General features: G+C 41.8%; 4 protein-coding genes across 8 annotated transcripts; 1 reads left to right on the forward strand and 3 right to left on the reverse strand.

Annotated features, from left to right (window-relative positions):
• Window positions 1-24,286: 24,286 nt before the first annotated feature.
• On the reverse strand, window positions 24,287-40,578 carry INSIG2 (insulin induced gene 2). 3 transcript variants are annotated; one of them, XM_077829967.1, is made up of 6 exons: window positions 40,097-40,578; window positions 34,346-34,680; window positions 32,015-32,139; window positions 29,255-29,421; window positions 28,672-28,771; window positions 24,288-28,060 (listed from the first exon to the last, which is right to left on the reverse strand). In XM_077829967.1, the coding sequence occupies exons 2-6, from the start codon at window positions 34,587-34,589 to the stop codon at window positions 28,019-28,021; spliced, it is 678 nt and encodes a 225-aa protein (XP_077686093.1). In that variant the 5' UTR covers window positions 34,590-34,680; window positions 40,097-40,578; the 3' UTR covers window positions 24,288-28,018. The 3 variants fall into 3 exon arrangements, with proteins under 3 accessions (XP_077686094.1, XP_077686093.1, XP_077686092.1); XM_077829966.1 differs by having other exon boundaries at window positions 34,346-34,701; window positions 40,097-40,577; XM_077829968.1 differs by lacking the exon at window positions 40,097-40,578 and having other exon boundaries at window positions 24,287-28,060; window positions 34,378-34,483.
• A 51,996-nt stretch (window positions 40,579-92,574) lies between these two features.
• CCDC93 (CCC complex scaffolding subunit CCDC93) lies at window positions 92,575-203,755 on the forward strand. 3 transcript variants are annotated; one of them, XM_077829396.1, is made up of 24 exons: window positions 92,575-92,670; window positions 94,304-94,417; window positions 96,662-96,756; window positions 99,423-99,534; window positions 112,454-112,552; window positions 114,193-114,249; window positions 131,870-131,970; window positions 132,825-132,842; window positions 137,292-137,331; window positions 140,369-140,461; window positions 141,076-141,126; window positions 143,021-143,107; window positions 166,230-166,346; window positions 171,148-171,210; window positions 175,504-175,577; window positions 177,964-178,045; window positions 179,583-179,654; window positions 181,493-181,564; window positions 181,875-181,983; window positions 186,142-186,224; window positions 191,915-191,952; window positions 193,562-193,646; window positions 199,577-199,690; window positions 202,552-203,755. In XM_077829396.1, the coding sequence occupies exons 1-24, from the start codon at window positions 92,629-92,631 to the stop codon at window positions 202,603-202,605; spliced, it is 1,872 nt and encodes a 623-aa protein (XP_077685522.1). In that variant the 5' UTR covers window positions 92,575-92,628; the 3' UTR covers window positions 202,606-203,755. The 3 variants fall into 3 exon arrangements, with proteins under 3 accessions (XP_077685522.1, XP_077685523.1, XP_077685524.1); XM_077829397.1 differs by lacking the exon at window positions 132,825-132,842; XM_077829398.1 differs by lacking the exons at window positions 92,575-92,670; window positions 94,304-94,417 and adding an exon at window positions 96,048-96,150.
• Window positions 203,756-212,757: 9,002 nt separating this feature from the next.
• On the reverse strand, window positions 212,758-230,916 carry LOC144272370 (5-hydroxytryptamine receptor 5B-like). Its single transcript, XM_077830370.1, has 3 exons — window positions 230,828-230,916; window positions 224,315-225,257; window positions 212,758-213,090 (listed from the first exon to the last, which is right to left on the reverse strand). Exons 1-3 carry the CDS (start codon window positions 230,914-230,916, stop codon window positions 212,758-212,760), a joined length of 1,365 nt encoding a protein of 454 aa, XP_077686496.1.
• Window positions 230,917-261,381: 30,465 nt separating this feature from the next.
• On the reverse strand, window positions 261,382-284,832 carry DDX18 (DEAD-box helicase 18). Its single transcript, XM_077830107.1, has 14 exons — window positions 284,657-284,832; window positions 283,418-283,612; window positions 278,720-278,887; window positions 278,086-278,221; window positions 276,824-276,924; window positions 276,519-276,718; window positions 276,300-276,414; window positions 273,925-274,064; window positions 273,014-273,175; window positions 270,001-270,153; window positions 268,985-269,098; window positions 267,789-267,845; window positions 263,101-263,278; window positions 261,382-262,397 (listed from the first exon to the last, which is right to left on the reverse strand). The coding sequence occupies exons 1-14, from the start codon at window positions 284,766-284,768 to the stop codon at window positions 262,252-262,254; spliced, it is 1,977 nt and encodes a 658-aa protein (XP_077686233.1). The 5' UTR covers window positions 284,769-284,832; the 3' UTR covers window positions 261,382-262,251.
• Window positions 284,833-288,358: the final 3,526 nt, after the last annotated feature.

Here is a 288,358-nt window from a genome sequence, read left to right on the forward strand (position 1 = left end):
AATATAAAAGCTCTTGGAACATACATGAATACAATTTTATTGGCCCATGCATCATGTCTGTCTTTCTAGATTTGTATAATGGCACTCATCATTGTCGTAACTGAGTGTCTTGCATGAGAAGCAAACACAGTTATTATAATGCAATATATTGGGCTGGGATGGTGCACAAGGTGCAAGGAGACTTTTGGGTTTGCTTTGATGATGAAGATGATGATGATGATGAAGAATTTATTGGGCTTCAGTCTCTCTCACAAGTTTGTAGCCTACCCGTCTACCATGTGGAATTTTTAAATGTTCTCAGCTTTGTCTCTATGTAGTTCTTTGAAAGGAACCTCTATATTTTTAGCACAAGAACCCTTTTTTTCCTTCCCCCATATTTTTAAAAAGTGATTATAAATATCTGTGAAAGTAACTGGGGTGAATGGTTGGAGACCACTAAAGCCGTCTGTTTACCCACTGAAGAGATACAGCTCTTGCCAGCTTCCCCAGGCTGCCCCTGCCAATGGGCCTCAGCACCCTGGCTAGAAGTGCAAGAGTAGTTCTTTTTCCATGTCTTCACTTCTGAGATGCCAACACAAATGCTGATTAGTGCCAATTAATGAATCAGTGCAGTGGGTTTTCCAATGGGAAGGCCCCGGGAGTAGGGCAGGTGGTTCCGTTATACCAGGTCAAGGTTTGGCAGGGGCCTGCATAAGCAGCATCCTGAGCAGTGCTTGTGCATAGAGATACAACATCATGGCCATGTTTTGGTGGAGCAGCAGGCTGCCTGTTGCCACCAACGCACAGGGGATCCACTCATGGATAACATAGCTTGGGTCTCACCAGGCCCAGTGGAGACAGAGAGATTCCAGCTGGAGGTGACAGCACACAGCAGAGACCGGACACTTCGCTGAGCTGCAGCACTGGAGGTTTCCTCTTTTCAGAAACATAAATTCCCAGCCGCTCCTCCTTCCCTTAGGGCTTGGAAAGGGAGAGTGAGTATCACCTGGCTACGGTACCTCAGCATCCTCCCAAAACCTGATTCTAAGGCCCCAAGCCATACCATTCCTCATCCTGAATCCGATCTAAATCATATAACTAACCCAAACATCCCAATATCCCAGTAAGTCATTCTTCTCTTAACTGAAAGGGTTCACGCTTCTTCCTGCCCTTTCCTACATGGAAACTTTATACTAGGGAACCAAAATTAGACTCTCTCTTCATGTCCTCACCTATGGCCAGGTTACCACATGCTGCCCTCAAGAGCTCATGCATTTAAGCCTGCCAATTCAGGACATGCTCGGCTCTGGATGCATAATCGCTAATTGGCAGATCCAGGTGGACATTCCAGCCAGGAAAAGCAAATTAAAAAAACAACCCTCTTGAACAAGACACCCTGACAGTGCGTGATGTATCGTATACCAGAACAAAGGAACAGCAACACAGCACTAGAGCAGAGCTTTTGGAGATGATGCTGTGAAAAACCTGCCCACACTTAGAATGGAGAAACATCTTGTGAAGTCTTTCTTAGCTCTGCTTGCCTAAAGAAGCCCTGTAACTATTATATTACAAAAACTCGGCCACTGGAGTAGTGTTGATCCTGACACTTCAAATGTGCTGTAAGCATTCCTTGGCTCTCAAAGTGGCTCCAAAGAAAGAACGTGATGAAACAGTAAGTGTTATATAAAAATGTAGATAAGACAGATGGATCTGCTGGAAATTTGTCCTGATTTGTCCCTTGCAATCTCCCACACTATGCCTAGTACTCAGAAGTACTAGACACAGTGGTTCTCAAGCAATTTACCATTGTGGGACACATATGCAGCTCTATGTGTTATGTGGGCTGCGTCCACACAATCGATATATTACCTGTATGGCCCTGAGGATGTCACATGGGCCACAACTGTGTGCTGATTGGTCCGCAATCCATGGGTGGAGAACCACTGTATAGAGGAACATGACTTACTCCAAAACTCATCACTGCTGCCATGTCTTAATCAGCCAGAGGGGTCACTGTTGAGGCATTCATTCCCTCCCTCCAGGAGATGAACCAGCCTGCTGCCTTCTTCCTGCTGCTAGCCCCCTGGAGTAAGAAGCTGAGAATCACGTCTGCGTTTCCATCGTGGCCATTCAGAGCAGAGTTTCATTTTCAAAGAAAGCCATTTAGACATGAGAATAACAATATTTTGCATTAAGAATATTAAAGCCCCTCCCCAATACCAATGAATTAAACCTCCCAACAGTCTTCTGAGGTGGGTAAGTGTTATTATCCCCACTGTGCAGCTGGAGAAACTGAAGCATGGAGAGGTTCAGAATTGCCCAAGATCACATATTGAGGATTCTGGGACATTCACCCAGCCTAGGAGCTGGTTATCTGGCCTTAATGTGTCTCTGTGTTCTACAAAACATACCTGCTCCTGACCGATTCACTGTTCCAAGTGATGCATTATAATTTGGTTGAAGAACTTCAAAACGGAGGACAAGGATCAGCCTCTGCTCCGTTAAAGACAGAGACGAGCAATATATAGAATCATAGAATCATAGAATACCAGGGTTGGAAGGGACCCCAGAAGGTCATCTAGTCCAACCCCCTGCTCGAAGCAGGACCAATTCCCAGTTAAATCATCCCAGCCAGGGCTTTGTCAAGCCTGACCTTAAAAACCTCTAAGGAAGGAGATTCTACCACCTCCCTAGGTAACGCATTCCAGTGTTTCACCACCCTCATAGTGAAAAAGTTTTTCCTAATATCCAATCTAAACCCCCCCCCCACTGCAACTTGAGATCATTACTCCTCATTCTGTCGTCTGCTACCATTGAGAACAGTCTAGAGCCATCCTCTTTGGAACCCCCTTTCAGGTAGTTGAAAGCAGCTATCAAATCCTCCCTCATTCTTCTCTTCTGCAGTCTTAGGATGACCAGATGTCCCGATTTTATAGGAACAGTCCCAATTTTTGGGTCTTTTTCTTATATAGGCTCCTATTACCCCCCACCCCCCGTCCTGATTTTTCACATTTGCTGTCTGGTCACCCTAATCAGTCTGGTCCTGACAATAGGGAGTCTGGATTACCTCTTTAAAAGGGATATTGGCCTGACCACTAATTCTCTCTTGGGCTGCTTAAACCCCCTTTTTCTTTATTGTGGTTCCAGTGCTTCAAAGAAACCTGCAGATCTCTGCATACATGCTTAGTCTTCACAGCATCAGGGCCTCTGCATATGTATTACATACAAAAAACAACATTAAAAGAATGCTGAGGAAGCAGTTGGGACAAGAGGGAAGGCTAGCCTGCCCCCCCACACCCTTCTCTCCCAGGAGTTGGGGCAGTTCCTGCCCCATGTGGTGCCACCAGAGGGGACAATGAGCCTCCGAGGCCATGTACTGGCCTGTTAGGGGGAGCCTAACCTGGCTCTTTCTCTCACTGCACCTGCGGTTGGTGGACCTCTGGTCCCACATGTTGTCCCCCCAAGGAGCGGGGAGAAGAATGGGCCACAGGTGCCTGATACTAAGAGGAGGGAGGGAGGGAAAGAGATGCCTGGCTTGGCTCTCTTCTCCCTCCAACCTCTATTACACCTGTTCTGGCTCTTAGGTATTCTCACTGCAAAGTGGTCGTAAATATGTTGCACCACAAAAGTTTGGCTTCAGGATTATTTGCCATCTTCCACTCCTTCTCATCTAAGGAAGGGTGACAGGTGACAGCTGCGGTGGTGGCTTTTGTGATGAGGAGAATGGAATGCTACAAACTTGGCCAAAACCACCTAATTCGTTTGACATAAGACACTGAACAACATCAGATATGATGTTTCTTTTTCAATACTCTGCAGTGTGGAACAAATTTCTTCCTCTTCAGCGTGAAGAACTCACTTCACACCCTGAGGTTCTTGGATTGTATCTATGTTGCAGCTGTCATTCTGGAAGGTTGCTAGTTTGGAGGCTAATTTTAAAAAGACATGTACACTATGGATTGGGGTGGGAGCCAGGAAACCTTGAGTGTGTGTCCTCCAATATCCCATTGCAAAAGTGCATCTAAAGCCATGCCAAATCTTCATGAAGCAATGTATCAATATTTAACTAACTTTACCCTATGCTGGTTTACAGTGCCCAGTATAGGCCAGAATATTCCAGGGGTATGAATAAAGGACTGAGAGGCACGAATTAGGCAGGCAGGCAAATTGTGAATACCGTGATTACTGATTTTGATTGGCTGTGAATTGTGCAGTCAGTTATGCTAAAACATTGAATTTTCCTTCCTCACCTCAACCTCTCCTCCTCTAGTCTCTTGTTTCCTCTAGCTGTTCTAGTTTGTTGGTCACACTGCGAATTCTCTGGGGTAGGAACTACAATTTAATACATATTTGTATAGCACAGCAGATAGCACAAGAGGACTCTGACTTGAATGAAGCTTTTAGGTGTTGCCACAATATACAGGATAGGAAATACTTAATTCTAGGTCTGGTTCAAACATTGAGTTAGTGGGTAACTTTGGTAGCAAATGTTTCAAGCAAAAATAAATAGTTATTGTCCTGATTTATAATCTACACAATATCCTGATTAACTTGATTTCTTCCTTCAAGTAAAGGTTTTGATAAGCTGGAGTTTGATTAGAGCTGCTAAAAGGGACAACTGCAACTACATTATCTTGACTTTTGAATAACACTTCCAAGAGAAGGCAGAAGCACCAACCCTTAATTGAATCTAAGATTCCATTTGCCTTGAACTAATAGCTGAGGAATTCAGTATAATTTCTTCCCTGAGAAAAGTGAGATAAATGATGTGTTCATGTCTATCAGGTAAAATATTTGATCACTTAACTTCTCAGTCATCACTGATCTTTAATCACTTATTATGTAATGTTACACCCAATACAGATTGCAATGGGGGAAAAAACATAACAGTCATGCAGCCTGCAGAAGCAAGAATGTAATTTGTCTCCAGCAGGAAGGTTGCTCTTTTCTGCACACTTTGTTTACAGCATCATCTATCATCTGTGAAAATCGCCAGGAGGTAGAGGGAACAAAGCTTAGCTGAAGTCACATGAGGCAAACTGTCTTCTTATAGTCTCATACTGATAGTAGCCAAATCCTAAAAATTTCCCAGGGCAAAGACATGTAAAGCAATGCCAAATCAGTCAGTCTAAAAGGGTTTTTAAACTCCCACCCACTACTATAGAGCAGAATAATATTGCTCATGCTACCTCTTTGAACGCTACTGTGCTGGGATACCAATTACATTTGCAGATTATAAATGGGTAACAACATGATCCTTGTCAGGGAAAGCGAAGCAATTTTCATTCGAGAATCAAGTATGTTCCCTGATTCGTATCAGTGTATCCTGAACTGCTGACGACTTTTTCTAGGCTGTGAACTGTCCATTTATTGGGGGGAGGGGGAGAAGAAAGAAGTAGAAGAAAAAATATTTCTTCACTAAGAAACTTTCAGATCCCATGAAACCTGACTACAGCTTGGCATGTTCTTCCAAGCACAGCATGCAAAAGTAATAAGATTTTATGATGCGATTATTAGACATTGTGGGCCGGAGCCATCTGCTAAGAGGGGGACGTTCTGCTCTCGGAACATCCTGGTTGTAATTTGCACGGTGCTTGAATTCTTGAAAGTTACCAGGAGTTCTAACTTAGTGTGGATATCAACTGACAATCACAGCATGAAAAACAAAATGACTCAGCAATTTGGTCTTCTTATGCAAACTGATTCCAGAGCAGGGATACTGTCATGGTTTGCATTTAGATTTCTCACCATCTGTAATAGGAATACTGAATTTTCCAATCTGCTGAAAATCTATAACATAATTATTCCTCCCCAAAGTGAATGCTGCCTATCTGACAAAACACAAAGCCTGCTTATAGCAGACAGGATATAATCTTCCTGATTCACAGTTATGGCTGTGTTCAGTTTTCCATTAATAAAAATCTCTAATGGCTACACTTTTAATGTGTGCTGTAGACAGACAGGATTCAGCCCCCTACCAAAGCCCATGGAGATTCCCTGTGCAATGACAGTTTAGTCAGATTTCATGCAGGGATTGTGAATGACTAAGTATGAGCAGTGGGATTTTGAAAAGTGTGCAGCATTGGCCTACCTCTTCTCCTATTGAAATCAATGGGGTTGGGAGTGGTTTATCACTGACTTTGGGCGTAATAGCTTCTGAGGAATTTTCATCCATGTAGTCAGCTTCATTTGATTGGCTTCAACTGGAACTCTACATGCCGAGGGCTTGTAGGACTGGCCCTATGGTATCTATTTGGTTGATAAGATTTTCAGTCCTACGTGCAAGTACAACTAACATTTTCAAACTTTGGGGCTGTGGATATGCACCTCTGTAGACCAGGCTAATAATTCAGTTGTTCACAATATTGATATAGGCTCTGGACTTTAGTTCCCAAGTTTGGAAACTTTGGCCTAATTTAACATTTTTCAAATATTAGTAACATTTCATTAGCAACAAAGTACGTTGTGGAGGGCCCATGAGAATGACAACAAGGACTCATTGTGGGTCTGAAGTGGCTGTCACAACAGCAAGCATATTGTAATATACATAAAGGAAGTCTAGAAATTGCAGACGAGAAGTCATGACGGGGGTAAAATGGACAGCACTTTGCTTGCCGTACCAGCCACGTCCTGTCATTTCTTGAATGGATACATCTGGTGATTATCTGGTCTCACTCCACAATCAAACAGTGTATGGCTACAAAGACCTACTGCACCTATGTCCACCATGAAATCCTACACTAGACTAAGGGCTGGGCTCTGGGTTGAACTATGCACCTGCAAGATAGGGGAGTAAGAAATCCTCTTCTGCCTCTATCTTGCCTACCAGGCCCTTGGACAGGAGCGGACTGGTAGAGATGGGGGGCTGAACAGAGCCTTGACTCCTCTCCCCCACCATTCCAGCCAGCAAAGCTGAGCCAGTAATGGGTAGGGGAATAATAAGTTGTCACTGATATAGGCAGCAGAAAATAACTAACGCCCCCACCTCCACACCAAGGGGAGAGAAGGGAGGGAGTTGTGACTCCCCGAGCCACAGTTCCTTCCCTGGGAAGCTCCTGGAGCTGCTCTGCCCTTCGCATGGGCTGAGTCCTTGCGGCAAAATCTAACAGTAAAGGAGAAGCTTACTATGGGAAAAAAAATGGACTTGCTCCACAGCTGGTGTAAATGGAGCGTGTTGATTTACAACAGCTGAGGATCTGATTCATTATCTTTAGGTGCAGGGAAGTTGGGTAATTTTTTTCTTAATGACTAGAGCTATGCCTAGACTACACAGCATGCAGCTGCGCCATTGTACAATCTCTAGCCCTACGCCAATGAGAGACCTCTCCTGTCAACATAATTAACCCACCCCCAATGAGCAGCGGTTGCTATGTAGGCGGGAGAAGCAAGTTCTCCTGCTGACCTAAAGCACTGTACACACTAGGATGACCAGACAGCAAATGTGAAAAATTGGGACAGGGGGTGGGGGATGATAGGAGCCTATATAAGAAAAAGACCCAAAAACTGGGACATCTGGTCACCCTAGTACACACCGGCACTTCTGTCGGTGTAACTTATGTTGCTCAGGGAAGTGGTTTATTCACACACATTCAATGTAAGTTATACTGACTAAGTGGTAGTGTAGACATAGACATGACTAAGGTGCAGAGTGCTTTTTGCAGGCAGCTTTGTGTGGGTCGCATTCATCTAAGAAGTAAGAAGAGAGAACATCACCACTGGATGTGTCCGCTCTGGTAGCAATCGATGCACAGTGTATGCCACTGATGAGGACAAATAACAAGCATCACATGGGGAGAGGAGCACGATGCAGCACTACCCTTCTGAGTATATGTCAAGCAACAAAATGAGCGCTACAAAAGTCAGCCATAACAGGATGTCTCATGTATTTGGAGTTTATCTATGCAATATGAGTCTAAAACCTCTAATTTGAAACCAAAAAACACATGCTGTTCTGAGCCATTGACACAAAAATATATTTTTCCATAGCATTTCTAATATCAAAAATGAATAATTCTTTCATGTTACAGTAATGTATAGCCCACTTAAAACTTCATTATTACCACTGACAGAAGGACAGGTGTTAACAGCTTGGGGACGAACAGGTGTGGGGAATGGTGGCAAAATTTGAAGGGAAACGTATGAGTGACTTAGCCTTTGTTCTTTCTTGTAAGAGGATTTCTCAAGCTTGTATAATACTAATGTAAATATCAGCTGCAACCTACACCATTGCATCAAATTATTTCACTCTCCCATGATCTTCTCCACCGCCTCTTACTATCATCAGAAGTATCTGTTAATTGCCAGGGCAACAGCATTTTCCCTAATATAAAATGGATTTGGACTTTTAGCAATAGGTGTTCTAAACTATGGACACCAAAGAGTATGTTAATTCAGGAGACAACAGGACATGGAGTTGAGAAATACAGATTCATCAGCAAAGAAAAGGAAGATCTCTGCTAATCAGTTAACCTACACTGGACCCAACACTGTGAGAAAGTATTGTGCATAAAGGGACAAAATTCTCTATGACAGATGGCACTTGGCCTCATGCTATTACTGAGTTACTGCTCACGAGCTTGTTTACCTCCCATTCAGAAACACTAAAATTGCTTATTTATTTTAAAGAGAGAAGTGGAAATGCTTATTTACCAAATCAATCAAGGCTTACTAAGGCAGAACAGCCACAATCCTCACTCCCCTAGAACATTAGATACTTCACTGATTTCAAGTGGCAATTATCCACTGCATTTTTTGCAGCCCACTCTGACTAGAGGCATTTTAATTTGCAGATTTTGATGAAAATTGTCGTATTTTTTTAATTGCCTATTTCACCAAACTGAATTTTGAAGCAAGTGATTAACTGGAAGCTGCTTTTCTCTTCCCCCCCCCCCCCCCCCCCCCGCCCCCAACTGAGTTGCCTTGGGCAAGCAAGAAAAATATTTGTCAAGACCCATGTCTGGGTATTTCACGTTTGAGCTGAGAAATGCACAACTGCCTTCAAGTCAACATTAGGTATACCAGAAACATCACTATTATTTAACAGTAGCTGAAATGTCAAAAACAAGCTGTGCCTGGCATTTTGACAAGACAGACAGTGTTGAAAAGGAACCACTTTTTCAACACTTGGGAAACTGTAGAGCAAAACTGTACAGTTATCACTTGGCTCTGGGCAGGACTGTAGAGATTTAAGTTTAGATTCTCAGGATTGGGTTATTAGGGAGTACTAAATTATTATCATTTGTATTCTAGTAGTCTCTGCCATGGACCAGGACTGCATTGTGTTAGGCACTGTACATAGTGAGGACAAAACCCTGCCCCAAAGCTAGATAAAACAAAACCTGAAGTCCCAATCCTACAAATGCTCACAGGTATGCTTGGCTTTACACACATGAAGTCAATGTGACTGTTCACAAGCCTGACAGTAAGAATGTATGTAACTTTTTCCAGATTGGGACCTAAATTATGACTCAGTGAGTGTTTGTTAGAAATAAACCAAAAATATTTTAAATTAGACATCCTCCCTAGAAGTTTATTAATTATCATCAACATTTGATTTGGCACATTTTTATTAAAAATAGCATTGTGAAGGGGGAAAAACCCTTGATACCGAAATAGCGTAGAAAAATTAAAATCAAATATACTTTCCTCTGAACAGAAGAGCAACTTGAGGGAGATCTTTTTAACCGTGGGGTTAAGAAGTGACAGTTCTTGTGATCCAGAATATTGGGTGGGTCAGTGCTAGAAGCGAACAATACTCTCTCTATATATTGATGATAGTTTTAAAGAATTCTAATTAGCAGGATGGACAAGGTGTTATGCAATTAAAAGACTCAAAAGCATCAAATATATGTTCCGCATAGTACAAGCAACTGTTGACCAGCTTCAGGTAGGTTAACTGGCTGCATCTCTCTGTGCTTCACCAAGATTCAGGTAAACAATTTCTAACCTGTTCATTTCATCCCACTAGGAACCTTTGATATCAATCAGTTTTAGGCCATGTATCGTATCTCACGTAGATTTGTCTGTATAAACATCTTTGAACTGAATTTCACAGTTGTTGGTTTCCTGAGCAAAAGCTAGAGTCCAATAATTCATACCCGTTGATCCTTGGGTGAAGGATCATGATTTCTTCTCTCTCCAAACTCCTGCCTACAAACCTTTAACTTTGTACCAAAGGACAGTTGCAAAACAGATCTCTGCTTGTTCTACTAGTGGTTTTCTACTTCAGGGTCAAACTCTACTGAGAGTTATGAAGACTGGACTAAATGAACCACTACTTCAATGTACTAGGAGTCCTGAAGATTTTCACACTACTTTTGGAGCTTCAGGGAATCATCCATACAAAGAGAATGGGTATCCTCAGAGCAGAGAGATTCCACATACAAAGAAGTATTTGTTTATTTTTCTGCTGATGTCAGGAAATATATTTCAGTTTCTAATGCCCAGGAGAACTTTCCCTTCACCGACCCACAGTGCAATGAACAGGGTCTGTAGACATAACATCAAGAAAACTTTACCGTGAGCAGATACCCACCTCAGACATTTCAAATGTAGATTTCACCAACTCTCACCCAGGTCACCGCTAACTGTTTGTGCTTGTTACACTGCTTTTGGGAAGCCAGTGGCTAACTGTGGATCTGAAATCACATGGAACATTATTATTGTTTAATCAGAAGAGACACAGGCCCGAATCAATCTGGAGCTGAATTTCCTACCGTGTAATATCAAACAAAAAATGAATGAATATGGCAATCTGTTATGAAAACAAGCTCACCAATAGCCAACACTTTGCACTCACATCATTATTACTCTGATCTGCCACATCTGATGCTAACAAATTCGTCCCTCTGAAGAGTTGACATACCCTATAAAAAGTGCACCTTGTAAATCACAAAGAAAGATGACTGTTTTCATCCATGATGAAAGAGAAGGAGGGAAAGGCAAATTTCACAGCTTGTTCTTGTCTATCTAGGTACATTTCTGACCCTTTATTGCCTTAGGAAAAGGACTGAACAATTATTGTAACATTCTTGAGCGTTCTCAACCATGGTGGGCTAAATTCTCTGCGGTGAAACTGCTGCAAATCCACTGAGGTCAATGGAGCTGTGCCAGTTTAGCAGAGTACTTGGCCCTGTTGCCTCAGTTAATTGAGTAATGATTGTACTTGACAGTTAGTACAGAACAAGCATTTGTTTTTAAAAAGGAAAACAGTGGGTTCTTTCAATGCTAACCCACCCTATAAATAGTCCCAGTTTTCCAAGAACTTAAGTGCCTTTAAATCAAACTCATATGTGTAAACTAGTTTGAAGGGAGGGGCAGAGGAAGAGAAAGGAGAAGAGGATATCACTTTTACTTCTTTGGTATTTTTGAGTGATAGGGGATTTCAGCAGTGGAGGATGAGCAAGTGACTGCTTGAAAAGCAAGGCAGCCTGTTTTTCAGTTGTACCTCATTAAAACACACACCCATTACAATCAAAGTTATTTCTGCTCCACATAAACTTGATGTACTCTCACATTACCAGCAAAATTACTGAGGATCAGATCCTCACAAGACCGCTTTGCACTGCTTCAGCGGGTACTTAAAGTTGCCGAAAGACTGCAGCTCAAGAATGGCCTATGCTAAGGGACTGCTAGCCCTTGGTATAAGGTGATATTCAAGGTTGGATTAGGGGTGGGGATGGAATGGGACCGATGCACAACATACTCTGCCAATTCTAGGCAGCAGAGTGACTCCTTAGGAGCAGTTACTCACTGTTATAATTTGAAGCAGGCCCAAGGATCAGAGAGTGTCTGTCTGAACACTGTACCTGTGGATCTGGCTCCCAACCTTGAAATTCAGGCTGTGAAAAAAACCCATTGATCATTTCAAGCTTTCTTGTCCCTTACTGTTCGTTGTGTAGTCCTGTGCAAAATTTTGTGGTTTCCCTTCCCCAGAGATGGATACATAATTTGTAATAATTCCTTTGCTGAATTTTGTTTCCATTTCTGTTCACGAATTTTCACTGAATAATTGCTTTGAATAATTCTTGCTTCAAAAACTAGTCACAGCAAATATTCAAAATCTGAAATTCAAGCTGCTTTTACCACAAGGCACATTCCCGTTCCCTGATTTGCTAAGCATAACTTTGAGTGATGTTTCTAGTGCACACACACTCACATTTACAAATTCAATATTCCCTTTCTGAATATATTTTGCAACATTAGCTTAAGTTGCACTATTTCAGCAACCATCCCCACCAGTAAACTTATTTAGTAGCATATTCATCGAAAGCAAACACAACAGGCGCGTGGGCATAGCAGACGAGAATCTCTTTTTAACCTTTGGATGAATATTCATGGAAAATAATATTGCATTGGCCTTCAAAAAAGTTCACACAGCTCAAGGCAGTTGCGGCGTGAGAAGAGAGACGATTCTGTTTATCTGGGATTTGGAACATCATGAGTTCTGTATGGGAACCTAAAACATAGAATTTTCTGAACTCTCAACTAGTATATCTGTAATGTACTTACGAGTATCTCTCTCCCTCATCTTCTCTTTCTTACTGTTGTATTTGATTCCTTGAAATTATGGTACACTGGGTGCATTAGAAAATACCTAGAGCAGAAGTATTAACGGGAGAGTTAATCTTTTGGACCTCACACCTCAGACAGCAGAGTTCTAGTGACTGCTAGAAAAAAAAGAAATCCCCTTCTAAAAAAAAAAAAAAAGCAAAGCTGCCCTTTAGCCTGGATTTAAGCCTGCAAAGTGAGGTCACGAGAGGACTGCTGCTTCCCCTCGGAACTAACTTTCTTTCAGGAGTCAAAACACTAACTGCCAGTATGCTGCGTACAAATCTGTGCAAAAAGTTTATACTTTAATTTGAGGCTGCTACTTGCCTGCTGAAGAAAATTGAGGACAAAGCAGTCCTTTTGCTCAAACCATGATCATATACGTCATGAAAATGCAATGTGACTGCATGAAACAATTAAACTAAGTAATGTTTACTATTCCACTGTCATTAACTAGTTGGATTTACCTTTCATTTAAGATTTAGAGTTGGACATTAAATTCCAACACGCCTCCTGCTTTGCATTTAGTGCTGGCATCAGAACTAACAGCACTAGATGATTAGTCCCACTGTGAGGCACATACTCCTTCCAAGCCGAGGTTGTACTTTTACAAGCACTACATTTCACATTTAACACCACTTAAGTGTGTGATGTTTATCCATTAATGTTATAAATGGGCATTACTAGCAACGATTCCAAATGTAAAAAACACGCAAGACGGGCCGTGTGATGCACTTGTTATGACAACACTCTTTCCTTATGAGCTGGGGGAGGGAAGGGGCTGCCAGTCCCTACTGCTGCAGAATCCAGCCAAACACAAAGATGGAAAGACTGGCTGTGACAGAGTGCTAGGAGCCTACAGCTGACCCAGCACTCTGGTCACTAAGATTATGTCTATACAGGGATAAAAAAAAACCACTGCTAGCCTGGGTCAGCTGACTTGGGCTCATGGGGCTTGGGCTGAAGGGATGAAAATTGCTGTGTAGACATTTGAGCTCAGGCTGGAGCCCGATCACTGCAAGTGGGGAGGGCCCCAGAGCTTGGGTTCCAGCCTGAGCCCAAATGTCTCCACAGCAATTTTCAGCCCTGTGATCCCAAGACAGGTGACGCATGCCAGCTGTGGCCATGTTGCAGGTCTTTTATCCCTGCCTAGACGGACGCTGAGGTACTAGCTATTTCTCCCATGGAGCGCAGTCAATTGGGAGATGGTGCTCAATGTCTTAATTAGGTGGGAGGCTGACGAGCTAATGAGAGCAATCAGCTTGTCAGCTGGTAACAGTTACAGGACAGGAAGAAAGTGCTGGGAAGTCTGCCAGGGGATACAGGATCTCAGGATGGTGAGATCTTGCCTTCTCCCTTCCCCAGCAAGCGGGTAAGGAGGTTGTTTACTTCTAACAGTATGGTGCTGCACAAGGCTGTACTGGTAAGTTGGTGCAGTGGACCCAATAAACAACACACTGGTGTTCATGAACTTGAGAGCAACTAATCGGTTTGTGGTGGCCCAAGGTGTGGAGAAGGTGGCCCTGTCACACTGGCTTAGAGGGGGAACATAGAGAGAGGAAAGTTGGAAAAGGGTGGAGAGGACACAGGGTAGCTCCACCCCACTCCTCCTCCAAGGATGGAGGCTCCATTGTAAAACTCCTGCACCTACCTTTTGGCCCATACAGGACAGGCCTGCCTCCAGGACCTGTCATGAGGAGGATCACCAGGCACTGCATGTATGAGCTTCCTCATTGCTGCATTCCTACAGGGCAGGGTGGGAACAGGTGACCTCAACAATTATTCAGAGCCATTAATAGCTCAGATCCCACAGACTTCATTTCTACATACAAACCACTGGCAACTGCGATCCCCAGGACATCATGGATCACAAAGCTCAGAACAAAGCCTGTGAGGACAAGGAATCTTGGGGTCAGGTGGGAGGAGGGGATCCAGCGGTCTAGGACAGTTTAGATGAGGCCAGAGTCCTCTAGGTTTCTCAACCTTTTTGATACCAGGCACCAGTGTGCTGCTTCCCTAAACTGTCAGGGAAATCTCAGGGGCCGGTGCCGATCCACAGACCAGCCGTTGAGAAACATTATTCTAAGAGATGCTGCCAAGCTTCCTATTTGACAAATCTTTTCCACAGCAACAGAAAGGCATTCACAGCCTTCTACCCTTCCTCCCTCCTCAAGAAAAGAAAAAAAAGACTCTACCCCAGGCAGAGCTGTCTATAACCTAAGAAAGGAGAAAAACTAGAAACTCCATGGAGCCTGGGACTTCTCTATTGCCAATCTCAATCTATTGTGTCTGGAAGGTGCTCTGATGACGGGCAGCAGCACAGAATGGATACATCATTTACGTCTCTGCAGTGTTTAGAACAATTGGGTCCTGGTCTCTAGGCACTATCATAACAAAACAGTAACAGTCAGACATATACAACCTACCCACTAAATCAGCTAAGAAAAAGCTACATGTCAAAACAGCAACAAAATGAGGACTGCAGCCTACAAAAGACTCTCTCCAAAAGGTCTTGATGGGCTAAAGGAAATTTAAAAGAAAAAAGAAATATCTAAGCTACAAAGCATACAGCAGAAGTTTCATCCAACTTCCAGACACAGAACTCTGGGTCACCACCAAGCTGGTAATTTGGTAAGTGACATCACTGAAAGCTCTGTGTTTTCCTTGTCCATGGGAGAGGACATCAGCCGTGGGTTTGGGCTGGCAAGACCAGACCTAAAACCAATCCCTGTTAGATCCCAATAGACAATCTCTGGCTCCTACTACTGTGGTTTATCATTACTATTTGTTTACAGTTCCTTCAACCAGTTTTTACATGTGTATGACACTGCCTGTATTTAAGACCATTTGAATTAAGCTTTCACACACAGGTGTGAGGCACTGCATTAAAATGCTTTCATAAAATCCAGATCCATTAGACCTACTCCTTTCATCCAAACATCAAAAGAGCAATCACATTCATGTGGCTTGATTTACTCTTTGTAAACTCATGCTGTCTATTGTTCATAACGGTCACCCTCTATTAAGAAAATGAACTCTCTCTTTCCATATTTGTTCCATTATTTTATTAGGGACTCAAGTGAGATTTCCACATATTTAATGAAGCACCAGTCGTCACAGAGTCATAGTACTCTTTATCCAATTGCTCCTGCCAGGGTTTCTTTTATATTAATATTTAAAGGACCGGCATCATGTTTGCTTTCTTCACAGCTGCCAACCCCTGCTTCCCCAAATCACAGGGTAGCTTTCCATGGCTTTTTTTTTTTTTAAATTCCAAAGGTCAGTAAATTCATTAGCTAAAGACTTTGAGAACCTGCAGGAGTGAACGTAAGATCTGTCACACTGCATCAGACCAACGATTCGTCTAGTGCAATATCCAATCTCAAACAATGGATAGTACTAGATATTTCTAAGAAATGTGTAAACCTCCCTGTTAAGGACAATTATGCAATAACTTTCCCATGGGAGTGGGGTGGAGTTTTTTCCTAACCCCATGCAACTGTTTGGCATGACCTAGCATGACGTAGAGTTGCCAAGTTTGGTTGAATGTATTCCTGGAGGTTTCATCATATAACGATCTTCAATTATAGATTAATCTTTAATTCCTGGAGACTCCAGAACACTCCTGGAGGGTTAGCAACCCTAGCATAAGGGCTCTATTCATTGTACATGCTTACCCTGTGTAGCATAACTATGGATATTCTTATTATTCATTTGTCTAATCTTTAATTTTACATGCTCTTTTCCTCAATACTACCTTGTGCCAATGAGTTACGAAGTGTACTCACTGACAAATCAGTTTTTTAAATAACTGTTTCTATTACAGTAGCAGCCAGAAGCCTCAATTAGGGATCTGGGACCTATTTAGCTAGACACTATAATACAAAGGCCTCCCCTTCTCCAAAGAGTACACAGTCTATACACCTGTTGAGACAACAAGTGTATAAAACAAACAGATGGGCCTGGAAAAAGACAAGGTAGACAATGAAACAATCCGGTTTATATTAATAAATAAAGGTGTCAGTATGCCAATGGCCTAGCCATTGTGCAGTGATTTATAGGCATCAAGGCAGAGGTGAGTTTCAAGGAGGAAACAGAAAGAGGAAATGTCTTGCCTGGCAATTTCATTGCTTTAAATTCCTTGCTACAGCATTGAGAAGAGGTAGAGAAATGCCCAATTTATGTTCTTTATAACGTTCATTATTGTAAATAGTTCCATCGTACCACATCTTCCCTGTTTCCTCTCTAATCTAAATAACCCTAACCCTTTTAGTATCCCCCAATTTAGATGTTTATACGGATATCATCATCCAGAGGTGTGTGAGATCTCATTAGATAAAATGAGGGATGTAAACCCTCAATCTTCAGTCCATAAATTAACCACTAACTCACAGGTGTTAGGGAAAAGCTTTGCCTACGAGTTATTTCGTAACAGTTCATAGAAACATAGGAATTGTCATGCTGGATCAGACCCAAGGTCCATCTAGTCCAGTATTCTGTTTCTGACAGTGGCCAGCACCAGGTGCTTCAGAGGAAGCTGTAAGAATGCTGGAGCAAGCAGATATGGGAAAATCTGCCCCCACATCATCTCTCAGCTTAATCTCTAATACTTAAAGATTGATTTAAACCATGCAGCATGAGGCTTCATATCCCTTCCAAAATTTTTGTTAGCATTACCTATTATGACAACAGGGATATGTGTGTAATAATTCCTATGTTCAGATGTGAAGTCATTTAATACCCCTGTCAAGGTTCCTTCCCCACTCTGAACGCTACAGTACAGATGTGGGGACCTGCATGAAAAACCTCCTAAGCTTATCTTTACCAGCTTAGGTCAAAACTTCCCCAAGGTACAAAATATTCCACCCTTTGTCCTTGGATTGGCCGCTACCACCACCAAACAAATACTGGTTACTGGGGAAGAGCTGTTTGGACACGTCTTTCCGCCCAAAATACTTCCCAAAACCTTGCACCCCACTTTCTGGACAAGGTTTGGTAAAAAGCCTCACCAATTTGCCTAGGTGACTACAGACCCAGACCCTTGGATCTTAAGAACAATGAACAATCCTGCCAACACTTGCACCCCCCCCCCTTTCCAGGGAAATGGTGGATAAAAAGCCTCACCAATTTGCATACGTGACCACAAACCCAAACCCTTGGATCTGAGAACAATGAAAAAGCATTCAGTTTTCTTACAAGAAGACTTTTAATAGAAATAGAAGTAAATAGAAATCACCTCTGTAAAATCAGGATGGTAGATACCTTACAGGGTAATTAGATTCAAAACATAGAGAACCCCTCTAGGCAAAACCTTAAGTTACAAAAAAGATACACAGACAGAAATAGTTATTCTATTCAGCACAATTCTTTTCTCAGCCATTTAAAGAAATCATAATCTAACACATACCTAGCTAGATTACTTACTAAAAGTTCTAAGACTCCATTCCTGGTCTATCCCCGGCAGAAACAGCGTATAGACAGACACACAGACCCTTTGTTTCTCTCCCTCCTCCCAGCTTTTGAAAGTATCTTGTCTCCTCATTGGTCATTTTGGTCAGGTGCCAGTGAGGTTACCTTTAGCTTCTTAACCCTTTACAGGTGAGAGGATTTTTTTTTCTCTGGCCAGGAGGGATTTTAAAGGGGTTTACCCTTCCCTTTATATTTATGACACGCATGCCAAATCTCAGCTAGGGTGAAACACTGGGTGGGATTTCTTCCTGGAGCTCTAGGAAAACAGAGTTAATAAGACACATTTCAGAGTAACAGCCGTGACTCCTTTTCTTAATAAGACACATGCATCTCTAAATATACTACCAAGTACATAAAGACTAACAATATTTTCCACATCTCAAGGATGATTTTAACCAGTTGATTCTGGGAAACTTTCACGGGAGAGTGCATCAGCCACTTTGTTAGAAGCTCCTGAGATGTGTTGGATGTCGAAATCAAAATCTTGGAGAGCTAAACTCCACCGAAGAAGTTTTTTGTTAGTTTCTTTGATGGTGTGAAGCCACTTCAGTGCAGCATGGTCGGTTTGCAGGTGGAAACGCCGTCCCCAAACATATGGGCGTAGCTTTTCCAGAGCATAGACAATGGCGTAACATTCTTTTTCAGTGACTGACCAGTTGCTTTCCCTCTCAGACAGTTTTTTGCTGAGAAACACTACAGGGTGGAATTCTTGATCAGGTCCTTTCTGCATTAAAACTGCTCCCACACCACGCTCGGACGCATCTGTGTTTCCTAGGAACGGTTTGTCAAAGTCTGGGGCCCTTAGTACAGGGTCAGACATGAGTGTCGCTTTAAGCTCGTTAAAGGCCTTCTGACACTTTTCGGTCCACTGAACAGCATTTGGCTGTTTCTGGTTGGTTAGGTCTGTCAGTGGGGCGGCGATTTGGCTGTATTGCAGTACAAATCGTCCGTAATAACCGGCCAAGCCTAAGAAGGATTGAACCTGTTTCTTTGACTTTGGGACAGGCCACTTTTGGATAGTATCCACTTTGGCCTGTAGGGGGCTGATAGTTCCTTGACCCACCTGGTGTCCAAGGTAAGTCACTCTGTTTAGGCCTATTTGACACTTCTTAGCCTTAACAGTTAGTCCTGCCTCCCTTATGCGCTCAAGGACTTTTTGTAGATGTTCCAGGTGGTCTGCCCAGGAATCCAAAAATATGGCCACATCGTCAAGGTAGGCGACTGCATATTCTCCTAATCCCGCTAGGAGACCATCTACAAGTCTTTGGAAGGTGGCGGGTGCATTTTGCAGCCCGAAAGGGAGCACATTAAATTCATACAGCCCGAGATGTGTGGTGAAGGCTGACCTTTCCTTGGCAGATTCATCTAGCGGTACTTGCCAGTACCCCTTGGTTAAGTCCAAGGTAGAGATGAACTGGGCCCGTCCCAGTTTCTCTAATAGTTCATCTGTGCGTGGCATTGGATAGTTGTCTGGGCGAGTTACAGCTTTTAGCTTACAGTAGTCCGCGCAAAAACGTATTTCCCCATCTGGTTTGGGAACTAGAACCACTGGAGATGCCCATGCACTTCCAGAGGGGCGGATTACACCCATCTGTAATGTATCCTGGATCTCCCGTTCTATAGCAGTTTTAGCTCGAGGAGACACCCGGTAAGGTTGGACCCTAATTGGGTGAGCATTACCTGTGTCAATGGAGTGGTATGCCCATTCAGTCAATCCTGGGGTGGCTGAGAACGTTGGCGCGTAGCTAGTGCACAGATCCTTGATCTGCTGTCCCTGCATACGCCCAAGGGTCATGGAGAGGTTCACCTCTTCTACACCACCAGCACATTTCCCTTCGTAGTAGACACCTTCAGGCCACTCAGCGTCGTCTCCTCCCTGGGCTGTAAACTGACAAACCTTTAATTCTCTGGAATAAAAGGGCTTTAGAGAATTAATATGGTACACCTTAGGCTTTCGGTTGGAGGTGGGGAATGCTATGAGATAATTAACAGCTCCCAGGCGCTCCTGGACCGTGAATGGCCCTTCCCACGATGCTTCCATTTTATGGGCCTGGAGCGCCTTTAAGACCATGACCTGGTCCCCTACTTTGAAGGAACGCTCTCTGGCATGTTTATCATACCAGGCTTTTTGCTCTTTTTGAGTATCCTGTAAGTTTTCTTTAGCAAGGGCTAAAGAGGTTCGGAGGGTGTTTTGTAGGTTGGTTACAAAGTCCAGAATGTTAGTTCCTGGAGAAGGTGTAAATCCCTCCCATTGCTGCTTCACCAACTGCAATGGCCCCTTAGCCTCACAGCCATATACAAGTTCAAATGGGGAAAACCCTGAACTGGGATGTGGTACAGCTCTGTAGGCAAAGAGCAACTGCTGCAACACTAGGTCCCAATCATTGGAGTGCTCATTTACGAATTTACGTATCATGGCCCCCAAAGTTCCATTAAACTTCTCCACCATGCCATTTGTTTGATGGTGGTAAGGAGTGGCAACCAAGTGATTTACCCCATGAGCTTCCCAAAGGTTTTCCATAGTTCCTGCCAGGAAATTACTCCCTGCATCTGTGAGGATGTCGGAGGGCCAACCTACCCTGGCAAAAATGTCTGCTAGTGCCTGGCACACACTTTTAGCCCTGGTGTTGCTTAGAGCTACTGCTTCCGGCCATCGGGTGGCAAAAACTGTGAAAGTCAGTATGTACTGCTTTCCTCTGGGTGTCTTTTTCGGAAAAGGACCCAGAATATCCACAGCTACTCGCTGAAATGGAACTTCAATGATGGGGAGTGGCTGGAGAGGGGCTTTGACCTGGTCTTGGGGTTTTCCCACTCTTTGGCACACCTCACAAGACCGGACATCGGTAGAAACATCCTTGCACATTCCCTCCCAGTGGAATGACCCCCCCAAACGGTCTTTGGTCCTGTTCACCCCAGCATGGCCACTACGGTGATCATGGGCTAAGCTCAAGAGCTTGGCCCGGTATTTAGTTGGAACTACCAACTGTCTCTGAGGATGCCAGTCTTCCTGGTGTCCACCAGAAAGAGTTTCCTTGTATAAAAGTCCTCTTTCTACAACAAACCTGGATCGATTAGAAGAGCTAAGAGGCGGTGGGTTGCTCCGTGCCGCCGTCCAAGCTCTCTGGAGGCTTTCATCTGCTTCCTGTTCGGTCTGGAACTGTTCCCTTGATGTTGGAGACATCAATTCCTCATGGGATTGTGGACCTAGGCTTGGTCCCTCTGGAAGCGATGTAGGGGATGGGGCTGTTTCCGTTGACTGTGAACCGCTCTCCGCTGGTGCACTATGTTGGGATTCAGGCTCCAGCTGAGCCTCTTGTGTAGGGTTATGGGCTGCTGCCAGTTCAGGTTCGGTGGGGCCCTCTGGTGTTGAGGTTGCAAGTATTGGATTCAGTGCTGACAATGGGTCTGGTATTGGTTGTTCGGCTGGTTCCGGTTCTGGGACTGGTTCCCGTCTGGGTCTCTGGGACTGGATCCACTACTGCTGTTGCAGACATTGGCCTGGGATCCGGGTCCATCACCTCTGACCGGGTCCTGATAGAAGTTTCCGGAACAGAGCTAGGCCTCACGGCTTGTTTAGCCTGGCTGCAGGTGACCGTTCCCACCCTCTTGGCCTGCTTCACATGATTGGCCAAGTCTTCCCCCAACAGCATGGGGATGGGATAATCATCATAGACTGCAAAAGTCCACGTTCCTGACCAGCCCTTGTACTGGACAGGCAACTTGGCTGTAGGCAAATTGAAAGAATTGGACTTGAAGGGTTGAATCGTCACTTGGATCTTTGGGTTGATTAAATTGGGGTCCACTAAGGAAGCATAGATAGCTGACACTTGTGCTCCGGTGTCCCTCCACGCGGTGACCTTCTTCCCGCTCACACTCACAGTTTCCCTCCGCTCCAAGGGTATCTGGGAGGTATCCGGTGTGATTCCGGTGCAATGAACTGTAATCTGTTGGGATTCTTGGGGCAGTTGGCCTTTACATGCCCCAGCTCGCTACATTTAAAACATTGTCCAGCTGACGGATCACTCGGGCGAGGTGGGTTGCTGGAGAATGGGGTGGTGGGACGATAAGGTGTCTGGAGGGTTCTTTGGGACGTAGGTGGGGCCTTGGGCGGCCCCCGGTAATAGGGTGTGGTCTGGGGTTGTCCCTGCTGGTCTCCGCTCCAACTGCGATCAGTTTTCTTCTTCTCTGCCACCTCCACCCATCTGGCTCCAATCTCTCCTGCCTCGATTACAGTTTTGGGCTTCCCATCTAGAATGTATCTTTCTATTTCCTCAGGAACACCCTCTAAGAATTGTTCCATTTGCATTAGGAAGGGCAAATTTACTGGAGATTCAACACTTGCTCCTGATATCCAGGCATCCCAGTGTTTCACAATGTGGTAGGCATGTCGGGTAAATGACACGTCTGGTTTCCACCTTAGGGCTCTGAACCTCTGACGAGATTGCTCGGGTGTTGTCCCCATTCTGACTCTCACCTTGGATTTAAACAGTTCATACTTGTTCACGTGTTCTTTAGGTATTTCAGCTGCCACCTCAGCTAAGGGTCCACTGAGCTGTGGCCCCAGCTCTACCATGTATTGGTCGGTAGAGATGCTGTACCCAAGGCAGGCCCTTTCGAAGTTTTCTAGGAAGGCCTCAGTATCATCGCCTGCCTTGTAGGTGGGGAACTTTCTGGGATGGGAAGTGGTACTTGGAGAAGGATTGCTAGGGTTTGTTGGGATATTCTGCTGAGCCTTTATCTTCTCTATTTCCTCCACATACTTCCTCTCTTTTTTCTTCTCCTCCAGTTCTTTGTCCCTTGCTTCCATAGCTCTCCTGTGAGCAGCCTCTTGGTGTTGTTCTGCCTCTTTCGCTGCCTCCCTTTCTTGTTCCTTCTCCTCCTTCTTCAGCCGCATGAGTTCTATCTGTCTTTCATGTTCCCTTTGTCTTTCCTCAGCCTGAAATCTGGCTAATTCCAGCTTTTTTCGAGCCGTGGATTTCGTCATTTTAACCTCTCTGTTTTTAACTAACTTTACACCCGAGGTTTAGAAATAAACAAACAAAACTTGGCTGTAAAATTTTGCTGTGCTGGAATAGAATACCTATTCTCTGATAGTGATTGTCAGCCTACAGAAAAAGACAATTCCCTTGTCTCTGCTCTGGGCCCAAATCAAAGCAAAAAACCTCCAACTACTTGGAAACCTGCTTACCAGCAGCCCAAAGGGAAAAAAAAATTTCCTTTTTAAACTTGTGCTCCTTGTAAAAAATCAAAATCCCCCCCCAAAAAAACAAACAAACCCCTGCCACTTTTGTCTCCAGGCAAATGGGTAGAACACCCTCCCCCCCCCCCCCCCCCGTTTACTTTTAGGGGAAAAAAAAAACTCTGGGTTGGAAGACTGTGAATTTCCCTGCAGGAGTTAAGTACCCTGCCTCCAGGCAAAGAAAACCTGCAATTCACAAAGATAATCCCCCTTTGTCTCTGCTTGGCCACAAAGCAGAGAAAAACAAGCTGCTTTCAGTTTCAGCTGCTTTCTGGACTTCCCTTCCAAAGGAAAAAAAATTTTCCTTTTTAAAATCTGTATTTTTAGTTCAAAAAATCTCAACTGGATCTCAAAATGATTTCAGGTTAATCCCATCACTATGCCACCATGTCAAGGTTCCCTCCCCACTCTGAACGCTAGGGTACAGATGTGGGGACCTGCATGAAAAACCTCCTAAGCTTCTCTTTACCAGCTTAGGTCAAAACTTCCCCAAGGTACAAAATATTCCACCCTTTGTCCTTGGATTGGCCGCTACCACCACCAAACAAATACTGGTTACTGGGGAAGAGCTGTTTGGACACGTCTTTCCGCCCAAAATACTTCCCAAAACCTTGCACCCACCTTCTGGACAAGGTTTGGTAAAAAGCCTCACCGATTTGCCTAGGTGACTACAGACCCAGACCCTTGGATCTTAAGAACAATGAACAATCCTGCCAACACTTGCACCCCCCCCCCCCTTTCCAGGGAAATGGTGGATAAAAAGCCTCACCAATCTGCATACGTGACCACAGACCCAAACCCTTGGATCTGAGAACAATGAAAAAGCATTCAGTTTTCTTACAAGAAGACTTTTAATAGAAATAGAAGTAAATAGAAATCACCTCTGTAAAATCAGGATGGTAGATACCTTACAGGGTAATTAGATTCAAAACATAGAGAACCCCTCTAGGCAAAACCTTAAATTACAAAAAAGATACACAGACAGAAATAGTTATTCTATTCAGCACAATTCTTTTCTCAGCCATTTAAAGAAATCATAATCTAACACATACCTAGCTAGATTACTTACTAAAAGTTCTAAGACTCCATTCCTGGTCTATGCCCGGCAGAAACGACACACAGACCCTTTGTTTCTCTCCCTCCTCCCAGCTTTTGAAAGTATCTTGTCTCCTCATTGGTCATTTTGGTCAGGTGCCAGTGAGGTTACCTTTAGCTTCTTAACCTTTTACAGGTGAGAGGATTTTTTTTCTCTGGCCAGGAGGAATTTTAAAGGGGTTTACCCTTCCCTTTATATTTATGACAACCCCTATTTGTTTTCACTGGTTGCAATGCTCTTGACCTCTTCTATTTCTGTTATATTACTTTTGAGATGTCGTGTCGAAAACGGAACACAGACACTATTATACCTCAGCCTGAATATTTATCTGCCTTAATACACTTATGACTGATTGATTCTTCTTTTTTTTTTTTTTTTGTTTTGGACTAGTACACCATATAGACCAGAAATTTTTATCTGGACTGCCCTCAATGACACATAGCTATCTTTCCTCTCTTTTCCGCTTATGTAAGATCCATCAATGTATATGAATAACTCAAACTGAACCTTCCAATGTGCATTAGATAACCACAGAAACATAGGGCTAACAAGGACCTCAAGAAGTCATCAAGTCCAGGCCCCCCCACATCTGTTTACAATGCAAGTTATATATGTACTATAGAATTGCTAAGCTTTGAAACTACTCAAAATTTTAGACTTGATCAACCTAACGTTGCCACCTCACTGTTAACCCCACCCAGTTCAGACCACTGATAAATACATTATACAATACAGGTCCTGTTATGGATTCTTGGGACCCCACAATTAACCTCTTTTCCACTTTATTTTCTGTCTGTTAAGCAGTTCAAGATAAAATTGGTTATTTGTATATATTCTCCCATCCAGCCCTGGTATTCCCCTATCAGCTTTCAGATTAAAAATGTGATAATTTTAAAGGCAGTTCAGTATCCAAGTTTTGTTAGAATCACTGTTGATTTAAGTCTCACTCCTTATTTAGTAATCCTGTTTTTAATCTAGTAGTTTTAAACAGGGGGACTGTGAAACCATCATGCCAGCTCTACAGCTAAAATTAGCATGTGAAACACTTGCGGAGCTGGTTCAATATAATTATGAATGATTACTACTTAAAAAAATAAACATGTCACAAAAGTTTGTAATTATATTTAATACATATTTTGCTTTTAACAGGAGAAGTAAACAGCATAGACCTTACAACTCATAGTTAGTGAAGAGTTTATAGTGCTTATAAAGTTGTATCTAAAATATACCTTATTCATTCTATACGGAACGCTTTGAAGACAGTCTAATATTATAAATTACACACTATACAATAGCAGCATGTTCACACCACTATAGTTAAGGCTGTGTCAGCATTCCCATTATGTACCTCTTTTTTCAGGTTCTGAATATTCCAGCCATAAAATTATAATGCAGTTTGAAAATTTGGCATACAAGGTTTTAGTTCGGCAGCAATTTATTTTAGTCAAGTAAGAATTAAAAAAATAACATCTCTATAATAAAGGAGACCACCCAAGTGCATTTTGCACAATCAGCTTAAAGTTTCAAAACTGAAATTTGGAAAGAAGTTAGCTAACAGTATATTCCAATCATTTTTAAATTAATGTGATTTTAAAATGTTGCAAAGTGGGTGCCACAAATGAACAATAACCACTTTTCACAAGGATTTTTGCTGTACATTTGAATACGCATGTCCTGTTTTCTATAAGCATGTAAACGAATAGATAGAAGAACTTATTACTAAGCAAATAATAAGAAATTTACTTACCTCCACACAGTGGTCACCATTAAAGCCCTGGAATCTGAGGTACCACATTATTTCCCTACAGCTATTGTAAAAATTATGATCAATATCTCAGCTTTTATGCCAATCATTGACTTTTTATGAAGACAACCATGCTGAGGATCTGATCAGGCAGTCCAACTGAAATCACTTGCCTGAGTAAGGAATGCAGATCAGGCCGAATGTTATGGAAAAAAATACATTTAAAATATATCAGCAGGTTCCTTGTGAAATGCCAGAACCTGAAGATGGAATTACAGCCTTCATTTATGTAACATCCAAGGTTGCATTATTTATTATGGCCCTGATGGAGGAGAAACATCCCTAAACAGGAGTGCACTTAAGCATATGCTTAACGATAGCTTAAAAGAAAGAGCCTGCTTAAGTGCTTTCCTGAATTGTGACCAATATGTGAAAACGTGCACGAGGCACTGAAATGTCATGGAGCTGTAATAAGCCAATGAAAACCTGTGGAGCTTGCTGAACTGAGATCTCCAAATATCATTTGCTTATTTACACATTTTAAAAGCTTCATCCATGCAGAAGTTTTTCCTTCTGGTGACTCTTATTGTTGTTACATGCTATAGGAGGCATTTCACTGCATATGTTATAGACTTCAGATAGAAGCACACAAGACTGCAAAAAAATTGCCTATATCAGGCTTCATGTACAATACATACACAGACATTATTATTTATTAAAACTTATCTAAACATGTATTTGTTCTTTGGACCAACTTCAGTCTCCTTACGTGACTGTAACGTGTTTTAAAAATCTTTCATGGAAGATTAAAAATAATAATAATTAAAATGCAATAAAAGAACTTGTTTAAACAACATCAAGACAGGGATGGAAGTCAAGAAACAAGAGGTGGGAATGTTCCAGGCCTCATTCACTGCTGGCATAATCAGGCAGAAATCAACGTAAATCAATCGGGGGGTGTCTATTTGAAGACAAGGAGAGTTTGCCCTATAATCTCAAGGGGGAATTGCAAAACCAAAACGGGAAACTGGGTGTAAGCCCCAAAATATAGGTCAGTTTCCAACACACATATTGACAGAAGGAGAAGTGGTTAGTGCAATAACCTCCGTCTTGGAAGACTTGGGATCAAGTCCCTGCTCTAGCACAGTTTTCCTGTGTGACCATGGGCAAGAAATTTAGCCTCTCTGTGCCTTAGTTCCCCATCTATAAAATGAGAATTACAGTACTTTCCTATCTCACAGTGAGGGTAGTGAGGATAAATACATTATAGAGTTTGAGACACTCAGATATTACATTAATGGGCCCATACACATACCTAAAATAGAACCTTCCCCCACCCACTAGTCCCACAGACTTCAGCCAGACTACTTGTAGAGTAAAGTATTACTCAGCATGACTAGTAGTGTCAGAAACTGGCCCTAGGTGATGCGTGTCTTCATTCATCAGTAGCAAGGCTGTGATTCTGTTCAGGGAGAAGACATGTTTATGATTAGCTACCAGCATGAGTTGCAATCTCTTCAACCTTAATTCTGAATTCTCTGGCTTTTACTAAACTATCAAAACCTTCAATTCCCCAAATTGCCTAGAAAAACTGAAGCACAATTTTCAGCTACAGTACAGTAACTCAGAGATCTGTTTGGCACTGTAACATCGTGAAAAAAAGATGGTAAACCTAGGTTCGATTGTTTTTCCGCCAATCTTGTTTATGAACAAATATTGTCAAATGTATTGCATACGAGTGTGACTTCACAGTAATCAGACACCAAGGTTTCTAACTGACTTACAGAAGCAGCAATCACAGATTGCAATAACGTGTACCATTCAAGGGGGAGGGGAAAACTGCATTTTGGCAATTTTATAGTCAAAATGTTCCTTATAGCATGTTCTTCCGACAGTTGTTTGTCATATATTTTCCTGTATACAAGATTTATTTTACTTTTCCTCAGTCCTGGTGAGATTTTTCTGCAATGACTTTGCATTCATACTGCAAAACAACCAAAGAAAATGAAAATTATTTGAGAACAAGGATTTATACAATTTAAGTTCTGAGTTAGACAGCTGTGAAAGGGAGGGATCTACATAGCAACTGACACAACAGCTCTGCCCACACTTTCTCCCCGATCAGTTCAGGACCCCAAACTCCCATGCTTTTCAGAGTACCCTCACCAACTAAAGTTCTGAAGTAAGGATTTTGTACACAATCTATGCACGGAGTGCTGGCATTCTGTGCCTCCTTGCATAGCAAAAGAAAACCTAAGTACATTAGCTATTAACTTAGAGCTTATGCAGCTTTTTTCCCCTCACACATGGTGTTCTTATTTAGGCCTTGATCCCGCAAACGCTTGTTTGCATACAGAATGGAGTGAACACAATGAAACGGGGAACCCTTTAGGATATGTAGGGCACTTAGCAGCAGACAGAACTTCTGCTGGTGGCAGGGACATGCTGACCAAACTGAAAAGCACTGTCTCTGGACTCCCATCTTAGTCCACATCTGCAATTTGAATAACTATTAGGAAAGAATTTTTTAAAACCAGACAATACAAGCTCAGTACCCCAAAAAAAAGCAAAAACAAAAAACCCACCCTAACTTACCATTGCCAGCTGCCTACCAATGTTCCCCACAGTAATGCCACCAGCAAAAAATATACATGGTAACCAGGAACGAACATAAAGGAAATCTGGAGATGTATATCTAGAAAGGAATACAAGTTTGCATTATTATCTGTTTATTGCCAAGATTGAACTTAACCCTGTACGCAGTCCTTTCTTCAAAAAAAACTTATACTTTTAAAGTTAGGCAGAGAGATAGACATACTGAGAGATCTGGATAGGGGAATAGATTAGCCTAAAGATACACACACTTGTAGTAGAAAGTTTGATTTCTTACTGCAAATATCAAATTTACTACCCATCCATTCATTCATTCTAATATCCTTTCTCTGTTTGATCCAGGTTGTTTTGCTGTTGGTAACGTAGCAGTTTTACAACTCCAAACCAAAATCTCAGTCTTACACACACATAAGCACTCACATGAATCGTCCAATTAAAGTAAAGTTACACATGTGTTTAAGTTTTAGCAAGTTCAGGGCTCAAGTTAAGTCAGATCTACCTTCAATGTTCTTGTTTACTAATTTAACATGAATATCACTTAACCAGAGGAAAAATAAAGACTCACTGGTAAACCCCATTGTAGACCAGAAGCTGTGATACCAAGGTGGCCAGAAAAGCAATTCCTATTCCAAGACCAAAGCCACTTCGTGATCTATCAAAGGTCCACCATAGTCCAATTGAAAGCGCCGCTAGTGTAAGAGACAACTGTATGTTGTTGGCAAAATCCACTTTCTGTGGTCATTTGTTAAGGATCAGTTTTAAAGTGCCAACTTCAGGTGAAGATCAATAATATTTACCTTGTTAACTAATTTTTGACCTGAAAAATAACACCCTCCTACATAAAAATAACACCTAGCTCTTGCATAAACACGGCTCTCTTCATTTAATACAACTAAATGGTATAAAAATACTATAATAATAATAATAATTATTATTATTATTATTAAAAAGCATTATTTTATCTGTGTTAAGAAAAGTATTTACTTAAAATGTTATTTTATGTTTACAGTATTTTTTAAACCCACAATGTTGTCTCAGGACTTTGCTACAAACTGTACAAGTGTTTCAAAGTACAGAGAGACTAGACAGAAATTAAGCAGAATACCAGATTTTTTGACAGATTTACTGTAAAAATATTACTGTTCAGATGTAGCAGTACCAAGGACATTCCAGCCTCACCTGTTGCGCCTTTAATATCCTAAGGTTAAAACCTTAAATCTAGCATTAAATTGTCAAAATGCCATATATCTTATGTTGCTGCCTACTGAAATAAGGTCATTTGGAAAAACAATATCTATTTAATTTCAATAACTGTTACATGTTTTAAATTAGAACAGTATTTTTATCTAGTAAAACATTTATCCAGAATCTTGTTTGCTTTTAAAAAAGCTACAGCTATGCAAAATATAAATACACAGCACCATCAAAATACTCATGTGAGTCAAGGTGGAAGATCAGATATATCAATTTTTAAAAAAATATGATAAATTAATAATCCTAGCACTTTGCCCTCTTCAAAACACTTTACAAATATTAACTAACATATTTTCTCAACATCTCTGTAAGAAAGTACCACTAAAGAGAGACTGTTATTCATACGCCTAAACTTAGATTTAGGGGGTGACAAATGTGTAGGTAAAAAGGTTGTCCTGGTCTCAACCACAGGAATCCACCAGCCTGGAGAAAGATCTAGTGGAGTCGTCTAACAAGAAATGGGGTAAACTGGATGGTAACAGAGAGAGAATGGCAGACACAAGGACACAATGACCAAATTAAAGTCAGATCAAATGTGGGAAAGTCCAAGATCCTAATGCTGCTATTTGAAAGTGAAATGAACTGAAGCTCAGGATTTTCAGGAAGCCATTTAGAAGAAAGTAGAGTTGCTACACTAATAATAGCTATGGAAGAGGCCTTGCTTCCTTAAAAATGTGGAATGGCTGATAATAAACTGCACAGGTGTTTGCTGAAAGTAATCTGACTCATGAGGAGTTCACCACTCATTTGTCAAGAAACAGGTCAGAATTTGTTAGGGTCCTGAATCTGAATGTGTCCACAGTCAGGGGATGGTCAGAAGTTGGTGGCATCCATGAAACCAGATGGACACATTGTCAAATATGGGAGAACTGAGGCCCGCAAGGGGACATTAGCAGAACCTAGCTTTGATAGCTCCAACTTCTCTGGCCACACTAGATAGGATGGGGTATTGTGGGAAAAGAACATCCATCCATCCAAAGGTAAGACCACTTGAATGGGAACGCAGCGCATTTTCCATGCCTTCTTTTGGCATCTCATTTCATCCATTCTCTCTCTTCTAGTTCTCTTGCAGCTCGAAACAAGAAAGAGAGCGAGCATCACATGGCCAGGGAGTTTTCACCACACCACCAGCAATTCTCTGCAGATCAGAGTCTGGGACCTGATGCTAAAGATGAAACAATGAGCCTTCTAGAGATTCTTAATTTTCCTTTTAATTACTTGTCTTTGAGTCTGGGTTTGGGAGACTAGTTAATCACCTTAACTTGGAGAGGGAGACCCTATACATGATGACACAAAGCACAACTGCTCATGGGTTGCCAGGGAGGCATTGCAGTCCATTTCGAGGACCTGTTTTTGTCCAATGGGCTTCGGGGAATCATGACTCTTTCATCCATGGATAGTATTAGTCTAGTGTAAAGGTGTACATGGATTTCTGAGACTTCAGCAGGGAAACGATATTTCGCATCATGCCACACTGACTCACTCGTAACTTCTCTCCTTTCCGCATATTCTAAGGCAAGTCACTTAACCTATCTGCATCTCAGTCCCCCGCCCGTAAAATAGGGATAACGACGCTTATTCACTTTTGTAAAATGCTTTGAGATCCATGAATAACCAATGCCAAGTATTTTTTTCCTACCAATTTTCCCCCAGGCTTAGCAAAGTGCACACTCTTCATTGATGCTGTTGCACATGTGAAGTTTGGTCTTTAAACCTGTAACTGTATTGAGTTTACAATAAGTGCAAGAAGAGCATCCTTAAAAATTTCTCAGAGCATAAACTCCTTTTCCCACATGTACTTGAATAACTCTAAAAAAGACACAAATATATATTTTTTAAAAAAGGGTGGGAGATTTCAGTTTAAGTGGTATTTCCAGAAACTTATATGCATGACCTTCACGAACTAGTGCAGCTACTGGCATTCTATACCTGTTTTAACTCTAAGCTACACTCTGTATGTCCTTTTATACATCGTGGTGTAGAAACAGTTAAATTGTGAGCAGTTATTTAACCTTTGGTTCACCAGAAACTAATTTGTTACTGAAAACTTCATTACCACATGGAAGGATACAGCACTAGCGTGATTTATACCCACAAAGACTGCTACACATCGCATTACACTGGACCATTCTCTCTTAAATTTATGTGGCTCTCCCAGATGTCTGTCCATGCAGGGATACAACAACCCAATCACAGCTGTGGAAATATGAAAGAAAAATTAACATTTAAACCATCTGCACTATTTAGCTGCACTAGAGATAATCTAGGCCAAGATGGTTCTGGAACATAAAAACCAAATATTTTTCAAACACTGTCAAGATTTAAAAATAAAAATAAAGGCATTTCAGATAGTTTAGGCCCAAAACATAAGTTAATATTAAAAGGCTTCCTTAAAATTCAATGAAAACAGCTATAGGTTTATAATTTAAAATTCCCCTGCAGCATCTTCAGCCACAGCAGCTTTGTGCTGGTGCATAATACCAGGAAGGGGTGAAAATAAACTACAAGTGGGATTTTCTAAACATTGTCAAAACTTTTCCTTAAAACACTCACTATACCGTAGTTCCACCTATAAAGACAATTGCCACCCCAGCTGAGAGGCACAAGTGAAAGTGCTGTTTAATGTTACGCTGTTTTAGTATGTCACACCTCAAGACTGTGACAAAGCCTGAACCTTAGACTTGCCTGGTAAAGAGTTTGTAGGTATGTAATGGTCTCAATTGCTTGCTAAGAGAGCGACACTATTGCAAATGGGACACTGTCATTTCAACCCCCAGAACAAATCCTTTAGGTAGAAACAACTGGAGTAGACTGTGCACTGAAAATAAAATGTGGGAGCACGGTGTGTAACTAAATGAGAACAGTAAGCATACCGCTGACCCTTTAAATCTTTTCAGAGCCTGTTTCCCCTCTCCCCTTGTAAGCCCCATGGACACAAAAGGCCCATCTTACTAAGAGAGAATTTTACAGAATTAAATCCATGTATTCTCTTTTACAAAACACACTTGAGATCATTCTTACTGTAAAAAGGCATAATAGATACGTTGTTGGATAGCTGAGCCCCGCTACAAATAGGAAAGAAAAATTCCTATGAGATGGCCAAATCAAACTGCCCTATCAGGAAATCAAACCCCTCATGAGCTCTATGTTAAGACAACCAATTTAAGCATAAAAAAATATGCAGCAAATACAGAGTACCATAGCAGCAAGATTAGAGAATAAGAGCTACATTAGACAGGCAACTTACAGAATAGACAAGTACATAACTGTGACCAAAATATTCCAAATACAGAGAGAACAAAACTGACATACTGAGACAGCTATTTGGACAGTTTCCTCTCAAATCAGGCTCTTCTATGAAATCTGTGGTGAAATGATTCAACACCATACCAAAAGAAAGGTAATTAGATAAAAGACTCAGCTTAAAAATTACCTTTAGCAAAACCCTGATGCCAGAAGTGCCCAATAGACCAAAGGTAAGTTTACTGATTTGTATTACCACCCTCCAAAGAGGCAAATGGAATCCTCACTCTTATTAAAATCAAGCTCAAGGAAGATACTGTCTTTAAAATAAAGGTCTGCTTATAATAGAATTCCCCCATCCAGCTGCTCAGAATAATCCACTAGTAAAGTGTTATACTGACCCACTGACTGCGTTCTGAAGCCCAGACTCTGTGAGACTTTTAAAGGGAGCAGATTTCAGAGGACATCCGTTGCTAACAATCTGCCACTAACAAGAGCAAAGCAGCACCTTATGCCTACACCTCCCTTAGGATATAGGGGGACTGCTGCGTTCCAGACCACGTGGAGCTTTACAGATCTAAACCTGCACCTTGACCCGCACTCAGAAGCAAACAGGAAGCTGCAGCAAAAAATGGCATACTCTCATCACAGTTTACACCAGACAAGGCAAACTACTTCATGCCGCAAAATCTGGGATTTCCAGGTTCCTTTCCAGAGTTGCCCACAAAGGGCATGGCAGTAATCTAGCCTCAAGGTTACAATCATATGGATTTCTGTGGCTTGCCTAACTCTGTTTTCCTAATCCTGAAGACCAAGCATAATCTTCTGACTCAAGAATTCACCACAGCACGGCTCAAACTAGCTAATATAGTTAGTTCTGCCTCAGTGCAGGGGACTGGACTAGATGATCTATCAAGGTCCTTCCCAGTGCTACATTTCTATGATTCACAGTACAACTTCTGTAAAATTTAGAAAGAGCTTTTGGGAGCAGAGGAGGAGGAAACAGATAGATGGGAAAGGCAGTAGGACTAGATCCAAAATTTTAAATCTTCCACATTTTTCTATTAATGAAGGATTTTTAATTTCCTCACTACCAACCCTCCACCCCCACCCCATATCACACACACACACACACACAGTTGGCACCTTCTGACATTACCTGCAGCTGTGCCACAACAAGGTGGTACCCACCAAGCTGAAGAGAAGATGCTCGTGATCACATCTGGTGGAAAAAGCGTGACATTTCTCTGAATCTGTAGCAAGTTTAATACTAATGCAAGAAGTACACCAATAAAAAACAGCACTATTCCACGAATCACCAAGTTCATGCCATGACTGGTTACAGATGAAATGTATGGACCACACTTTTTTGGTATGGTTGGTGCTGCATCGCTTTCTGCCATGACGTGCCAGGCGATATCCACCGGTGTGATTGGGGAGGATCCACTTCCAGTCAGTATTTTAACTGTCTCAATTTAAGACGTTCCCCAAACCCTGTGAAAACAATAGACAAGGCTGGAAAAAAAAAAAAAACATTTTTACAAAAACATTTTTTAACCTGTTAAAAAATATATTTAAAAATAAGTCAAGCTTTTCTGAATTTGAAGAAAATATAATTTACCTTCTGAAGAAGGCAAACCGCAACAGAACTAGCTCTATCTGCAACAATGCTATTGCAGTTCTGTCTGCAATCATGCGTTAAGCTGATGAATATGCTGCTAAAAATTAAGTTTTAGCAACAGCTTTACATACTTTGGAGGGGGAAAAACCCAACCCGAGAATGAGTGGACAGCATGGCTGATGACGTGGGACCATATGGCGCAAGAACAGGAAATAAAAACTACTCAGGAGGAGGTGCTTGCTTCAGAAAAAACTGAGTTTGTGATGACTTTGATGGGGAAGAAGACAGTGAAGTTGTACCAGAGTGTAGGTAGTTCAGAAGAGAATGAGGCATCTCATTTCAAGGCAGCTGTGGCGTTACATGCTTCTTTGATCTTCAAAAGAAGCCAGTAAAAAGATCACAGTGTACAGTGGAGAAATGAAATTTGAGAAAAAAATTTGCAGGGTGGAGGCAACAACCTTTGTAATAATTGAGAAGAGAAGGTGAGTCTTTGAAAGCTAGAAGGGCACATAATGCCATTACACAGAAATTCTCATGAAGGCAACACAGATTTCATTAAAATCTGTGTAACAGGATGTTAAGAAAAATGATTCTTGGCTACAAAACTAACAGTGCAAAGAGGTAAAAAAAAAACCCTCCACCTTCCCATCAGCATCAGAGCACTCCATACATGCCCAGCTCTATACACTCTAGATAGGAATGCCAGAATTTCCTTAACAACCATCTTTCTTAAAACCGTCAATCAAAACTGCTGTTTTACATGGATTCAACATCACATTCATGTCGGACATGGACAGCTTAGCCACCTGGAACTTTAAAGAAAACAAACATTGTTTTTAAATTTGAAACTGCCAACTGGTGGCAGCTTTCGATAACTCTTACTCATGGCCACATGGATAGAGACAGAAATAGAAGACTCCTTGTTTCCCCATTCCATTCCTTGATCAGCGGATACATAAGGTGCATAGCCACAAAGGCAAGGTGGAGGAGCACTGTGTCCGGCAGGGCATCCACTTTTACAGAGTAGAAATTTTGGAGGAAATTACAAGTGGCAGACGTACCAAATCTGAGGTTAACTATACTAATACTGGTTAAGCCACAGCAACCAACTCCAGAAAGGATCTAATGCACACCATACTGTCTTCAATACTTATGATCTACAGCTAAGTAGAAATCCATACTTTTTGAGAGGGTTACCAAAGAGGCCACATAAAAAAAGTGTTGCCCTATCCACATAGAACTTCAATCTTGTGGCTTGAGCATCAATTTACTCATGTGGACGGTCGTAATGACTCCAACAGAACTACACTCATGAGCAGTTAAGTGTGCGACCCAGGTTTGTGAGCCTGAAATGCTGCCATTATTGTGGATACAGAGGGCCTACTTTTCTGTCCTCCTGCATCTTGTACGGTCATTTACACCAGTGCTAAATTCACAACACTACCAGATCTGATGCAGCTCTGGCATGATGGCGCAGATGATAAATCTCCATTACATTTTCAGTTATCTAGAATGGAGCAGCAACATCTTAAATAACAAAGAGACTTTTTTAAAAAATATGAAGCTGGCAGTTTATCTCACTGCTGCCACTGCAGCATCATGTCACTCTTGCCCCTAAGGAGGGGAAAAGAGGAGAGCAGGGCAAGGTTAATGAGCACCATACAAAATGAGAAGACAGCAAAAGCAGCAGCAAAAGTATCAAATCTGATTAGTGGGATAAGCCATGGACCTCTAGCGTAACCAAGGAAGTTCCAAGTAAGAATATGTCATTGCTTAAATAAGTAAAATAAAAAGCATGGGATTGAAGGGTCAACACTGGGGAGCAGTGTGGCCTACTATGTAGAACACTGGACTGGGCCTCCGGAGACCTGGCTTCTATTCTTGGCTCTGCCATTAGCAGGTGAGGTGATTTTGGGCAAGTCACTTCACCTACCTGTGCCTCGGTAAAATGGGGATCGTGATACTGATCTCCTTTTGTAAAATGCTTTGAGACCTACTGCTGAAAAATGTTAGATACAGCTTGGTGTTATTATTATTAATTACCAGAGAAAACATATTGGCAGTAGCATGGATGGAGTTTAATGACGCCAGCATACACAATATTAAAAGAATTCAGCAGACAATGATTCATGAAACAACTGACAACATTCATCAAGCAATCACAGGCCTTGCCCATGGTAGGAAATTACTTCTTTTACAGCAGCAGTGCAGCTGCAGTGGTTCTATTAACCATGCAAACTCTGCTGTGGACCAGACATTTTTACCACAGCATCACCTTGACCGCTCAGAGAAAGGAAAGGAATTCCCTAGTGCAGAGGCATCTATGCAGAGTATGAACATGTTTACAGCAGCGAGCACTTTGCCTTGAATTAGCAGCATGGAGCATTGGTTAAGAGCAGGCAACGAGAACACAGGACTCCTGGGTTCTCCTCCTGGCTCTGCCATTGATTTGCTGTGTGATTTTAAGGAAAATCGACTTACCTCTGTTCCTCAGTTTCCCCACCCATAAATAAGGGACAACAACTGACCAACCTTTATAAAGCACCAAGATCCTATGTTTTTGCAATGTATTATTACTGTGCTTCCTGTACTAATTGTGGAGATTAAGATTTCTGAGGGAAGTTACAGCTGTGGGTATGGGAAGGGTGTGTGCATGCATATATATATATATATACACACACACACACACACACTAATCAAAATCAGTTACATTTTATCCAAAGCTTCCATCCAGGTCGGAATAATGACACTACAGTTTACAATTTGACCCTACAACATTGCTGTGCCTTCACCTCTTGGAAATGGATATTTAAAGCTGTAACAATGCAGGAAAGCTACAAAACTAGCATCTTTACAAGACAGGCTCAGCTCCAGTTTATCCCTTCTGTGGCACACCACTTCAACTTTTTAGTGAGGGGAAACTGTGCCACGTGAAGGCTTTGGGAGTCATGTACAATAATTAAATTATCACCTGAGATTTTTTTCCAGTCACTGCAATGTCTCTAACAGGAAAAGCATGGTGAAACTGCTCCAAGTTTACCAGTTGAGCTAATCAATAAGGCTCATTTGTGTGAATCCCACAAATAAACTATTCTTATGTAATATACAGATATTATGCAGAACATGGTGGAGTGGAAAAGAAGACTGAGTTTCTTAAACTAAAAATCTAGCACCAGGTGATGAGAACCAGGAAATGAAAAGCTACCATTATGACACCGACAGAGATTTCAAATGTAGATAAGGACTAAGTTTCCCTCATGACATTAAAATCCAGGAACTTCACCTCAAAGCCAAGTCAAAGTTCCCCCAAACCAATAGCTTCTCAGGCTGAGGTAGTTAAGGCATGTCAGTTTCCTAGCCAACAGTACACAAGGGAGTGATGTGGCCAGCATCACATCAGACTGATTTGACTGCCCTAAACCAATGGATCAGGGACTCAGTTTGCAGCTGAGTGAACTGGAAGTGGCCTTTCAGTGTGAGATCAAGTTAGACTTGAACCCATGACAACCTTCAGGATTGCAGTCAAGCACCTTAACCACTCAGACACCACACCAATAATTTTGCAGCTTTCCCTGTCCTGCCCTTACTGATTCCTGGCCTTGCAAGTCTCATTTATTTGGAAGGAGACTCTGTGAGTCATTCTGGATTAATTTGAAGGTGGGTTTTTTTTTTAAGTCAATGTAGTGATTATGAGAAGTACCAGCCTGACAGCCGTGGAAAACAAAAACATAGAACAGAACAGGTTCAGGACAGACAATAGCAGTGCAAGTTTCTCCACTACAGCCTGCCACGGTGGCTCTGGCACATGTTCAGAGATAAGAGAGTAGCCAGAGGGCAAGGTGATTTCAGGCCTTCATTAGTCTGCCAACAAGAGCATCTGCTGCTTCAGAAAGATGTGTGTTGTCTGAGGACCACCAAACCCAGTTCACGTACGCCCATTTCACGTACTTTAGGGGCTGCAGCCCAGGGCCCTGGGCTAAGGGGGATCCCGGTGCAGCAGGGCTCAGGCAGGCTGCCTGCATGCTGTGGCCTCATGCTGCTCCCGAAGGCGGACGGCTGCTGGCATGTCTCTGTGGCCCCTGGTCGGGGTGGGAGGAGAGACAGTTCTGGGTGCTGCCCTGCCCCCAGCACCACCCCTGCAGCTTCCATTGGCCAACGGGAGCTGCAGGGCAGTGCCTGCGGGCACAGGCAGCTCACGGAGACATGCTGTCCCCCTCCGGGCTGGGGCGCACAGAGACGGCTGCTTCCGTGAGCAGCGTGGGGTTATGGCAGGCAGGCAGCTTGCCTGAGCCCTGCTGCACCGCCGGCTAGGAGACACCTGTGCTAAGTGCCTCCTGGCCAGAGCCTGCACCTCACACCCTCTCCTGCACCCCAACCTCCTGCCCCCGGTCAGAATCCCCACCTGCACCCAAACTCCCTCCCAGACCCTGCACCCCTCACCCTCTCCTGCACCCTAACACTCCGCCCCAGCCTGGAGCCCGGTCCTGCACCCAAACTCCCTCGCAGAAAGAAACTAATATAACACCTGTTCTAAGGTAAGAAGTAGGCTATTTTGAATTAACTTAATTATATTCTACATGTTTTAAGACTGAAATGTATCCATGAAGGGCTTTATGTTAATTAAAAGGCAAGTTTAGTATAGTGTTAATAGCCTCGATGCCATAATTGTGATCATTTTGTTTTAAATTAGGAAAACGACTTGTATACGGGGCCCCCACAAAATCTACTAGCCCCAGGCCCAAAGGAGAGTTAATCCGGCCCTGCCTATGCCAACAGTCGGCTGTCAGGTGGCAACAACTCTCAGTGACTGGGACTAGGACCGACATGAAGCAGTGCATTGTTATTAATCATTTGGGGCAAATTCTGCCCTTGGACAGGCATATAAAATTCCTCCTGCAGCCAACAAGGGGCTTGCGTGCCCAGAGGGCACCATTTGACCCTTACCCAGGCCTGGATGTGTACGTGGCACCTTCTGACACATAATACAGGGCTGACTCCTGCCTGGGGGAGTTCACTGCACAGATCCCAAAAAGGGAACCCCGGAGCCACCCGGCTGAACACGGCATTTGAAGTCACTCTCTCCAGGGGAAAGGTTTTAGCAGCGAGACATCACCAGCCTAGTCAGGGGTGCAGCCCTGTCCCATCCCAGCTGCATCCTCCAGAAGGACCCGTCCTTATCTCCCTCTCCTCCCCCCGCTGAGTGCCTCTGCCCCCCTCCCGACCTACCCCTCCCACTGCAAGCCAGTGCCCAGCCCCAGGGCAAGTGTCCGCCACAGCTCCCTTACTTACTCTGCCTCCGCCATCTTCTCCCTCCCCTGCCTCAGTCTCCGCCTTGCGCAGGCTCCACGGCGCTCAGCTGGGCCGGGGCGAACAGCTGACTCGGGGCACCGGGGATTCCGTGGGGCCGGGCCCGCTGTAGATGAGCTCGGGGCACTGGGGCTTCCGCGGGGGCCAGTCAGGGCGCTTGCAAAAGCACGGACCGGAGCCGTGGTTCCCCTTCGCTCCTGTAATAAATGAAGCAGGAGGCGAGCAGCCTTCGTTTCCACGGGTGCTGGGAAAAGGGGAGGTGGGGACTTACCAGAAACGAGAGAGAGAGAGATTCCTGGAAAAAGTGCAAGAAGACTTTAGTGTAGCCTGTAATATACAGAGAGGAAGGAAATGCACCCACCAAGCAGCAGCTAAACTAAAGAGACAGTGAGGAAGGAGGTAAAAGTGCAAAAACAAACAGGAATTCAAAAAATAAAATAAACAGTGCTAAGAAACGGGAGGGGAGCAAGCTAAAAAAGGCACAGTGGAGGAAAAACGGAAGTGAGCTCGTGCTAAAACGGGGGGGGGGGAGGAATTATTCAAAGAGTAAGCAAGGCAAAGAAATGCATCATTAAAAAAAAGTCTTTTTAAAAGACTGAAAAATTAGAGCGAGGATGAGAAACTGCAATAAGAAATAATCTGTAACAAAAAAAATACTACAGCTCCTATCCTGCAAAAAGAAAAGGAGTACTAGTGGCACCTTCGAGACTAACCAATTTATTTGAGCATAAGCTTTCGTGAGCTACGGCTCACTTAATCAGCTATGCAAATACTTAACTATACTCCCATTGACTTATTTTAAACCTAGCCGCAGTGACTTCGGTGCAACTGGATTTAAAAGAATTCAGTGTTTTAGGCCTGAAGAAGAAACTTCAGTTGCAGTCTTTGAATTCTTTTTTCTCCATTATATTGCTTTTTATAAAATTATTTGTTAGGTGTCGCCTTCAGCTGCATTTTTTAAGATTTTTTTTCCTGTGAATTCATCAGCTCATTGACTTCAGTGGGATTACTCCGGAGTAACATTAAGGATGTGTGTAAAGCATTTGCAGGATTGGGGCCTATGAAATGAAGAAAATGGAGGCTGGAAAGAAATACTAAAAAATGAAAAGAGAATCCGTGCAAAATGAAATAATACTTAAAATGCAGAAAGAATGTGGATAAGGTATTAAAAATGCAAAAATACAATATATAAAAAATAGACTTTTAAAATGTAATTTAAAAGTGTATAACAAATGAATAAAAGATCAATTAATATATAACAAAGTTACATTCAATTAATGCAACTGCACTTTCTTTTTAAAATGCAAAACACTGGCCTTTGTTGTGAATCCAGTTCATTACTAAAGCAGGAAGCGCAAAGCTGAGTCTCTGTGTAAAATCCTTTTGTTTTCAGCTTTGTTGTTGTGCTTAATAAATTTCACTAACAGGGATAAAGATTTCCTCATTTGCGATTAATTTCAAAGAGGGTTTAAAAATTGTTGGCCTGAACCAGGCCGTTTCTCCTACGAAGATTTGCGCACATGCTTAACGTTGTTTAACAATGTTGGTTCGCTGATTAGGGCAAAATGAACAGAGATTACTAATCCAGGAATACCATTTTTATCACTAATTTGTGGCACCTGTAGACTTCCTTGGGGGAGAAGCTACAATATGAGGCACACACCCTCTGGTAAACTAACTTGATGAGCAGGAAGAACAATAAATAACATCCCGAGGCTTGTTATTTATATTTTTAGAAATCTGAGAGAAATATCATTGGGAGAGAATGCTATGACTCATTCCATTATGGTGTTAGTCAATGAACTTTCTTTTTAATCTTATTCCACATGTATTATTAAATACAGTACAATGGATTTAGAATACTTACAAATCGTAGTCATTCAGGTCGACGATTGTATTGCAAGTACTTTGCTATATCCACATTACAAAATCACTTATATGATGATTGGAATGTGGTTTGTTGTTGCAAATAAGCGTGCAAACTCCAATACAATCGCAAGAAGAGTGATTGGTTAACATGGAATTATTTTATATTATGTATTACAGTAGCACCCAAAGGCCCCAGTCACAGCTAGGGCCTCATTATGCTGGACTACGTACAAATATATAGTAAGGAACAGTCCTTGCCACAAAACAGTTACAATCTAATTTAAGGCAAGACACAAGAGATTGTGACAGATATATTAAGAAATGGGGGAAGGAAGAAGCGGTTAACTGTGATAGGAGTACATCATTACAAAAGTGAGCTAGGTGTGCAGTTATCTACTTTCAAGTCATTCAGTGTCTGTTTTTGTTTTATACAATAGAGATTAACAAAAAATATTGATCTCAGTTACTCCTACAGCCAACTGCTTAGTCAGTGTGTTTTATGTGATGATATTTGACTTCCAGTTTTTGGATCCTGCAAGGCAAAAGAAGTTTTTTTTAATCAGATAAAATGACCTTTTTGGATGTAAGATAAACTCCTTAGGACAGCTGCCTCGCCAAAACAAAGCATTGCTAGTTTTACTATACTTATGGCTCAGGAGCTTTATTCAAAGACAAGGCCTGTCAGTCCACTGGGGACAACTTTATAGTAAAAGCTTTATACAAACAAAATGAGTGCATTAGAGAAAGGAATAGCTTGAATGTATGAAGACTACAGTTGATGGATGGATCTTTTTCTTGTCATATATATGACCTAATAATGTTTTATCTTTAAATAAGTTAAGGTTACTTATAGTCTGGGCCACCAAGTGTTTAGTACAATAACATTACAAGGAATTAATCTGTAAAGAAAAATTAAACTGATCACCTTAGAAATATTGACTGTATGAGTAGAGGGTGGGGGGAATGAAAGTCTAATATGTGACAGAATAAACAACGAGGGTTGGTATAAATAAATCAGTGCAGCTCCAAGAACTTCAGTGGGCCTATGCCAATTTGTGCCAGCTGAAGATCTACCCACCTTTCAATGTAGCTGAATAGAAGAGAATATTTTAAAGAACAAAAAAAGATAGGGGGAAAAAAGGATAGGAAGTTGTGTTTGAATTTGAGATTGCAGAAGTAAGCAAATCAGAAAAGAGGTGTGCCAACAGAGAAGGTAGACATAAAGGCCAAAATGTAGACTCTAGGGATTTCGTACTTACTTGGACATTGACAGGAATTATAATGAAACCGCACAGAGAAGGCATCTTTTCTGGAGAGCACTAAAAGGCTCTTTCTTTACATAGACCTCAAAAAAACAAAACAAGATACAGAATATCTTGGACTTAGTCCCCTGAAATGAATATTTCCCTTAGTATGAACAAGATAACAAAAAGTTGTTTAGCATAAAGGAGCGCCCAAGATGATCACATAACTTAAAAAACAAAAAACAAACAACTAGAATGGCTTTTTTTCCCCACATTTGTCTCCATGCCTGCTACTTTAAAAAGAAAAAAAGGTATTTTGTAACACTTTTTTATGAATTCCTGCAAATTGTGGCCACCTACCTCCAGAGACCCCCTACCCAGAGAAACCACAAACCCAATCTCCAGGGAACCCTACTAACAAAAAAACAAACCCTGGCTACGAGGAGCCTACCCACAGAAGCCCACAGCCTAGCTCCAAATAAACTCACTATCGGAACCATAACCCTGCCTCCAATTACCCAATTTGGAATGCTAACACTAGTCTGGGGAGCCCTAGCCATAGAAACACTAACCATAGCTCCAAGTACCCTACCCATTGCAACTCTACCCCTGACTCCAAGTATCCTATCCATAGAAACCCTAACCTTAGGGCGGGGAGCCCTACCCATAGGAACCCTGACCTTAGTCCCAAGTCCCTTACCTATTTGAAGCCTAACCCTAGGGCAGGGAACCCTACCCATAGAAACCCTAGTGCTAGGGCACAGAGCCCTACCCATAGGAACCCTAACGCTAGGGCAGGGAGCCCTACTCCTAGGAACCCTGACCCTAGGGCGGGGAGCTATACTCATAGGATCTCTAACCCTGCAGCAGGGAGCCCTACCCATGGGATCCCTAGCCCTAGCCCCAAGTCCCTTACCGATACAAGCCCTAACCCTAGGCCCAAGTCCCCTATCCATAGGAACCCTAACCCTAGGGCAGGAAGGTAAGTTCCCTGTAAGTTGTGTGGCTGCACGGCAGGCTACCAAGGGCCGCGCAGGTGTGGAGAGGAGTCGCTCCTCTGGCCCGGCTCTGCTGGAGCTGCTGGGGAGAGAAGCCCCTCGCCCAGCCCAGGCCCGCTGGAGCTGCCAGGGAGAGGAGATGCTCCCCGAGCCCGGCCCAGCCCCGCCAGAGCTGCTGGGGAGAGCAACCCCTCCCCCAGCCCAGCTCAGTCCCGCTGGAACTGCCGTGGCCCAGGAGAGGCACCTCTCACCTGGCCCTGAGCTGCTGTGGCGAGAGAGGGCTGTGGGGAGTCGTCTCGCAGCCCCAGGACAGCCAGCACTCCAAACCCCTCGTCCCCAGCCCCACCCCCACCCCAGAGCCTGCACCCCAAACCTCTTCCCCAGCCCTGAGCCCCCTCCTGCACCCCAAACCCCACATCACTGGCCCCACCCCAGAGCCCACACCCCCAGCCAGAGCCCTCATACCCCCACACCCCAACACTCTGCTCTAGCCCTGAGCTCTCTCCCGCGCCCCAATCCCCTCATCCCTGACCCCACCCCAGAGGCTGCACCCCCAGCCAGAGCCGTCACCCGCCTGCAGCCCAACCCTCTGCCCCAGCCGAGAGCCCATTGCCACACTTCTTACCCGTCGCCCCCACCACCACACATCACCTCCATATTGGTGCACGTAACAAAATTCATTACACACATGGACATAAATAATTAAAGGGAACACTGGTGGGGAGCCTCACCCATAGGAATCCTAACCCTAGGCTGGGGAACCTTACCCACAGGAACCTTAACCCTAGCTCCAGGTACCCTCCCCATAGGAACCTTAGCTCAAGGACAGGGAGCCCTACCCATAGGAATCCTAACCTTAGCTCCAGGTACCCTCCCCATAGGAACCTTAGCTCAAGGGCAGGGAGCCCTACCCATAGGAATCCTAACCCTAGCTCCAGGTACCCTCCCCATAGGAATGCTTACCATAGGGCAGGGAGCCCTCCCCAAAGCAACACTAATCCTAGCTCCAAATACCCTAACCTAGGAACCCTAACCCTAGGACTGGGAGCCCTCCCCTTAGGAGCTTTAACCCTATGCTGGAGACCGTTACCCACAGGATCCCTAACCCTACCTCCAAGTACCTTACCCATAGGAGCCCAAATCCTAGCTCCCAGAACCCTACCCATAGGAATCCTACCCCTAACTCCAAGTGCCCTGCCCATAGGAACCCTAACCCTAGCTCCAAGTATTCTACCCATAGGAACCCTAATCCTAGGACTGAGGGCCATACCGATAGGAACCCTAATCCTAGCTCCATGTATCCTACCTCAAGGAACTCTAACCGAAAGTGGGGGGAACCCAAACCATAGGAACCCTATCCCTAGTACCAAGTACCCTCCCTATAGCAATGCTAACCCTAAGGCGGGGAGCCCTCCCCATAGCAACCCTAACCCAAGCTCCAAACACCCTACCCACAGGAGTCATAACCCTAACTCCAAGTACCCTATCGATAGGAACCCTACCCATTGGTGCCCTAACTCTAGGGCGGGGAACCCTACCCACAGGAACCCTAACCCTAGCTCTAAGAACCCTACCCATAGGAACCCTAACCCTAGCTCCAGGTACCCTACCCATAGGAACCCTACCCCTAGGAACCTTAGCTCTAGGGCGGGGAGTCCTACCCAAAGCAACACTAATCCTAGCTCCAAATACTCTACCTGTAGGATCCCTAACCCCAACTCCAAGTACCGTACCGATAGGAACCCTAACTCTAGGGTGCGGCACCCTACCCATATGAACTCTAACCCTAGTGAGGTTAGCAATTGCTCACCTTAAGAGGTGATATTGAAACAGGCTGGCTACCAAAACATGTGCCTTTAAAGCAGTATAAATGAAGAAGAGGAGGACAATGAACTGAGGGATGAGAGAGAGGCAGACAGGAAGAGACTCAATAATCTAAACTGGTCTGTAGGTCACAATGTGGCTACATGTGACATAAATGTCCAAGTTGCTCTTGGATCTATGTGCGCATGTGTATTGGGTAGGAAGAGAACTCTCCTTTGCTTGTGCTCAGCACAGTGCTATTGGGGAGAGCAGGAATTGCTTCTTGCTAATGCTTCCATGTGTTAACTGAATGGGGGGAATAATGAAGCTAGGGCTATATTACTGCCTCCTTTCTACACCAGTTAGTGTGTGTGTTGGTGAGGAGGCGTGCACAGTGCACCAATTGTAAAAGTTCAGAAATGCCAGGCAGCAGAATGTACTGCCCTAGGAACCTTAGCTCTAGGGCGGGGAGCCCTACCCACAGCAACACTAATCCTAGCTCCAAATACCCTACCAAACACCTACAAGATCTCTATCAAGCATTCTTACAGCTACAATCCCCACCTGCTGAAGTGAAGAAACAGATTGACAGAGCCAGAAGACTACCCAGAAGTCACCTACTACAGGACAGGCCCAATAAAGAAAATAACAGAACGCCACTTGCCGTCACCTTCAGCCCCCAACTAAAACATCTCCAGCGCATCATCAAGGATCTACAACCTATCCTGAAGGAAGACCCATCACTCTCACAGATCTTGACAGACAGGCCAGTCCTTGCTTACAGACAAGGTGAAACAAATACTCACCAGCAACCACATACCACACAACAAAAACACTAACCCAGGAACCTATCCTAGCAACAAAGCCCGTTGCCAACTGTGTCCACATATCTATTCAGGGGACATCATCATAGAGCCTAATCACATCAGCCACACTATCAGAGGCTTGTTCACCTGCACATCTACCAATGTGATATATGCCATCATGTGCCAGCAATGCCCCTCTGCCATGTACATTGGCCAAACCGGAAAGTCTCTGCGTAAAAGAATAAATGGACACAAATCAGACGTCAAGAATTATAACATTCAAAAACCAGTCGGAGAACACTTCAGTCTCTCTGGTTACTCAATTACAGACCTAAAAGTTGCAATTCTTCAACAAAAAAACTTCAAAAACAGACTCCAACGAGAGACTATTGAATTGGAATTAATTTGCAAACTGGACACCATTACATTAGGCTTGACTAAAGGCTGGGAGTGGATGTGTCATTACACAAAGTAAAACTATTTCCCCATGTTTATTCCACCCTCCCCCCCGCCCTCCCACTGTTCCTCACACGTTCTTATCAACTGCTGGAAATGGCCCACCTTGATTATCACTACAAAAGCTTTTTTTTCTCTCCTGCTGGTAATAGCTCACCTTACCTGATCACTCTCTTTACAGTATGTATGGTAACACCCATTTTTTCATGTTCTCTGTGTATATAAAATCTCTCCACTGTATTTTCCACTGCATGCATCCGATGAAGTGAGCTGTAGCTCACGAAAGCTTATGCTCAAATAAATTTGTTAGTCTCTAAGGTGCCATAAGTACTCCTTTTCTTTTTACTGCTTGTGCCCGCAAGGGCTGCGGGGGAGATACCAGCAAAAGGAGGACACTCAGGCCTAAGAATAGTAAACTCTGCTTTATTGAAGGAAAGAAGAACTTATGCTCCAATCTGTGCAGGGAGCCCCTAGGACGCGCGGAGGGGCTGCAGGGGACTCTGGCCGTTCGGGACAGCTGACCAGGCAGGACTCCACCTGGGAGGAGTCCTCTGCAGTGCTATATTCTTCGCGCTTATCTCGGGGTTACATGGGGTCAACAGCTGGCTACATTCTTATATGTACGATTTATGATTATTACATAAACTGACTTGTTTACAGGCAAAAATATGCTGAGCTATGCTACAATGTCTTTTGGCAGGGTCTGTCGGACAAAGTTCATTGAAACTGCCTGCATCCTCCGCTTACCTCCAGTCACATACTCAGTCCACCACTTAGCTCCTCGCCAATCTTCAGCAACCTTGCCCCTACACTGCTCTAGAGGAATTCTTTCTGAGACAGAATTCTCCCTAGGATCTCCCTCTCCATTGCAGGTTTCAGAGTAACAGCCATGTTAGTCTGTATTCGCAAAAAGAAAAGGAGTATTTGTGGCACCTTAGAGACTAACCAATTTATTTGAGCATAAGCTTTCGTGAGCTACAGCTCACTTCATTTACAGTATGCATCCGATGAAGTGAGCTGTAGCTCACGAAAGCTTATGCTCAAATAAATTGGTTAGTCTCTAAGGTGCCACAAGTACTCCTTTCCTCTCCATTGCAGCTCTGATGTATCCCCTCCAGCCTGTCTCTGGCTGTCAAATCCAGAATCAAGTTCAAAGGGTTTGGTAATCAAACTCTTGGTGAGGCAGAAACAGCTCCTGAGGTACCAGATGGAGAATTCAGAGGTTGAGCCTGAATGGCAAAGAAAGACATTGGGAAAGAAATTAAATGAGCTGAATTTAAACAGATTATAGCAAACAACTAAATCAAAATTCAGAGGCAGTCATTTTGAAGAGTCAGAGGAACTGCTGAGGGAGAAGCTTACAAAAATCCAAAGGCAAGGCAAATTTAAAGAAACAGACATCAGGTGTGTTACCTATTTGTGGCTGTCATCATGGCCCACACTGGGGATTGGAGCATGGACGTCTAGGAGTAAGAGTGTAGGTTGCTATAACTTGGGGCTGTGATAGGCTCACATCCTCTGTGGATTAGGCAATGAGGGGAAACACTTCCTGTGACTAGTGGAGATTATTCTCAGAAGAAAACCCCACGTACTGTTGCCTGTATTTTTCAGAGGGCTACAGATATCCAGACAGAGGCCTCTGTAAACTGCTTCTTCTCAGGTATGAGGCCAAATTTGCTTTCACTTACATGCATGCAGCTCCATGGAAATCAAGTTCCACAAGTGTAACTGAGAACAGAGTTTGGCCCAAGGGGTCTGTAGTGTGTGAATGTGAGTGTATCACACACACACCCTGTCCTGCAAGGAGGCTACCACGTAGATTATGTTGGAGTCTGACTAAGAGCGAGTAGTCAGCAGTGTCTGCCTCTTCTTTATTGCAAAATCCGGGCGACTACATCAGGTACAACTGTGCATCTGAGGCACCATCTATAACAGTAAAAAAGGTCTTTATTTTATAAACAGTATCTAGCAAAATATATCTGTACAAAATACCCTACAAAGTTCCTGGAAAGCCTTCTTGAAAGTTTCCCATCCATACAGAAGGCCTCTGGAAGGTCTTCAGACATGTGGAAATGTATAATTAGGCACATTTTCCACAGATTTCCTTTATTCTGGCAGCTAAGGCTGCTGTCTTGTCTCTGCTTCACAAAAGGAGGCAGACTAGCCATTCTGGTTAGCATGCAGCTGGGACACATGCAAAAATCAGAACTGCTGATGTGTTTTGCAACATATGGGAAGCTTGTTATGCACAAAGGGGCAGCACACTGTGAATGTTTCCAATATCTTGGCAAGAGTACAACCTGCTATAGATAAGTTGTATAAAATTGGCTTTTCAACAAGGTTGGCATTTCATAGACTGAAGCATAACAAAGCAGTAGCAATGTTAAACTATCAGCTCACATCTGTTCTTACATGTGAAAAGGGTTATTACTTATCTCACATTATGGATGGAATATAAAATCCTAGGAATGATATCAGTGACAGTTTTTGTTTGGTTTATTTGTTTATTTTACTGCTTGCAGAAAGTGCTGGATCACCAGCTCCAGAGACTAAAGCCCTTTATTTATCTACTGAACAGGTGCAGTGTGGACAGTCCCAGCACAAGTTTCCCCACACCAGCCTGCCAACATGTCTCAGCAGTGATCTAGTCTCCATACACATTCAGTCCTTGGCATCCCTGCTGAGGCTGCTACCTAGGGAGTGATACAGTGCCAATGATGCTGGTGGTTTCTGTGATATGGAGACCTGCCCACTAGGAACATGACCAAGACAACCTCATTACATCATACACCGAACAGCCACAGACAGCCATCATATTGTAGGATTTAGGTTTTAAATAATGCCACTGACATTATGGGTTTGATCACTACCAAATGAGGCCAGATTCAGAAGACCTAGATGTGAAAGGCATCCTACTGCATTATTAATTCCATAGGACATCCAGATTCTAAGAGTTACATAAAACTAAAATACAGGAAATCAATGCAGGAACATAGAACTTCAGCCGCATACTTTTCTTTTTTTTAAAGAAAAGGAAGGTTTGTGTGAACTTAAATGTGCTAAAACAATGAAGAGAAAGGTCACAGAAAGGAAATTGAAAATGTATAGACGTAAAGTAATGCATTTCCTAAGCATTATGTGTGTGTCATTTGGCAATAAATACAATAGAAATCAAAACAAGGTCAAGATGAATGTATAAGCCCTGGTCTACACTAGGAGTTGAGGTCAAATTTAGCAGCGTTAAATCGATTTAACCCTGCACCCGTCCACACGACGAAGCCCTTTTTTTCGACTTAAAGGGCTCTTAAAATCGATTTCCTTACTCCACCCCCGACAAGGGGATTAGCGCTGAAATCGGCCTTGCTGGGTCGAATTTGGGGTACTGTGAACACAATTAGACGGTATTGGCCTCTGGGAGCTATCCCAGAATGCTCCATTGTGACCGCTCTGGACAGCACTCTCAACTCAGATGCACTGGCCAGGTAGACAGAAAAAGGCCTGCGAACTTTTGAATTTCAATTTCCTGTTTGGCCAGCATAGCAAGCTGCAGGTGACCATGCAGAGCTCATTAGCAGAGGTGACCATGCAGAGCTCATCAGCAGAGGTGACCATGATGGAGTCCCAGAATCGCAAAAGAGCTCCAGCATGGACCGAACGGGAGGTACGGGATCTGATCGCTGAGTGGGGAGAGGAATCTGTGCTATCAGAACTATGTTCCAGTTTTCGAAATGCCAAAACATTTGTCAAAATCTCCCAGGGCATGAAGGACAGAGGCCATAACAGGGACCCGAAGCAGTGCCACATGAAACTTAAGGAGCTGAGGCAAGCCTACCAGAAAACCAGAGAGGCGAACGGACGCTCCGGGTCAGAGCCCAAAACATGCCGCTTCTATGATGAGCTGCATGCCATTTTAGGGGGTTCAGCCACCACTACCCCAGCTGTGTTGTTTGACTCCTTCAATGGAGATGGAGGCAACACGGAAGCAGGTTTTGGGGACGAGGAAGATGATGATGATGAGGTTGTAGATAGCTCACAGCAAGCAAGCGGAGAAACCGATTTTCCCAACAGCCAGGAACTGTTTCTCACCCTGGACCTGGAGCCAGTACCCCCCAAACCCACCCCAGGCTGCCTCTCGGATCCGCCAGGTGGAGAAGGGACGTTTGGTGAGTGTACCTTTTAAAATACTATACATGGTTTAAAAGCAAGCATGTTTAATGATTAATTTGCCCTGGCATTTGCTGCTCTCCTGGATGTACTCCCAAAGCCTTTGCAAAAGGTTTCTGGGGAGGGCAGCCTTATTCCATCCACCATGGTAGGACGCTTTACCACTCCAGGCCAGTAGCACGTACTTGGGAATCATTGTAGAACAAAGCATTGCAGTGTATGTTTGCTGGTGTTCAAACAACATCTGTTCTTTATCTCTCTGTGTTATCCTCAGGAGAGTTGTATCATTCATGGTCACCTGGTTGAAATAGGGGGCTTTTCTTAAGGGGACATTCAGAAGTGCCCGTTCCTGCTGGGCTGTTTGCCTGTGGCTGAACAGAAATGTTCCTCACTGTTAGCCATGGGGAGCGGGGAGGAGCTAGCCATGCGCTGGGGGGAGGCAAAATGCGACCTTGGAATGAAAGCACATGTGCTATGTATGTAATGTTAACAGCAAGGTTTACTGTGACAGAGTGTACCCACTGTTCTATAAAATGTGTCTTTTTAAATACCACTGTCCCTTTTTTTTTCTCCACCAGCTGCATGTGTTTCAAGGATCACAGGATCTTCTTCTTCCCAGAGGCTAGCGAAGATTAGAAGGCGAAAAAAATGCACTCGCGATGAAATGTTCTCTGAGCTCATGCTGTCCTGCCTCACTGACATAGCACAGACAAATGAGTGGAGGCAGACAATGTCAGAGTGCAGGAAAGCACAAAATGACTGGGAGGAGAGGTGGAGGGCTGAAGAGAGTAAGTGGCGGGCTGAAGAGAGGGCTGAAGCTGAAAGGTGGCGGTAGCGTGATGAGAGGAGGCAGGATTCAATGCTGAGGCTGCTGGAGGATCAAACTAATATGCCCCAGCGTATGGTTGAGCTGCAGGAAAGGCAGCAGGAGCACAGACCACCACTACAGCCCGCGTGTAACCAACCGCCCTCCTCCCCAAGTTCCATAGCCTCCTCACCCAGACGCCCAAGAACGCATTGCGGGGGCCTCTGGCCACCCAGCCACTCCACCCCAGAGGATTGCCCAAGCAACAGAAGGCTGGCATTCAATAAGTTTTAAACTTTTAAACTTTTAAAGTGCTGTGTGGCCTTGTCCTTCCCTCCTCCACCACTCCTGGTGCTTCTCTCCTCCACCACCCCTCCTGGGCTACCTTGGTAATTATCCCCCTATTTGTGTGATGAATTAATAAAGAATGCATGAATGTGAAGCAGCAATGACTTTATTGCCTCTGCAAGCGGTGATCAAAGGGAGGAGGGGAGGGTGGTTAGCCATAAATGTCTCCCCCTTACTCTCACAGATATTGTGGAGTGCACAGCAAGCAGTAATAGTGGGAATATTAGTTTCGCTGAGGTATAACCGAGTCAGTAAACTGCGCCAGCGTGCTTTTAAATGTACAAATGCCCAAATGCACTACCACCATTCTGCACTTGCTCAGCCTGTAGTTGAACAGCTCCTGACTACTGTCCAGGCTGCCTGTGTATGGCTTCATGAGCCATGGCATTAAGGGGTAGGCTGGGTCCCCAAGGATAACTGTAGGCATTTCAACATCCCCAATGGTTATTTTCTGGTCTGGGAATAAAGTCCCTTCCTGCAGCTTTTGAAACAGACCAGAGTTCCTGAAGATGCGAGTGTCATGTACCTTTCCCAGCCATCCCACGTTGATGTTGTTGAAATGTCCCTTGTGATCTACCAGTGCTTGCAGCACTATTGAAAAGTACCCCTTGCGGTTTATGTACTCGCCGGCTTGGTGCTCCGGTGCCAAGATAGGGATATGGATTCTGTCTATGGCCCCACCACAGTTAGGGAATCCCATTGCAGCAAAGTCATCCACTATGACCTGCACATTTCCTAGGGTCACTACCCTTGATATCAGCAGATCTTTGATTGCGTTGGCTACTTGCATCACAGCAGCCCCCACAGTAGATTTGCCCACTCCAAATTGATTCCCGACTGACCGGTAGCTGTCTGACGTTGCAAGCTTCCACAGGGCTATTGCCACTCACTTCTCAACTGTGAGGGCTGCTCTCATCTTGGTATTCTTGCGCCTCAGGGCAGGGGAAAGCAAGTCACAAAGTTCCATGAAAGTGCCCTTACACCTGCGAAAGTTTTGCAGCCACTGGGAATCGTCCCAGACCTGCAACACTGTGCGGTCCCACCAGTCTGTCCTTGTTTCCTGAGCCCAGAATCGGCGTTCCACCGCATGAACCTGCCCGTTAGCACCATGATGCCCACATTGCCAGGGCCAGTGCTTTGAGAGAAGTCTGTGTCCATGTCCTCATCACTCTTGTCACCACGCTGACGTCACCTACTCGCCCGGTTTCGCTTTGCCAGGTTCAGGTGCTGCATATACTGCTGGATAATGCGTGTGGTGTTTAATGTGCTCCTAATTGCCAAAGTGATCTGAGCGGGCTCCATGTTTGCCGTGGTATAGCGTCTGCACAGAAAAAAGGCGCGGAACGATTGTCTGTTGTTGCCCTGATGGAGGGAGGGGCGACTGACGACATGGCTTACAGGGAATTAAAATCAACAAAGGGGGTGGCTTTGCGAGAAACAGAATGGCCCCCTCAAGGATAGAACTCAAAACCTCAAGGATAGAAGTCAAAATTGGTTTAGCAGGCCGTTGATTTCATGGAGGGAGGGAGGAGAAAATGAATACAAAACAAATCTGGTCTATTTCTTGTTTTGAGTCACTTCATCTATCTTTATACATCTTGCTGGCAGCAGACTGTGCAGTACGACTGCTAGCCATCGTCATCTCCTGGGTGCTCGGCAGAAGGCGGTGCAATATGACTGCTGGCCATCATCTTCTGCTGGCTGCTGATTAAAAGACAGTGCACTGCCGGTAGGACTCAATCGCCATGAGACGAAACTTAAAAGGGAAATGACCTGGCTGAGTCACTCCCATGTTTGTCCAGGCGCCCCTGACCTCATCGAGGTCGGTTAAAAGAGCACCCAGGACTATGTCGACGACGGCTACCAGTCATACTGCACTGTCTGCTGCCAAAAGGCAATAAACTGCTGCTGTGTAGCAATGCAGTACCGCGTCTGCCAGCACATACAGTGACAGTTAGCTGAGCGGGCTCCATGCTTGCCGTGGTATGGCGTCTGCACAGGTAACTCAAGGAAAAAGGCACAAAACGATTGCCTGCCCTTGCTTTCATGGAAGGAGGGAGGGAAGGGGGGCCTGACGATATGTACCCAGAACCACCTGCGACAATGTTTTAGCCCCATCAGGGACTGGGATTTCTACCCAGAATTCAAATGGGCGGCTGAGACTGGAGGAACTGTGGGATAGCTACCCACAGTGCAACACTCTGGAAGTCGACAGTTGCCTCGGTACTGTGGACACACTCCGCCGACTACATGCATTTGTGTGGGGACACACACAGTCGACTGTATAAAAACGCTTTCTACAAAACCGACTTCTATGAATTCGACCTAATTTCGTAGTGTAGACATACCCTAAGCAAGTGGGAAGAAAGAAGCACATGTCAGCCTAAGCAAATGACTGGAAGGATTGGAGAATTAAATAAGGAATGGAAATAAATAAACTGCAACAGTGGGGAATGAAAGAAATCTTCCACAAGAGGTTAAAATGTTGTACAGACCCAATAAAAAATATCTAGAGTATCCATGAAATATGAGGTCAGTGATGGAGATGATTTCCCTGTCCAAAGTAGACAAAGATTTTTTGGGAACATTCAGCCCTGGTATAAAAATGCACATGCCACTGACTCAGTATTACTATCCCTGAGCATTAAAATCTCATGAGTCAGGCTCCAATACATCATGAGATTTTAAAAAATAATAAATGTTGGCTTCTTTTCCTTTGCCTTTTGAGTCTTTGGGGTCAAACTTTCAAGCTTTTCTCTACAACCATGAGAACTAGAAATTTACTTTTAAAAAAGGAAAGCTGAGAGTCTCATGTACTGTAATCACAAGATTCCAGAAGCTGGGGCTTTAACACCAAATATCACAAGACTTATAACTAGTCATGGTCAGAAAGTTTGAAGCAAAATGGACAAAATATTTTCTCATACATTATTTTCCATGAGATTGATTTCACTGTTTAAGTCAGTTTTACTTATAACTTGTTTTAGCCATAGGTGTATTGAAAACCGTTGTTAATCACACCTGAAAATAATGTGTAGACAGGACTCATTAGTAGAGCTGGTTGGAAAAATTCTTCCACAGAAAATTGATATTTTTTAGTGAAAATTTTAATACAAAAATAGATTTCAGCTGAAATGCAGGATTTTTTAATTAAACAAATTAAAATTTTCCACAGAAAGCAGACACTTTTCACAAAAAAAATCCTTTAATTGAAAACCACATTTCCACCAGCCCCACTCATTATGCTGAGTAAATCTCTAAACCAGAGGATAAGATTCATAGTCTTAGATTCTAAGACTAGGAGAGACCATTGTGATCATCTAGTCTGACCTCCTGCGTAATACAGGCCATGGGTCTTCCCCAAAATAATTCCTGTTTGAAGAGCAGGATATGACACTTGTCTATACCACTTGGATATAGTACCCCACCTAAACTTTGTCTTTTGTTGCTGGGTGGTGTTAATTAGCTGCCATATTCTACCAAAAACGTGACTGCATTTCAGTAGTTAGTAATGTGATTATATAAAATGCTTCAGGATGAATGGATCCATAGCCCAGAAACCTACTCAACATACAGTAGTTTTCACCACAACTATAAAGGGAGGAATTATTCATGCGTATTGAATTAATATTACTATTATATTCACAATAGATATGGAGAAACGTTGTACTTCAAAAATGAAGGTAATGCCTAGAGTGGCTGCATGATATAAATATTCGCAAAAAGAGCCCTTAGATAGTAGGTTTTGTACTGTAGATTGATCTGGCCCAAAACATTAAACCCTTTTCCCTCCTCCTTTTTAGTTTTGCTGCTTTTGCTATAATCTTTGTTAGAAACTGATTGGAAAGACTTGTCTATTTCTTCTACAGTCATCCATCAACCAGTGTCAGCAATGAGTCCTGAAGCAATCCTGGTTTTACAACTGTCTACACTGCTGTTTTAGCTTCTGTTTCTGGAAAAAGCATTGATAACAATGCAGATTTATTTTTTCAGAACATTGGAGCAGAACCCTTCAAATCTGGGTGGAGTTTGAATCCAGATCTAATCTTTATGCCTTGGGCCCATCTCCAGGTTTTCACAATAACAAAAAATGTTTCTGTTTTCAGCATTAGCTTTATTATGTTTTACCTCATGTTATTTAAGGTTGCCCCAGGGCTTTTGAGCATACATTCTTTCTGAGGTCTGATTCAACAAGATACTTATACATGCGTCCCACCTTAAACATGTCAGTAGTCCTACTGAAGTCAATGGGAATATACATGTGCTTAATGCCAGGCATGTGCCTAGATACCTTGGTGATATGGGGGCACTGAATTAAAGCCTGGTCTAGACAGGATCTCAGGTTTCCCCTTGTCCCTTTGTTCCTGTTTATTATGGCAATGCATTTCGGATACACTCTCTGCTGGTATAAATTGGCACTACTACACCGGAGTGGCATTGATTTATACCAGTAAAGAATTTGGGCTGTGTACCCTCAAGGAACCCAAATAATATCTCCATACTTCTGTTTGGATTTTTTGGATGAGATCTAGGCTTCTGATGGTATTTCCATCATCCAAGTATTAAAGTGCTCTGAGCAGGTCAGGTCTTGCATAAATGGAAACTCATGTACAAATAGAAATATTGGAAACACAAAGAATTATTAAAACTTATGTCTTTTATTATTTACCCACTGGATCCTTTACAGACTGGAAAAGTCGGATGAGAAACCTTTTCCAAGAACAATATTAAGTCATTCCAAAGAAGGTGCTAAAATATAATGATTGAACCATCTGTTTTCAATATTAGCTAGCAGTCTCTTTTTATAGAGTTGTGATCAAACTCCAGTAGGTAACATTCTCTGAGTTATCTGATATTCACATTGTTTTTACTTCTGTTCCTTAGGTAAGTATTGAGCTCCATGTCCATTGTTCATATAATATGATCAGTTTGCAAAATGATACCAGCCTTTCATAGTACAATGCAAGAAATTATCACATATTCCTTCTGAAAGTCTCATGAAGTTCTTCCATTCCAAATAAATTCCAAGACATGAACAGGGAGTGGCCGGTGCACATGGTAGAAACAAGACACATTTCTGGAGTGTGTAGCGCCAATCTGTTTCAAGGTAACCTTCTCAAACAATTTCTCAATGGAAATTCCCCAGTGCTTAGCACAATCTTGCTGCCATTCCATGTGCAGTGGAGCAAAGATAATGTTTCATGCTACTAAATGGGATTCCGATTGGGTAAGGTCAGAAAAGTGTTATGGCATTTTGTTGCTTCCTGTTGAAAACTGAAACCTGTTGTAATTTAGTGGTTCCCAAACATTTGACTACGATGACCCACCAACTGCATTTTGTCTTTTTTTTTGCAACCCCCCACCACCATTACATATATGCCCCCTCTGTCCTGGCACTGCAATTCTAATCCCAGGCCGGTGCAGAGGGGAGGCTCTGGGGGTATGTGTGGGGGGGTGGTTGAGGAGCAATCCCACCCCACTTTCACCCCTCAATGGCAGCTCCTGTCCCACTGGTCTGGGCCCGGCTCCCTACTCCAGGCCTTGTAACCTAGTGCAGTGTCACTCGGGCAGCCAGGCCAAATCTGAGTGGCACTGAAACCCCAGGCACCAGGTCGTAACACCCAGAGCAGGAAGCCAGGCCCAGCCCTGTGGGACAGAAACTGCTGCTGAAGCCTGAGTGCAGTGTGGGCTTGCTCTGCAACCCCCTCCTCTAGGCCTCCCCTCCATACTGTGCCAAGAGAAGTGTATATTTGCCTAGGCTGGGGCCCAGTGTTGGGTTAATCCAGCCTTGGATGTGGTGACCCATCTGGAGCCTTCCCGCAACACACTGGTGGGTCAGGACCCACTGTTAGGGAAACACTGCATATGGAGTAAACTGAGTGATGCTTTGTCTAGAACCTCAATGACTATCTGCTGCCTCAGAAACAGTGGTCTAATCTTTACAATCAACTTGATCCTCCATCAAACACCTTCAGACAGGACTTGATCTCCAGTGGGAATATTAGAACATTGGTGAGTGATGCATATCTTATTAGCGTCCTTGTGCTGCTTCACACAGTGCACAACCTGTGGAACTCATTGCCAGGTGATGTTGTGAAGGCCAAAAGTATAACTGGGTTCAAAAAAGAATTAGATAAGTTCATGGCAGGTAGGTCCATCAATGGCTATTAGCCAAGATTGCTAAGCCTCTGACTGCCAGAAGCTGGGACTGGAAGACAGGAGATGGATCATTTGATAATTGCCTTGTTCTGTTCATTCCCTCTGAAGCATCTGGCATTGGCCACTGTCGAAAGACAGGATACTGGGCTAGATGGACCATTGGTCTGACCTAGTATGGCCATTCTTATGATCTTATGCTTTAGCAATACTACCATTGTTCCTGGCTTTCTCTTTCACTGCATATAAATAAGAAATCTGATTTGTGTTCTATTCAACTTATTCCTAAATAAGAAATCTCATTCTTATTCATTTGGAGGGTATGAGCTTCAAATGCTTTACTGAGATTTTCTTGTCTGCTTTGGTAACAAATATGCTACCTGTGCTCAGGACCGTGTCTTCCATCAACCAAATAAAATGTGTTCTGTTCATTTGACTTTTGTGTATAATAAAACACTCTGAATTAAAGTGTCTCACTGGTGACTAAGCATGCTCAAACACCAACCTTTCATTTTTAAAGTCCTTCATTCCAATACTGGCTCAGGCTCAAATGAAAATGTAACCTGTAGTTTTATACTGCTCCGTGATGGACATATATCCAAATCAGTAAGCCACCCCACTATGTGTGATATCAGAGACTCAAGACTAGATTACTGCATGTCGGGCATGAAGTTTGTTGGTAGAAATGTGTGGGAAAACTTGTAAAGCACTGTTCCTAATGATCTGAGAAAAAGGGTAGGTGGCAAATTTTGCAGAGAATACAAAATTACTCAAGATAGTTAAGTCCAAAGCAGACTCTGAAGAGATACAAAGGGGCTTCACAAAACTGGGTGACTGGGCAACAAAATGGCAGATGAAATTCAGTGCTGATAAATACAAAGTAATGCACATTGGAAAACATAATCCCAACTATACATATGAAATGATGGGATTTAAATTAGCCATTACCATTCAAGAAACAGATACTGGAGTCGTGGATAATTCTCTGAAAACATCTGCTCAATGTGCAGCAACGGTCAAAGCTAACAAAATGTTAGGAATCATTAGGAATAGGATAGATAATAAGACAGAAAATATCATATTGCCTCTATATAAATCAATATGCCACACCTTGAATACTGCATGCAATTCTAGTTGCCCCATCTCAAAAAATATATATTAGAATTGGAAAAGGTACAGAGAAGGGCAACACAAATGATAAAGGATATGGAACAGCTTGCATATAAGGAGAGATTAAAAAGACTGGGGGCGTTCAGCTTGGAAAAGAGATGATTAAGTGGCGGGGTGGGGGGGGAAGGATATGATAGAGTCTATATCAGTGGTTCTCAAAGTAGGACTGCTGCTTGTTCAGGGAAAGCCTCTGGCAGGCCGGGGTGGTTTGTTTACCTGCCGCGTACGCAGGTTCGGCCAATCATGGCTCCCACGGGCTGCGGTTCGCCACTACAGGCCAATGGGGGCTGCAGGAAGGGTGGCCAGCACATCCCTCAGCCCGCGCTGCTTCCTGCAGCCCCCATTGGCCTGGAGCGGTGAACCGTGGCCAGTGGGAGCCACGGTCAGCCGAACCTGCGGATGCGGCAGGTAGACAAACCGGCCCATCCCACCTGGGGCTTTCCCTGAACAAGAGGCGGCCCTAGTTTGAGAACCACTGGTCTATACAATCATGAATGGCATGGAGAAAGTGGATAAGGAAGTGTTATTTTCTCCTCATAACACAAGAACCAGGGATCACACAATGAAATTAATAGGCAGCAGGTTTAAAAACAAACAAAAGGAAGTACTTCTTCCTAAAATTTACAGTTAACCTGTGGAACTCCTTGCCAGTGGATGTTGTGAAGACCATCTGGCCTCTAATAAATAATAATTATTATTATAGTAATAAATTCTTGCTGTATTTAGTTTTTCTAATACTTGTAATGTGCTCAGACACTATGGTGACATGTGTGGTATGAAATACAGAAATTAGATAATAATAGTATCAAATAGGTAACTATAGTTTAACTATTTGGGGAATTCATGCTTCAAATGATCCATCTCTCCATCCTTTAAAATTGCATATGCCTTTTACAATCTCTCTTGGTCAAGCGGTTTCATTTGTTGTGTGTGCAGCTAAATATTAAAGATGACGTCATCCAACAGTGCTCCAACACTGGTTGAGAACCCAGGCAGAAAGACAGATGAGACTTTCCTTTGTGACATTCCCATCTACAGATATGTATGAATGGGTAGAACTAACCTTTTGTACTACCCACAATTTTCTGTAGTTCTAATTTTTATTGTGCCTGCTGCTTGAAAGATGATAAGACTTATTCATAGAATTCACACTCCAGTAGTTTGATAAATATATAATAGGCTGAAAAGGTGTTTTTTGGTGCAGTGCCTGTTATTCATCAGGTCTCAGTTTTCCTTGCATTTGGTTCTGAGGTTTTTTATTATTATTATTATTATTATTATTTGACATTTTTGGCTGACTTCTTTGATCCTTCCCCCACCAGTATCCGCAAAGAAAAATAGTGCTTGGAACAAGTAAAACTAAATGTGGCATGACAAAAAATATGTTTATATACTTTTATTATATTATCTCTTATTCCCTATCTGACAAATGCGAAGGAGAGAATATTGTAAAGCGATATTCTAGACCAAGCGCAATGCTTATCAGTTATTTTCCTTTGACCTTCTGCCTTAGAAAATTCATTCAGTTGAGCTGTTCACACATAGAACATTAGGGAAAAAACAATGTTAGCGCTAGTGAATATAATCTCTGCTGGAAAGCTGGGCAATTATTCAAAGGTCTAATCTCATCTCTTCTTTCATTTTTATATGGCAAGCCTACATTTAAACGCACTAGATATACCGTGCTACTGCCTTGCACCTTCAAACCACAGTAAATAAATGATGCTAAGTGCCACCAAGAGTGAAAGAGCTTATAATGAGAAGTGTGAGTCGACATGTGCCCCATTCATCATTCTGTTCAGTCGTATATTGGGGCTCTTTTTATCAGCAGTATGCGTAGCAATGTCATCACCTCTGGTATAAATCTTCTGTCAGTGTCTGTCGTCCTGATGCCCTATTAAACTCGTGCTCTCACATAATCGCTGAATGACCTTTGGATGTCTTTCATTAACCTCTGACCTGAACCCTGCTGGCATCTTGTTGGCAGGTAAATCTGTAACATGACGTTTGCTTATGTATCTACATTTATCCTTGCTTAATATTTGGGCCTTTCACATTTTTGTTCTGAAGCTAAGATATAGTTGGGACCGCAGAGAACAGTGGGTGTTTTTCTTGGCTCTAAAGCCTGGAAACAAAATATGTTCAGTTACAACATGACCTAAGTGTCCACGAATAGCTTTTCTGACATTTTCTACTGGTGGTTACTGAATCCTATTAATCCTATTAATTGTAAATTGAAGCAAGGTTTTAGTCTCACAAATAATATGCTCTTTTCTGACAAAAGTTCATTTTCTTTCAAATATTTTTGTCTTGCTGTGTTCCGCTAATGAGACTCGGAACTGATTAATTAAAACTAAATTGTGCAGCTGTGACACAGCTCAGCCTAAAAGTTCTGGCTTTGGAGATGATGCCTTTTGCACAGTTCAGTGATTTTAAAGGAGAAAAGTTTTTATCTACTAAACTCAGCATGGACTTGTAGCTCAATTCCTGAGTACTCATCCTGACTCTGCCTTTTTTTTTTTTTTTTTTTTTTTGCTGCAAAGCCCTGAAGAAGTTGTTTGCTTTTTCTGTGTCTCAGTTACCCCATCAGTAACATGGGGTGTTGTAAAAACTAGTTACAGTGAAATTCTGCTCTATAGAGTGACTACATAAACATGGAATCTACATACTCAGCAGATCTCCTCCCTCTGTGTATTCAGATACATGCTGACAAAAATAAGCTTTAACTACTTTTTATTCCTACTAACCCCATAGAACTGATCCAGATAAGAGTGAGCTGAATTCTATTTCTTCTTGTGAATCAACAGAATTGTTTATTAAGGGTGGGTCTACACTGGGAACTTACATCACAAAATTCACATCCCTGAGAGATGTAGCTATCTGGACATAACCCCTAGTGTAGATAGCACTAGATTGACGGAAGAAATCTTCTGTTGACCTAGCTACTGCCTCTTGGAGAGGTGGGTTACCTATGCCAATGGGAGAACCCCTCCTGTCAGCATAGATAGTGTCTACACTGAAGCGCTTCAGTGACACGGTTTAAGGGTAGACATGCCCTTAGGCCCAAACCCTCAAAAGACATTTAAGTGTCTCATCGAAATCAATTAAGTTAGAGTTATGTGACTAAATAACTTTGAGGATATAGGTCTACGTCCCTAGCAGTTACATCTCTGTGAACCACTGAACAAAGTACCCCCACCAGCTTGCCTCCTGCAGGGGTAGAAGTGAGTGGGTGACTTTGGCACTGGCTAACAGTAACTGAGAGTGGTATTGGGTGAACCATTTTTAACTGCAGTTTCTCTGTTGGGATGTGGAAGAGAGGGACTGGCTATTGGAGCAGAATCAATGGGAAAAGAAGACATGGAATATGGGGAAAGTGAGAGAGAAGTCATATGTGGGGAAAGGGAGTTTTGCTTGAGGGCCCATCCACAAGTCATTCTGCTCCTGATATAACCTTTTGAATGTCGATGGAACAAAAACAGGGCACACAACTGGCCAAAGCAAATTCATTTAAAAATTGGAATGAATATTCTTAGAATGTCTTTTGTATTTTCTGCTGAGGATATAAGGCTGTGAATCTTCCTTTGAGCAACACCAGCACAACAAAACAGGGAATCTGGCACATACACTCTAGTTCACCAAAGAATAGTCATGTGAAGTCCCCGATGAAAGCTGGTGTCACATTGGTCATCAATATCATTGTGAAATGTATGTATAGATACAATGTAAGGAGTTTATGTACATATACTGAAAATATGTTCTTCAAGTCTGTGTCTGGGGGGGTTCATCACCTGCAAAGGTGAAAAAACAGGTTTTCTATCAGACAAGAGATGTTTATTCCTCTATCTGTTTACATGTAAATTGAATATTGTCTTGTTCACAGTGGGTAACCTATCACAAATGTGAAGTGAATGAAAATGAAGGATTGTGTGGAGTTCAGGAAAAAAAATAACAGGAAGAGAAAAGCTGGGGGCCGGGGGGAACCCTATCTGGCTGTATACATCAAAGGTTTCAATTATCTAATTTGTACATCCCCATCTGAGATCCTAGGTAAGTACTTAGGTGGCTAACCTGAGTCAGTGCCCAAGCCTCCATGGCCACACTATTTTTAGTGGGCTAGTTCCCACAGAGTTAGCCTATGTCCGTATACCAGAGCTGAGAATTTCAACTCCCAGCTGCAGTGTAGATGTACCTGGAGCGGAGCAGAAAGGCCTTTTGGACTAAGCATATTTTAAGGAGGAATTTAAAAGGTGGTGGATGCATGGCTCGGGGGGAGGGGAGGGGCCGATCCCTTTGAGGGGAGGGGCCGATCCCTTTGAGGTCAATGGAAAGACTTTAATGGGCTTTTGATCAGGCTCTGGGGGACCGAATACATCCCAGAGATAGGGGGTGACTGAGAAGAAGGCTTGGAGAGGAGAGCAGCGGAGAGACACAAATGGGTGGTTAGTAATGAGGTCCACAGTGAGCAGCTGAGTACATGAATGAGAATAAAGAGTTCATATTTCCATACATGACTATTAGTTTTCTGCAAATGTTTTTTGAAATGTAAAGAGTGATTTTCACCTTCCCAAATCATCTTGGAAATCCTCCTTTGTGTAATCTTGAAAATGCAAGAGACAACCCACTGTCAGCAAATGTTGTCAGATGACCAAAGTGGCAGAGAAATATGCTGTCTAAAATTATTTTGGGAGCACCAATGGGAAGGCAAACCAAGAACACGGCACCAACATTGTAGCTTTTCTGGGGGAGGTGTTGCCAGCCTCAATAGGGAGAGCTGGCTAATTTATAGGTTAACATTTTCTTTTTATGTGAATAGCATTTTTTCTCATTTATAGTTAATTAGGTTAAGCATGCATGGGGAGCAAGGGAGGAAAGTCTTTCAAAGATGATCTAAATGATTAGTAATTTGAATAAAGCAAAAGAAAACTCTAAAAGAGGTAGCTCTGTCATATATTAAATATGTGCTTGTGTCCCGGGGCACATCACTCACCACAGGACTGGTGCCTCCTCCTGGTCACTCTGAGGATTAGCTCAAACCAATGCCCCCTGTTCGTAGTTTGCACACCATCACTCCGTCTCTGCATCTGCCTGCCACCTCAGGAACTGCCGCACCCTCTTCATGATTCAGCCCTCAGGCTGTTTCATCATCTATGTTCCCCCCTTCTGGGGGTTAGCATCTCAGTCCAATAATCCTGCCACTTCCCCAGTGGTGCGGGGGACCTGGGTCTGCCCACTGCTCCAGGTCCCCTGAACCACTGGGGAGAATGCACCAGCCACTCACATTTGCCAGGAGAACTGAGGTTGGGACTAGGGTTAAGGCACCTGGTGGGGGGAGGGGAGGAGTTTTACCTCATAGAATTTGTAGATTTATTAATTGCTAGTTTTCTCAATTTCATTCTGTTGTGTCCCCCTCCCATCTTCCCCCAAATAAAGTTCTCTTTTTTTTTTTGATTCAGTGCTTGCAAGTGGGGACGTATTGCTCATCAAGGTGGTGTATACAGTTCCCCAGGTTTCTGGGTGGGGGCTTGAGTCGGCATTAGTTACATCTTTAAAGAACCCCCTAGAAAATTGAACCCGGTGCTTTTTGCTGCCATCAGCACCTGGCAGAAAGGTTACGCGGAGGCGAGTAAGAATGATCGTCTCCATTCTATTGATGGGGACAGTATGGGACAGAGCGTTCCAATGATTTGCTCAATATCATACAGTGAGTCAGTGGCGAAGATGAGACTAGAACAGAAGTCTTCTGACTCATAGCCAGATCAAACTGCTTCCCTCGTATGCCAAATATCTCATAAACTAAGCCAAAGAGAGATTTTCACCCACAGTAGTTCAGGGGGGAAAATGGTGGATACAAAGGAGCCTGTTCACAGCAAGCTTGGATAAATACACTGTGCTCTAGTAGCCTGAATGTAGAACCAGAAGCTGAGTTCTGTTTCTGGCTGTTTTCCTAACTTCATTTATGGCCTTTGACAAATCATTTAATTTTCTATCTCAACTTCCTTATCTGTAAAATAGGGATGATACTAATAGGGCTGAGAGGTTTAATTGTTTAATGTTTGACAAGAGCTTTGACAAGCAAGGCTGCTAGAAGTAGAATGTGACGCACTGTCTATCAGGAAGCTATAGCCTGCCCTTGCAGGGGGTGCCATTAGTAATACACCAGCACTTTTCTCTCTCTAGTATGGTCTTTGGGTGGTGCTTTAAGGCATACTACAGCCACTGTACTTGAAGCACCCACACCCCAAAAACTCTGATGCAGGGGGTATGCTGGAAGTGAGGCTGGGGCCAGGAAGGGGGCAAGTGCATAACTACAGACATTCTCTGTGCCACCAGCACCCACAGGGCAGCCAAGCGAAGCAGTCATAACTGGGCTGTCCTGCTTAAGTTACACTGAAGGTCATTTCAGCTCCCAGAGCAGCCTGGAACCAGGAAAGAAGGTGAACATTGCTTCTGTGTAATCCTTCTCCTTCCAACCCTGGTATTCTATGTTTCTTTGATTCCTTTACCTGGCAGCCCTTTACTGTGATGCAATCCTGGAGAGAACTAGACCAGTTCATAAGAGAGGGTGCCTCTGCCGTTAAATGCAAATGAGCTCCTGATTTCCCCAAGCATCTGTCTGCAAGTCAGACTCTCTTTTCCCACTGCTGCAGCTTTGGGGTGGGAGCAGGGGTTTACAGTAGCCCATGAATCTCCTGTGCTGGTGTGAGAGAGAGGTGAACAGGCATGGCATTGGTAAAAACAACAAGCTCTTGGCGTAGGAGGCAGGGGGGTTGTGCTCAATCTCTCTCTCCCGCTTCTTTGCCCCAGTAAACTTCTCCTGCCCATGGCTGATGGCTCCATTTCCAAGCTGTTGGATGGAACATCTCTTTTTGGACACTCAGCCCAATTGGTTTCCCTGGCTGTCATTCAGCTGGGAAAAGCCCCCACACCCTAGACTTGGACTTTGTCTCTTAACCACATCCCCAGCACCCTGAGTGCCTTGGCAGCTGAAAGTGTGGGGTGGAGTCTGCCCACTGTGATTGGCACTACCAGGCTACCACCAAGGGCAACTCCTCATGGTACCATTCCCCAAATGGATCTTGCAGGTCCCGTGGAATCCGTGCCAATGGATGCACCCAGCCTTGGCTCATAGTGATAGTTTTCTGTGAAAATAATGACTTCACTGTAAGAGGGTGCCAGTGTATTAAAAAAGGAAGAGGTAAAGCATTTTTCATGGTGAACACTTGCTGTCAATATGGATAATGAGTTACTTGCTGCTAGTTCCTTTCTTTCCCGGGACTAAACGGCCCATGGACGTTTGTGAAAAGCAGATATTATTCAGCTATTTGTGAGCAGCTTGCAGACACTGGTAGTGCAGGGTCATTGCATCTCTAATTTTTTTTCCTTTGGGCAGGTGGCCTAGCAGCATGGCAGCTGATCCTCTTTTTTAAAAATTTAATTTTAATTGAATGCACTGCTAGAGATGCCTTAAATTGACTCTTTTTGTTTAAATTTCCTAGGGGAGTTTGCCCCAAGACCTCTATTCTAGTGATAACTTATTCTGGCCAGTGGAGCCAGTGTATATTTATTGTATATCTCTTCACTCCTTCTCCAGCTTCTGCTACTATGAGCACTGCAGTTGCTCATGACTAGAAAATTACTCAAGTGTGAACTGTTTCACTGTCTGTCACTTTCCTCATTAGGCTAGTGAGAAAATGTATCTATGACTCTGTCACACAGTCCTCATTAGGTTAGCAGCAAATTGGGCTCATTTCTTCTTTTAAAGAGGGCTGTGGGAAAATGGTTGTTTAGTTGATGCTCCTCAGTAATAATTGCAAATAGCAAAAACAGTGCTCAACTTACTCCCCTCTGAAATAATTGGAACGTTTGCACTGTCTGACTAATGGAATTGTCACCGTTAGAAGGTTTGCCGGAGGATGTGTATCTCATTTCTTATTCTGGGAGGAAGAAGAGGAAGATGCTTGAGATAATAAGTATTTTCTATGCAATGGGGTTGTAGAAACAGGACCGGAGCAGTACCCATATTGGTATCTGCTTCTCCTTCTTGTTTATACCAGAATAAACCTGGAGTAACTCCACTGAAGTCAATGGACTTTCACCTGCGTTAGACTGATATGAGTCAGATGAGAATCAGGCCTAATGAGTATAGGTCTAGTGGAGCCAGGAACTGCTGAGTTCTAAGCCCCTGTTTCACTTTGGAACAGATTCAGCCAAAATGGTGCAGCCATGTATAATGTACAACTCTCTGCATCAGTTGTGCCCCAGAGGGAATTCTCCCCAAGAGAGGCTAGATCGAGATGGTACTGCTGCCAGACATCCCACTGGGATTATGCTGGGAGAGGTGGTGTGACAAGTTAGCACATGCCTTCTCTCTGACTAATGTTCCTTACATACTTTGGCTCCCTAGTCCTTCTTCAAAGTGAAGATAAGCTTGCACTTTCCACATCAAACATGAGCTGAAATGGGCCCAATGACTCCTATGTGCTTTAGAAAGGCATTTAACTATTGCTGTGTCTGAATTTCCTTATTTAAAAGGAGCAATGATAAGGCCTTGTCTACACTGGGACATTTTAGCCCTCAGAGTAGCTGCACCAACTTATCTCTACCCATGCAGACCCCTAGGGTGGACATGCTGCAGTGGTGTAAACTATGACTTGTACCACTTAAGTTGCACATGTTGGACTGGTACACTACCTCTATGCCGGTTGTTTGCACTGGTGCAACTACACCAGTGGCTAAAAACACCAGTACAAACAAGGCCTGTCTTACCACGTTCCTGGCTGTTGTTAGGATTAATAAGTGAAGGTTTTGTAAAGTGTTTTGCACATAAAGAGTGCTAAACTGCCATTAGAAAACTTGTTTACCAGGGAGGCTGTTTTTGTGATTTCCTTTTGATGGTCTATTTATGATTTCTCACATGTTCTCATTTTTTATTCATGGGGACAAAGAACTGTAATCAAGATTGCACAATGACACATGCAGGCTTGACACACTGAATCTTGAGAGAAACATGTAGGGCAATTTCTAGGTGTAACATCAGACTTGCAGTGTTTATGATCCATTTTTGTTCTACCATATAAACCTTCTTTGATTAGCATTTGTGTAGAGCAGTGGTGATACACTGTGGCCGATTAGGTTCATAGCAGATGTGTCCCCGAGGAATAAGATTTTAATAACTCTTATGGCCTCTTTCCTTATTTAAAGTTGATATTAGACTCAAAATTAAATTGGTTATCAAGTACTTGACTTGTTCTGCATATACTCTAATACTTTATACATATGATTCTTCTAATTATCTGCATTTACAAATTCAGAGGCAGTTAGCCCTGAAATTGCTAGAAATGTGGACAAAGTTAGAAGATCCTATTTCCTTCTGAGTTTGAGTTTAACTCTGTGATTTGAAGACCAAGGTAAATAGAACAGTGGGATCAGATGGCTCAGGGTACTATTACGGGAAATAGAAAATTTACCTCCTAGACTCGTGGTTCAAACATCAAATGGGTAAGTGGTTGCATTGTTTTGATGGCCTAGCTGAAATGAGTTTTAATGCAGATCAGAGGGAATGGATATCCACTTTACAAGAAACACCATCTTTTGAAGAATTGGTGATCTCAACAGAAGCCATTCCCTGAATAGGTAGGGAACACAAATGACCTTCTTAACTAGAGTGTTCCTTTATGTCCCAGATGGGGTATGTTGGTGAATATGGAAGCTTGCATTGCCAATGCCTGCTCTTTATCTGTAATGTAGACAGCTGCGGTGACTTGTCTCCATCTGCTTTCACCAGCACTAAATTCACTAAATACTGGGCTATGAACCCACATTGGTGAGCTCATTCTCACAAAAGTAGTCCCATTGCTCACCAGTGTGAGCAAGAGGTTCACAATCTGGTTCAGGTTCGAATTGCTCGAAATCAAACTTTAAATGTTACTTTTCCTGTAGCTATAATTCTGCTTCAGAAACACAAACTTTCAAGGAAAATAATTCACTTTATATCCCCCGCCTACTTGCTAATCATCTTTTTTAATGCCTAGGTACAGGAAATTGGGTTTTCTCCATTCTGATTGCTAGTGAAGGGATTCTGGGAGTCTCTATGAGCAATAAGCATGAAAAGAGCCTGAAAAGAGTCCAGGGACTGGCAGAAACACAAAACAAAAAGTACAAATCTTCAAAATGCTTGGAAGGTTACATGGTTTTAATTATTCATTAAACAACACATTATAATCATCTTCCCAAAAGTACATGGTGGCACTTTCAAAAAACAAAAAAAAGAAGACCGAATCACTTTTCCTTAAAGGCTTATACAAATTAATTTTGATCATTTTCATGTCATTAAAAGCAACCTTGACATATGATAGAAGATCAAAGAATGTTTTCTGTCCCTCAGAATGATGCCTCTTGAGCTAATTTTTCTGTAAAGCAACATTCTCACAAAGAGTTATTGGTTTCCGGGTCATAATTACCTTTGGACTCTAAATATGGACCATTCAAAGGACTGTGGACAGTAGCAATCCCTTGTTTTTATTTTGATTTTAGTCATGAGGCACCAACAATAGACAATTTGGCTTATTAGCGTGCATAAGCAATCGAAAGCCTTCTGCAATCAGAAAAGTAAATAAGTAACAACATAGCATGAAGACATTATGCATAAAATGTCTTGAACTGGGGTCCCACTAATATGTATGTAAACTGCTTTATAGAACCATATCTTTAGCAGACTAAGTGGTTAATTGTTATTGATTAGCTCTGCCCACTGTTCCAATATCAGACATTATTGAAATAATCACCATATCCTTCATTAAACATGCATCTGTTTTCATGGGAATGCATTTTTAAATAAGAAGTGTTATTTGAATATTATTGGTTTCACTGGTTGTTCAGGCATTTAGTACTGTGGTTGCCCAATCTGTCATAGTTAATCAACTCTCATCTCTTAACACTGGCTGCAGTTATCAATGAGGTGAGGATTAATATTCTGGGCGAAACAGATGATAAATCATTTGTATATAATTAGTGTACAGCAAGGTTACAGCTGACATGAATTTTTATCTTAATTATGAGAGAAATTTGTTCCATTAATTTAATTTAGTTTGCATGAGTGGCTAGACACCTAACAAAGTTAATCTTACACCTGTCATTACAACATTAAGGAGAATCTCATTTTCAAGCTGTAGACACAGATACTCTAAGTATATAAGGATAATATTGCTCAATCTGATTCAAAAGTAGATCACTGTAGACAGAAGATGTAGAGGCTACTCTTTTTAAAGTCATCCCAAAGGATTTATGTGAGAATACAGAGGAGATTCAAATCATGTTGCCAGTGTATTCAATATTATTTCTATTATTCTTTCTAAACTAGGCACAAAGCACTTTCACACAAGGGGGGGGGGTTGTTTTTAAATTACCTATAAATAAATAAATGAGGCTATCTGCCATAGTGAAATACCATTTGTATGACATAAGTAAACTGATAATTGTATTAAAGGCAATGGATGAAGAAATATGTACTGCTTAGATTCTAACCTTCATGTTTACCTGGAAAAGAATAATTCATAACTTGATCTACTGGTAAATGGCGATTATGCAGGCATTCCTGAGGTTTCAGCACACCGAATAAACCTAAATCCTGTACTAATTATCCAAGCAACTATTAAGTCTGATAAATCATACATGATTAATAGATAAGGAGGGGCTGTTTGGGTAGGAGGATATGGTGTTATTTATTTATTTTGCTAATAATTAACGAAGAATATAAATGAAAAAAGCCTAGTCGTGGCGTCCCTTATAAAAATATTTATCTTTATAGATTTGTAGATTATAGTTATTTTATCCTGGCTATATGACTTTGCAAAAAAGAAAACCCAGTACCAAGGTTTTTTATACCTAATGAGATGAGACTGAATACAGGAGATGCTCAAATGTAACTGAAAATGGCATTCTGCACCAGCACAAGTACAAAATACATATTTGTAATACAAGCCACAGTCTCCTTCACATTTTCAGTATAAAAATAACCCTTGAACAGAAACATTAATTGAACAGTAACTCAGATTAATGTTTTGTAATATTAGTTCACAATTACTACTCTCAGATAGGGTCAAGAAGTATATAGTTGGATATTCACAAAGAAATGACTGATTTAAAAACAAAGAGCACTAATGGAATTCAATAGTGCTTTTCAGTCATTCTACTTGGCATCTCTATTACCTGAAATGATTCACAGTCCATTATGGGAGCTTCCATGCTAATAGAATGTCTATCTTCTGTAATACAGACACATCAGGGCACTAACTGAAAATCTGTCACAATGAATTTCATCTAGATTTCACTTCATCTCTTCATGGACTGTAAAATTTGCTCTTGTACAATGCCTAAATTTACTGTGGGTAATTGAGAGAGATCTATAGATGCAGCACTTGGTATAAAGCAGTTTTCCAAAGATCTATAGTAAAGTGTGTAGATTTGGGGAAAGATTATGAAGTGCTGAACATCAGTCTTTGCTAATTAAATGTTTTGGTGAGCTCTGAAAATATTTTGAATGGATCCTGGTGGATAGAAAGTGAAAATGTATCTTTCATAGCTGAGAAGGCAATGCAGAGAGCTTTTTGAAATTTAAGAAACCTTAAAGGGGCCAACAAATGAGTTTGAACACAAGCTTCATTGCCTTTTGTAAGACTTATGGATCATATCAAGCAGACATATGATTTCTTTTATCTGTCTTGCGTTTACATAGTGCAATGTGGGATATCACCCACAAAATCTGGCCTCCTGTAGTTCTTTGGAAAATCTTTCATCAAAATTTCAGGTAACTCAATTTTGCTTGTGCAGTTGAGATTATTATCCCTAACTAAAGATGCTGCTATTAAGTTATGTGCATGGATTGTTGATAAAGAAGTAAAATAATATTTAATGCATGGCTCATTTTTCCCAATGAATACTTAATACACTGCTCATAAAGTATATATACTGAGCATTTTCAAACCATTTTTTAAAATTTTACTTGTTCCCATCAAAAACTAAACCGAATTATTGGCTGCCCTTAACAATCATAGACTTTAATATTTGTTAGCCAATTAGAATTGTGATATATTCTATAGCTTTTTTCCTAAGCCACAAACTGAATAATAGCATCATGCTTCAGTGCAAGTGAAGTGATCTCAGCCTTTACATTAGGAGAAAATCAGAATGGTATGACTGCAGTTCATTACTGAAATAGGTAACTGATGAACTGAAAAGACAAAGGGCATTGTTAAATGAAATGTCATTATTAGAGCTGCTCATGTTTAACAAATGTACTGCAAGTTAATTCAGTAGTGTTTTCTACAAAGTTCTCTGCAGAATGTTCACCATTCATTATTTTTACATTCTTTACATGCCCGACATAGTTTTTAATTTCTTTCAGGAAAGTGTCAACTAAATCCTAACTAAAGAACGACTAAACCAAAGCAAGGAATGTCAAATCTAGTCAAACACAAGGTTTAATTCCTGTGTTAATATTACTTTCACTCCATAGGCCCCAAAACATGTGTCTGTTTTTTACTGTATTTATTTAAGGATTCAATAAACAGAAATGTTTTAAGGCCCAATCCCATCTGAATGAAATGAAAGTGTTACCACTGACTTTAATGGGATCAGGATCCAGCCTTTACGCTGCAGTTCAACAGTCCATCCCTGTTCAGCAAAGCACTTAAGGGGCTTAACCTTCGGCAAGTACTTAAGTGCTTTGCTGAACTGGGGCCTTAACGTCTAAGTATAAACTTTTACCTTATATTTGGGGGTGTACAAATGTGATATTTTTATGTTCAATAAAAATTCTATCACACTGTCAGCATCTGTAGGAAACTGTTTGCATTGCTCTGGGGATGATAAAAATAATTTATGGACCTCAATATTTTTCGCAATAAGGAATGAACTCAGCTTTTGGCAATCTTAGGTAGTTAGTGAAGCTTTTCTGCTACATTTATGGATTTACTTGAGCTACATATTCTTTGACCTGGATTTTAGATTTATTGGCAGATACAAAAGTCACAGTAAATAACCTAAAATGCAATTGATGCTCTGTATATTTTGTGCATGGGCTGATTGACAGATTAAGAAGAGCCGCTCCTTCACAAGTGATTGAAACTGGATGCGCTGCTTGTTATAAATATGTCTAGCAGCATGTCATGCACATTTTTAAAGCAAAGATTCTAATATTACAGCAAGATTAAAAGCATATTCAAAACATGATATGTATAGATACGAACTTGAAAAGAAAATATGTAGTTATGCATGCTACGATAAGGGCAATCAAATCTTGAGAGTGATGCTGAAGCTCTTGCAAGCAGTCCCATTGGCCTGGGACTTCACTCAGGAGTAATCCTGCAGAATCAGCCCCCTCAGACTTCAGGGCATAAACTGATCTACAGAAGGGTCAAGAAGGATTTTTTCTGTCCACTCTAGGCATTTACACTATTTTCATCACCATAGTATCTGAGAGCCTGATCATAGCCCATTGAAGTCAATGGGAGTCTTTTCATTGACTTCAATGGGCTTTTGAAAGAGGTCCTCAGTGCTTGATCTCCATAGTATCTGACAGGTTTCAGAGTAGCAGCCATGTTACTCTGTATTCGCAAAAAGAAAAGGAGTACTTGTGGCACCTTAGAGACTAACCAATTTATTTGAGCATAAGCTTTTGTGAGTTGCATCAGATGAAGTGAGCTGTAGCTCACGAAAGCTTATGCTCAAATAAATTGGTCAGTCTCTAAGGTGCCACAAGTCCTCCTTTTCTTTTTTCATAGTATCTAAGTCTCTCAGCTGCAATACTGCATAATTAGCTAGGTGCATTAGGGGGGTAGAATAGAGTTCACTTTCCTCTTAATTATTAAGTACTGGCCATGAACATACACGGGATGCTGAACTTGATGGGCCAGTGTTCTGATCTGAAATGGTGTTTTATACATATCACTATGCAGAAAGCCTGCTTGATTGCATTAGTGTGTTAGTTACAAATTGGTACAATTTAGATAGATAGATAGATTTCCTTAGATGGAGATAACTTATATATATATAAGTTAACTTATATAATTTATAAATATATAAATTGTACCAATTTGTAAGTAACATGCTAAGGAAATCAAGCAGGCATTCAGCATAGTGATCAATCAAACAAACTACATTAAAGTGAAGACAATCTGACTTTCAGTTTTCCCTTCACCCTGTTCTTCATCTCAGGCAAGGAATATCAAAGGTGAAGCTAGATTTCTGTGTTGACATCTCGATCCTTTTCGCCTCTGGAAGTTTGAAAAAAATTCCCATCAGATGTGAGATGAAGTTAAAGTGTCAGTTTGGATTTTAAAAGATTAAGAGTAATCTCATTGCTCTCGTTGTTTTAAATCAAGTTGTTAATACCACTTTCATGCAGCTTTTGTGTTTTACCTCTATTCTTATTTGGCATTTTAAAAAAGTTTTAAAGCACCCCAGGCCAATAAACTTATATTTTTAAATGCTCTGATAGTACAAATTATTTGAAAAAATGAATTGAAAATGCACTGACTTGAAATTGAGCTTCATCCTCACATGGTCAGATATGGGTTTAAAATGGAAATATTGACAGACCATTAACAGCATCCCAGTCAGAAATGTTCTGACATTGCATTAGCAGCATAATATGATTTTGACTTTCCATTAAGTAATACTTGCTGATACTAAAACATGCCTAGTTCATCCCAGTGACAATCCATACACTGGACACATACTTTTTACTTTATGAATATGCATCAAGATCTATTCAGGGCAGGCAGCAGTACAACTTAGAAGGGGAAATAAATTTGCTTTTTATTTTCATCCATTTGTTTAACTTCGGCGCCATCTGTTGCTGACACAGAGAAATGATTCCACAGAATCTTAGAAAAAGCGTACACAGGATATTAAAGAATTATTTTTAAGCTTCCCGTATTTAAAGTCATTGTAAGAGATGGGATGGAATCTCTCTCTCCATATGCATTTGTCCCAAGGCGCACTGTGCAACTGCTACCATTATTAGATATTTTTAAAATAGCTCCAGAGACACTAAGAAATTGGTCCAGCTCCCATTGAAATCAGTAGTAAAAGGCCCACTGATTTCAATGGCAGCAAGACTGGGTCCTTAATAGAGATTACTGGTGTATGACATGCAGTCCTGTACATGTTAACTCCTAACCCAATCACATCCTCACCAATCCACCAGTGATGCCAACCTTAACAACCCCACTGTTCCCTTCACCCACCCCTTTCTCTGTGCTTTCTCCCCTATAGATGGAATGCCCTCCCTAGGCCTGTTAGCTGAACCACTTCCCTTGCTTCTTTCAAATCCCTACTAAAACCCCTCTTCTTCCATCTCACCTAGGAGCACTGAAAGGGAAGAGGAAGAGGTGGGAGTGGGAGGAGAAGGAAAGTAACTGGGGTTTAAGGAAATTAGCACGAACCATGAAGATGTGCACACACCTTGTGGAGTAGCCATGTGATCTTATATCTAATCCTTGTGCTTTTTCTCCTCTTGCCTGACATGGCCCTGATTCAGGAAAGCATTTAAATATCTGTGTAAGTCCATCTTCTATTTAGGATCCATGCTTAACTTTAAGCATGTTTTTATATTCCAGTGAAAGCAAGGAGATTTACGCAGGTGCTTCAAGTTACGCACGTACTAAAGTACTGTTCTGAATTCATTCCCTGTGTTCATTTGTTCATGGTCCTTGCTTGCTGACTTTGGTTGTATGTTCTGTGGGCCATGGTCTGCTGCAGAGAAAACCATTTGCTTTTTGTGTTGCAGTAGCAGCACCTAGACTCTCCAGCCATGGACTCTAGTGTGCTAAGCATTGTGCAAACACAGAACAAACAAACAAACAAAAAACACTGCCCCAAAGAGCTGACAGCCTCAGTGAGACTATGTGTCTACTGTTTTTTAAGGCACCCAAGCAAATTTTGTTGTCTTGAAAAATAAAAAAGTATATTATTATTTCCATTGCCTCAAACGAGTAGAAGGATATGCAGTAAGGACAACAACTTAGGTTAAATGAGAAACCTTGCTGCATCTAAACAGAAATTCAAACAATCTAGTTTGCAACCAAGAATATGAAAGAGGTGCTAATGGTTAAAAATGTCACCTTCAAGTGCAGTTAGAGACAGGAAAGAGGCTATAAAAGTGACCCTTCTGCTTCATGTGTACGTTCACCAGTCTCATCTGATGGTTTATATATTCTTTGACAACATTAAGGGCCTGATCCAAAGCCCATTGAAGTCAATAGAACTGTTTCCATTGAGTTCAGTAGGCTTTGGATCATGCCCAAAGAACTATTGTTGATGTGCTAGCTAAGATAATGCTGTAAGACTAATCAAATTCCAAGCTTGGGGGATTAATCTGATGGCCTGCAAGCTACTGAAGGTTTCTCACCCCCTCTCCCTTAAATGATAGCATTACACAATTATTTACAGTCATTATGAATATTTTCATCTTCCTCTGAAGCACCAGGTGTGGGATGCTACCAGAAGCAAATTACTAGACTAAATGAACCAAACTAAGCTCATGTGATAACTCCTACTATCTGCTTAGTTTACTGAGAAATTTTAGACTCTGAAAAGATTAATAGTCAATAAAGTTGCAAAAAAGCAAGATATACTCTATCCTGCCTCATGCACCAGCAGCAAAATTATCAGCCCATTCCTGATCTCAGAATCTTAATCACCATTGATGGTAAGTGATGAGCTATGAGGTGGAAAGAACATAGCTTGATTTTCAGATACTGTGTTGAGCCAGAGTGCTAGCAGAAAAAATTGTTTTGCCTTGTAAATGGTTAAAATTTTATATGGAAGTTAGTGAAGACACCTAAATATGGAGCACCATAATGTCATTTTTCCTAGCAGAGTGACCTTTTAAGAGCAAGCAGCCATTTATGGGAAATTACAATATGATTTTGGTTCCTCCTTTGCCCTAAGTTATGTTCTGATTGGCTAGCTTCAAGAGGTTTATTCGAGATCATACTCTTGTTTGGATCCCCTAAAAACACTTCTACACCATGATACAGGTAATTTACAGAACCAAATACATATCTTAGATATATGAAATGAGAACTGTTAGGCCTAGAGGTGCAAGCATAAGTCTTTTCCGTCTCTCTCCCCATCCCATCCCCACCTTCTAAATTTATTTATTTTTTAATTTGGTTTACAATTTAGAATTGTAGCTCCAGTCCCAATTCCTCCAGGACACTAGGCACGTCAGTTGATTTCTGCTTTGCCCCAGAGTCTCTTGTGTGTGCATGTCTGGAAATCCACCTCTTCTGGGGTATCTGCCCAGTATTTATGCAGGCAGTCTATGCAGCAGTGACCTGCTTCGTTCCAGTCTGGTACCTGACCCCAGAAGTTCTGCCTCTGCCGAAAAATTCATGGGCAGCTTCTGCTTCCCTTCCTGGCATAACAGTGATGGGTCGCTACAAAACGTAGTTTTCCCTCTGCTGATACTCACACCTTCTTATCAACTGTTGGAAATAGCCAACATCCACCTTGATTGCATTGGCCTCGTTAGCACTACAAAAGTAATTTTCCCTCTCATAGAATATCAGGGTTGGAAGGGACCTCAGGAGGTCATCTAGTCCAACCCCCTGCTCAAAGCAGGACCAATCCCCAATTTTTACCCCAGATCCCTAAATGGCCCCCTCAAGAATTGAACTCCCAACCCTAGGTTTAGCAGGCCAATGCTCAAACCACTGAGCTATTCCTCCCCCAGAGCCTACAGCACCCAGTATTCTCAGGAGGTCTCCCATCCAAGTACTAACCAGGCCCTGCTTAGCTTCCGAGATCAGGCGTGTTCAGGGTGGTATGGCCATAGACAACAACTGTCACACAGAATGGCCCCCTCAAGGTTTGAACTCAAACCCCTAGATTTAGCAGGCCAATGCTCAACCCACTAAGCTATCCCTCCCTCTCGTATTTCAGTATCCCTCCCCCTCTTGATATTCACCCCTTCTTGTCAACTGTTGAGAATAGGCCATTTCCATCTTAATTGAATTGGTCTTGTTAGCACTGACCCCCCACTTGGTAAGGCAACTCCCATCTTTTCATGTGCTCTCTCTCTCTCTCTCTCTCTCTATATATATATATATATACTGCTTACTGTATTTTCACTCCATGCATCTGATAAAGTGGGTTTTAGCCCACAAAAGCTTACACCCAAATCAATGTGTTAGTCTCTAAGGTGCCACAAGGACTCCTTGTTGTTTTTATTCCTTCCTACTTATGCCTGTACTGGCCTCTTCATTTTGGAGCCTTCTAGTCCTCTTCATTTGCCCCACTGCTGCAGGCAGATGCTATCTTTCTCTCTTGCACACAGCACAGGCCTCTTCTCTTTCAACAACTGAGATCTTTGACTTCTTGCTCTCAGCACAGCTGCATCAGTTTTCCCCCACTACACATATCTCCATGCCTTCTCAGGCTGCCTTCTGGCTTTTAGGTTTGCTCTTCTCGCTCATGTTCCTAAAGTGGTTCCTGGGCTGGATTCTCAGCCCTCCTGACACACCCCATGGCAGCTAATCAGTACGGTGGAACAGGATGTTGATGCACGCCGAGATCTCCCGGGAATCCTCCAGAGAGATCTCCAGGAAAATTTCTGGAGGTACTCAGCAATCCTTTGCCAAAAGTTCCTTGGCAGAGCCGCTTTGTTCCTTCCCCCATTGTCGGAAACTTTCCCATGCCATTCGGCAATCACTTGTGCAGGGACCAAAGCTGCACATAGGTGAGCAGCATAGGGACCAGGGCAGAAGCCACAAGTATGTAGTACAGGGGTGGGCAAACTTTTTGGCCTGAGGGCTACATCTGGGTGGGAAAATTATATGCAGGGCCATGAATGTAGGGCTGGGGCAGGGGTTTGCGGTGCGGGAGGGGTGCAGGGTGTGAGAGTGGGTGCAGTGTGCAAGAAGGGGCTCAGGGCAAGGGGTTGGGGAACAGGAGGAGAGTGGGGTGCAGGAGGGGGCTCAGGGCAGGGAGTTGGGGTGCAGGAGAGGCGCTGTGGGGTCTCAAGACAGGGAGCTAGGTGGCTCAGGCCAGGGTTTGGGGTGCAGAGTGCAGGAGAGGGCTCAGAGCACGGGATTGCGTTGCAGGAGGGGATGCGGAGTGTAGGAGGGGGCTCAGGGCCCTGCCACATCCCTCCTGCACCCCAAGCCAGGGCAAGGGGTTGGGGTGCAGGAGGGGTGTGGCAGGGGGCTCAATGCAGGGGATTATGGGGCTCAGGCTGGGGGTTGGGGTGCAAGAGGGATGCAGGGTGCAGGAGGGGGCTCAGGGCAGGGTGTTGGGGTGCAGGAGGGGTTTGGGGTGCCAGCTGTGCCTGGTGCCGCTTACCTTGAGCGGCTCTGGGGTGGCAGTGGCGTGCAGTGGGGCTAAGGCAGGCTACCTGCCTGCCCTGTCCCTACGCTGCTCCCAGAAGTGGCCAGAATGTCTGAGAGTGGCTCCTGGGGATGGGGTGGGGCAGGCTGCCCTTGCCTGTGGGTACCACCCCTGAAGCTCCCATTGGCCGCAGTTCCCCATTCCCAGCCAATGGGAGCTGCAGGGGGTGGTGCCTATAGGCGAGGGCAGCACATGCAGCCCTCTGTCCTCCCTCCCCCTTGGGCCGCAGGTACATGGTGCCAGCTGCTTCCAGAAGCGGCGCGGGGCCAGGGCAGGCAGGAAGCCTGCCTTAGCTCCGCTGCGCCACAGGGATGGCAATCCCGTGGGCCGGATTGAAAGCCCTGATGGGCCGCATCCAGCCCGCAGGCAGTAGTTTTCCCTCCCCTGGTGTAGTAGATGTGCTCTTGCTTCCCTGCTTACCCTCAGGAGTAAGATATCTGCTACAATGACCCTTGCCTGTGGAAAAGTGTGGAAGAATTTTAGAACTGTTTTCCTAGTCGACTGCAACACAGCCCTTGCAGAGTGCTCTTTTCCCCATGTAGAGTGCCCCCTCCTCCACCCAACACTCAGCCAACCCATGCTTTGGGTGTTCACAGAGATGAGTGCTTACCAACAGTCAGTGAGAAAGTCATTGTTATGTTACCAGGGGTGTATTTTACTGAAATGTTTCAGTGCTGTGCATGAACTTAACCATCACATTTCGGTGTGCTGTTCCTTGTTCTTTGGTAGATGTGGCCTTAAGGAACACCCCCACACACCGTCTGAGCATCTTTGCCAGATAAGAAAGCACCCAAGATGGAACAGAGAAGACACGTTCCAGGAGGTACTTCACTTCTCCAATGCAGAGAAAAGGGAATGCAAGGCATAGAGGGAAGCCAAAAGGCAGGATAGAAAAGAAAATCAGGAGTCTGTTAAGGATGATACTGAGCGGATGATTGAAGTCATGGAGGAGCAAACGCAGATGCTGAAGTCCTTGATAATGCTGCAGACTGAGCAGATGTGTGCCCGCCCTCCTCTGCAGCATTTTCAGAACTCTTTTCCATGCTCCCCCAAACTCAAATAGTCCTTTCCGCTTTCCGGGACTTCTCAGTTTCTCCTTCACTCCACCCCCTTGGACAACTTTCAAAATGATAGCTGGACCTACATACAGCTCTGAAAGTGTGCCCTTCCCTGGTACCTCCTTTCCCACCAAGCATCTTCATGTGTGTGTGTGTGTGTTTCTTGTGCAATAAAAGCAAAGTTTGTGAACGGTAACTCATCTTTATTTGTTTCCTACAAATTGAGATAGCAGGCACTACCAATACATACACAGGCAGTTTAAACATTTGCTTACTGGAATGTAAGGTCACAAATTTCACCATTGCTTCCTAGGAAACCTACATGTAATGTAACATTGCAGCACCAACCACAGAGATATACATTAGTGGTTCTCAAAGTGTTTCATCAAAGCCTCCCTGATTTGAGTTGCCCCCTCTGGGTCCCTCTGATAGCCCTGGTATCTGGCTACTCAAAATCAGCAGCCAAGCAGTCTGCCTCAACCTCCACCCCTGAGCAAACCTTTCACTCTTAGCTTCACAAAGATTATGCAATGTACAATACATGGCTATGACCATGGGAATATTATCCTCACTGAGATCTAACCTGCCATAAAGGCATCACCAGCGCACCTTTAATCTGCCAAAGGCACATTCCACTGTCATCCGGCACCTGCTCAGCCTGTTGCTGAACTGCTTCTTACTGCTGTACAGGTGTCCTGTGTAAGGTTTCATGAGCCATGGCTACAAGGTATATGCCAGGTCTCCCAGGATCACTATGGGCATTTCAACATCCCGCACTGTAATCTTCTGGTCTGGAAAGAAAGTCCCCACTTGTAGCTTTCTACACAGGTTGGTGTTCCTGAAGATGCATGCATCATGCACCTTCCTGGACCACCCCGCATTGATGTCAGTGAAATGCCCACGATGATCCACAAGCACCTGCAACACCATGGAGAAGTACCCCTTCCGACTGATGTACTCTGTTGCAAGGTGGTCTGGTGCCAAAATTCGAACATGTGTGACATCTATTGCCCCTCCACAGTTAGGGAAACCCATTTCTGCAAAGCCGTCCACTATTTCATGCACATTTTGCAGAGTTACCATCCTTTGTAGCAGGATGCGATTAATTGCCCTGCACACTTGCATTAACACAGCCCCAAAGGTTGACTTCCCGACTCCAAATTGATTTGCAACTGACCGGTAGCAGTTTGGAGTCACCAACTTCCACACAGCGATCATCACACGCTTCTCCACTGGTAGGGCAGCTCTCATTCTGGTGTCCTTGTGCCGCAGTGCTGAGCGAGCTCCGCACACAGTTCCAGGAAGGTGGCTTTCTGAATCTCAACGTTCTGTAGTCACTGCTCATTATCCCAGACCTGCATGATGATATGATCCCACCATTCAGTGCTTGTTTCCCAAGCCCAAAAGCAACAGTCCACCATCTGCAGCTGTTCTGTGAATGCCCAAAGTAATCTAAAGTTGCCCCTATCCATATCACACAGAATGTCGCAACTAGGAGTCTTCTTCAGTTAGGAACTTCATGATTAACTGCACTGCCATCCATGATCTCTTCATGACAGTTATCAGAGCAGAGTTAGGAGAGCAGTGCGGGATCCATCCCTTCACACAAAGATGTCGGGGTGAACAGCAAACAAGGGTCATTGAAAAATACCGCAAAAGAAAGCCAGAAGTCCAAGGAATGCTGGGACAAAAACAATGCATCATGGGACATTGAGCCCGGTCCCAAGACGCACCGCAACCCGCTCCACCTTCCCACAAGACCTAGCAGCAGGAGGTGTTGAGCTGGACTGTGGAGTAGGAACCCACAGTGCATTGCTCACACTGTCGATGATAGTGCCCCAACTGTAGACGTGCTCTGCCAACAGAGAGAGTGAATGTGAACATGCAATACTGATTTTTATTATAGCGCTTTTTGACTGTCGACATAACGTTGTCGAAAAAACTCTGTAGTGTAGACAAGGCCTTAGTGATACAGTGTTGCTAATTCTTGTGATTTTAGTCAAGAGTCTTGCAATATTTGGGTAGTTCTTACAACTCTTGAAGTCAAGAGATCAGGTGAGACTCTAAGCTTCCATTAAAAGAAACATGGCCCTCATGATTGTGGAGCAAAGCTTGAAACAGTGATCTGAGTGTGCTCCACAGGCTCAAAAGTCAGAAGCAAGAAAAAAAAAAAGTTTTTTTTTTTTTAAACTCATGTTAAAGCCAATCACATTATTACTGTCTCATTGAGTGATTTGTGATTTTTGTATTATTGGGAATGGTAACACTTGAGAATCCAAGTCTAAGAGATCTGAGGTTTTCTTCTTTAATGAACTGAATACAGCCTAACAGATTTATTTGAGCATAAGCTTTCGTGGGTAAAAACCCCACTTCTTCAGATGCATGGAGTGAAAATTACAGATGCAGACATAAATATACTGACACATGAAGCCTTTAAAGTGCCACCGGAGTCCTTGTTGTTTTTGTGGATACAGACTAACACGGCTACCCCCTGATACTTGAATACAGCCTGAAACTTAGTCACATTCAAACAGTCAATTCAGTTCTAAATCAGCTGGATGAGGAAAAATAACAGGCAACACTGGCTGTTGTTATTGGACACACAGCAAAATTCTCCATGACTGAACGAGGTACTCAGCACACAAGAAAAACAGGAGGCCCCTGGCTGGGTCAGTGGCAGAGCGCATTGAATTCCAGACCTCTACTGCCTGAGTTAAAAGGCAGTAGAGGATCTGTTAGCTTACAGCTGTAGCTGCCTCACAAATCTCTATGTTGTCCAGCCACCAAAAGGGGAATGTAAATGAGCATGCCTGTTCTGCAGCGCCCCCTTCTGGCCCTTGCATGGTTCTGACACACCCAGATTCAGTTTCCTTTCATCCCAGAGCTCCTCAACAAGTCCACCAAGTCCTGTGTCACATGCCAATGCCCCTTCTTGGGGAAGAGATCATTAACTTAGAGTGTGCTCAAAATACAGTGTTTTTCATTCCAGTCTCCCACTAAGTGCAACCCTTCCTTTTCTGAAGGTCTGACCATTTTGCAGCTTCAAATAAAGATTCTTTCTCAGGTCTTCCACTGAACACTATCCCTCCTTTCTGAGGCCTAATTTCCTTTCACAGTCCCTCTTCTGAGATCTGGCTTCAGTTTCCCACCTAACACACTAGCTCAGCCCTCCCTGGTGTGAAGGATCAGGGGCTTAAACCCAAGTCTGTGGGTCCCCAGATCACAGCCACCACCTGGCAGCTCACAGGTACCAGCATGGAGTGGGGGCTGGTGGAACCTAGCTCAACCTATACTCCACCCACAAAGCTCCTGATTAAAGGAAACATCCAGCATCTCTGATTGGCTCACTATTTAAACCAGAACCAGGCACAGGAAGTTGTATGAGCAACTATGTGAATCCTTGGCTGGTTGCTACATCAGACCCTGCTTCTTGCCTGACTCCTGAGCCTGCCTTGATCCTGATTCCTGCCCTTCAGCCTTGTTCCAGATCCTTGTTTCTACACCCCACTCTGGCTCTGACGCTTGGCTTGATTCCTAGCTCTGACTCTGACCAGTAGGCCTGATCACCACTGCTCTGACCATTAGGTTAGACCACCTACTTCACAGTCTATGACACCTTAATCTCTTTCCTTTCAGAGTCCTCCAGGTACTCAGGTCCCTCAGGCCTGTGCTCTCTGAATCCCCAAGGCAGGCCTCCAGAAGCCTTCCCCAACTGCTTCCCTTGGGAATCCTATCAGGAGCTTGCACCTCTCTTGCCTCCAGCAGCACTCCAGTGCAGGTTCTGAAAGAAAGCTCTCCACTTCTCTCTCTTTCCTAGTTCCTCTTCCCTGACTTATAACGTCCAGGTACATTCTCTTTCAACCAGTCAGCAGTAGCCAATTAGTCACTGGTGCCTTCCCTTTCAGCCAGTTAGGTAGCAAACAATCACTCATAGCTGCCTTCTCTTTTACCGTCAGACGGGGACAGAACCACATCAGGGTATTTCTCCTTCCAGCTGAGGGAAGGTTGTTCCAAGCTTCAGAGAGCCACCCAGCTCAAATCCCTGGATGGGCCAGCACCTGTAATGCAATGCGCCTGGGTGAGTTGTCACCAACAGAGATTGAACCAGGACCTCTGGATTGAAAACTATGAGCCTTTCTTACTCTAGCTCAGACATTTGATAAGCCAGTTGTGGCTTTTTGCCACCAAAGGAGGTGTGGGAGACAGGCTGTGGATGGAAAGATGCATCTCCTCTCTCCCCCCATTTTGGGCAAAGATAGAGGTGACTTCAAATTTGGAGGTCGGAGTGGGTGGTTGAATTCTTTTCTGTTCCATCTTTCCGCCTGCAGCCTTCCCCACTATCTATCACTATGTCAAACAACAATGGGCAAACATATCTGCTGAATATTTGTGCTAAAATAATCAGCAATGAAATAGTTGATGATATTTTAATTGACATCATTCAGCCTCTCGGTTATCGCCCACTGAGAAGAAGAGGAGCAGTTCATACCTCTTTTAGCACAATGGTTTTATATTGTCTGTAGACTCACAGACATCATGGCACAGTCTTAGACTAGGTGACAATCATGCACGGTATTGACTTATTTTGTTAAATGAAAACTTAGATTCTGGACCAACATCATGTGGTAACATTAAAAAAAACCCCTAGTAATTATGGGGCAATTTTTATGCATGTTTTGTCACGTTATACATAGAGCTTTAGTTAACACCCAGATAAGGAACTTTCTCTGTTCACTTATTCCTAATCTGTACCCAATTTTTGGCTGGATTTACTGAGGTTAAAAGACTTGACAAAGCTTTCAAAGTGAGTCAATTACTCCCCACAAATCAGGACCCATGATCCTTGTGAAAACCAGTCCTTTGCATGAACCAAAATTCCACAAAGTATTTTCTTAACTAATAAGAATAGTTAGATAACTCTTCCATGGATTCTCAACTCAACTCAAGTTAGTTTGGTATTCAACATTAATGGAATGGGCTGGAGTGTCGTAGTGAAACAAGAACCTTTGCAGGCAAGCAATGCTTTTTTTGCCTCTTGTTTTCACTAACAAGGTCAGCTCCCAGACTGCTGCGCTGGGCATCACAAAATGGGGAAGAGATGGCCAGCCCTCTGTGGAGATAGAGGTGGTTAGGGACTATTTAGAAAAGCTGGACGTGCACAAGTCCATGGGGCCGGACGAGTTGCATCCGAGAGTGCTGAAGGAATTGGCGGCTGTGATTGCAGAGCCATTGGCCATTATCTTTGAAAACTCGTGGCGAACCGGGGAAGTCCCAGATGACTGGAAAAAGGCTAATGTAGTGCCAATCTTTAAAAAAGGGAAGAAGGAGGATCCTGGGAACTACAGGCCAGTCAGCCTCACCTGAGTCCCTGGAAAAATCATGGAGCAGGTCCTCAAAGAATCAATCCTGATGCACTTGCATGAGAGGAAAGTGATCAGGAACAGCCAGCATGGATTCACCAAGGGAAGGTCATGCCTGACTAATCTAGTCGCCTTTTATGATGAGATTACTGGTTCTGTGGATGAAGGGAAAGCAGTGGATGTATTGTTTCTTGACTTTAGCAAAGCTTTTGACACGGTCTCCCACAGTGTTCTTGTCAGCAAGTTAAGGAAGTATGGGCTGGATGAATGCACTATAAGGTGGGTAGAAAGCTGGCTAGATTGTCGGGCTCAACGGGCAGTGATCAATGGCTCCATGTCTAGTTGGCAGCCGGTATCAAGTGGAGTGCCCCAAGGGTCGGTCCTGGGGCCGGTTTTGTTCAATATCTTCATAAATGATCTGGAGGATGGTGTGGATTGCACTCTCAGCAAATTTGCGGATGATACTAAACTGGGAGGAGTGGTAGATATGCTGGAGGGGAGGGATAGGATACAGAAGGACCTAGACAAATTGGAGGATTGGGCCAAAAGAAATCTGATGAGGTTCAATAAGGATAAGTGCAGGGTCCTGCACTTAGGATGGAAGAATCCCATGCACAGCTACAGACTAGGGACCGAATGGCTAGGCAGCAGTTCTGCGGAAAAGGACCTAGGGGTGACAGTGGACGAGAAGCTGGATATGAGTCAGCAGTGTGCCCTTGTTGCCAAGAAGGCCAATGGCATTTTGGGATGTATAAGTAGGGGCATAGCGAGCAGATCGAGGGATGTGATCGTTCCCCTCTATTCGACATTGGTGAGGCCTCATCTGGAGTACTGTGTCCAGTTTTGGGCCCCACACTACAAGAAGAATGTGGATAAATTGGAGAGAGTCCAGCGAAGGGCAACAAAAATGATTAGGGGTCTAGAACACATGACTTATGAGGAGAGGCTGAGGGAGCTGGGATTGTTTAGCCTGCAGAAGAGAAGAATGAGGGGGGATTTGATAGCTGCTTTCAACTACCTGAAAGGGGGTTCCAAAGAGGATGGCTCTAGACTGTTCTCAATGGTAGCAGATGACAGAATGAGGAGTAATGGTCTCAAGTTGCAGTGGGGGAGGTTTAGATTGGATATTAGGAAAAACTTTTTCACTAAGAGGGTGGTGAAACACTGGAATGCGTTACGTAGGGAGGTGGTAGAATCTCCTTCCTTAGAGGTTTTTAAGGTCAGGCTTGACAAAGCCCTGGCTGGGATGATTTAACTGGGAATTGGTCCTGCTTCGAGCAGGGGGTTGGACTAGATGACCTTCAGGGGTCCCTTCCAACCCTGATATTCTGTGATTCTGTGATTCTGTGTATTTTATTTGTCATCAATACACAAGTTCAATTCATGCTGAAATTAACTGACTATGATTTGCAAATAATTGTGAGTTCAGCATCTGTCCTTATTTCCAAAGTCTGAATAGACAGAGTGATGAAAGTTAATTTGTTTTTCTCAGTAATTGCTTCTGTAGAATATGAGAGTCTTTGAAAAGAACATTATGCAAAGCTTTTCAAAAATCACCAGCAACGGAAAGGCTTGGATCACAGACAGAAAATCCTTGATATGTCCAGTATAATAAAACTTGGACTTTATTTCATGGAGACCATAAAATCTGTTCCATTGTCTCCAAAAAAATGGCCTACAACAGTTCAGAGAATATTTGAATTAAAATGATGAGAAGCATTGTCCAGGATTTCCCCAGTGATTAGAGGGAAGGGATGATGTAAAGCCAACCCCAATTTAGATATGTTAGGGCTGTCAATTAATCGCAGTTAACTCATGCGATTAACTCCAAAAAATTAATCGCACTGTTAAACAATAGAATAGCAACTGAAATTTATTAAATATTTTTGGATGTTTTCTACAATTTCAAATATACTGATTTCAATTACAGCACAGAATACAAAGTGTACAGTGCTCACTTTATATTTATTTTTTATTCCAAATATTTGCACTGTAAAAAACAAAAGAAATAGTATTTTTCAATTCACCTCATACAAGTACTGTACTGCAATCTCTATCATGAAAGTTGAACTTACAAATGTAGAATTATGTACAAAAAAAAACTACGTTCAGAAATAAAACAATGTAAAACTTTAGAGCCTACAAATCCACTCAATCCTACTTCAGCCAATCGCTCAGACAAACAAGTTTGGTTAAAATTTGCAGGAGATAAAGCTGCCCGCTTCTTGTTTACAATGTCACCTGAAAGAGAGAACAGGCGTTCGCATGGCACTTTTGTAGCCAGCGTTGCAAGGTATTTATGTGTCAGGTATGCTAAACATTTGTATGCCTCTTCATTCTTCAGCCAACATGCCAGAGGACATGCTTCCATGCTGACGATGTGACTGAGCTCCTTGGAGGAGAATTGTATGTCTCCTGTTCTGTTTTACCTGCATTCTGCATATATTTCATGTTTTAGCAGTCTCGGATGATGACCCAGCATGTTTGTTTTAAGAACACTTTCACAGCAGATTTGGCAAAACGCAAAGAAGATACCAATGTGAGATTTCTAAAAATAGCTACAGCACTTGACCCAAGGTTTAAGAATCTGAAGTGCCATCCAAAAGCTGAGAGGGACGAGGTGTGGAGCATGCTTTCAGAAGCCTTAAAAGAGCAACACTCAGATATGGAAACTACAGAACCGGAACCACCAAAAAAGAAAATCAACCTTCTGCTAGGGGCATCTGACTCAGATAATGAAAATGAACATGCGTCAGTCTGCTCTGCTTTGGATCATTATTGAGCAGAACCCGTCATCAGCATGGACACATGTCCTCTGGAATGGTGGTTGAAGCATGAAGGGACATATGAATCTTTAGCGCATCTGGAACATAAATATCTTGTGGCGTTGGCTACAACTGTGCCATGTGAACGCCTGTTCTAACTTTTAGGTGACATTGTAAACAAGAAGCAGGCAGCATTATCTCCTGCAAATTGTACCCAAACTTGTTTGTCGGAGTGATTGGCTGAAGTAGTACTGAGTGGACTTGTAGGCTCTAAAATTTTACCTTGTTTTATTTTTGAATGCGAGGTTTTTTTTACATAATTCTACGTTTGTAAGTTCAACTTTCATGATAAAGAGATTGCATTATAGTGCTTGTATTAGGTGAACTGAAAAATACTATTTCTTTTGTTTCTTTAGAGTGCAAATACTTGTAATCAAAAATAAATATAAAGTCAGCACTGTACACTTTGTATTCTGTTTTGTAATTGAGATCAATATATTTGAAAATGTAGAAAACATCCAAAAATATTTAAATAAATGGTATTTTATTTTTGTTTAACAACGCGATTAATTGTGCGATTAATTCTTTTAATCGCGCGATTAATCACGATTAATTTTTTTAATTGCTTGACAGCCCTAATATTTATATTTAAGAAGCACACCTATTCAGTCCTCTCAGTGCATTGCATAATGTAAAGCCCCACACTTGTATCACAAACATATCTTAACATAAAAACTGACTCCTGGAAAGTCCCACCCACAACAGAATCCATGTAATTCCTGAAAGCAACAGCATATTGTCATGGCTGGGGTCACCAGATAGCACTGATCAGTGGTTATTTTTCTTAGTGTACAAATAAGTTTTGACTCCTGGGAAGACATGCTGTGTTGTTGTAAGTTTTGAGTTCTGCTGTAAGTTTTGAGTTCTGCAAGGTTCTGTGTAGAGGTAGCCAGAGAAGATGTTGTGTGAGCAGCAGGGGAGTTTGCTCTCTCCCTTGGGCTCTGATTAGATGCAATTGTTGAGAAAGAGTTACTTCATTGGCAACGAGGCATTGATGTGGGGCTGAGAATCCCATAAGGAGGGATTGCTCTGCGCATTCTGCGGTGGTCTCATTTTGCATGATTTCGTGACTCGTGTATATAGGTAAATAAAGCAAGTTACACTTGGAGTACGCTCAGATTCTGCATCACTGACTACTCCTTTATTGAGAAGCCGACCTTCAAGGCTTTAGGTGTTCTGGAGGAGTGACACTGGGGTCAGAATAGGGGACTGGAGTCAAAGGAAAGACAAACAATATATAATTGTTAATATTATCTGCAAAGAAATTAAAACATGAGTGAGTGAATGAAAGGATGAACGTAGGTATAGGTATAGTCTAAATCCAGGTCTGTTATTTTAAAAGGTGAAAATATACATCTGTGCCGATACAAAAATTTGGATCCACATCTGATCCCCGTCTGTATTCTTTACTATCTTTGTGAACCGAGGATCAGATACCGATCCAAATTTTTGTATCTGCACAGGGCTCTAACAGTGAGATAGGGTGCTGATGCGGATGTGGATACATATAGAAGGTGGAGTGAAGCTCAGGGGTCAGACACAAGTTAATTGTCATGCCCCTTCTCTACCTATGCTACATTGATGACATCTTTATCATCTGGACCCATGGGAAGGAAACCCTGGAAGAACTCCACCACGATTTCAACAGCTTCCACCCTACCATCAACCTCAGCCTGGACCAATCTACACGGGAGGTCCGCTTCCTAGACACCATGGTGCAAATAAGTGAAGGTCACATAAACATCACCCTATACTGAAAACCCACCGACCGCTGTGCCTAACTTCATGCCTCCAGCTTCCATCCCGGACACACCACACGATCCATTGTCTACAGCCAAGCGCTGAGGTACAACTGCATTTGCTCCAACCCCTCAGACAGAGACCAACACCTACAAAATCTTCACCAAGCATTCTCAAAACTACAATACCTGCCTGAGGAAATAAGGAAACAGATCAACAGAGCCAGATATGTATCCAGAAGCCTTCTGCTGTGAGACAAGCCCAAGAAAGAAACCAACAGAACTCCACTGGCCATTACATACAGTCCTCAGCTAAAACCTCTCCAACACATCATCAGTGATCTACAACCCATCCTGGACAACGATCCCTCACTTTGACAGGCCTTGGGAGTCAGGCCAGTCCTCGCCCACAGACAACCCGCCAACCTGAAGCATATTCTCATCAGCAACTACACACCGCACCATAGTAACTCTAACTCAGGAACCAATCCATGCAACAAACCTCGATGTCAACTCTGCCTACATATCCACTCCTCCTTTTCTTTTTGCAGATACAGACTAACACGGCTGCTACTCTGAAACCTAGCAAGAGTTGGTGGCCGCACTCTGAGGCCACCAAATAATTTGCCCTGAGAACCCCTGATTTAATAGGCACAGTGAGTTTGCTAGCATGGCATGGCGCTTATATTTGGGTGGGGAGAAAATTGGGGGCATGCTTTTAAACTCCTACTGATAGTTTATTAACTAACAAGCCTACATCACTGGCAAAGAATACCTTTGCACAGCACTCTTAGGGGTTCGGGAAACTTTTGCAATAGAGAGAAAAAGTGGTGTTTACAAAAGATGCATTTGCATGGCCACAAATGCTTTTAAACAGCCTCGCAACCCCCAGTGAAACGCAGAGCGGACGGAAATCCCGGATTGCCTGCGGGCTAATGCACGAAAGGGGGCTGAGAACAAATGCTCTGGCAAGGAGGTTGCCCTGGCTCTCCCTACAATGGACCCCCGGCCAAGGGCAGACCTGGAGGCGGCTACCCGCCCCCCCCGTCCACGGCACCCCGCGTTCCAAGCGGTCACATGACCCGCCTGTCACCCTGCAGCGCCCGCCCCCTGTCGCAGCGAATGGCGCGGCCCGGACGCGCTTGCGCGGGCGGAGGCCGGGGGCGGGGACGAACGCGCGGGGAGGTAGCGGAGACGGGCGCGCGCGAGGCCACACCCACGCACACGCCCCCCCCCCCCCCCCGTGGCCGTTGGTGGGCGGAGGGAGCGCGGGTGACAGCGGCAGCCGCGCGGCGCAGGCAGGCTGGACAGCGGGGGCGATGGGCGCCCCCAAGGGACTCGGGTACCAGGCTCCGCAGGAGGTACGGCCCCGCCTGCCCGTCCGGGGACCCCGAGCTGCCCCTTGCGCGGACTCCTGGCCCCAGCTCCCCGGGCCGCTCCCGTGGCCTCCCTGCAGCCGGGGTGCAACGAGACCCCCGGCCCAGCCCCCCGCCGTGCGCCCGGCTCCTTACGGGTCGACAGGCGCAGGGCTCCCATCCGGCGGCCTCCCGGCCTGGGAGCCCCCTCCCGCCGCTATGGGCCGGTCACCGCCTCCTGGGGCGGCTTCTGCCTCTCCCCTACCGCGGCGGCTGCCAGGCCTAGCGGCTTCCCCGGCTGGGGTCTGACCCCGGCGTGGCCTGCCCGGCATCAGGCCCAGACCCTGGGGCGTTCGGGGCTGGGCACCTGGGCTGTGTCTGCGGTGCGGGCTCCCTGGGGGACGGGGCTTGTCCAGGTCAGAGGAGCTAAGGCCCGAGGGTCGCGGTTGTCGCCCTGGCTGCAGCCCTGTGCTCATCTCAGCCGTGTTGTAGGCGTGAGTGTTGAGCCCCTTCCGGGGGTGAAAGCTCCCACATCGACGTAAAAGACGGGGAGACTTCCAGACTATAAAGCGGTTGGACCCTTAGGTTTCTCCCAAACTTAAACAGCTAGAGAGCTTTGGTCTGGCAGATTGTCTTGCTTTATGAATACTGCACAGGCAGCAACTTCCCTAGCTTGCTTCCTTTCCCCTGCACTGACTCTCGGGGTGACAGAGACAGGATGTTTCTCGCTGCCTGAGCATAAGGCCTGGAGTCAGGAACTTGTGAATTCTGTTCCTGGCTCCGCAACTGACCCTTCTCTAAGGGTTCGGAATGTCGTGGGAATTCTCCTTTCCCCAGATTTCTTACCTGGAAAATGGGGGTAACAACACTTATTACTCAGGAGCCTTTCGTGAATTAATTAGTTAAAGTTTGCATAGTGCTTTGGAAATAATAATAAAAAAGCTTCACATAAGCGCTCAATATTAATGCTGCCATTGTCCTATTCTGGGCTGTTGAAAATGGTTAAAGGAAACAGCGGAATCCCACAACAATTTATCTCTTACCATCTTCATACAAAGTTTGTGAAAACATTACATTTCAGGTGTAGTATTGTATGAGCCCTACAGAGTTGACAGAAATCTGCAGAATCAAGGGTATGTTACCTGTGCTGTGGCCTTTGGTGCCCAGATTGTTTGGGTTTACTTTAAAAACAGATGGGACAGGGAGATCAGATGAAGAGCAGGAACTGACATGGATTCAATTAGAATGCAATAGCTGAATTGTTTATTTAAAAAATGGAGCAAACACCACATTTAGAGAAGAGATGCAGATTGATTGAAATAAAAGGGCAAGAGCGACTGAGCAATAATAAATAGGTTTTCTCAAACAGGACAAAACATTTCATGTTAAAGCCACCTAGAAACACATTAAGTACTTGCCTAATGTTTTTTCCATGTGTGCAATTGTTGTAATTACTATAAAGATGTTATCAGATTGCAAATGGAAGGGAAGTGTGTGAGAGAAAACTCTGTATTAACATACATATGGTCTATATTAAGGAAAAAATTGGGAAAATTTGTTTTGAGTCCTAAAGTTGGGTGGTTGGAGGAGGTGAGTGGATACAATATTTTAAAATTAGGGTTAATTTTTTGTTTGTTAGGTTGAAACCAGAGAAGATGAAGAACAAAACATCAAATTGACTGAAATTTTGGAGTTGCTGGTGGCAGCTGGGTATTTCAGGGCAAGAATCAAAGGGTTATCACCCTTTGACAAGGTGAGACTGTAATCCAGGATTACTGATTAGACATAGTTTACTGTATTTACTAAACATGGTTTTCAAATTCAGCTTACTAGTTCCAGGTAGTAAGGAGAAGGGGAGATCAGCAGCATATAAAGTTATTTTTATTATTTATATAGTTCCACTAATGTAGTGAAGATATGAGTAAAACTTAGTCCTTATCTCAGGGAACTAAGGCACCCAATTCTGCAGTTACTCATGAGTGGTCCTATTGATTTCAATGGAACTATTTGCATACCTAAAGCTAAGCACGTACATAACTATTTGCAGAATCAGGGCCTACAGTTCTGAAGTGGGTGTGTGGGGAATTTAGCTCCATGTATCACTCCTAACTGGAACTAGAGTTCCATGGCTAAACAAACAAGGACCTAAATTTGTTTAATATGAAAACTTGTTTGCATTGTGGCATGATCATTGTAAAAGGCTCTAGTCATACTGAAAATGAGGAGTAATGGGGACAAGTTTAAAGAAGGTTAAGGAAGTTATTAGCTGTGGAGTTTCATGAACGAATAGAACAACTTACCTAGTGAAGCTGTTTCTGGACTGTCACTGGAAATATTTTGGGAAGGGTTAGGTAATTCTGTGGAAAGCCAGTTATAGGGACCTTCATCCTCAAAGACAGGAAGTAAGTCAGGCTGTACAGAGTATATGCTTAAAGAGGTACCTTTGTTGGTTTAACATTTGACTTGCTAAATCCCTGAACCTTGCTTTGAGAGTGCATCCCTTGTAGTTATGGCAGAGCCTTTGAAAATGGGCTCTTTCATTTCTTTCAATAGTTTGCTTGTACATAGGATAGTGGTGTTGTCCTATAAACCTTTGCTTGTTAAAACTACAAACTATTATATTTATAGAGCCATAGGCAGTCATAGCACTTTACAAGCACAAATATAAGTATGCCTAAGGAAGACTATTTACGGCCCTGATTCTGTAACTGGATCTGTGGAAATGAACACTTCAGTGGTACTCACACACATCCAGTTGTGGGACTGGCATCTTGTATCCTGATCCTGCAGTGGGATTACTTACATACATAAGTGTTTGTAGTGAAACTCTGTAGGCTGTTATGGTATAGAATATTTTATAGGACTTTTTGTTAATTGTTTAACAAACAAATATTGTTATAATAAAATACCTCCCCCTTCTACCGACTGTCACACTAGACAGTCAACTATGAGAAACAAACTAGACACTAATATACAAGGATTATTTCGTAACCATGCTGAGTATGTACTATATTAGAGAGGCAGTGTGGTGTAGTGGAAAGGGTACTGGACTGAAAGTCAGGAAACCTGGGTTCTAGTTAGATTCTGCCACTGACCTGCTCTGAGAGCTTGGGTAAGTCACTTCACCTCTGTGCCTGTTACCTCTTCTATTCTTTCTGTTGTGTATTTAGGTTTTGCAAATTTGTATACGTGGTTAACTTTAAGCAAGTGAGTAGACCCTTTGAAATCAATAAAAGAAAAGGAGTATTTGTGGCACCTTAGAGACTAACAAATTTATTTGAGCATGAACTTTCGTGAGCTACAATTCACTTCATTGGATGCATTCAGTGGTGCCAGAAATACTCCTTTTCTTTTTGCGGATACAGACTAACACGGCTGCTGTTCTGAAACCTGTCATTTGAAATCAATGAGACTGCTCTGGTGTTTTGAATTGAGCATGTTCATAAATGTTTGAAGAGTTGGGGCCTAAGATAGAAACTTCTTCAGGTGAGGTGCTTTCTGTCACTGTTTATATAATGCCTACCATATTGGGGGCGGGGGGTTGTGTGCTACTTCTAATGCAAATAATAAAAGAATAACAGTGGAAAAACTTGGATTAGGTAAATGAGGACATATGTTCCAATTCTTGTTTTGAGTTTTTACAGCTCATGATCTCTAAAACAGCCACTTCATCATTTTTTAAAAACCTTTATTCCATTCTTCATGGTTGACAGTGTACTTGGATTTTCATCTACTTGCATGTCAGAGAGCTCAGTGTCTCAAGAAAACTAGGAAATAAAGTTTAAAAAATAATCTGAAACATCGCAAACGGTGATTCTGAATTTCTCTTCACTATATTTTGATGAGATATTAGATGGCATTTGAATCGTGCTGTATTGGAGGTGGGGAAGGAGATTAAAAATGTGAAGCCATATTGGTTGGATTTAAATAATATTTGTTTGAAAATTTCCCTTTTTGAACATAAAGTGAAAATAACCATATTTTTGTTCATTTTTAGGTAGTTGGTGGCATGACCTGGTGCATCACTACTTGCAGCTTTGACATTGATGTTGATCTATTGTTTCAGGAAAACTCTACAATTGGTCAGAAAATGTAAGTTGATACAGTGTGAACCATGGTTTGGCATCTCATATTGTAAAAAAATTGATACAAATCACCATCCTGTTTATACATTTGAAACCTGTACAGGGGATCAGTTTTACTGAGAAATTTCCTGTTTTAGGAGACCACTTCTCAAAGACTCCCATGTATTTAGTATAATTCAGTTCTCTGTCTCTTGGAAGACGATGCATGCTAATTAGTTGTGTTTGCTGAAAACAAGTTTCATTGTAAATCGCCTTTGGTCCTCTTTTGTGGTCTCAAACTCAGAATTGCAAGCATCAACCAATAAAATCTACAGCATGACATTGTGGTCTAAGCCCTTGTGAAAGGGAAGTCACTCACAAGTACCCCAAACTGTGGAGGAAGGGAGGATGGAGCCCAAAGTGGCTTCTTTCTGCTGTTGCCACCTTGTATAGACAGCATCTGATTGCCAGCCAGCCAGTCCTTGCATTGTAGAAGGTTGTAAAATTAGTCAATGGCAGCTCTCCTTAGAAGGGTAATGTGACATTTTTAAAGTTCAGTATGTTTCTTGATAAACCTGGGACATTGTAGGTCACAATTAAAATTTGCAGGAAGTAACTAAGGAAGGACAGTGCCAGGCAAGTTGCATTAAAAGCCCATTTTTCCACTTCAGATAAGTGGAATATAGTTTCAGCTACTATGTCTGCCTTTGTGTTCCCCTGTTGATTTTAAGTGATGTTTACAATCATGTTACTTTTAAAAAACGTTATTTTTCTCCCCTGTTGCTTTGAGAGACATCCACGTCACCAGGGGAAATGAGCTATACATAAAGTACTCTTAAATACACAAAAGAAACAGAAAATAGAGATGAATATATTTTTCTTCTTGTCTCTTATAAAAATCTTAGGTGTTCGTTTTAACTCTAGCAGGACAAAAAAATTCATTTGTCTTTAAAAGAAAAAGTCATCCTTGATACTGTTGTAATGAAAACATTTTAGTTGATTTTTTTTAAAAAAAAAAATTAATTCAGAGCAGTTTGAATTTAAACATCCCCCTGGAGTATTAGGAACTCAAAAAATAAAGCACTGTGCTAGTCTACAGGAATCAAAGTGAAACTTTATAGTCTGTTTTAGTTCTAGCTGAAGAAAATGCAAAAAGTAAACAGTGAGAAAATAGCAGAAATTGTTATAACAGAGTACTATTTGGATGTTTAATAATCTAAGGTGTTAGTAGTATAAATAAGGATATTTGTTTTTTAAAATATATTGTTCATTTTTTTAAACTGTTAGTGTGTCTCAACATTTCCATGCAGCTCTCAGAGTGATGATAATAGGGATTAATTAGCAAGTATTCTGTTGATGATGTCCAGTGCATATTTTGCTAGCTCTTATTAGGCAATGTTCTAATAATAAAAATCTTGGGTCAGCTATTATAAATGTTATCGAAATAAGTACGGAAGCATAAATTAACATCAGTTATATTTGTTACATGATTTCTTATCACTCTGTTGGACAAAAATACTTTAAATGGATTGCATGTACTCTTGGTTTATACATAGAAAGAACACTATTGCATCTCATTAATACATTGACAGTGGAAATTACATCACATGGTGAGCCATCTATAAGAGGAATTACAAAATTCTCATTCAACTATTTCTCTTCTAATCAACATTGGCTCTTCAGGCACTATCCCCAGTTTCTGGATCTTTTCTCTTCTCCATCCCACTCTCTCCTATCCCTCTGGGCAATTTTCCTTCAAAACATCAGCAGCTCTTTAGGATGACAGTCTCTGCCACTGATGTCAGTGTCTGGACACTCTTTTTTTTTTTCCTTTGGGGGACAATATATCACATCAGTGACTCTTAAGTTGTTGTCTGTAAAGATTGACTACCTGAGCATGAGCACCAATTCATTGTATGTCACCTTAATTCTTTTTGGTCAGGAAAGTACGCTTTATTCTGAAATCCGTGACAAAACTCCTGTTAATTCAGTGGGTGCAAGATTGAACCCCAATAGAGTTATCCCCATGTTAAACTACCTTTCACTTTAACAGCACTTTTATGAGCTTCAGAAGGACATAGTTTCTCAGCAAACTGGATTATATATACTCCAGCTGATTAGACTTTGTACATGTAAGCAGCATTCTTGGTAGATATTTCACTTTCACAATATTCTAGCTAGTTCACTTTTTTGTAGGAGAGGGCTCTTAATTAGTAACAACAGCAGAGATCCACTCAGACAGTTTTAAGTTCCAGATTTTTCATCCTGAAGTTGAACTTTGTTTGATAAAATATATAATTATGTTTTAAAGTTACTCTCTAGCTTTGAGCAGTTAAATGTATGTGCATCATAATGGAAACATATGTATAAAATAGATATCCCTCACGATCATGCGTGCACTGAATCTGATCAGCCTAAGATATTATAAAATTGATGTTGAATAATGGAAATTAAGAAACAAGCAATTGTCTTATTAATTTAAAAAAATACAACTTCACAGCTGTGCTCATAAAAAAAAAAAGTGTTGTTATCCAGTTTCCGCCAATAGAGGGCACATTCAAACTACTACGTAATTTGGAAATTAGTATCCTAGGACCAACATGGCTACAACAACATTGCATATTTTGGAAATGTCATTCTTTAAAATTTAAACAATTTAATTGTATACACTTTGATATTTTTCTTTTAAAATAGTGCCTTAACAGAGAAAATTGTGTCTGTCTTGCCAAAAATGAAGTGCCCCCATCGTTTGGAGCCACATCAGATCCAGGGACTGGATTTCATTCACATATTCCCTGTTGTACAGGTAATAGCTTTGCTGTGCATCACATTTATGTATGTATGTGTGTATGTATTTATTTATTTAATAAAGCAAAAGCCTTAAAACTTACATAGGAATATTAATACCTGTGTGACTGCTGAACTTTATACCTTCTGCAAGTTTGTTCTGCTTTGGAATGAAATATAAGGTTAAACTTTTTTTTAAGGGTAAATATTTTAAAAGACCTGGATGTCTTTATATAAAATGGAATTGTAAAGCACTCTCTGACCGACATGAAGAATAAAATTGTCTGGATTACCTACATCATTGAGCTGGATTCTGCATGCAATAGAGTCTGCCAGTTGGAAGAAATCTTGCTTTAGGATCTGCTAGTGTGGTTTTTTTTTTTGAGCCCATGTAGGGTCCTGGTGAAGTCAGATATTCCTTGCAAAGTGTAATAAATATATGGAATAAATTATGAGGAAAGTGGCTTAAAACAGAGGGTATAAATGAGATTAAAAGACACTCGGGGTTTTTTTGTTTTGTTTTTTGTTTTTGTTTTTTTTAAAGTGGAGGAGATCAGAGGGGTGTAAAGAGAAAAAAGAAAGGAAAGAATTAAAAATGGGGGGCGGGAAGGGTCAGCCTGCTTCTGCTCAGAAATTCTTTAAAGATGAACAGCAAAGGGAAAATAAGAAACTCGCATCAGCAACAGTGATGCCTCCCTTCATCAGCAGAGGAATTCAGATAATGCAACAGGCTTTTAGTGGAATAATTTAGCGCAAAGGGTTTAGTCCAACGCCCACTGTACTACGTGGAAAGGCTACTGTGGACTTTGATGGGCATTGGGTCAGGTCCTAACTGTTATTGATGTTGGGGAGTATGGGAATTCAGGACCTGTTGTGATTTTTGCCTCTGGTTTTCCCAGACTCCAGTCTCACCGCACAAGATTTTATTTCCACCACCAACCACTTTAAAAAATATTTGCACAGACAATTGGCTAAGCTTGTCTCCATGAGAAAACGAAAACTGTCCTCCTAAAGTGAACAGAGCAACAAACCTTTTTTTTTGTTTTTTAAGTGCTATAAATGTATGTACAATAGCTCTGTATTTTAACTTTGATACCTGCATTTCCAAAATGCTGAGCTGGGATGTAACCACTGGAAGGAATGAGTTCACAATGGAAAAACTAACCATTCCTAAGCAGTGGGAAAGTCACCACTTATATTTCCTTGAGAAGACAGTATATTTCAGAATTATGTGGCTACCAGGTTGTGTTTGTTTGGCCAAGTTTAAGAAAGCTTTCTTATAAGAAAATGGTTTATTTTTGTTTTGTGTTTTTTAACATCACTTGCTGATTTTCAAGCTGGTGCATTGTCCGAAGGGTCCCTTATGGACTTCTTGCTGCTCTGAACATCTATGTCTGTCAATCACACACGGCCAGGATGCTGTACCCTTTTATCTCACATGGGGATCTAGCTGTGCTGGTTTGTGACTTTATCATCAGCGGGCTACTGATGAGGTCACATGACAACTACAGTTTTGGCGTGGCCTTCCACTTTGGTTAGACAAACTGTGAAGAGCACATGACATAGGCACTGTACATGTGATGGTGACTCCCTACCCAATTCTCCCAATCAAATTCAAGATCCTGATTCTTATCTGTGAACCCCTGAATGGGCCAGTCCCTAGCTATTTCAGAGGCATGATTTGAGGACTTCAATAGCTCAGACGTAGGTTAGGGGTTTGTTACAGGAGTGGGTGGGTGAGATTCTGTGGCCGGTGTTGTGCAAGAGGTCAGACTAGATCAGAGATGGGAAAACTACGGCCCCCAGGACCGTCCTGCCCGGCCCCTGAGCTCTTGGCCCAGGAGGCTAGCCCCCGGCTCCTCCCCTGCTGTTCCCCCTCCTCCACAGCCTCAGCTCACTGCTCCGCTGGCCCAATGCTCTGGGCGGTGGGGCTGTGAGCTTCTGGGGCAGTGCAGCTGCAGAGCCCGGCCTGTTGAGGTGCTCTGTGCTGCGTGGCTCGGTTGCTTGTCCTGGTGCAGCTGCGGCGCCAGCCACCGCTGTTCCAGGCAGCGCGGTAAGGAGGCAGGGAGCAGGAGGGTTGGATAGAGGGCAGGGGAGTTCGGGGTGGTGGTCAGGGGGCAGGGGTGTGGTTAGGGGGTGGGGAAGTCAGGGGGTAGGGAACAGGGTGGTTGAATGGGGGCAGGAGTTCTGGGGGGCAGTCAAGAAGGAAGGGGGGTTGGATGGGGCGGCGGGGGGCAGTTAGGGGTGGGGGGGCCTGGAGGCAGTCAGGGGACAGAGTGGGGGGTGGATGGGGCAGGAGTGCCTGGGGGGCCATCAGGGAACAGGGGGGTTGGATGGGGCAGGGGTCCTGGGAGGGCTGTCAGGGGGCGAGAAGTCGGGGGGAGTCGGATGGGGGTGGGGGCCGGGCCATGCCTGGCTGTTTGGGGAGGCACAGCCTCCCCTAACAGGCCTTCCATACAGTTTCAGAAACCTGATGCGACTCAGGCCAAAAAGTTTTCCTACCCCTGGACTAGATGATCATAATGGTCCCTTCTGACCTTAAAGTCTGAGTCTTCACCACCTCACTGTGTTGTGACAGCTATGATAGATGGGGATATAACATGTTACAGTCTCAAGGGCTCATTGGCAGGGAATTCTGTAGCTAAAGTCCTACCAATGGAGATCAGAATGAGTCTGAGTCTCTCCGTTGTTTAGGGTTCAGTGTTTTTCTTGAAGTCTCCCGTTGAAAGGGATTGAAGCAAGAGCCTGACAAGCAGAAATGATGCGTTCTTTGGAATAAGCGCATCTATGTGTGCTTAGATGTTGCTGTGACGAGTGCATTAGAAATGCATAGATAAGGAAAAATAGATCTTGTTCTGGAAGGAGTGATTAGGATTGAAATATTTCAACTCCCCCACCAGTACTTGGCCAAATTTGTACCAACACCCCACTCATAGACCCATGGTTGTAGTATCACACCCAATACTGTTGTCCATACAGTTTTGCATTCCTTTGTTAACCCTCTACTTCCAGTTGTTTGACAACACGATTGCGTCACCTTAAACTTGATCTGTTGTTCAGGCTGTCAGCTGAACCCAATGTTAAAATCTATTTCACTGATTTGTGTGCGTATTTAAATGTCAAAAATAGATTTTGTTGGTTCTGTGTTTCACTGGCATGTTGTCCTTAGTGAGCAGCTGTTGGGGTGAGGGTACATATTTTCAGCTGAGCCCTGGAAAATGGAAGATTTATGGTGGAAAACCTAAGCCCAAACTGTGGCAGCATCCACATGGTACAGAGGTGGTTGATGAGCCTGTAGTTATCAGTTCTGGCAATTGGAGATTTGGGGTTACGTCCCTGACCGTCTTGGCTAATAGCCATTAATGCATCTATCCTCAATGAATTTATCTAATTCTTTTTGACCCCAGTTATACTTTTGGCCTTCACAACATCCCCTGGCAACAAGTTCCACGGGTTGAATGTGCGTTGTATGAAGAAGTACTTCCTTCTGTTATAAACCTGCTATCTGTTAATTTCATTGGGTGTTCGTGTGTTATATAAAGGGGTAAATAACACTTCCCTATTCACTTTCTCCTCACCGTTCATGATTTTGTAGGCCTCTATCGTATACTCCCTTAGTTGTCTCTTTTATAAACTGAACAGACCCTGTCTTTTTAATCTCTCCTAATATGGAAGCTGTTCCATACCCCTAATCATTTTTGTTGCCCTGTACTTTTTCCAATTCTAATATATATTTTTTTAAGACGACTGACCAGAATTGCACCGCAGTATTCAAGGTATGAATGTACCGTGGATTTATACAGTGGCATTCTGATATTTTCTGTCTTATCTATCACTTTTCTAATGGTTCCTAAGATCTCTTTCTTGAATGGTAATAGCTAAAATAGACCTCATCATTTTGTATGTATAGTTGGGATTATTTTTTCCAATGTGCATTATTTGCACCCATCTGCCATTTTGTTGCCCAGTCATCCAGTTTTGTCAGATTCCTTTGCAACTCTTTGCAGTCAGCTTTGGACTTAACTAGCTAGAGAATTTTGTATCATCTGCAAACTTTCCCACCTCACTGTTTATCCCCTTTTCCAGATCATTTATGAATATGTTGAACAGCACAGGTCCCAGTACAGATCCTTGGAGGACTCTGCTATTTACCTCTCTCCATTGAGAGAAGTGACCATTTATTCCTGCCCTTTGTTTCCTATCTTTTAACCAGTTTCTGATCCATGAGAGGATGTTCCTTCTTATCCAGTGACTTCTTAGTGCTGTTCTGACTTTTCCCCCAACATATCTTGTCTGATACATCTGTTCTTTCTATAGTTCCAATCAATTTGCCTGGTAGTGAAATCACACTTACTAGCCTCTAATTGCCAGGTATGCCTCTAGGGCCTTCTTAAAAATCAGCATTACATTAGCTACCCTCCAGACATCTGGTACAGAGGCTAATTTAAGCAATAGATTACATACCACAGTTATCAGAGTAACAGCCGTGTTAGTCTGTATTCACAAAAAGAAAAGGAGTACTTGTGGCACCTTAGAGACTAACCAATTTATTTGAGCATAAGCTTTCGTGAGCTACAGCTCACTTCATCGGATGCATGCTGTGGAAAGTGTAGAAGATCTTTTATACACACAAAGCATGAAAAAAATACCTCCCCCCACCCCACTCTCCTGCTGGCAATAGCTTATCTAAAGTGATCACTCTCCTTACAATGTGTATGAAAATCCAGTTGGGCCATTTCCAGCACAAATCCAGGTTTTCTTCTACAATTTCCACAGTATGCATCCGATGAAGTGAGCTGTAGCTCACAAAAGCTTATGCTCAAATAAATTGGTTAGTCTCTAAGGTGCCACAAGTACTCCTTTTTTTAATACCACAGTTAATTTACATATGTTTGGGTAATACATCTGTTTGTGAGAGCCAGTTCAGTCTTTTAGTACAGTTTCATTCCTTAATGATGGAATTACTGTTGCACCATCAACACAAGCAAGAGAGTAGTGTTTCATTCCATCTTTGGTCTAATCATAAAGCATTATGAGACTTTGGTCAACACAGCATAGAACTTCCTGTAGGATCAGAGCCTTATATACTAAGGAATAACCAATGTTACTCATGTCACTGAATGCGCTACTGGAAGGTACTTGGACACCAAGGTTGTTGTACCAATAAAATAAAAACCAGCAGGATCTTATTAAAGGGAAAAAAGGCAAAATACCACATTTATTGTGAATACAGAAAGAATCCTAGTAAGCAGTTAGTTATAGTTATAACACTCCATTCAATCTCATATTTATTCACACATTCATTCATATACACACGCACACACACACACACACACACAGGTTCTGCAAGGTTGTTATCATAGTTACCAGCCTTAGAGTTGCTCATGCCAAGCCACTGGCAAGGTGGCCTGGACATGAGGAGGGAGCAGGGCCTTGTCAGATGCTCATCTGATGCTCCTGGAAGTTGGTTTGCAGAATCAGACCCCCAAAGTTCTCATTTTTTAGAGTCTATTTTTATAGGAATTTCTTCCTATGCCAGTGTATGGGAATTGCTGCTTCATGCTGTTGCTGAATCAATCAGCAGATAGCACATTCCTGACGGCTCCAAGATGTTATCTTGTTCTTTGGTTCTCCCATTCTTGAGGCTGTTGGGTGGATACCAGTCTGCCCTCCGGGGGGTCCTCTGGTTATTTCCACTTGACGCCTTCTTCAGCCGATGGACACTGGATTCTTAGGCTGGCACCTCCCTGATCATTCAGTTATTATCCACACCAAGCATCCATCCACATACATCCTCTATCTCTATTTTAATCACAATTGTTAATACAACAAAAGGGCGGGGAGTCTCTGGGTGCTGTTTCTGTTGTTAGAGTATTACTTTGAGTCTCTCTCTCTGTGAATTGCTTTGAGAATAGACTCTGTCTTAGAATGTACTAACACAATTAGCAGCTTGCAAGTTTCACACATACAGGGAGAGAAACAGTACCAAAAACCAAGAGACCTCTTAATTAGTAATACCCTGGAATTTAAACTCTGGGGAATCAAACTCATTTGTGATTTTAATACAGAACTTCTTTAATATGATCCAACATAATCCCCCTTTTGACACTAAGATTTATAATCGTCAGTGTCACTTTCTATGTAACCTATTCAAGAGAAAGTACTGTGAGGCAATTTGAGTTTGTGATTCCAATTCATGCCACATACATGATCCTAGTGATGTATCTTTACTACAAGGTTCTGGGGCAACAGGCAAGGTGAGGCACACCCACTTTTGAGGAGTCCATTCGGTACAGCCTCTCGTGTCCAATAGCTTCCCTCCCTCCCCAGCCCACTGGCTCAAGGTCCAGGGTAGCCAAAAGGATCCCATGTGTAATATGGGGAATGGGTTAACCTTCAATACCTTTGCCTCCAGGGACTGTTGGTGTGCAATTTTGACAACAATTTCTCCCATTAACAAGTCGGGTTTACGGTACTAGAAACATATTGCATCCATTCATATTGATAAGTGTCAAACAATGATCTCTTTCTTTTTTTAACAAATGCATCAAACCCTTAATATTTCCCAATATGACCCAGAATATTTTGTGTTCCAAAGTAGCTAGTGCAAGTATCTGCATTTCAGTGCATCCCATAGCTATGGCTGTGTAGTTTCCTATTTCTAATATATTTTTTTTCTTATGGATAAGCCATGTGGTAGTATTAAGCCATTACTAAAGATTCCATCGGCCTTTTAGGTTACCCAGACCAATTTGGACCAAGTCTACATTGGCATGTATTTGTTTTTGTATCAGGCTGTCCTGTAGCTGGGACAGAAAGCTTAATTTATTTTTAAGTTCCTGCAGGTCTTCAGTATTTTTTTTTTTTAAACACACAACAGTGCTAGCAACAAGACAAAACACAAGACAAAACACAGAACACAATTTCTATTGTGACAGTAGATTCATGGTATTGGGTTGCTTTTCAGCTGGCAGCTTTTCCTGATTTTCTGAAAGACAAAAAGAACATGTTTCTACCCCTTTTGGGGTGGCAGATTATTGCTTAAAATATTTCTTTTACAAATACCCTTGCTGATTGCAGGCAAAACAGAGATATTGCCCCCATATTTTCCTGTTTTTGTTCTATAGGCAGGCCAGGTTTCAATGGCTTTTATCTTTTAAGGGTTATGGGGAAATTATCCCACTGTTTAGTCATTAAATCCCTGAGTTTTCCTTCTTATACAGCAGACCAAGTTTATAATGTTTTTCCTGCTGTGTTAAGCTTTAAGTTTTATTTACAGGTAATAACTGAGAAGCATCATTACCATACGACCTTAAAGGATTTTTCCAAAAATCATACACACTATACGTTGTTACAGGGATACTTATTATCATTAAATTTATTAAAATTGTCTTGTTATCCCATGCCTTTTATTTAGACAATTTGTTTGCTGACCAGGTGTGTCCTTTATCTGCAGCTCCTTTGTGCTGCTAGTTCTTTCCTTCCTTTATCATTTAGGTCATTTGCATTTTCACAGAAACTTCCTGCTTTTGGATTTAAAGCCATCAGCAGCTCAGAGACTCTATCTTAAAAGGGACACAATCAACTTTCACCAGAGTTTTGATTACTTTTAACTTCTGCTTCCAAAACACACAGCAATCTGAAAAAGAAAACCCAACCTATTGTGGCTCCCTTTAGAGCCCTAATAGCATTTTAATGAAGTAGCATGGTATGTTTGTATTTCTTTTGCCCTTCTACAATATACCCCGCACATGTTCTGGGGCAAATGCACATTCCTTCCATAGTTTAACTTCTATAACATTATCCAGATCCATTTTTACATAAGGTGTCACTATTTCTTTTTTTGCTTACAGAGTTTTCATGTACCTTTATCAAAGTGACAGTCTGATTACTCAGTGTTTCTAACATTGCTTCTTTTTGTTTTGTGCACCTCACCACTGCTGTTGCTTCAGAGAGGCACTGTCTTTTTTAAATTTTTTTTTTTACTACAACTCTCATCTGCTATTTTGTTACAAAAACAAACAAACAAACAAAAAACAAACAAACAAAAAGAATCCAAAAAATTTTTTTATATTCTCCTGATTTTGACTGCCCTGCTGCAGCCACAACTTAAAAACATTTTAAATTTTGTAAAGCATTGAGTTACCTTTTAAGGGTTAAATGCCAAATCCCAAAGCCAAACAACACTAATTACCTGTGTCTAGCAAAAAGGTCTGTCAGTTTTGCAACTTTGAATTAAAGAGTCAAATGGATTTTTAGTGGCATTATTTAAAACAAAAACAAAACTAACTGGTCCTTAGAACTTTACATATTTACACACACACAGACAGATACATACACGTTTTCTTTTCCTTAACATCCCTTCCACACTGCTCTGTTCTTTACATCTTACATTCCCTTTATACATTTGAGGCAGTTAAGTTCCAATAGAACCCTCTTATGTTCTTTTATCAAATTTGACTAAATTGTCCAGTCAAATGATTTTAATCAGATAGTTTATTTTTGCCTGGCTAATTTACAGACATTCCTTTGGAAGAGGGCCCATTTTTCTTTCAGAATGGCTGCAAAGAAACCAAGAATGCTCTTTCTCTAACACTTTTCCTTTTTAACATTTTCGGTTAAAAGTTGTTTGGGTGAAATACAAAGTTTAACTGCTTAATTCCCTCTAGCCTCTGCAGAGTTAACTTTTTTTTTTTTTTTACTCTCTTTTCTCTTTGTAATTATGCCTGGGGGTGCCGTACATAGGACCTTCTCCCCCTTTACCTGCCTCCCTCCAGCCTCTGCAGAGTTAACTTTTTCACTCTTTTTGTATTCCTGGAGTGCCTCTTTCACTATTTTCAGCTGGCTTTGGGTATTTGTAGCCAGCACCTTCCAATTGTCTGCTCCCTTTTCCATTTGTGCCTTTTCCTCTTTACATGAGGACAAGTGGAGGGAAGAATCCTTACATGCCTCCCACAACAACCAAATTGCTGCTGCATCTCTTTTGGCAGCACTAGAAGGTTTGTATATGAGGATATACTGAGCCAATCTATCCTCTAGGTCCGAAATAGTGCAGACATCAGCTAGGGCTTGTTTAGTCCAAGGACTGTGCCCAAATTTTTGAAGGATTTGTTTAAAAGGTGTAATTTCTTTAACAAAAGGTGAGGTTGGAGTTCCTTCTAACTCCATTCCTCCCTCTGGTACTGGCTTACCCTGTTTTCTTTTAAACATCTTAACATGGATATTTCAATCTCTTTGTCACTGCTGGTATTACTTAGCAAGTGACACAGCCTAGATTCTGAAATCATAGCTTAATGTATGCGTTTTTCCCCTGCTACCTTCCCAGAGGCCAGCAGGTCCGGTTAACCTATTTCTCCCTTCTACCTTCTCGGAGGCCAGCAGGTCCGGTTAACCTGTTCTTCCCTGCTACCTTCTTGGAGGCCAGCAGGTCCCCTGCTACCTTCTCGGAGGCCAGCAGGTCTAGTTTAATCTGTTTTCCCTGCTACCTTCTCGGAGGCCAGCAGGTCCGGTTTAATCTGTTTTTCCTGCTACCTTCTCGGAGGCCAGCAGGTCCCCTGCTACCTTCTCGGAGGCCAGCAGGTCTGGTTTAATCTGTTTTTCCTGCTACCTTCTCGGAGGCCAGCAGGTCACCTGCTACCTTCTCGGAGGCCAGCAGGTCACCTGCTACCTTCTCGGAGGCCAGCAGGTCACCTGCTACCTTCTCGGAGGCCAGCAGGTCACCTGCTACCTTCTCGGAGGCCAGCAGGTCACCTGCTACCTTCTCGGAGGCCAGCAGGTCACCTGCTACCTTCTCGGAGGCCAGCAGGTCACCTGCTACCTTCTCGGAGGCCAGCAGGTCTGGTTTAACCTAATAGAAATGCCTAGCTCACTAGAGCTGGCGGTGTGCACACCAATATTTACAATAACTGAGGTTTTTTTTTACCAATATTCCCCCTTTCGCAATTCTCCACCAAAATGTTGTACCAGTAAAATAAAAACCAGCAGGATCTTATTAAAGGGGAAAAAGGCAAAATACCACATTTATTGTGAATACAGAAAGAATCCTAGTAAGCAGTTAGTTATAGTTATAACATTCCATTCAATCTCATATTTATTCACACATTCATTCATATACACACGCACACACACACACACAGGTTCTGCAAGGTTGTTATCATAGTTACCAGCCTTAGAGTTGCTCATGCCAAGCCACTGGCAAGGTGGCCTGGACATGAGGAGGGAGCAGGGCCTTGTCAGATGCTCATCTGATGCTCCTGGAAGTTGGTTTGCAGAATCAGACCCCCAAAGTTCTCATTTTTTAGAGTCTGTTTTTATAGGAATTTCTTCCTATGCCAGTGTATGGGAATTGCTGCTTCATGCTGTTGCTGAATCAATCAGCAGATAGCACATTCCTGATGGCTCCAAGATGTTATCTTGTTCTTTGGTTCTCCCATTCTTGAGGCTGTTGGGTGGATACCAGTCTGCCCTCCGGGGGGGGTCCTCTGGTTATTTCCACTTGACGCCTTCTTCAGCCGATGGACACTGGATTCTTAGGCTGGCACCTCCCTGATCATTCAGTTATTATCCACACCAAGCATCCATCCACATACATCCTCTATCTCTATTTTAATCACAATTGTTAATACAACAAAAGGGCGGGGAGTCTCTGGGTGCTGTTTCTGTTGTTAGAGTATTACTTTGAGTCTCTCTCTCTCTGTGAATTGCTTTGAGAATAGACTCTGTCTTAGAATGTACTAACACAATTAGCAGCTTGCAAGTTTCACACATACAGGGAGAGAAACAGTACCAAAAACCAAGAGACCTCTTAATTAGTAATACCCTGGAATTTAAACTCTGGGGAATCAAACTCATTTGTGATTTTAATACAGAACTTCTTTAATATGATCCAACAAGGTGAAGAGGTTGGTATAAGAACCTATAGAGAATGTTATTTTTTTGGACACATGGCTTAGATGACCAAGAAATAGGCCGAGCAGGGTAATTCATTATTATTTTCTTAGTATTAGATTCTTAAATCTCATTGAATATTATATGAAAGGTGGGTTAGTGTACAAAGATGTCCTTATGATGTTCCATCAAGTATTGGCATCATTTCTAAATCTAAGACACTGTGTAGATGTCATGCTGTCTGGACTGGCTCACGACCATGGCTGCCTCAGGATAGACTGTCAAAAGCAGGATAGATGCCCCAAACTGGTAGTATGTTCTATAATTATATTTCACCAATCCAGTAACAAATGTGAACTCCTGAAGTATAATCATCTTATAATGGAGTCGCAGACAGTCCCTTTAGACACTGCAGTCTATCTTGCCACCCAGGCAAGCTGTATTATGTGATAAATGGTCACTTAAACCAAAAATCACAAATATTCCAGGTTACACCCAGTCCCAAGATCTCACACCAAAGACAATGCTGGTAGCCAATTCTATAGTAAACTAAGTGTATTAGGTAGGAAAAAAAAAATGAGTTATTGAGAGGTTAAAGCAGGTAAAATATATGTACAGGTAAGTCAGTCTGTAATTCCAAAGACATAGTAATCTGCCAGTTTCCCAAAAGTCTAGTTATAATCCCTGCATTCTAGGTATTTGGGGGGAAGAATATAGAGAATGTGTTTCAGGAACTGTTTTGTATAAAAAGCTAAAACATTCTAGTCACTAGCTTGATGTTTTGTGGTTAAACTGTCCCACATAGGTTTCTTAGGTTTTATTTTATATTTTGCTTTTTGGACTGAGATTGAGTGAAAGCTAAATATTTGAATTAAAAAATAAATCAATCCAGCCAAAATTCCAATGAATATTTCTAGTAATTGTGTTGACTTCCTTGGCTCGTTCTAAATCAATTTTGACAATTGGCTTTTCATCTTGGGTGGGAGAGGCAATGGGATTTTGAACTCAGCATTTTTTCAGTAATTATCACTGATTTGGAAAATCCATGAGAATAAATGTACAGTGAGAATTAAAAAAGTTCTTAGTGAAATAGCTGACATGAATATATGGGACAAACCATATGTGACTATATCTAGTTCTGCAATGCATTGTTGTACAAACAGTGTTGCTCAAAAATGTGCTAGGTGTCTCAGAAAACCTAGAAAGACGGTCATTGCCTAAAGGAATTTACAAACTAAGGCTCTGGTTCTGCATTGTGATTTACTCTGGAGGACTGCTGCACCTACACAGAGACCTGTTAAAGTCAATGATAGGATCAGGGCAGTCACTCTGTCCCCACTCGTTCAGTCATGCTTGTCTGTAGGAAGTCCACGCGACTGCTGTTAGCAAATGTCTCCAATAGCCAGAAATGGGACACTGGATGGCGAAGACTCTGTGTTACTACAGAGAATTCTTTCCCAGGTGAGTCTTGTCCACATGCTCAGGGTTTATCTGATCACCATATTTGGGGTTGGGAAGGAATTTTCTCCCAGATCAGGTTTGCAGAGACGGGAGGGTGGGAGCGTTCCGCCTTTCTCTGTAGTGTGGGGCACAGGTCACTTGCTGGTTTGAGCTAGAGTAAATGGTCAATTTTCTGTAGCTTTAAGTCTTTTAAATCAAGATTTGAGGACTTCAGTGACTCAGAGGTTATGGGCCTATTACAGGAGTGGGTGACTCAGGTTCTGTGGTCTGCGATGTGCAGGAGGTCAGACTAGATGATCATGATGGTCCCTTCTAGCCTTAAAGTCTGTGGGGTGTGGGAAGGCCTGGGTTACAGACACAGTATGTATGTTACTTAGTTTATGACCTCTCTTGTTGGTTCTGTTGAGTTTTTAATATGTACAAAAATAGGGAAGATGAAGATAATAAAATGGCTAATGTTATTGAGCTATTTATGGAGTAAATCATTGAGTTGTCACATGTCCACAAAAACTGAGTTTTGAAATATTTGTTTCACAAACAAAAATACTTAGAAATAAGTTGTTGAATAATAGTATCAATTTTTTCTTTAGTGGCTGGTGAAACGTGCAATAGAAACTAGAGAAGAAATGGGAGACTATATTCGCTCCTATTCCATATCCCAGTTTCAGAAAACTCGTAGTTTACCAGAGGTAAGACCTAGCTAAAGCTTTTTGTTTTCTCTTAAAATATGTCTGTACATACGTGGAGCTTTCTCCTCAGCTGCTGTAAATCTTTGTACCTGCATTGAAGTTGATAAAACTGTGCTGATTTATCTTAGCTAAAGATCTGGCCATGATTTTTAGTCTATAACTGGATGGGTCTAACTATGAGGATTACTGTTAGAAAAGCAAGTAAACACCAGAATCCAAATTGAAGGTCCATCTGCGTATATCAGAAGGAGAGGAATCCTTGTTGACCCCAAATGGTTCATAAGTATGATTTTATCAGCCTTCGCCTAGAGCCACCTCTATCTCTGTTTCAACCCGGAAAGTGACAATATCAAATTGTTATGGTTGCAACAGCTCTGGGCAAAATATCTCTGATAATTCTGGTCATATTAGCCTGGAGGTTGAGATATGTAATATGTCCTTTTCTGAACAAATCCATTGAGACTAGTTCTCTGTAGGTACATTAGTTATCTTCACAAAGGCTCATAGAAATGAAATACTAAGGCGTTTACCGTTGTGTAGCAGACTATTTTTGCTTAAACTGTGGAGCAGAATTCTAGTGTGATGGGCTGATTTGCTGTGCAATCCCTTTTTATTTCTCTGAGGTTGTGAAACTACATCTCTGAATATGTAACTGAAAACTTTATACCCTCTTGCCCATGTTCCCCTACTTTTCAGCGGAACTTGTTATGCAATTATAGTATTCAATTGCATTGTCTTTGAAGAAGTATGAGTTTACAAACATCAAGATACATCTTTCACTTGCTCATTTTAATTGGTTGTCTGAGGTTAGTGTTTTGTTGTCTTTCCATAGACCATTTGTGCTAGGAATATTATGGACATCTAGAGTTAGACCTCCTTTTCCATTCTGGGGAGATGCAATTGCTATATCAGGTTTGGTTTGGTTAACCAGTGAGACTGCTGATGCAGACTTGCATATGTCTGAAATTTTCAGAGGCCACTAAGGGAGTTAGGTGCACAAATCCCATTGATGTTCATTCAGAGTTGGACTCCTGAACCCCATAGCTTCCTTTGATCATGCTGGATGAGTGGTAACAAAAGAGAGATTAAAAATCTCAAATGTCTAAACTACAATGATAGATTCACTTCCTTAAATAGCTGTGTTTTGAATACAGAATTGTGAGAGGAAGGATGGTCCAATGGCTAGGATGATAGGCTGCAACTGGGGATACCTGGTTTCAATTCCCTGCTCTGTTACAGATACAGACTTCCGATGTGACATTAGGCAAGTCACTGAGCCTCTCTCTGCCTTAGTATCCTCATTAAAATGGAAATAATAAAGCTGACAACCCTCCTTCCCAAACTGAAATCTAAATATTTATTGAAACACTTATTTTCCTCTGCAATAAGTCCATGTTAATTTGCACTGCAATTTCACCAAGGGTCCCCAGTCTTGGGTAGGACCCCATTGTACCAAGTGCTATACACATGCAGAGCAAACAGACTGTTGATGCAATTGTAGAGTTAAGTGTACTTAACTGAATAATTGAGCAGCTCATTTAGGAACCAGTTTACAAGTCTGCTTGCTAAATGCATTAGTGTTGTTGAAGGTTAAGCTCAATTTTTTTGGTTTTTAATTGTGTCAATTAATTGTCTTGCAGGATGACGAGTTTATGCAACGGAAAGAGAAGGCTATGAAAACAGTTACCAATATCTTTGTAAGTATAATATATTGAGCTTTTATGATCAAGCTTCAAGACCTTTTTGTGAATAATGAAATGTGATATTTAATTCTAATTAATGCAACTGCTATTGGGTTTTCTCATGAGGAGGTCCCAATTAGGTGCTGCATGTCAGATCTCGTTCTCAGAAAGGGTCATAGATGCCAACATGTCACATTAGAAATCTTTAGGTGTATAATCCACCACCGGCATATCAGTTGCTGCTGCAGGGAGTCTCTCTTTCCATGCCATCAGACAAAAATCACAAAATGGCACATACACCATTAAAACTCTAGGAAACTAAAACATTCATTTGAAACTGTCAGAAACAGGAATAATTTACCCTTAACATGAACTAAAATGGAAACAAGACCCGGAAATTAAATGTATTAAAACGAATTTAAATCTCAAAACTTGTTTACAATGTAACTACTTGCTATAACTAACAACCAAAATATGAGCACTACCTGCAAGTTATGCCTACTAGGCAATATTTTTTCCTTGGTGCATTCAAGCTCTTGAGAGCCAATAGTCTTTTCTTTTCCTCCCTCTTTAAACATATAGCTTCTAACCCTTCAGATGTCAAAACTGAAAAGGAAGCTGCTGTTATCAGAAACCATGTTAGTGCAAATAATGTTACGAATCAGATAATGCCACCAGGGATTAGTATATCGTATACTTTAATTGTCATTCTGTCTTACCTGAATTAAAATGTCTAGATAGCAGGTAGGCATCTCTGTGCTCTTGTTTGCTGAACAATTTGTGCTCTAATCTGATGATCCATTTACTTTCAAAATCAGCAATTTGCTTCACTTGTCCTTGATGCTCTCTGTAAATTCATAGGCCAAATTTTTGAAAAATGACTAGTGATTTTGGTGACCTCATTTTTGGGGTATTCAAATAAACCCTGCAGAGAGGCCTGATCTTCAGAAAATGGTAAGTACCTGCCCTCTGGGGAGGAAAAAAAAATAAAAAAAATTCCCCATTAAGGTAGGTGGAGCTGGGTACCCAGAAATGGATGACCCCCAAAATGACAGTCAGCTTTGAAATTCTTGTCTGTAAATTTTAAGGCCACTATGATGATCTAGTTGGTTGCCTGAATAAAACAGACCAAAGCACTTCACACAGTAATTCCTGCTGCATTGATGGGAATTATTCTTCCCTGCTACATAAGTCAACATTTCTGAGGCAAATAAGAAGTGGTTAAACTAGAGCATATATTTTAGGAGGGGATCCAATCTAGATTAAAAATCTCGAAATGGTGGTCAATGTATCACTTCCCTTGACAGTCTGTTCCATGGTTAATTACCCTCCCTGTTAAAAATGTTAATTACATTCTGTCTAAATTGACCCCTCATCTTTCTTTGAACTACTAGCTGTTATTATGGTGACCCTTTGAGTAACTCCACTCCAATAGTCCGTACTTCATATGAAGCTGGAAATTAACTTACCTTTCTATTTTAGGTTTGCTCTTTTGCATTTGCATACTCTGATAACATTGCTTCTGTTGCATAAGGGATGCAATCTTCGTTTATCAGCCGCATCACCTAAATTAAAGAGGTGCTGCCTTGCTGTGAGGCAGACTCCACTGAATGCATCCGATGAAGTGAGCTGTAGCTCACGAAAGCTTATGCTCAAATAAATTGGTTAGTCTCTAAGGTGCCACAAGTCCTCCTTTTCTTTTTGCTGATACAGATTAACACGGCTGCTACTCTGAAACTTGTAATGTGTCACACATCACTTCCCCCTCTAAATCCATTGAACTTTCACCTGTTTTTCAAAGTTGTCCTAAATTACAAAAATATTTATCATTAGAAGAGTTTGTCCAATCTCAGCCATAGTTTGCTTTTGTTTCTTCAGTAAAATCATAATGCTGGATGTATGATTTTGGTCACCAGTACAAAGAAGTGGTGGTGATTTAAAAAAAACAAACAAAAAAAACCAACCTGGATTGATGCTGACGAAGCAGTTGGGTTTTAGTGGCTACATTGCCTGCTGTTCAGTCTCCTCCTCTGAGGAGCTTCCTGCTTTTGTATATGCCCCTCAGCAATTGAAGCACAGCTGCATTGGCATAGTCCCTGCCATGAAATAGTAGCCATACATCATCCCTTTATACTTCTCTCCCTTCTGGTCATCCTAATTTATCCACAGAAGATCAACAGAACACCCCTAATGAGGCTGATCCACAGAACAGGGTTCCTACTTATGCTATCTTAATTTCATTGCCATACATCTGCATAGTACATCCAGTTCAGGATCCTCCATCCCAACAGATTCCATTCCTTTTCCCCTTCCCATTCAGACTGAAGACTAGATTCCTGCCTGAACTGAAATCCCAGCAACTGGGATTCCAGAATGTTGCTTCCAGAAACTTGGAATGTCCTCAGTGGTCATAGACCTTGATGTGATGGCAGCAACCTAGTGGTGGCGATGCACACTTTGTCTCACTTCTGCTTCTCGGTCTGCAGACTTCACAGGCAGGATAGAACTGGACCATGCATCTCTGTTTTTTGTAGATTGCAGGGAATGCTGGTTTGTGGAAAGAGGCAAATCCAAGTCTCTTCCCCCCCCCCCCCCCCCCCCGTTTATCCGGAGGCTGGGTATTCCTAATATATAGGTTTGGAAGGAATAGATTTTTATTGGCCAACATCAGTAAATGTTGACGTCACCTAATATACACAGATTAAAAAAATATTTCCATCAATGATGACAGAAACTTACAAATAGAGTAAGAAAAATGCTGCTTTAGAATTAATAGTTTGATTTAAGGATATTTATTTTGTGGTTTTTGACATGTGATGTTGACCATTGTGTTCTAACAGTTGTGGAGCTTTAACTTTTTGACTTTCAACATGTACTAACATTATATAATTATTGTTTGACCTCCCATTGTATCCTGCAACTCTGAAAATTTAAATAAATAAAAATATTAAAGCATAAAAATGAACATTGATCACCCCAAAATTCTAAAAAAATAAACAAAAATCAAATTCTGCCAAGCGTTTTTTTGTAGATAAGATTCAGTTGTTAGACCTTGTATTGGTTCTCCACTTTCTCACACTAACTCGAATAAGTTGGAAGACTTTTAACTTCTTATCTAAAAATATTCAAGAAATAGAGGAGGAAGGGGTCTTAGTCAACCATGTTTTATAATTGCTGAAACAATTATAAAAAATATAGTTGGACAAAGGTTTTTTTTAATATGAATGGCCTGTATTACCTTTTCCCCCCATCTTTGTTCCAGGATGAATTTTCCTATAGATATCATGGACACCTGTTAAACATTTTAAGGAAGCTTATGATCTTGTTAATTGCTTTAGAAAAGACCCAAATGAAGTGCTGAAGCAGCTCAACTTGAGCATCTTCTCAAAAGGAAAACTTGTCTTGTCTTGTTGTTGTTCTTTCCTCTCCTGCTTCCAGCCCCCACCCCCCACCAATACTGTTTACCCAGTATAAATACATCAGACCACCTATGGCACCTGTCTTGCACTTGTGTTGACTGCACATCAGCGTTTGCTGACTTTCTTAGCTTTCCCAAGGTTTATGCTACCCAACTGGTGGTCAGATTGCACATGGAAAGTTTAATTCTCTTACTGGGAACATTGAAATTACAGTCTTGGCTCAAACATGGGTGGACTTTGGATTTCAAACTATTCTCTAAGAAAAAAACCCGTATGTTTCCACAGGTAAAGAGCATTGTGAGCTTTACCTTGGCTGTTCCTTTGAAATCCCAGAGGTTTGGTAGGTTTCCTGTTCTAGGACACTGATCGATGAAGTCCCCAGTCTTGATCTGCTTGGACACCAGGCAGGATATGCAGCACTAACTCTGGGAAAGTGCTGGACACTCTGGATGTTAGGTCACCCAGGGCTAAATATACAGTGAGTAAATATACTTGTTTGTTCTTGGTGACAAAGGAGTAAATACTCTTTTATAATGTAGAATCTGCAAGCTCTTCTCCACTAGATTATAGATAACTGCCGTGTTTTAATTTTTGGAGTTAAATGATAGTGCATCTTCACTTTATTGACATGAGTTAGGACAGGCCCATGGTATTCCCTTGAAGGGAGAACCACCACCACATCCGCTGAATCCTGGTGGTATAGGTTCCATGCTAGCTCAGAATAAGCCATTAAAAGAGAATATTAGGGATTGCCTACCTCTGGATTGGAGGTGGGTGAATTTTGTACCAGCTCCAGCCCCACACAGGACATACACACACACACAGGCTGCTCCCTGTGTATCACCTTTAATGTTGATTCCACCTTAACATTTTCTAGCATACTGTCTTTTCCAGTTACCCATGGTAGGATGCAGTTTGTGCATTTGCGCAAACACCCCTCCTTCTCAAAGCTAACACTAATCTGAAATACACAGGCCCTTTCCTTTTCAAAGTGAGCAGGAAATTGTGATCTAGAAATCAATTTGGTGCTGGTATTGTCCCCATGGATTGCATAGTACAACATGCATGTTCAACATGCAGTATGGATTCTTACTAGTAGAACATAAGACCATGCTGATTTATAGTAGTAGTGGGTCCACAATGCAGAATACCTAGCAGAAATCCTGAGGAAAGAAACCACCAGTTTACTTTAGCATTAGAATTTATAATGCTGTATATCTCCATAGGGAGAACTTAATCACCAAGGTTTTTTTGTTTGATTTAACAAAACCTCAAATCATCAGGTAAGAGCCATTAAGAATTTATTCTGTGCACTTGACCCTCAGCTCCATATTTCTTACCTTTAAAATTACATAGTTTTTAATCAGAGTAGACCAAGCTGAGCTGCAACGAGAATAAAAAATAGACTTCAGATTGTTCTAAAGTAAGTACTTTTTTGTTTAATATTAAAATAATGCAGCATATCAGTCATCTCATAATTATTTCAAATATTTCAATTCCATGTATAACATGAGCTAGAAAATCTACCCACTCCTGAGGCACTAATTTAAGTAGTCGCTGATCTGAAGCCCTGGGGCTAATTAGATATCTTTAGTTTTCTGGTGCTCTCATCATTGTGTTGTATTCAAGTGCATTGCAGAAAAATGTGCAATGTAGATATTTTATAAGGACTAGGTATATAGTGCTATTTTCTCCTAGGATTTCCACGCATACCTTTTCCTCTCCTTCTTGCCACCTGTGACAATGATTCTGAAAGGCCCCTTTACCTTTACAGGTCTTTTTTTGTTCGTTTTTCTGTTGTCAAGAACTGACCATGTCTGACATAGATAATTCAAAGAGCTCTCCTTTTTTTCACCTGCTCTGTTTTGGACTCTCCCAACACATTGTTAGACTCAAAAGTTTTTGAAAGTCCTTGTCTGAGAGTCAAGGCAGTTATGGTCCTATTGAAGTAATTGCTGCTTTTTGGACACCTAAAGAGCCACAGTATATAGAAATGCCTTCTTCCAAAATTCAAAGCCCCATAATCTCTGAGACGTAGTGAGGCTGATCAATGCTTTAGTCACTCTCGGACTAGACTCGTGCAATATGGTTTTGCCACCCTATCAGTGCTAGCCAGTTGCAATACATACATGATTCGAATACAGCTCCGTGAACTAGCTGTGAACTGACATGAGGAGAGAACATTTTGCTGCTCTCAGTAGTTGGTGCATATGTATTAGGAGAGAGGTAGGTCATCCAAAACTCCTCAACTATCTGCTCTATTTATAAACTGTCTCCCATTGTGCTGTCTAGCACATTTGACTATAGTCCCCCATCTTGATGTCTTTCCCTGTGTGAGATCGCCTTTCTTGCAATTAGGAACCATCTGGAATGCTCCTGCCAGATTGGGGCTATCCAGATGATTTAGCTTAGGTGTATCTGTGCGTCAGCCAGCTTGTTTTTGGTTCAGTTCCAGCAATGATATCTAAATTTGCTGCTACAGACCGTTTAATCAGTGATTTATCTTTAAGAACATGCACCCAGAAACAGTGGTGATGGGAGCCATGCAAAATACTGTGATGAAATAAATTCCCATCTCCCAAGGATTGACTGCCCCCATTTTGCAAAGAAACCAACCTTCTTAAGAGAGTCTTTCAACTCCAAGGCCCTACTTTCTGATGGTTGCAAGCTGAGCATCATAGAATATCAGGGTTGGAAGGAATCTCAGGAGGTCATCTAGTCCAACCCCCTGCTCAAAGCAGGACCAATCCCCAGTTTTTGCCCCAGATCCCTAAATGGCCCCCTCAAGGATTTTGCCCCAGATCCCTAAATGGCCCCCTCACAACCTTGGGTTTATCTCCTGTACTGAGTCCTGTTGAGTCTCATGATTGTCCTTGCTATTGATACCACAGTCAGGGCAGGATCTCATGATTCTCTTGACTGTCGTAAGACAGCTTCCTTGCAGTGAGGCAAGGGGTTTCAGCGGTGCCCTGACTCTGAAGCACAACCAAAACTGTTCCCTTGGTGCATTTTCAAGGTATTGTGTCTCCCAGTTAGCCCCATTCAGCCTCTAAGATGTCTGGTGAAGTCCTGAATTAATCTTTTAATTACTTGGTTCTTTTTTGGTCATTGGAATTTAGATTTTGTGTAACGCACTCAAACTGGTTGGTGGGAGGTACGTCACCTTGTCCAGCCTACCTTTCCGTTTTCTGGATTTAAATCTGTTTGTAAATAGCTGAATGTATTGAGGGATGCAGGACAGCTGATATAGTGCTGACCTCAGCTTCAGCTCCTCTAGAATCTCATCCTAATTTATAATTATATGCATCCAGTTTGCTATCCCTTTCCCTGGGCACACCAGTCAGCATGTTCAGTTAATGGGAGCCTCACTAACCCCTACACCACTTGATCTGTCATCAGCCTTTCAACATTGCTGGTCACAAAGTCACTTTTCTGCCATCTGTCAGACTTTGCTGGGATGGATGGAGTCACATTAGGCTGGCTTCACTAATAGCACCCTGTCGCTCAGTCCCCCATTCCTCCTCTCCCATCCTAATGGTCATTGAGCATATGTGTGAAACCAGTGGCTACACTTGAGAGCTTACAGCAGCTGAGCTGCACACACTCTGTGTACCTGCGCTAAGCCAATTGGAGAGCTCTCCCATCAACTTAATTCATTCACTCCCAATGAGCGGCGGCAGGTATGTTGGTGGGAGAGCTGCTACAGTCACTACATCTTAAGTCGACATAAATTATGTTGCTCGGCATAAATTAGCCACTCCCCTGAGTGACATTACGTATATCCTGACTTAAGCACTGGTATGTCAGCATAAATAATATCGCTCGGGGTGGTGGTGGCTTATTTACACCACTGAGTAACATAACTTATGTCGACTTAAGCTGTAGCGTAGCCATAGCCTGAGAGATTTAATGGATAACACCACCGTTGTCATGCTCATGGTACCAGTCCCCTTCACTTCAAGCACAGATTCTCTTGTCTTCATGCTGTCTCAGTACTGAGTGAAATTGGAGCCTTGATGCAGCCGGTTCAGGCTAAATCCAGACTAGACAGAGATGGTGCTAGCAGAAAACACTTTGAGTAACTGATGGAGGTTATTACTTCACCCTCTGTTGTGAGCATCATCTGTCTGGCAGTCAAGGCAGTTATATTCCTATTGAAGTAGTTGCTGCTTTTGGACACCTAAAGAGCCAAAGTGTATAGAAATGTCTTCTTCCAAAATTCGAAGCCCCATAATTTCTGAGACTTAGTGAGGCTGATCAATGCTTTAGTCACTCTCAGACTAGACCCCTGCAATATGCTTAACTGGGGCTGACTGTATGGGCCATGTGGCACTACAGTGGGTCACTCTGCCCCTTAAATGGAATGAACTTAGATGGAGAGAGTACATCATACTGGTACTTCACAGTCCGCACTGACTACCTCTACAGTTCCAGACCCAGCCTGAGATACTGCTCTTGATTCCCAAATCCCTTTGCTTGGACCCATCTCAGTGACCGCCTTTCCTTCTATGGCCGTCCATGGCAGCTGTGCTTAACAAGGCCACTGCATCTGCCCTTTCCCCCTTTTTTCCAGTGTGAAATTTTTGGGTATCATGGGCAGAGCGCTCTCAGTGGAAAGTCCTAGAGTATGGAACACCTTGCCACAAGAGATCAGGAAGACCCACAAGTCTTCGTATGGTCTTTGTGAGCTTGGAAAGTATCAGCAGAGATGTGGTTGCGGGTGAGTGATGTTGGAAGAAGGGGAGGCTTTGAAGAGCTCAGGGGCCCTTTGCAGTAGAACTTGTACTTATTTTGTATGTGTAGATGCTATGACTATAGTGTGTATTTCTAACTCACAGCTATGTGAAGAGAACTCAGGTGAAAAAGGGTTTCGTGCCGGTGTGGGTGTAGTGAAAGAAAAGTTTCATGGGCCATGGATGCTTTTTGTACTGATCTTGTGTAATGTGCTGAGGTTGCTATGGTAAATTCTTGAGAATCAAATAGGAAAATGTTGATTTTTAGCATTCTTACCAGTATGGAAGGTAACTCTAGACTAAGCACAATGGCTGCTCTTTGAACCTCAGTATCTGCTTTGTTTAAACCAGAGGATAAAGTTTAAAACACATAGTACTATTATGGTCCTGTCTACACATTTGTCCATTACGTCTCTCCCTTATGTAATATACTGTTGTTTTGAGATTAGACCCTGACTGTGTTTTTATTGTGTATATTTTTCCTGTGAGGTATAGCTGTAAAGTGATTTCTGAGCTATAACCTCTCATCTTGAGATCTAAATACTGACAATGTTTCAGCACTTTCGGCACTAAAACAAGAACATCTGGCTGCATTAACTAATACCTAAATAATTTTTGCAGTCTCTTAACGTTAAAGCAGGAGACATAGTGGTACGGTGGTGGCAGGGGAATTAGAGTACAGTTGCATTGGGAGATGGCTAATTTACATTTTTACTTCAGCTTTCATTTATTTATTTGTATGTATACATATGTAAGCCAGTTAAAAATCTTTAAAAAGGACAATATTCTACTTCTGCTGCATTTGGACAACTGTCATGAATTTAAAGGGCTTCTATGGCACTTGCTCTGATACCCAGTAGCTTTAATTAAAAAAAAAGGTGTTTCCTGCTGGAAAGCTGCTAAAACTCATCAGAACACTTAAAAACGAGAGGGGAAAAGAGGAGGGTCTGATGTATTTTCATCATACTTAGTGAGCAAAGCTAGAGAGCAGATTCTGGGAACACCAGTGTTCTTTGTCAGTGTATCTGAAAAAGCGTAACTGTTTTGACAGCGTGCCTGGAGAAAAGTGTAGACCAGGGGTGGCCAACCTGTGGCTCCGGAGCCGCATGCAGCTCTTCAGAAGTTAATATGTGGCTCCTTGTATAGGAACTGACTCTGGGGCTGGCCAAACAGGTGCCAATTTTCCAGTGTGCAGGGGGGTGCTTGCTGCTCTAACCCTGGCTCTGTCACAGGCCCTGCTGCCACTCCACCCCTTCCTGCCCACTCCCCTCAGCCTGCTGTGCTCTCGCTCCTCTTCTCCCCACCCCCCCCACCCCTGCCTCCTGCATGCCATAAAACAGCTGATTGGGAAGTGTGGAGAGGCGCTGATCAGCGGGGTTGCCAGTGGGTGGGAGGTGCTGGGAGCGGGGGGGGGAGGGGGAGTTGGTGGGGGGCTGCTGATATATTACTGTGGCTCTATGGCAATGTACATTGGTAAATTCTGGCTCCTTCTTAGGCTCAGGTTGGCCATCCCTGGTGTAGAATGTCATAACGAGCAGCTCAGATGCCCCCATTCTATACTGACAGATGATTTTTGTTTGTTTTTTTGTTTAATAGGTCTGGAGTTTTGTTCTCTTAATTTGATGTAATGCAGAAGCTGTTAGGTGTTAAAGGAAGAAACCACACCAAATTTAAAAACATACTTTTGATCTTAGCAGATTCAGAAATGCTTTACAAGTTGAAAGAATGGATGAAAGAATGCTCTGCACAGGGCTCCCATTATTCCTTACTGAAATGCAGCCACCTCTGGTGTGAAAAGCAGTAGTTCATGAACAGAGCACAAGTGATAAAAAACAACCATTTAGGAAAGCATGTCATGAAGAGTGCTGTATCCAATTGATGCTGCATAGGGAAGGCAAAGCAGAGCTGCCAGAAATGAAATTTGGCCATGGCACTGGGATACCTTTCCTGTATTAATAAAGAGACATGGATTCTTTAGGGATTGCAAATGTTCTAGGGCGTTGGTTTTATGTTTGATCTGACAGATTTGGAAAGTATGGATATTACTTCTAGAGCTTGTAAATATGCTGGCAAGACTGTGAATAGTGTATTAGGATAAAGGACTCGACCATAGCACTAGATTGTGTTTAAAAAAAGGATTTTTGTTACCTCACCTAATTCTGAAAGATATTTTTCAGAGGGTTTGATTTGTGTGTGTGTGTGTGTCAGTTTCTTATAAACAGTACCATTGTAGTAAAGGACTGGAATTAAGCCAGTTTGTCTTGCAAAGTGCTTCTTGAGGCTTCTCCAGGCTTCTCCATTTTGGAGACTAAATGCAATTCATAACATCAGGTTAGATTTGGGTGCATTTGAAACCAAGGTTAGTTTGTAGCAGCTGAAGTGCGTACAGCCTACTCCTGGAGGAGGTAACATTTTATAATGGAAATTCTCAAGACTCTGCAAGCTTCCATTTGCACCTCTGCAGTTCCTGTTGGTTCCTGTGAAAAATCTCCACATTTCAGAAACCAGGGTTAGGTGAGATCAGCGTCCACTGCATTTCCTTGCATAGAGGCAACTCTGAAAAGACAGAAAGAAAAGGAGTACTTGTGGCACCTTAGAGACTAACGAATTTATTTGAGCATGAGCTTTCGTGAGCTACAGCTCACTTCATCAGATGCATCTGATGAAGTGAGCTGTAGCTCACGAAAGCTCATGCTCAAATAAATTCGTTAGTCTCTAAGGTGCCACAAGTACTCCTTTTCTTTCTGCGAATACAGACTAACACGGCTGTTACTCTGAAATCTGAAAAGACACACTTTTCCAGACAACCAGAACAGTTAAACTGAGCTCTTTGTGGCAGGCTGATTTTTTTTTCCTCCCTTATGTTCAAAATGTCACGGTCTGCTCCTGCATCTCTAGAAGATTTAAGAAAGGAGGGAATGTTGCTTAGTTAGGGCATTAGCAAACTAAACCAGTTTTGGTCATAGTGCCTTCAAACTGTTGTAACAGCACAAGTATGCAGTTTTGCAATGGCAAAATTATCCTGAATGTATATTACTTAATTTACATAGCACATCTTAAAATACCATGCATACATTACTGCTTATGTCCTTCCAGTTCATAAATTGTAAACTGTTTGGGGCAAGGGATATGGGATTTCTATACAGTAATCCACCAAAATGTGGCCCTGTGATTCTGTATATCAAAGAACTTTAAAGGGGTTGATCAGCAGTAAAATACAGCTTCTGTCATTGTCTTTCACTTACTGGGACAAACTTTTCTCTCTGTTATACAGGAGTAAATTTGGAGTAGGTCAATTGGCTTTGAGTTATGCTGGATTTACACTGGTGTAACTGAGTCAGAATCTGTTGTCGTCTCCCCCCTGGTGTTCTCTTATACCACAAGCCACTTTACACTCTGGGTGAGGAATGGGAACTCCCTGTTTTCTTCTTGTTTGTTCTTTGGGCTTTTTTTCCAATGTGTTTCTTTAGAACTCAGCATACAGAACACAGTCTGGTTTTCATAGTGCATCTGCTCTTATCCCAGTAGTTGTGGTGTGAGATCAAGTGACTTGTCTGAGGCTGCACAATGAACTACTGGCTCAACCCAAGTCTGCCTATGTAGTTGAATCCCAGATCCTCTTCATTCCTTGCGTATTGCTGTAACAACTAAACAGTGGTTCCCTCGTTTCTCCCTCCCACATTCTTTCTCTCCTAGGCAGTATGGTCATTCCAGGATTAATCATTTTACCATGCTTCAGCTGACCTGAAAGAGTTGTTTTAAGCACTAGCAGTCTTCAAGGGACACTATCAAATAGTTTGATCCCAAAACTAGACTTGGTTGAAAACTCTCTCCAGAGGGTAATAGCATCTAGTTTCTAACCTACCCATTTTTCTGCCAAGAAACTTTAAGTGCTGATAACAGCTGTGTTTATATATGATACTGTTGTTCTTTGCTGGGGCAAAGCCCTCGGCAAGATGGACACTTGGATCGAATTAGTTAACAAACTCTAATCCCATTACTCTGCTGCCTCCATTGATGACAGACGATGTAAACGGTTGGTTTTGCTTAAGGGAAAAAGATGAGGGACATTCAGCATTGGGCATAAGGAGAAGGGCAGAAAAGCAGCAGGCATAGAGATGTTGCGTCAAATTCAGATTGACGCAAATGAGTGTTGCTCTGTCAGTGGAAGTCAGTGAAGTGGCACCTACTTACACAACACTTGAATTAGGCTGGTTTTCAAGATTCTATGGCCCCAGTCTGCAAACTGTAAGAACATGAGTGCCGTTTGCAGGACTGGGACGAATAATGGAAAAAACAGAAATGAAGTTACAGCTTTAAAAATGTAGTAAAAATGCCTGTGCTAATTTGACACACAAGTAGAAATTTGAGGTTATGGTTCCTGTGTTAACTGGATCCGTTACTTGCAATATTTTGTAGTGCTGTGTGTGCACTGTTAAATTTTATACCTCAATGTATATGAAATTCATTGCTGCAAGACCCATTTTTTAATCTTTTATAATGTAATGAGCTCTGCACCTTTATACTTGATTAAAAATGTAGTGAAAAATCACCTACATCTCTTTTTAAACACACAACTTTTTGGTTTTTCTACACTTCTTTTTAGTAACATCAAAGGCATTTGATTCAGACGTCTGGGCCAAATTCTTTTTAGTTGTACTGTTGGCATTCCATGGATGATAGAGAGTTTGCACTAGTGAAACTGAGAAGACAATTTAAGTATTAAGTACATGTCAAGTATGGAGGTCTTTTAACATAAGCCATTTGGGAATATTCCATGCACAGAAACAATGCCTGGTACGCTTCTCAATATCTGAAAAATGCCATTTTATTATTCTGAACTCAGAGGTCGAAGTGGAATTTTACCAAATTGGTCAAAAAACTCTCTTCAGCTAAGAGCAGTCATTGAAAAACTAATCCCAACGGTAAGTTTTTCAACAAGTTATCAGTGCCTGAAAGTAGGAGCTTTATAGTAGAAGCTGCTTCCTCAACTAAAACTAGTATTGCTACTATGGAATTATAACCCTTTAAAAATGTACTTTATAGCTCCTGAGTTGCTTGCCTCACACATCAGCATGTTCCTTACTGCATAAATTACCATCCTGTGTCTTCTTCACAGTGCTCCTTCTGTAGAATGTCTTATAAAGGTGGCCTATGAAATGATTTCTTTTAAAATTGGACTTTTTTTTGCTCCATTTCGATATATAAATGCTTGAAAGGTGGTTTTTACCCACTCCCCTCTTTAAAAAAAAAAAAACAAATTAAAAAAAAATCAGTTTTTTAACCTTGGAAATATCCGCTCTTGTCCTCCATTTTTTAAGGAGTGTGTTAAATCTTTAACAGAAACTTCCTTTCTGCAAACTGTCAGTTAGAGATTAAATAGGTGTTAACAAACAGCATTGCTACTGGGTAGCCTGGGTCCAGCCTAGAATAGGACAAGTGTTCCCTGTAAAGAGTTGCAGGAAGGGTGGCAAGGGGGCGGTGGAAGGGAGGTTGCAGAGGAAGGGACAGTTTCCTGCAGTGGTCCCTGGAGAAAGGAGACTTCAGGTGAGAAGGCTGTAAGTTATAGCTGGATAGAAAGCCCCCTGTTGGACGTTCGTTTTCCTTTTGTGAGTTTATTGGTAGTTTTGGACAGTAAGCAAAGCCTGGAGGCAAGTGCTAAAGACTGATTTTGACATGATTGATCATTTTCAAGGCTGGTGAGGATTGTTGGCAGCTTACACACATCTTAAGCAGACTGGTTTAAAAACCTTTTCCCTCTGTCAGTTGTTGGCTTTCATCATCCTGCTACTTAAGACATTTAATTGGTTCTCCAGTTATCATAGGCTGAGTCTACAGTATTGCCTTGTTTATACTGGAAATCGTCCTGCTTCCAGCCATAAGTGGCCAAGTATGTAGCTCCTTTTGGCGTAGATAAGGAGAGCCACAAAAGCGAAGCTTACAGTAGTAATTTCCACCAGAGCGAATTGTAGCTTTCCTGGTCTATGCTAATCTATTTAGGTAGTTGGAATGGAGGTACGTTCCCAGTGTACACAAGACTAAAGAAAACTGGGACCTGTAATTTTTCATTTGTGCAACTTCACAGAGGTTGGGGGTCTATCACTCTTTTGTTTTTTCCCCCTGCTCAAAGTAGCATTAAACAGCACAGCAGTAAAAAAAAAAAACAAAAAACAAAAAACTGCTCTGTCTTCACTACAGCCTCCACTGTTGCTGCCATCAGTGTTGCTTTATAGAGACAAAGCCATGGAATCTTGCTGGCCAGACGACTTGAATTTCTAATGCAGAAAATGAGCAGAATAACTTTTCTTGCAGGGAAGAAACCCTCCCAAAACTTCATTCTACATAATTAAGTAGTGGGGAAAAGTCACCTTTGCAGGTCATCCTTACATTGCTTTGCACTGGAATTTGTAGGAAGAGATCATCCCCTCTAAAAGAGGCTCAAATAAATGTGAAAAAATTATTCTGTCATCTGGATTAATTATTAAAACTGTGGACTAAAGACCTACCTGCTGTACTCAAGGGGAATATGAAATGAAATTTATGGTTATGGCCAGGACTGAAGGCTGGCAAAGGGAATATTAAGAATTCGTAATAGTGACTGCAATTAGGGCAGCTACTGATGAAAGATGAATGTCCTGTGAATTGAGATTCTCAGTAAGTAGTTTTATGTTCATCTACACAATTATCTGATGTTAAGACTAACATTTATGGTGTATTTGTGCATGCTGTAATTGCTATTATGAATTCCATTCCTTAGCATAGGTCTAGACAGGGAGACATCTGATCGTAGACAGCTTTCAAAGTTAGCAGGCAAAGGCATAACCAGATCCATCAGCTGGAAGGAGAAGCTAGACAAATTCAGACTAGAAATAAGGTGTGGATAAAAGAGTATTTGGCAACTTACTAAGAGACTTGGTTGATTCTTGTTCACTTGATTTCAGAATTTCTAAAGATACGTTTTACTTTATCAAGAAGTTATGGGCTTGATTCAAGAGTTGCTGGGTGAAAATCTTGGTCTGTGTTACACAGGAGGTCAGACTAGAAGATCACTATTGTCTCTTCTGGCTTTTTAAAATCTTTGAAGCTATCGTCCCACATGATAAAATACCACGTCCGTTAGGTTTCCTGATATTAGTTAAGTATGAAAAATACTAGACTTGCTTTTCCCTGTGTTTTTAACATTTTGTTGCATTACCAGTCCCAAGCATACACACAAACATGAATCAACCCCCCCCCCCCCCCAAAAAAAAAAAAACAAACAACCCCATGAGAGGCTTAAAATTTGTGAATTTTTTAAAAAATGGGGCAGGGTATTACCTTTCTGGTCTTGGAGCCTTTAAGGTTCATGTTTTCAAGCTTCTCTGTAACCATGAGGGCTAGAAATGTGCATTTTTCAGAGAGAGAGAGAGAGAGCTGACTCTCACTTAGTCAACTGACTCTGGTACTGGGGCTTTAAGAAAAACACCAAACATTACAAACCTGGCAGTAAAATCAGAAGAGTTGACAACACAGCTCTTGATCTTTTTTTCAAGTATTTTCAGTGCCAGTAGTACTTGTGGATCTTAATTTTTAATGTTTTATAGAGATTTAGCCATTATAAATCACTTTTAAAAAACTATTGTTAAAAAACATTTGTTCTTTTGTTACTTCCTTGAAGTACTTTTAGGTCTTGGTTATACAAAAAAGTTGTACTGCTTCATTATACGAATATAGTTTAAGTGGTATAGCCCTCTGCCCCATAGTCAGAGGTGAAAGTAAGCCGGTACGGCATATTGGCAAGAGCCGGTGCGCCATACTGTACCGGCTTCCCCAGGATGCAGTTTAAAGGGCATGGGGCTCCCAGCAGCGGCTGGAGCCCCAGGCCATTTAAATTGCCACCAGAGCCCCACTGCTGGAACCCCGGGTGGCGGAGGTGGCTGGGGCCCCCGGGCTCCAACGGCGATTTAAAGGGCTCGGGGCACCGCTGCGGTAGCGGCAGCCAGGAGCCCCTGGCCTTTTAAATCACTGCCGGAGCCCCGCCACCGCTACCCCAGGGCTCCGGCAGCAGGGCTCAGGCAGCGATTTAAAGGGCCCAGGGTGGTAGCGGCGGCCAGAGCCCAGGCCCTTTAAATGGCCCCCAAGCCCTGGGGCTCCCAGCTGCCTCTGCAGCTAGTAGCTCCGGCAGTGATTTAAAGGGCCCGGGGCTCCCAGCTGCCACTACCGCAGCCAAGCCTGGGGTCCTTTAAGTCGAGATTTAAAGGCCCCGTCCCTTCCGGTTGTGGCCACGCCCCCTGCTCAGGATTCTGGAGTACTGGTAAGTCCTTTAAGTTACTTTCACCCCTGCCCATAGTGTAGTATATTTGTGCTTATATCAGTATAGCTGTTCCCACACGGGAAGGAGAATAAGTTATTCCTGTATAAGGCACCTTCGTATTGGCACAACTACATTCACACTGGGAGTTGTACAGGTATAACTATATTGTTTAAAAAAATCACCCCACCCAATAGTTACACTGCTACAAAACTTCATAGATGTGGCCTTAGTGTACTGCATGATACAGTAGAACCTCAGTTACGAACACCTTGGGAATGGAGGTTGTTCGTAACTCTGAACAAAATGTTATGGTTCTTTCAAAATTTTACAACTGAACGTTGACTTAATACAGCTTTGAAACTCTAGCATGCAGAAGAAAAATGCTGCTTTTAACCTTATTAATTTATATGAAACAAGCAAAGAAATGGTTACCTCATTAAATCTTTTTTTAAGTTTTCCCTTTATTTGTTTAGTAGTTTGTGTAGCACAGTACTGTATTTGCTTTTATTTGTCGCTGCTGCTGATTTGCATACTTCAGGTTCCAAATGAGGTGTGTGGTTGACTGGTCAGTTCATTACTCTGGTGTTTATAACTCTGAGATTCTACTGTATTTACAGCAGTTCTCTCCAACTAGCATTTAATTGTATCGAACTTTCTTTAACTGAGCTACAATATGGCATTGATTAATTTTGGTTGATAGAATGCTGGGAATTTTTTTTCCTGTGTGCTTTTTTCCTTAAAATATAATAGAATCCGTTTTCCCCTCCTGTGTGACTGGTTAAAGGAGCAGTAATTAAGTAGATAGTAATTACATTTAATTATCCAATTAAGACATAATTCCCATTCTGAAGCTGTCTGTTTAATTAGAGGTTTTTTCATTTAAACCGGCATCTGTTTTGTTGGTTTTGGCCATCTTTTCAAATGTGCTTAAAATGGCAAATTGAATAAATTATGCCTTTTGTGAAATATTCATGTGTGACATTAGAAAAAAGGAGAAAGAAAAGAGTTGCTCTAGGAAGCCTTTTAGGTCAGGGTGTACAAACCTAATTGCAGAAACAGAATTCAAAGCCACGTGGCGTGGATAGAGGAGGTGGGCTGTTGAATGTGGGATTGCTCATCCATTTAGAAAATAAAACCATTTATTTTGGAGAAGTTCTTGACAATCTCTGAATTTGTTTACTGTCCTGCAGGAGGTTTATAAACCTCAGAGAAAATATAAACGTCAGGATGGAGCAGAAGAGCTGCTAGATGAGGAGTCTAAGGTTCATGCCACACTTTTGGAATATGGCAGGTAAGTGGGTCCCATTAGTGTTAACTGTTCACTTATCCTGATGCGGTTCAAGTGTTTTATATTGTATAAACCTAGCCACCTAGGTTTTGTTTGAAACCCTTTTATTTTCATGCAGACTGCTAAGGTTTAAAGAGATGTTTGGTTTCACGTTTTAAGTTTACTTAAACTATAAACACTTTGGGGCAAGGATTATCTTGTTGACATGTACAGTGCACAGTGTAGCACAGTGGAGATTCAGTCCCTGAGTGAGGACTATTAGCAGCATCATCACCATATAAATAATGATTGTTTATTGTATGTGATTGATCTCTGCACGTAAAAAGAATGGTGTAGATTCCTGATGCTTCTAACTGGGTTGAGACTTTCAGCCGTGAACTTTAACCAATGTTGGCTTTCAAGAAGTGATTTCTGGAAGTCTGAAAGAAAGGGGATTGAAGTGTTTTATTTTGAAATGGTGATGTGGTTAATACCTCAGGATACTGAATTGTGGCTATAGCACTGATGCCGCATGCGCTATGCAAGCGATCTTCCAGATGAAGAGAGACAAATATAAATGAAAATAAATATTTGCTAACATCTGTTGCCTTTTGAAATCTTTACAGTTTCTTATGAGAGAAATGGGGGGAAACCTGTTCAGTATTTGGGAAGAAGGAATTGGAGTTACTAAAAAACTTTATCTGTTTCCAATTTCTATTTCTAATATTTTCTTAGCTTAGTAATACTTAAGCCTCCCTTAATAGATGACTTTTCCACTATTTGATCTGTTTTGAAGTTCTTCAGCTAGTATTGAGTTCTATATCTTTTTTCCTTCCTTTTTTTTGTATCTTTTTTTCATCCCTCCTTCCCTACCTTAGGTTTACTGACCCTTTACTGTGAGTATTTTCCTTTTGACTTTTATTTTAAGGCAGCAATGGTGCCCTGAGTTGGAGCATGCTTTATAACATTTCCTCTCATTCTCTGTGTATTTGGCTATAGCAGCATGGACTAACGAACATTTTCTTTCCTGATCATTGACAATAAGAGTGGAATAAAATCTGCAGTATGTACTTAACAGAACAGAACTATTGAGGAATATTTGGAATGCAACTATGAATGAGAAAAGACTCTCCTTTCACTCAGCACACGTGCCTGCACTTTTGAATTCTATACATAAGCTAACCAAAGAACATTATTTTTCAATGGATTTCAGTACAGATATTTTAAATATTAGCAGGTTGGCGCAGAAAAATAAGTGTAAGTAGTTCTAATGATCTCTGGATCTGTTCAGAACACTACTCTAGCATCACAATCTCTAGCGACTCAAGAAATAAGATGCCTGTTGTGTATATAGTAGCTAATAATTCTGTAATGAATCTAACATTTACAAAAACTGTATGCCATAATCTTCAAGTGACACAGCTGCACGTTTATCTGACTGAAAATAAGTAAATGTTCCTTAGCTACCATGTTGAGAAATCTTGCAATATGCTTTGAAACAACGAGTCAATGGGAGTTTGTCCAAAGGCTGCAGCATTTTGCACATTACTAATTGAAATATTCCCATGAATCTACCATTTTTAAAAATACCTTCTTGAATGAATAAAATTGCTGGCTTCTCCCTGAAGTTTTTGTTCATGTGGAAAATTTTGTCCTCAAATGTCTTTTGAAAGGGCAATTTTTTGTTTAGTTTTTGGTGGAATTAATTAGAATTAGTTTTTAATTACTTGTGATTTGTAGCCTCTTCATAATGAATTCTGTTTTTATTTTTATAAAGAAAAATTTAATTTTACAGTTGGGAATGGCTCCATTGCATTCCATTAAACATCTATCTCTGCTGTACTCAATTTATTGTTGGAAAATATTCTTTGCAATGATCTAAGCTAGAAATTTTTTTTAATGAAATACTAGATTCTGCTGCAGTTGGTGGGACTCTGCTGGGAATGATTTTGACTTGTGTGCTAGTGGATTCCTCTCCTTCCCCCTCCCTCCGCACCCACCCCCGTTTTTAGGACTGCCCATTTAAATCCTGAGACAGTTTCTGGTTTAGATCAGAAGGTTGGATCCCAGCAGGCTAGAATAAAATCTCAGGAACATAAAATTCTTGGTAGATTCTTTTTAAAGGAAGGTTTTGGTGCTCTTCCAGGCCCACTACATTTAAGAATCTGAATGGGCAGCTTGAAAGGTGGAGTAAACCAAGGAAGTTTTCATCTTGTGGATCATCAGGAATGATTTTGGCCTAAATGTTGCAGAACATTTGGAGGCACAATCAGGATACACCCGAGGAAAGAGGAACCAAACTGGTGGAAAGAACAGATAAAGCTGCAGCACAGGGAGGTTTAAACTAGGACTTTAGAGGAAAGGGCAAGTACAGAGAGAGCAAATAAAAATAGGGATGGACAGACATTGAAGGATAAAAAGGTCTTTGTAGTGGAAATGAGGTTTTTGTTGGATTCAGTCATGAATTCATGACAACTCATGAAACAACTTGCGCTTAAAATACAAGGTTTGTTAAAGAGCTCATGTACAAATTCAAGGAGCTTCAGTAGGAAATTAAAGGAGACTGGAGGCATGTAGTTTGCAGGGTAGTGCGTATGACTGGAAATTTGTTAGATTGATCGTTTGAGCTGATATTAACGCCCTTCATTATTATGGTATGTGTAGTATGCTGTTAGGAACTGACGAAATTTAGGCTGATTTTATAAAAAAGCGAAAGGAACTTGGAGAAAACTAGGAATACGGCAGAATTGTAATGGATTAAGTATGGATATTTTGCATAGCATATTATAACAGGAATATATTATGGGACTCATGAATGGAGAGAACCATATCTGATATGGTACAATAAGCAACAAATGTGAACATATGTGATATGTACAGAATTATGATTACAGAGAAGATCTGAAGCTCTAGCGTAAACTGTGTTGGATTTGATCGGAGAAGAAAAAGTTTGTGTGATCATAGGTCTGCATTGAACCTGGCAGCCAAAAGTGGTGGTAGTCAGAGAGAGGAGAAAAATTAAATATATAGCAAAAGTTGTTGGGGAAAATGGGAAGCAGAAATCACAGTTTAATAGAATAAGGATGACTACAAAAGCTTAAATGCTAGCAAAGGGGCAAACATTAAAGTTTAGACTGGCATTAGTAGGTATAATGTAGGATGATGTAAATTAAAATAAAATAAGCAGCTGTACTTAAGGAATGAGGCATATTCCACAAACATATAAGTGGCAACCTTAAATGTTTTAACTACCATAATAGTATTGGAACGGACCATTGATCCCATTCCAACAAATACATATCAGAGATAGTAATTGAATCATGGCATCTCTACACAATACCTTAATTTGGGTGTAAATTCTAATTCACATCAGCATGTTGTACACTAAGTTGCCCGTGTGGACCCTGCTGCTGTACACTAAAAGTTCCTTAGTACATGTGAATATAATCCTGTTTGAAACAGGATTACATCTATCGTAGACTAGCCCTAATGTCTACACTACACGCCGGATCGGCGGGCAGCGATCGATCTAGCGGGGATCGATTTATCACGTTGAGTCTAGACGTGATAAATCGACCCCCAAGCGCTTTCCCGTCGACTCCTGTACTCCAGCTCCTCGAGAGGTGCAGGCGGAGTCGATGGGGGAGCGGCAGCAGTCAACTCACCGCGGTGAAGACACCATGGTAAGTTGATCAAAGTATGTCGACTTCAGCTACGCTATTCACGTAGCTGAAGCTGCGTAATTTAGATCTATATCCTTCCCCCCCCTCTCCGTAGACCAGGTATAAGACTCCATCACTGCAGACATAGTAATTATAAAGCCCATTTAGCCTTCAACTCTGTTCCTTCCACATGCCTGGAGAAACACATGGGCATTACTATATATAGTTATGGCGTGTGACATAATATGGCTATAGACACTGAATATCTGCTGCCATATTCTCACTTGTCTTTTCTTCTGCTAGTCTTTCGTGTTTAAAGCTCATAGGTTGTCCAAAACCCTAATCCGAAATCTAATGAAATCTTTCCTTTGAGTTCTGTGGGCTTTGGCTCAGGGCTTATATCACTACCTCTTATTTACATATCACAAATTAATTTTGGGGCAAAGGTTCTAATATATCAGTTTGTAGTACAGTACATACTATAAGGCATGGTATAAGCACAAGTATTGTACCAGTGTAACTGTACCTGTTACAAGTGCGATTTATTTATTTATTTATTTTTGCTGAAATAGTTATACTGACATAACCCCTGATATGGATGCAGTTATGTAGGTGCCTTTTATAGCTAATTCCACTTTCCATATGGGAATAGCCATGCCAGTATAAAGCACCTTTAAACTGATATAACTCTGTCCAGACGAGGAGGATTGTACTGCTTTAACTCTACCAGCATAGTTAAAGTGGTAGAGTTACACTTTCTAGTGTAAATAAGCTGCTTAAGGCTGGGAGTTGCCTTGACATAATCAAAGGCTGAATTTGACCCTGAAAGTGGGCAGTTAGTGGGAAACAATCCTGATGTCACTGATTGCCTTTATTTAAACTTTTACTACGTTTATTCATAAGATGTCGGAAACTCCTTCTACAGCAAATACCTCTTTAAAGAGTCTTTTATCTCCAAATAAGTTTTCCAGGAATGTCAAGCTTGTCTTTTCATGCTTGTGTGTGTATTTTTTTGTTTTGTTCGTGGGCGTTTCTAATGATGAGGTTGAGTTTGGTTACTCATTTCTGACCTAATAACGCTTGGTTGCTTGTGAAAAGTTGTGCATAATAACAAAATACACTCTGTTTAAAAATGTGGGTTAGCAGGGTATAAGCTTTTCTCTGAGGAAAAAATTAAACCAAAAGCCCATTTGTGTGTATATATTAGTGCTGTGAGGATTTAAGGCCTTGATACGTTAAAAAAAATTGCAGTTCAGAGAAGCCTTTAAGCTTTGAGTCCCATTGACTTTAGTGGAACTTAAGCGGAACTTAAGCACATGTGTAAGTGCTTTCCTGAATCAGGCATATATAATTAACTGCTAAGTTTTACTTTCCTCCACCAACGCTTAAGCCTTCCTTAGGTAAGAGCATGTTGCTCTCCAGACATTAGCACTATAGAATGTTGATTGCAGCTCTATGGAATTACAGTATAGAAAGATTGGTGGGGAACTGAAAATATGCTGTAAAGTCTGTTATTGGGGCATTCATTAACTAATCCAAAGCTGGCTTTTTTTGTTGTGTTACAGAATTCACCTCTTAGTGCATTTCTTATGTACAGAATATTAATACAAGTGTATTTATGAAATTGAGAATGTTGGTTGTTCTAGCAACACACATCTTTGACTTCTTTCATGTATATTTTAGGAGGTATGGATTGAGCAGACAATCAGGCAAAATGGAGAAGGTAAGGGGTAATATTGATTACTGATATAAAATTAAGAAACAGTGTGGTCAAGGGGGAAGGAACCCTATTTTTTTTTTCTTAAGAAACCTCAATTCTGGAAGATCTTGAAGGAAGGCTCTGAAGTCAGCAGGCTTGTGTGTTTTGTTGCTTTTTTTTTTTAAATTCCTAAATGAAACTAAAGCTCTGCAGCCCATGAAAGATATAATTGATTTCTGCCTCTTTTTAAATTATCTTCCTACCTTGAAAATACCTGTTAAAAGGTCATGTCAGGCTGCTTTCACAAACAGTCCGTTTGACACAAATCCAATAACGGACTGCAAAAAGTCATTTGATTAGATAAAAATGTTTTCAAGCAATGACCGTGCAAAGGATAATTTGCTGTTATACAAATGTATTGTGCTGTGCCATGAACAAAACATTGTAGGATTGTCCCTTATTATAGCTAATGTGACCATGCTTTGTTTTTGTTTCCATTGAAAATTTTTAGGGCTGTCGATTTAATCGCAGTTCACTGACATGACTAATTAAAAAAAAAAAAAAGTAATCGTGATTAAAAAAATTAATTGCGATTAATCACGGATTTAATCGCATTGTTAAACAATGGAATACCAATTGAAATTTATTTAATATTTTTGGACTTTTTCTACATTTTCAAATATATTGATTTCAGTTACAACACAGAATACAAAGTGTAGTGCTCACTTTATTAGTATTTTTATTACAAATATTTGCACTATAAAAATGAAAAAATAGTATTTTTCAGTTCACCTCATACAAGTACTGTAGTGTGATATCTTTATTGTGAAGTGCAATTTACAAAATGTAGATATTTTGTAACATAACTGCACTCAAAAACAAAAAAATGCAAAACTTTAGAGCCTGCAAGTCTACTCAGGCTTACTTATTGTTCAGCCAATCGCTAAGACAAACAAGTTTGTTTACATTTATGGAAGATAATGCTGCCCGCTTCTTATTTACAGTGTCACCTGAAAGTGAGAAAAGGCGCATGCATGGGACTTTTGTAGTCTGCCTTGCAAGGTATTTACATGCCAGATATGATAAACATTCGTATGCCCCTTTACGTTTTGGTCACCATTCCAAGGACATGCTTCCATACTGATGACACAATTTTTTTAAAGAATGTGTTAATTAAATTTGTGACTGAACTCCTTAGGGGAGAATTGTATGTCTCCAGCTCTGTGTGTTACCTGCATTCTGCCATATATTTCATGTTATAGGAGTCTCAGATGATGACCCACCACGTGTTGTTCATTTTAAGAACACTTTCACTGCAGATTTGGCAAAATGCAAAGAAGGTACCAATGTGAGATTTCTAAAGATAGCTACAGCACTCCACCCAAGGTTTAAGAATCTGAAGTGCCTTCCAAAATCTGAGAGGGACAAGGCATGGTGCATGCTTTCAGAAGTCTTTAAAAGAGCAACACTCCAATGAGGAAACTACAAAACCTGAACCACCAAAAAAGAAAATCAATCTTCTGCTGGTGGTATCTGACTCAGATGATGAAAATGAACATGCATCTGTCCGTACTGTTCGGATCATTATCGAGCAGAACCCATCATCAGCATGGATGCATGTCCTCTGGAATGGTGGTTGAAGCATGAAGGAACAAATGAATCTTTAGTGCATCTGGCACGTAAATATCCTGTTACACCGGTTACAACAGTGCCACGCGAGCCCCTGGTCTCACTTTCAGGAGAGGTAAACAAGAAGCGGTCAGCATTATCTCCTGCAAATGTAAACAAACTTGTTTGAGAGATTGTCTGGACAAGAAATAGGACTGAGTGCACTTGTAGGCTCTGAAGTTTTACGTTGATTTATTTTTCAATTCAGTTATTTTTTTGTACATAATTCTCCATTTGTAAATTCAATTTTCACGACAAAGAGATTGCACTACAGTACTTGTATTAGGTGAATTTAAAAAACACTTTCTTTTGGTTTTTACAGTGAAAATATTTGTAATAAAATATAAAGTGAGTGCTGTACACTTTGTATTCTGTGTTGTAATTGAAATCAATATATTTGAAAATACAGAAAACATCCAAAAATGTTAAAATATATGGTATTTTATTGTTTAACAGTGCGATTAATCTCAGTTACTTTTTAAAATCGTTTGACAGCCCTAAAAATTTTATAATTTCATGACACCCATCAAAATAGAACATGCTGTAGCACAATATTACTTTGTTTCAATAACAAGGTATTATTGAGATAGATAATGCATCAAATTGTGAGCATATCCTGTTGCAGGTTGGTAGGAAAGCACAATACGGTTAGTGGTAGGGTATATGAAGAACCAGCAGTACACCAACATTTAACTTATAAATTCAATATTCAGGTAATATAAAAGAAGATATTTCTAACTGTTTGGCTGCGGGTACAAAATAAACCAGTCTGCAGCTATGACTGAGGTGCAGCCATAAAATATGACCATGTCCCTTCACAAAGTCCTATTGGCTTTGTTAGCCAATATGTCAGACTGTCGCCATTTGTCACCTGAGTTAAGCCACTACAAGAGAGGGGACTTAACTGTTTGAGCAGAGTGATGACGTGGTGTCAAGAAATACAGTATAAATCTCTGGGGAATGCTACTTACTATAACAGAATTAATTCTTCTGAAAGTGGACAGTCCCCCACATAGGTTTATATCTTTGTATTTAAAATGAGTTTTCAGGTGCACAGATTTTAAACCACTACTTTGATCTAGATTTAAACTTTATTTATATTAAAATACACTTGTAAAAATGCTGCTTTCTTATATTGGATGTGCTATACCATACACAGAGATGGAGAGACTAAATAGCCATCAGTCTTACGCAGGCTGGGCTCCCATTTATCTCAGTGGGTTGCACCTGCTTGGGCAGGGCCTGAACTTGGACACTAGACAGTATATAACATTATACTTCAGTTATTTAAATATAACACCTGAATTACAGTTTCCTCCTTGTTTTACTTTAACCCTTTGACTGCTGGTATTATCTTATGTAGCTATGTGGTATATTTATTTTCCTTAAATAGGCTGAAGACAAGAAAATGATACTACCTACAGGACTTGCAGCAGCAGGAAAGGCTGATGCCTATGATGAAGATGACCTTCAAGCTGCTGAAGAGGTGTGCTATACGTTTGTGTATACACACACACACACATGGACACAGAGAGAGGGCTTAGATATTAATAGCTCAGGGACAGTGTAAAAAGCACAGCATGTTCTGTTCCCTCTCTACAAAGAGGAAAATTTCAATAGCTTAGCTGAGCAGTGATTTCCTTTCAGATAGGGAAATATGGGATAATAAACAGATGCACAAAAAGTAAATGTTCACTTAGGATTTTCCATGTAAAAACCTGGCCAACATTTTGTTTTACAACCACAGAACCATTCATACTTAAGACCTGATCCTGTTAGTGCTTTTTTGGGAAAGGAGTAGCTCAGTGGCCTCATCTCTCATTGACAATGATGGGAGCTGAGTGTTGTAGGTGCCACATGAGCTGAGTCCTTACTGTAATCAAAGAACTTCCTGGTTGGAATAATTTTAGCAACTGCCTCACTAACTTTCATAATAGTTTATTCTTCTGTAAGGAGCATTAAAATAGAATGCAAATTAGATTGATTGGCTGATGGGAACTCTCATAGAATAGAAGTATACTAAGTATTTAAAGGCCTCTAATGCTGATTGTTTTGCTCACATGTTGTTTCTTGTCTTGCAATAATATCTTTTTTCATTAGCTTCGTATTAAAACACTGATGACTGGAATGGCTGCAATGGCAACAGAAGAGGTAAGCAATACTTGAAATTGTAGCTTGCTTTAACATTTATGTGCATTGATATATCTTAGCCATCAGAATTCAAACCAGATTTATCAGCAGAGAGAATCCCATTGACTTTATTGGGATTTGGGTTGGGCTCAAAGTGCATTGAGACTTTGCCAGTCAGATAAAAGGACTGTTGTGTAGTTACAGAGATTAAAATAATAGAGTGCTCCAATCCCAGGTGTCTGGTTTTTTTTCTGTATAATGAATCAGTTCAACACGCTTAACAACACTTAAATTATTTGTGCCCCTGAATTTCCCCTCTATATCTGCCATTTACTTTGAAAGCTGTCATTGTTCCTGAAATATGGTTAACTGTTGCAAATCTTCGAGGTACTGAATTAAAAATGGATCCATTTTTATCCAAATTAAAAATGGATACAGGGAAAGATGATTGAGCATGAGACAGTACTTTTCATAAGACTTCTGACTTAAAATCCTTACCCTAAAATAATGATTGTGGCCTTTGCATAATCCTAGTGCTGCTTATTAAGTGGTTTCTGCATAAATAATTGCATAAACAAACATACTACAATGCAACTGTCCTTGAAATGGCATTTAAACATAAAACCAGTAGGAGAACACTTTCATCTCTGTGGCCACTCAGTAAAAGATTTAAGGGTGGCAATTTTGCAACAGAAAAGCTTCAAAAACAGACTCCAGGGAGAAACTGCTGAGCTTGAATTAATATGCAAACTGGATACCATTAACTTGGGTTTGAATAGAGACTGGGAGTGGCTGGGTCATTACACATTGAATCTATTTCCCTATGTTAAGTATCCTCACACCTTCTTGTCAACTATCTAAATGGGCCATCTTGATTATCACTACAAGCGTTTTTTTTTTCTCCTGCTGATAATAGCTCATCTTAATTAGCCTCTTACAGTTTGTATGGCAACTTCCACCTCTGTATGTGTTTATATATGTGTGTATATATGTCTTCTTACTATATGTTCCATTCTATGCATCCGATGAAGTGGACTGTAGCCCATGAAAGCTTATGCTCTAATAAATTTGGTAGTCTCTAAGGTGCCACAAGTACTCCTGTTCTTTTTGTGGATACAGACTAACACAGCTGCTGCTCTGAAACCTGTCATTTAAACATATGAAGCCTTTGTGTAACCTAGACTTTTTCACACTTTTACTTTACAGAGGTAAGGTAGGGATCTTACGGGGTGTTCCTCTTGCTGGAAAAAATATTGTGAGCATTTCATTGCATTCATCATAGCTAGGATTTGGTAACTTTGATATAACATCTAAATATTGCTTGTTTGCGTTACTGTCCTTTCGCTGTAATTCCATAGTGATTCCTGATATAGCAATAAACATAGTAAACAATCTGTGTACTATTTTGAAAATCCTGATACCTTTCACATTTTCTGATGTTCCAAATGGACAGATTCATTTGACAAATGATGGACATGACAGACTTATCTTGTGGTCAGATGCCTCCTAAAATTCTTCATCTTAGTAGAGAGATTTGGCTTCATTGCACATGTGATTTAGGATGAACACTTTTCCACACACCTACATGGCAATAATTTGGCTCAAAAGGTGGTTGTTAAAGCACTTTGACGGTCTGCAAAGGTGACTTTAAATTTAGTTGAATTATTGGCACTATGAAGGAAGCCTCAGTAGTTACATTTCTTCATGGAGGGCATGTAAGAAGCTTCATTTGTTTACTGAGTTCTGGGGAAAATGAACTTCATTACATGCTTCATTCTTTTATAAACAGATTTGATTACATTAAAATAGTATTGTATTTATATGGTTTTGGGGGAGGTGCTTTACAAACAACCCTACAATTTATTACTACTGATTGTCCCAAAGCTTCAATAAATGCTTCTTGGTTTAATTGCAGGGCAGGTTAACAGCTAGCACAGTAGGTCAGATTGTTGGACTCCAGTCTGATGAGATCAAGCAGATAGTGTCGGAGTATGCTGAAAAGGTATGTTCTTTTCTGGTTACATTTTATCAAATCATATTTGATCTTAGGCCCTGATAAGGCAATTAGTTTGCAGTGGCTTCTATAAAGCAGCATTTATGACAGTGCTAAGTAATGAAGATGCGATTCAGGAAAATATCCCTATGCAGGAAAGCATTTAACCACGTGCTTAGGTCTTACTGGAACTTGAAAGTCAATGGGATTTATGTGCTTAATAGCTTTCCTGAATAGGGATGAGCTTGAGCATGTCCTTACGTGTTTTACTGAATTGGGGCCTGAATCAGCACCCTGTTCTGTGACTGAGAACAGCCATGGAACAAAGGCCCTGATCCTGCTGATACCTGCTTACCTGATTGGCTTTAAGCACACAAGTAGTCCCCTGGGCTTCAGTGGGACTGCTTATATGAGTAAAGATCAGCACAAGCGTAAGTGTTTGTGGGAGTGGGACATCGCTCTCAGTGGGCCCCCATTACCAGTCATATGACTGGGTGCAGATTCAGTAACTAGCATTGTCAAAACCAAATCCTTGCTGCTTCACTAATCAAGGCAATTAGTTTTGTTAGCTCAATTTATTAGCTCAATTTATTGTGTTCTACTGGGATTGTTTTTTACAGTACTGTGAAAAGAAAATCTGGCTCTTCGAGCAATTAATACATATAATACATCACTGCCAGATATGAGTTATAGGTCGTTCTTATGTCCAATAGTCTTCTCATATTTCTTCCTTTTCGTTGACACTTGTGAGGTATGGAGCTTTCCCACTTATGAGATAAACCCTATAACTCAACAGAGGCAATGGCAAATTCCCTGCCTTTCTCTATTATAAAGGAATGGAAGAACAGAAGCCATAGGGTCATATTTCAATGTTACATTTCTTCTGTTCTGAAAGAAGGCAGCAGGACCTTGACTATTACAGTAGAACGATGATTAATAATCTAGAAAATAAGAACTGATTCAAGTCAGACCAAAATGTATCACATGTAAAATCGAATGTACTAGATATTACAGAACAGGATCTTTCCTCATGTGCGTGTACTAGAAGAGGAAGTTGAGGGTATTATCAAACACAGCTCATTGAAGCATTAACAACTTCCCAATTTCCGGAAACCTCTATTTAAATACCAAATTAAAGGGTGATTTGCAATGACCTTCCCCTGATGGAGTTGCTGTTCTCCCCCAGCTTTGTTAATCTTCATCATTCTTGCCAGGTGTGACGTGTCCATAAGCCCAGGAAGAGATTTTGAGAACAGTTTTTGCCTTTGGCATGTACCATATTGTGCCAAGAGATAGGAGTTTAATAATAATTTTTTAAAGGTGGTTGCATCTACAAGGCCTCCCTCCACCCTTCTTAACTTTGAATTCCTCCCCTGTTTCAAAGTGTACAGGTCATGTACTCTCAATATACTTACTGCACATTCCCAGTAAATTTAGACTTATATGAAGTTTATTTGCCACGCAGGGTTTCCTCCTTCCTTTGCTATAAGATGGTGTTTTTGTTTAAGACGATAAATAACTGGATTCTACAGTCCTGCACCTCTCCTTTCTGTGAGCATGTGAAAGAGTGGGTTTATCACAAGGTTGGGGGAGCCGCCTTTTTAAAATCTTGACAGAATGTTGCTGTGAAGCATATGTTTTTCCACCACCTTTTTTAAAGGCTGTTTGTACCAAATTAGGTTTGTTCTTACTAAGGTGTGAGAGATTCCTCTAATGTGAGTATACCAGATGGTGCCCACTTCAAACACAGAAGTATTGTTTGCATTAGGAAAGCTTCTTTGCTGTTTCTTAACAAGGAGGGATAATTATACAAGTGACAGAACTAAAAGAATTGGATAAGTGTAGTGTCAAAAACACCTCTTTTAAAAAAAAATACATAAAGGATTGCTCTTTGCAGAGAGCAGTCAGTTCTGGTACTGATAAGTGATTACACAGTGAGAGAGTTGTTAAATCTGAATATTGGTCAGTTTTGCGTGGGTAAAAATGTGTCCATGTCTACAGTCTTTAAATTAGATGCCAATGTGCACCATATAAATTCAGTTGGAATAACATAAAAATAATCATATTAATAGCTCAGTTTGATTAATGTCTGTGTCACTGAAAGACTGTATAGGTGTTTTTTGTTTTGGTTTGGGTTTTTTTGTACTGGAACCTGAAATGTATGAAGGCAAGGAGAAATGAAAAGCTTAAGGATAAAATTATCACAGATTATATTGAACTGTGGTGAAAGTGCACAACACGCCAGCACTAATGTTAGAGTTCTTCTGATTAAACCTGCTTGAATGCTTCACTTGGTTTAGTTTATTACGAATGTGTTATTTGTAAGGCTACGTTTTAGTCACAGCTATTTTTAGTAAAAGTCATGGACTGTTCATGGGCAGTAAACAAAAATTCACGGCCTATGACCTGTCCATGACTTGTACTGTATACCCCTGACTAAATCTTGGGGACGGGGGCGACCCGAGGGAGTGCTGGGGGCTGTCAATCAATTAAAAAAATTAATCGCAATTACTCGAGTGATTAAAAAATTAATCACACTGTTAAACAATAATAGAATACCATTTATTTAAATATTTTGGATGTTCTCTACATTTTCAAATATATTGATTTCATTACAACACAGAATACAAACTATACAGTAGTTCACTTTATATTTATTTTTGATTTCAAATATTTGCACCGTAAAGAAACAAAAGAAATTGTGTTTTTTCAGTTCACCTAATACAAGTACCGTAGTGCAATCTCTTTATCTTGAAAGTTGAACTTACAAATGTAGAATTATGTACAAAAAATAACTGCACTCAAAACCTAAAACAATGTAAAACTTTAGAGCTCATAAGTCCACACAGTCCCATTTCTTGTTCAGCCAATAGCTCAGACAAATGACTGTTTACATTTGCAGGAGATAATGCTGTCCACTTCTTGATTACAGTGAAGTTCTCACTGAAGGTGAGAACAGGCGTTTGCATGGCACTGTTGTAGGTGGTGTCACAGGATATTTACGTGCCAGATGCACTAAAGATTCATTTGTTCCTTCATGCTTCAACCACCGTTCCAGAGGACATGCGTCCATGCTGATGATGGGTTCTGCTCAATAAGAATCCAAGGCAGTGCGGACTGACGCATGTTCATTTTCATCATCATGGATCAGATGCCACCTGCAGAAGGTTGATTTTCTTTTTTGATGGTTCGAGTTCTGTAGTTTCTGCATCAGAGTTTTAAGACTTCTGAAAGCATGCTCTGCACCTCATCGCTCTCAGATTTTGGAAGGCACTTCGGATTCTTAAACCTTGTGTCGAGAGCTGTAGCTATCTTTAGAAATCTTACATTGGTACCTTCTTTGCGTTTTGCAAGATCTGCAGCGGAAGTGTTCTTAAAATGAACAACATGTGCTGAGTCATCATCTGAGACTGCTATAACATGAAATATATGGCAGAATGTGAGTAAAACAGAGCTGGAGATACACAATTCTGCCCCAAGGAGTTCAGTCACAAATTTAATTAACACATTTTTTTTTAACGAGTGTCATCAGCATGGAAGCATGTCCTCTGGAATGGTGGCCAAAGCATGAAGGGGCATATGAATGTTTAGCATATCTGGCATGTAAAAAAACCTTGCAATGCAGGCTACAAAAGTCCCATGCAAACTCCTGTTTTCACTTTCTAGTGACATTGTAAATAAGAAGTGGGGTAACATTTTATCTCCTGTAAATGTAAACAAACTTGTTTGTCTTAGTGATTGGCTAAACAAGAAGTAGGACTGAGTGGACTTGTAGGCTCTAAAGTTTTGCATTGTTTTGTTTTTGAGTGCAGTTATGTAACAAAAAAAATCTACATTTTGTAAGTTGCACTTTCATGATAAAGAGATTGCACTGCAGTACTTGTAGGAGGTGAATTGAAAAATATTTCTTTTATCATTTTTACAGTGCAAATATTTGTAATAAAATATAAAGTGAGCAGTGTACATGTTGTATCCTGTGTTGTAACTGGAATCAATATATTTGAAAATGTAGAAAAATGTCCAAAATATTTAATATATTTCAATTATTCTGTTTAACAGTGCAATTAAAACTGTGATTAATCAGTTAATTTTTTAAGTTAATCATGTGAGTTAACTATGATTAATCTACAGCCCTAAACAGAATACAAAGTTTTCCACCTGTAGTGCATTGGCTCTAGTTGATTGCGAACAAAAATTGATTTGTTGTTGATTATTTGTATGGCCCGAAGAGTGTGTTAATTGCTGATTTGAAGATGACCTTCCTGTTGTGAAGAGGTTAAAATTTAAACATCACCATCACTGGTCATTCAACAGTCTGCATGTAATGAGTTGTTGGTCTCAAGCTAACTCCAAACGGAAATTGGGCACAAACATACATCTCAGCGTGTGATCTTGTCCCTTTGAGTCAGGGTGGAAACATGAAATGTGTGAGGAGGAGTGAGGTAGTCATGTTGGGAAGAATCTTTCATTGCCGCTAGCTATGCTGCAACTAATTGTGGACAAATAGACTATTTCTATCTACAGAAGAATCTTTCATTGCCGCTAGCTATGCTGCAACTAATTGTGGACAAATAGACTATTTCTATCTACAGAACTGTCAATCTGGCACATTTTATTAACATTAAATTCATGCAGAGCCCCAGCAGAACCCACAAAATCACATTTTTAAACCCTCCCAGCTTCTTGCACTCGTGTTCAAATAGCAAGTACAAAAAAAGTCTTGTGTCAAACCCTGTGCCCTTTATATTCCTGAAGAGATGATGATGTCATGAGAAAATGGAATCTAAGAGGCCCCTCGACTGAAAATGCATATATATATGGACATTTAGTTCCAAAGGATGGGTTTTATTTATGCCAAAGTTCTGCCCCTGCAGCCCATTAACCTAGTAACATCTCCATCTTTAAAATTTTCTGTGCAGACCAGGTTTACATTTGTCAAAATTATTCTCTAATTCTCAGTACCTTGTTTTCAAGAACATTAGATAGGATTTGTAAGTGCTCAGCAGCTCTCAGACTCAGTACCAGTTGTAGGGACAAAAAATGGAACTTCTTAACCACAGCTGCTACTCGTGTACAAAAAAAAGCTCTTAAGGGGTAAGGGAACTTTTCAGCTCTTAACCTTCATGAGATGCTCTAATGAGGATCCACTTACTATGGGTACTCCATCAGATTGTACCTTTGGTTGTTCCTCGTCTTGGGAGAAAATAAACTATGGTCCTTGTCAAGTTGGAGCCAATTATAAGATTTAAAATAAAACTGTCTTGGCTCTGATGCTGTCCAGTACGAGTGCAAATGTATGACAGGCTTCTAGAACTCCTTCCCCTCAGGTCAGTGATTAAATACCAGATAGCAGCTAGTTGGACATGACCACTGTCTGCTATCCAAAGCCATTAGCTGCGCTCTCATTGCGTTTCACCATCTTAGGTCACTGTGCATGATAAATAATGTTCAATGAATTAAAATGGGACAGAAGATTGTGGCAATCATGGCAAAAGTCCATATCTGAATCCAGTCATCAGCAGAAGGAATTTGCATGTCCTTGTGCTGAGGTAGTTCGAGATTCTAAGAAGTCATTGTAGCCCTCGTTCACCAGAGCTTCCACAGTCTTGCAGAACTTTCACGGTAATGGGCCAGCTAATCAAACCCAACTGCCTTTGTCTGGATAAGCTCTGAGACAAACTAAAAACAGCACAGTCACTTGTGAAAGCGTAGAAATGAGATAAACCTGGCTCTAAAAGTCACTGAATTCAAGATCTCAGGGACCCATGCGGGGGAGGAAATTTAAAGAGCTTTGGACCTTGCTTGATCACCCTACTTGACAAACTGCAGTGGCAGCTCACAGAGCAGCACTTACTAGCATGATTTCAGACTCAAATTCCCCACCTCATGAAAGCATGAGTTAAACTATTTTTTCCAGCTCAATGGACACAATACCAGAGAGGAGGAGATAATAGTACTGCCATCAGCCAGAGCTGAGCTGGATGGGTCAGTCTGTCACATGCAGGCTCTGAAAGCTGTGGTGGCAATCTCTAACCATTTACAACTGAAACCGTTGCACCTCTGATTAGTGAAAAACAGTTGGGAATAATTAGGCCACTCCTTTAAGAGAGAGTCTATACTGCCTGTAAGAAGGTCTGTCTATAGGCTTGGCAGAATTAGATTTAATATCAGTGTTTATTTTTAAGCATTTTAATAGATTTTTATTTATTTGAATTTTCTCAGTTGTGAGAAATTGCGGGGTGTGACAGACAATAGTTGACAGTAGATATTGAGATTCAAAAACTTAGCGTCATAACCTTTAAAACACCAATTGTCAACACATGCCAAAAAAGTAAATATCCATAAATCAAATAAGTTTTCAAGCAGCATTTTTCTTACTCTGTCTGTAAATTTCAGTTATCATTGATGGAAATATTTGTGAGCTGGGGATGGTGTGTATCAAATCAGTGTTTAATGACATTTACCAATAAAAATTTAATCCTTCCAAGCCTGTCTACCATCTACCCTAAAGCACACATAGCTTCCTGAGCATGGAATGGTCAGTTGCTCCTTCCTAAACTACAGTTGCTATAAAAGTGATAGTGTAGTCGTCAGCCAATGGTAGTGTACTTACTACCTTAATATGTGGTGTTCTCCTTACAGTGTGGGGCTCCAACCTGGATAAGACACGGGGATGGTGTTCCTCCTCCTTATGCCTGATTTCCTATGGGCTAGGGACAAAGATTCATATATTCATTGATTAAGTATGGAAGGGATCATTACATCATCTTTCATCTAGTTATTTTTCCTGTATTGAACCCAGTAACCTGTGCTTGATTAAAGCATATTTTCCAGAAAGGCAACCAGTCGTGATATGAAGATTTCAATAAGTGGAGAATCTACCACTTTTCTTGGTAGTTTGTTTCAAATGTCCTTTGGACACACTTATTTATGAAATGGTGCTGACTGACCCACTTAAAGGATTTTGCAGGAGAGAAGAGTCCTCCTAAGGGGATTTAATCCTCGCTTTTCAGATCCCTGCTCCTTCAGTTATAGGACATGCTGCTACTGGAGATCAGACTGAGCTACAGCCATCTTTAGCGCATGATGCAAAATTCGTGCTTTTCTGAAGACTTTCTTCTCATACTAAGAGAAACAGTAACCTAAGCTGCGTGTTCTCTGGCAAACAAGGACCTGAGATTGCATCAATTCATATTAGCAACTGTAAAATTGAGAGAGAAGCTAAGAGCTGGGTTTCTCCTGCAAGAGACTTGTTACCCTGAAGGTCATGTAATGATACTTGAGTATGTGCTTTTTAGCATAGGGGAGGCAGCATGGCTAGAGTGCTCATGCTCTTGGTAAGCCTTATCTGGGATAACAAACTCTTGAGGGCTGTTGCAGCCAGCTTAAATTAGAGCAGCTCTGAGGCTTACAAGTAGTTGTCAACAAAGACAAAATGATCATTAATGCTGGTAGTGGGATATGCTTTTGTGGTGGGTAATCATGCTGTTGTTTTGTGTTTAATTTAATTCCCCCCCCCCCCTTATATAGCTTAGAGTTGCTATATCTGATTTAAAGATGTCATCTGCAAGGACTGAATGTGGGAAGCTCTGGATATGAAAACATCAGCCTGTACTACTTAAGATGAAGTACCATCACGAAAGTCTGAGAGTCGTACCATTGACTTCAGAGGGTGCAGGATTTCACCCTAGCTGCCATAGTTGGGAGTCAGTAGCTGACTCATATCTCTGTGTGGCCTCTCCACTAGGGAAGACAGTGACACTATGGTAGCCTGAGTTACACAATCATACCCAATATGCTTTTCCTTTAAGTTGATAGGACTTTTATACAAAATAATTTTTTCTCTTGGTTGTTTTAATCTTTAAGGACTTTAACTCATAGTATTAGGTGTGATCCAATTAAGCTGAATGTATCATAGGCAGTCACAGGTCACAATTTCCCCAATTATTTTCTTTCAGGACCTTAGGGCTTTGACCTCAGTACACTCTTCTTTCATGTTCTTTCTATATCTTTGTTTTATACATCAACATTGCACATTGGGAACAGCTTCCTTTAAATCCGTTACAACAGTCTATGTGAAACCAAAATAAGCCATCCGGCCTATAGTATTCTGGGTACAGGTAGCACCAGTTGAAACTGATTGTTTTATCATGCACACCCAGTATTTCCACAGTTGCATCAAAAAAAGATACTGAAGCTTGACATCAGGAACTTTACAGAAAGATCGATCAAAATCTTTTCTAAGAATAGATACGTATGAGTACTAGACTGAAATATAAGGAGAACGGCAGGAGAACGGGGCACAGTTTGCAAATTGACTCATTGACGGCTGATTCACCAGTGTATCCTCATTGATTTTTTTTTTTCAGTGTAGTTATATTGGTGTAAAACTAGAGTTGCACAGTGGTCAGTCAGGTTCATTGTGTTGAGATCTCTGTCTCCTGATACTGATGCCGCTGTTTGGAGAGTCAATACTTGGCTGAAATTTAGAGCAGCATGAGGGCTGCTCTTTCCTACCCTGTTTACTAACAGCTTCAAAGTACCAAAACAGCAGTTGTGGTTATCACAACAAAGGTTGGCAAACTGTAAGTCAGGGATCTCAAACTCAAATCAGCACGAGGGCCACATGAGGACTAATACATTGGCCCGAGCACTGAAATCTTTTCATACAACGATACAAAAGTGTAGTAAAAAATGAAGAGCAATATAGTGTGGTATTAAAAGTCAATGTATTAACTTTTTAAAAACCGTAATGCGAAGAGGGGTTTTAATAAAATATAAACACTCAGTAATGCACCTCACTCAAAAGGCAAAACGTGCATTTACTTTTAGAATTACTTTGGTTAAAGTCCCCCCACCCCTCGCCTCCGGCCCTGTCCCCACTCCGCCCCTTCCATGAGGCCCTGCCCCACCTCTTCCCACCCCTTCCCCAAAATTCCCACCCCAACTCCGCCCTCTCCCTGCCCCTATTCCAACCCCTTCTCCAAATCCCTGCCCCGACCCCGCCTCTTCTCCACCTCCTCCCTTGAGCGTGCTGCGTCCCCCCTCCTGGAAAGCCTTAAGCACCGCCAAACAGCTGTTTGGTGGCGGGAAGCACTGTGAGGTACGCGGCGGAGCGGGGACACGGTGCGCTTGGGAGTACGGGGGAGTGAGGGGAGCTTGGTTGCTGGTGGAATCGATGCCTATGGCGGGCCGCAGGAAATAACTCTGCGGACTGTGTATTTGAGACCCCTGCTAGAAGTCAAATAAAGGCACCGTTTATAGAACTGTATGCTGCATTGATTCTCTTTGGGTTCATCCTCCAAAAGTGTGTGCATAGTGGCCACTAATATTGAGGTGTTAGGTATGCACCAGTCACAGGGAAGATAGATGCCATTCACTGCCTCAGTTTCCTCTCTTTTATTAGAAATATGTTCCAGAAAGTCTGATATCTGCAGCCCATTCATTTTCCAGAGCTTTAAGAGCAAGATCCATTGTGCATATATTTTGATGAGACAGAATTGCATATTTTGTACCACTCAGGATTTTTTTATTTTCTTCTGATAGAAACCATTCAGCTTGTTTTCATAATTATACATATTTTAGCAAACCATTATTTTCCACCCACATGGGGCATATCAGGAGTGTTCTCCAACTGTTGGGTATAGGAACAAAGATACCTAACTGCTGCTAAGCCTGAATTTTCTACAGAGAAGCAGTGTGTGAATTATTTGCTTCTTCTCTCCCTAAGAAACTGCTCGATCTAATGGTTCAATTCTATTTCTTCTACCCTTGGAGGGTTTACAGTAGTAATATAGCTGTGTGAAAGTGAAAGTACCTCATTACGAAGGAGAGAACTCATTGCCTCCATTTCTATCCTCTTTCCCATACAAAATCCTTTTTTCTCTGAAAAAGGGGAGACAGGTTCATAAAATCTGTAAACAAATTTTTTTCTGGGATTGTTAGGTTTCAAGTTACAATGGATTCTTGATCATTATTTACTTACTGTATTTTACCGACATAATGTGTTTTTTAAGTATGGACTTCTTTTGTTCAAGCTTCAAGTACTGTATTGCAAAATCAGACCAGTCCCAGTATTTTCATAACGAATCCATTTGGGGCAATGGTACAGTCACAAAAGCTGTCGAGAGGGGATACAGGAGTGAGAATGCATTGGTCCTATATCTGCATGGAGTGGGATATACACAGGATAGTAAAAAGTTGATGATGTGACCCGTTCATGCCACTCAGTTGCTACATGTATTGTTTGAGATAGTGGGACAAATATTGAGAAATCACTGGGAAACTACAGAGAGATGGCTTTTTAGAAAAAATGATCCAAATGAAGTGTGAAGTCTGATGGGGAAGGAGCCAGGAGTTAACAAGGGGTGTTTGTGGATTGGAAAGTAGTAGTGGCTGATGACAACCCAGGTGTAGGGTTCAGGCAAGAGCCTGAATACTTGTGAATAAAGAAAACCTTTTGTGATTGGACGGCATGGGTCGGGGTGGGGTGGGGTGTAATGAAACCTATGTGTAATAAACAAAAGGGAATAAAATCAGGGAAGAATGTGCAAGCTCTTTTAATTCCTTTAAGATTTACACAATTCACAACAATAAATTTTACAATTCATTAATCACCTGTCAGTAGACTTTCTCAACTTTTGCATATCAGTTTATTTATAAATATTTCTATGGTGCTGATCACCCTCAAAACTGGCATCACAATTCAGTTATATCAAACACAAACTTCCTTTTTAAACAGTAGAGCAGTGATACTCTGACCTCATTGGTTCAGGAGCCAAATTTAGTGATCAACATTACCTAAAAGAGACCCAGTAGCGTGAATTCATTGTTTCATTTATTATAGTACTAGTCATATTTAAACAGTATGACAGGAAATAATTTTTATTTTTTTAACTATATATATGTTATATATAATTATTCTCACAGCAAATATGTTAATAACTTAGTGCAAGTTGATAACATAAGTGGTTAATAACGTAGTAAAAGCATCCTGGTTGGTTGTTAATTTAATTAAATCACAAAAAGAAAAGGAGTACTTGTGGAACCTTAGAGACTAACACATTTATTTTGTTCATAATTTATTTTGTTAATCAGATTCATCCGATGAAGTGAGTTGTAGCTCACGAAAGCTTATGCTCAAATTTGTTAGTCTCTAAGGTGCCACAAGTCCTCCTTTTCTTTTTGCGGATACATACTAACACGGCTGCTACTCTGAAACCTGTCAATTAAATGACAGTGTTTTAATATCATGTGCTGCAAAGAGCCACAGGAGAGACATTAAAGAGCCACTTAAGGCTTGCGAGCCACAGTCTGAGTATCGCTATAGTAGAGTAAGGAGTTGCATTATCTTCTAGAACGTGTGTGTAAAATATCCATTAAAAACAGATATCCATTTACATTTCAAAGAGGTAATCAGTTATCAAGTTACTTTGCCTTTAGAACATCATTTTTACCTCACCTCTCTTCTTAGACATCCATACTTATCCTCTTTCTCTCTCTTTCTCTCTCTCTCTCCTTTTTTCTCCCTTCCTCCACTCCTTTCCTTTTGATCCTAGCTTACTTTACATTCACGTAAATACTTTAGTAACTCACCAAAACTCAATAATGAATGAGATATTGTAAACATATTTTACTGTTTTGTTGTTTTTTCATTCATATATAAAGTGATTTTTTTCCAAGTCAGCTTTTGTTAATGCATAGGTTATACATGCTTCCTTTTTCTTAAATTGTTTTTGAAAGAAATAGGATTGAGAGAGTAAATCTAATCCCATTTTCTAAAAGTATAAAATTGTGCACTCATTAAATTTACTTAGGGTGAGGAAATTGTGTGCTGAACATTTGAAATACAGAATAGCTTTCATGTTGCCATGGGTATTACTTCAGTTGGATAGCTGTTGGGTAGAAGGACAAGCTCTCTGGAGGCTATTACCATGTGCTTATACTGCACCTAACACACTGAGACCTTAATCTGAGTTGGGATTTCTGGGGGTTATGATATTACAAATGATACCAAATTTTTATTTTGGTGCCTGGAAAAGTAGGCATTACCATCCGTATTTTTCATGACAATTTGCAACTGAAGTCCTTGTATATACAGCCTGCTGAAAGTGTATGGTGAGCAGTACAGCTTAAGATCTGCCCTCATTCAGGAAAGCATCCCTGTTCTGAAAGGTTGCTTAAGCACAAGCATGTGCCTATTCCTCATGGAAGTCAATGGGATTTAGCACGTACTTAAGTGCTGTTCTGGGTCAGGGCCTTAGTGTGGAAAGCATTAAAACTGAGTTTCTTTCTCAGGAATCAGACTGTTGCATGGCGCAATAAAGGCAGTTACAGCTGCAAATAAAACAAAGTAGAATTTCCCTTAATTACTAGGAGAAATCAATGCAGATAAGATAGCATTGAAGGCCAAATGGGTTGCAGCAATTGTTTTTCTTCATTCTTCTTTGAGAGCTGGCTGTGCAGTTGGTTTTTTTCCCACTAGACACTCAGGAGCAAATCAAAACAAAAACATGGTCTCTAAGCTTTTTTGAAGTTGATATGCTCTTTATTGTGTGTGCATAACACACGTGATTCTTCAGAAGGATTCTTTTTTTAAAAAAAAACCTTGTGAATATTTTCCCTATTCAAAAAAACAACAGGTTGTGACTTGTGAAACACAGACCATTAGTGTGTGCTGAGTAAATATTTTAGTAAGGGAACTGATTCTGCTTGCTAAAAAGCATTTTAACAATTTACTTAAAACATGCCTGTTTAATAATATCCTTAAAAAATGTATGTTAGTTAGAGAAAAAATAATATCCAATAATAAAACTACCAAAGTCTAACTTCCTTGTAGTAAAGAGTCTCAGCTGAAATTGTTACATGATTTTGTTTACAAGTGATTTTTCTCCCTTCATTTGTATTTTGAAAATTATTTCTACAGTGACTTTTAAATTACAACAGTATGGCTTATGCCCCTTTGATTTCTAGAACTCTTGCAAGGTGATGAGTTGCCAATTATTTAACAACTTATATTTTAGACAGAGAACAAAAATAGGACTTCAGGAGAAACAGAACATTCTCTCCTGATGCATCATGTAATCAAGGGCAAAAGATAATCAGACAGGAGAGACAATAAGGAAGAAATTAAGCATTCTGTCTTAAAAGGCAAAGGTTTATTATGCAATGTAGCTTAGAATAAATGACAGCAGGAAACTTTTGACAGTGCTAGTCTGGACTAAGAATTTTGTGTTTTATGAAAGCTGTATTGATTGTATTACTTTATAAATCGCACCTGTCTGTGCAGTATTAGCAAGATTTGGGCGAAAAGAAAGTAAAAGGTAAATTGATGCTTGTGGTGATAAGCATTGTTTACTATATCTTGTTCTGTTGGCACCTATCCTTAGTGTTTGAACTGTACTAGGACTCCCAACACTGTACACCAAGCAAAACCATAATTAACAATTTATTGTTTTAAAAACAGTGGATCTTCTAAATTTTCATAGAAGATCCGATTACCGTGAATTTCTTAGAGAAGTCAAGTGTCTTTCAAAGATAAGGGGTGAAAAGACAATGCATGTGAGCCATTATGCTGTCCATTTTGAGAGAACCATAACTCAGGAGAAAGTATTGAAGACCAAAGTTGTCAAGGTAGCGTATAGTTTGTATAATGCTCTGCCAGACAAGGGGTGTGAATCAACTTAAATAGATGTGTAGAAATAGACAATGTAAGTGGGTCAGTTTTGTAGTGGCCTGATCTTCCATAAGTGCTGAGCATCCACAGCTCCTAGGTGAAGTTGGTGGGCATCTGCAGGTACTCAGCCCCACTGAATATTAAAAAATAAGCTTCTAGGATGCTGTCTTCTGTTTAATGTTAAAACGTAATATCTAAATTTTGGACACTGCCTTATCTGGCAATAAAACAGAATTTTAAGAATCTGTTCTTGAAGTTAGGTGTGAATGAGAACTTCACCAGCTTGTCTTGACAGATGTAGGCAGAAAAGAGTGTGGTGCCTTTATGGAAAAACTCTTGACAACTGAATAGATATAGCCTGAGACACTAGATTTCCAGCTAGGATTAACTCCAAAATCTTAAACATTTGTAGGAAATGATCTTGAATTCTGCTTGCAGATGTGGTTGTCCCATCTAAAAAAAGATGTATTGGAATTGGAAAAGGTTCAGAAAAGGGCAACAAAAATTATTAGTGGTATGGAATGGCTTCCGTATGAGGAGAGATTAATAAGACTGGGACTTTCAAGCTTGGAAAAGAGACGACTAAGGGGAGATATCATTGAGGTCTATAAAATCATGACTGGTATGGAGAAAGCAAATAAGGAAGTATTTACTTCTTCTCATAACACAAGAACTAGGGGTCACCAAATGAAATTAATAGGCAGCAGGTTTAAAACAAACGGAAGTATTGCTTCAGACAATGCACGGTCAACCTGTGGAACTCATTGCCAGAGGATGTTGTGAAGGCCAAGGCTATAACAGGGTTCAAAAAAGGACTACATAAATTAATGGAGGATAGGTCCATCAATGGCTATTAGCCAGAATGGGCAGGGATGGTGTCCCTAGTCTCTGTTTGCCAGAAGCTGGGAATGGGTGACAGGACATGGATCACTTGATGATTACCTGTTCTGTTCATTCCTTCTGGGGCACCTGGCATTGGCCATGGTCGGAAGACAGGATACTGGGCAAGATGCACCTTTTGGTCTGACCTAGTATGGCTGTTCTTATGTCCTTATGTAAATGTTCTGTCTTTTAGTACTCATTTCCTTGGTCTTTACCACCTGGTCATCCATATGTCTAGTAGTCATGTTCCATAGAACAGCTACATTTTGGGAAATGTGTTCCTTTCGAAATATTAAGAGTATTAGGTATTAATTATGTCTGGCCAGCCTTGAAACACTGCCATGAAACTTTATTAGTAACTCTGAAAGAGAACCTAATTTCCCATCCTCATCACGATGATATAAGAAGTAATAATCTACCCAGCATAAACAATTATTACAGTTTTGTACAACGTACATGTAAGGTGTCAATGGAAAAGTTAGTCTACCAAACATGATTATCCTGGTTAAATTCATGTATCATCTCTGAATCTAAAGTTATGAATATTGGCCATGGACTTGTATCTTATACATGTGGTATTCCTTGGTAATGCCCAGCAGATAAGATTTACGTCAAGGCTAGATAGCTTTGTGTTAATGGCCAAAGACACTTACCTCTTACACACAGTGAGCCATAGAAGAAACTCATTCACACCAGATAAGTCTTCCTGCAGATGCCTCAGCTTCCAAGCGGCCTCTGGGTACCCCCTGTGGGTCATCAAGCCATATAAGGACATGTGATAGGCTCATGTGACCCTGGACTCCATCTTATGCCAGTAACTTTCCACAAAGTAGGCTGTGAGATTTGTTTGAGACAGTAAATTTCCAGGCACATGGCAAAGGATATAAAAGATCCCGCTGCAATTTCCATTTTGCCTTTTTCATGCCCTAGTTCTCTGGACTATGGATTTATTACTAAAAGGAGCATGCTGAACTATGGACCGAGGACCTTCCAATCCTTTGGAAGTTACCAGAGAGACTTTATAAGCGAGCAGTTTATACCATCACTGCTACAAACCTCATATAAGAACTTTGCAATTATCTGTTAACCATTATATATTCTTTTATTCTTTCTCTTAATATTAAACTGTTAGTTTCTAATTTCTAAAAGATTGGTCTGATCATGATTATTGAATAAGATCTGAGTTATCAGCCACATAACCAGGACAATATATCTCTTGAAATTAAATGGACCCAATATTTGATTAAACTGGTTTTCAGTAACTACTCATCATGGAGTCCAGTGTCTGGGCAGTGAGACAAGGGCTGCATGCCTAAGGAGACTGCATCGTTAACTTCCTGTTAACCTGTCTGAGAGAGAAGTTTACTTTTGTTTTTCGGTTGGTGTGATCTTATGGTAGAATAGCCTCCAGTTTGCGGTGAGTCTACCCTATTCTCTGCAGTTTGTTCTGAATTTGGTATTCCCAGCTGTGACCCACTGAGGCCCAGTGACAACTTCCAAAGGAAGAGAGCCAGAGAATTTGAAAATGTTTGAGTAAAAAAATTCAGTTAGGAGTGTACTCAGGATATAAGTAAACTGGGGAGCAATAGTCATCTTGATGATTTTTTTTTTTTTTTTACTCTTCCCTACCAGGGGTTGGGGGGAAGGGAGGAAGGCACCAGTTGTTGGTGGCCTTCTGAATTCATCGTAACTCCCAAACTGAAACCTTTTTCTTGCAGACTAGCTACATATATCCCCAGCACGTATTTGGTACCTAATGGCTTTCAGATGAAGAGGAAGAAAGAGTGTTTTGAGGGCTAAAGACTGTTGCCAGTTTATCCTAGAACTAGAACAAAATGGAAAAAAAAATCATGATTGACAATATGTGGGATACGTAACTCTGAATTCACTCTGAAATAATCCAATAGCCCGTCAGTATACAGGGACCATCTAGAGCATGTTTCACGCATTTTGATGCTAGCTCTGTTTTAATAGATACAGGGTCATGAAAATCTTTGGCAGTTGCATTCCTGTGGTGTAAACTGGATATATCTCCACTCTCCAAGGGCCAAACATAAAGAGTTGACACAACATCTAAGTGGGCAGTACTGATGCCCCAGGAGCACGGCTTAGTCAGCCAGAGCTAACAAGGATTCAGGGCTCCCTACAAAAGTTTCTGTCATCAAACAGATCTCCTTTGGAGTCCTGTGACACAGTCAGTCTACCATCCTTGTTGAAACTCTGGGCAGGGCAGAAACTACAGTACTGCCTGCCCTCCTCAGGCATTGCTTTCTTGACCTAGGGTGTACGTTGGACTCATACTTCATACTGGTGTTTGCCAGCTTTGTTCAGTTTAGTCCTTTTGCATCTCCTGCTACAAAACATTCTTGAATCAAAAACCCACGTAACGTTCATACCAAGTTCTTAATCTCATAAAGGCTTTTTGGTTTACTGCCTTCTTGATCAACTTTTTTTGGGGAGTGGAGGGGTATCAAATTTGTAAATATCTTCTGTATATTTAGTTCATCACAATGTTGTCATCAACATGGTATGTTGCAAACAGCAGAAACTAGATTAATGAGGGCAAATACATCCCTTGCTTCCTGGGGAAACACAATATTGCTACTGGTGCAATACAGATAGAATTCAGTACAATTAGTTGCTGCTATATTGCCCTCCATCTTGAGTTTCTTCATGAGACAAGAGACCATGCTAGCTGCTTTTTCTGTGATATAAACCTCCTTACTGATTGATACATCTTTGGGCAATAATTGTAAAACAACCTATTAGGCAAATGGATTTAGTTCCCTTCTTTTAATTGCAGTTTTTCATTGTGTTTTAAGTTGGTAAGTTATTGTTTCTAACTATGAGCTCTCATTAAAGAAAGTAAACAAATTAAAGTCAGCTTGGAACAGAATTTTAAATGATCCACCAAAAATATTTTATTGAGAGTTCTTGCTATACTATGCTGGAGAGCTAAAAAAGAAAGGGGTAGAGTGGTAAATGTAGCTTCCATTTTCTAGCAATTCATTGATCCGGTGCTTTCTACATAATTAAACTAAACGGCATTATGTGAAGGTTACATGTCATATGGGTGTTCTAGCAAGTCTAGCACACTTTAATTGTATGTTTTAAGAACAAAGTTTCTTTTCTCTGGCAATCTAAAAGGAAAGTTAAAGTTACAAAAAGTCTTCATCTGTTATGTGCCACTCCTCTCCGGAGAGCGGACAATTTTCTAGTGTTTGATAAATGTCTGTAACATTTAATACTGATATAGAGTAGGTTAGAGTTCCTTGGATGTTGTTTGAACCCATTAGAAAGCTAGTGTTTTCAATAAGTTGCTTTATAAGGTACTTTTCCCATTGGACTTGGTTTAAGCAATAGCCAAGACACTAATAGATTCTGTTCTGTAATATAACTTATGTCTGTACCACCTGGTCCTCTTGTTCAGTTTTGAGTGTTGAACACAGGGAATAAGTCTGTATTTGAGGGATTGGGGTGGGGTGAGATGGACTTGATGCCTCAAATTGGTTTCTTTCATCTCTCCATTATCTGATTATATGACTGAACTCCTCACCAACCCTTAGGAGTGGTCCTTATGGGTAAGGTTTGACTCCATTTGGTAATGCAGTTTGGGGAACTTTGACTGTTTCTTGTGCTGCACGTCGTCTTTGGGGAAGGGGTCTTTTGCACCTGGGGTTAACAACCCCCATAACCCTTCAAAGTCACTAAATTCACCAAGGAAAGAGAGAATCTGGACAGAATTAATACATTGTGGATTGAACTCACAATACTGCTCGGTTTTTGATACTTATATCAAATACATTTTTATAGCTTGATTTAGCTTTAGACTTCAGCTGGTATATGATCAGTAAATGCCATAGCACACACTATCTTACTTTAAAAGACTGAAGAGATTCTGGTAATTAATGGAGAGAGGATATTCAGCAGAACAATGTAGATTGTTCTCTCTGGTAACTGTCATAAATAGTCATTTGTGTTCTGCAGCTGAGCCACTAAAGGGGATTATAGTCAACACTGGTGTTGCTGCCGCAAAGTCATTGGTTAAAATGAAGTTCAGCTTCAGCTATTTGTATTCAGGTGCACAAAAGCTACAGTCTAGATTTTCACTGAGAATTATTCATATATGCATCCTAACTGAAGGCTGAATGAAAAAGTAACATTGATAGTTACTGGCTTTATGAACATTGCAGATTCTATTGAGGAATAAATTAAGAGCTCTGTCTAAAGCGGTAATGAATTATGGTTGTGTAGAGTTGATAAGTCTAGTCTTGCACAAATCACATGCTGGCAAGATATCAAAAGCCTGAATAGATAAACATGAAAAAGATGCTAAAATTGAAAGCTAAAAAACCTGTTATAAATGTATATTGAACAGGAATAAGCCATAAATTGAAACAGCCGAGTTCAGGAACTTAATACATCAGTTTCTTTTTTTTCATCTTAAAACTGGGAATCGATGTGGCTGATGCTAACAGCATGTTTTTTCCTTAGTTCTAAATGAAAAGTGTTTTATTAAGTCAATCTCTGTAGAACAAAGCTTATATAGTTTGATTGTAAATATCTTATTTAGAACTGTTCACTTTTGGTAATAGAGACAAGCAACAGATTATAGGTGTGGTTTTTTATATTAGGCTTTCACCATCACAAGATGTGCATAACTCAGATGTATGTTACAAGTTTTATGTAAAACTGTGATAAACATACCAGTTATAAAGCTGTTTACCAAGTCAAATAATGTCTGTCTGTTCATCATTTCCTAATTTGAATGTCTAGTTAGATGAAACCACAGCAAAACACTTAAAAATAGTTGTTACAGACATGGTTACCTAAATTTGTTTTTATTTTTCACACAAAAAAATGCAGTCCTGTTCAGTATGTGAGACACATTGAGTAGAATGAATCTGTCTGAATAAAAAAAAAAATAAATTTTACTCCTCATTTGTCAGAAGGGCATGTCCAGCTAAAACACAAAGATTACAGATGACCAGGGCTTCAAGCAAGTGCTGTCAGGACAGAAAAGTTGGATTTCTAGTAAGTTGTGGGAGAAGCAGCAATGTCACTTGGTGAAATCCTATGCAGGGGGAAAAGGTAGCCAAGACCAAGACTGGGAGGATGGTAGTGGTGCACTATGACTCTTTGGGTTCAATCCAGACCAGTAGGGGGTTGTGTTACCACCTGCCCTGCAGTTCTGGGTGCCTTTGATGCTATGTTGCTCTGGCATGCAGCTCTGACACCAACAACCAGCATACAAGCATGTAGGTCATACCCTGACTTCCACTGCCCAGTTACTTTTTGCAGAGTGACCCCAACAACCTCCCAATCCCAAATTTCCTTTAGATAGACAGTATACTGCAGCTCATTAATTTAAGTGGGGTTAACAATTACTCTGATTTTAGTCACAGCCCTGAAATGGTTTATAGTAAAAGTAAAACAAGTTTATTTAACAAAAGGAGATAGGATTAAGTGATACCAAGTATAAGGGCAAAAGATAGAAAGGGTTATAAGCAAACAAAGGTAAAAATATCCTTCCAAGACTAGAACTTATTTTCAGCAAGTTAGTCTTTTGCCTAAGCAGGTTCTCTAAACTTAGTTCCCAGAGACTTCAATCCCTGTGGTTGAAGGATCCAACTTTCTGTGATTTTTTTTTTTAAAGAGCTCTGGCCCCTTTAATCCCCTTTAGTCTTTATGCACCCCCCCTTATGTCACCCTATATTTCATTGTCTCTTTTAGAAGAGGCAGGAAGGCTTCCTGCTGTTTTTCCCTTCTAGTGGACTTCCCATCCCCTTGCTGACTTGAGTGCAAATGGGGCTTCCATTATTTTGATTCATAATGCTTAATTTACATTGGAGACAGGTGGGTAGCTTCTGTTTCTGCCTGTGGTTAGTCAGAGACCATTAAAGCATAATCAGTGAGAATTCCTAATCACCAGTGTCTCTCAGGCTTTCGTAAGACCTTACTCTATACACTATTATAATACAATAATATTGTATTCAGTCAGCTGATTCAGCTGCTTATCATGTGAGCTTCAGACCCTCCCCCATTTATAGTTAAGAATTATTGCCCTAATTTCCTTAAGCAGAAGGAACTTAGTTCAGATTTCTTTCATGAGACAAAACTCCCAGAAGAGTAAATATGGGAGGCAAATTTTCTCTCATCCTGCTCTCTATGGGCTCTGTGCTATCACTGTAACTAGTAACCTGAGACCCTAATCCCTGTTGGGGCTTCTGGGGGCTATGAGTTTACAAATGATAGCAGATTTTTGGCTTGTGCCCAGAAAATTAGGTATTACCATCCTTATTATCCATGAGAGTTTGCAACTTAAGTTCACAGAACCCACAGAAAGTAGGGTGAGAGAACAACATTTGCCTTCCATATTTAGTCTTGTAGGAATTTTGTCACATTAAAGAAATCTGAACAAAATTCCATCTGATTAAATAAATTAGGACAATAATTCTTTCCCTAGCAGTATAGATCTATTCTTTACCTCAGGAAAATCATGTGGTTTTTAAATATAGTTGATATTTTTAGAATCTAGGGAAAATGCCTAGTATTTTTCAGTTGTTCCTCTGCAGGTTCTGGTTTGCATTTCAATTTAATAGTGATATTTTAAAAAATTGTTTTGTTAGTCATTAACTGTGTGACGTCTGCACTTCTTATTGCAGTCCTCAGATCTTAGGCTCCAGCTCAGTCATGTGACCCCATTAAATTCAATATATTGATATAGAAGAAGTCATTGGGGCTTATGAATGTGCTTAAATGCTTTGCTGAGTTGAGGTCTTAATCGCAGTGATTGAACTATTCATTGCATTCCATTGATCAGAATACTCTTCCAAAGTTTAATCTGACTATTTATTTGTTGATGTAACTTTTCCTCATGCATTACTTGTCCATTTGTCTTTCATTGTGCGTAGAAATTAAACCAGTATTTTGGAATGCATTACATTTACAATTGGCAAGGGAATGTTATTGGCCCAACTAACTGAAAAAACAGTGTCATGATGCACTCTTCTTTTGTTGTTTCACAGCATTTTCCCATGTAGAAGAAATGTACGATATATGGCTTTAAGTATGAGTTGTTGGAATGAGATGCCTGAGATTAACTCAGGCATCTCCTCTTTCAAAAGAGACATAAATATATCTAGTCACAAAACTGCTTTTCTGTGTGAATTATGTAGAAAAGAAAAAAAGGGAGGGGAGGGGAAAAGAAAACTTCTATCTCTCCTTTGTCTAAAATTAAGCTGTTAATGAAGACTTGTCTATGTAATCTGTCAAGGGCAGATCTCGGAAGCAAGTACATGTCAAAAGAGTATGAAGTTCTCCCAATAATATTTTACCTATATATATTTCAGTAGCTACCAAATAAGGTTATTATTGGGAATGGTCTGTGATAGCGTCCTCATGCCTTTGACAGACTTCATAAATTAGCCCCTAAATGAGTGGAAAGTGGGTTGTTTTGCTGATATGTCAAAAGTTGATTGGAATGAGAAGGGAGCCTGAAGTAGATGAAGCAGTTAAAAATCTTTGTCGTGATGAAATAGATAAGGGGAGATTTTCAAAGGCACCAATGGTCATTAGATGCATAACACTCAGTGAGGTGCCTAATTGCCATTTTTTGCCTTTGGAAAAACTCCTCTTAATCTATTGTAGATATACTCTCCCATTATAAATATTACTGCTGGTAAAGAATTTTTCAGTCAATCTATCCCTTAGTCTATAGGCAGTAGGAATCTGGATCCAAGTTGCTGTAGTCATTATCTCTCTAGAAGACTATTGGAAATGCAATCTCGATTGAATAAATAACCAAGGCTCTAGGTTCACAGGAATGGAGAGGCTTGAGAAGAAAGTTAACTGATCGAGGATGTGGTTTCAGTATAGGGATAGGCCTGAACCAGTATTTCAGATTCAAACACCCTAAAGCTTGACTGTGTTCATCTTCAAGCTTTGGGGTGCATAAAGCCAGGCTACACTGGGAAACTATCCCATTCCTAACAGTGGCTTTTCAGCAAGAGGAGTTTGAAAATTTTTCCCATTTTTTTTCCCATGCATCTTTTACCAACTTTTTGTTTCGGCCACACCACCCTTGAACTGCTGTTAAGAACAGTTCTACTGCTGTAGCAGGCTCATCCCTTTACAGTGTAAGTTCAAATGTTAACATCTCTTGTGTTAAGCTGTATTATTTTAGCTCATTACTGTAGAATACTGTAGTGTTTTAGAAAGGCTTTTCAAGAAGACTTAATCCACCTTCATTCCAACTCTTAAAATATATGCACATCCCTGCATCCATTATACAATTCACCTGTACAGTTGCCTACTGACCTCAATGGAAGCCACGTGCAATGATGAAGCCAGCATAGTGGGAGTAAATTACCCCACATCTGCTTGCTTTGGGGTTCTTACACTTTCCTAAGAGTAGCTGGTGTTGGTTACTCTTGGAGACAGATATTGGACTAGGTAGACCATAATTCGTATCCACTGTGTCTGTTCCTGTGTTCCTATGTCCCTGTAAAGCAAATGCTGGCTATGTGCAATTCAACCCTCTGTTGTTTTTTGTTGTTTTTTATTTATTTTCAGCAATCAGAGCTTTCTTCTGAGGAGCGTCCAGAGAGACTCGGAGCTGCCCAACAGCACCGAAGGAAAGTGGCATCTCTAAAGAAGCAAATCTTGCAGAAAACCAAACTTTTGGAAGAGGTAGGATTTGTGTTGGTAACAAAGAAAAAGCATTGGTAAATGTATTTGACCACAATGCTTTTGCCATTCAGAAAATATTTGAAAATTACACTCTACCAGTAACTTGTAATGCTGAACATTAGTTAAGTATGTTTTAATGTCTCGCTTGCATATTTATTACTAAGACAGTTATGCAACTATTATGGTAAAGAATAGGATACCCTTGTGAATGTGCTGCTGCGTGCAAAAGTTCCTTTCATATGTAAACTGAAAACCTCTAACAGAAATACTTCTTAGTTCTTTTTTCTCCACCTTCGCTGTTGGGGTGTGGCGTTGAAATGGTGACAACCAGTATGTTCAAGTAACAGTTGTAGTGGTCATTCAGAGATGCTTGATGAATGCTCAGCTTCTCATGTGTCTACTCTTCTCAGCCCACATCTGTACACCAGCGTAAGGGTCATTCAGAGTCTGGCTCAGTAAAATCTCAGTTGTTTGCTGTACATCTTGAAGACTTATGTGTAGGGGGTTCAGCACCTTTTATGGGTAAATCTATGGTAAAGTTCTCAATGGAGCATAGTTTTTTGAATATAGCTCAGTTATCTGAATCTAACATTAAATGAACACAAGGTTAGGACTGAGTTATGGAATAAAACTCATACATACATATATGTATGCATTGACAATTGGAAGTACTAATTAAAGTTAATCTTAAATTAGGAAGCAGGAAAAACGTTAATTTACTTTCCCCTTCCCAACCAAAAAAAGAAGTTAGATTGAAGCTTTTTGACTAGCTTACAAATTTTTGTAAAGAAAATTGGGTTATTTTACTTAGAAAACTTTAACAAGATAGCTAATTAAAAATGTTAGTAAATGTTAGATTGGATCTCATAATGGAACACACAACTGGATTAATTTCTTTTTCTGTCAAAGCTAATGTAGTTCCACATCCTCATTGCCTTCTGGCCTATCCTGTCTGTTATAAACCGTTTGCACTTTAATAGGTATCCCAGTTTATTTAAAACTAGCACTGTATCTCCACTTTAAAAGTCCTATAATTTATTTTCATCATACTTCCTGGATATTCTTATGCTATTCTAACATTTACTGGATCAAGTGTGTGTGTGGTGTATGTGGGTTTTGTCTGTGTCTGTGTATGTAATCATATTGTAGCCTGAAAAAGCCATTAACTTTTTCCGCACTTCACTCTCAAAGTAAGAAAAACGAAACAGATGAAATGCTTTTAAAGTGTGTAGCAAAATGTGGGTGCTATATCAGTTTCAAAGGCAGAGAGAGATCAGAACACCAGACCCCTTGCCTTTGCCTGTGGATTAGGAGAGGTGTTCTGGGGGATCATCTCAAGGTGATTTTTGGGGGGAGCGAGAGGGAAGGAGGAGTCACATGCTCCAGCATAAGTTGAAGTGGTCTTGGGACTTCTCTAACCTACTTCTGCTGACACTGGCTGGAGACAGTATATGACAGCTGGAGCACCGTGCTCTAGCCCTGCTGCTTCTCTGTCCTCTCTCTACTGCGGGGTGGGCAAACTTTTTGGCCCAAGAGCCCCATCTAGGTGGGGAAATTGTATGCAGGGCCATGAATGTAGGGCTGGGGCAGGAGGTTGGGGTGCGGGAGGGAGTTTGGGCTGCGGGAAGGGGCTCAGGGCAAGGGTGCAGGAGGGGGCTATGGGCAGGAAGTTGGGATGCTGGAAGGGTCCGGGGTGCAGCAGGGGGCTCAAGACATGAGGTTAGGATGCTAAGGGCAGGGGGTGTGGGGTGCAGCCTCTGGCCCGGTGCTGGTTACCTCGAGCGGCTTGGGTGGCAGTGGTGCACAGCGGGGCTAAAGCAGGCTCCCTTCCTGCCTTGGTCCCGCACCGCTCCCGGAAGCAGCCAACATATCCAGCAGTGGCTCCTGAGGGTGGGGTGGGGCAGGCGGCTCCACTGCACGCTGTCTTTGCCTGCGGGTACCACCCCTGAAACTCTCCTTGGCCACGGTTCCTCATTCCTGGCCAATGGGAGCTGCAGGGGGCGGGGTCTGCAGGCGAGAGCAGCGCATGGAGCCCTCTGCCCCCGCCTTCCCCAGGGGCCGCAGGGACATGGTGTGGCTGCTTCTGGGAGCAGCGCGGGGCCAGGGCAGGTAGGGAGCCTGCCTCAGCCCCGCTGCGCCATGGGGCTGGCAGTCCTGCAGGCCAGATTGAAAGCTCTGACCAGCCGTAGTTTGCCCTCCCCTGCTCTACTGGGCACAGATGAGAAGGGGGGGAGCTCCCATAGGTGCTGGATCTGTGCCAGCTGAGCACAGTCTATGCTAAGGGAATTCTCAGATGGACAGATTTGGTAGCTTTTCAGCCGCTGTGCTGCTCTAGTGGCACATGGACCGGAAAGCAGGAGAGTCTGGCTCTGTATTTTTCTCCTCCCTCCTGCCCTTTTTAAAAAAAAATTTTTTTTTTGTTAATTACATGTTTAAGTGTTAAACGTGTATCTGTCACTTGCTCCTGTGCCAATAAGCGTGAGCACGATATTCAGAAGAATCCTATTGGAACAGATGGTCCATTTCTTCCACAGTACTAAACAATTGTGTGAGCATAGGACCAGTAGTACAGAAATAGTTCTTTCATCTGGTGTATATTATATGTGTTGACTTTTCTCCCTTTACTTTCGTTTCTGAGTCGTTCCCCTTGTTCTCCTTGTTGTGTGAAAGCCCCACACAAACAACAACAGGGAAGAGGAAAAACAAATTTAAAACATATGAAAATGTGCTTGTGAAACGAGTAATGCCACTTTGCAGAACTTTATATCCCTAATGTTATGCTTCTGCATATTCTGGAGTAATACTGTTGACTCTCTAGTTTGTAAGATAGTTTCCTTATAAGCCCAAATGTAGCCCCTCTTTTAACTTTACAGTAAAGCTATTTTCTTTAATTTCTTGTTACCTCTGGCCAGTGGAGAATTTTGTTTTTCCTTGGGAAGTTTGAGTGGGAAGAGGCTTTAAAGTTAATTGATTGCAGTGTTTTCGAGAGCCGAATTTTAGGTTTCACGTTTTGAAGTTTTGGTCCCAATACTGCAATAAGCTTGGTTCATAGTTCAAAAACTGCTTAGTTTAAAACATTTAAATTTTGTTTTATATGTTAATCCTTAGTGAGAACTGGCAAACAGGCATAAAGGTTAAATTCTAATTTTGGAGTTTTTGGAACTCTTAATTCTGAATCCTCAGGAACACCATGAAAGACTTTGCTAATATTATAAATCCTATATGAAGTCTTGCAAAAACTAGCAGTTGAGTGAATGGAGTGTTTAGATCCACAACTTTAGTTTATCAACAGCAAACCAAAAACTAGAAAAAAAAAGGGGGGGGGAGGGAGAGCAGAATTCTTTAGATTCATCAATAACTGACCAAGGCAACTATGTGATCTTTTTATTGCATCATTTGTGTTCCCGTCTTCTGACCTCAATTCTATTTCTGCTGTCACTGTTTGTAGTGTTATGCGTAAACACAGATTGAAGGGGATAGATTTTTTTCAAAGGTATATGAACACCTAACTGCCATTGAAATCAGTGGGAATTAGGCACCTGAATTTCTTTTAAAAAAACTGGGCCTAAAGACAAGGACTTATTATTATTTACCTGTAAAGCACTTGTGGAAGAAAAAAACTACTAAGGTCCTTTAACCTAAATCTCCCTATTGCAGAATAACTGTATGTGCTAAGGAAGGATGAGAAAAGGTCATATAAGTATGAGGGATGCCATGACAGCACGGGGGGTTTCTAAAAGCCTCTGACTATCCAGCCAGTTCCACTTGAAAACTGACCGCAATATTGCAATATATAACCCATGGCCTACAGTCAACCACACTTGGCCTATTATTTAACCTCAAAGCTTGCTTAAACTAGAAAAGTTGTTTATTGATGTAATATGTATGATATTATCCTTATAAGGCATAATTGGTAGGGTGTGTTGGAAAAATATGTATACAGAAGTGTATTGTTCAAAATGCCACTGAAAACCCTATATAAGTTTGTTGAAGTGTATGGAAAACAGAGCAGCTCCTGGCTAGCTGTCTCTCCCTGCATGCTTCTATTACAATAAAGGAGTCTCAGGCTGTTCTGATCCAAACACAACGCGTGGTTAATTTTCCACCTCACGCTATATATCTCTGTTTCATATGTTATCAGAGGAGCTTGTAAATTCTGTGTGACAAGGTGAAATAGTCAGTGGAGTTTTCCTCACTGCTGCCAAATTAGATTTTTGTCATAGGTTTACTGTTAATAATGACATAATAGGTTGATGCATATTAAGAAAATGCCCTGCTGGTGCTAAAATCTTTTTTCCTCCTGACTGTTACTTGAAGAAATCAGTGACAATGATCAGAACAATAATGTACAGCACAATGTCTCCCAAGTGTACCAAATTGTCTGGAAGAGTAGACATAGCTTGTTAACATGACCCTCGTTCCAGTGTAGCTGTGAAATTTAAGGTAACTGGTCTAGATTATTGTTAAAACCTCTTTGGAGTTCCACAGCACAAAGATTCCATCCCACAAGTCACCAGTCCATTGACAGCTATTTGTTTTAAGGCTAATGCGTCTGGAGAGTTCATCTGTAAGTGTCTGACATGTTTATTGGATTTTTTCAGCCAAAATTCATGTAACAGAATGTAGACTAAGAATCTGACAGGGAAAGACTGTGACTCTGACAGCTTTCCTATTATGTAGAAGACAGCCATTGTGAACCTCAATGTAATAAATAACTCAATAGCTCAAATATTGCCGTTCTCCATTACAGGTGTAATTAGTGTGACTGTAGAATCAAACTCTTCTTTTTCTTTGTTAATAGTTGCAAGCTAAATGTGCTGACCTGCAAGCAGGCTGTAGTGAAGCAAAGAAGACATTGACTGAGGTAATCTTGCTTTTTTCCTCCTTTGTAAAATGTAATATTTCTTCTGCTTCCCTCTTCAGGGAACATATCATGCATATAGGAGGATGAAAAGAACGAATTTAGAATTTGTGAATGTGTGATAGTAGTGGTAATAATATTAAATCTATAACACTACTTTTCTCATCCTTTCTTTTATATCGGGGTAGACAAACTTTTTGGCCCGAGGGCCACATGGGGGTTGCAAAACTATATGGAGGGCTGGGTAGGGAAGACTGTGCCTCACCAAACAGCCTGCCCCCCCCGCCTCCTATCTGCCCCCTCCCACTTCCCACCCCCTGATTGCCCCCGTCAGAATCCCTGACCCATCCAACGCTCACTGCTCCTTGCCTCTGACGCCCCCTCCTGGGACCCCACCCCCTATCCAACGCCCCCTTCTCCGTGTCCCCTGACTGCCCCGACCCCTAGCCACACCCCCGACCCCTGATTGGCCCCCTGGGACTCCCATGTCTATCCACTCCCCCAAAACCTCCGCCCCATCCAACTGCTCCCTGTCCCCTGACTGCCCCCCCAACTCCCGACCCATCCAACCCTCCCTGCTCACTGACTGCCCCAACCCCTATCCATACCCCGCCCCCTGACAGGCCCCCTGGGACTCCCATGCCCTATCCAGCCTCCCCTGTTCCCCATTCCCTGACTGCACCGACCCCTATCCACACCCCCGCCCCCTGACAGGGCCCCCAGAACTCCCATGTCCTATTCTACCCCACCCCTGTTTCCCTGGCTGGCAGGAGTGGTGGGCCAGAGCGCTGGCAGCGTGGTGTGCTGAGGCTGTGGGGGATGGGGGACAGTGGGGGAGGGGTTCAGGGGCCGGGCAGGATGGTCCTGCGGGCTGGATGTGGCCTGCGGGCCATAGTTTGCCCACCTCTGTTTTATATAGTTAACATGTAATATTAGACAGACAAGTTGTATTTCTTTGAAACTGGTATTGACCCTACTTTCTTTTATTGCTGCACAGGCAAATTATACATGAAGGGTGGGATTTTGAAAAGCTCCCACTGAGTAATGTTTTGAAAATCAAATCAGAGTCCTAATAGTATAAAGGGGATTTTTTTTCTGATCATTTTTGGGACACTGAGGGAGAGTACTTCTGGTTGAGAGTGAAGTGGGATCAGGATATAGGCAGACTATAGACATATATTGGTGTACAGAAACTACTGGACTTGTGGCTCATGAAACTAACTCATCTCATTCTGTTGAAACTGTGGGTGTAGTTAGTTTGCCGATGCCAGTTTGTTGGTTCCCTGCATGGTTTTGAGGAGATAAAGCAGTAAAACAGTGGATGGTCACAAGTTCAGGCGCCTCTCAATTCCATCAAAAATAAACACTTTTTTTTTTTTAAATTATTTTCCTGGTCTGGCTGCCTCTCTGGGTTAGTAATAGAATATATAGAATCTTTCATCTCTTGGTCATCGTTTTGACTTTTAGCCCAATTTGGTCAAGGCTAAAGATTGTTTCCATCTGATAGCTGTTGGATACCTAATTTGAAATCCATTCCAAATAAATGGGTAGCCAAGTCCCCAACCCCAATGACTAACTCAGCAGTAAGACTAAGAATTAAATGGGTAGAGAAATTAACTGTTACCTATAGAGATGATCCTTCCCCACCAGCATTGACACATGTGCAGAGGAAAACCAGCGTTTTTGCTGGGTGGTTCTGCAACCAGTGCATTGGATTTGAATACTTAGATTTGATAGAACTGCTAGTACAGTACCATGCTGGCTCAGCTAGGCACTTAATCCAATGCTGTTTAATCTAAATACTAGAGCTCGTCAGAACATTTTCAATTACATTTCATTTTGCTGTTTTGTTGAATCCAGAACGTTTTGATGAAGTTTTTGTTGGGACAGATTTCTTGATTCAGGGGCTCTCTGGTAACCTGAGGCTTTCATCTCTAGAAAACCTACATTTTGACACAATTCCATGTCATGAAAATATTCAAAGTTTCGGTTTCATTCCCATGTGGAACAAAAACAAATTTTGAAAGCTGCCGCAAAATGGTATTGTCATTGTCCTCTGGACAGCTCTGTAAATACCATGCAGTTTACTGGGCATAGGTGTTTTGGATGGGATCCCTAAAACAAAGGTCTTGTCTGTTGTGTGTGGCCATTAAAGATCCCATAGTGTGTTTTGTATGATAAATGGCTGGCCCCATGTAACTGACCATACTCCCCTTCACATATGGGTCAATTGGATTCCACCCATCACCCTTGGGATTACTGCTTTTCAATGCTTTTTTCATATAAATAGAGAGAGAGAGAGAAAGAGAGAGTATAGGAAATAGTGTCCTTTCAGGACAGAAGATGCTATGCATATATAAGTACTCATAATCTCATCCATAGGGACTCCTCCCTCCACGACTGTCAGTGAGTATGTCTGCACTGCACACTAAGCCCAGGTCTGTGGGACTCTGTGAATACAAGCCCATGCCTGAGCATACTGCATTGTGAACTTGGTTTACAAGTGGTGGACCAAGATGTCTCAGCCATGCTGACATGTCCATGCTGCACTACACAGACCTTCTGATTTGGGTCTGCAGCTTGTCTGATTTCCACCCTGCAAAATAACAGTGCTTGATCCTGAATCTCAGTAGGACTCAGTCTCTGACCCACCTCAGTAGCAGGGTCCTAAAGCCTGGATCCTGAGTATTCACTAATAGGAGGAGGAAAGAGAACTGTTGTAAAAAACTCTGTAGAAGGCCATTAAATCAGAAGAACAAAAGCAGCAAAGTACAGAATGATCTATCCGATTTTTAAGATTGACATGCAGTGCAGTTTTAGAAATGATCAGTATTTAGCAGTTGGCATTTGGATCTGTAGCGTTGGTTTCATAATCTGGTATAAATTTGCTGTAATATAGAGAGCCTATTCATTTTGTACATAAATCCATACATATCAACATAAGGTTACCAAGGAAATGAACAGAAATGTAATTGCAACACCATATTAAATGTAGGGAACAAAGAAAGAAATAGTCTGTGATGCCATGGAAACACAATAAAAATGTGATTAGATGTTAACTGTAAAGTTTTTTTAATGTCTTTCCTGAACTGTTCTACATGTCGTTCATTCTGACTTTAAAGTATGTTTACATTTAAAATATTAGGAGTAGCCCTAGGAGGTGGTGTGAGTTGGAGAGACCTTTCTGAGGCCTTCCCTAGGTTAGATATAAAAGCTGGGATGTTTACATCGTTGTTGTTTAGTCCATGCTAATTAATACCTTCCAGTACTCTAGTCCAGACCAAGCTGTTGTACTTCAGCATGTGCGCAGCTTGGCTGAGCTAAAACCTTGGCTCCCTTCTGAGATTTAAGCTGATCAGTATAGTTTGTACTAGTGGTCATACATCCCCGTCCTTCCTCTTTGCTGCCTGGGGCTAGTAATTTACTGCTGGCCTCCACTAACAGCAAAGTACAACTCCCCCACACTTGTTCAACTTCTTGGACTAGTAAGAAGGGAAAGTGTAGCAAAGACTCCCTACATTCCTCTGCTCCTCCCTCTCCACACACTGCAGGGAAGGAGTAAGCACTTTAGTAGCTCTGCTTAGTCCTATGTCCCTGCACTTAGGGTCCAGGCAGCCCATATAGGTGTTTAAGGCAGATTCTGATTCTGATTCCCCTGTGTAGGTATACAGTCTGAATCACAGTTTTGTGCTTAGATGGCGGGCTACAAAAGTTCATTGGAAGAAGAAAGAGGGAAGTCTTGAATCAGTCAGTTAGAATATTTCTTTTCTACAACCCCAATCTGATTTTAATTTTAGATAAGTTTTTTTTAAACAACATGATCTGTTGAACTTTCACATTTTGTTCCAAGACAAGGTTTTTATGACTGATCCCATACATCCCTGAAAAAAATGAAATATGACAATTTTGCTTGTATGTAGATAGGTTCCGAAATTAAGAGAGACAGGAGCATTTGGTACAGTCTTGTGCAATTTAGAATTCATTTATCCATCTTGCTGTGGAAGAGGGATTGTACATGTTGATTTGGGAGGGCAAGGTAGAGGGCAAGTGCAATGGTCAGTAAATTTGTCATATTTGCAGTATTCATACCTGGTAAGGAAATTCTGCTAACCTTGGAAAGAAATCTTACTTGTTAATGATGGCTAAGAAATAGAGCCAAAGATTCTAGGGAATTCTCTAAAGCTTTTATTTGGAGAAAACTTATCTCCTTGGCTTCATTGTGTGGGAAGGCAGAGAAACATGAATCATTCTGTGTGTGCAAATGTATTTACATGTTTTATTAATTGCATCCCTTAGGTTAAGAGTTGCAGTGATCAATTGGACAAGGAGCTGGCAGCCTTAGAAACGGTGGAATCCCAAGCAGATTCTAGGTATGTTTTCTTCCTTTATGTGACTTATGATCATTGCAAACTGCTGGCATTGGCAATGTAGTATTCAGTGCTTATTTCTTATTCAGCCTAAATGTATAATTAACGTATGGCTGTGAGGAGTCTGTTTTTCAGCTTAGTGAACAGCAGTGTGATGGGATCTCTGGGGTGCAGCCTGGGACTGTGGGACTGCTGTGCCCCCTTATCCCCTCCAGCCTCGGCTCTCTCTGACAGTGCCATGCTAGTGACCAGCAGCAAACACTCCAGGTGCTGTTATCACTCAGCACAACCGCATGGGGAGCCCCACACCCAGCTGGATTGCATGAATGCTCCCAGAGCCACTCATGAATCACACAGAGAAAGGCATCAGAGCCAAATCCTCCCAGCACTGTACCTCAGGAATATACCGTCTTGCACTGCTCAAGACGAGCAGTGCAAATTTATTAATTGGTTCACCACTTCATCAATGGAAAGGGATCTACACCAGCCTTTGCAAACTTGAGCAGTTTTGCCACATGCTTCAGGCAAACTCACTGGTAAAGATAAACAGTTAAACAAATTTATTGACTAGGAAAGATAGATTTAAGTGTTAGGCAAAAAGTCAGTTAGTTACCAAAAGAAAAGAAAATATAAGCATGCAGTCTAAACTGTCAACTCTATTAGACTTGGCAACATCTAGATTAAGCAGTTTTTCTCACCCCACTGGATATTGCAGTCCTTTATATACAGGTTTGTCCCTTAAACCTAAGCCAGCCTCCTCTGTTGGAGTCTTCAGTCATCTTCTGAGTGTCGTGGTGGGGGTAGGAGAAAGGCCATGCATGGGGCCCTGTGTTCTGTTTTATACTCAGTCCCATGTGCTTGGGGAACACAAGTCCAGGCCTGTCTGGTGGGCATTGCTGAATCTTCAGGCAAGGTTGAGCAATTCCCCTGGTGTGGCCTCGCCTCATGCAGGTGAGTCATTGAATTGTAGCTCCCTTGCTGGACAATGGCTGTTGATGGGTTGTATGTTGGTTACTTTCCTTGCTGTTGCCTCTGGGGAGCTAATATCTGGGTGATTTCCCCAGTTTACAGAATGTTTTAGTGACCACCATACAACACAGTTCTCATAACTTATATGCATTAATGATACACATATATGGACAGAGAAATGACTTTCAGCAGATCATAACCTTTCCCTGATACCAAACAAGGCATGCTTTGTATGCAAGATCACGATTATATGAAAATGAAGACCATGGGGGTTACAGTCTGCTCCCCCAAGGTATAGAATGTCACAGTGGGTGCTTGATGTCCAAGTGATTTCAGGTAGCGTGGTTCCTGCTGGTTTCATGTGCATTAATGATATAAATATATGGATAGAGGAATGCCTTTCAGCAGATCATAACCTTTCCCCTGATACCTCACATGGCCTGCTTTATATGCAATATCACAGTTATATACAGATGGGGAATATGGGGGTTACAAGACGCTCCTCCAAGGTATAGAATGTCTCAAGCAGTTTTACAGTTAGACAAAAAGAAAAGCACCCAGCTTATTACTACAGTGGACTTAAATTCTGTATTTTTTTTGTTCTGCAAAATGTTAGCATAGTTAATTGACAATAGCCAGTTTTAGAATGTGAAACAAATCTCATAATCTTAAATGAAGAGTGAACAGCAGAATGAGTTGGGTATCACAAACTATTAAATTTCCAATTGCTTGATTTGTGATAAATGTGGCTGGCTTGTTTATTTTATCTTTAATACTCTTTACCTTTTAATAAATAAATGTCTCATGTTCCTCCCTTTCTCTGGGACAACCTGGAATTTCAGAAGTCAAGAAGATGTAGGATGAGTTACCATTTAGAGTGCCACAAAGGGGAGAAGATTTTTTCAAAGGCATAAATAGAAGTTAAGACCCCAGCTCCAGTTGAAAGTTAGTAGAAGTTAGGAACTCCTATTTGAGCCTTTAAAATTTCACCCAACATGACCATAATCAGCTATTAAAAATGAAACTCTTCCTTTTTTGGAGAAGTTTAGGTATGTACTGCAACCGGAGGGGCCAAGACTGATTTGACAAGAGGATAAAGCCTCCCTATCCATTCTCCCCCCTGTCCCTTCTTAAAGCTCAAGTCTTGAAGAAAAAAAAAACTACACTATATATCAGATGGCAGGCGGCACTTCCAGAACTTTTTATAAATAATAGAGGACTGGAGGGAAGCATCATGAAAGCATTAAAATCTGTGCAGTATTATTTTGCATGGCACCATAAAGATATTTGTGTTTTGTTAGTTTAGCTCAGTGGCAGGGAAACTTATTTAAAATTAACCTTGTTCTAATAGTTTCGTTTTTCTTGTTTTAAATTTAGAAACTGAAAAAATTAATGTAGTTCGCTGTGTCTTCTAATTTAGCATATTGCAGAACCTACGAGCACTGGTGGCTATGAATGAAAATCTCAAAAGTCAAGAGCAAGATTTCAGAGCACATTGTAGGGTAAGTGTGTCTCTCTCTATCTCTCTATCTTGTTACATGAAGATTGATCAAAAATTGGTAAATGTTGTTGTCCACCGCCACCTGCCCTGTAGTAGGTTTGTTCGTTGCCATTTACTGGTAATATCAGATCTGTTTTGAATAATGCCTACCCGGTCCATGACAGGATTGTGGAGAATCACATAGATCTGTCATCTAATGTATCTCTGAAACTAGGCTGGACAACCCTGCAGGTCTAGCTCTGGATTATCCAGAAGTGCTCGCCACTGGTCTTTAGATACAAATGAATAGGTGATTGATTTTTGTGTCCTTGCAAAGGGTATCTAAACTGTGGCATCTGTCAAAGTTCTGTCTTGTGTTACATATCATTCAGCTTGAGTAGTACAGAAGAGGTATATTGGAAGGATCATTTCTAAATGTAGGTAATAGTGTCATCAATATGTTGATGCACAGTTACGTGTCGTCTTACTCCATGAACCATGCTACGAAGAACACTTATTCAATGTTGGGCCTAGCTACATTAGATACCCATCTGTCTTATTCACTGAGACAGCTTAGTCTCCTCTTGGACAGTGCAGCTAACAGTGCCCAGGACCTACTTCTTGGTCAAGGGCCACTGGGTTTGGAAAACCCACCAGAAGAGAGAAGCCCAAGATCAAGCTTATGCTCTAATAAATTAGTTAGTATCTAAGGTGCCACAAGTACTCCTTTTCTTTTCACTTTCAGAGTATGTTTCAATTTCAGTGCATAATTAATGTGTTTTCTGCTCGGTTTGCTGCTATGGTAATGCACACCCTGGAAATATGATAAAGATCAGAGAGAATTGTTTTCCTTCTCTAGTTCCCAGTTCAACAAGAGCTGAAGAGACTTTGTTGAAACATAATGGAAAAAGAAGAAATGTCACCCCTCGGCAGAGACTAAGCATGGAATATTTTAGCCCCAAAGATGAATAATTTGAAATGTTCTGAAAACAGTGTTATGATGGAAATAATTTTGCAGCCTTTAACTTGATTTGGGTGCAGTTGTTGTGAAGGTGTCTACATACTGCAGACCAGTGTCAGAGTGCTGGTATTTTAACATTCCTACATTTCTCCAGTCCTGCTTTCCATATTATGTGTTGCTTAAGATGCATCCAAAGTATATATTCCACAAGTAAGAAATGTGGCTATTTCTACTTGAAAAACAAGGCATGCAGTTTAACATAATGAAGAACATTGGGCTCCTTCTTCCCTTAGCGCAGGGGAAGTTCCCAATACATGTACTTCATGTTTCAGAGTAGCAGCTGTGTTAGTCTGTATTCGCAAAAAGAAAAGGAGGACTTGTGGCACCTTAGAGACTAAGGTCAGTGAGCGAAGTGAGCTGTAGCTCACGAAAGCTTATGCTCAAATAAATTGGTTAGTCTCTAAGGTGCCACAAGTACTCCTTTTCTATGTACATCATGGAGTACTATCTAATGCAGAAGTTATTAAAATTCAGATATGGGCTTTCTTTCCTTTTTTTCCTTGAGAAGGTAACTATAATGTTTCTGTTGCTTTTAAAGGAAGAGATGGCACGCCTACAGCAAAATATTTCAAGTTTGAAAACCGAAGCAGACGAAAATGGGGAAGAAAAGGTAAACAGCAAATGTCAAAGGTTTATTTTTAATTAGTATTTAAAAATATTCATTGGATAATTTTCTTCCTGTTTACACCTGTGTTATATTAACAAAAGTCCTGTTGGAATTTGAGACATACAGCCACCAACCCTGCATAACAGATTGACTATCATGCAGGTTACTAGGGTTCAAGAATAGCCTCAGCACTCTTGATCTACTAACTAGTAAACATTAAAAGCAAACCTATAGTAGATAGACATTGAGGTACCTAGTGTCCCCAATCAAACTAGATGCTGTACACACATAATGAAAAAAGGTAGTCCCACCACAAGGAGCAAATCTAAGTAAAAAATATAAGGAACAGGTGTATGCAACAGACAGTGGAGCACGAAGTTACAGTGAAACGCTTATTAGCGTAACAAGTAGCAGTCACTGTGAAACTTTGCTACCATGCATCTATGCTAATAGGAGGGCAGGAGAGTTATAGTAGAGAAAAGTGGAGGCTCAAGTTTAGTTATTTTGTATACCTTGAGATGACTAGAACAGCCTTGATACACTTCTTCCAGAATCGAGTGGGTGGCAGCTTGTGTAACTTGATCCCCCACCTCCTGAACACAACATGCATGGAGAGGAATTGAAACTTCAGACTTCTTGGTTAAAGCTTCACATGAAAGATATGATTTGGAAAGCCACAAAACCCGGGAAATGGAGAGCAAATACCAGCCCTGCACCAAATTTATCTCTGTAACTTATTCAAGGAAGTTAAAGTAAATGGTTTAAGGAGATGAGAACAGAATGATCTTAAATGCCTGGTGCCTGTGCTATACCTCAATATTGCAGAAGATATTAAAAATGAACACAACAGAAATGCTTTTTAACTAGCCTCTTTAGGATTTGAAACAGTTTAAGAACAAAACTTCTACCTGTCTGCCCCCACCCAAAGCCTGAACAAACCCCAGTGTGTGGTTTTCAGCTACTGGTGCTGTGTGAGCACTAGGGCGGAGTGAGACAAGAGGGAGGGAGAATAAAGGGGATCTTGTGCATGGATAATATAGGGCTAACATGACATGGGGAAATCTTGTACAGGCCCTGTCCCAGAGGGTGAATTGCACCTAGATATGATTGATGTAGCTATTATTATTGTTGCGATTATTGGTGTCATGGTCACTATTATTGTGGTGTCGGTGGTGATCACTGGTTAAGTGCCTACTTGTGCACTTGGCACTGTCCAGACACCTAGATGGTCCCTGGCCGACAAAGCTGAAAGGCTAACAGAAACCTAAGGACAACACAATGGGAGAATCAAAAGAAGATGGTGATAACTTGGGGCCCCCATCCTGTATAGAATTATGCATATGCTTAACTTAACACAGATGAGTAGTCTCATAGAAGTCCTTGATCACAAATGTATTGATGTCAATGGATTTACTCCAGTTTTACACTTGTGGTAACTGAGACCATAATCTGACTCATAATTTTTATGTTTTAACTGCATGTTTACCGGACTTTACGATTGTCCCTTTGGAGGTGTTGTTCTCCAGTGAAAAGGCTACTTAAAAGCAATCTAAAAAAAATATATGGCCTAAAAGCTAGTAAAATATGCAATTATTTATGTAGTGTAAATGACATTCAGAACTTAAATTTTGTTTTTCATACAGTTTCGTTAACCCATTCTCCTTAAAATAATATAAAAATGTTGACAATATTTTGGATATCCTTAAAGGTGAACAAAATAAAGATTCCAATCTGTTCTTTTAATAATTGCTGACCAAAAGCCTCTCTCTTTTTTAAGACTGTGGTTAAATTCTGTTGATTTGCTGTTAATCAGAAATTATCTTTGGTATCTCAAATTTTAGGAACCTAATAAGATTATAGACCAGCAATACAAAACTGAGAAAGATAAGCTACAAAAGATCAGACTATTACTGGTGAGTACAAAGCGATTTTTTGTTTGTGTTTTTTGGCAAACTTACTAGGGCAGAATTTTTGAAGTTTTCTTAGCTAAGCACTTAAATGTATTTCTGTAACTTCCTTCAACATTTGTAAGTGTAAGCAAGTACCTTTATAATTAATAGTGAAATATATCTTGAGGCTTAATCAAACTTACCAGATATATTAACTCTCGTTTGTGCAGGTATTTTTTAATTAGCTTATTTAGCAGGTTATTTCTAAATCTTGCTACCTTTTATCCATTTAAAATGAGAGCTAGGCCCTTTTTTCTCCCTTCCTTTCTCTCAGGCCCGAAGAAATAGAGAGATAGCTATTTTACAACGCAAGATTGATGAGGTACCCAGCAGAGCGGAGTTAACTCAGTATCAGAAGAGATTTATCGAACTTTATGGTCAGGGTACGTATATCAAACAGAAATGTACTCCTGGAGCCTAACCAGTGGAAGGAGCGTAATCACATTATAGGCTTATGGTGCATGACAACAGCACCTGCTAATTCTGCTCTATTTAAGGGTCATTGGACATTCACATTGTATACCCCTCTTTTCAAGATTTTATAAACTGGCTATAAAAATTCCCTGGAGGCTGAAACTTGATGCACAAGATCTCTGGAGTAATTTTCTTTTGTTTGCAGTAGGTTCAGTCTCTTGGATCAATGATTAGTGTTTAGAAAGCCCTTAATCCACCGTTTACAGGGAAAGTCTCTACATCTGACTCATGTTTTATTAATCACAGTTAACGTTGGTTTACCATTTTTTGTATGACGTACGTGTGTGTGTGTTTTCTTTATAAGTATGTGGTTCTGACCCAAACAATGTCAAGATATCAAGATAAGGCTAGGAGTACTTGTGGCACCTTAGAGACTAACCAATTTATTTGAGCATGAGCTTTCGTGAGCTACAGCTCACTTCATCAGATGCATACCGTGGAAACTGCAGCAGACTTTATATATACACAGAGAATATGAAACAATACCTCCTCCCACCCCACTGTCCTGCTGGTAATAGCTTATCTAAAAGCCATTTCCAGCACAAATCCAGGTTTTCTCACCCTCCACCCCCCCACACAAATTCACTCTCCTGCTGGTGATAGCCCATCCAGAGTGACAACTCTTTACACAATGTGCATGATAATCAAGTTAGGCCATTTCCTGCACAAATCCAGGTTCTCTCACTCCCTCACCCCCCTCCAAAAACCCACCCCCATACACACACAAACTCACTCTCCTGCTGGTAATAGCTCATCCAAACTGACCACTCTCCAAGTTTAAATCCAAGTTAAACCAGAACATCGGGGGGGGGGGGGGGGTAGGAAAAAACAAGAGGAAATAGGCTACCTTGCATAATGACTTAGCCACTCCCAGTCTCTATTTAAGCCTAAATTAATAGTATCCAATTTGCAAATGAATTCCAATTCAGCAGTTTCTCGCTGGAGTCTGGATTTGAAGTTTTTTTGTTTTAAGATAGCGACCTTCATGTCTGTGATTGCGTGACCAGAGAGATTGAAGTGTTCTCCGACTGGTTTATGAATGTTATAATTCTTGACATCTGATTTGTGTCCATTTATTCTTTTACGTAGAGACTGTCCAGTTTGACCAATGTACATGGCAGAGGGGCATTGCTGGCACATGATGGCATAAATCACATTGGTGGATGTGCAGGTGAACGAGCCTCTGATAGTGTGGCTGATGTTATTAGGCCCTGTGATGGTGTCCCCTGAATAGATACGTGGGCACAATTGGCAACGAGCTGCTCGGCAGCTCTCCAACACGAGTTTCTACAAGTCATTACCCTATGATCCCACTGAGAGTTACCAAAAGCAACTACAGCATTTGCTCAAGAAACTTCCTGAAAAAGCACAAGATCAAATCCGCACAGACACACCCCTGGAACCCCGACCTGGGATATTCTATCTACTACCCAAGATCCATAAACCTGGAACTCCTGGGCGCCCCATTATTTCAGGCATTGGCACCCTGACAGCAGGATTGTCTGGCTATGTAGACTCCCTCCTCAGGCCCTACGCTACCAGCACTCCCAGCTACCTTCGAGACACCACTGACTTCCTGAGGAAACTTCAATCCATCGGTGATCTTCCTGATAACACCATCCTGGCCACTATGGATGTAGAAGCCCTCTACACCAACATTCCACACAAAGATGGACTACAAGCCGTCAGGAACACTATCCCCGATAATGTCACGGCTAACCTGGTGGCTGAACTTTGTGACTTTGTCCTTACCCATAACTATTTCACATTTGGGGACAATGTATACCTTCAGATCAGCGGCACTGCTATGGGTACCCGCATGGCCCCACAGTATGCCAACATTTTTATGGCTGATTTAGAACAACGCTTCCTCAGCTCTCGTCCCCTAAAGCCCCTACTCTACTTGCGCTATATTGATGACATCTTCATCATCTGGACCCATGGAAAAGAAGCCCTTGAGGAATTCCACCATGATTTCAACAATTTCCATCCCACCACCAACCTCAGCCTGGTCCAGTCCACACAAGAGATCCACTTCCTGGACACTACAGTGCTAATAAACAATGGTCACATAAACACCACCCTATACCGGAAACCTACTGACCGCTATTCCTACCTGCATGCCTCCAGCTTTCACCCTGACCACACCACACGATCCATCGTCTACAGCCAAGCTCTGCGATACAACCGCATTTGCTCCAACCCCTCAGACAGAGACAAACAGCTACAAGATCTCTGTCAAGCTTTCTTACAACTACAATACCCACCTGCGGAAGTAAAGAAACAGATTGATAGAGCCAGAAGAGTTCCCAGAAGTTACCTACTACAGGACAGGCCTAACAAAGAAAATAACAGAACGCCACTAGCCGTCACCTTCAGCCCCCAACTAAAACCCCTCCAACGCATTATTAAGGATCTACAACCTATCCTAAAGGATGACCCAACACTCTCACAAATCTTGGGAGACAGGCCAGTCCTTGCCTACAGACAGCCCCCCAACCTGAAGCAAATACTCACCAACAACCACATACCACACAACAGAACCACTAACCCAGGAACTTATCCTTGCAACAAAGCCCGTTGCCAATTGTGCCCACATATCTATTCAGGGGACACCATCACAGGGCCTAATAACATCAGCCACACTATCAGAGGCTCGTTCACCTGCACATCCACCAATGTGATTTATGCCAACCTGGATTTGTGCTGGAAATGGCTTTTAGATAAGCTATTACCAGCAGGACAGTGGGGTGGGAGGAGGTATTGTTTCATATTCTCTGTGTATATATAAAGTCTGCTGCAGTTTCCACGGTATGCATCTGATGAAGTGAGCTGTAGCTCACGAAAGCTCATGCTCAAATAAATTGGTTAGTCTCTAAGGTGCCACAAGTACTCCTTTTCTTTTTGCGAATACAGACTAACACGGCTGTTACTCTGAAACCTGTCAAGATAAGGCTGGCTCTCTTAAACACCTCATGTCCCCTTTTATTGCTACGGGTTAGAGGAGTTAAAACAGAAAATTGTCAGGTTTTACAAATGTGCTGTGATATCTAGGCAGAAGAAAAATGTGAGCCTTGTCTCTAAATGTTTAATCTTTAATTCAGGTATCATGGCCCAAATTTTAGAAGTGTGTATGCACCCAGATAATGAAATTGTGCATGCAAATTGACCATTCTGCATATATGCTTCTAAATTTGGTCCTGTAATCATGGTGTCAGGAAAGGAGGAATGCATACTATGCATCTGTTGGTATGTATATACTATATGTTGTGTGTGTGTGTACAGTGCATAATCAGACATATACACAAACGGTATATAATGACAGGTTTCAGAGTAGCAGCCGTGTTAGTCTGTATTCGCAAAAGAAAAGAAGTACTTATGGCACCTTAGAGACTAACCAATTTATTTGAGCATAAGCTTTCGTGAGCTACAGCTCACTTCATCGGATGCATTCAGTGGAAAATACCATCCGATGAAGTGAGCTGTAGCTCACAAAAGCTTATGCTCAAATTGGTTAGTCTCTAAGGTGCCACAAGTACTTCTTTTCTTTTAGAGTATATAATGTTACATATACACACAAACTGTTTTAAAAGAACATTAAGGTTGCTTTGTCAAGAACTCAAAAGTTAGGAAATGCCAGAATTAAGGTTGCTAGTGCAATTTTAATGGTTTCCCTTTTGCATATGCATTGTAATAGTCTTTAATTACATGAGTGCATACTTTTTTTTTTTTTTTTGCACAGCAACCCAGCCTCCTTCAGTGCACAGAATGGACGATACTCATTTAACAACTATTCAATATTTTGTTTTCTCGTCATTGTTCAATGTATGGCCCCAGGACCTATTTGCTGCACACTATTTAAATCCTGCTGTATAGACAGAGGCTGTTAATTTCCTTATGGGATTTTCTATAGTGCTCATCCTTGTGGTATCTGAGAGCTTGACAAATATTCATGAATTTATTTTCACAACACCTCTGTGAAATGAGAAGGTATTATCCCCATTTTACAAATGGGTACAGAGGCCCCATATGGTCTTTCATTGCTCTGTTTTTTCTTTTGTTTTCAGTGTCAGCAACTCACAAAGAAACCAAGCAGTTCTTTACCCTCTATAATACATTGGATGATAAGAAGGTATATTTAGAAAAAGAGGTAAGAACATGTTTTTAAATGTTTAGCCCATGATAGGAGAATAGGATGCTGCTGAGTTTGTGTACAAGGCACTGGATTAAGTCTTGTCTATGCAGGGTACAGGTAATTATCTCAAAAGGTCAGCACTGAGAAGAAATTGACTTGGGTCTAAAACTGTTTACAGAATGTTTGTGGAAATCTTTGGTTTGTTTGGTTTAATTCTGTTTAGGAAAATTTCTGCTTGTGTATTTTGTGTGTATTTTTTTTTAACAGAAGGGCCAATACCAGAAATAGATACCAGAATTACTCAATTTAGGCTCAAAAGGTGAATAAAATTAGGATACTGACACACACCATTTAAATTTTGGCTTCACAAAATCAGATTAACCTGAGGGTTAGTGATCCAGTGTCTGCATTAGTTTAGGGACCAATGCTACAGCCAGTGATTTCAGTTATCAAAGTAAATTGACATCAATGACAGCAAGATCAGGTTCTTAAGGTCTGATTCTGTTCCCCTTGAATTCAGTGACAGAACCTTCCTTGACTTCAAGGGGGCATGACCAAGCCCTTATTTATCATGAAAACACACTCTTCATTAAAGAGTTCTTCTGCTTCTACTCCCTATTCCTCCTCCTTCCCCCATCCAGAAATTAGAGCCAAATTCCTCTCTGGGGTAACACACAATTGAAGTCAGTGGACTTACGCCAACAATGAATTTAACCCCTCTGTGATGTTACAGGTAAACTAGACTTCAGTGAGGACTGGAGGAATAAGCAGGAGCAGCAAATACATTTCTGATAAAGATCCTGGCTCCACATGACTGTTTTTTCATAATAAAGGATTTACTGGCATTTCAAAGTTTGTAAAACATCAGCAATGCTTTACTGGTTACTTTGAAGCATCTTCGGTTACTTAAATGTCATGAATCCTACATCAGTAAATAAAACAACATCTTAATCCGTAAAGATTGTTTTAACAGTTGTTCACATGGGTTTTTGTAAACAGTTCTAATGATGTTATGGTGAGATGAAAATATACATTGCTTTCTTCAGTAAAATAAATGATAGCACAACAAGATTGGCATTAGCTGGTAAAAGTCTGACATTGCATGCTTCTCATTGCATTTTAATGAAACAAGAACAGAACATTGTTTAAATACCTTTACGAAGGCAGCCGCTACTTGCTTTGTGTAACAGATGGTACCTTTACAGTACCATTAAGTAAGCATCTCTGTTCTCTAAGAGGAGGGGTAGCATAGAGAGCTGCAATCTAAAAATCCATCATCTTTTTCCTGAATAGTAGATTCTGACAAATATACTAGATATGAGTATTTGAATCAGCTGAGAGAATCAGGAATTCAGTTTCCCTTTGAGGAAACAGTTGATTCTGACAGTCCTTGCCATGAAAATCATCTGAAAAAACAGATTAAAAAGTCAAGAACTCCGATATATGTGTATACTGTGCCGGTAACATGTTCCAAAATGCAAGACCTGTTTTGTCCTTTCACAGTTCCCTTAGTTAGTCTATGGTGACCTAAGATCTGCCCATAACAGCCCTGGAAAGTTACTCAGTAGAAAAGAATGAGTTATCAGTTAGTGATGGACAAGGGTCTAAAGGTTTGGAAATTTTGGTTTCTGATAGGCATCCAAAGTTCAGAAGTGAAATCATCTGTTAAAGTCAATAGCAAAACTCATTGACTTCAGTAGGGCCAGGATTTTGCTATATGCAAAGTTTATTCAGCATTATCAACACTTCCTTGAACTGACAACCCTGCAAGACTGGGCTTTATACAGATTTACTGAAGTTCTTTGTTTCTGTCAGTGTGGGAAAAGCCACCAAGACAACCTTCTGATTTTGCTGTAATGAATTAGATGAATTAAGACTCTACACGTGTACCTTTGTTTAAGAGGTGGCTGCAGCCTTTGCCCATGGCACTAGAGTGTTCTATTGTAATGCAAATATTGTAGCTTAGATTCTGACATTCGGATAACTTCTATGAAGTTCCAGTTCAGCAAAGCACATAAGGAAGTATGCCTAAATACTGTGCTGAATCAAGCAATACAGCTGAGAATGTATTTTTTTTTAAATTAGGCCAATGATCATCAAAATAGGACATCCTACTGTTTTCTAACTTACCTGTATTGATAATTGACATGATCTCCATAAAATGACATTCCTAAGATATCTACAGTGCATTTATCATTGAATATTTCTGTTTTTCTAAATGTAGTCAACATGTCATTTATATAAGATCAGCAAGACAAAATTATCACAGCACCATAGATGTAGTTTATCTCTTGGTCTGATAAAATTGTCATTACGGTTTTGTCTTCCTCAAAAGCTTTTAAAAATTATCTCCTGGTGAGATCTGATGCTGAATTTTACTAGACAAAGAATTGAGTCAGCTGTATATATTCATGTTTATAATTTAAATCTCTGTTTATATGTTACATGTGGACTATATCGGCAAAACATCTGAACATAGATCCCATGATATGAGAATTATGAGACTAGTGCCAACTGTTAAAGATTTAATCTGTGTTGGGGGGGGGGAATAATATTACACCATTAATGCTGGGCTATAAATATTTATCTAATACATTCTAGAAAGTTATTACCAAATGCCTTGCTTTATCTGTTTGCATTATATCCATTTTATTTGCTTGAATGATTATTGTGTTGTACACAATTCTAAATGAACAGACAATTTGCGGATCACATTTTCTTTATTTAGCATGGCACATTAAGTAGCAGCTATGAAACTCATGATATTGCTTTAATGTTGTCTGTGGATTAGACTTTACTGCAGATTTTTGTAACATTTACTGAGGGTACAGGCGTACAAACTAATCTCTTTTCACTGATTGCTTCTGAAATAGAAATGAACCTACTAACGACAGAGGTGACAGATTTTAGACCAGAAGTGCTTGATTGTTAAATAATGTATATCAAGGCTAATAGTCTCTTTTCTTTTGTAAAAATATTGAAATGAAACCTGGAGTAGTTTTGCCCAAAGTAACTCAATACTTATTTAAGTACAAACTGTGAGAAGAGTTTTACTTCTACCCTAACTGTATACTTATGAATGCAATTTTAAAAGGTAGCCATAACATACATCAAGGGTTTCCAATGGATTATGCTAATCTCAAGAGATGTCTGAGTGGTTTTTGATGTCAAAAATGTACAATATGGTTTCAGTTTTTTTGTTCTAGAAAAAAGGCTTCATTGAACAAATATTTTGTATTAATATCCTATAAACCAAATGTCCCTTTACCCTTTTGGGTCTTGGTTTTCTTAAGATTCTTTGGAAGGTATTTCTTCTTACAAAAAATAAAACAAAAAACCTTGAAGTATTGTGTATGGAGTGATTTCAAAATAGTAATGGAATCACTCACTCCTTGGGGTGGAATTGTGACATCAAAGGTATCTATGCTCATACAGTTGATTTTTACAAAATTTGCATAGTATTAATTTTTAAAATGCTATGACTGTTGGGAACCCACTTTCAAATTGTCTTATTTTTCCCACTGACTTCGTAGATAAGAAATGTAACCCTATAGTTCTCTGTCATGGTCATGAAATACTGCTTTTTCATTTGCTAGATATTTTGCAGGATACATTAATGTATGTTATGTAACAACATGGCCCATCCTTAAGGATGGCTTGGTTTGTTAGTACTGACAGAAGTAAGCAGAGATGGACTTTACCTTTTTTCGAGAGTTGGATAGAATATACTATTTTAGTTATTGTATCAAAGAGAGAGGAAATTTACACCATGAAAATGAAGTAGAATGGGGTGGGAAATGGCTTTTTTTCTTCCTGTTCTACATTGGGACAAAAATGAGACATTTTGAAGTTTTTAACAAAAAAAAAAATGAGACACACAGGATCTCTCTCTCTCTCTAGCCTGGTTATTAAGGCATTCATGTGGGAGATTCAGGTTCAAGTCCTTGTTCTGCTTGATTTAGACCAGTGATTTGTACCGGCATCTCCCACATCCCAGGTGAGTGCCCTGACCACCGGATCTCTCTCTCTCTCTCTCTCTAGCCTGGTTATTAAGGCATTCATGTGGGAGATTCAGGATCAAGTCCTTGCTCTGCTTGATTTAGACCAGTGATTTGAACCGGCATCTCCCACATCCCAGGTGAGTGCCCTGACCACCAGGCTATTTGCTATTTTAGGGTGGTCTCTTGGTCTGGGTTTTGACCAGAAATTCTATCCTGGACCTGAGAAACCTTTTCCCAAAAGTTTTGTTGAAACTGGCATATTCTTGCAGAAAGTTGTTGTTGTGGGTTTTTTGGTCAGAAAACATTCATTTGTCAAAACAAAAGTTTTGTTAAAAAAAAAAAAAAAATTGACCTCTAGGTAGTATTCTTAACCTCTAAGTAGTAAGAACAGGATTTCTACACGCTAATAATACTCTTTGAAATCACTGATTTAAATCCATTAGGGTTGGGGCCTGATTCAGCAAACTCTAACATGCAGTGTGCTTATTGCTGTGCCATTGGGAATATGCGCATTAGTAAGCACTAAGTACAGTATTTGCAGAATTGGATTCTTACAGTACAGATGGCACATTTTCAAACATTCGTCATCAAAAGGCAAAATCATACCTTGGAAAACCTCACTACTTGTCCACTGGAGACTAATAGGAACTATTCAAAGCTATGAAAAAGAATCCCATCAACCATTCCTCTGATTTTCTTTTTCTCTAAATGTGTTGGAAAGAATAATAAGATTCCCAAGCAAGTCTCAATTAGCATTTTGTATGGAAGATTCGTTCCATATGCTGTTAGGTACAAGCTTGCAAAGGGCCTTTAAATGTGTATTAATAAAACAAGTAACTATGGAGGAAGTTTTCAGAAGCACAGTTCACGGGTGCCTAACTCTGATTGAAAGTTCATGTGTCTAAAGTGTCATTTGTGCCAACCAGTTGCCTGGTTTGCATGTCTAAGTGAAGTTTTTTTCCACAAGGAAACACATTCTTTAACAGATCTTTTGAATGCAGTTTTTTCATTCAGGCTCTTTGAAAAAGTGTGGGTCTGCTCTGAAAACTGCATTGTGGAATCCCATATATATATAATGGTTTACCTGTCTAATGTGCCTACTTTACTACTAAAGATGTTTGTTCCACTTCAAGGCTTGCAAACACAGTTTGGCCTCCATGAGTTAAACAGGGTCCTTTCATGTATCCTATTATTTTCAGTGATATCAGTTCTGCAGGCCACATGGTGCCCCTTACTACACCTGTTCACCTTAATTGTGTTATACATTCAGCCCTCCTTGACATTTTGTACAACCCTCAAGTGGTTTGGTTTAGAAAGTCTGCCTATATAGCAGACTTTTCGCTGGTGTAGTTGTATTGATATAGTTAAGCTATAACAGATGTGCTGCATTTATGATGTAAGCCCTGCTTTACATTGGTGCAGCTTTTCCACCAGTGCAGATTTCTCTAAATAAACAGGCCCTTAACCCTGGACTAGTTAACAGGAGTGAAAAGCAGTAAAGCTGTTTTTGTCACTAATGTAAGCTGATTGTAACTCTCTCAGTACATGCAGATAGCCTCATGTAATGCTCTGCAAAACAAGAAGATGGCATTTTTATACAGCTGACTTTTTTCTGAGCTAAATCACATTTTAAAGTAACTGAAAATCTATGTTGCTGTTGGAGAGGAAGATGTACATTTTCAACTGTGTTTTTGTCTTCACCAGGTTAACTTGCTGAACTCAATTCATGATAATTTCCAGCAGTAAGTAACTTGAGTCATTAGCTCTTGGTATCTACTCATACATCTATAGTTGGTTGGCAAAATCTGGGTGGAAATTGTTCAAAAATGCTTGCAAAACTTTCTGATTCTTCTTTAAACTTTATACATTTGAAATTTTAATGGCCAGTTCTGAGTAAGATCCAGTACGTTTTGTAATTTTTGATAGCCACATGCTATACCTTGGCACAAATGAAGTAATATAATTACTTAAGAACACATGTGGAATGTATATGTTAATACTTTGCTCTTGGGATTGTATTGTGTTAACTTATGCTTAAATTGCTCACTTAAATTGTAACACTTTTTTCATACTTCTAACTTACTGGCACTTTTAAAAACCTTGTTTGACATATTTGTCAAGTTGGGCTTGTGTCATATGAAAATAACTACAGACTCCACACATTTCTTAACTATAACTTAGGCATATGTTTGTCATAGCCCAGAGTTTCTATGACAAACCTCTGTTTAAAAAGTGATGGTTGGATAACAGAAGTGTCGTAGAGAAATCTTGGCCATTGACTTCAGTGTGGCCAGGGTTTCACCCTTCAGCCTGTTGAGCAATACTCCGATGTGAATTTTTACAAATGTACTTCTATCTTTGTCCAGTAAAGTGAAGAATGGGAGAGAAACTAGGGTGTTAAATAGTTCTGAACTATTATTCTGTTATTCAGTAGATTGATAATAGCTTGATATTTTAGTGCATGACATATTTTGCTCATCATAATGCAATCATGACTTTTTAAATTTTCCTATGAATTTGAACCCTTTGCTTTTGTTATCCTGATAAAGCCTTGTGTTGACTCTGAACATTTTCTTGCCACGACAAGCAACCACCTCTAACTATAACAGAAACGTTTTGAACTTGTTAATTGTAACAAACAAACTAAATATATTGGATACATTCCATTAAAGTAGAGTACAGAGATCTGCTTTGTTCAGTAGTGAGATCTCCATTGTAGTACTCTCTAGTCAATGGGAAGTTATACTCTTGACGGTTCACTTGGGCAGTTTATTTTTAAAGGTAAAGTGGTTATCTAAAATTACCACAGTTTTAAGTTAAGCATGGAATAGAATAACAATTGTTGTACTTTACACCAAAATAATTATGAAATCAGAAATGTAAATTATAACCACTAAAACAAAACTGTGCTTACAGATCTTACTGACATGCCAGTCCTCTAATCCATTCCTGCTTTTCACATGAGCTACTCCTTTCTAAACACTTACTTTGAAACCATGCTTTTGGTCCATCAATAGCTATTGTCACTGCACAAAACACTAGCAAAGGGAACAGTCATGCACAAGACAGGGAGATGAACTGGGTGATCTAATAGAGTTGGTGATATATGCCAGTGGACCGATAACAGTTTACACTGGCTGATGATCTGGCCCGTTATCTTTTATCTTGGATTGTCTGAATCTACTTTTTATCCCTTTACACTTTGCAGAAAGCTGTAGTTTTAAGCCCACATATTCATATTGCTTAAGTCTATTTTGAAAATTCTACATGCAGGATAGATAAAAATTGTAGAGGAAATTCTCGTTTTGTCAAACTCCCTCCCCTCTTAGTCAGTATCCATTTTTCTTCCAGAGCAATGGCCTCTTCTGGTGCTCGTGAGCAGTTTCTGCGGCAGATGGAGCAGATTGTAGAAGGAATTAAACAGAATCGAATGAAGGTTAAACTGTTCCTTCTTGTTTTCTTTGGCAGAAGCTTGGAATTATTTCAGACAAGGCTGAATGGTTAAAAAAAATTGGTGTGATGAGATGCAAACTAATTAAACACCTGACAAGTCTCATCATTTCTATTTTGTACTCTTCCTTAAATAAGAGCCTGTAACTAAAATTTTAGTGAGTAGATCAGAACTGCATCTTTATGCCAGCACTTACCTCACTCCAGACAAGTTGCAGTACTTAAATTAGATTTTGGTGTTACAATATGGATCAGTCATAGGGTCTCATAGCCTGATTCAATGCCACTGAAGTTGGGAGTTAGGCCTTAGGTGTCCATGGCAGTGGGGTCTGGCCCTCAATGGACTGCTCTCATGCACATTTCTCCAGTCCCTTTAAGGCTGTTCTTCAGTGGCAGCAGCAGCAAAGCTGAAACTGAAGAACCTATGCACTGGTCCCGAATACATTTTGAAGTTGCTTGTTCCTTTGTAAATATAATGTAATTATTGCCATTTGGATATCTTAGGTTTTTTTATTTTACTTCTATCTTTGCTTTATTCCTTTCACCTAAAAAAGTATCCTTGATTTCCCCCCCAAATAATGTTATAACACTTGTGAGTTTTAGCCTAGTTAATGACACCATGTCAACCGGTCCTAGTGGGTGAACCCACTGAGATTCTCTATTCTTAAGAACTAAGAATCATGTGTGATGTTAGGATTTTTATAATTGTTCTTTATTTAATTTGAAATCTCAAGCATGACCGAGTATCAGGGAGGAGGCTAGACCAGATGTCACACATTGAGAGTTACAGATTCTCCATGCTGTTTCTTTGTTATTGGGATAAATGTCCACACAAGGACTTCCAGATATTAATATGATGAAACCTATATATAGAGAACATGGATACAGTGGAGTTCAGTTTAGCATGAAGCTCTTCTGTAAAAATGGAGAATTTATTATTAGCCACTGTCCTGGAGGAGATAGGTGTTTCAGTACTTCAAAATTTGCAGTGAATTGCCTCGAATTGTTTGAGCAGTTGTTTTTTAATAGAATGGACAAATTCTGCGTGGCACAAACAGTAGTGAAGTTGGTTATTTGCTTTGTTTGATTTTCCATTAGCAAGCCCATTGAGATCATTTGATTCTGAGGCGCTTATGGACATTATGGAAATATTTCAGAGCAGCATATTTTTTACTCATGAAGTTGGCAGTAATTATGCCTGTTTGTTCTGGAAGGCTGACAAACTCTTTAATGACACTTAATTGCTGCAGCAACAACTCCAGAAATGACAACAATTGTTCAAAGTTGTTCTTCCTCCACCTCTGCTACTCCACAAATTGTTTAATTGGTGACAACTGAGAAAATCAAAGATTTTTATGGGAGAGTGAGGGAAGAGGAGCCTTTTGATATCTCTTGTACTCCTTCGTTCCTTCCTCTATTATGAATTGACCCCAGCCTCTTAAGACCAGGCAAACCCCCACTGCTCTCCTGTTTGATTCCACTTAAGAAAACAAAAGTTCAGCCATTTAGTTATCTAGAAAAAAAGATATAGAGTCCGATGACTATCATTGGTTGGTGACAATACAGCATCTGCAACCGCTATGTGAGAGAAGACTCTGAGATCTCAGTCCTGCTGCATTGAAGGCAGAGGTAGTGTTGCCATTGAAGCCATTTAGAGTAGGATAAGGCCCTGAGAGAGCTCATTCTTTCTCCTTAGGTCCCCATGATAGCTGCCTCCTACCTGTCAGATGTCTAATGGAAAAAAGCAAACTTGAAGGGTTCTGTGAGAGTGTGGTTTAAACTGGAGTAAATGATGGATTCTCTGTAACTTGAAGTCTTTAAATCATGATTTGAGGACTTTAGTAACTCAGCCAGAGGTTATGGGCCTATTAAGGAATGATGTGCAGGAGGGAAGACTAGAGGATCACAATAGTCCCTTCTGGCCTTTGAGTCTGTGAGAACTGAAATTATCTGAGGAAAGAGACAAAAATGGCTTATTGTTCAAAGAGTAGTTTAGTGGGTACAGAACAATGGCCAATCTTCTCACTGCCACTGTAGGCATATTGGGATAAATATTGGGCATGGTAAAGGGTCGTTGCCCCTGGAGATGGCTTGGCAGGCCTGTCTCCCCACCTTCAACTCCTCCATGCCCTCCTGCCAAGCCAGTGTGGGAATTTGCAGGTCCTTCAAGTAGTGTTCCTATGGGTGCTCCACTGTAGGTATATCTGTGCCCCTGCACCTCTGATTGAAGATTTTAAGTAGCAATGTCCATTTGTCATGCACGTGCACTCTCTCTGCCTCGCGGCTAACTAGTGTTGCATGGGCGAACCACACTTAGTTCCTTCTCAACCGCCCTTGGCCTGAGTTGCAGTGAGTAGCAGTCCAGTTTGCTTACCTCATTTTCATTATAATTGATAGTGTTTTGTTTTGTAGCTTGTTATAGAGTTTCCATTTATTTTTGTAGAATTTCTAGAGCTTCTCTTTTAAGTTTCCCCCCCAAAATGGTTCTTTCTCCCTGTTCTCCCCCCACTTTTTTTGCCCAGCTCTTCTGGTTTAAACTATGCCTCTCCTGTAGGGGGGCAATACCAGTTATGGACAGACACTCCCACTGCGTCTGGTGCCTCGGAGAGGCTCACATCCCAATGGAATATTATTCCTGCATTCCATTATTCCTCAGGGAGAATGGTTCTTGGCCCTTGACCTACAGGATGCCTTCATAGAATCATCATAGAATATCAGGGTTGGAAGGGACCTCAGGAGGTCATCTAGTCCAACCACCTGCTGGATTCATCCACATCTCAGTCCTACCGTTCCACAGAAGATTTCTCCAATATACCTTTGAGCAGGACCACTACCAGTATAGAGTACTTCCATTCCGCTTCTCATCTGCACCCACAGTATTTTCTAAAGTTCTCTCCGGAGTAGCAGCACATCTATGAACATTAAGTATCGTTATTTACCCATATCTGTAGAACACCTTCTCAAGGTTCGTTCCTTCAGAGACGCCTGACACGCCACCCAAAGGACTATTCGCATATTTGTGCAACTGGGTCTACAACTCAATATCCAGAAATCGACCTTAACTCCCGTACAGTGTTTCGAGTTGAACACGATGCAGTGCAAGTAAGAGCGTTCCTCCTGATGTACAGATTCAACACCCTGACCAGTATCATAGAGACAGTTCAGGACAGCCCACAAACATCAGCCAGAAATTGCCTTTAGCTTCTCGGGCACATGGCAGCATGCACATTTGTGACATCTCACGCCTGATGACACATGAGGTGTCTACAGACATGGCTCAGATCTGTTTACATGCCAAACAAGGACAGGCTAAGCACGCCATTGTGGATACCCTCCAGGTCAAACATTCCCTGGAATGGTGGAAAGATCCATCCAGTGTCTGTGCAGGAATCCACCCCCTACCCCACCCCCCAGCACTGATGATAACAGATGCCTCTCTGATAAGCTGAGAAGCCCATCTAAACAGTCATAGAGTTCAGGGTAAATGGTCCCCCATGGAAGCTGTATGGCATATCAACCTTCTGGAATTAAGAGCCATCAGAAATGCCTGTGCACACTTTCTCCCATTCATCAGAAGGATTCATGTAGGGCTAGCAATCTAGAAACCATTTTCACCAGGTACTTCTTATTCTGCCTATTTTAAAAAACGTGAAAGAATTAGCAGCAACAGGTGCTTCTCATCCATCCTCTGCAAAGGGGATTATATCTTTAGAACGGTGTTTTGCTTTAGGATGTTAGTGTGTGCTCTCAAGAGCAGCAGTGGGTCTTAGGCTCATGACTCCATGAGTAGGTCTATAACAAACATCTCTTTGAACAAGAATTCTTTCTGACTAAAGAGGTTCCGAGATGGCAAAACACCTGTATAAAATACTCATTCTTCACCTCTTGGTTTTTATATTGATCCCTCACCTAGCAGAAGCTTCTTGCCTCACTTCTTTGGACAGGTAAATTAGCTGCACATGGAAGGGTGTTCACCCTCTCTCTCTTCGCAGGGAAGGGTGCGCGCTCTCTCTCTCTCAAACCACTTTCAGCAGATTTTCCTGCTCCCTGAACTTTTTCACCACTTGATCCACAGTCAGCCTTTCCCAAGAGTCTCTGAATTTAGATTTTCTCCAGCTTTGAAATGAAAAGTTCTTAACTTAAATGTGTTGGGCCTGATTCTTGCTGATGCCAAAGTCACTCTAGTGTCAGATACAGGTGCCTTAAAATGGGTATAAATATAATCTTATTCTTATTTTAAGGAGTCTCTACACTGCCAGAGCAGTTTTAAAGGGGCCTTAATGTAAATAAAAATATCACCGGTTATTTCTTTGTTGATCACCAAAAATGTGCTTGTTATACTGACCATGCATTAGTACATATTTGTTAATGAGCATTTGTATGTAATGCCTTAGGGTTATCGTCATGAGACCCTACAGGTACAGTCCCTGCCCTGAAGAGTCAAGTTTAGATTTGACATGACCAGCCACAAGGAGAGGTATTGGGCAAAGGAGGGATGATGGAAGTTTAAGTTTGTTCATATCATATTAGTTTCTCCTTGTTTTCATTAATAAATGAAATATTTTTAAAAAAATTATTTTACATTAAATGTTCAAGGTTTGATGAGGGGAGTGCAAGTCCTTGCTGGTGAGATTGAGGAAGGAAACCGGTTATGAGGGATTTGAGCAGGAGAGGGATAGACCTAGTCAGTGCAGCAGGGTTTTTCACTTGACTGAATATTCTTTGCCCTTCTCTTTGCTAAGAGATGTACTTCAGAAGACAAGTAGCAGACTGCTCCATTGTGCTAAAGGCAGGAGGAGCTTTTTGTCTCCCTCCAGTAGTACTCCCAGCAGAGCCTATCTGCTTTTGTTTATGTACACCAAGTGCGAAGCCACTAGCACTGATCTTCTTCACTCTGCCTTAGGTGCTGGGAACTCAGAATGCAGCTTTTCAATATGAACTACCAGTGTGTTTGCTTTACAGTGTGTTTTGATAGGGTCTCTCTTCAGGGAGCATCCTGGTTCTTTGTTTTGGAATAACAAATTGCAGGTGCTTCCCAAACAGCTCACGTTAATGCTTTATAGTAGTAGAAAATACTTCTGATGAATTTCTCCAAATGGATATTCTCCATTTATAGGCCCAGTTCTCCACTGCCTGGAATCTTGTGTGATCCCTTTCCTCTGTGCAAACTGCTACCAAATCAGAATGACAGCATTGCCCACCCCCTTTGAACAGGAGTATATGACTACATAAGGCAGTGGAGAATCAGCCCCAGTGTCTCCCACAGGAACAGACAAGATAGAAATACTATATACAGGCTATATTTGGAACATGAAGAATGTTATATTTTTAAATGTGGGTTCATTTTTTACTTACAACACACCATCTGGAGTCATTGGCTGGAGACAGAAAGCATCAAGTAATAGAATACTTGCATTAAAAATGTCAGAGTACTTATCTAAAACTTTTTGTTCCTGACCCTTAGATTGAGAGTAGTTGAATTTTTCTATTAAATTTGCCAGATTAGTGTATGATTTTCCAAAGTTAATAGATGATGGAGGCAACCACCTTAGATGCCAAATCAAACCTTCACTACTGCATCAATAACTTTTTGTTGTACAAATATTTTGGGTGCTCTTCTCACCTGTAATTTTAATTTCAATAAATTGTCTGCCATATTTGAATGCTATTCTGTAAATAAGGTCCTGATCTCAGAAAGACTTATGCATGCTCAACATGGGCACTGTAATTCCATTGACTCAAAATAAGTCTTTGCAAGATCTAGGTCTAAATATTTATTGCATTGAAGGAATCAGCCAAGTCCATTATGTGTCTTTTGTGAAGTATCTTTCTCTAATGTCTACTTGGAAATGTATTTGGTGTTTCTGGTACTTATATAGTACATGGTCTTTCATTCTTTGTGCACATTAAAAACAGATAGAAAAGAAGAAACAAGAAAACAAAATGCGAAGAGACCAGTTAAATGATGAATACCTGGAACTGCTAGAGAAACAGAGGCTTTACTTTAAAACGGTGAAAGAATTTAAAGAGGTAAGAGCATTTTTGTTTGTATTGGGTAGAGAGAATTTGAGCCAGTAAAACAACTGGTGTGTTTAAGAATAATCTTAAAAGCCATCCTGCTCAAAAGTGGTCACTTTGAGATGGATCACAAATCTTCCAATCGTTAACAGGCAAATGTCTAGATGTGTTGGCTTGCCAAGAAACACTTTCACGTCAGATAACTTTCACAAGCCTCCTTTGGGTTATCTACCTCTGAGTCAAACCAAAGGAGAGGGTTAATCTTTCAGGAAACCCCCAGTCATCTTTCCAATTCACTTCCTATTATTGGAGAGAACTGGTCTTTATTACTGGAACTCTTGTAGTAGGGGTGGAGCAAAAGATCTTTCTTTGGCCTATAAACTGTAATTTTTGAAAAGTTCATCATTCAGCTCATTAAAATCTCATTGAGAAGAACCCTGGTACAGGTATGCAAATTGGTTTCCAATTACAAATATTTTAATTAATTATTAAAACAGGCCTGATTTGCTTGTAAGTTGAAGGCAGTCTTCCTCGCTGCTTGGAGGTAGTGAGATTTTCAGAAGCAATTGTTGACCTGCTCTGCTCCCACTGAAGTCAATGGTGTATTTACCATTGACTTCAATAGATGCAGAATTAGGACAACACTTTTTGAAAATCCCATCATGAAGAGTTAAGTTTTAATGGTCTACTTTTTTTTTTAGATGTGCATGTCAGGCTCAGTTAAGGATTTGTTTTTAACGAACAGTAACAACATCTGTTCCTTTAGGTAATGAGGATTGCTTCACCATTTATCGTGTCTTAATCCATAGAAAAAGAGATTTCTTTTATCCATCTATTATTGTATCATTCTATGTGTAGATTGTTGTCTCATCCTATGTATTGATTGTAAATTCTTTGGGTACTGATCCTGGATGATATGCTTGAAAGACTTGTCAGATACACAGGAATGGATGCTGGGAGGCAAGGCACGTTTTAGGAAGTGGATTAGTGAGTCTTCCATGTAGCACTGACAGTGGACTAAGGTATAGGTTTGCTCCAGCACGTAACCCTTCTGTAAAATGGGTATACTATTTAGCTAGTCCACTGAGCTGTTGTGCTTTGAGATCCTTGAATGGAAGTTACTGTAGACCAGTGAATGTGATTTCTCTATAATGGAATTAACATGGAAATTGTAATTTATGAAAACGGAAGATGAGGCAATTCAAAATTTAAATTTGCATTCTCTTGCATGTCATAATTTATGATTTCTCAGTTTACATAACATTTTGGCAGTGGGACATGCCATGATGATCTGTACCAGATATGTTCTGTGTTTCATATTGACAAAGATAGGGCATCCTGACTTCCTAAATGTTCTTGGACTTGGGGATTTCTTTCATAGTTTATAAGGATTATATATAATACAGAGGATAGGACGGAGCGTATTTCAAATACTCAGCGATTCTTTAATCGTTCAGGTAACACTACAAGAAATTTTAATTATGGACTGATATCAAAGCTTTTGAATAGACTGCAGTTGTCTAATGGAATCTTTTTTGGAAACCCATAAAAGGGACTCTAATTAGTGCAGTATGGAGGTGATAAAGATGTGTGCAAGGAGCTGTCTCTGTATGAAGGGCACTAGTCTTGTCCGTGTTTCCTGGTGGCAGTTGTTACAGTAATAAATAGGAATATTGTTAACATACAGCCTTTTGTGGCATGAAAATCTGTCTTTTGAAGAAAAGAGGGGAAGAGTAGTAGGTTTTTGTAGAGATTCTGATACTGCAGTTTATGTAGAAGTTCTTAAATTGTGTGACACTGTCTGCACTGTGTGTATTTTTTCTCTAGTAAAAAGAGGAAATGCACGGTCTTGTCATCTAAACATTGCAGACGTACTATCAATATTTCATTGATTTAGCCTTCCCAGAGCTTCTGTTAATTATTGTCTCTTTGAGAGCAAATGCCAAAATAGCACTGCTGTGCAAAAGAGCTTTGGGGTTTGCATGTTAGAAAAGGCTGCTTCCTCTAATCTGTCCTGGTGTGCTGGGTTATTTTCCCTGCCTTGCATCACATATCTCTGGGAGACTGACAAGCTGCGTAGCAATTTTTATGACTATGGTAGGAGTTTCCATCCTCTAGCAATTAAGTTTCTGTGGAGAGTGAAAAAATCCCTCCTTATCAGTTATCTTCTGAAGGAATTTCCACACCCTGGCATGTCCTGTTTTGTCTCTTGGAGGATAATGGTAACGTTACTGGGAACAGAAAACATGTTCATAATTCTTGACCTTGCTGTAGTAGTTCTCTGAGAATAGACTCTGTGCAAAAAGGCATTGCAGGATTCCAGATCAGGTATCAATGACCTTCATTTCAAATTAGTTTGGTTTATAAGGAAAACGATGGATTTCATAACTACCAGCACCATAAACTCAATTTGGGACTGACCATAAAGCTAGATTCCTTCTGCCTTGTGCATCATCGCCTGTAATAATGATCCTGCCATTGGAACCAAGTTAACAATTCTATTGATTTCATGGATCAAAAAAACTCAAACTCACTCTGGGTTGCCTTGGATTGCAGAGCAGGAAGGCACAAAAACTAGTAAAATCATTTTTGTCACTAAAGTCAGAAGGCTTAAATCACTAGTTAGATGATGTCACTGTCACTTAGTCACTCATAACCATACTTTGGGCTCCACTCTGACCCATGTTATCACCTTTTTGTGTCACCAAAGGAGCACAAAAGAGCCATAAAGTTGCCCTAAAGAGACAAATGGAGATTCCTTTTGCATTTCTCCTTGTCAGCTCTCACAATGTAGGAGGCTTAGTCTTGATGTGAATATGGGTACCATAACTATTATAGTTAACATTTAAAAATCTATTTACTTTTATCAACAGGAGTGCCGTAAGAATGAAATGCTGCTATCCAAGCTGAAAGCCAGTTCTTCCTGAGGAATTCCTCTAGCCAGTGAATTTTATAATTGATTGTTCGGTCCATAAATTGAATACTTTCTGTGATAACAGTGATACCTGCAATGCCTAGATACATGTATATTGCTATATAAGTCTTTATTTTTCAATATGTATTCTGTTCTACATTACTTGTTCCAGTGGCTGTTTATTCCTGATCATCTCCATTATGCAGTACAGTAAATTAGGAATGTTGTGTAATTTTATTTATTTGTTTTCCACAATGAGGAAGATAGGATTATTTTGTACTTTGGATTTAATACTGCACTAGTTCTAACTTCAGGAAAAAATATATATGTATTGTAAGTTTGTAACATACTTGAAAAAAATAAATCCAGACACCATGAAGAGAGAGTATAGTAAAAAAAAAAAAAAAAAAAAAAAAGCAGTGATTTGATAAATTCAGCCAAAGGTGAAACAGAAAATTTGTTTTCACTTTTTTTCAACTGCTAAGAAGCCAGATTTTACTTCAGTTTTACATTTTAGCCATAGATAAGATTTCAGACAATAAGAAATGTGAAGCTGGTGGTTAAGACTTAACCAAATGGAATCTTAACTTGCATAATTCTCTAATGTAAAATTATAGACTTCTATATTTTTATTACAGCAAGTGTAGCTGTTGTATACCACTTTCTTTGAAACTTCAGCATTATGTAGAGGGGGATTGCTATTAAATAACTAGTTCCAGACAAATTAGATTTTAATCACTAAGATCTTAAAGTATCACTGGTTGGATTGAAAAATACGTCTGTCAACACAAATTCTCTGTCAACTGCAATTTGGAAAGATTAAGCCCCGATATTCTGCTGGTGAAAACTGGTGTAGCTCCTTTACAGATAAGGAAGCTCTGCCAATTTACATCGGAAGGATTTGACCCTGAAAATTTAAAAAAACTTGTTGAACCCCCTTGTGAATTTTTATAGAACATCTGTATACAGTATTTTATAGTTCAGACAACTTGTACAAAACAGCAAGTTGTTTGAACTAGACTTGCTAATGTATAACACATCCTCTTTTGCTAAAAACAAAACAAAACCCAAGTTCTTCATTGTGTTCAGTAACATGGACAACAGTGCTATTAAATTACTGTCTATGGCAGGTGAATGTGAAATAAAAATGTTTGGAACATTGATCTGCAGCTGTTGTATTTAAATGTCTCTTCTTTAGAAGCCTTAATAGATTTTTGACAAAGAATGCATAACAGCATTCACTGACTTGTATAAATGTTTATTCTTAATATCTCACACACTGATGGGTATCTATTATTCCAGTGTGCCACTTCTGCACATTAATCACTTGAGTTGCCACCTTTGTGTATTGAGTTTTTTTCCCTCTGTGAAATTTATAAAAACAATAAAACTCCACAGTATATGTAAAAGAGGCCCATATCAGGATAGATTGCCTTTCATAATCATCAGTGGGAATGCAGAATTGTGTATCTGTTACTGAAAGGAATACTTGTAAAACAATTACCATAGAAGGCCTGATCCAACTCCCATTGAAGTCAGTAGCAGGATTTGACCTTAAAACTTATGGAAACTGAACTGCATTTAAAGTGAGAAATTTTTGTAAACGTGGGTGAGAAGTGGAAGCTTATGTGTAGCAAGGTCATGGAAATTCTGTCTGGTAAATTGTTTTAAGCTTTTTCAAAACCGTAGGATACTATGTTCAGTACCACATATTGGCCCATCAGCAGGCTCCTGAATGGGTCCATCTTGAAAATGTATACACAGTAAATTTCTTCTACATTATTCTTAATGGCATAAGAATCTTAACAGATGAACATTAAGCTCTATACTGACCCATTAAAAATCTGATAAATCAGAAAGCTCAGCACCGTGTGAGTAAAGTGTTTTTGTTGAACCAAACAGTCCATTTGCAAAAATAGAGCCCTTCAAGAGAGCAGAAACAGACCCTTGGGAATAACCCCTATGTTGAGCAGCTTTCTCTAAAGTAGAGATGCCAGAGCCTCCATACACTAGCCCTGCTCTCAGCCCCTGATGTTGGAGGGTGGGGAAGAATAGGAAGGTGTGGTTCCAACTATTCTTTGCTTCCCATAGCCAATGGGCAAAGCAGAGCATTTGTTAGAGAAATCCTGAGGCTTCTCTGATGCTGGGGGACATGAGGACCCATAAAGGGACCAGAACACAAAGAGCACTTGAAAGCATTTTTGGTTGCCAGCGTTGGTTTCTTCTTGCACTCAGCATAGGACAAACTAATAAGGGTCAAGGCCACTGTGTACTCACTCTGCTGGTTCTGAAAGAACACAAACTTCTAAATGTTGTGCTGCCGTAATGAGGATGTAACCTAAGGCCTTGATCCTGCCAACTCTTACACCGTGGAACTACTCAGGTGCGTAAAGATTTGCACGATTGTGACTGAAGATGCTTTGGTATTATGAGCTCATTTGCCAAACTGAAGGGCAAAGTCAGTAAAGAAATAATCTTCTAAGTGGGTTCTACAAACAAGGAAGGGTCATAAATAAATGGGTGACAGTTTCCTTTGAAACAATGAATTTCAATTTAGACCTTGCCTGTGCTAGAAATTAAAATGTTAAAATCACTTTACACAATGATGTATTACTATTTCATCGATGGAATAAGGAAAAGTAAATCAAGAAAGCACTGGGCAGTAGGCTGAGTATTGGGACCTGCTTAAGCTAATGAAGTGCTGGCATAGAGAACTCTTCAGTTTTGTGTGTGCGCAATGATTTGGGGAGTACTTGAAATGTTGTTACCCCCGGCCTAAATTCCCATGACAGCAATCTGTAATTGCAGAGGCTCACATTGAGTAGAAAATGCAAACGTGCAATGAGAAGAATGAACTGTTTCAGTGCATGCCAGGATGAGCTTGGCCATAGAGCGATATCCTGCAAAAGGGCTGAATGCCCTTTGCTGCCACTGATGTAACAGAAATTGAAAAACTCTGACTTCAGTGGCTGCAGGATCAGGCCCATAATTATTACATCAGGTGGGACTAACCAGTTCAGTAAGTGCATACACCTGTGACTAAATTTCACCAGTGTAGGGGGGAGGCCAGGTGCAGGTTTACATACTCCACCTACTGTCCAGTGGTGGAATTGCAGTGGCAAGGTATCAGATGTACATTCCCCTGTTTGCCTAGTGGATTAAAGACATTTTTGTCCCAATCTAATCTCAGAAGTTACTGTTTTATTATTCATATACCATAGTGTGTGTCCTTTATTCATGTAAGGGAGATCCTCTTTGGAGTGGCAAAGAGAAGATCTGGGGAGATGTGATCAGTCTATAAATACATCAGAAGTTTAAAAATATTTCATTCATTTATTTTGTGTCTCTGGAAACCGTAGGAAAAGGAGCAATGGTTTGAAGCTAAGGAAGGCAAAGTTTGATTAGACGTTAAAGAAAAGATCTGAACAGAAAGATCAATTGAACAGTCAAGCAGAGTCCCAAGGGAAATGGAACCATTACTTCAAAACTCAAAATCAGATTAGATAAGACTGTTGCAAGCTACAAGAAGCATTTCTGCAAAATGCAAGTCTGAATTAGCTCTTCCAAGTGGTTAACCAGGATGAGTAAAATCTGCCCCTGAGTGGGGGTAGATTATCCCACTTCTGCTGAGCACCTAGACCTTCCTCTGACCACTGTCAGAGGCAGGATACTGGACTAAATGGACCTTGGACCAGTATGCTAATTCCCCTGTTTGATTTTTGTACATCCAAAATGATTAAGGAAGATGGTAAGGTAAATTTATATAGAAATGCAAATGAGAATTGTGAGGAACACACTGAATGAGAGAATCCATTTCTATTTAGGAAATATTTTACAATCTAAACTTTGGATCCACATTTTGTCATCAGGAAAAAAATTGGATTTTGTCCACTGAAAGTCAATTAAAAATTCCACTCTCAAAAGTACAAGTCTGCGGAGGGGGGTGAGAGAGAGAGAGAGAGAGAGAGAAATCTTAACTGAAACTAGCTGCTGGGGATTTTGGAGCCAATTTCTTAACATTTTGCTCCATGATTCATGCTGAAGATTAATTCAACAGTTTAAAAAATAAAAGCCTTCCTCTGGATTGTGAAGTAAGATTTAAAAGATTTCTAGCAAATCTATTGTATACTAGTAAATTCCTCTAGGGGTTTAATTCACAATTCAGTAAACCTAATTAGTGTGGCCCACTAATATATGCATTGCTGTAGGATAACAGTTTGCCTGATGTGTCAGAAACTGAGACGCACTCAGATTGACCTTAAAGTAAGATACGTATCTTTTAGACCATGACAGTAAATGCTGTCACATGAGTTGATTTTATTTACTTTTTGTGAATGGAAATATTTGAAATATTCAGTCTGGAGAAAAGCAACTCAGAGCATGATAAAGTCTGGAGATTTATTTTTGCACCTCACAAACTGTGCGCTGCTAAAACATGTTCATTTAATCTGAAAAGAGGAAATGATGGGGGAAGGGTTAAAATGTAATTACATTATTTTGCCTCCTCTCATTTAGCTGACTTCTGCAAATGTTAGTCACTTTAACCATGCGCATGGCCATGGATTAAGCCACGTGTGTGGGGGAGAAGGGGGAATGGGTGGTTTTGAATGTGTAAAAGCTCTTCTCTACTTCTTGCTGTCCAGGAATATGTGAGATTACTTGGGTGACAAAGTAGCAATATGACTGTGCCTTTGTCCTCCTGGTCCAAAAGATATAGTCAGTAAGGATGTGCTGTTATACATAGCCTTTCATAGGAACATCTTGTTTCTTGCATGAAACTCTTGGTTACAAACCTGTAAAGAGTTGCCAGAGAGATGGGGCCTGTTTCTCTACAGCCTCACACCATGAGCAGTCACTTACACCTGTACACAATGGGTAAATGGAGAATTCTGACTTACACCCCTGGGTGCTTCCTTAGCACAGGTGTAAGTACTGACACAAGGTACAAAGCAGTGGAGAATCTTTTTCCTGTGGGGTGGTAATGAATGACTCCGGGGACTGGTATTGGGATAGCCTTTCATCTCTAGGACATGTGTTCAAACCCACTTCATCAAAGGGCTGTTCACATGAGTAAAGTTTCTTCCAAGTATTTGCAGGATCAGGCTCTCGGTTGTTGTTTTGACTTTTATGTCTCTAGATCAATCTTGATACAGAAAATGTTTGGTGGTACTAATATAATACAATACGAAATTTACGATCCTGAGAGAGTGAGGTGTGACTGAAAGATCAGGCAAGAAGCCAAGAAATTCTGGGTTTTATCCTGAGGCTTGATCATGAATTGCTGTGTAACTTACTAAAAAAGAAAGAGTACTTGTGGCACCTTAGAGACTAACCAATTTATTTGAGCATAAGCTTTCGTGAGCTACAGCTCACTTCATCGGCTCAAATAAATTGGTTAGTCTCTAAGGTGCCAAAAGTCCTCCTTTTCTTTTTGTGAATACAGACTAACATAGCTGCTACTCTGAAACCTGTGTAACTTACTGTTAGCTTTCTTGTGGGTGGTCCTGTTTGTGGAGGCCAGAGGCAGCATGGATGGGATGGCACAAACAGAAAATAAACCTTACTTTTACAGTAGTTGGCTGTGGGTTTGAGAGAACACATACAGAAGCTGATAGTAGCATTTCCATCCCCCTGCCCTGGATTCTTTGGGTCTCTGCAGCACACAATGTATTCTGTTAGTGTAACACTGACAGACCCTGGTTATTGGCGGGCGGGATCGAACATAGGGCTTCTGGAGCTTAGTGCATGAGCCTTTGCTGCATGAGCTAAAAGCCAACTGGCTGTTAGCTAAGGCTGTAGAGCAGACTCACTTAACTCTAAGTGGACTTGGTGCCACTAGATGGGACAGAATACCACACCCAGAAGGTGTGTGTGGGTTACATTAGCACAGAGTATAAAAGCCTTCAACTAACTGCAGCCTTCTCAAGTCCTTGCCACAGAATCTGGCAATGACATTCTACTTTGCTCCAGCGATACTTAGTAAATATAACCAGAGTAAATTCAGTGCCTACAAATAAAATTGAAACTAATATTTCACTGACTACAAGCAGAAACAACCAGCCTTCTCCATGTTAGCCATGTGGTCATTTATTTTCCCATCTCCAAATGTCTAAACATACTGCCAAAGATGTTTCTTTAGAGTAGCTGTTTTAAGCTATTTAGCTATACATGCTTATACCGGTCACGTGGGAGCTGTGCTTCTAAACGTTCTTTAATCCGTCCTGGAGCTAAAGGTAACAACACAGTAGCAATTTTTAAGAGGTGAATCCTATGCAACGCTTGAAGTGGAAGAGAGGGAAAACAATTTTATGCTTCATCTTATTCTCCCTTTTCTTTCAATTGAAATAAAGATGGAAATGTGGGTAACTAATAACTGGAACAGATCACCAAGAGATGGGGTAAATTATCCACCACCTGGAATCTTTAAATCAAGACTAGATGGCTCTCTAAATGATACTCTAGTTCCACCATGTTATGGGCTCAGTGCCTGAATTACTGGGTGAAACTCTGTGGCCTGTATTATGCAGGAAGTTAACTGATGATGAGCGCTTCAAAAATCTGTAAAACCGACAACTATGAGAAGCAGGGCTATGTCATATAACAACATACATGTTAACATAAGCTCCATATGACACATCCCCTTTGCTCTCAGCTTAGATTCTATTGGATGGCTGATTTAATAAATGAATTAAAAAGTCTTAAACGTCTGTTCTCCAAGTCTGGATCTGTGCAGTTGTCCTTCTAAACACAGGTACGTAAAGCTGGTACTGGACTTTTTTTTATAATAGTAAGAGCTTTTTTTTAAAATGGCAGCATGGTACTAAGACGATTCCTCTATCTATAGTACATGATTCTGATCTCACTTGCACCAGTACAAAGCAAAAAGAACTACACTGAGTTATACACCATTGTGAATATGGTGCAAGTGAGAGCAGAAGCATCAAGTCCCAGCACCACCACAGACTTCCTGTGTAAGTTGCTTAGGGCTAGATTTTTTTCAGGTTATTTTAGCATCTAAAGATGGAGATAGGTGCTTTTGAAAATCCTATTAGGCACCTATCTGCATCCTTGGGTGCTTTTTAAAATCTGGCCCTTAGTCCCTCTGTCCCTCAATTGCCATCTGTAAAATGGGATTAATAGGTCCTTTCTCCCACCCTTTATCAATCTTATCTGTGTAGATTGCAAGATCTTCTGGGCAGGGACTGTCTTATGTATATGTACAGCACTCAGCAAAATGGGGTCTCACTCTCAGATGAGGTCCCTAGGCCACTACCATTACATAAAAACAACTGTGGATTTGTATAGTACAGTTCAGCCCTTTCAAGCCTCCCAATACTCCTGATATAATTATATCAGTTCAAAATAAGCTGGTAAACTGAGGCACAGAAAAGTTAGGTGACTGCCTCCGGTCAAAAAGAAAGTTGCTTTCAGAGCAAGGCATAGAAGCTAGTGACTGGTTCCTGGCCCTTTGCGCTAACACTTAAGAACTCTGTCTCCAATCCTTTCTTCCTTGTAGATACAAACTACAGCTCATGAGGAAAAGTTACTTGTTAGTAGATAAAGATGGTCATTCCTTTAAATGAAGGAAGGAAGGAAATACTCATGTGAACTCTCACTTGCTAGGGTCTTTCTTTAAACAACATGCCTTGTGTAAATATTTGACTTTTAATTAGCGAATCTAGTAATTCCCTTTAGTCGGAGCTGTCAGAGTGCAAATGATCACAGAGAGTTTCGTTTTTTTTATTTATAAAATGTGTTGATCAGAAAACTATCAGTGCATGTACAATTAAAAAAATACATCAGTTAGCTGGCTCTGTGTATTGGCACACCACCAACTGAAGAACTGTGGGCCTCAGCTGGTGTACATGGGCATAACTCTACTCATTTCAGTGATGCAACATTGATTTACACCAGCTGAGGATCTAGCCTCAGCTCTCCTTTCCACTTTCTGCCAGGAGTGGGGGAGAATCTTAATTTCTTACCAAAAAAACCCAAATTCTTTGGGGGGGGGAAATCTGTAACAAGAGAAACTTTCCTGTGTACCTTGAAAGTCAGCAGACTTGGAGCAGCAGTGTGGCCTGAAAATGTCCTATTAACAGCCCCTCGCATTTAAATTAATGGGTCAGCAGACCATAACTACCCAAGGCATCATAGGAGGAAAGGGAAGCTTGTTGGTGGATTTATGCTCTTCAAATCCCATCCATGGCCCTTGTGTATAATTCTTCTGCTTCTCTTCCCATCTATTTTAGATCTAAATATCATCTAGAGTAGAAAGGCCACAAGAGACTTCTCTTCTTTTCTCTTCCAATACTCGAAGTTCACTCCTAAGTGCTTATGGCAGTAAAGAGATTTAAAAAGTACTACAGAGAACAAGGAAAAGCATTCTGCTGGAGGTTTCTTTATACCTGGATTCTGGTTAGTATCCTGAGGGGTCTCCCTGGACCTGCCTAGTACACTCTGAGTTTGGTGTTGCAAGCCAGAGCCACTATCCCAGAACTTCATGAAACACCAGTCTTCCAATTAGGAGTGTGTGCTTCTGTCAAGTTCAAGAGGGGCATATATAAGTCCCTCTGAAGTTCTGTACTGCACCCTAGTGCAGCACAGTGGTATCCTAGCTGCCCATGGGCTGCATGGGGGTGAGATGACCACAATATCCATATAACCACTCCGATTGAACTCACCCAGTGTGGAGCTGTGAGCTTGGTAATGATTCCTCTGACCTTCCCAAAGAGTGGTGGACAAAAGAGAGAACAGATCTCTAGTTCTGTATATTCTCTGAAAAGCAGGAGCACCCCATTCCAGTTTTAATTCTATGAAAGTTAAGCCTTCGATGAGAAGGGAGAGGTCATTTTGGCTTCCCCTCAGCACTATGAAACCTTTTCAGGTACACTGCAATGAGCTTTGTTTAAAGAAAAGTAAAACAAGTTATGGCTGATCACATATTCTGCATCATTTTTTTCATTGTCAGAACCTCCTCTACAGACATTTAATAACACTGCTGTGGTGAGATGGAAAGACTTAATTTGAATCCCTCCTAATAAAAAACAAACATGGAATCCAAGCCTTTAGAAAAATTGTGCTAGAATGCTGTGGCTTTGTGCAGCGTGACGGTAGAATCCATGCAATCAGCACCCTGATAGATATGCTCAGTAACTTGATGATGGCCAGAGATCAGACTGTGTGAGATGCTCTGCAGTGACACACAAGAATAGGTAAGTGGCACAGGTGTTTCTGCCAAACCTGTTTACAGGAGTGCTGTAAAAAAATAATACATGTAAACCCCAACTGTACAAAGGCATCAGGGAGACATCCCAAACCTGGAGCACATCATGGGTGCAGAAAACTGGGAGCGACAGAGCTTAAGAGAACTGCATGGATTAAAACCTCAGGACCAACTCCTCAACTGGTATAAATTGACTTTATTGGAACAGTGCAGATTTACACCAATTGGGGATCTGGCCCCAAAACTCCACTCCTGTAACCCAAGGGGACATAATTGACCTTCAGTTTCAGTTAACTCAGGGTTCACCTATAATAATAAATTTACAGGAGCGGCCCAATGCTTGCTAGCACGAGTGCTGTGCCCTTCGTTCTTGCTCTAGTAGGGCTGCTTAACTTAGTCCAATTTATTTTATTCAAATATTACCAAAAATGATATCAAAATGCATTTGTCCTTTTTCCCCCCAAAGACATTCCTAAAAGTAAACTAGCATCAGGACCGTGCACCAATCAATCAGAGCTGTTGCTTAACTGGCAGAGTTTCCATTGATGCCTGTGCCCATTAAGAAGATTCTAGTACATGACAGCAAGAGTTGGCCTAATAGGGGATTAGTCTGGTTAGACTGGACACGTGTGATGCTAGATGTTTTTAATTCACTTCTTCCAGAATTGAGCACAGATTGATTCAAATCCTAGAGAAGGGAAACATTCACCCCTTCAGTCTTCTATCATCGTCTTTCCTCAGTACAGCCCAGTGTACATGCATTTCAATAGGAGACTGTACAGGGTAAGTAGGTTTGTGTCCCAACACACAGGTGTTCAGTGTTCATCTTCACTGCTGCAAAATCCCTTTAGACAGCGGCTGCTCTTTACAATCAGACATTTCACAGGCACATACTCCCTCCACTAAGTCAGTGCATGACATGGTAATGGAACCATCCCTCTTTTATCTCTGTCTCACAAAAAGGGTTTTGAAGGCATTGTTGTAATTTTTGTTAAATGCTGTATAAATAAGAGGATTAAAGAAAGAATTGGAGTAGCCAAGCCAGAGAAAGATGCTTTTCCAGACGGGTGGAATGTTGCAGGAACAGAGGGGGCTTATTAATTCTGTGATAAAGAAAGGTATCCAGCAAAGCACAAAAACGCCAATTAAAATGCCAACCATCAAAGCTGCTTTTTTCTCTTTCTGTTCCCTCCATGTTTCTCCATCTGTCTGGAAAGTGACAGTCGCGTGGCGAGCTGTAAACACCATCTGTGGTTCATGGGAAGCTTCTTTCACCTCAAAACAAAAGCAAACATGGATTCTTTACCAAAACAGTTTGTTTGAGTCAAAGTATTATTATTATTTTTTAAATGACAGCATAACATCTGTGCGCTTACCGCAAACGGCCCAGGCGCCAGCCCTTGCATGCTAAAAGCAAATGCCATGAAGTGCTAAAACTACTGGGCGTCTAATTGTGTTGGAAAGGTAAGTGTTACAGAGGAGCACAGGTATACTGGTCTTTCCTCTCTTTTGATGCATAGTACGTTGGCACTCATTCGGTGGATAGGCTGGCACCTAGGATTTGTTTGGTTTGTTATAAGAAAAGAAGATTGAAATAGTTTAATAATAATTAAATAAAAAACAATGGCCCAGGAATTCTGGAAGCTGTTTTTTTCTGTTTCTTTTCATCAGTGTATTGATATGAGGGGGAGTGCTGTAACCATGGGTTACAAAGATACAGTAGACACATGTGGCTTGGATGTACTGTCACAAAACTGGACTCTCTCTGTGGAACAAAGAGAAAAGCCTGTCTTTGGAGTATCCGTGGAATGGATTTCATGCCATGAAGCTGCTGTGCATATCTGATGGGCCAATCAATGACTCTGAGGTAGTTGCACAAGTGTTATTGTAACCCACTGGTGAGGGGGACCTATGGCTTCTTCAACTAGGGCCACTCAAATCAGCCCAGCTGCTCAGAGGCAGAGTGGAAGAGAACACTGCCAATGATTATTGTGTCCCCCAGACCTGGGAGGGGGGCATCTTCTCTTGGTTATCCGTCAAGCAAGGGGAGGGACTTTCAGAGGCCATGAGCCCCTTAGACTGCACTCCTGCCTGACCACCCAAAGGTAGGGTGGGCACAGGTGGGAAAGGGGAGAAGACAACACTCCCCACTACAGCGAATGGAAAAGTTTTCCATCAAACTTTTTTTTTTTTGCTTTTGGGGGGTTGATTTTTACAGGAAAAGTGTCTGCTTTCTGTGGCAAATTTCAATATTTCATCGAAAACCCAAATGCCTAAAAACTGGAGGGGGGTTGATTTTCAACAGAAAACTGAAATATTTTTATTCAAACTGTCATTATGGTGCCTCATGCGAATTGTTGTTCCAGTGCCTTATGCTTCAATTCCCCTCTCTGGGCTCTCAGGCAGGACTATATCTCGCACTGTGTGCCATGTCCAGGGACTCCTATCATGCACCCTCTCCCCACACCAAGAGGGGAGGAAATGGTGCATCATGGGGCAAGTAGTCTGGCCAGAGAGCCCAGCCCATAGAGGAGAATGGGAGCACAATGCCCCCCAACTACAACTCCCATGAAGCACCACAATGTTGAATTAAAGCATTTCGGTTTTCAAAGTTGTCTTCACACAGGGGGAAAAGAACTATTTTCCAACCAGCTCTACTCCCAACCTCACAAAAGATATCAATTTTGCTTGGTGGGAGACACCAATTCAAGAACCCTTCAATCCATGCCCTCTACCCCTCAGCAGTTCCACAAAGCATGTAGAAACTTCAGCAGTTCTAGAGCAGTAAAAAGAGACAAAAGGAACACCAAGAGCTGTTTGGAAGGGCGAGGAATGGTTTCCCTTGCGGAGTGAATGCAGATTGGTTTGAGTGACAATGAGAATTAATGGGTGCCTTACTATCGTGCAGCATGGACCCAGTTTTTACCCATAGAAAATACACCTCTGTCACAATTAGAGCATCTGTATGTTTTCAGCTCTGCTAGACAATACAATTGAGGACAGCACAATAAAACACACACCATTTAGGGCCTGAGGCCCTAAAACTCCCACAGAAGTGAAAATTTAATAGGAGTTGTGAGGACTTGGCACCCTCATTCAGAAATTAGCTATGTGTTTTACATACGTATTCCTCCTGTGTGTGTAAACTTTATAATAGCTATTGACCCTCTGTTTAATATGAGAACAGTAGCAGCCAAGAGACTGAAATGTTGGCAAATGCTAAACTATCACTCATCAAGATGGATATCCCTATCTTCACCCAGAGACGTGAGATATGACTGCGGAATGTAAGTGCCAGGTGATTAGGGCTGCTGGGGAAGGAGTAGAGGAAAAATGTAAATACGATGGGACTCCTGTAGCAGGGGTCACATAATTTGTCTGCAAGAGGGCTAACTCTGTATAGCTTTAATCGTGGTCTCCAAAAAGGGCTCAGAACACATTGTGAGTGCAAATTAGTGACAAACATTGGACAATTACTACTTCTGCATGCTTGTAAGGAAGAGCTGGATGAAGGAATCTATTGCTGGTTTACTATACTTAAACTTTCCTTATGAGAAAAGAACAGGAGTACGTGTGGCACCTGAGAGACTAACAAATTTATCAGAGCATAAGCTTTCATGGGCTACAGCCCATTTCCCTCTGCTACAGCCCACGAAAGCTTATGCTCTAATAAATTTGTTAGTCTCTCAGGTGCCACACGTACTCCTGTTCTTTTTGCAGATACAGACTAACATGGCTGCTACTCTGAAACCTTTCCTTATGAGGTACAGCCAGAGGTCCGCTGTCTATCAGTTCACGGCATTTTCTTTCCCATACTACAGTTAAGGTTCCTGGAAGCTTTGTATGTGGAGTGTAGAAACTGTGTATAGGATGAGGCATGCAGAAATTCTGGCACGGATACTCCACTGCCTTGTGTGGTCATTTACATTGCTTCGAGCAGGGATTTGAACCTCATGCTCCCGCATGCCAGGGGTGTGCTCTAACAACTGGGCTACAGCGAGTTGCTCATGTTCTCTCTCTCTAGCCCAATGAAAAAGTTATTTATACACACTGCAACAGCAGAGATGGAGAGACCCCCCACCACAGAATACCCAGTACTCTGACAGTGAGGGCACTCACCTGGGCTATGGGAGATCTGGGTGCATGGCCCTGCTCCAGATCAGTCAGAATAGGGATTTGCAAACAGGTCTCCCACGTTTCAGGAGACTGGCCTAACTGCTGTTGGATATAATTAGGTGGGATGGACCCTGACACCCCCTGAGAAATGACCGACCTAGTTTAGGTGCCTAAATCCAGAAGAGGGGTCACAGCAATGAATCCTGAGTAGAGTTGGGGTCCTTACTACCTTTAAGGAGCAGCCCAAGGTCTGCCCCTCTCCTTGGCACTTCCCCCTGCTCAGTTTGTTGGTTTCTGTGAATCCCTTTCTTAGGCACCTAACTCAGGGCTATGGATTTTGCTGGACAGCAGCATGCATAAAAATAAGACACTGCAATGCCTATGTCACCTTTGTGGATCTTGCCTCAGGCAATCTTCAAGCTATCACCTGATCCCTGGCCTCAGGGCATCAGCTGGGAGACAGCTGATTAGTCACAGGTGGGGCTATGCCCAACTCCTCTTAAAGGGCCAGCCACTGCATGACAAGTGGCCTTTTACACCCACTTTGCACAAGTGTACTTCATTATACAAGACGTAGGGCAAATAAGAATCAGACCCTTGTGTGTATGCCAGAGGCAGAAGCCAGTTCAGTGTTACATGACTGGGGAGGAGGGTGGTATAACCTGCTGCAGTAATGCAGCTGAGATAAAGCATTGAGAGCATCAGAAATATTTGTCAGCACAAATAAAAGAGGCTTGAGTACTAAGTTAGAACCAAGTGTTCACACTGAATTCCCTGGCCGTTTTGGTTGGTGTCACAAGTCACATTAAGGCTAGCAGATCAGTGTCTCTTTCCAGGTTGCCTTGCTTGGTTTTAAGCAGAGTTATTTGTTCTCATCATTTTTGATGATCTGCTCGAACATCTGCCAAGGCAGATGCACAGACACAGGCTGGGGCACCTTTTAGAACAGTCTGCAGCAATGAATTTCATTCCACTTGTCGAGGTTTAAAATATTTGTCTATATGGGAATAAATGTACTCTTCACACTTTGCATGAATCATCTCTTTCTCTGGGAAGCACACGGCTGGTGAAACACATCCAAAATTGATTATTTCCCCCTTCCCCAGGATTCTTTGGTAGGAGAAAGATGTCACCCACTGTTTAAATTTTGCCTACAGCACAACATACTTCAGATGCTTTGCTGCTAATGCAGTATGCATGTGGAGTCTGATCCAGATCCCACTGAAATAAACAGAAATTCTCCTATTGATTTAGGCTGAATTCTAATATTTCTCTGGATTTAAATAATTTATACTTCCCATGGATACTGTTTGTGGTTCACCAATGAATTTTTTGGGCCCTAATGCTGCTTTGGGGTCTCTGAGCACTGTTCTTCCAATATGAATATTAAATAATAAAAGTACAAATTGCAGTCTATTGCTTCTGCAAACAATGGCATTGTGTCTTATTCAATGGCTGTGATGTGTCTGAAAGGTCCACATTTCTGAGGAATGTTCTGTACTGTTGCATGAACTCCAGCAGACTGGAGGTATTTAAATGTGATTTGCCCCAGTTTAGCGCAATAGCTTTGGAACAGATTCATCCTCAAATGAGCCTGAGGTGAGCAGAGAGAGGAACAGATTGCTCCATACTGTCATCAAATCACCAAAAGGTTCTTTAAGAATCAGAGATCTCTCACATACAATTTGGACTTACAGGCCTTCTGTGAATATTTAACAGTATCTCAAAAAGAAAATTAAGGCCCTGATTCAGCAAAGTGCTTGAACATGGAAGTTAAGCACGTGCTTTTCTTAACTGGGGCCTAACAGAGTTGTATGAAAAGTGGAAGATAACTTTCCAGAATGATTTCCATCATTCTAACTCTTATCACCCTACATACTTGATACCTTACAGCTGATTTCTAGCTGACCAGGGGTGTTTTCCTGGGCAGCTGCATTCTTACACTTGATACAACAAAATGTTGGCCCTGAGCCTTGGCTGTGTTGAGGCTCCTCTATGCTACCTCATGAACACAGAGGCTTTAAAGCCAAAGGTGATTATTGCAATGTAAGGAGATCCTGGATGGCACAGATGGCTGGAGGGAGAAGATCCGGACATGGAGCATTGCTTCTGCAAACCGATCAGGGAGATGTTATATCTCCCACAGTTTCTGCAATGCCTGCGTGGGGGTGCAGGCCAAGACAATGTTTTCGCTCCTTTCAGCCCTAACAATTGTTATATTTCTTCTTAAGGGTCTGATCCAGCTCCCATTGAAGTGATATCAATGGAAAGTGGATCAAACCCTACATCTTGTTTGCAACCCAACCTCCAATTCTGTAGTGGATTCTGTGCCATCCCAGGTCCCAGAGTAATTCAGAGCAGCTTCAGAGCTACTTTATACAAGAGGAATCCTCTGCCAGGTTTAAATTGCTGGGGACATTGGTACAAAGTAGAATTAGTGGAGCCCAAAATGATTGCAGTCAATGGAACTACTTGCAAAAGGATTACTCAAGCTCTTAGAAAGGGGAGAAGAGAGGGGCAGAGAACCCAGAGCAGCTCCAAGAGGGAAACCCACACCGCCCTGCCTGATTATGTCGTACAGGGAGGTTCAACCAGCTACAAAGTGGAATATGCAGCATAACTCAGTAGAGTTGAGAGCTCTGAATGTAAGAATAGAAGGCCTGATCCAAAGCCTATTGATGTCAATGGAAAGACACTCATTAACCTTTTGAGCTTTGGATCAGGCCTTCAGTGTACAAAGGTGTATGCTTTGTATGTACGTTATAAAAAATAGTATTAACAGAAGCTGGCCGAGATCCTGAAAGACAGTCACCCAACTCCCATTAAAATCAACAAAGTTAGACTCCTAAATGCCTTTGAAGATCTGGGCCCTTTTGTCTAGCTCTTCATGCTTAACCTGGGGCCTGATCCTGCAGCACTGTCTCATGCAAGTAACTAATCCTTATCGGCCAGATTCTGCCATTCTTGCTCACCCTGAGCAATACCTTATTCCACAAGGAGTCCCACTGATTTTAATGGCACTCTTAATAGTATCTGGCTCTGAAACTAAACTCATTTATTTCAACAGGCCTCTTACCAGAGATAAGGTATTGCTCACTGTGAAAAAGCATGTCACAGACTGTGGCTCTGTGTGACAAGAACCTTGAAACTAATCATGTAAGTAAAGGACTAGTCATATGAGTAATGGTTAGAGAATCAAGTCTTTGGTTGTTATAAAAGAAATTATATCTAAAAGGACCAGCCTAATTTCAGGGTCTGATTCTGCAGTCCTTGCACAGGCAAAACTCCCATTGGTTTCAGTGGGAAATAAGTGTCTGTGTGTTTTGAAAAAAAGAAAACCCTGAATTTGTGCATATTCTTCATTACGTAATAGAAGGATCTCAGACATTTCGTTTTCCTTCCTCTTAAAAAACCAGAAAACCATTTAATAGTGTTTTTTAAAACTCCTTGGTTCAGATTTTAGTCAAAATTCTGCTCACAATTACACTGGATTAACTACACTCAGGTCAGCTGAGTTATTCCGGATTTACACCCTTGTAACTAAGTGTAGGAATTGGCCTTGGTATGCCAAGTCTCAGCCTGGAGACAATTATTCTTACTCTATAAATAATTATATGCACACTGACAGTCTATAAAGCACCTTGGGGTCTGGGTCTGGTGGCTGAAAGGCACTATACAGAAGGAAGATATAATTATAATAATTCTTCCATCTGGAGCATCAGTTTCTTCAGGCAGTTTTGATGGCATTTAACTACTGTGGCTTCAAATCTGTTCCTCCTTCATCTCAGTTGCTAGAAAAATGCCAAATAGGCTACCACGGTTTCAGGTTTGCAACTGTGGCATGCAGTTCTAATGCAGTGTCACAATATGTAATCCTCCTAGTACAGCATGGCACCTTCTTCCCATGGGCATCACTATCACTACCCACCTTCAGTTTAAGAAGCACTACCAACCTTTGATGTCTATTGCTGATAGCATTTCTATTGTTAGTCATTAGACCTGCTGCATTACAGCACTGAATTCTAGAAGTGCTGGGGGACAGAGTCGACAGGGGTGTACAGAAGGAGTTAAGGAGCGAGGCTGGTGGAGAATAACAGTGATGCAGAATGTGACAGGGTGGGGTAAGAGGAGACCGGGAAGGGGAAGGGAAGAAGAAGAAAGTGAAATGAGGGATAGAAGTGAAGAGAGACAAATAGAGAAAAGACAGAAAACAGGAGAGTTAGTAGATACAAGAAAAGGGAGACAGAGTCAAGACAGGCTCCAACCACAAAAGTACCATCAATTGGACCTGGACATGGAAGGAGAAAGAAGGAATAGCTCACCTGACTTAAGGGGGGGGAAGAGAGATGCCCCTTACTCCAGAAATGCTGGTCCCTATTTTTTTTTTTTGACAGATTCTCTGCTATACCACGATTTTATGCAAACTTAAAAAAAAAAATCTAAGCATTTCAGCTCTTCCTGTGGAATGACAGTGATGTTTTGGGAATAAGGCTCAGCTCTACATCCCCTTTGTTTTTCCCTAAACCTTCCACAATCTGGTATTTTTCCAGTGGTATTTTGGACTTGATCCTGCTCCCATTGAAGCCAATGGCAAAACTCCCACTGACTTCAGTGTGACCAGGACAAAGCTTTTTACACGTGCATCTCGATCTCTTACATCAGGAATAAACTATGCAAAAAAAACCAAACAAACAAAGAAACCACACCATGATTTTTCTTCCTTCTCCACAGGTTAATTTCTGAGCAGTCTTCTTTGCCTACCAAGTCTCTAGAGCAATAAGTGCTCAGAGCATTGCCTCAGGCATTTAGCTCTTCCAGCAGGTGGTAAAGATTTTCCCTGGGGATTAGGATGGTGCTTTTTAAACCTGCAAATGAAGCTTAATTTTTTTCAGCCACAGTGTAAAGTCCTCACTATCTAATATACTATCACAATCATGGATTCAACCTATATTTAAAAACAAACAAACAAAAAAAACCCCAGGAATTAATTTTGTTTAAATTACTGAAAAAGATGAGAGTTGCAGAATCTTAGTAGTATTGTCTCAATTAAATTAGTTTTCCAAAATAATAGCCCATAAAGTTTTCTACTGCATGAGTGTCTGTGGGAGAGCAAATGCGTTGTACGTATTCAGTTTGGTTTTTGTTTTTGGGAAGGTTGTAGATAAATCCCAAGCAACGTATTTGTCATATTTGTAATTAGAGAAGTAAACTTGGCAGGAAATCTGGTGCAAAAGGGTGGAAGGGGAGGAATGCATTTCCAAAGGCTTGAGACACTCATCTTTTCTAACACATTTTCTGATTTAGTGCAGGCGATAGCTCTGGAATGACTGTTTCTTCTATAAGCCAATTTAAACCATATGCATCTCTTTATTTAAAGACATAAGGTCCCAGTCCTGTGAGGTGCCAAGTGCCTCTTACAAGCTGCTGATGCTGTCACTACTCACTAGGGTGAATGCAAACCTTCACACGTGTCCTTGTAACATGATATGTACAATTTACTCCAATCTGAAGTTGAAGTTAATGCAAGTATTTCTACGACAGGCCAGAAAACATTTCAAGGGTTTAAAATTTGTTTTTGTTTTGATGCCGAATGAAAACGAGACCTTTCAAAAATGTTCACCAGAGAAATATCAACCCACCCACCCCAGAATAGCCAGTAAAATGGCATTTTTCAATGGAAAAAAGTTTTGTTTAAGTTTTTCAGCTGGCTATACTGCTTGTATATGAGTGAGGTTTGGCAGAGCCAGACCCAGTGGAGGATATGGGGCTGAGTACCTCACCACACTTGTTTTGTAACATTCAGTCAGTCCACGTTTGGTTAGATCAACTTTAAAAAAAAATACAGTGTGAAAATACTTGGTCAGGAAGTGGGGAAAACAAACAATCAGGAATTATTCTGTAGTTTCAGAACAGAGTAGGGAGGAGGACAGGTATGTATCAGGAAACAGTGATCGTAGAAAGACAGGAAAGTAGACATGAATGTAGATGAATTAATTTAGAACTCAGTCCACTACCCTTTCTCTCTCCCATGGTGAGTAGTACCTCACTGCACAGGCAGCCCCACTGAAATTATTTTGGCTTATTGGTGAAGTATGATACTACTGTGAGTAAGGGGACAGAACTGGGCTCTTAGAGGCCCATGTTTTAATGGACCTCAAGGCTCCTAATCCTGCAAACTCTTCCCCAGGAGAATAGTTCTTACTTATATGAGTAGTATTGAAATCAATGAGACTATTCACCCAAGTAGGTGTTTTCAGGACCACGATCAACGTTTGAGATAACTTAAAGGAGAGAATATGAACTTTTTAAACAGCTGGCAGTAATTACATGATAAATAGATCACTTACTAGTATTGTGGAATAAGTATTATTGTCCCATTTTTCTCTTTTGTGTTCTGCTTGATTCCATAATTTTAAGTATATACTTTTTAAAATAAAATAAAATGGATGGAGTGAACAAATGATGTATGTAGAGGGTGAGAGACATACAACCGAGTGTGTACAGATTAAACACATACCCTAACCAGCACACACTATACAGCTCTCTTTCTTTCTTTATCCTAACAATTTTCCAAAAGAGAAACCCAGGCACACTGGATTCAAATTTAGGATTTTTTTAAATGGACTATGATATTGCAATTATTATCTAATCTACATCCATATCACTTTCCATTTATACATATAAATATACACACACATTTAAGAATATTGAAACAAAAGAATATGAGAAAATGGGAATAACTTTTATCCCATAATAGTGGTAAATGGTCCACTGATAGTCAATTATTAGCCACTGTTTAAAAGGTTACCATCTTCACTTCCCAGCTCTGCCCGCCTGGCCCCTTCTCCTCGCACCCCTCCCCGTGCCGCCCAGCTGTGCCCGCCTGGCCCCCTTCCTCCCGCCCCTCCCCGTGCCGCCCAGCTGTGCCCGCCTGGCCCCCTTCCTCCCGCCCCTCCCCGTGCAGCCCAGCTGTGCCCGCCTGGCCCCTTCCTCCCGCCCCTCCCCGTGCAGCCCAGCTGTGCCCGCCTGGCCCCCTGTCCTCGCACCCCTCCCCGTGCTGCCCAGCTGTGCCTGCCTGGCCCCCTGTCCTCCCACCCCTCCCCGTGCAGCCCAGCTGTGCCCGCCGGGCCCTCTTCCTCCCGCCCCTCCCCATGCAGCCCAGCTGTGCCCGCCGGACCCCCTTCCTCCAGCCCTTCCCCATGCCACCCACCTGGGCCCGCCTGTCCCCTTCCTCCCGCCCCTCCCCGTGCAGCCCAGCTGTGCCCGCCGGGCCCTCTTCCTCCCGCCCCTCCCCGTGCCACCCAGCTGTGCCTGCCCGGCCCCCTGTCCTCGCACCCCTCCCCGTGCTGCCCAGCTGTGCCTGCCTGGCCCCCTGTCCTCCCACCCCTCCCCGTGCAGCCCAGCTGTGCCCGCCGGGCCCTCTTCCTCCCGCCCCTCCCCGTGCCGCCCACCTGGGCCCGCCTGGCCCCTTCCTCCCGCCCCTCCCCGTGCAGCCCAGCTGTGCCCGCCTGGCCCCCTGTCCTCGCACCCCTCCCCGTGCCGCCCAGCTGTGCCCGCCTGGCCCCTTCCTCCTGCCCCTCCCCGTGCAGCCCAGCTGTGCCCGCCTGGCCCCCTGTCCTCCCACCCCTCCCCGTGCAGCCCAGCTGTGCCTGCCGGGCCCTCTTCCTCCCGCCCCTCCCCGTGCCGCCCACCTGGGCCCACCTGGCCCCTTCCTCCCGCCCCTCCCCGTGCAGCCCAGCTGTGCCCGCCGGGCCCACTTCCTCCCGCCCCTCCCCATACAGCCCAGCTGTGCCCACCTGGCCCCCGTCCTCCCGCCCTTCCCCGTGCCGCCCACCTGGGCCCGCCAGGCCCCCTGTCCTCCCACCCCTCCCCGTGCAGCCCAGCTGTGCCCGCCGGGCCCCCTGTCCTCCCGCCTATCCCGTGCAGCCCAGCTGTGCCCGCCGGGCCCCCTGTCCTCCCACCCCTCCCCGTGCAGCCCAGCTGTGCCCGCCGGGCCCCCTGTCCTCCCGCCTATCCCGTGCAGCCCAGCTGTGCCCGCCAGACCCCCTTCCTCCTGCCCCTCCCCGTGCAGCCCAACTGTGCCCGCCTGGCCCCTTCCTCCCGCCCCTCCCCATACAGCCCAGCTATGCCCGCCTGGCCCCTTCCTCCCGCCCCTCCCCGTGCCGCCCAGCTGTGCCCGCCTGGCCCCTTCCTCCCGCCCCTCCCCGTGCCGCCCAGCTGTGCCCGCCTGGCCCCTTCCTCCCGCCCCTCCCCGTGCCGCCCAGCTGTGCCCGCCTGGCCCCTTCCTCCCGCCCCTCCCGTTGCAGCCCAGCTGTGCCCGCCAGGCCCCCTGTCCTCCCGCCCCTCCCCGTGCCGCCCAGCGGCGCCCGCCGCGGCTCTTTACCGGGCCCCTCTCCGACTGCGGCAGGACCGCGTTCCCCCGGCGCCCGCCGATCCGGAACCGGGCCGCCTTGTAGATCTTCCAGTAGACGAAGAGCACGACGCCGAGCGGCAGGTAGAAGGCGCCGCAGGTGGAGAAGACGGCGTAGGAGGGCTCCTGGCTGACCTGGCAGCGCTGCAGCGCGGGGCTGTAGGTCTCGCCCCAGCCGGCGAGGGGCGCCAGGGCGATGAGGGCGGAGAGCGCCCAGGCGAGGCCGATCATGGCGCTGGAGGCGCGGCGGCGGGCGCGCAGGGTGTACTGCAGGTGGCGGGTGATGGACCAGTAGCGGTCCAGGGCGATGGCGGTCACGTTCCAGATGCTGGCCGTGCAGCACAGCACGTCGAAGGAGACCCACGCGTGGCACAGCGCCCGGCCCAGCCGCCAGCGCCGCCCGGCCGACAGCTCCCTCACCAGGCTCAGCGGCATGGCCAGCGCCGCCACCAGCACGTCGGCCAGGGCGGTGGAGGCCACCAGGTTGTGGGGCACCCGGTGGAAGGTCTTGACCCGCAGGATGGTCACCAGCACCAGCAGGTTCCAGAGGAAGGTGGCGACGGTCAGGAGGACCAGCAGGGTGAGGACCAGGATGCTGAAGATGGAGAAGGGCTCCCGGCTCCTCCAGGCGCCGCCCCCCAGCTCCGAGGTGGAGTTGCCCCCCGCCGGGGCGGAGGACGCGTTGAGGTCCATGGCTGGCTGGCTGGCCCGGGAGTCTGGAGGCTCCGGTGGCCAAGGAGCAGCTCGGGGCGGGGCGGGTTGCGCGCTCGGTTGGCGCGCCCAGGGGACCGCCTGCGCGGGGTGCGAACCGCCGGCGAGACGCGCTCCCGGGGTCTTCTCCGCGGCCTGCCCCTCGCTCCCCCCGCCAAATGCCCCGCGGCCGAGTCCCGCCCGGGCGCCGGGAAGCGAAGTGAGTCTAGGCAAGAGCCTCGCTACGGCTGCCTCCCTTCAGCCGCTGCTCCCTGCCGTTGCCATGTGCTCCCGTCTGCCTCCCTGGCTGGGGCGGGGGGGACGCTGTGCCGGCTCCCCGCTCGCCCCCCTTTCCGTGGCACGGGCTCCCGCTGCAGGAAAGGGCGAAGGGAAAGAGAGGCTCGCTCGGGTCCGCCTGCTGGGGGGCTTCGGGCGCTGGGCGGAGCAGGCAGCGCGTCTGCGGCTTGCAGCCGGCCGCCGGCGGGACTGGAGAAAAGCCTTTGCCACCCCTTGTCCTGCCGTGCGCCCTGTCCCCGCAGGCAGGTGACCGCCAGACACAACGAGCGCCAAACCCAGGGCTCTCAGCAATGATCCCCCCGCCCCGTAACAGCCAGAGCACCCTACCAGCCCACCCCTCTCCTCTAACAGCCAGAGCACCCTACCACAACCAGCCCACCCCTCTCCTGTAACAGCCAGAGCACCCTACCAGCCCACCCCTCTCCTCTAACAGCCAGAGCATCCTGCCACTCCTCTTCTGTAACAGCCAGAGCACCCCCCCAACAACCAATCAACCCATTCCTCTAACAGCCAGAGCACCCCCACCCCTCTAACAGCCAGAGCCCCCTACCACAACCAACCAACCCACCTCTCTCCTACAACAGCTAGAGCACCCTACCCTCAGACCCCCTCCTCTGTAACAGCCAGGGCACCCCCCCTCCTCCAACTCTCCCACTGTCCCCTCCTCTGTTACAGCCACACACCCCTCCCTCAACCAACTCACTGCCCCATAACAGCCAGAGCACCCTGTACCCCAACCAATTCATCCCCTCTGTAACAGCCAGAGCAGCCAACCACCCCACCCCTGTGTAACAGCCAGAACACCCTGCTCCCCACCAACCCACCCCACTCCTCCATAACAGCCAGAGCACTGTATCCCCACAACTCCTGTTACAACCACAGCACCTTCCCCACAACCAGCCTACCCACCGCCTCCTCTGTTACAACCAGAACACTTCACCCCTCCCCGCAACCATCACACCCACACACCCCCTGTATTAACCAAAGAATCCTACCCCACTCACCCTCCCATCTCTGTAACAACCAGAGAACCCCACCCCCATCTAAATAGTTATAACACCCTACCCCACCAGGGTGCAACCAGATATGTCCTAAGGAGGGGGCTCAGAGAAAGGATCCCTCTCCAATAGGGCACATGTCCTGAGGCAGAGAAGACTGAAGGGCTCAGGGTGACCCTCAGGAATAGCTCGCAGGTTTGCAGGGCTGTAGCCAGCAAAGGAAGCGTCTGCCCTTGCCCCCGCCAACCCCCTAGTGCCAGGGCAGGGCCCAGCCTAGAGAGCACAGAGGGAGGTGCTGTACATTCCTGTGGACCCCTGCAGCCCCACTCCCCGTGGAGAACTCCTGCATCTGGACTGCAGCCCCCCTCCCCGCTGATCCCCTGCCTGGGGCTGGGGGGGGGAGAAGAGGAGTGCTAGGGCCTCCCCTCCCAGCCCACAGCACCAGGACTTGGCAGAGGGGCTCCCCCGCTGGGCAAGGGTAAAGGTAGCACAGTACATTACCTCCTCTGTGGGGAATGCACTACTCCCTCCTCTTTACCAGCGCTCCTACCCCATCCCTCCTAGCAAATAACCACCCCACTGCCTCCTCTGTCATAACCAGAGCACCCTGATCCTTCCCTCCTCCCTGCCCTCTCCTCCTATATCACAGCCAGGGCATTCACTCCTCCTCTACAGATTAATAGATCTTAAGGCCAGAAGGGACCATTATGATCATCTAGTTTGACCTTTATTTGCAAGCCACAGAACCTTACCCACTGATTTTTGCAGCAAGCCCTGTTTGAGCTATTGCACATGTTTTAGACAGAAATCAAGACTGTCAAGTGACAGAGAATCCACCCCATCCCTAGGTAAGTTGTTCCAATGGTTAATTACTCTCACTGTTAAAAATTTGCACCTTATTTCTAGATTGAATTTCTCTAGTTCCAGCTTCCAAACATGACCTCTTGTTAAGTCGTCTTCTGTAGATTAAATAGCCATCCACTATCAACACATGATTTTGCAAAAAATGGAAGAGTAGGCTTATGCCTTGAGTAGTGCAGTGGTACTTGGACTTGACTGGGGGAGAAGCCAGGGAAATAATAGCTTTTAACCATAGAGAGCAATTAAATGAATTTGAAGAAATGTGGACCCATTTTGAGATATTTTTGGATTAAAAAAGTTGAGATGGCTGAAAAGATGCTAGACCTCCATTTCTCTTAACCCCTCCTCTTTTTTTCCTCCTCTCCCTACCCAGATATGTCTTCTGTTACTGTTACCCCCATCCTAACATTGTCTATGTAATAGTACCGTGTGGTCTTGCAGTTTTGATAGGTTGTAAAATTGCATAATTCTGTTGGCACTCCTGTGCAGCACGTGTATTTGGAACCAAATGAGCTGTAAGTCATTTTCCTTTTTGTGCTTTTCATTGTCTGTTTCTGTATGAAAATGAATCACAGAAAAAGAAATCTCTTCCCCCTGGAGGTACGTGTAGATTGTGATCAAATCAGCTCTTAGCTTTCGTTTGGATAACCTAAATAGACTGAACTTCTTTAGTCTTTCAGTGTAATGCATTTTCCAGACCTTGAACCATTCTTGTAACTCTTTTCTGAACCCTTTCTAGTATTTCAACATTCTTTTTGAAATGTGGACACCAAACTGCACACAGTATTCCAGTAATTATCTCATTAAGGCGGTATACGGAGGTAACAACACCTGCCTATTCCTACCTGATATTCTCCTGCTTATGTAACCAAGGGTCACATTAGCCCTCAACTATAGAATTGATTGTCTGCCATTATCCCCAAGTCCTTTTCATTGTCACTGCATTTCGGGATACTGTCTCCCATCTTGTAAGTGTGACCCAATTCTTTGTTCCTAAACCTATGACCTTGCATATGGCTGAATTAAAAAGCATGTTTTCAAATGAGCCTACTTTAGCAAGTGATCCAGGTCAGTGTCTAACTGACCTGTCAGCATCATTATTTACCACTTCTGCAATTTTTGTGTCATCTGCAAATTTTACCATCAATGATTTTTCTCCAGATCATTGACAAAGCTATTGAATAACATTGGGCCAAGAGCAGCTCCCTGTGAGACCCTCTAGAAACATCTCCATAGAATGATGATTCTCCATTTACAATTACTTTTTTCAGTCTATCAGGTAAACAGTCTTTCATCCATTTAGCATGGGCCACAATGATTTTGTATACTGCTAATTTTGTTATCATAATGTGATGTGTGTGACTAAATCAAAAGTGTCACAGTTCATAAGAACTTAAGAATGGTCCTACTGGATCAGCCCAAGGGTCCATCTAGCCCAGCATCCTGTCTTCCGACAGTGGCTAGTGCCAGGGCAACTGTACCTGTATTCCCCCCCGCCCTCTTTATCCATTGAGGACACCCACTCTAGGATCCTGGTTGCTCAGCCGTCTTCTCTCTTAGGTAGAAACCCACATCTCTTTCCCTCCTGACCGGCTTCTCCAGGCTGCACAAGTTCCCTGCCAACACTATGATATTCCCAGCAAGCCAGACTGCCTAACCAGGCCAGCATCTGTGCTTTGCTTTCTCTTCGAAGGCCATGGGCAGCACGATGGCATGAAGTTTTTAGTTATGCCACAACTTTTTTTATAAGCAAGTGCATTTATTCTTAATGTGAAAGTATTATAGCGAAAATCTATTTAAAAAAAATAAAAGAACCTACACGCGTGCTAAAAAGCTTATCAGAAGTCACCCAAACTGCAACCCTGGGCTTTGGTAGATGTCAGTCCTTCAAAATCCTCAACTGAGTTTTCCCCATGATTACAAGTTCATGACTGTCTGAGATTTAGAACCAGAACCACCATAAATTGTTCAATTTTACCTTTATACAGCTTGGGCCTTTGATCTTGGAGTGATCAGCAGACAAAGGCCCACTTCTCAGAGCGTAGCTTCAAAAGGCTGGGTTGTTGCATAATCAGAGGTGGATTTGCATTAACCTCTCCCTAGATATTTTCCGTGAAATCCATTTCACACATATTGTCCCAGTAGTCCATTATTTTCTGGCACATTGTTCAATGTAGTCCTTTGGTTATCCAGGCCTTATGTCACATCTCCTCCCTAGAGACATTACATACAATACCAGCCCACAGTAATACATAAATGTTGCATTTAGTATAATGGACCCCAAAGATACTAAAACTCCATTCATTAAAGCTTTTCAAGGATATTACAGGAAATTTTCATATCGGTCACATTGCTCCCCCTTTCATAAAAGAACAGAGCAGGGGTATATGACAAATACCTCAAGGATGTCCTGGCACCCCACTCCTAGACAAAACATCTGCTGTTACTACTTATTAATTCAAATCTCATACATTCGTTCAGCTGGTAAACAAGTCCAGCGATCATACCAAAATACAGTTTCATGAGAACATTTCAGGTCAGTCCCCATGTTCACACCCTCTTAGGGAGAGTGAGGTGTGTTCATAGAATCACAGAATATCAGGGTTGGAAGGGACCTCAGGAGGTCATCTTCTCAAACCCCCTGCTCAAAGCAGGACCAATCCCCAACTAAATCATCCCAGTCAGGGCTTTGTCAAGCCTGACCTTAAAAACTTCTAAGGAAGGAGATTCTACCACCTCCCTAGGTAACACATTCCAGTGTTTCACCACCCTCCTAGTGAAAAAGTTTTTCCTAATATCCAACCTAAACCTCTCCCACTGCAACTTGAGACCATTACTCCTTGTTCTGTCATCAGCTACCACTGAGAACAGTCTAGATCCATCCTCTTTGGAACCCCCTTTCAGGTAGTTGAAAGCAGCTATCAAATCCCCCCGCGTTCTTCTGTTCCGCAGACTAAACAATCCCAGTTCCCTCAGCCTCTCCTCATAAGTCATGTGTTCCAGTCCCTTAATCATTTTTGTTGCCCTCCACTGGACGTTTTCCAATTTTTCCACATCTTTCTTGTAGTGTGGGGCCCCAAACTGGACACAGTACTCCAGATGAGGCCTCACCAATGTCGAATAGAGGGGAACGATCACGTTCCCTTCCCCTATCTCCCTCAGGTTTTATGTCTCAACTGACCACCCTGAAATCATAGTTTTTCCAAGGATATTGCAGGAAATGGCTATAAAACTTACAAAACTTTTAAGTGTATTAAGGCTGATAAAGGTAACTAACTAGGTTGCCAAACTTGTGATCTTGCCAAGAAACAATATCAAGTTTGTTTGAGGAGATCTATTTTCCATTATACCATATTGATTAGCTATTGCACTTCCTCCTTGGTGATAGACAGCATAACTCTACCCATCTCTACTCCTAAATAACCAACCCCCTCCTCCTTCATAACAAGAGTCCCCAACCACATCAGCTCCTCACTACCGCTTTCACAGTGATTATTAGACCCGCCAAAGCCAATGGGCATAATTAGTGCTAAAATTTGGAGTGGATTAGAAGTGGGAAAGTTGACCCAGGCTCTTCCCCCTTGTCAGATAGGGGGAAACAAACAGAGAAAAGACAGCAGAGAAAATCTGAAATGCGTACCTTCCACTTTTCTCCCTAATTTCAACACTAACTCTTGAAACATCTGAAAGGATGGTTGGAAGAATACTGATGCCCAGAACAGTTACCATCTTCACCAGTAAAAACAATGAGGAATCCTTATGGCACCTATCTAATTTATTTGGGCATAATCTTTCATGGGCTATAACCCACTTCATCAGATGCATGGAGTGGAACATGCAGTAGACAGGTATAAATACACAGCACATGAAAAGATGGGAATTGCCTTACAGGGGTCAGTGCTAATGAGGCCAATTCAATTAGAGTGGATGTGGTCCATTTCCAACAGTAGACAAGAAGGGGTAAATATCAACAGAGGGGAAATTACTTTTTGTAGTGCTAACGAGGCCAATTCAATCATGGTGGATGTGGCCCATTCACAGCAGTGAGTATCAACAGAGGGAAAATTATTTTTTGTAGTGATAATGTTGATACTCTCACCTTCTTGTCAACTGTTGTGAATGGGCCACATCCACCATGATTGAATTGGCCTCGTTAGCACTACAAAAAGTAATTTCCCCTCCGTTGATATTCATTATTACATTACTCAAACTCATTCAAAAGCAATATCCCTCCCATTTTTTTTTAAACAAAGCATAAATTTAACATTTGTGGGATATGTCAGTCCTTCCAGCTTGTGTCACAGTATTGGTTACACTTAGATAGGGGACAGCTCATGTGAAATGAGAGCATGTGTTTGTGAACCACGTTTGGTATAAGAATCACCCACAATGAATTCTAACTGGAAGTTTATCCAAAGAGTTTATTTAAGTTAATGTATCAGTCAGAGAACATTGCCCTTGTTCCTTGGCTGCAGGGAGTGAGCTCTTCATGTAACTTGGATATGAGGCGATTACGTACTCTGCAATTCGGGGCTGTCTGTGTACTGAGCCACTTCCCCTGCATGCATCATAGAAGCTTGAAGGCTGTTCTAAATTATGATGGCTGCTAATGGGTCCATTATAAGAGATGGAGACCGCCAGTATGCTGGGAAGCCTTCTCCAATAGCTTGCACTGCCCCACCTCCTTAACTCCCACTCAGAATGAAGTCTAATATTTTCATTTATTTATCATTTGTATTTCGGTAGTATCTAAAGGCCTCAGTCAGTGTTGGGTCCCATTGTGCTAGGGCATTGTGCAAACACATAGGAAGAAGCAATCCCTGCTCTGAATCCTAATTTAAAAAAAGCTACAGCAGCTGAATGTGACAGACAAAAGGAGGGAAGTGATATTTTGTTTCTTAAATTAAGTTTATTACAGAACTTAAATCTCCTTGGTTTGTTTCTTAAAGCTCCTGAACCGGGAACGGCGTTTGCACTTCAGTTCATCTAAATCAGTATCCTCTTTACTACAGTGGCCAGCATGAAAATCTTGACAGAAAGGTGTAAAACCATCAGTGTGAGCAATTACGTAACACCATGCCTGTGGGTGAAGTTTCTTTCCAAGCCAGAACATTGAATAATTGACTGAGGTCTTGAAGCAAGAGGGTTAATAGCTCTTATAAATGTTTAACCTAGCTAGTGTAAGCATGTGATATTTTTGTTAGTCATATAAATAACAATTTTTAAAAATCATGCTAAGCTCTTTGACTCATTAATAGTAATGGTGAGTTCTAGAGGTTAATTACTTGAATCAGATTATAATATATTGCCTCCTAATCACACTGCACTTCCTCTTGTACTTGTATTCTATGGGAGGGTATATAGGAACAGCCAATTTACCTTCTCTGTACCATTTGTTATTTTATATTCCTTTACCTTGTTACCTCTTATTCATCCCCCAACTAAACTAAATAGTTCTAGTCTTTTTAATCTTTCCCACAGTGAAATCTTTCTATGCCTCTAATCATTTTCAATACCCTTCTCTGGATCTTTTGTATTTCTTCTATTTCCTTTTGAGATGGAGTAACCAAAAGTGAAGACAGTGGGTCAGACCTTCAGCCAGCATAAATCAGGATTGATTACTGACTTCAATATTTCCTGCCAGAAAACTTCATTAACCCGGAGTTAATGTTAAAAGAATCTGTCACTTTGGCCAAAATATATATATATATATATATATCTAGCAACAAAACCTTCCTGTCATCTGCTCTGTCTTTGTTCTTGAGGCAGAGTATAGTGCAGCTGAGGCCATATTTTATGATTAGCTGATCCTGTTGCGGCTGAATTTATGTACCCCTTGTCTGCAAAAGCCTTCTCTACAATTTCAGATCTACCCCTTACTTAGACAGCACAAATTCAGACTTTACTTTTGTATATCGGAGACTCTGACCAACATCTCACCAATTTATCACATCTGTGGCTACTACTGTCCTTTTAGTCAAGAAGATAGAGTGGCCCTAGTGGTTAGGGCATTTGACTGGGAGTCAGGAGATCCAGGTTCTGTTTTTGGTAGTGCCACTCACTTGCATAAGAACAGCCATACTAGGTCAGACCAAAGGTCCATCTAGCCCAGTATCATGTCTTCCAACAGTGGCCAGTGCCAGATGCTTTAAAGAGAATGAATAGGACAGTCATCAAGTAATCCATCCCCTGTTATCCAGTTTCAGCATCTGGCAGTCAGAGGCTTAGGGACACCCAGAGGATGGGGTTGCATTCCTGACCATCTTGGCTAATAGTCATGATGGACCTATCCTCTATGAGCTTATCTAAATCAGGTACAATGTGTGTCAAATCCACGCCCATAGGGTTGCCAAGCAGCATCCTTACCCTTTGTGTCAGTACATGCTCTGTGATTTTGGGTAACTCACTTCAGTTAACCACACCTTAGTTTCCCCAGCTGCAAAATTAGGATAATGAATATGCCTTCCTTAGTGAAGTGCTTTGAGAATCATAATTCTATCCATAGGAATCATAATCCGCAATAAGCCTGTGTAATTTATTTGTATGTGTGTTTCAAGAGAGTGTTGGAGAATACATGACCGTGAGGGATAAGGTTCACATAACAGGAAGTGGGGGAAGAGAGATTTTCTTTGCTTTAGAGTGTCATAAAATTGTTGTTGCCCTGGGGGGGTGGGGAGGTCACAACCCACCAGTTGAGAAACACTGGTTTAGTGTCTAGAACTGAACTTAGGAGACTTAGGTTCATTCTTTAGCTTTGCCACAGACTTTCTGCATGACCTTGGACAAATCACTTAGGCCTAGATCCTCCAGTGGGAATTAAGCAACTAAATACCTTAGAACAGTGGTGGGCAACCTGCGACCCGCGGGTTGCATGTGGCCCATCGGGGTAATCTGCTGGCGGGCTGTGAGACAGTTTGTTTACATTGACGGTCCGCAGGCACGGCTGCCCACAGCTCCCAGTGGCTGTGGTTTGCCATTTCCAGCCAATGGGAGCTGCGGGAAGCGGCGGCCAATGTAAACAAACTGTCAATGTAAACAAACTGATGGGCTTCAGGTTGCCATCCACGGCTTTAGAGATCAGGGCCTTAATCTGACCTATGCCTCAGTTTTCCATCTTTAAAATGGGGACAATACTTCCTTATCTCAGAGTTGTGAGGATGAAATCCATTAATAATGGTGAGGTCTTCATATACTACAGTGACCAGAGCTGTACAAATACCTAGATAGAAAAGAATAGATATGAATGAAAAGGACTATATAAGAACTAATATTATTGTGTGAATGTGTGTGTGCCTCAGTTAAACACTGGTGAGCTTATTGTTGTTTTCACCCTGAGAGGCATTGCTTTCCATGTTGATTCAAAAATTAATAATCCTTATCTTTTATTTCATGAAACAAAAACTTTTTCTGTTACTGTCATGTAACTTGTTTTCCCTCCTTTCTACGTCTACAATCTGAATCTTATAATTAAACAAAAGGTATTTAAAAATTCATCCTGTATCTCTTAAGCAGGCATGACAATTAAAACCCATACTTCAATGCTATAGGAGAACTACTTTGTATCTTCATGTTGCTCAAACGTACTCTTGTCCCATCTACTCTGTAATTCTTGCAGTGTTGTGTGATCCAGTTACTCTATGAAATGAACACAATTACAACATGGTAACAGTTATGGCAATATGTTTGTTTTCTTACCACAAAGGTCAGAGGTCCAGTGCTGACAAGGCTGCACTATGTTTTAATGGTGTTCAAGAACTCTGCTGTAACCTGTAAGAATCCAAGGCTGTTGCATAGTTCAGGGACATGATTAAAGTATAATTTGGTGTAAGATACACTGCAAGGCACAACTGTGCTTTATCTGCCTTAGGGCAGGGTAACAATGTTGTAACTAGCTTACCCAACACTGTCTGAATTACAATGTAGATGAGCTGTTAGTCCGCAGGCCCCCATCCTTACCTTCTTTACTTCTGCTGTTTTTTTCCAATAGCTGTTAGATTTCCTGTGGGATTATGGAAAGACTCCATCCTTCCAAACAGGCCGAGGCAACCGCTTTTGAGAGCGGCAGCACACGCCCCAAACTGAACTATCCCCTACTGTAGGCCTACTAACCCAGTGACCCATATTTTTTGGCTGACATAGCACTCTTTACACTGTGAGAGGGAAAATCCACACTCCTGAATGATACAGTTATACCCATATTTGTAGCATAGACTAGAGCTAAGAAATTACTTTTTTAAACTCATAAGCTTTTTTTTTACTTGTCACAACTTAACCTATGGCAGTGGTTCTCAAACTTTTGTAATGGTGACTCCTTTCACATAGCAAGCACCTGAGTGCGACCCTCCCTTATAAATTAAAAACACTTTAAATATATTTAACACCATTATAAATGTTAGAGGCAAAGCGGAGTTTGGGGTGGAGGCTGACAGCTCGTGACTCCCCATGTAATAACCTCGCGACCCCGACCCCCAGTTTGAGAACTCCTGACGTATGGGGTGCTTTGGATACCCGATGTGTCAAAATATACCATTAAGGCTTTTCCAAACTTTTGTGATTGCAATAAATCTTTACAGAATGGCAGAAAGAAATGTACTGTAGTCATCTTTTGATATTACACCCCATATTCTTCATAGAAATATAATTATGATATGAATATGGCCTAACTAAGATATATTCAAGATGGGTCTTGTAAGGTATCATTGGAAAGGTTATGATTTACCGAATGTGATTATCCAATTTGTATGCATGTATTATTTTTGTATCCAAAGTTAGGAATATTGACTATGTAACAAATACAGCTGGGTGTGTATTTGGGAGACACCCACCAGACAACAGGCCATCCGCTTTGATGGGCCATTAGGAGGAAACAATAAGACTTAGGATACCAATCTGTCCTTCCTGAGAAGGGTTCTGGGACGTGGCTATGACACTACGTCACCTGGTGTCACCTGGTACTAAATACTATCTTGGACTTCTAGTAATTTTCCCACTAAAAGGAGGGGGAGGTTAAGACTGGGAAACAAACAATTACTGCCTTATGTAATTCTTATTTAAGGTTGGGGAGTAAGGCAAAGAGGACTCTTCTCCATTGCCTTCCTGCCCAAGAAGAAAGATTGCTGAAAGTACCTGAAGAGAAAAAGGAACCGAGCAGTGGGAAAGGCCAGGGCTGAGTCCAGACTGAGATAGAGGAGTCTAGTCTGTAAAGAGAAATAACAGGAACTCTGAGCTACTGAAACTACATCCTGCTAATTCAACATTTAGGGTGAGAAATTACATTTTGTAACCTGAGGTTTCAGAGTAGCAGTCTTGTTAGTCTGTATTCGGAAAAAGAAAAGGAGTACTAGTGGCACTTTAGAGACTAACCAATTTATTTGAGCATAAGCTTTCGTGAGCTACAGCTCACTTCATCGGATGCTTATGCTCAAATAAATTGGTTAGTCTCTAAGGTACCACTAGTACTCCTTTTCATTTTGTAACCTGTTTCTTTGGTGAATCAAGCTTAGTTTGCATGTTTTGTTTTATTTGCTTAGTAATCTGCTTTGTTCTGTTTGCTGTCCCTTATAATGACTTAAAATCTTTCTTTTGTAGTTAATAAACTTATTTCTTGTTTCCTACATAACCCAGTTTGTGCAATCCATATCGGGGGGTGAGGGGGAAGGGGAAAGAAGCTGTGCATATCTCTCTTCACACTGAGGGAGAGGGCGAATTTTTATGAGCTTGCACTGTGCAGATCTTTCTATTCAGTGCAAGACAATATTATCTTGGGTGTACTTTCCAGAGGGAAGCTGCACTTGAGTGCTGGGCAATTTCCCATACAGAGCCGTTTGCAGACTCTGTGTGATTCTATAGCTGGAGCTCCCTGCCTCTGTGTGTGTGCTGCAAGAGGCTGGAGAGCCTGATTGAGCAAGACAGAGGGAAAGAGGGACCTGGCTAGTGGACCAGGTGAGCTAAGTGAAATCCCAATGGCATCCCAGAAGGGGGATCCAACCCTTTACACATCTTATTATTGCTTCAGAATTTATTTCTATCCTTTGCTTGTCTTGACAACTGTGTTTAGAGGACTCAAACTCTGACTGTTTCAGAAAGGAAGCTGCTACTTATGTTTTGTCTGTGCAGTCTTTCCTCAATGAGATGTCTTCATAAGAGGTTTTCTAGCTCTTCCATTTCTTTGTTTTATAACTTTACCAACCCTGCATGTTATTTCAGAATGCAAGCTTTCTTTGCCTTGCATCATTTTAATTTGAACTTCTCCAGTTCAAAAATTCTGAAGCCCTGAATTTCCAAAAGTGATTAATGAGTTTGGGTGCCTGTTTTTTTTTTATGTACAACTTGAAGCACTCTAGGTTTCACAAGTGCTGAGTAGTCACCCTCTGAAAAACCCAGCTTCTTTCAAGTTTCTGAAGATAAGTACCCAAAAATTGAAGCATGCAAAATCACTAGGCACTTCTGAAAATTTAGATCTATTAGAACTCTCCTTTGAAAAGCCATTAATATCTATTAAGAGTGACATTGATAGTATTTTTGGAGACAAGCTTGTCTTTTTGAAATGGATGAAGTGATATCTGTCTGACAGTATCAAATAGCAACTTGTATATTTTGCCTGCACACTTTCTAACATGTGAATTTCTTTTTTAATTCATCCTGCAAGATCGCTTCTTTGTTTTCTTTTATAATCATTTGGAAACTTAGTAAACCTCCATTTTATTGGAAACCATGATTGCAATGAGAAGTTATTCAATGCAAACAGCATTGAGAATCCCACTTCACCACCAAAAAAAAAACAAAACGAAATCATCATTGAGTGCTTGCTCATGTCGATTCCATTGTAGGTGTGTGTGCACCATATGCTCCACTGCCAGAAGTTTTCCCTCAGTGGTATCCATCGGGGACCAGCTCTGGCACCTCCTAAAGTGGTGTGCATATACACTGACATAAGGGGCGCCATCGGCTCCCTCTCACCCTCAGTTCCTTCTTACCGCCAGTGATGGTCCTGAAACATCTCCTTGCCTTGGGAAGCTTACTCCTCTCAACTGTGCCTAGTTGTGAACTTTCTGTATATAGTTGTTAGAAATTCTTAGTTTTGTAGTTCCCTTGTTTGTTAGTGTTTGTTAGTCCCGAGTGGGACTTAGCTTAGGGACTGGGCATGCCCTGGTCCCTGGGCTTCAAACCTTGTGACTGTTGCAAGAAACCCAGGCCAGTCAGTGATCCCCTTAGAAGCTGTTTGAAGTGCTTAGGGGAAACCCATGTTAGCGACAAGTGTCACATTTGTCAGAGCTTCAAACCGTGGACCAAAAAGGAGTGGGACGTTCATCTCCAAGCTCTTCTTATGGAGTCTGTACTTACACCGGCCCCAGAGCCGACCAGATCGGACTCTGTTCCTAGCACCACGGCCTCAGTGCAGAGTATGCTGCTGGCACCAACCTAAGACCAGCGCTGATCTCCGTCCCCGGAACTGGCTAAAGAGCAAAGAAAGGCTGGGAGGGGACGTATGTCCCATAAAGAGAAGGAGAGGGCCAGAGGAGAGCAAAGACCTGCGAGGGGCAGCTCTTCCCCTCCGGAAGGAGGTCAGGTTCCAACTCTCGCTGAGTGGTTGAGCCCACTCCAAGACCTGCCCACCACGCTGGGCAGTGGCAGAGGCACTCGGCACCTGGCAGTGCCATCCACGCTGGAGGCCGTCTGTTCCTGCCGGTGCTACCCATGCTAGTTATAGAGGTGCCCCATTCGAGGGGTAAACCTGCTTCCAATGGTCTCCATCAGTGCGGCACCGCTCTTCACCAGAGGGGGTGTCCCATCAGTGCTCACCTGAGCAGCACCACCAGCCCATGGATGCGGGTTGGCTTGCCTGCCAGAGTTCCCGGCATCAGTCCCCGGACTCCAGGCAGCATTCCTTGGATTTGAAGCAGCGATAAACAGTGCGCTGGCGCAAATTTGCAGGGGCACGACAGCAGTCTCCAGAGCCATGCTGCTGGGAGCACCCAAGCCGCTCTCCAAGCACATGGCACCCCTCCAGAGGGTTGAGACGCCGGTTCCTAGAGCCCGGTCACTGGTATAGTTCACCGTGAGAGTGTCAACAGTCCCTGTCACATCAGTCTACACTCTCACGTTCCTGCTCCCACTCAACAGAATGGCGTCACTCGCTAAGTGGAAGGTGTCGATAACCGGGGTACCATCTCTGATCTGCTGAATGCCGCTGCTGGTTGCTGACATCGCGGCACCGAGAGCCATCGCCCTCGTACAGATCCTCAGCAGAGCTTCAAGGCCAGAGCCAATGGGATTGGGGTAGACAGGAGGCTTTGGCACTGTCCTGGTCCCCCAGACATGTGTCCCCCTCCTTGGACTCTCACAGAGAAGAGGCGATCCTGCCTCAACCAAAACACAGTGTTTTAGGTAAAATATAAAATAGATTTATTAACTACAGAAAGTGATAGGCACAAAAGGTCAGAGATAGCTACCAACAAAAATAAAAAGTAAGCATGCAGTCTAAATCCTGAACCTTATTAGACAAAGCAGGATTTGGATCAAGCAGTTTTTCTCACCCCACTGGATGTTGCAGGTAGGTTACTGTCCTTAAAACACAGACTTTCCCTTAAAGCCTGGGACCAGTCTCCTCAGTCCAAGTCTTTGTCTTCCCAGTGTTCTTTTGCTTCCAGCATAAGTGGGGGAGGAGAATGGTAAAAGCATGATGTCACTGTCCCTTATTTTATACTCTTAGACTCATAGATATTAAGGTCAGAAGGGACCATTATGATCATCTAGTCTGACCTCCTGCACAATGCAGGCCACAGAATCTCACCCACCCATTCCTGCAATAGACCTCTCACCTATGTCTGAGCTATTGAAGTCCTCAAATCATGGTTTAAAGACTACAAGTGCAGAGAATCCTCCAGCAAGTGACCCGTGCCCCATGCTACAGAGGGAGGTGAAAAATCCCCAGGGCCTCTTCCAGTCTGCCCTGGAGGAAAATTCTTTCCCAACCCCAAATATGGTGATCAGCTGAACCCTGAGCATGTGGGCAAGATTCATCAGCCAGATACCCAGGAAAGAAGTCTCTGTAGTAACTCAAATCCCACCCCATCTAACTTCCCATCACAGGCCATTGGGCCTATTTACTATAAATAGTTAAAGATCAATTAATTGCAAAAATCATGTTATCCCATCATACCATCTCCTCCATAAACTTATTGAGTTTAATCTTAAAGCCAGATAGGTCTTTTGACCCCACTGCTTCCCTTGGAAGGCTATTCCAGAACTTCACTCATCTGATGGTTAGAAACCTTAGTCTAATTTCAAGTCTAAACTTCCCGATAGCCAGTTTATATTCATTTGTTCTTGTGTCCACATTGGTACTGAGCTTAAATAATTCCTCTCCCTCTCTGATATTTATCCCTCTGATATATTTATAGAGAGCAATCATATCTCCCCTCAACCTTCTTTTGGTTAGGCTAAACAAGCCAAGCTCCTTGATTCTCCTTTCATAAGACAGGTTTTCCATTCCTCGGATCATCCTAGTAGCCCTTCTCTGTACCTGTTCCAGTATGAATTCATCCTTTTTAAACATGGGAGACCAGAACTGCACACAGTATTCCAGGTGAGGTCTCACCAGTGCCTTGTATAACGGTACTAAAACCTCCTTATCTCTACTGGAAATACCTCTCCTGATGCATCCCAAGACTGCATTAGCTTTTTTCAAGGCTATATCACATTGGTGGCTCCTAGTCATCCTGTGGTCAACCAATACTCCAAGGTCCTTCTCCTCCTCCATTACTTCTAATTGATGCATCCCCGTCTTATAACTAAAATTCTTGTTATTAATCCCTAATTGCATGACCTTACACTTCTCACTATTAAATTTCATCCTGTTACTATTACTCCAGTTTACAAGGTCATCCAGATCCTCCTGTATGATATCCCGGTCCTTCTCTAAATTGGCAATACCTCCCAGCTTTGTATCATCTGCAAACTTTATTAGCACACTCCCACTTTTTGTGCCGAGGTCAGTAATAAAAAGATTAAATAAGATTGGTCCCAAAACCGATCCCTGAGGAACTCCACCAGTAACCTCCCTCCAGCCTGACAGTTTACCTTTCAGTAGGACCCACTGTAGTCTCCCCTTTAACCAATTCCTTATCCACCTTTCAATTTTCATACTGATCCCCATCTTTTCCAGTTTAACTAATAATTCCCCATGTGGCACCGTATCAAATGCCTTACTGAAATCTAGGTAAATTAGATCCACTGCGTTTCCTTTGTCTAAAAAATCTGTTACTTTCTCAAAGAAGGAGATCAGGTTGGTTTGGCACAATCTACTTTTTGTAAAACCATGTTATATTTTGTCCCATTTACCATTGACCTCAATGTCCTTAACTACTTTCTTCTTCAAATTTTTTTCCAAGACCTTGCATGCTACAGATGTCAAACTAACAGGCCTGTAGTTACCTGGATCACTTTTTTTTCCTTTCTTAAAAATAGGAACTATGTTAGCAATTCTCCAGTCATACAGTACAAGCCCTGAGTTTACAGATTCATTAAAAATTCTTGCAAATGGACTTGCAATTTCATGTGCCAATTCCTTTCATATTCTTGGATGAAGCTTATCTGGACCCCCCGATTTAGTCCCATTAAGCTGTTCGAGTTTCGCTTCTACCTCAGATATGGTAATATCTACCTCCAGATCCTCATTCCCATTTGTCATGCTACCATTATCCCTAAGATCCTCATTAGCCTTATTAAAGACTGAGGCAAAGTATTTGTTTAGATATTGGGCCATGCCTAGATTATCCTTAACCTCCACTCCATCTTCAGTGTTTAGTGGTCCCACTTCTTCTTTCTTTGTTTTTTTTCTTATTTATGTGGCTATAGAGCCTTTTACTATAGGTTTTAATTCCCTTTGCAGGGTCCAACTCTACTTGACTTTTAGCCTCTCTCACTTTATCCCTACGTGTTCTGACCTCAATAAGGTAGCTTTCCTTGCTGATCTCTCCCATCTTCCACTCCCTGTATGCTTTCTACTTTTTCTTAATCACCTCTCTGAGGTGCTTGCTCATTCAGCTTGGTCTACAACTCCTGCCTATGAATTTTCCCCCCTTTCTTGGGATGCAGGCTTCCGATAGCTTCTGCAGCTTTGACTTAAAGTAATCCCAGGCCTCCTTTGCCTTTAGATCCGTAAGTTCTTCAGTCCAATCCACTTTCTTAACTAATTTCTTTAATTTTTGAAAGTCAGCCTTTTTGAAATCAAAAACCCTAGTCGCAGATTTATTTTTGTTTATCCTTCCATTCAGTTTGAACTGAATTAGCTCATGATCACTTGAACCAACGTTGTTCCTACAACCATTTCTTCTGTGAGGTTGTCTCTACTCACCAAAACCAAATCTAAAATGGCATCCCCTCTAGTCGGTTCAGCAACTAATTGATGAAGGAATTCATCAGTTATCACATCTAGGAAAATCTGAGCCCTATTATTATTACTAGCACCGGTTCTCCAGACTATATCTGGGAAGTTAAAGTCTCCCGGTCCATGTCCCTGGAAAGAAACTAGCCCAGGCATTCCTGGTGTGTCACAGGGTTGAGCAATCCCCGTTATGTGGTGCTTCTCTTACAGAATTGTGAATCCGTTGTTTACAACTCTCCTACTGATTACTGGTCATTTAACACCCACCTGGGTGTGGGTCACCTCCTTTGTTGTCACTGGAGAACTAGCAAGGGCCAACTCCCAAACTTCCAACATATTTCAATAACAACCATACAGCAAAATCTCATAACTTCATGCACACCAATGATATACATATTTTGACAGAACAATGGGTTTCAGCAGAACATGACCTTTCATATGATCTCTTACATGGCATGCTTGGTATGAAATATCACAACCATATATGAATGATGAATATGGGGTTACAGGGTGCTACTTTAAGAACATAACAACGACCCACTGGGTCAGACCAAAGGTCCATCTAGCCTAGTATCCTGTCTTCCAACAGTGGCCAATGCCAGGTGCTCCAGAGGGAATGAACAGAAGAAGTAATCATCAAGTGATCCATCCCCTCTTGCCCATTCTTAGCTTCTGGCAAACAGAGGCTAGGGACACCATCCCTGCGCCTCCTGGCTAATAGCCATTGATGGACCTATCCTCCATGAAGTTATCTAGTTCTTTTTTGAATCCTGTTATAGTCTTGGCCTTCACAACATCCTCTGGCAGAGTTCCACAGACTGTCTGTGTGTTGTGTGAAGAAATACTTCCTTTTGTTTTAAACCTGCTGCCTATTAATTTCATTTGATGACCTCTAGTTCTTGTGTTATGAGAAGCAGTAAATAACACTTCCTTATTTACTTTCTCCACACCAGTCATGATTTTATAGATCTCTTTCATATCCTTCCTTAGTCATCTCTTTTCCAAGCTGAAAAGGCCCAGTCTTATTATTCTCTCCTAATATGGCAGCCGTTACATACCCCTAATAATTTTGTTGCCCTTTTCTGAACCTTTTCCAATTCCAATATATCTTTTTTGAGATGGGACAACCACATCTGCATGCAGTATTCAAGATGTGGGCAACCATGGATTTATATAGTATGATATTTTCTGTCGTCTTATCTATCCCTTTCTTGATGATTCCCAACATTCTGTTTGCTTTTTTGACTGCCGCTGCACATTGAGTGGATGTTTTCAGAGAACTATCCACAATGACTCCAAGATCTCTTTCTTGAGAAGTAACAGCTAATTTAGACACCATCATTTTATATGTATAGTTGGGATTATGTTTTCCAATATGCATTACTTTGCATTTATCAAATTGAATTTCATCTGCCATTTTGTTGCCCAGTCACCCAGTTTTGTGAGATCCTTTTGTAGCTTTTTGCAATCTGTCTGGGACTTAACGATCTTGAGTAGTTTTGTCTCCTCTGCAAATTTTGCCACCTTTTTGTTTACCCCTTTTCCCAGATCATTTATGAATATGTTGAATAGGACTGGGACCAGTACAGACCCCTGCGGGACACCACTATTTGCCTCTCTCCATTCTGAAAACTGACTGTTAATTCCTACCCTTAGTTTCCTATCTTTTAACCAGTTACCAATCCATGAGAGGACCTTCCCTCTTATCCCATGGCACCTTACTTTGCTTAAGAGCCTTTGGTGAGGCTCTCTGTCAAAGGCTTTCTGAAAATCCAAGTACACTATATCCACTGGATCACAATGGTCCACCTGCTTTTTGACTCCCTCAAAGAATTTTAGTAGATTGGCGAGGCATGATATCCCTTTAAAAAACCATGTTGACTCTTCCCCAACAAATTATGTTCATCTATGTGTCTGACAATTTTGTTCTTTACTATAGTTTCAACCAGTTTGCTCGGTACTGAAGTCAGGCTTACCAGCTTGTAATTGCTGGGATCACTGCTGGAGCCCTTTATAAAAATTGGTGTCACATTAGCTATCCTCCAGTCATTTGATACAGCAGCTGATTTAAATGATAGGTTACAAACTACAGTTAGTAGTTCTTCAGTTTCACATTTGGGTTCCTTCAGAACTCTTGGGTGAATACCATCTGGTCCTGGTGACTTATTACAGTTTAGTTTATCAATTTGTTCCAAAACCTCCTCTAATGATGCCTCAATCTGGGACAGTTCCTTAGAACTGTCACCTAAAAAGAATGTCTCAGGTTTTGGAATCTCCCTCACATCCTCAGCCGTGAAGACCAATGCAAAGAATTCATTCAGTTTCTCCGCAATGGCCTTATAGTCGTTGAGTGCTCCTTTAGCATCTTGATAGTCTAGTGGCCCCACTGGTTGTTTAGCAGGCTTCCTGCTTCTGATGTACTTACAGTTTTTTTTGCTATTACTTTTTGAGTCTTTGGCTGGCTGTTCTTCAAATTCTTTTTTGGCTTTCCTAATTATATTTTTTTATACATATTTATATTTTATATAAAGTATATTTTTATACTTTATTTGCCAGAATTTATGCTCCTTTCTATTTTCCTCACTAGGATTTAACTTCCACTTTTTAAAGGATGCTTTTTTGTCTCTCACTGCTTCTTTTGTTTTGTTGCTTAGCGATGGTGGCACTTTTTTTGTTCTCTTACTATGTTTTTTAACTTGGGGTATACGTTTAAATTGAGCCTCTACTATGGTGTCTTAAAAAAGTTTCCGTTCAGCTTGCAGGGATTTCACTTTTGGCACCGTATCTTTTAATTTCTGTTTAACTAACTTCCTCATTTTTGTGTAGTCCCTCTTTCAGAAATTAAATGCTACAATGTTAGGCTGCTGTGGTGTTTTCCCTGCCACAGGGATGTTAAATGTAATTATATTATGGTCACTATTACCAAGCGGTCCAGCTATATTCACCTCTTGGACTGAATCCTGTGCTCCACTTAGGGCTAAATCAAGAATTGTCTCTCCTCTTGTGGGTTCCAGGACTAGCTGCTCCAAGAAGCAGTATATTTTTATGGTGTCAAGAAACTTTATCTCTACATCCCTTCCTGAGGTGACATGTACCCAGTCAATATGGGGATAGTTGAAATCCCCCATTATTATTGAGTTTTTTTTATTTTAATAGCATCTCTAATCTCCCTGAGCATTTCATAGTCACTATCACCATCTGGGTCAGGTGGTCAGTAATATATCCCTACCGCTATATTCTTATTATTAGAGCATAGAATTACTATCCATAGAGATTCTGTGGTACAATTTCGTTCATTTCAGATTTTGACTTCATTTAATTCTATGCTTTTTCACATATAGTGCCACTGCCCCACCAGCACAATCTGTTCTGTCCTTGCGATATATTTTGTACCCTGGTATTACTGTGTCCCATTGATTATCCTCTGTCTACCAAGTTTCTGTGATGCCTGTTATATCAATATCCTCATTGAATACGAGGCACTCTAGTTCACCCATCTTATTATTTAGACTTCTAGCCTTGGTATATTAGCACTTTAAAAACATGTCCATTTTTAGCTATCTGCCATTACATGATATAATTGAATTCATTTGACTGTTTCTCATCAGATCCTACCTGTATTTTATCATCTTCCATCCTCTCCTCCTTACTAGGACATAGAGAATCTCCGTTAATAGATCTTCCCCTAAGGGATGTCTCTGTCCAAACCACATGCTCTTCCATGCCTGTCGGCTTTCCCCCAGCCCTTCATTTAAAAACCGCTCTACAACCTTTTTAATTTTAAGTGCCAGCCATCTGGTTCCATTTTGGAACCCATCCTTCCTGTATAGGCTCCCCCTTTCCCAAAAGTTTCCCCGGTTCCTAATATATCTAAACGCCTCCTCCCTACCCCATCGTGCCATCCACTCATTGAGACTCTGCAGTTCTGCCTGTCTAACTGGCCCTGCGCGTGGAACTGGAAGCATTTCAGAGAATGCTACCATGGAGGTTCTGGACTTCAGTTTCTTACCTACCAACTTAAATTTGGCCTCCAGGACCTCTCTCTTATCCTTCCCTGTGTCATTGGTACCTACATGTACCATGACCACTGGCTCCTCCCCAGCACTACACATAAGTCTATCTAGATGTTTCGAGAGATCCACAACCTCCCCACAGGCAAGTCACCATGCGGTGACTTTAAGGTACAAAGTGCCACACAAAACTAGCTAAAGAAAGGGAACCAGCTGCCATCATCACCTGCATTGGTGTTGACTAGATCCTGAACTTCATTTAAAATGTGAACCTGAGGTTCCTGCTGTCATCCTCCCTCTTGTGTCATTTTCCTTTCCCGCCTAACTTTGTTCTTTTTCCTGTCTTTCTCTTTTTGCCTTCTATCTAATGAGAGCCTGGCTTAACTGGTCAAGACAATTCTATCTTTTGCCATGCTACTGTGAGTCTGTGATCAGAAAGGCAAACCAAAAACAATGTCTGAAATAATCCAGCGCCAGTAAAAGTTTGCCAGGTCTTGGAGTGGCTGATAAAACCACATACCTTAATACGCTAGCGGCTTGGTTGCAAGCAAGAGGGATCATCAGAGACAGAAGCCATATACTCTGTCTTTCACAGTCCTTCCTTTCTCCTTTTTGTGTATATGTCTTAAAGGAAACAAGATCGGAGTTCACCAGCAGCAGCAGCTCAAGACCATATAATCTAACTTTCTCTCTCCCTGCAAAGAGAACAGTTATTGCCATCTTTAAATGCCATCTAAAGTGACTGTCAAACACATATTTTCCCCTTATAAGAGACTCTGTACAGCTACAGAGAGTAAGGGAAATTATGAAAATAAAAGCCATATTTGATTCTTTAAGTTCCATTTTTTAACTTCTTTTTTTCTATATGTTTAATAAAAAGGTTTAAACCAATTAATGATGATTGAGAGGGGAGGGCTCCTGCCTTATACGGAGAAAGAGGTGCGATCAGCAGGTTACCTCAAGTGCCTATATACAAATACACGAAGCCTGGGAAATAAGCAGGGAGAACTGGAAGTCCTGGCACAGTCAAGGAATTATGATGTGATTGGAATAACAGAGACTTGGTGGGATAACTCACATGACTGGAGTACTGTCATGGATGGATATAAGCTGTTCAGGAAGGACAGGAAGGGCAGAAAAGGTGGGGGAGTTGCACTGTATGTAAGAGAGCAGTATGACTGCTCAGAGCTCAAGTATGAAACTGCAGAAAAACCTGAGAGTCTCTGGATTAAGGTTAGAAGTGTGAGCAACAAGGGTGATGTCATGGTGGGAGTCTACTATAGACCACCGGACCAGGGGGATGACGTGGACGAGGCTTTCTTCCGGCAACTCGCAGAAGTTACTAGATCGCAGGCCCTGGTTCTCATGGGAGACTTCAGTCACCCTGATATCTGCTGGGAAAGCAATACAGCAGTGCACAGGCAATCCAGGAAGTTTTTGGAAAATGTAGGGGACAATTTCCTGGTGCAAGTGCTGGAGGAACCAACTAGGGACAGAGCTCTTCTTGACCTGCTGCTCACAAACCGGGAAGAATTAGTAGGGGAAGCAAAAGTGGATGGGAACCTGGGAGGCAGTGACCATGAAATGGTCGAGTTCAGGATCCTAACACAAGGAAGAAAGGAGAGCAGCAGAATACAGACCCTGGACTTCAGAAAAGCAGACTTTGACTCCCTCAGGGAACTGATCGGCAAGATCCCCTGGGAGAATAACATGAGGGGGAAAGGAGTCCAGGAGAGCTGGCTGTATTTTAAAGAATCCTTATCGAGGTTGCAGGGACAAACCATCCCGATGTGTAGAATGAATAGTAAATATGGCAGGCGACCAGCTTGGCTTAACAGTGAAATCCTTGCTGCTCTTAAATATAAAAAAGAAGCTTACAAGAAGTGGAAGATTTGGACAAATGACCAGGGATGAGTATAAAAATATTGCTCGGAAGGCCAAATCGGGAAGGCCAAATCACACCTGGAGTTGCAGCTAGCAAGAGATGTTAAGAGTAACAAGAAGGGTTTCTTCAGGTACGTTAGCAACAAGAAGAAAGTCAAGGAAAGTGTGGGCCCCTTACTGAATGAGGGAGGCAACCTAGTGACAGAGGATGTGGAAAAAGCTAATGTATTCAATGCCTTTTTTGCCTCTGTCTTCACGAACAAGGTCAGCTCACAGACTACTGCACTGGGCAGCACAGCATGGGGAGAAGGTGACCAGCCCTCTGTGGAGAAAGAAGTGGTTCGGGACTATTTAGAAAAGCTGGATGAGCACAAGTCCATGGGGCCGGATGTGTTGCATCCGAGAGTGCTAAAGGAGTTGGCGGATGTGATTGCAGAGCCATTGGCTATTGTCTTTGAAAACTCATGGAGATCGGGGGAGGTCCCAGATGACTGGAAAAAGGCTAATGTAGTGCCCATCTTTAAAAAAGGGAAGAAGGAGGATCTGGGGAACTACAGGCCAGTCAGCCTCACCTCAGTCCCTGGAAAAATCATGGAGCAGGTCCTCAAGGAATCAATTCTGAAGCACTTAGAGGAGAGGAAAGTGATCAGGAACAGTCAGCATGGATTCACCAAGGGCAAGTCATGCCTGACTAATCTAATTGCCTTCTATGATGAGATAACTGACTCTGTGGATGAAGGGAAAGCAGTGGACATGTTGTTCCTTGACTTTAGCAAAGCTTTTGACACGGTCTCCCACAGTATTCTTGCCAGCAAGTTAAAGAAGTATGGGCTTGATGAATGGACTATAAGGTGGATAGAAAGCTGGCTAGATTGTCTGGCTCAACGGGTAATGATCAACGGCTCCATGTCTAGCTGGCAGTCGGTATCAAGTGGAGTGCCCCAGGGCTTGGTCCTGGGGCCGGTTTTGTTCAATATCTTCATAAATGATCTGGAGGATGGCGTGGATTGCACCCTCAGCAAGTTTGCAGATGACACTAAACTGGGAGGAGTGGTAGATACGCTGGAGGGTATGGATAGGATACAGAGGGACCTAGACAAATTGGAGGATTGGGCCAAAAGAAATCCGATGAGGTTCAACAAGGACAAGTGCAGAGTCGTGCACTTAGGACGGAAGAATCCAATGCACGCTACAGACTAGGGACTGAATGGCTCGGCAGCAGTTCTGCAGAAAAGGACCTAGGGGTTACAGTGAACGAGAAGCTGGGTATGAGTCAACAGTGTGCCCTTGTTGCCAAGAAGGCCAATGGCATTTTGGGATGTATATGTAGGGGCATTGCCAGCAGATCAAGGGACATGATCTTTCCCCTCTATTCGACATTGGTGAGGCCTCATCTGGAGTACTGTGTCCAGTTTGGGCCCCACACTACAAGAAGGATGTGGAAAAATTGGAAAGAGTCCAGCGGAGGGCAACAAAAATGATTAGGGGACTGGAACACATGACTTATGAGGAGAGGCTGTGGGAGCTGGGGATGTTTAGTCTTCAGAAGAGAAGAATGAGGGGGGATTTGATAGCTGCTTTCAACTACCTGAAAGGGGGTTCCAAAGAGGATGGATCTAGATTGTTCTCAGTGGTAGCAGATGACAGAACAAGGAGTAATGGTCTCAAGTTGCGGTGGGGGAGATTTAGGTTGGATATTAGGGAAAACTTTTTCACTATGAGGGTGGTGAAACACTGGAAGGGGTTACCTAGGGAGGTGGTGGAATCTCCTTCCCTAGAAGTTTTTAAGGTCAGGCTTGACAAAGCCCTGGCTGGGATGATTTAGTCGCGGATCGGTCCTGCTTTGAGCAGGGGGTTGGACTAGATGACCTCCTGAGGTCCCTTCCAACCCTCATATTCTATGATTCTATGTGACAGTTGGAATAATCCACCAATAACTTGACATGGAACCCCAGACCGCTGTTTAATGTTATAACTGTAAACGAGATTATTAACCTCATCTCCCCTTTTGAACCCCAAACCGCCTTTTATCAACACACCAGCATGGCTTATTAACAGTGTGGAGAAGTCAATCTTTCACAGTCCACCTTCCCCTACAGGGGTGGGATGACACACGCACCAGATTCTTTCACAGTCCCCCAAACTCCTTGCACCTGAAGGGACAGGTAGGCCTCGTCTTCAGTGGAGACAAGCTGCTAACTCTGTGAGATCAACCTCCTTGAGATTCCTAGCCCCCATGCATCCCTTTTGTGCCTTTCTTATTGGGAGGAGGTGGCCTAGTTTTGTGTTAATATTTCCTTTTCAGGAACTGCATAACGTCTGAGCAGAATTTATTTCTCCTTGAAAATCATTTGGCTGTTCTCTCATTCTGTGAAGGCAAAGTCCTGGTGCTCTATAAGATTGCTATGGCAACCCATTATAGCGCCTCAAGAACTGGGCTGTAATTTGAGAAGGAGGAAATGATTTTTTTTTTTAAAGTGAAGAGACTTCCAGATATTCACATATTATAAATAATGGCAAAGCAACTGAAATACTAAGTGAAAGGGGTAAAATATACAAATTAATGTGTCTTGCTTCTTCTGTAGAACAATGGAAGTAAACAATAGACCATATTTTAGTTCAGTTTGCAGTTACAGTATTGCAAAATGCTGCCTTTTTGAAACAGGGTATAAATGTTTTGATTAATTCATTGCTATTTTAATGACTACTGAAGCCGCAGTCTATGTCAAGGCTGCAACTTCTAATTCAATTTCCTGTCTCCTCCAAAAGGCATATTGGGCATCCTTACTTGATAACTGATATCAACAACTGTTTAATTACTTTTTTATAATTTATTTTATTGGAAAGGGCCTGGAAGTAGGTGAAGGGAATGATCCGTGAATGCAAAGTGGTATTATCTTTCCTTCTATGGACGCAGTGATTCATGAGCTCAGGGAAGAAGGGATAAGAAATAGGAAATGGCAATCTGGTTTTGTAAAACTTTTATAAATATAGAAATCACAAACAAATCAGAAATAGGATTTTGACAGGGTGTACCAGGCCCAGAGGTGTCCTTCAGGAGGCCTCAGGGTCCTACTACACCCCATTCCAAAAAGAGCAATGGAGCTAAGTCCTCCAAGTGGCCTAGAGAGACTGCACAGGGAGCAGCCAATCAGGGCCCAGCAGTCTCACATAAAAGGAGCTGCAGGGGCAGAGTCACTCAGTGGCTGCCTGGAGCTGGAGGAGAGAGGACTGTGTTAATGGCTGGCTGAAAGAGCAGTAGGACCATGGGCAAATCAGTTGCTGGCAGGGAGCAAAAGGGAGCTCCTGGCTAGCTGCTGGGACTGAAGATAGAAGAACAGCTGGGGCCAGAAAGGGTGAAGAATCTGTAGGGAGGAAGCCCCCAGGGCACAGCCCCATACCAGGGTCAGGACTATTTAAAGACTGAACCTGGGGAGGGCTACAGAGATAACAATAGATGGGTACTGGGATAGGCCCCAATTGGCCTGTATGCCCTGGAAGGGGTCTGTTTTGTTTCACATACAGACGATGTGTGGGACTTGGCTGGAGGGCTGAGTCATTCAAAACTGCCTGAGAAACCACCACCAGGGGTCGCTGCAGCCTAAGAGAGTGCAGGCACACCAGTCGGCCGTGGGTGCTCGTGAGAGGTCAATGCCACGCTGTTAAAAGGATAATTTATGGACGGTATGGGCCTTAACCAGCATCCAACCAGCTTGAACTTTTGGAGGACGCTTGTAACTTTGTGACTAGCTCCCATCTCAGTAGTGGGCCAATGAAAAATCCTAGAATCAGACGTCGTATGATGTAGGGGTCTTAGGCCAAGCACTGGTTAGACTGTGTTCGCTTGTCATTACTCTATCAGTGCTATTATACTACTACTGCTAAAAGACCCAATGAGAGCGCCTAGATCTACAGGAAGAGGAGACCGTCCATGCTTAATAGTCTAGCTGTGCAGAAAGGGGCTTTGCTGCTTCCCTGGCACCATTTCCCCCCTTTCTCCAGTCTCTGTGGAGGGTGGACTTGGGGTGGAGTGGGGGGAATATTGCCAAGGCTTCTAAACATTTTTCCAGTCTGTAACCTATCACCAAATACCACCTACAGCTATCCCATAAAGCAGCTGTGGTATAGAAAACTCATCACAAGGCCTGTGCCCTCCACTAACAGCTTCATCGTGCACCATTCAAATCAATGGCAGTTTTTCCATTGACTTGACTGGAGCATGGTCACGTCCTTAAAAAATAATTATCTTCTGTCTTCAAGCTCTAGAAGGCTTTGCCACTCAATCACTCTCTGTCTGTGAGGAGACTCTCCTTAATGGTCATTGCTGAGTTCCAGCCTTGCTGGAAGTCGCATCTTTGTTCGTGAAAAGCTCACTAAGACTGTTCCACAATAGGGCTCATATATTGCCCTTGAGCTACATGTACGAATTCCATTGTCATGGAGAACTTTGATTTTGATGTAGGGTGAGGGTCGGTGAAAGGATGGGCACATAGGTGCTTGCTTTGTGTGAACTGAGCCCATGCACAGACCTGGAATCCGCATGTGAATGTTGTATAGTTAGAGGCACAGCTGCTCATCTGTGTGTGGAAATATTTTTTGTCTACACAGTGGTTGCAAGCCCACATTGTAAGAAAAAAATCAGATCCTTTCAGGCCCCTATTGAAATCAGTTAAGGTATATGCATCCCGTCAATATTAGTTTGCAGCCTGAGGGAAGTATATGTTCTGCATTATTTGCTTTACAGATAACGTGTAAAAGCAGTGCCCAAATCTCTTTATATCTGAATCAATGACTTAGCTCTGTAAGATCTAAACTTCAATTCGTTCCTATCTCTGTAATCGGCTAACTACAGTTTTTGGAACCAGCCGTGCCCTTCGTGCAGGGGTTTTAGGCCAAGCACTGATCAGCCTGTGCTGCCTTGTCATTACTCTGTAAGTGCTGTTATACTAATAATAATGCAGGACCCAATCATAGCTCCACACGCAGAGGAGACAGTCCATGGTCAGAATTCTAGCTGTGCAGTAAGGCTGTGCTTCCTCCATTTTTCCCCTTTCTCCTTTTGGCAGGTGCTCCATGGGTCCTAGGATCCATAAGGGGAGAGTGGAGTTGGGGAGCATTGCAAAAGCTCCAAAATATTTCACCACTCTGTATTCTATCATCAAATACCACCACAAACCCAACTGCTGGAGGCTGCTAAACCACCTCTGTGGCATAAGAGCTTATGTTCACTGCAAGCTTGGTAACAAAAAGCAACAATGAATCACGTGGTTTAGTCATTAATAATCTTGAAAGAACAACTTAAAGGACAAAGGCTCAGTAGCCGTTACCAGGCCCCTGATGTTGTCAATACCCTGGGAATGAACATGCAGTTTAAATGCCAGTGTATCATGCATGTAAATACTGTAATGATGACCCTTTTGTACCACTGCTCGGCATTCCTAGAGGAAACAGCACTCGTTTGTAGGGGAGTGTGGAGAGCACCTTTGCAAAGCATATTTAAAATGGCAGCTACAAGAAGGAAGAGAGTTTGTGGAGGACATTAGGGGCCCACAGTACAAGATTTTGCAAGTTTCTCTACACTCTTAAGGTGATTCCAGACAAAAGAGACAATAGAATTTTATTTTAATGATATACTACTGTAGCTTAGTAGCGATACTGCAATGTTTGGGGCTATGAGCTAATACTATGGAATACTTGACGTTTTGTTTAATAGAGCCTCTGTAATCCTGGAGTGGGATGGTGTTTTCTACAGCATGAGTAGGATACATTTGTGATTTCACCATTTTGTACTGATTGAATTATTACCTTTGATGATGATTAGTGTCATGGTAGCACTGAGGGAGCCTAACTAACCAAAGCTAAATGAATTCTTTGCATTGGTCTTCGCTGCAGAGAGTGTGAAGGAGATTCCCACACTTGAGCCATTCTTTTTAGGTGACAAATCTGAGGAACTGTCCCCGATTGAGGTGTCTTGGGAACAAATTGATAAATTGAACAGTAGAAAGTCACCAGGGCCAGCTGGTATTCCCCCAAGAGTTCTGAAGGAACTCAAATATGACATTGATGAACTACTAACTAGTATGTAACCTGTTGCTTAAATCAGCCTCTGTACCAGATGACTTGAGGCTAGCTAATGTGACACAGATTTTTTAAAAATGCTTCCGCGATGATCCTGGCAACTTCAGGTCAGTAAATATAACTTCAGAATCAGGCAAATTGTCTGAAATTACAGAAAAGAATGGAATTATCAAACACAATATATTGGGGCTTTTGTAAGGAGAAATCATGCCTCACCAATCTGTTAGAATTCTTTGAGGGTAGGAACAAGCATGTGGACAAGGGAGATCCAATCAAATAGCCTACTTCGACTTTCAGAAAGTCTTTGACAAGGTCCCTCACCAAAGGTCCTTAAGCACGCTAAGTAGTCATGGGAGAAGAGGGTAGATTTAAAAAAGAACTAGATAAGTTCAGGGAGGATAGCTCCATCCATGTCTACTAGCCAAGATGATCAGGGATGCAACCCGATGCTGTGTGTCCCTAAACCTCTGCCAGAAGCTGAGCCTGGATGACAGGGGATGGATCAGTTGATAAATGTCCTGTTCTGTTTATTCCCTCTGAAGCATCTGGCATTGGTCACTGTCAGAAGACAGGATAGTGGGGTAGATAGACCATCGGTCTGACCCAGTGTGGCCATTCTTATGTTCTTAATTAAGATATGCTCTAGTCACTGAACACACACAGTAAGATAGTCCCTACTATAAATAACTTAGTATAAATAGACAAAAATATATAAAGATAATCTCATCCCCAATTTTAGCGATGGTAAAGTGAGGCAGACAGACTAAATTGCTTGCCCCTCCCTCCCCCTCAAAAACAAAAAACAGAACCCTGGCAAAACCAGGGAACTGAACCTAGATAATTTACATCTCTGCCCCGTGTCTAAATTAGAAGGCCAACCTACCTCATCTTTTCACAATTCCACATTAAGGTTGGGGAGATTCTAAAGGACCTGTTTCACATAGGAAAGAAATGTAGACATTTCTCTTAACATCACCGAGACCTGTGATATGGATGTGACTGAAACCACTAATAAAATTTGAAACACTTGTAGCTTTGGAAAGAAGAAATATTTTAGAGTGACTGTAATGCTGGTTTGAGAGTTTGGATTGATAGGACTGGAACAGGTAAAAACACAAGAAATGATAGAGAGTACTCTTGGTTTACCTAGTCAAAGTGCCTCAAATCCTGATGTGGGAGGACCAGGTACAGCAGTGACTGAAAATCACCTCCAAGCCATTCAATCAATTTGTGATTTCTGAAGGGAGTACTAACAAGGCTATGACAATTATGTGATCTTTTATTTTGAAAATCTGCCTTTGGGAACTAGATCAACCTTCAACATGGTTCATATCGACTCCAGAACATCCTTCATGAAGAACAAAGCGGCCTGATGCTTACTCTGATGTGTAGAGCTATGCTTAATACTTAGCTTATAGCCGGATGAACGTCTACCTTTTGCACACTGCATCAGGCTCTGTAGCATAAGGGCCTTAATGTACTCTAGTGTGAATTCAGTCATTAGAATTTCACTGTTCATTATGAAATTAAGCCATCAATTTATGCAAGAAACAGGGTTTTAAGAAGTGCTTTTCTATTCATGGTGAAGCAAGTATAGATAAAAACCTGTCCTAGCCTGCATCCAGCTCCCAAAAAACCCTTGCTATTTTGTGTCAGTAAATCTTCAGTCTACCTTTGACATTTCACCCTGAAAGATTTGAAAGTGAGGGATTTTTTTTTGCCTGTCTAGGACTGCACCATATTACAGCATTCATAAGAGAGGTGATTGTATCATGACAAATTCTTTCACAATTATGAGTAGTATCTAGGCACTGGAAAATTCCTCTATGGACTTGTTCTGGAAAATGTCAAAAGAATTTCTTCCAGTTTTGATCACCCCTTTAACTCTTAAAAAGTCCAATTTTTTTGTCAAGGTTCTTGAAGAGAGAGGTAGCAATTTCTCAAGGAATACAATATTAGTTCACAACCTATCAGTCATTCTTATGAGACAAGCCTTGAGAGTCTGATGGCTGAGGTCTATTAACTGCTCACAAGATTGATAACAGGGGAAGCTGTAAAGGAAACTGTAGATTTCCAATCAGTTTAATCTTTGAAACTTAGAGTAACATCCTTGTAGAAACAGATGCCTGATCTGAATGAGCAGCTGTTCCATTATAAGATGTATTTTTCATTAATGATTCATTAACCAGGGAGGAGATCTATGCATCTACACAATCCAATGAGCTGCAGTCCTTGTCTTTCAATATATATGTACACTCGCCCCTGGAATTACTCTTCTGATTAGTCATGAAACTGCAACATGAAATAGTGGAATATGTAAGTACAGCATATAGACACATAATGGGTGCAATAAATCTAGGATTTTTAAGTAAAACTAACTAGGTTCCCTCAATATGGAAAACGTGCATTCCAATCGGTTGGTAAAGATGTCCCCTAAAAGGGCCTGTTGTCTTCCAGGGCAAGCTGATCTCAAATTCTGTGGCAATGTATTCTGCTTCCTGAAGCTCTCAGGTATGGCAGAATGAAAATTCAGTGGCCATTTTTTAAAGGAAAATTTCATTTCATTAAATATTAAAGTACAACCAGTAGAGTGGCCCCTTTATTTCTTTTGATACTATTTTACACTGAACCCATGTACTTAGTTTCAGTATTGGTTGCATGGCTACACTGCAGAAGAGGCAGGGTTGAACTGGGGGCAGTGCAGGTGGGTATGGGACAGTTTGCTTTCAGCTTCCAGAAAGGTGAACCTGCAGGTGGCCAGCACTTTTATTTTTAAGCTAAATTCACAGAAGACTCAAGAGCAGGAGATATCTCTCCAGGGCTTTCACAAGATCACTGTTAAAGGCAATGAATTCAACTCTGGGCATCTAACCAATAGAAAGATGTAGACAAAATGGAGAGAGATCACTTGCTATTGTTTTCTGATTATGGGGCTGGAGGATGTGACAGCTGAGAAAAGATTATGAACTAAGGGTGAAATCCTGGTCCCACTGAAGTCGATGGCAAAACTTCCGTTGACTTCAGCACAGAGAGAGAGGAATTGTTTAGGAAAGCAAAAGGAGATAAAACTAGGAATAATAGTTTTAAGCTAATGAAAAGAAAAATTTAGGATAACACACTCTGTGAGACTGCCTTCCAGTATTAAAAACTAGATTTGAATAAGACAACTTTCTTTGTATGAAGGAAGAGTGAAACATTGCTCACTGACAATATTCAGTTCTGAAAATATTAGAGGGAAAAAGGGTCTTGTGGCTAATACAGGAGTTCTGGGTTCAGCTCCCATTTTTAAAACTGGGGATATTATGTCACCACAGAACTGTTGTGAGCATAAACACATGGGAAATCATCAGGTACTATGGTGATAGAGGCCATGCTAATTAGGTAAAGCTGCTTACCTGTGAAATACAGAGACCTTGTCTACACACACAAGTTGCACCAGTTTAACTTAGATCTGTTTTAAATCTGGTCTACCCTACAGAGTTAGGTCGATACAAGGCAACTTACTTCGACCTAACTATGGAGGTGTCTACACTTACATTTCTCTTCCGCCAATGTAACTGCCCTGCTATGCCGACTTATCTCCACCTCCATCAGCAGCGTAGAGTCAAGGCTGATGTAACGAGGTCGACAGCATCACTGTAGACACTGCGTTGCTTATGTTGACTGTTACTGGATTTCATGAACCATCCCACAATGCCCCACACTGACAGTAAAATCAATACAAGTGCTCCTGGTAAGGATGCGCACCATCATCCCAAGGAGCAAAGTGTAGACCAGGGGTAGGCAACCTATGGCAAGCGATTTTCAGTGGCACTCACACTGCCCAGGTCCTGGCCACTGGTCCGGGGGCTCTGCATTTTAATTTAATTTTAAATGAAGCTTCTTAAACATTTTAAAAACCTTATTTACTTTACATACAACAATAGTTTAGTTATATATTAAAGACTTATAGAAAGAGACCTTCTAAAAAAACATTAAAAAGTATTACTGGCATGTGAAACCTTAAATTAGAATGAATAAATGAAGACTTGGCACACCACTTTTGAAAGGTTGCCGACCCCTCGTGTAGACACACACAAGTGGTATAATTACTGAGGCAGCTGTATGCCGACGTAAGTTAGGTTGACAATTTTGTAGTGTAGAGATGGCCTTAGTTAAACCACTGTAGACCCCTGGGTGGATATTTACTTTGGCTTTTTGCAGTTTTGCTTAAACCTATTCCCAGCCAATTTAAGCTAAACTGAAATAAGTGTCCACACAGCCATTTGAACGTTTCAAAGAGACCTTAAGTTAAACTGGTATAACTTTCACATGTAGACAAACCCGGGTGTTATATACTTCATAGGTATTTCTAAACATGTTAGAGAATTTTTCAACAATTAAGTATAAAGATATCACCTGGAGTCAAGGATCAGTGCCCCACTGTGCTAGGTATTAGAGAGAGAGAGAGAGAGAGAGAGATCTGATCAATGCAGTTTTAATTTAAAGAACAGCTTCTGCTCCTCATTGCAACCAGTGAAGCTGAAGCTTTAAGCCTTTAAATCCAAACAACTTGATGCATCAGGAGAAATCCAAATTTAAATGTTTATAGGTATGTGTCTAATTATTTATAGGATAGTAGTGATAATCGAATGGTCATGCTCCTTCCTTCAACACTAATCTGTTCACTCCATAAAACAAAGGAGTCAAGCCTTCTTACACAAAGTGTCTCACTTTTACGTTTGACTTGCTAATTTAAAAATGTATAGCCTGTTTTAGTGAATTAGCTATACGCAAATTAACACATTCACAATCAGTTCACTTTTATACATCAGTATTAAGATTGAAAAATTGAATGTCTGTCAGGGAAATTCCTACCTAATTTTGGGAGTGGTGGGGAGGGTAAAATGAAATTTGAGCTGCTACAAACAGAGATATGCTGCTGGGGTATGGAATCAGGATACTGTGGTTCCGATTTTTTTTTACTGACTTACTGTAGAAGCATAGGCAAGTCAGTTAACATCTTTGAAAGAAGGATAATGCTATTTCCCTACCTCACAATGGCCTTACGAGAATACTACTTATCTATTAGTGCAGTGGTATTGTGGAGAAACATGAAAAATAGCTGATGATTAGCCCAGTGATTAAATCTATCCACCAGAGTGAAAATACATGCCCTGCCCTACTCTGCAATTTAAAGGACTAAGTCAGTTGTGTATTGTCCACTGTGCAAACTACTACAGGACAGGCCTAACAAAGAAAATAACAGAATGCCACTAGCCGTCACCTTCAGCCCCCAACTAAAACCCCTCCAACACATTATTAAGGATCTACAACCTATCCTGAAGGATGACCCAACACTCTCACAAATCTTGGGAGACAGGCCAGTCCTTGCCTACAGACAGCCCCCCAACCTGAAGCAAATACTCACCAACAACCACATACCACACAACAGAACCACTAACCCAGGAACCTATCCTTGCAACAAAGCCCGTTGCCAACTGTGCCCACATATCTATTCAGGGGACACCATCACAGGGCCTAATAACATCAGCCACACTATCAGAGGCTCGTTCACCTGCACATCCACCAATGTGATATATGCCATCATGTGCCAGCAATGCCCCTCTGCCATGTACATTGGTCAAACTGGACAGTCTCTACGTAAAAGAATAAATGGACGCAAATCAGATGTCAAGAATTGTAACATTCATAAACCAGTCGGAGAACACTTCAATCTCTCTGGTCACGCAATTACACATGAAGGTCGCTATCTTACAACAAAAAAACTTCAAATCCAGACTCCAGCGAGAAACTGCTGAATTGGAATTCATTTGCAAATTGGATACTATTAATTTAGGCTTAAATAGAGACTGGGAGTGGCTAAGTCATTATGCAAGGTAGCCTATTTCCCCTTGTTTTTTCCTACCCCCCCCCCCCCGACATTCTGGTTAAACTTGGATTTATGCTGGAAATGGCCCACCTTGATTATCATGCACATTGTAGGGAGAGTGGTCACTTTGGATGAACTATTACCAGCAGGAGAGTGAGTTTGTGTGTGGGTGTTTTGGGGGGGGAGGGGGTGTGTGAGAAAACCTGGATTTGTGCTGGAAATGGCCCACCTTGATTTTCATACACATTGTGAGGAGAGTGGTCGCTTTGGATGGGCTGTTACCAGCAGGAGAGTGAGTTTGTGTGTGGTGGGGCGGAGGGTGAGAAAACCTGGATTTGTGCTGGAAATGGCCCAACTTGATTATCATACACATTGTAAGGAGAGTGATCACTTTAGATAAGCTATTACCAGCAGGAGAGTGGGGTGGGAGGAGGAATTGTTTCATGGTCTCTGTGTATATAATGTCTTCTGCAGTTTCCACAGTATGCATCCGATGAAGTGAGCTGTAGCTCACGAAAGCTTATGCTCAAATAAATTGGTTAGTCTCTAAGGTGCCACAAGTATGCCTTTTCTTTTTGCGAATACAGACTAACACGGCTGTTATTCTGAAAACTGTAATACTGTCAATCAATTTACTGCCCTCGCTCTTACAACCGTAACCGGTTACCCGTCCCCCCCTCATTATCTCCCCTTCACATCCTTCCCAATAACGTGTATTCTATATCTTCCCCTGTATTTTCTGTCTTTTCCACTTCTCATTCCAAGATCTCCCTATATTTACACTCTACTTCACTTTTCTAAATATTACACACTGTGTTGCATTCTCTCAGTTCTGTGACTGTATCTTTTGCTTTACTCATTCCTGATCCAAAGAATGGCTACTAAAAAATAATTCACTGTTACAAAATATAGCTGCAACAGTTCTTGTTGTACCCTCTGCATAAAGGATACTACAAATTAAATTAAGGTGTATCGTTTTATTTGCATATTCTTGTTTAAACATAATATATTTTAGAAATTATATGAGACGGTTAAATTTAAATGTAAATTTGAGAGAAGATGCTGAAGCAAACAGATTGCTCCTCTGGAATATAAATTAGCATATTAACATAATATCAAAAATCAGTTCAAGCAGGTCACATAATATATACTATTAAGTGTGCTTTTGTAGTCTTGCCTTTGTACTCTGATACACAGATCAAAGTGTTTTCCTTGATGGTTTAAAAACACATTATGCTCATAGAAATTCTCTGTTCATCAAGAATTTTCATATTCTTCATTGTATTTACTAGAAAAAGCAATGAGTTTTGTAGCTTTATAAAGCAGACCAGTGACCCAAGTTAACAAGGATCTTTTATTTTGTGCTGTAAAAATATAGTCTCAGTGACCTGCCGTCCCCTTTAATTTTTGAATACTCTGAAGGACTCTTGCTATGCACAACCATATTGTATTCAGAATTGCCTTTTTTTGATGGGTGCTTAGAGGGTGGAGTGAGGAAGAAAGGGAGAATATTTATAGAAAAAAAACACTGAAAAATGCGTTCTATTTTCAGGAAGAATTTGTTTAACTTATTTATAGTAAAAAAGGTTACATCCAGCTATCCTCTCCTTTGCAGCTAAAGTTTCCAAAACCACTTAGTTTTCCTAGTCTGTTTTCTCCTATGTAAATGCTTTAGAAATGAGTTATAAGATATACCCAGAAACAAAATGTAAAATTTTAAAGTTTAAACAGAGCACAGCTTAAACCTGAGCACTTTGCAAAGGAAATATCTGTAAGATTATTTTCACCGAGAGAGTCTATTTTAATGACAAAAGCCATTTCAATGGACAGCTTCAACGAGAAAACTGCCGGCTGTCTGACTTTTTCTTGTTAATGTGTTTGAAGATTTTGGATTTGTGGACATTCTTGGATTTCTGGTAACCAAATCCTCCACCTCCGCCTCTTTTTTGAAATCTTCTACCTTGGCTGCTGTTCACATCTGGAAATTTTTGGTTAAGGAATACAGACAACAAACATTAAACCAACTTAACTGTCACACTTTTCAGTATGGTGGGATGTTTTCAGGGGAAAAGAACAACACAGTGTTCATGGCATTTTACAGAGCAAAAACTTAATGGATGCAAGGGTGGAGAAAACTTGTCAAACTAAAAACTCACCTAGTGCTTGTGATTCCATTGATTGTTTTCTATTTTTCCTTCTTCCAAATTGTTTAATTCTGTTCCTTCTCACACTATGGATCACACTAAAGCTATAAATGGGTGAGCCCTTACCACCAGTACTTCTGAAACAATTTGAGAAGCAGTCCCTATACTTTTATTTCCCCTAGACGATAGGCCACAACCATTACGCTGAAGTATGTATCTCATTGTGCAAATCCCACATTAGTAAAAGAGAAAATTACTCTCAAGAATATACATGTAATATTCCCAGATCCACTATATATGCAAAAATTAAAATGCTGTTATTCTTTCCCTGCCATACATACATAGTCATGAACAAATATTAAAACTGGCAAAATAACTGGTTAACTTCTTCCTTAAAACTATTCTCTTAGGGTTAGAGCATCCTCAGATAATTAATAGTAAAACTATCATTTACACTTAGATACTTCAGTGATGTGCACATTAGAAATGTTAAGCAGATAGATAAATTAGTTTTGACACATTGCGATAAAAGGATACTGAGATCAACAAACGGAGGGACTTTGAAACCAAATGAAAGGGAAACTTTGGGTAGATCCAAGTTATTGACGTTATAGATCTGTTTCAGAGAATGGGAGTCGTAAGCTCTAATGTATGCTTTGTATGCTTCCTGGGCTGACTTGTGAAGGAAATAGTTCTTCTCAATCAATTTTTCAAGCTGGAAAAAGAAAGGCAAGACCGTTGTATCCAATTATGGCTGTAACCCGTTTATAAGTTATACAGCAAATATGTCATTTTGCTTGGAATTTGCAATGAGTACATTAACCAGAATATTCACTTCAGTAAAATTGAACTATTAGAGCAAAATACAAATTTATCAATGTGTTTTTATAAATCACAGAGGAAAAAACAAATTGAATTACATTACATACCCTCAAAAAGTAATCTTAAAAAGTATTGCAAAAGTAATGAGTTATATTGTCTGAATGCACTCTCTTCAGCTTAACTTTATAGCTATATTTAAGTTGTACAAATCTTAAAACTAGGGAGCTTGGAATTCATGGACAAAGGTGGTTGGCAGATATTATAATATCAAAACTGTATCAGTCTACGAAGAGATGCATATGTTGCTAGATTCTACCACTAAAAGAGGCAATGTTAGCTTCTCCCTTGATGCATATCTGAATTTTCTTCTTAAATCGAAGACTTATTGTTCTCCATGGTGCTGTTCCTCTAGATTTGAATGTGTCCATTTTGACCTTACATATGCATTAATTTATATTAGAAATAATGACATTCATTTATGTTACAACATACGAATTACATGTAACTATGAATATCTTTTTGGAAGGGCTGACTCAATGCCTTTATTTAAATAGGTTTCAGAGTAACAGCCGTGTTAGTCTGTATTCGCAAAAAGAAAAGGAGTACTTGTGGCACCTTAGAGACTAACCAATTTATTTGAGCATGAGCTTTCGTGAGCTACAGCTCACTTCATCAGATACATACCGTGGAAACTGCAGCAGACTTTATATATACACAGAGAATATGAAACAATACCTCCTCCCACCTCACTGTCCTGCTGGTAATAGCTTATCTAAAGTAATCGTCAGGTTAGGCCATTTCCAGCACAAATCCAGGTTTTCTCACCCTCCACCCCCCCACACAAATTCACTCTCCTGCTGGTGATAGCCCATCCAAAGTGACAACTCTTTACACAATGTGCATGATAATGAAGTTAGGCCATTTCCTGCACAAATCCAGGTTCTCTCACTCCCTCACCCCCCTCCAAAAACCCACCCCCATACACACACAGACTCACTCTCCTGCTGGTAATAGCTCGTCCAAACTGACCACTCTCCAAGTTCAAATCCAAGTTAAACCAGAACATCTGGGGGGGTGGGGGGGAAGGAAAAAACAAGAGGAAATAGGCTACCTTGCATAATGACTTAGCCACTCCCAGTCTCTATTTAAGCCTAAATTAATAGTATCCAATTTGCAAATGAATTCCAATTCAGCAGTTTCTCGCTGGAGTCTGGATTTGAAGTTTTTTTGTTTTAAGATAGCGACCTTCATGTCTGTGATTGCGTGACCAGAGAGATTGAAGTGTTCTCCGACTGGTTTATGAATGTTATAATTCTTGACATCTGATTTGTGTCCATTTATTCTTTTACGTAGAGACTGTCCAGTTTGACCAATGTACATGGCAGAGGGGCATTGCTGGCACATGATGGCATAAATCACATTGGTGGATGTGCAGGTGAACGAGCCTCTGATAGTGTGGCTGATGTTATTAGGCCCTGTGATGGTGTCCCCTGAATAGATATGTGGGCACAATTGGCAACGGGCTTTGTTGCAAGGATAAGTTCCTGGGTTAGTGGTTCTGTTGTGTGGTATGTGGTTGTTGGTGAGTATTTGCTTCAGGTTGCGGGGCTGTCTGTAGGCAAGGACTGGCCTGTCTCCCAAGATTTGTGAGAGTGTTGGGTCATCCTTTAGGATAGGTTGTAGATCCTTAATAATGCGTTGGAGGGGTTTTAGTTGGGGGCTGAAGGTGACGGCTAGTGGCGTTCTGTTATTTTCTTTGTTAGGCCTGTCCTGTAGTAGGTAACTTCTGGGAACTCTTCTGGCTCTATCAATCTGTTTCTTTACTTCCGCAGGTGGGTATTGTAGTTGTAAGAAAGCTTGACAGAGATCTTGTAGGTGTTTGTCTCCCTACAAGATCTCTGTCAAGCTTTCTTACAACTACAATACCCACCTGCGGAAGTAAAGAAACAGATTGATAGAGCCAGAAGAGTTCCCAGAAGTTACCTACTACAGGACAGGCCTAACAAAGAAAATAACAGAACGCCACTAGCCGTCACCTTCAGCCCCCAACTAAAACCCCTCCAACGCATTATTAAGGATCTACAACCTATCCTAAAGGATGACCCAACACTCTCACAAATCTTGGGAGACAGGCCAGTCCTTGCCTACAGACAGCCCCGCAACCTGAAGCAAATACTCACCAACAACCACATACCACACAACAGAACCACTAACCCAGGAACTTATCCTTGCAACAAAGCCCGTTGCCAATTGTGCCCACATATCTATTCAGGGGACACCATCACAGGGCCTAATAACATCAGCCACACTATCAGAGGCTCGTTCACCTGCACATCCACCAATGTGATTTATGCCATCATGTGCCAGCAATGCCCCTCTGCCATGTACATTGGTCAAACTGGACAGTCTCTACGTAAAAGAATAAATGGACACAAATCAGATGTCAAGAATTATAACATTCATAAACCAGTCGGAGAACACTTCAATCTCTCTGGTCACGCAATCACAGACATGAAGGTCGCTATCTTAAAACAAAAAAACTTCAAATCCAGACTCCAGCGAGAAACTGCTGAATTGGAATTCATTTGCAAATTGGATACTATTAATTTAGGCTTAAATAGAGACTGGGAGTGGCTAAGTCATTATGCAAGGTAGCCTATTTCCTCTTGTTTTTTCCTCCCCCCCCCCCCAGATGTTCTGGTTTAACTTGGATTTAAACTTGGAGAGTGGTCAGTTTGGACAAGCTATTACCAGCAGGAGAGTGAGTCTGTGTGTGTATGGGGGTGGGTTTTTGGAGGGGGGTGAGGGAGTGAGAGAACCTGGATTTGTGCAGGAAATGGCCTAACTTCATTATCATGCACATTGTGTAAAGAGTTGTCACTTTGGATGGGCTATCACCAGCAGGAGAGTGAATTTGTGTGGGGGGGTGGAGGGTGAGAAAACCTGGATTTGTGCTGGAAATGGCCTAACCTGACAATTACTTTAGATAAGCTATTACCAGCAGGACAGTGGGGTGGGAGGAGGTATTGTTTCATATTCTCTGTGTATATATAAAGTCTGCTGCAGTTTCCACGGTATGTATCTGATGAAGTGAGCTGTAGCTCACGAAAGCTCATGCTCAAATAAATTGGTTAGTCTCTAAGGTGCCACAAGTACTCCTTTTCTTTTTATTTAAATAGGATTTTTAAAAGTCCTTTCAGTGTTGGTTATTTGAAATTTCAGTTACTGCAAAATGGCTTTATAAATCTTTATACAATGGAATGATTAAGACCAACTAACCACAAATATTCAGAAGAGACGGCAAAATTCCACGAAAATAATAGACCAAAAACCCACCAATGCCCAAATACACTGCTTCGCTAGTTTCTGCATTTAGAATCAAAAGTGACAACCTTCTGAAAAATAAACAGAGCATTTCTCTGAAATTCAATTCAACTTAAGCAGAACACAAACTGAATGGTGAGCTCATCAGTTCTGACACTCTGGGTTTAACCATGACCTTGCTGACTCAGGATTTCAAGCCAATTGAAAAATCATATTTATAGAAAAATTATTGCATAAAACTAGAATTTATATAGTGCATAAATATTGAATTTATATAGTGCATAAAAACAGAATTTATATATTAACTAAAAACAGCTCACTCCTAATTTTAAAATCTTTTTTTCTAAATTTTAATTCAAATTAGTAATTTTTATTACTGAATGTATGTACATACAACATGGAATTTTTTCCACATTTACAAAAAAAGCCTAGTCTACTTAGATTCCTACTCCATGATCATGACCTTATATCTGAACATTAAAGAAATCTATCTTCCACTGCATTATGATAGCATGTAAATCAGGCCAGTTAAACAGTAGAATTTACAAATATCATTTCTAGATTTTCCTGTTACTGTAGAGGTACAATGTAATCCTTTTATGAAGTATTACATTACAAGTAAATGGAACACGGTACATTTATTCCGTAAGGGCAAAAAACCCCTACATTTATTGTGCTAGGTACACATGCGTTATCCACAAATATAAACCTCTGTTTATAAAGTCAAAGGAATACTTAAAATTATTATGGCAGATTAAACTGTCCTATTATAAAAAGAAAAACACCTGTTTCTAAACAGGCATATATTCATTCTCACTGAAGTTAATGACAGGTGACTTGTATGTTATGAGGGCAGAATTTGATACTTCAAATGAAACAGTGTATCTGAAATTATAACACGGTGTTAGGCATGAGGGCTTAGCACTTAAGAGCAAATATCTAGAGGAATCTTTCAAATCATGTAAGCACCTTTCCACAATTTCTTTAAACCTTCCATTGCTTTGTAAGAGCAGGCTAGTCTATACCTATAATCATTTTCATGTAAAAATCCAGAGAACTAATATGAAATAACTTTATACCTGAGACTGGATGTCTGAAATTTTTGACCAGGAAAATTCAAATTCACTTAATGGTACCTACCAAAAAAAAAAAGAAAAAAAGAAAAGAAATAAAAGGGCGTTTAGATACCTCTTACACAGTATTATATAGCCTATATAAGAAAGTGTAAGTAAGAGTTACAGCATTCACCTAAAGAAAACGGTAACTAAGGCCCCCATCTACACTAGAAAAAGTTATACTGGTATAACTATGACTGCTAGCTAAGCAATTATAACTGTAATACTGGTAATATGCCCTTGTGTGGACACAGTTACACTAGTAGAATATCTTATACTGGTATAAACACTTATATCCATATAACTGTGGTTCACAGTATGTCATTTTTCCACTTTAACTATGATTAAAATAGCAAAATGTTCAAATGTAAACAAGTCAGAAAGGAAGGCAAGTTAAACATATGCAGATAGTTGACTTCTTCTCATTATTCAAATAATGTCCTTTAAAAGTTCCAGTAAGTATTTTTGCAGGGCTTTTTGGTGCAAAGCATTCTATCACCAGGGTGAGAATAACGGGTTTTCCACAGAAAGGTTCTGAACTTGAAAACGATGGAAAGTGTGAACCACTTTTTCTATATAAATAAGGGCTTGAGATAAGGATTTTGAAGGCATTTCAGTCTCTTTCTTGCTCCTCTAGAACTACCGGGTTTTTAATCAGAACACATCATTGAAGGGACATTTCTCCTTTATGGAAATGAAATATGGCAGTGACTCAGGACTGAGAAAACAAATGAGGAATTGGTAAATTTAGCAGCTGTCCTGCCTTTTGATATACTACGGACTGAAACTTGTGATTTTTTTTCCTGCCATTTCTTAAAATAGAGACTTTTAAGAATATATTACCAGGGTTGTGTCTTTCTTGTTTTTGTCGGAGCACCACGTACATAGTGGCTTCGGTAGAGGACTCTCTCAAACATTTTTTCCCCTTTACAGCACATCATTAAGCTGCACTGTCACATGATTCCAGCTACCCTGGAATTTAAATGATTATGTAGTTTCTATTGTGCTGGCCACCTTGCATTTCTATTAAATTATTCAGTTAAACATTTTCTAAGCAATAAAATGGGTTTCGGTTAAAATACTGAAACACTTGATTAATCATTACAGTTTCTACATCAAAATATTCCAGCAGCATAGTAAAATACTACATATGACTTTACCCTGGCTTGCTTTAGGTAACGAAGGAAACCCAATTCTTCTGGTCGTAAAATGAGTAGAGCATGTCCTCTGCCATTTATACCTCTGGCAGTTCTACCAACACGATGAATGTACTCCTTTTTGGAAAAAGAATAGTTAAAAATGTAATAATTTGATATCAAAATTCTTACGCCAAGTAATTTCTTTAAAACAAACACACTATTACTATCTCCAGAATATGCTAATATCAGTACAGATGATGGTCAAACTCAACATTTAACACCATGCAAAATAAATATTTCCATGCTCTGATTCAAGGTCCTGGGTCAATGGGATCTGCTTTTGACTCTTGCAAATGTGAATAGCCTAACAGAAAAACAAACTTAATAGTAATACAGCTATGGAGTCTCTCATCCATAATGCTGTAAATTCCGCTCATCACATTGAAATCTACTGATAAAGAAACCAAGCGCTGCAAACCTGAAGCACTAGGTTTGATGAAGAGACACTCAATTAAAAAAATCCATTTGAAAATATTTTACTTATTGTTGTTATAACCAATACCTATGATTACTGTTAATAATTTTTCTGCCTTTTTGCCCCCCAGTTTGATTACTTAGTGCAGTTGTTTGTATGGGTCTTTCACACAGTAACAGGAAGAAAAACGAAACTGGAAAATAGTGACTTTAAAAAAAAAACCTCACAAAAAACTGTCAGGGGGACTTAAGGGCAAGTATACAACCCTATACTTCTTTTGACTCATTTTTAGAATTAACTAAGTACTAAGTCTAAGGACACAGCGCTTTTTCCAACCAGCAATCATTTTAGAAGCATGCTGAATGCTTCAAATAAGTGGTGCATTCAGCACATGAATTGTAAAATCAAGCTTTTTTCCAGGAACAACAATAGAAAGTCAGTTTTTGGATGCAAACCATGCCTGAGCCTAACAGTTTCCCGTAGAAGGGTAATTAAGTCCATACTTCTCCAAAAGCGTGGAAGGTGAGAGAGATATCAGAAGCATTTGCAGGAGACAAGTTACCTTAGGGTCATCTGGAGGGTCATACTGGACAATCCAATCAACTTCAGGAATATCCAGTCCTCTGGCAGCTACATCAGTGCACAACAATATTCCAGAATCTGCATTACAGAACTGGAAAAATGTGGTGGTCCGTTTAGTTTGTTTCTGCTTGCCCTAGGAGAAAATGTATTCAGGATTGAATTAGTTAACCACAAAAAAATTCTGCAAATCAGCCTTCAGAATTGTAGCTTTACATGTATACAAAGAAATATATTCTCATACACTGTGGTTACACTAAGAAGATTTAAAACAATGCGTTGAAGCATCTTTCCATCTAACCGACTCATACCTACCCACACATCCATGGCTTTTAAAAGCAGAACCATTTTCATAGTGCATAAACAAAGCAGGCTGATGTACAGCACAGAGCCACATAAATGCTACTTTGGAGGAGGTTACATTGTACATTCTAAAGCAATAAGTGCTCCATCCTTGGAACACACAATGTAATGGGACTATTCAAGGGCTTAAAGTTAAGGATATGCCTAAATGTTTGAAGGATCAGAGAGTAAAACAGTAACAATTGCAAGATTAGACAAAAATAGAAGATGATAGATAAGATTCCTCCGATTTAGCACTTCCATTCAGAATGCAGCACAAAGACCTTAGCAGGACCAAAAAAACCCCCCAAAACAAACACCACACACTGAGGTGAGTTAACTCCTCAATTATGTTTGTTTCATAAAGTATTTACCACCTTAAATCAAATATACAATTAGTCCATATTCCCAACTATTTAAGGCTGCAGTTGTGATAACAGAACAAAATAAAAACACTTATCCAAATGGGGATGCAATGGAAGTCAAAATTTAAAAAAAAAATTACCAACTGAAGAGGTGCCTGAAGTATGTGACAAAAAAGAATTATTGTTTCCTTTTTGCAAATTCTATCAAATATAAATACCTACCCTTGTGGTTTGCTTAGTAAAGCGGAGACTATTAAGCAAGGACTAATGCTAAATTAAAAACAATAGTAACGTTAATTTCCACAGAGAATGAAAAGCTCCACTATCTCCACAATATGGAAGCATGATGAAATCATTTTCACTGAGCAAACTTGGAATCTCTAACTTGGATGTTTGATGGAAAATGCCCTTTTAACACACAACTCCATCTCACTGACAGAAATCTTGTTCTTCAGATGCATGTTTAAAAGATCAGGTTGAAGGGGAAGCTGGTTTGAAAGGGTTAACTTATTACTCCGGCACTGACATTCTCTCTCCATACACCCCAGTTTTGATAAAGGCCATCTACAGTTCAGAGTAACTTCACAAGATAAAAAGTTGTTCAGATATTATATACACTTATTTTTAACTCAGTTCAGAATATCTGGCTTTGGATTTCAATATCATAAGCACCTGAAGCAGAGCATTTTCTTGAGACAGTCACGAAGTTATGAGCCTAGGAAAATTATTTTTTAGGTGTTTGAGAGATCAACTCTGGCACGGGTATGTCAGAATTCTGAACTCAGGGCTGACCCAGCTGTTGAACAGATTAGCTGACCTTTATTAAAGATCCACAGTATTCTTGTCAGTAAGTTAAAGAAGTATGGGCTGGATGAATGCACTATAAGGTGGGTAGAAAGTTGGCTAGATTGTCTAGTTGGCAGCCGGTGTCAAGTGGAGTGCCCCAGGGGTCGGCCCTGGGGCCGGTTTTGTTCAATATCTTCATAAATGATCTGGAGGATGGTGTGGATTGCACTCTCAGCAAATTTGCGGATGATACTAAACTGGGAGGAGTGGTAGATACGCTGGAGGGCAGGGATAGGATACAGAGGGACCTAGACAAATTGGAGGATTGGGCCAAAAGAAATCTGATGAGGTCAATAAGGATAAGTGCAGGGTCCTGCACTTAGGACGGAAGAACCCAATGCACAGCTACAGACTAGGGACCGAATGGCTAGGCAGCAGTTCTGCGGAAAAGGACCTAGGGGTGACAGTGGACGAGAAGCTGGATATGAGTCAGCAGTGTGCCCTTGTTGCCAAGAAGGCCAATGGCATTTTGGGATGTATAAGTAGGGGCATAGCGAGCAGATCGAGGGACGTGATCGTTCCCCTCTATTCAACATTCGTGAGGCCTCATCTGGAGTACTGTGTCCAGTTTTGGGCCCCACACTACAAGAAGGATATGGATAAATTGGAGAGAGTCCAGCGAAGGGCAACAAAAATGATTAGGGGTCTGGAACACATGACTTATGAGGAGAGGCTGAGGGAACTGGGATTGTTTAGTCTGCAGAAGAGAAGAATGAGGGGGGGGGATTTGATAGCTGCTTTCAACTACCTGAGAGGTAGTTCCAGAGAGGATGGTTCTAGACTATTCTCAGTGGTGGAAGAGGACAGGACAAGGAGTAATGGTCTCAAGTTGCAGTGGGGGAGGTTTAGGTTGGATATTAGGAAAAACTTTTTCACTAGGAGGGCGGTGAAACACTGGAATGCGTTGCCTAGGGAGGTGGTGGAATCTCCTTCCTTAGAAGTTTTTAAGGTCAGGCTTGACAAAGCCTTGGCTGGGATGATTTAATTGGGGATGGGTCCTGCTTTGAGCAGGGGGTTGGACTAGATGACCTCCTGAGGTCCCTTCCAACCCTGATATTCTATGATTCTATGATCTGTTTCAGAGCACTTGGGTTTTGGCAACAGATTCCCATAATAGTATTTTTTCTCCACAAAGTGAATCCAGTCTTTATAAAAGAACAACCCTTAGAAGTTGAAAATCCTCTCTTTGCTCACAGAAGAGGGGTTGCATCAATGGCAGTAATGAAATTCAGCCTCTGGGCCCTTTCAAACTGTAGCCCTCTCTCCTGAGAGTGGCAAGGATGCCAGTGATTTTGCAATAATAATATGTCTCTGTTAGACTGGGATAACCAAGGAAAAGCCAGAGAGTAACAACTTTCAATTACTTTCAGACTTAACAGGTTTTGAAACGGCAACCTAGAGAATAAAATTGTTTTTCAAAAATTCACTGAAGAAAATACTTACATGAATGGCCATGACTGGCAAGTCGATATAGTTGAGTAGTTCATAGTGGTATTTCACAGACATACATGATGAGAAAAATACCATCAGCTTTTTCTTCCGATTTTTCTTGAGGAACGTGAACAGCAGAAGGAACCTTTTTTCGGATGGACACACTACGTATCCCTGGAAATCATTCAAAGCCAGTTATTTAAAACATGTATGAAATATGCTTTTGTTTCAAATAACTCAATTAAGTCAGTGCAGCAAATGGAGCTTTAAAACTTATATTTTAAGTCTTTGGTTCAACAGCAATATTAAACAAAACTTTCAGACATTTATGTTCCCTTCTTTCCCAGTCTTACCTTCTTGGGAACTGACATCCATATAGTATACTTAATAAATTATCTAATGAAGAAGTATATTAGGGAATTATTGATAAGAAGAAGTTACATTGTTTATAACAACAACAAAGATGTTCAAAGACTTTTTTAATCACTGTAAATAACACACCTTACATTATCTATCTATTTCCTAAGTCCTTAACATTCGGAACTTTTTTCAAAGCTCACGATTTAAAAACAAATTCTGCTACTGATTAAGTCTTTGGCATCTATGGAAAGGCGATAAGTAACAACCTGGAATTCTGCAGCAGCCTTCCTCACCTCACAGTATTGTGAACTGGCGTTCTAATCCAAAAGCGGTTGGTATTGCGTATCTTGCAACATCTACTAAATGTAAATAATTCCTTATAGGTGGCTAATACCAGAGAGATTTAATCAATCTCCTAGCAGTTGTCCAGCCAGGATGACCAAAGGCCAGCTGCACTTTAAGACTGTACTTTACATTTATAGAATCCACATAAAAATCGATGTCTAGAAGTAGTTTGTGCACATACTGCATCTATTTTTGCTAGTATTTCTGCTTAACTTTACCTGTTCAAGACCATCTACTGTGGCTGTTTCCTTGTTATCATCAACCCCAACATACAGTGGCTCCTTTTTCAGAGATATCTTAGCCAAGTCTTCAACCTTTCGGGTTTGTGTAGCAGAAAAAAGCATGGTCTGTCTGCGCTCTGAAATAATTCATAAAAAATGATCTCACTTTTGCAGAGGATTATGCAAATAGTAGAGACACAAGATGCAGTTGGGGGGTTCCTGGTGTGTGTTTTACCTGTTTTCCTCAATGGGTGGGCGAATATAGTTTTTACTATATCTTGTCTGTCTCTACTACAACCACTATCAATGTGATTTACACTATGTAGTAGTACACATGACCTACAAAGAAATGCTTGTTTTAAAAAATATTTAATACCTATAAACCCTAAGCAGTCCTTTCCCTTCAGAGGTATGTTACTATTAATTTGCACTGCTGTTTACACGGAAAATAGCAATCATACCAGATCATATTTTAATTCTAGCTAGTATAACTGTATATTTGTTCATTCACATAAATATCAAATACTTTTGTCTCCTCAGAAAAACTTCTGAAATTCATTGCAACAAGGTAACTAATATCTTACACTAAAAAGTATTTCTTTTACCAGTTTTACACAGTTTTGCCTTTTAAATTTAATTTCATGGTACAGAGGTTATACCATACCACCATACATTACATGTGTTTACACATTACTCTTGCTATATGGGACAGCCCCTGTGCCTATGCCGAGCCTTGCTGACTTCACTGGGACTGTGCACAGGTGCATAAGGGGCTGCCTGCATGGATCCCATTGCCGGATACAAACATAGGCGCTGATCCTGCAATGTTTCACTCTTGTCTAAATATATTTGGGGGGGGGGGGGGGGAGAGGAAATCAAGCACAATCCCTTTTATTTATGACGCAAAGAACAATAACTGAATTGATTCCCTATAGCTTTAGCCTCTCTAGTTACCAGTATGAACTACTATTCTACTCGTCTTCTGATGTTTGGTTTTACATACCACATATTCAGTTGCTACTACTCTTAAATACATCAGATTGCATATTTACTAAAAGGCACTTGTTTCATGTTTTCCTCTGTTTCTAAGATGAAAGAGTTCTTCAGTGGTTCTGAGAAAGACTGCCTGCTATAAAAGAGAAATACAAGGAGTAATAGGATGAAATTTAGAAAAGGAAAAAAAAAATTAGGTAAGGATCAGGATAAACTTCCTGAAGTACAGTCTCTGAATATGTGTAGGAGACTCCCAAGTGAAGGGATGGAAACCTTTTAGTGTGCAACATTTAAATTGTGTCAGAAAATACTGTACTGTAGGGAACAAGCCTGCACTGGCAAAAGATGCCCTAGATAAAAATGAAAGACACCTCTTACATTAACTTCTGTGGGCTAAATTATTTCTTTAAGGTGCCCATGAAAAGCCTGTCCCCTTCAGATAAATGATGGTCTGATAGAGTGCCTACCCCAGACAGGTGACAAAAGGGTTAATGTGGTTCTGAGAGACCAATTAACTCACCTGGTGACACATGGGGGATGGGCCAACCCTAATTAATGATGAAACCAGCTGGGTTCTATAAAGAGAGGAAGTCTGGAGCAGAAGGGGGCTGCAGGGAGAAATGCTACTGTCTCTGTCCTGGTAGTAGGGAGTGACAAGACTTGTAGGAAACAGGAAGCATTTTGTAAGGTGAGGAGAAAGTCCACAGTAGGGCTTGGTAGGAAGAAGTCCAGGGAGGAGACAGCAAGGAGTATGGTGGAGTGAACCTTGACTGCCTGTCCTAGGTTCCCTAAATTGGAACCCAGTGTAGTGAGAGAGGCTAGGTTTCCCTACCAGCCTCTGGTAAGGTGGCATAAAGCCCCTGAAAATGTGATATGGACTAATAAAAGCCCTGAGAAAAAAAAGCACCGACAAAAAGTATGGATCACTGGACCCAGAATTGAGGGTGGCAGATTGGATGGAGGGATCAGACATTTGTTTTTGCTAGACTTTATTATCCCTGATGGGGTGGGACTAAACATGATCTGGCAAGAAGGTTGAGTTGCAAGAAGAAGCAGACCACTGCAGGCAAAAAAGACTGTCAGCAGGGGGTGCTTTAGGAGGAGAGCCTGCTAGCCCACATCCAGCCATGAGGGGTTGTTCCAATGGTAAGTTGACTCATCTATAAATGGTAAAATAGAACAAACAAGTTTCTGCTGGCTACTATATACTGAATTAAGAATGTGTGTGTGTCAGTCAGAACAAGCATTAGAAAGTGAAGGACAATCGTTCCAAGACTAAAACTACCATACCCAAAGCCTTTTCTCCTAGTTCTCTCCTTCCTTGAACAACATGATCAGAATGCAACATGACTTCTAGAAATGACACAGATTTTACTTACTTGGTAGAAGTTTTATGATCTGTTTCATTTCTTCCTCAAACCCAACCTCCAGGATGCGATCTGCTTCATCAATTACCAGACACTGCAGGTTCTTGAACATAAACCCTGGGGTGTTCTACAAGATTTTAATGAACACAAAGTCAGCCAGAGAAACTGCGTATGGGTGGGATTTTTTGTTTTGTTTTGTAAATACATAAGGCTACCTGATATTTTACCTACCTGCATGTGGTCCAGAAGTCTACCTGGTGTTGCCACTATAATGTTGATCCCATTTGCAAGTTTCTGTACCTCAGCTGATCTGTTACTGCCTCCCATTATCAGGCCGTAGGTGTGAACATGATGAGTCATCAGTTCTTTCAGAACTCCATAAGTCTGCATGGCAAGCTCTCGAGTAGGTGAAAGAATCAGAACACCCGTTCCTAGAAAAAATGTTGCTCATTTCAGCAAAAATTAAGCCAAGTAATCCTTCCCTCTCTCCCTAAGAATGTCGTCAACTTAACTGGGAAGCACAGAGAGAGTCTTACCATTCCTGGGCATGAATCTTAACTTGTAGATGAGCTCTATGGCAGGAATAAGGAATGCAAGTGTTTTGCCACTGCCCGTTTTTGCAGCTGCTAGAATATCTCTGTAGGTGTCAATTTGGAAGAAAATATTTAGTTTTTCACATTATCACCAGCATTTAATATTTTAGTTACTTTTATAGAGGAAAAAATTAACAGCTCAGATTTGGTAATGGTAAGTATTTAACCATTCAAAAACAGCCCTGGTCAACAGTGACTGGAACCATCCAATCAAGGCAGAGAACTTTGGTCTCCAGAGCAGTCAACTTGTTATGGGATTGGCTCAGAGACTCTCTCCCCTGCATGACTGCCATTCCACTAGTTATGTTCCATGGGAACAAGAAACAGAACTTTAACAGGGGTTGGACCTCCACTATGGAACTCACCTCACAAGAGACAGCAAAGATCAGAGATCCCCACTTTCAAAACTAAATGTAATACTAATTTCTACTGAGCTTTCCCTCAATTTCTTCACACAAACCATACAGCCACAACATGGACACTCACACAAGAAACAAACAAATAAGCCTATCAACCAAACAAACTTTCTCCTGAAGGCTGGGAAGAAAGCAAGCAAATGAAAAATTAATTCTACTTGGGAATTACATGGAAGTATTGGGGAAATATGTGGAAGACACTCCTACTTGGGTAACAGGGGCCATATATAAGTACTTAAAAACACACGATCACTAAAAAAACCCACGACTTTCTAAAAAAATATTATAACTCATACACTCCAAATAGGTTGTATCCCAATACTTTTAAAAACCTTTATTTTTAAATAAAATATGAACACAATGAAACAAAACATAACACATGCACAAGATGGAAATACCAAATAAACAACAAATTCAATGTTCATTATTTGTAAAACCCTGAGTGGGGGGATGGGACCCTGAACCTGCAGGGGTCATGCAGGGCATCAATTATTAAAGTGACTAAATAGACAAATAAGCGAGAACATAACCTATAAGTATTAGGGACTAATACATAAACTAAATTGCAAAAGTATGCAATAGTTTCATGTGTGACCAGAAATCCTCATTCTTTCCAAGCATTTCTATTAGAATTTTTCATTAATGCAGTAGCAGAGAGCTCTAAAGCCAGTCTGTGTACGACGGAGGAATTGCAATCCCAATATACTTTTAAGGTGTTTGCATTTCTCATGGAGATAAAACTGAGGTGGAATTTTAATTCCACATTTTTTTTTTAAATCTACTTCTTACCTGCCTTCCAGAAGGGGTTTAATACTTTTATGCTGAATTTCTGTCATGTGTGTAAAGCCCATATCAGTTATTCCTTTCAGCGTGTTCTCGCTGATTAGATCAGACAGTGAAGCAAATGAGGTGTCTTCAAAAGCACCTGAAGAGAAATAGTTCATCAACCATCTCAACCTTGTTTCTTCAAAACCTGCCCACCTTCACTGGCTATTTGGCTAAATGTATCTAGCAATTAACAAGTTAAGTTTCAAGTTACTGTATCCGATTACTACAAGCGGTGTTGTCTTATGCAGGTTAGTACCACTTCATCATTCAGCCAATAAGAAAAGGAAAATGTAAGTGACATAAAACCTCTTAAAGAGCAGGCCCTCACAAATGAAAATCATCCAATTTAGAGACTAACAGATTTAAGGTGCCACTGGACGACTTGTTGTTTTTGTGGCTTCAACTTAGAAGAATCAGATATCTGCCAAACATTAACAAGAAAAACCTATGGCAAAAACTTTCAAATTTGGCTGTTTAGAGAAGACACCTAACTTCCAGTACATAAGTTTGAAGAAAAAAAAAGACTTACTCTAAAGAGTTTCAGAACTTGCTCTAGGCAAAAAGAAAAACAGATATGGAAACTGACACAAGTTACCTGTTACACCAAGAGGTAAACTGGGCCCTTCGGTATCCTCATCCATTACTTCTTTCTCTTCAGGATCCTCGTTATTTTCTTCTACTTCAGGATCCTTGCTATCTTTTGCATCGTCCGCGTCTGCATCTTCCTCTTGTTCTTCAGTCTTTGCTTTTTTAGTTTCTGTACCTGCCATTAATTTATTTTTAGAGAGAATGAACATACCAAACAAGTCACACTTAATAATGGTTCCAAAGAATATATCTATCACAAAAAAGGAGATAATGGGATATTTATTCCCCCAGTATAAATCATTCATGCAAGTTTCAATATAGCAGGGATTTCATTTTAGTTCATGCTTTTTATCTACTCATAGGGAGGAGGAAAAAAAATTGTTTCAGGAAGTCATTCCACAGGCTAGGGCAGGCAGCACTGCATCAGTTGATGTGTTCCCAACCAAGGAGGGATAAAAAAATTTAACACACAGTTTAAAGTTTCTTCCTTTCCTTTGCAAAGCAGGCAAGTGCATTAGGGTAGCAAGACCTATAGGATATAGGTATTAGTTTACATTCACTGTACACTCATTGTTGTTACATACAGTAAAGTGCTGTAAAAGGTTGGGAAGAGGTGCTCCTGAACAGGAAGACAGGGGGTACACAGCTAACTGTGGAAATCAACTACAAGGCAAAGTTCCTAACAGGAAATACTGAAATGTTTTAACATATGTAGGATGGAGTATTTAATGTAAAATGTTTTTTTTTTTTTAAGAATAGATGAAAAAGCAGAATCCCTGTTCAACAAGTAGACTGATAACTGTTTAATATGCATTAGAGTACAGTTCTCTCAGAGAAAAAGAGGTCTGTTATAATATGTAAATCACTAGCTATTAATATACATTTACATTTTAAGCTCAGTGATTACTTTATTTCCCTTAAATGACTGTGCAGATAGAATGACAGTCAACTTGTTTTTCATTTAAAAATAACGTACAAGTCTTTACTTACAAATACTGCATACATGAGACGCAAAAACATTGAGGCTATGCCTACACTACCACTTATGTCAGTATAGCTCGTGTCACTCAGGGGTGCGAAAAAGCCACTCACTGAGTGAGGTAAATTAGGCTGACCCAAGCGCCCTTGTGGACAGCACTATGTTGGCGGATGGGCTTCTGCCGCTGACATAGCTACAGCCGCTCGTTGGGGGTGGATTCATTAAAAGTTGACAGGAGAGCGCTGTCCTGTCAGCTTAGAACGGCTACGCGCACAAACACAAAAAAGAAGCTTACAAGAAGTGGAAGGTTGGACAAATGACCAGGGAAGGGTATAAAAATATTGCTCGGGCATGCAGGAGTGAAATCAGGAAGGCCAAATCACACCTGGAGTTGCAGCTAGCAAGAGATGTTAAGAGTAACAAGAAGGGTTTCTTCAGGTACGTTAGCAACAAGAAGAAAGTCAAGGAAAGTGTGGGCCCCTTACTGAATGAGGGAGGCAACCTAGTGACAGAGGATGTGGAAAAAGCTAATGTACTCAGTGCTTTTTTTGCCTCTGTTTTCACGAACAAGGTCAGCTCCCAGACTACTGCACTAGGCAGCACAGCATGAGAAGGAGGTGACCAGCCCTCTGTGGAGAAAGAAGTGGTTTGGGACTATTTAGAAAAGCTGGACAAGCACAAGTCCATGGGGCCGGATGCGCTGCATCTGAGAGTGCTAAAGGAGTTGGTGGATGTGATTGCAGAGCCATTGGCCATTAGCTTTGAAAACTCATGGCAATTGGGGGAGGTCCCGGGCGACTGGAAAAAGCCTAATGTAGTGCCCATCTTTAAAAAAGGGAAGAAGGAGGATCCTGGGAATTACAGGCCAGTCAGCCTCACCTCAGTCCCTGGAAAAATCATGGAGCAGGTCCTCAAGGAATCAATTCTGAAGCACTTAGAGGAAAGTGATCAGGAACAGTCAGCATGGATACACCAAAGGCAAGTCATGCCTGACTAATCTAATTGACTTCTATGACGATAACTGGCTCTGTGGATGAAGGGAAAGCAGTGGACATGTTGTTCCTTGACTTTAGCAAAGCTTTTGACATGGTCTCCCACAGTATTCTTGCCAGCAAGTTAAAGAAGTATGGGCTGGATGAATGCACTATAAGGTGGGTAGAAACCTGGCTAGATTGTCGGGCTCAACGGGTAGTGATCAATGGCTCCATGTCTAGTTGGCAGCCGGTATCAAGTGGAGTGCCCCAGGGTCGGTCCTGGGGCCGGTTTTGTTCAATATCTTCATAAATGATCTGGAGGATGGGGTGGATTGCACCCTCAGTAAGTTTGCAGATGACACTAAACTGGGAGGAAAGGTAGACACGCTGGAGGGTAGGGATAGGATACAGAGGGACCTAGACAAATCAGAGGATTGGGCCAAAAGAAATGTGATGAGGTTCAACATGGACAAGTGCAGAGTCCTGCACTTAGGACGGAAGAATCCCATGCACCGCTACAGACTAGGGACCGAATGGCTCGGCAGCAGTTCTGCAGAAAAGGACCTAGGGGTTACAGTGTACGAGAAGCTGGATATGAGTCAACAGTGTGCCCTTGTTGCCAAGAAGGCCAATGGCATTTTGGGATGCATATGTAGGGGCATTGCCAGCAGATCGAGGGAAGTGATCGTTCCCCTCTATTCGACATTGGTGAGGCCTCATCTGGAGTACTGTGTCCAGTTTGGGGCCCCACACTGCAAGAAGGATGTGGAAAAATTGGAAAGAGTCCAGCAGAGGGCAACAAAAATGATTAGGGGACTGGAACACATGACTTATGAGGAGAGGCTGAGGGAACTGGGATTGTTTAGTCTGCGGAAGAGAAGAGTGAGGGGGGATTTGATAGCTGCTTTCAACTACCTGAAAGGGGGTTCCAAAGAGGATGGATCTAGACTGTTCTCAGTGGTAGCTGATGACAGAACAAGGAGTAATGGTTTCAAGTTGCAGTGGGGGGAGGTTTAGGTTGGATATTAGGAAAAACTTTTTCACTAAGAGGGTGGTGAAACACTGAAATGCCTTACCTAGGCAGGAGGTGGAATCGCCTTCCTTAGATATTTTTAAGGTCAGGCTTGACAAAGCCCTGGCTGGGTTGATTTAGTTGGGTATCGGCCCTGCTTTAGCAGGGGGTTGGACTAGATGACCTCCTGAGGTCCCTTCCAACCCTGATAGTCTATGACAGTTTATAGTGACGCAGCTGCACTGCTCTAAGCTGTCCACTGTATCCATAGGTATCATTCATCAAGTTCTATTGCATGAGTTTTATAGGGTGAGAGAGAGAGAGAGAATTAAGGCCTTTCAGTGCAATTCCTAAGTGTATTTTCTAATGCTTTGTCCAGATTGATATTGGAAAAAAAAAAGTGTCACATGGTGGGGCTTCACCAACTAACCTGGAGAAAATATTCTCTCTGTTATCGTAGCATTTGCTGTCAGGAATATATTTCTGATATTCAGGTTCTTATTACTTTAAAGGTATATTAATTTGAGAACCTCCTAGCACTTTACAAGTGTTAACTATTTACAAGCGCAGCCTTGAAAATAGGAAACAGATCACTTAGGTTGTAAATTTAGGGAAAAATCGGTAGCAAAGATCATGAGTTATTCAAGCTGACACGTGGGGTCTGTAAAAATCATGACTTTTTTAGATTAGGTCTAACACTATAGGCTAGCGGCGCGATTCCCCTGCTCACGTACACATGCTCAGGGTAGCTCAATAAGAGCTAGCAAAAGTATAAACGGTTGTGTATCCACTGTAACTTAGCTGTGCAAAGTACAAACCTGCCTGAAACCAGTGGGTATGTACCTGGCACAGCCCAGCCACGTTTCCACTGCCTGAGCTACCATGGCTACACTGCTATTTACACTTGCACTAGATCTCATGGAACTACTACATATTTGTATACATGAGTAGGGGAATCACACCTTTAACTCAGAGTAGACCACAGAGTACCCTGAGAAGACATCAGACCAGTTTTCAGGACAGAGGTTCAGTGCTATCCTTATTGCCCCTAGGCAAGCTTTCTTCCAGCCAACTATGGTATGGGAGCTACAGCCTACTACCTCACCAGTATGACTTCCCTTCAGAGTAAGGGATAGTTCAGTGGTGGGAGAGGCAGGGTAGACTAAGCATAGGACACTAAAAGACCCCTCTATTCTGATCCCAGATCTGACAAAGTTGTTAACCACTTTGTCACACTACTTGACCTCTTCCTTACTTTTCTGTACATTTCAATTTTAAATGCTTAATATCATCTTACTTCACAGAGGGGACTGTGATGACTAATTAACATTTACAACTACATGTGTTAGGATTTTATTTGTACTGTGATTAATTCTAAGGCATATGACCATATACAATTTATTTAGATACCTGCCCCTTCAAAACTCTTAAACAGTAAAGTATTCAGAGATTCATCACAAACCTTTGGGTAACACTCCTCTTGCAGCAGAGAGATAGGGGCACCTAGAAGTCTTCTAGCATATGGTTTACATAAAATTGGCCACATCCGGATATAACCCCTAGGAATCATCACACTAAACTTTCCAAAAATTCTCAGGACAACCCTACGAATAGTTGCAAGATCAATGCTCGCAGAAATTGGTTATACTAGAGGAGTTTTGTAGGTCCATTCAAAAATACTACTGCCAGCATAGGGTGGAATTCAGAATTACATTTTAAGTAAGACTGAAAATGACATACCCTCTTCTGTGTTAATAATTTGCCTTTTCTTCTTCTTCTTCTTCTTCGATTCAGAATTTTTTGCTTCTGCAGCTACTTCACCATTACTGATTAGTTGAGGTTGCTTTACATTCTTCACTTTAAGTTCCTCCACTGATTCCTCAGAAATGACATTGTTCGTAGCTTCCTCAGAGGTATCCACAGATCTTGTCTCCACTAAAAAAAGCAGGAATGGCAAATCCAAAGAATAGAAAAGAGGAAGGCAATTAAAAAAATCCCAAACATTTACAGTTGAATCAAAATACTGGAATTGGTCACAGAAATGGTATTAGTCACTAGCGAATATCACCGCATCTGGAACTCTACCGTGGTGGTAATACGCACAGTATTAATAACAGCCAGTAGTTTGATGCCTGCCAATACACTAGGAGCTGCAGAATTCCAGAAGCCCTGACCATTCACAATTCCAGGATGGTGCGATTACTAGTTGGGCATGTACTTTATTAACTTTGAACTTGGCCTTCTATAGGTTTATCTCTGGTTTAGAAGCTGGTGTAGCTGTTTCAGCTAATATTATATTATTATTATAATATTATTATAAATATATTATAAATATAATGTGGTCCAGTAACAAGTAGATCTGCACCACCACCTCCATTTTCAAGAGTGGCCCCTGACGGAGTGAACTTCAGGTCTTGACTGTCCAACATGAGCTCATCAGGGCCTCATTCCCAGAGCAGCTGAGCACCCACAACGCCAAATGAGTTCAAGGGGGCCTGCTCCGCACCTCTGGAAAGCAGGCTCAGGGTGTGTCCGCAGGGCGTTCATAACCACTCGTGCTAACCAGCAGGGCCCACGTTTGAAAAGGGGAGGCCAGGGCCACCACGGTTCCTGGATCCGCGCTACCACTTACCCCGACCACCAAATAACGAGCTCGGGCCGTTTCGAGAGCCGGAACATCGCCCCGGCCCCTCCACGCGTTGCCGTGGGCACCCGAGCGCCCCGGCCCCCGGCGAGCTCCAGGCGGAGAAGCGGGGCAGGGCCTAGGGACCGCCACCCCCCGGCCATCCGCCCGCGGCCGAGCTCTGCCCTGGGCCCGTCGCTCCTGGCTCAGCCGCGGCGGGTTCGTCTCGCTACCCCGGGCGCTTGGCGGGGGAGGCTGAGCCGGGCCTCCAGAGACCCCCGCCCGCGCCCGGAGCGTGACCGGCAGAGGCAGCTCCTGCCACCCCTGGCTCGGTTCGGTTCGGCCCGGCCCGGTACCTGGTGGCCCGGCCCCCTGTAGCGCCAGGTTGCGCTGCCGCAGCTTGAGGTTGCGCTTGTGGATCTTCCTGCGGAGCAGCCGCATAGGCAGGTTCCCGGCCGCCGCCGCCATCCCGCCCCGATCGCAGAGTCCGGCAGAGCCGCCGCCGCCGCACGTGGGGCTCGGCCGGGCACAGAGCAGCCGGGGCGCCCCGGAAGCGCTTCCCCCGCTCGCGCGGCCCGCAGCGGCCTCTAGGGGCCAGGAGGAGACACAGCGCTCGGGGAGCGGGCTGGGGCCTGCCGGGCCCGGCCCCGCCCCGCCCCCTGAGCCCGGGTGGGGCTGCGCGGGCTCAGCTCACAGCGGGGTGACGGGGGAGACTGCGGGGCCTCCGCCTCCCCGGGCAGGCGCTGCCAAGCTGAGGGGCAGCTGGGCCGTTGCTCCCCAGCGCTGGTGCGTGTACCTCCCCTGAGCGAGCCTCGAGCCGTCCCTGTAGATCCCGCCTGTGGGACACACGCCCACCCCTTTATGGTAGTGACCCACACTGCAGACACCCTGTCATCCACACAGTGACCCACCCTACAGACACACCGGCACGCACCCTCCTCCACGCACAGTGACCCACACCGCAGACACACCGGCACACACCCTCCTCCACGCACAGTGACCCACACCGCAGCCGTATGTACACACACCCTCCTCCACGCACAGTGACCCACACCACAGCCGTATGTACACACATCCTCCTCCACGCACAGTGACCCACACCACAGCCATATGTACACACACCCTTCTCCACGCACAGTGACCCACACCACAGCCGTATGTACACACACCCTCCTCCACGCACAGTGACCCACACCGCAGCCGTATGTACACACATCCTCCTCCACGCACAGTGACCCACACCACAGCCATATGTACACACACCCTTCTCCACGCAGTGACCCACACCACAGCCGTATGTACACACACCCTCCTCCACGCACAGTGACCCACACCGCAGCCATATGTACACACACCCTCCTCCACGCACAGTGACCCACACCGCAGCCATATGTACACACACCCTCCTCCACGCACAGTGACCCACACCACAGCCGTATGTACACACACCCTTCTCCACGCACAGTGACCCACACCACAGCCATATGTACACACATCCTCCTCCACGCACAGTGACCCACACCACAGCCATATGTACACACACCCTTCTCCACGCACAGTGACCCACACCACAGCCGTATGTACACACACCCTCCTCCACGCACAGTGACCCACACCGCAGCCATATGTACACACACCCTCCTCCACGCACAGTGACCCACACCACAGCCATATGTACACACACCCTCCTCCACGCACAGCGACCCACACCACAGCCATATGTACACACATCCTCCTCCACGCACAGTGACCCACACCACAGACACACCGGCACACACCCTCCTCCACGCACAGTGACCCACACCACAGCCATATGTACACACACCCTTCTCCACGCACAGTGACCCACACCACAGCCGTATGTACACACACCCTCCTCCACGCACAGTGACCCACACCACAGCCATATGTACACACACCCTTCTCCACGCACAGTGACCCACACCACAGCCATATGTACACACACCCTCCTCCACGCACAGTGACCCACACTACAGACATACCCGCACACACCCTATCATCCACACACAGTGACCCACACCACAGCCATATGTACACACACCCTCCTCCACGCACAGTGACCCACCCTACAGACACACCGGCACACACCCTCCTCCACGCACAGTGACCCACACCACAGACATATGTACACACACCCTCCTCCACGCACAGTGACCCACACCACAGCCGTATGTACACACACCCTCCTCTATTCACAGTGACCCACACTACAGCCATATGTACACACACCCTCCTCCACGCATAGTGTCCCACACTACAGACATACCCGCACACACCCTATCATCCATGCACTGTGACCCACACCACAGACACACTGGCACACACCCTATCGTCCACGCACAGTGACCCACATTACACACACCCTATCATCCACACATACTGACCCACACTACAGCCATACGTATACACACCCTCCTCCATGCACAGTGAGCACACTACAGACACACCTACACACCCCATCATCCTTGCACAGTGACACAGATATACACCCCCCCATCATTTGTACACAGCGACCAACACCACAGACACACCTACACACAACCCATCATCCTCGCATAGTGACACACATCTACACACAGCAACCCCACACCGCAGACACACCCGCACACAACCCATCATCCACGCACAGCGACCCACACCAGACACAACTACACACTGCATCATCCACACACAGTGAGCTACAGAACAAACACATCTACACGCCCTCATCATCCATGCACAGTGATCCACACCACAGACACTCCAAACTGCACTCCTCCCCACCTGCTATATTTCAGATTACAGAGAATGAACAACAAGCTGTATTATACTTTCAGGAATTAAGTATAAACCTCTCTCACAAAGTGCATTTACTGTAAGCTTGTTTGCAAAGTGGCATTGCCTCCTTGGTTACAAGTGTTTAATTCAAGTAGGGGAAATAAATGAATATATTCCCCAGTCCCTCATCATTCACCTCTGTGATCACATGCACCCTTATTACATGGGGTTTGACACAGGTTTCCAAGGGAAACATTTTTGGGAAAACTTTATTGGCAGCATATCACTGCTTCATCCTATCAACAGGAGAGGCCAGTCAGACCAGCAACAATGGCAGAAGTGAGATCGGGAAAACTGCTGCTGCTACACTGGCTCAGCTTCTTGCCAACAAATAAACATCGACTGTAGCTGCTCTAGGATTTTTTAGACCCAAGATTCCCAATAGGTGTAGCTCCGCCGATGATAGTATCTGTGAAAGTGGTAGTGTAGAAAGGACTCAGGCATTTTCCACTAACGGTGCTAAAATTCATGACCCTTTCAGAAATACGGTCTCCTAGACGCTGACCATTGTGAGAATGGGCACAGATGTGCCTTCAGTACTATCTTCTGCTAGAGCCCTGGATCTTTACTGACCATCTGGTATGCTGTCTGTCCCTAGTGATGGGCTCCCAGAACTCACAAATCTCCTGAATCTTCACGAGCCAGCTAGTTCTTGCTCAACCAGCCAAGTGTTCGAGCCTATCAGTTCCAGTGCATGAGCGCCTGGATCTTTATCCGGCAACACCTTCCAACTGGACAGCTGGATTTCCCAGCTGCTCCTTAGTCCAAGTGATGGGCAATGTGACCTTTCCTTATAATGTTCTCTTTCTTCTCAGCTCCCCATCCTCTTCCAAACAATTGATTCTATCAATTTGGAATAAAGATTACTCCAGGCACTCTTGACCAGTAGGTGGCACAAATAGTACAAGAATTATACAGCAGGTGGCTTCGCCATCATAAACCAATAACTGCTACGTGGTCTTAAAAGCCTTAATAGCTACACACAACATAATTTTCAGCCTATAATACCTTGTTATAATGTGGATTAATCACACTATACAGAGCTATTGCTATGTTAATTTCAGAACAACTATTACATATAACAGGTTTCAGAGTAACAGCCGTGTTAGTCTGTATTCGCAAAAAGAAAAGGAGTCCTTGTGGCACCTTAGAGACTAACCAAGCTCACGAAAGCTCATGCTCAAATAAATTGGTTAGTCTCCAAGGTGCCACAAGGACTC

The sequence above is a fragment of the Eretmochelys imbricata genome, chromosome 11, assembly GCF_965152235.1.
Source record: "Eretmochelys imbricata isolate rEreImb1 chromosome 11, rEreImb1.hap1, whole genome shotgun sequence".
Classification (NCBI taxonomy): domain Eukaryota; kingdom Metazoa; phylum Chordata; order Testudines; family Cheloniidae; genus Eretmochelys; species Eretmochelys imbricata.

What these genes read in the sequence shown, in the direction of transcription:
- CCDC93 (XM_077829396.1), top strand. Translation starts at nt 92,629, where the DNA reads ATGGGCGCCCCCAAGGGACTCGGGTACCAGGCTCCGCAGGAG. An exon ending in AAACAGTTACCAATATCTTT is followed by an intron (nt 114,250 to 131,869) that starts GTAAGTATAATA and finishes ACTGTCCTGCAG; the next exon opens with GAGGTTTATAAACCTCAGAG. An exon ending in ACCTTCAAGCTGCTGAAGAG is followed by an intron (nt 140,462 to 141,075) that starts GTGTGCTATACG and finishes TTTTTTCATTAG; the next exon opens with CTTCGTATTAAAACACTGAT.
- DDX18 (XM_077830107.1), bottom strand. Translation starts at nt 284,768, where the DNA reads ATGGCGGCGGCGGCCGGGAACCTGCCTATGCGGCTGCTCCGCAGGAAG. An exon ending in GATCATAAAACTTCTACCAA is followed by an intron (nt 274,065 to 276,299) that starts GTAAGTAAAATC and finishes GAATTATTTCAG; the next exon opens with AGCGCAGACAGACCATGCTT. An exon ending in TGCCAGTCATGGCCATTCAT is followed by an intron (nt 270,154 to 273,013) that starts GTAAGTATTTTC and finishes ATTTTCTCCTAG; the next exon opens with GGCAAGCAGAAACAAACTAA.
- INSIG2 (XM_077829967.1), bottom strand. Translation starts at nt 34,589, where the DNA reads ATGGCAGAAAGCGATGCAGCACCAACCATACCAAAAAAGTGTGGTCCA. An exon ending in GTCTACAATGGGGTTTACCA is followed by an intron (nt 28,772 to 29,254) that starts GTGAGTCTTTAT and finishes ATTCCTTTCTAG; the next exon opens with ATATACATCTCCAGATTTCC. An exon ending in TTGGTAGGCAGCTGGCAATG is followed by an intron (nt 28,061 to 28,671) that starts GTAAGTTAGGGT and finishes GTTGTTTTGCAG; the next exon opens with TATGAATGCAAAGTCATTGC.
- LOC144272370 (XM_077830370.1), bottom strand. Translation starts at nt 230,916, where the DNA reads ATGGTAACTGTTCTGGGCATCAGTATTCTTCCAACCATCCTTTCAGAT. An exon ending in ATTAGGGAGAAAAGTGGAAG is followed by an intron (nt 225,258 to 230,827) that starts GTACGCATTTCA and finishes GCTCTTGCCTAG; the next exon opens with ACTCACTTCGCTTCCCGGCG. An exon ending in CGCAGTCGGAGAGGGGCCCG is followed by an intron (nt 213,091 to 224,314) that starts GTAAAGAGCCGC and finishes TTTTGTTTTGAG; the next exon opens with GTGAAAGAAGCTTCCCATGA.